General features: G+C 45.2%; 2 protein-coding genes across 3 annotated transcripts; both read right to left on the bottom strand.

Moving 5' to 3' along the window:
* Positions 1-15619: 15619 nt before the first annotated feature.
* On the bottom strand, positions 15620-166366 carry HEXB (hexosaminidase subunit beta). Of its 2 annotated transcripts, XM_029574995.1 has the most exons (14): positions 166047-166366; positions 144197-144342; positions 141017-141082; positions 140569-140615; positions 126050-126160; positions 123871-123972; positions 100581-100713; positions 62739-62919; positions 62480-62566; positions 54626-54698; positions 45904-46078; positions 20283-20373; positions 19886-19990; positions 15620-15918 (listed from the first exon to the last, which is right to left on the bottom strand). In XM_029574995.1, the coding sequence occupies exons 1-14, from the start codon at positions 166295-166297 to the stop codon at positions 15855-15857; spliced, it is 1632 nt and encodes a 543-aa protein (XP_029430855.1). In that variant the 5' UTR covers positions 166298-166366; the 3' UTR covers positions 15620-15854. The 2 variants fall into 2 exon arrangements, with proteins under 2 accessions (XP_029430855.1, XP_029430862.1); XM_029575002.1 differs by lacking the exon at positions 126050-126160.
* Positions 166367-207198: 40832 nt separating this feature from the next.
* Positions 207199-208622, bottom strand: LOC115100565 (myb-related transcription factor, partner of profilin-like). Its single transcript, XM_029619085.1, has 3 exons — positions 208606-208622; positions 207841-208244; positions 207199-207614 (listed from the first exon to the last, which is right to left on the bottom strand). Exons 1-3 carry the CDS (start codon positions 208620-208622, stop codon positions 207199-207201), a joined length of 837 nt encoding a protein of 278 aa, XP_029474945.1.
* Between the last annotated feature and the right edge of the window lie 36046 nt (positions 208623-244668).

Genomic DNA, 244668 nt, shown 5'->3' with positions numbered 1-244668 from the left:
TGTACCCAAGCTTCCCTAAATCGGGTGGGGTCCTGTGAGGCCTGCTCGGAGAACCTGCTCGCCAAAGTGTCCAGAGACTGAAGAGGCGAGGTGCAGACGATAGTGCCTCGAGAACGTGTGTAACGATTTCCAGGTGGATGCCCTACAAATTTCCTGCGAGCATACCGCGCGAACCTCCGCCCAGGAAGCCGCCTGAGAACGTGTAGAATGCGCTATGATTCCGGGTGGGGGAGTCCGACCCGACCCAATGTAGGAAGCAGCAATGCCGGCCTTCAGCCATCTGGCAATGGTAGTCTTTGAGGCCTGAGACCCCTTCTTAGGACCGGCCCAGAGTACGAAGAGATGGTCAGAGGTCCGGAACTCATTTGTAGCCTCCAGATAGAGGCGCAGAGTGCGCTTGACATTCAAGAGACGGAGAGACTTCGGCTCTGAGGAAGAGAAGGACGGCAACTCCACCGTCTGGTTCACATGGAATGCAGAAACCACCTTCGGAAGGAAGGAGGGAACGGTGCGAAGCGAAACTCCAGAGTCGGAGAAACGGAGATAGGGCTCTCTACACGACAGAGCCTGCAGCTCCGAGATGCGTCGAGCGGAACAGATGGCCACAAGAAATACAGTCTTGAGAGTGAGATCCTTTATCGTTGCGCTGCGCAGCGGATCAAACGGTGGTCCCGACAGGGAGCGAAGCACAAGGTTAAGACTCCAGGAGGGACAAGGGTCCCGTAACGGAGGACGCATATGCTTGACACCCTTGAGAAAACGAGCAATGTTAGGATACTGTAGAAGAGAGCCCCCATCGCTCAACAGCGAACCAAGGGCGGCCACCTGAACCCGTAGTGAATTATAGGCGAGCCCTTTTTCCACCCCCGCCTGTAGAAACTGAAGGATCTGAGGTACAGAAGCCTTAGCGGGTCTCGTGGCCTGGCTGGTACACCACAGCTCGAACATAGGCCGCCGACGTCGATGTCTTTCGTGCCCGCAATAGCATGGCTACTACCGCCTCTGGGTAGCCCCGACGCCGGAGGCGGCGCCTCACAAAAGCCAGGCCGCAAGACAGAAGAGTTCTGCCTGCTCGAAAAATACCGGGCCCTGATGTAGGAGCTGGGGGAGGTGCCCCAGCCTGATTGGCCCGTCGATCACCAGCTGTAGCAGGTCCGCAAACCAGGGTCGCCTGGGCCATTCCGGGGCGACGAAAACCACGGTCCCCTGATGGCTTTCTATTCTGCGGAGCATCCTGCCCACCAGGGGCCATGGTGGAAAAGCGTAGAGCAGAAGATGTGGCGGCCACGAGAGGACCAGGGCATCCACTCCCTCCGCGCCGCGCTCTCTCCGGCGACTGAAGAAGCGTGGAGCCTTGGCGTTGAGAGCCGACGCCATCAGATCCAAGTGGGGGGCCCCCCACCGATGGACGAGAAGTTGCATCGCTTTGTCGGAGAGAGACCACTCTCCGGGGTCCAGCAGTTGACGACTGAGGAAGTCCGCCTGGACGTTGTCCACACCGGCGATGTGCGAGGCCGCTAGCCGGACAAGATGACGCTCCGCCCATTGCATCAGCAGCGCCGCCTCGAGCGCGACCTGCGGGCTGCGCATGCCTCCTTGTCGGTTGATGTAGGCCACGGTAGTAGCGTTGTCCGATAGGATTCTGACTTCCCAGTTCCGAAGAAGCGGGAGGAAATGTCGCAGAGCTAGCCGGACCGCTCTGGTTTCCAGACGGTTGATTGACCACTTCGCCTCCACCGTGGACCACGTCCCCTGCGTGGTGCTTCGATCGCAGACTGCACCCCAGCCTGCTAGACTGGCATCAGTGGTCACCACCACCCAATTTGGCAGATCGAGGGACACGCCACGGGCCAGGTTTGGTGGATCCAACCACCAGCCCAGACTGTCCCTGGCATTCTGCGGGAGCGGGAGAATCATCTGGTAGTCCTGCGATACTGGTTTCCAACGGGAGAGGAGCGCCCACTGTAAGGTCCTGATGTGCGTGAAAGCCCAAGGTACAAGGTCGATGGTGGACCCCATCACTCCCAGGAGTTGCAGGTAGTCCCAGGAGGTGGGCTCTGGTAACGCAGAGAACCGTCGTGTGTGATCCCGCAAGGATTGAGCTTTGTCCTGGCGCAGAAAAACTTTGCCCAGTAGGGTGTCGAAGGTCGCCCCCAAAAAAACCCAAGCGTTGCGAGGGCATGAGGGAGCTCTTGGAGAAGTTCACTACCCATCCCAGGGAATGTAGAAACTGTACTACTAGAGTCACCGCTGAGGCTCCATGATCGAATGACTTCGCCCGGAGGAGCCAATCGTCCAGATAAGGATGAACCAGGATGCCCTCCTTCCGGAGAGCTGCCGCCACGACTACCATGACCTTGGTGAAGGTGCGCGGCGCCGTCGCCAATCCGAACGGGAGAGCAGTGAACTGAAAATGCTGGTCCAGAATTTTGAAACAAAGGAAACGGTGGTGGTCCGGGCGGATGGGAATGTGCAGGTAGGCCTCCGTTAAGTCCAGGGAGGAGAGGAACTCCCCCCGATGCACCGCCGCAATCACTGACCGGAGCGTTTCCATGCGGAACCGAACGACTCGAAGGGATTTGTTGACTTCCTTGAGGTCTAGGATAGGCCGGAAGGAACCGTCCTTCTCTGGTACGACGAAATAGATGGAATAGTGGTCCGAGCCCACCTCTCTGAAGGGCACGGGCGCAATAGCGCCTATCTCCCGGAGTCTGTCCAGAGTCAGCAGCACCGCTCCTCTCTTGAGGTCCGAGCCACAGGGGGAAAAGATGAACCTTCCCTGCGGGGGGCGGACAAATTCCAATGCGTAGCCGTGTTTTATGGTATCCAGGACCCACTGGTCCAAGGTGATCCGTGCCCACTCCGCGTAGAAATACGTTAGTCGGTCCCCAATCCTGGGGACAGGGGAGTGGGCGAGACTGGCATCATTGTGAAGACTTGGTATAGGGGGTTCCCGGTTCCGGGAGTAGTGTGTGCGGGCTGACGCCCGCGAAAGGAGCGCGACCAGGGCTGAGACCTGGGGGCGGATGACTGGGAGCCCGCCTGTCTGTATCCCCTGTAGCGCTGTTGCGCTCTGGCTCTGGTCCGAGAAGAAGAAAATGCTCTGGATGGTCGAAACCTATCCTCCGGCAGCCGATGAACAGCGTTCTCCCCCAGGGACTTGATGATCTGGTCCAAATCCTCCCCGAAGAGGAACTTGCCCCTGAAGGGAAGAGAGCCCAGACTCGACTTAGAGGACGTATCAGCCGCCCAATTGCATAGCCACAGTAGTCGTCGTGCTGCCACTACCGAAACCATGGATCTTGCGAGGACCCGAAAAAGGTCGTACGAGGCGTCCGCCCCATACGCCACTGCGGCTTCTAGCCGATCTGCCTGGGCAGCCTCATCGGACGGCAGGTTCTGAGACGTGAGGAGTGAGACCTCGAAAACCCGCTTAAGGAAAACTTCCAACTTACGATCCTGTGTGTCCCGCAACGCCGCACCTCCCGTCACTGGGATAGTCGTCCTCTTCGTGACCGCCGACACTGCGGAGTCCACCTTTGGGACCTTGATGAGGTCCAGAAATCTTCGGGGAGCGGGTACAGCTTTTCCATAGCCCGGCTGCTCTTCAGGGAGGCCTCCGGGGTGTCCCATTCCCTGGTGAGAAGTTGTAAAAACGAGTCATGAATGGGAAAAGCCCGAGCCCTCGGCCGGAGTGCCGCCAGGACAGGATCTCCCTTCCTTGAAGAAGTGACGACAGCGGGAGCTACTGGGGCAGGCGGGTCTGGTGGCGGGTCCAAATCTAATTCTTGGATGATCTGCGGGATGAGGTCGTCCAGCTCTTCCCTCTGGAAGAGGCGTAGGGTACGTGGATCATCCCCCTCCTGCGTGCCGTCCCCTTGTCCCCCGTCCGGGAGGTCAAGTCCATGTCCCGCTGGGTCTGGCACCGCCCCCACTGCCGCGGGCGTGGATCGGACCCGGGTAGGAAGGCGGGAGGCCCCCACTCCCGGAGGGGCGGGGGGGGCCGGCGTCGAGGGCGACATCCGAGGGATCTTAGGAGGGGGGGGGGGTCCCACAGGTGCTTCCAGCCCCTGCAGATAAGCGGTATGCATGAGCAGGATAAACTCCGGAGAGAACCCCGGCCTGCTCGGGTTCGCTTCGAGGGCGGCGTGGTTCCTGCTCCCTGGCTCTGGGTGCTTGGTTCCTGCACCAAAATCGGGGGAACACCCCCGCTGGTAGAGTCCTCCAGGGATCCGTTCTCCCTCGTGGCCTCCAGGGATCCGTTCCCCCTCGTGGCCTGCGCCTCAGGGCGCTCAGAATGTAAAATGGCCGCCGTTCCCGCCAAAAATGGCGGAGTGGCCGGCCCGCGCCGCCCGGGCAAAAAAGAGAAATCAGTCAGGGACTGTGAGGTACCTTCCCCCCCGGGAAGGCATCGTGCACAGATGCCCTCCCGGGAAATCCAGGACCCCGGGTCTCCGCAGGCCGCACAGCGGGACGGCTGCGGCATCGGGATCGCTGTAGGAGAAAAGAAAAAGCCACGGGGGGGCCACGCGCACAAAAGCGCCGCTGCGGGGGGGCCCGGTCGGCCCGCACTGCCCGCTGTCTGAAAATAGAGGAGGGTGCCGCGGGGGGGCCTTCCCGGCCACACGACCCGCCCCAGACATCTTTCCCTAAATGGCTCAGCAGCCCATGAGGAGCTGTAAAATGGCCGCGGGTGAGGGAGTAAAGAGCGAAGAGGCCGGCTCCACCGGCTTTCGCGGGCACCGGGGGCTGAGCTGTGAAGGAAAAAACTACAAAGGAAAAACAAACTTACCCCTGGCTGCAACGAGAAATAAACAGCAAGGCCGCAGAGAAGAGACAAGGAAGATAAGCCACTCCCCAGAAGTTGAAAGAACTCTGCCTTACTTTTTTTTTTTTTTTTTTTTTAAACTTAATACAAACTTGATACAAACTTGATCCACAGAAAAAGACAACAACAAGCCATAATCAAGCAAGAAAGTGAAGAAAAAGGAAAAGGAGGGGAAGCCTGATTCCCCTACTCGCATCTGCTGGAGTCAGAAGATACTGAACTCCTGCAGAGGGGGTAGTAGTATATATGGATACGCCCCCTCAAAGCTTGTGCTGACTCCATCTGCTGGATTGGGGACATAACCCACTGTCTGGACTGATCCAGGTACGTACAGGGAAACCTCCATTTGAGCCTCTCCACTCCTGTGATCTCTGCTGTCTCACCTGGAAAGTGATTTTTCTTCTCACTATAACATCTGCTCGCAGGGTTAGTGAGTTGCAGGCGCTAGTTACCTATCCACCTTACACTAAAATACTTCATGACAGGGTGATCCTCTGTACACACCCTAAGTTTTTACCGTAGGTAGTATTGGATTTTCATCTTAATCAATCCATCATCTTACCTACTTTCTTTCCAAGGCCCCATTCAAACCCAGGAGAACAGGCTTTACATTCCCTGGACTGCAAACGTGCCCTAGCCTTTTATCTAGAACGCACATTGGCCCACAGGAAATCCACTCAATTATTTGTTTCTTTCAATACCATCAAATTGGGAAATCCAGTGTGAAAACAGACCCTTTCCTCCTGGTTGGCGGACTGCCTATCTTTTTGCTACCAGCAAGCAGGCATTCCGCTACAAGACCGTGTGAAAGCACACTCTTAGGGCTGTGGCAACCTCAGTGGCACACCTCCGTTCGGGGCCACTTATTGATATTTGTCAAGCTGCGACCTGGAGCTCTCTCAATACTTTCACAGCCCATTATTTCTTCGATAAGTCTAGCAGACAAGTTTCCATTTTTGGCCAGTCTGTTCTACGCAACCTATTCTCAGCTTAACTACCCAACATCCTACCAGCGACTTGTTCAGGGTTTTCAGGATGCCCTTCTACCCAAATCCACCCCTGTTGTTGTGCCTGTTGTACGTCTTTGGGTGCATTGCTCAGGCATTCTCAGCTCGCTATTCACCCATGTGTGAGGACTACCATCCTGTTTGCCCTGTGAGAAAGCAGAGTTGCTTACCTGTAACAGTTGTTCTCACAGGACAGCAGGATGTTAGTCCTCACAAAACCTGCCCGCCACCCCACGGAGTTGGGTTCGCTTGCGATTTATTTTATTTTTCGCACGTACTTTTACTATACACAAGACTGAAGGGGGATCCCTGCTGGTTGCAGAGTTAGTGCCATGCTGGGCATGCCCAGGAGGTGCCACTCAAAGTTCTAGAAGCTTTGACAAAAGTGTTCTGTGATTGGGCTCTATCCTGAAGATGTCACCCATGTGTGAGGACTAACATCCTGCTGTCCTGTGAGAATACCTGTTACAGGTAAGCAACTCTGCTTAACCTGCTAGCTCAGTAGCAATGTCATATATAACAATGGGGAAATTAATTTCCAGATAGTTCAACTGCTTAGGTCATTCATGGCTTGGGATACTTCAGAAAGCAACTACCACCCCTGGGGGGGGGGGAGGAAAGAAGTCCCAGTCATCATGCAATTGTAACATGTAGTGCCCATGTTTATAACATGTAGTGCCCCCCCCCCCCCCCCCGTGAAAGAGCTCTGGCACTTGACTCCTGGGCAAGGATTGGTGCTCAATTACTGGATTAATTGAATCTGAGAGGATTTTCTCCTATTTATATCCCCTTCATTGCTGAGATTGAACTAAATATTAGTAGACGTGCAAGCAAAAGCCAGTGCAGCTGAGGTTATGTCAGAGATGTGACCAAAGTCTTCAGACACAGTAATGCAATTTTATTTTAGTTGTTAGATGATGCTCCACCCATTGTGCATTGCACAAAAAAAAAAAAAGGGATCTGCACTACTGTCATGAATAATTAACCAAAAGCAGGACAGCTGAGGAATCAAGAAGTCGGCTAGACATGTTAAAATGTTTGATTTTCACCTGTAAGCTTGCTGAGGAGAAAACCTTTACAGGGAATTTTCTCCAGTATTTTGCCAACAAGATTAAAAAAAAAAAAAAAAAAAAAAAAAAAAAAGGGCACACATGGTCTGAGCGGAGAGGATATTCCATCCTGTGTTGAATTTCAACAGTAGTTGCAAAATCTTAAAACTGAGATGCATGATATTAAGAAAAATATTCTTGATACAGATTTGGTGGCCATTGGGCACAGGGTCAACAATGCTGAAGTGAGGCTTGATGACCAGGCCTCCACGATTGTGCAGCTACAGAAATCCATCAGTGCCATAGAAAGAGCTAATTTGGTGCTTAATGATAAATTGGAAAACCTTGACAATAGGTCTAGGTGACCTAACCTGCATATTAGAGGAAACCCTGAGTCTCCTGATTCCAAACAGGTTGAGACTGCAATTTGTAAAGCCATACTGGACTCGACAGATCCATATGAAAAGGATTTGGAGATTATGATATTGAGCAAACAGATCTTTAAGAACGCCACAGAGGAATAAACCGTGCTATTGCATGCTTTCATGATTTTCCCATGAAGGAACTGATTCTGGCTTGCATTAGGAAGCTGGGAAAGCCATAATGTTGAATTTATTCCAGCACTTGTTACCAGTGATTATTAATAAGAGAAGAAACTTGTGTGACATCACAACCTCTCTCCACAAAGAGAATAATATTGCTGGCTTTTCCCTTTAGGATTTTTTTTTTCATTAATGAAGTTTCTTGAGTTACAACTGCGGGAGAAGCTGCAACAATTTTGACTATGGTTGTCTTTCTATCAAAGTACCTCAAAAACCTCCTGCTTCATCTGGAAAAGAAGTTCCCAAGTTGGCAGAGAGTAACAAGGGGATGTGGATGATTGCAGAAAAATTGTGGTGATTCATCTCCTCAAGCTGCTAATACTTGATTTATGGGGGAGACATTTTCTCTTCTGGAAATCCATTTGCTTTTCTCTGCAGCCCTCTGTGATGGGTTACTCTATAGCAAGGAAAAAGATAAAAAAATTTTATCACAAAATTGTGCTCAAAAAATTTTTATGGAATAAGACTGACTGTATCAGCAAGCCTGACGACACCCCTTGAATAATTTAACAGGGGTTGTCCGGACTTCTCGTCATGTACAGTCGGCCTTTTTCAATTAGATTTTTTTCAATTTTTTCAATAATTTTTGTTTTAAATAATTTTTTATATAAATGTTGCTTAAAAAATATTTTTTAAGTCCAGAGCAATTGTATCCAGTTATCTCAATTCAAAGACACAATTATTTCATTGTTTCACTTGACTCAGTCCAGAGAAATTATTATTTTCAAAGCCAAAGAATGTAATTTTCAATGAACAAAGGACAAGAATATTTGTTAAATAACCTCGACACCCGGCCGATGTTTCGCTACTGCTTCATCAGGAGCGTGACATTATTTACTTCCAATGTCTCCCGTTGTAATTCTATACAAGGAGCTTATAAAAAATCTTGCTTGTCCAAGTATGGTGTCTCCCGTCGAATTTATTTCATCGGGAGCCTACCCAACCTTGTTCCGCTCAACATTTTAGCAGCGGTCTCATTTTTCAGAATTGTTGCTTCTCATTATTGCCCGGAAACAACCTTCATTTTGGACAAACACCGTCTCAACTAGCTTCCTCAGTTGAGGAAGCTAGTTGAGACGGTGTTTGTCCAAAATGAAGGTTGTTTCCGGGCAATAATGAGAAGCAACAATTCTGAAAAATGAGACCGCTGCTAAAATGTTGAGCGGAACAAGGTTGGGTAGGCTCCCGATGAAATAAATTCGACGGGAGACACCATACTTGGACAAGCAAGATTTTTTATAAGCTCCTTGTATAGAATTACAACGGGAGACATTGGAAGTAAATAATGTCACGCTCCTGATGAAGCAGTAGCGAAACATCGGCCGGGTGTCGAGGTTATTTAACAAATATTCTTGTCCTTTGTTCATTGAAAATTACATTCTTTGGCTTTGAAAATAATAATTTCTCTGGACTGAGTCAAGTGAAACAATGAAATAATTGTGTCTTTGAATTGAGATAACTGGATACAATTGCTCTGGACTTAAAAAATATTTTTTAAGCAACATTTATATAAAAAATTATTTAAAACAAAAATTATTGAAAAAATTGAAAAAAATCTAATTGAAAAAGGCCGACTGTACATGACGAGAAGTCCGGACAACCCCTGTTAAATTATTCAAGGGGTGTCGTCAGGCTTGCTGATACAGTCAGTCTTATTCCATAAAAAATTTTTGAGCACAATTTTGTGATAAAATAAAATTTTTTTATCTTTTTCCTTGGTTTTTTTGATGATTAATTGAATGGAAAATTATTAGCTCTTTTGTATAATTTTTTTACTCTATAGCAAACCATTAGTCATTTCATTTGGGAATGCATGAGAATGTTTATTCTCTAATTTTTTTTTTCATTCTCCTCTAACATTCATGTTTGTTTTTTTTCTGTCTTAAATACATGACAGCTGTGTAGCAGAACTCTATGTAGTTATATCATTTCCTCCAGGTGGAGATGACCTGTGTGGAGAAATGACAGGTCTGGGAATGGATAGATAGGATGTGTGTGGTGGTGGTTTAAAGGCGATATGGGTTGTATACTTTAATTTTCTGTTTCATATTGGGTCAGAATTGGTTATTTTCAGAGGGCAATCTGACTATATAATTATGTGGCAGGAGACAGACTTAAGGAAAAGGGATGAGAGTGTTGAATTCTAGGCTGTATCCCTCTCTATTTCTAACCTCCAGTTCTGTCGGTAAAAGATAGGGGGGGGGTAGGCACTCTGCTTTCTAAAGACTTGAATAGTAAAAATTGTTTGTAAAGACCCAGAGGGGTGTTACATCTTGATAACCTTGTCATTAAATCAAGAAATATTTTCTTTAGTTAGTGTACACTCAATTTAAATCATGGCTGCTTTTACAAATTGCTGTATACAATATTACTTGCTGGAGGGGAGTCTCATTTTAGGTGGGGATTCCAATCTGATCAGATTTCCCCCACTCGCTAATTCATCAGAAAGGGGCAAGGTCCCCAGAGTACATAGGCTCCAACTCTTGAGACTTTGAGACTTGGAATCCAATGATAGTTGGCTTGGCCTCTGTTGGAAACAGGATGCTGGGCTTGATGGACTCTTGGTCTGACCCAGCATGGCAATTTCTTATGGCGATATCTACATCAAATATTGTGATTTTTCCTTTTTCTTGCCCTCATGATTCCTATTCTAGAATTGATCTATTTCTCTTGGATAAGACCTTACAGCCGAATTTTTAAATGGCCATGCGTAAAACATTGGCACTAATCCAGCCGCGGGCCATGGTCCTTGGATTTGGGTATTTATTTATTTAAAAACTTTTCTTTACCATTGCTAAGTTAAATACCGTCGCAACAGTTTACATATAGGCACATATTTAATGTAGGTAAAAGTGTACAATAGTACATTCTAACAGGTGCCGTCAAAGGTTCGGTTACAATATATCATTAGACATAGTCATTTAGCGAAGTAGTTCATGACCAATTGTACCAAGGTACTTACACCGGTAGTTTTATTACACATAGGGGCAGATTTTTAAAAAATACGCGAGTGCGAACAAAAGTACGCTGGATTTTATAAGATACGCTTGTATCTTATAAAATCCGGGGTCGGCGCGCGCAAGGGGGTGCACATTTGTGCAACCTGCGCGCGCCGAGCCCAGCGCGAGCTGCATGTTCCCTCCGAGGCCGCTCCGATTTCGAAGCGGCCTCGGAGGGAACTTTTCTTCACCCTCCCCCCACCTTACCCACCCCCCCCTTACCTTTGCACGCATCGCCGGCAGCCCCGCTCCGTCCTCCAGTCCCGGGGGCTGGTCCGGAGGCCTTGACCACGCCCCCAGGCCCGCCCCCGAAACACCAGGGCCCGCCCCTGAAATGCTGCATCATTTCAGGAACGCCCCCGGACACGCCACCTCCCTCCCCTTTTCGAAAGCCCCTGGACTTACGCACGTCCCGGGACTTTACGCGTGCCAGCACGCGAGGGCCCTGCGCGCGTAAATCCTTCTAAAATCCGCCCCATAGTATTGTAGTTATGGTTTATTGTGGTGTGGAGTTCATAGACTAATCTACTGTATAGTCCTAAGGACTGTATGTCGGTGCCTTTCTGTCTTTTCCTGAAATATTTCTCTCTATTCTCCTGTCTCTTTGTAAAATGCTTGTTTAAAAAGCCATGGTTTTAGGTTTTTCTTGAATGTCTTGAGATCACTTTGTAGCCTGATCTCTGGAGGCATTGTGTTCCAGATTATGGGTCCTGCTAGTGATAGGGCTCTTTTTCTCACTTGTGTCAGTCTTGCTGTTTTAACTGATGGAATGGTTAGGAGTGCTTTATTTGCTGAGTGGAGGTTCCTGTGTGGAGTGTGTACCCGTAATGCTGTGTTCAACCAGTATGATTTCTCATCATAAATTAGTTTGTGAATGATACATAGGGTTTTGTATTTAATTCTGTGTTCAATTGGTAGCCAATGTAACTCTGCTAGGGTTTCAGTTATATGGTCCCTCCTTTTCCCAGTTAGTATTCTAGCTGCTGTGTTCTGAAGTATTTGCAGTGGTCATAATGTTGTATTAGGTAGTCCTAGCATAAGGGCATTGCAGTAATCTGTGCTGGAGAAGATTAGTGCCTGCAGTATTGTTCGGAAGTCATTTTGAGTTAGCAGTGGTTTACGTTTTCTGAGTACTATGAGTTTTGCATAACCTTCCCTTACTTTTAGTGATATGTGTTGTTTCAGATTGATTTCAGGGTCTATTATTATTCCCAGGTTACGTACTTTTTCTGCTAGTTCAATTTTCTGGTTGTCTTTGAGTATTATTGATGTTTGACTGATTTCAGAATTTTTTCATTCTAAGTGAAGAAATTCTGTTTTATCAATATTAATTACAAGTTCCATTTGTGTCACTAGTTGTTTTATAATGCTTAGGTACAGTAGGGTAGTCACATTTTGTTTTCCTTTATGCCGACTGTTGTCCAGGACCACCAAAGAAATTTGCTGAATTTGACCCCTCGTTTTCCCGGTAACACATTGTTAGAACCCTAAGTCATCCCTTTCTCCAATGAGTTGAAGGGTCTGAGCCCTATATGACCAATAGTGAGGCCAGCTTCCTCAGCTTTGACAGCAGCTAGCTGGCCTTTAAGGGTGCCAGTTGCTGGTGTTCTGGTTAACAAACCCATTGCATCACCTGTTTTCTGAGAGGGTGACTATCCACGTAGAGAGATGTCACACCCTGGGGGAATGGAGGTAGACCTGAGATCTGCCTCCCCAAGGCTTCCTCATAGCAATGAACCATGGGGAAGCTGGACTGCACTGTGGCAGGATCACTGACACCCCAGTCGCAACTAACATTGCTTCATCGCTATCTGAAGCAGTCGTAGTATGCCATGAAGAAGGCTTCTTCAAAATTCAAACACTCAAACACCTTAAACCGCTGCTTCACCCCCGGGATTTCAGAACCGTTCTTCAAACCCTCATCTTCTCCAGTATTGACTACTGCAACTCCCTTCTAATTGGCCTTCCCAATGCAACCTTAAGACCACTGCAGTTACTCCAAAATGCAGCTGCCAGAGTCCTGACTGGTAAAAGAAAATCCGACCATATATCCCCAGTACTCCAAACCTACAGTGGCTCCCTGTTAAAAAAAGAATAGAGTATAAAGTCATCACAATTCTACATAAGACAATTCACAAAGCAGACTTCACTGCCCTGGACAATATTATACATCTGCATAAACCATCACATACAACAAGATCTACATATAAAATTCAGCTGGATGTCCCTTCATTACCACAAGCCAAACTTTCCTCCACCAGAAATAGAGCCATTTCTATAGTCGGCCCAAAATTATGGAACTCTTTACCTCTACACCTCAATTCACAAGAAAATCTTAAATCCTTTAAAAAGGAACTTAAAGAATGGCTACTCTCACAGTCTTACAATGACTGTTCACCCAATGATAACAGAGCATAAATCCTTTTTCATATCCACCTCTCGCCCCCTTTTTATTCCAACAATCCTTCTGACTCTCGCCCGACTTGCAGAAACCTTCTTTCTCTTTAACGGCTTCAACCATCAACTTCAAGAACTGCATACATTCTTATCTATTGTTCAATGTACTTATTAACTTTTACTAAGTTAATACTCTGTTTCTATCTGTTTTAATGTTATGAATTTAAATGTAACTGGTTCGTTGTAATGTAAACTGGAGTGAAGGCATTGTCAGCTGTACCTCGGTATATAAACAAATGCTAAATAAATAAATAAATAAATGAACCTCCAACCTTGGGAAGGCAACCTCGATCGACATGACCAATGCACTAGACAGGAGAAACATTCTTCCTTCTTAGGCAAGAGGATGGTTCAACCCCCATGTGTGTAAGCAAGATGGATTGACAGCTTCACCACTGTCATCCTGAACAGAGAGGTGTTTAGTCAGAGAGTTTTGAGTAGAGGCTCACACAGGAAGTCTCTCTCGAAGGGGCCTATCTTGGAAGTGCTAGAGTCATCTTACTAACTGGTGATGCTCTCCTCCAATGAGGCCTAACAAGGTAAGTCCTAGGCTTGCCTGTATTTATGTTGGAGCAATGCCTCCACAGATCCAAGTACTTGCAGCATAGACTCTGCATCAGCCAACTCTCCCCTGCACCTTAATCAGGTCATGACACCTCTATGCTGGTGAAGGGGAGTACACAGCTTGGGCTCCCCAATGAGCCGGTACCCTGGTTTCAATCAGTCACTCTGACGCAAATGCATTGGATGCATCACATCGATGAAGCACGTGGCAGCCTTGACTTTGATAAGGTGCACAGATATGTGAGGTTCAGCAAAAGCACGTGAATGCACATTCCACAATGCTCCACTCTGAACCAGCATGGGGTGCTTAACAGAGTCCCCGGCTCACCATAGGGCCTCGCCAAAGAGGCCCTCTCTGTCCTCACTCTCAGGAAAGTCCCATCTGGGCCCTTGAGCAGACTCAACACCACCTGGTCTGACCCAAGCTTTCACTATCCATTGGTGACTCTTCCACCAAACACCAAATGAAGGTAACTAAATTAATAACAAAAATAAAGTAAGAGAAAGAGCTCCGCGTGCACCCAGCAGCATGGAAAGAACAAGGCTGAGGCAGGATGGGAGTCACATGGGAGATACTCCCACACGGGCACATACAGCACGGCTCTGTGTGCTTTGAGAGAGCTCCACCACCTCGAGGACATTCCCCCAAAGTCATGGCTAATTCATCCTGCTTTATCTGTGGAAAATGGAGCAATTTACTCACACAAGTGGTTTAGCAAATTTCCTCTTTTCCTAGTCTCATCTGGGCCCTGGCATCTTATTCCTCTGCCCCAAGGAAATGCTCTGCAACCAGGATTCTCTTGTGGCTGTCTTAAGGTATATGTACTAGGCTAAATGTCCAGTCCTGGACTTTTAAGGTAGGTCTAACATATACCATCATCATTTCTAAGTAGTATGGAAGTAGAAATAGGATCAACAGGAAAAGTAGAAGACGGAGGAGAGGGTTGAATAGAAATGATTATTAAAAAAAAAAAAAAAAGCATGACATGTAAGGTAAAGTAAAAACAGAACAAGCATTGATAGTTAATACAAGAACTAAAAATTATAATTTTCTGAAAAAAGTAGTTCATGAGATGTAAAAGTGAAAGAAGCAGAAATATATATAAATGATGTAAGTTAAATGTGGGGGGGAGGGGAAGAGTGGGCATGGTTGATCATTTTTGTTATCCACTAGTTCTGATTTTGCTGTGTTCAGAAATGAGACAAAAAAAAAAAAGGAAGGAGAGAGAAATAAGCACAGTTGCATTTTCTTCTACTTTGATTGCACCTCTTAGAGGCAACACTGCAAGGGAAAGACTTGAAGCTTAGGGTAGGTCAAACTGGGAGCTGCAACTGGAGAGAAGTCATTTATTCTCTTTATATTTAGCTGCAGCAATGAGGGAAACAAACCCAAAATTACAATGTGTCATTAAGTGAGTGAAAGTAGTAATGTTTCAGCAGGGTACAGATTCATTACAGTTCTTAAGTCTGCCCTGCTACTGGACCAGATTGATAACACAAACGATTTTTCTCTACCTATGTAAAATGTATTCCTATTGAACAGCTGCCAAAAAAGTAGGCTTCTGGAAATGCAAATAGTAATTCATGTATGCAAGTAGGATCAAGTCTTAGGCTACCTATTCAGTTTGAAGAAATATGCCAACTCTGGGCATGGAGATCCAAATGGGACTCCAGGGAAACAGGAGATGGCACCAGCATCAACCAAATTTACTAAATCTGATTCAAAGATGAGAATGACAAGAGATTACTCCTGTAAATGAATCAGGACGGCAAGCAGTGCTGTTAACCAAACCAAACATTATCAAAGAGGCATTGTAAGGAGGCTGCTTAGTTTCTGGAAACAAATTCCATCCAAGTATTACAACATCAAAACACGCAGTGCTAAATACTAAAAAACATCATCTTAGTAAACAAGCTGTTAAGGCTTGCAGCTCTGATCCATGTTCTGAAATCTGTAGTTTGGAGTGACATCTGTATATATTTTTGCATCTCATTTGGATCTTTTCTGCATAGATATCTTACTAGAGTGGAAAAGTAAATCAAGATCTGCAAAACACATTAGGAAATTTAGATAATCGTTTAAACGATTAAGGACAGCACTATAGTCATTCAATACATTTTAAAATATTTATCATTTATTCTAAGTTACACAAATCACTGCAATTTTACAAAGTAAAAAAAATTCATATTTTCAAATAATTTCACAATTTTTATTCCACAATTTAAAGTACAATATGTATTTTTCTTTGATTATCTTAGGGCAAGTTTTGGCTTCTTAATGTACTACTTTGCTCCTTTCATATTCCATAAAGGCACTTTGCTTAATTCAATGATGTCTTCAGAGCACTTTAGTAGCCTTTCTGCTCATGTTCACAATAGCCAGTGTACAGAGGCTCAGCTGGTATTCCACGCCTGTTTCAAACAAAAATTAAAGATTCATAGGTCCCATAAAACAAGATTTTAAAACTAATAGTAATGTATAAGTTAATAGAAATATAAGACAGAGGGTCTTTCAGACTAATTATAGTTAGACTGCTAGCCTAAAAACAGGGATACATTCAGATTGGTGTATTTCATCATGTGACTCAGAGTCACAATGTGAAGCCACTTCTAGAATGTTCAAGGCCTAGCTAGGACCAATATGGTAGATTATGGGCCTTATTCAGAAAGACTTCCCCATCCTGTACCTGTGGAAAAATCTTTTTATTAACCACCACCCTGTGTCATGCAAGGCTGTACCAGATTTTGTATAAGTGCTGCATGTGAACGATTTCCTTGACATAGGCTTGTCTGAAACATGGCTGTGAAGGCACAGACTTTTCAGTGAGCTTTAGAAGAGTGAGATTCCTGATTGTCATTCCAATATACACTTTGGGTTACTTGCAAATTTTCACTATTAGAGACAGACTGATGATGTATAGATTGACAGCTACAGCGACTATACAGTATTCTCTACATTTTACTATTTCAAGGGTCTATTAATTATTTTATAGGGATTGTGGATGGCCTCAGATGGTAGATAATAGCTAGACAACTACCCTTTTTCCGAAAAAAGACAGATATGGACAGATTAAATGCTGTGTGTTAACAGACTACTTACATACTGCACAGAGTTTGTACTAACAGACCTTTCATTTTGATTGTCCATCTGATTCGTTCTAGCTCCTGTATTTAATAGCAGCCTTTAACAGTCAAAATCTGCCCCTCTCTCCCTCCACAGTCAAAACCCTAAATTATGCCATTATCAATTCTCTTATCTTGACCACTGTATCCTCTAATTGCCCCTATAATCCCTCCTACCTCAACAAATCAAGGAATGTATTACTGAAGTTTACTTTTATAAAACCATACATGTATACAGTACATCTCTAGGTCCCACTCTTGACAAGAATAGCAAGTCTGCCACTCTAGGATGGATGGATTCTCCAGACCCTGACACACAGCAAGAGCTTGTCCCTCTCAAGCTGTCAGTATTATATATATGTATAAATGTTTTAAATAAATGAAAATGCAACTATTCTTCAGTGAGGGACATGGGAGAGATGCTGCAGAGGTAAAAAGGGAAAGGTATAAAAGACAACTTTCCACACACACCAAAACGTTTGCTTTATTAAAAAGGTCAAGTTTACATTGGCTTGGGTTAATTCACCACAAAAGGCCAAGTGGATTACCACTGGCCATGTTTGCCTTTTGCAGTGAATAAAGCCATGATGCAATAGAGCTCCCTACTGGTGGCACACACAGTTTACACTCGCCTCTAGATTTTTATATTAGCTGTTTCTGGGGTTTTTTTTCCTCTCTCCCTAGCCCAATGGGTTCTTAAAGTCTGCCATCTCTGATTCTATTCACCCTTGTTGGTGAACAGCTGAAGTGAAGCTTTTTCCAAACAGCCTGTATCACCAGTTGAAAGCTTTTCTGCAGAGGCAAAAAAACTGGACTCTCCCTTATCCCTGGCCCAAGAGCCTAACACGCCCACAGCATGCCAGGCCCCAGACTGGAGACTTAAGTATGGGCCAACAACATGGTCCTATGGTCAAGGCAGAGGCTTATTATAAAAAAAAAAAAATAGTTTATTGAACCACCGAGGACATTTTTCAGTTGGGTTAGGCCATTTTACTAAGAAATCCTATTTATTTTTAAGTAATTGTTAGCTTCTCAGCGGCTCCATAATACTGCTTAATTGATTTAGTCATGCAAACACTTGGATCTGATCCCCTTAACAAGGAAATCACACTTCCAAGCTCTGTGCACGGACCTGCTTGTTGCAGGGCTGGAAATGCGGATTCTGTGATGGGAACAGGATATTACAGATGTGCACACAAAATTTTCATTTTGGTTTGTATTTTATTTGTTTGGAGAGGGGGGTGCTTTGGTTCATTTAAAATGTTTTGATTCAGTTGCTGAACCGAAACAACTCCCCCCCCCAAACAAAAAAAAACTGAAGCAAAAACAGAGCCTCCCCCCCCTCACTCCAACAAACCCCAATAAGTCAGGGCCTCTGCATTCTCCCCTAACCCCCACACCAATAAGCTTGGGTTGGGGCCTAGCTGGATGGGCTAAGTCAGGAGCAGTCTGAGCCTTCCCAGGTCCCCTCTCTACAAATAGATCAGGGTTGAAGAGCTCCTCAGGCCCCCCATTTATCCTTTCCATGGGGTCTTCAGCAAAGAAAAAGGAACGATCCTCAGTTGCTCCTGCCCCACCAGTGTCCGAGACAAGCCCAATGTTTAACATGCGAAAAATAGCACGGACCTCATAAGCAAGCTGGCGCTATTTATTTATTTATTTTTTAAATAGAAGCACTGCCAAGATAGGAGCAACTGGGGATTTCTCTTGCCCCTTTCTCTGCTGAAAACCCACACAAAAAGGGTATGTGGGAGCTAGGGAAGTTCCTGGCCCCTGGCTTATTTGCAAGGGGTGGGGAAGTGGAAGAAGCCACAGGACATAAGGCAGAGATAGGGGGTGCTGGAAAGGCCCCTTTGTGGTTTTTTTCCTGAAATGACCTAAAATATTTTGAATGAAAAAGATTTTTGTTCCAAAAAGTGATTTTTAAACAAATGCATATCCCCCTATAGGATGTGGCTATAGATCCCTAAGATGATCACATTCCAAATAAGCATTCCACACTCAAGCTGGCGTGTTCCAAAACATAAAAATTCAGCAGATACCAAACTAGGTACAGTCCAAAAATCTAAGGCAATTGTAGAATCTCCTTTTCAATCTGAATTACTAGTGGCAGGCTTTTAAAAGGCAGTCTTCTCCCTGATTTCTCCTGCTTACCACCTTTCATGCAGGGCAGCACCCTCTCCCAGCTGAGTCCCGCCCCTTGGCTGCTCATGGAAACACCATTTATACTTGCAGCATACTGCCCCAACCTTTGGGGAATGGACCTTTTGTTAGAAACATTCCCACTAAGGCACAGTAAAGCACAGCTGGCTTTATACAAATAAAGGTATAGTTTACATAAACTTGTAAAAGATGGCCTTATAAACAATGGAGGAAAAAAAAGAAAAAGGATTAGCCAAATTCACTGTGCTCTACCTCCTCATAGGTCCCATTAGGGTGAGGGCTCCTTCATAACCAGAGCTGTATGCCCTGAAAATGTGACTCAGCATAAAGCACTGACAGAATTCAAATCTAACCCAAGTATTTTTCAGGATACTGAGAATTACCTATAACACTTTCAGTCATTAACAATACAATATGAACTGCAGAATTAGAAGACATTGCACATTCTAAGATAAAGAATTTTGTGAGTTTTTCAGATCTAAGTATTTACTTCTGCATCAGGTAAAGTTGGTTTCAGCTATAAAATAAAAAAAAAATTTCGTTCCTGACTGTTTTGGGAGGTGGGGAATGATAATTGTTTCAATTTCTCTTGTTGTGCACTCGAGATGTAGCCTTTGTTGGGGCTGGTTAAGCAATAAAATCTTTATTAAAAAATTATTTTAAAAAAAGCACAAGTAAAAACACCCTCTTATATAGAATATTTATAAACTGCACTTAATCTCTAGATGAAGGCGATACACAATAATATATTCACACGGTAACAATATTTAGTATTCAGATATTCCTAGTTTCCTTGGATAGATGGGGTACAAGGATGGAGACAGAGGTTGAGGCAGATTGTAGACAGCCTCAATTTGAGACCACTTACTGTATGTTATATGTTTATATGTTCATTTTGTTTTTGAATGTGCTTTGGATTTTTGGGTTTTGCATGTACAGGCAGTATGGAGGATGAGCAGGCAATACATTCGCTCAATAAAATACATCTAAAACATAATTAGAATATAACATTCTCCCATCAGATTAATAAAAATGGCTAGCCGTTACTTTAATACAAATAGAGGAGGATGCTTAGTTTTACCAAACCTCTCACCTGACCATGCGGCATCGATGCTTAGCAAGTCTGTTATAGGCATCACCAATATCGGTCACATTTTTACCGCTCCAGAGCCTTTCCCCTACTGCACTTGCACGAGGCCTATAATGAAAGGAAAAATATGCATTTTTCTTTGGATAATTGCCAAAGTTTTATAACCAAGCTCAAATCACTTTTCTTATGCCAGCACATCTGCGTGCACTGCAGTTTTGCCAAAATATGGAATAATTAACCAAGGAAAGACAAATAAAATTATCCTTCACTGCCAATTTTCCAACTCCTCTTAGGATTTGCTTCCTGTATGAAACTACATTATTAAAATATCATGCACATTGGTTATTATACATAGATCTGAAGTCTTGCAAAGCTATAATAGCAAGCACTCAAAATGTACCATAATCTCGGAGTGAGGTTAGTTGCATCCACAAACTCCCCCCAAAGGCAGGCTTCTCCACCAAGCACCAGCTGCTTCTGCTCCTCTGTCCCTACATTCATACCAACAGAATAGTTTGTTAATTGAGCAAAAGCAGCAATAGTTCAACATTAAAAAAAAAAATAAAAAATGTCTTACATATACAGGTAACTGCATCAGCTATGAGCATTAACTTAGCATCAAGATGATCTGCCAAAACTAGAGGGTAAACGTCCTGTAAATTTTCCTTTTGCCTACGAGCTATGCAATGAAATTAAGCAATACATGCTTTCATCATTATAACATAACCATATGTACAATGAAACTAGGCTAGTAAATAAACTATAAAGTTCAAATTCCTATCAATTTCATTCAGTAAAACGTTCAGTACATCAACTGATGCCAGATTTATTCTCTGACTCCATTTAGTTTGAAATATGCGATTACATTTCAATGTGATCTCCAGTTAAGTAATTTTAGCAGCTTTTCATTTCTGAAAGCTTCTTGTGTTATAGGACTTTCCTCCTGTTTAATTTTTTTTTTTTTTTTAATTCTATGTTATTTTCATTTCACATGTACAGGAAAACAAACAATTCAGATCATAACAAATACATCGATAATTCTCAAAAGTAATTTCAATTAAGAAATCCATCTTAAATTGTGCATCTGAACTCCTAAAACAAAATATCAACTTTCATTAGGACAAAAAAAAGAGGCTGATTTAGGAACTAAAGTAACATATGGAAATATTTATCTGAAAATATAAGTAGTAAACCATAACCTAGTCAATTGGACTACTTACATACATATGCCCTGTTTAATTTTTGACAATATTTCCTTTTTGAACCCCCTTCTCTATAAAAAAAAACAAACTATATATATAATTTATAGACCACCTTCAGGAGCCTCACAGCCTCTCCAAGTGGCTTATACAAATCCAACAAGCCCAATACGAATCTCTGCTTAGAATGGCTATTTACTTTTATCAGAGGAAAATCATGTCAAATAACTTCAGTTAAAGGTTAATTTTAAAAGACCCACGTGGGCATCCATGTGTGTGCAGTTCCCAGCATGCGCACAGACAAGCGCATATTATAAATCCGCTACCCGCACGCATGATTTTCGGGGCAGACTGAGGGAACTTCAACCCCCTATCTACCCTGCCTGTCTTTTCCCCTATCCTCCCCGACCCCTAAAACACTTTACCAGTTTTAGGTTTTTTTGTTTTTTTTTATTTCACTACCTACCTGCGCGGGCTAGCTGGCTGCCAGTGTGCGCTTCACCGGGACAGTGCTTAATGGTGCTGTCCTGGCCCACCCATGCCCTGCCCCCCCCCCCCCCTTTTTTTTAAGCAGCCAGCTATCACGTGCGTATCTCCCATTTTATATGTGCGCTAGCCTTTGAAAATCAGGTCCAACTTCAGTTGACGAGAACTTAATCAAGAACATGCGCTGAATATGGTTTATTTGGATTTCAGCAAAGCCTTTGATATTATCCCACAGAGAAGACTCATGAATAAACTGAGCAGTCTGGGAATGGACTTAATTAGAAACTGGGTGAGCAATAAACGGAGGGTAAAGATAAATAGAATTCACTCTGAGGGGAGAAAAGCAATTAATGAAATGTCTAATGGATTGGTTCTGGGGCAAATTCTATTAAATATCTTTGTTAGTGATATTGGAGGAGTTAGTAACCTCTACAAAAAGGCAAACCTTTCCCCTCTAAGACCTGCAAGAGTGGACACCCCTGAAGGAGTAAATGGATGAGAAATGATTTTAAGAATGCCAAGCATTCTGCCATGAGCTATTAAGATTCAATGCCAAAATGTGCAGGGTCATGCACCTGGAATGCAGAAATCAGTTTGAAGGGTAATGATAGGTGAAGAGCTGATGTGTGACCTTGGGGTGATTCGTGTTCCATGATCTCAAGGTAGAGAAATAATGTGATAAGGAAGTGGTCAGAGCCAGAGAAATGCTAGGGAGAGGCATAACCAGCAGAAAAAAGGAGACAGCAACAGAGCTATTATATAATAGTATGTACCAGGGCAGGGTGACACAGGGAATGTTTTGTTGACTGCATAGAGGCTCAATGCTTTTTCAGTGCCAAGTGCACCACCAGCTCCAAAGAATGTCATTTTTTGTTCTTAGTAGCACCTAATTTTTGCTTGCTCGACCCCAAGGATTTGGCTTGTTCTGCCAAAGGGGAGAGACTGAGGAGTTTCTGCTTAATTCTATACCCTCTCTAGCACAAAAGATCGATCTTTCATCATTGCTGGATCAACAATATGGAACACCATGCCCTCTGAATTACGCCAGGAACTCTGTTACAAAAAATTTAAACAAAACCTTAAAACCTGGCTATTTAAAAAAGCCTACTATCAATGATCTGAATCCTCAACTACTCTTCCTAACTGCCACAATCTCTCATATATTGCTGATATTCTATTAATATAAAGTTATATACTGTATTGTTTTTCGTTTAGTTTCCTTGTTATATTGTAAAGCGCAATGCTGAATTACTGTTTGAATGTAAACCGAGGTGATGTTATTTACGTACCCCGGTATAGAAAAATCTATAAATAAAATAAATAAATAAATATACCCGGGGAACATAAAAAGCTTCCACTCTGGGAAGAGGATAGACTCCGAAGAGCGACAGTCTTAAGCAGATCCTCAGTCATCCAGGCCCTGGAATTCTGGGGACGCAGAGACATGTGGCCACAGTGGTAGCAATTTGTCTGGTTGTGATCCGGTCCAAGGGAAGCAGTAACAGAGGTGATGTCCATCTGTAATGGACATCTTCCTACTGCATATGCAATCTTTGAAATCACTTACTATGAGCTTCATGGACCAGACATTCTGTGAAGTTTTATTTTTTTAAATAGTACTAAAAAATTCTGTTTGGAGGGAGTGCTGCCAAGGCAGCGAGGCAAATTAATAAAACAGAGTTTACAAAAAATTAATATTGAAGAAAAGTTTTTCAGAGAAATAGGATACATGTCCATGCTAATGCTCAGACAAAAAAAAAACAAACTGAGGGAGTTCACAAGGCAATGCCAATGCAAGAATTCTCACACATACTCAATAGAGTAAAAGCCCCAAGAGCTTAGAGAGGACTTTTTTTTGGCACTAGACTGCACAGACATGCATGGTTAATTCAGCCCTGCTTGTTGGAGAATGCTTCTTTACAGGTCATTAGTGAAGCCACAGATAAGAGTACTGTTTTCAGTTCTGGAAGCCGTATATTTTTATTTATAAAATTTTATATACCGTCGTTTAGAGCAGTGCTTCGCAACCGGTGTGTTACGACACACCAATGTGTTGCCAAGCACCAGCTGGGGTGTCGTGGCTCCCAGTGTCCCACAGCCCCAGTTATACCCTTTACCTTTTACCTGCCCCCCGCGGGCCAATGGGAAACCTCCTCCCTTCTTCATGCCCCCAAGGGCCAATTGGAAGCCTCCTCCATTCTTCCTGCCCCCGCAGGCCAATCAGAAGCCTCCTCCCTTCTTCCTGCCAGTAGGAGGAAGCCTCTGATTGGCCGGTGGGGCAGGAAGAAGGGAGGCATCTCACAGCCTGGGGGTGGGGTGGTTTGAGGGGGGCTGGGAGGAGTAGCAGTGTCTAGGCCCATTGCGGCGAAGAAGTCTGACCCTATGGCAGCCACGGGCTGGAAGTGCTGAAATTAAACACAGCGGTGAGCCACAAAGGGAAAAAAAAAAAAAAAAGGAGGCCAGCCGCGCCAGGAACCGCGATAGAGTAGGGATTCCCCAAAGCGGCAGCGAGTCGCAAGCACGAAGAGGCCGGTTGCTCCGGGGATTCTATCCCCCCCCCCCCCCACGCAACAGTGAGAGTGGCAGAACCGCATTTAAAGTAAAAGTGGCACTCAGCCATGCTGATTACAGATAGGGCAATTGGAGCTCCCAGCTGCCATAAAAGCAGGCAGATGGGGGGGCCGCGGGAGCCTAGGGATATCCCGACAGTCAGAAGAAAGGCTTGAGTGCTGAGGCATATTTTTATAAAATAAATGTTTGCTGCTTCAGTGTGGCTGAGAAGGCAGCAGCAGCAGCACTGGGAAATCTGCCACTGCGAAATTAAAGGGGCACATAGCATTGGGGCTCTAAGCAAAGTGTGTGTGAGAGACAGAGACTGGGCAGGGAGGTGACTGGGGTGTGTGTGTGTATGTATATATAGGTATATGTATGTGTGTCTTGTGGGCCCTAAAGAAGAGGACTGTGAGGACAGAGCTTCAGCAGCCGCTGCTGTTCCTGGTATATGCTTTCAAGGGAAAGGAGTAGGAGAGTTGCTGGAGAGGGTAAGTAAAGGTGGCATTTTAAGTTTATTTTCCTTGATTGACTGCCATTTTAATTATTGAGTATTATGTGATCTGTCTGCTGTTTTGAAATATTTTATTGATTTGGACAATTTAATAGTTTTATGAGTTTTAATTGTTTGACATTCTGTTCATCAGCTGTTTTGAAACATTTATTAATATATTTTTACAGTTATTTCTGTGTGGGGATCTATAGCAGCTTGGCTTGTTCTGTTTTCCTAATAGGAGGTGTATTAGTGGTTAGGACCTGATTTAATATTTGTAGTGTTACCTTTTCATAGATAGGGTTGCTATGTGTTCCATAATGCAGGTGTAACTTTGTACAGATTAGTTTCTGTGCATTATTGCAGATCCTGGGACTGTGTTAGGTGCTATATTTCTCTTTCCATTTCTCCAGGTTTGCACTGCAATGCTTTTCTTGGTTTTCCATTGCAGTTTGTCTCCATATTTATGTGTGGTCTTTCTATACTTGGTGAAGGTAAGTTGTGTGTGTGTCAGAGGTGAGGTATTTTACTAGCATGTAGGCAATTGTATCAATCCTATTTGTTGTTTTCTCTCAATAGGATATGCATTAGTGGTAAATTATTAACTTTTCATAAGGAGGGCTATTGTGCCTGGTAGTAAAAGGGAGTTTGTTTTGCTTTTACTGATATGTCATCAGAACATCTTTTTTTTTGCATGGTGAGTTCTATGGGTAATGCTCTAGTTCTGCTCTGCATCCATTGTTAGGGGTCAAGGGGGTTCCCATGGATGCAGAGTGTATGTTTACATATAGCCCCATGACGGTCATATGTTCAGTGTGTAATGTATGTGAGAACCATCTGTCAAGTGTGTCCAGGCCGAAAATAAGTTGAGAACCACTGGTTCAGAGGTTCCATCACAACGGTTTACAAATATAACAAACAAAATCAGTACAGCAAAAGTAAAAAAAGCTTTAACAGATTAACTATTAAGTTATACTTCAAATCAAAAATAAGACATTAAAACAGGTTAATAAAATATCTACAAATAACAAAGCATCAAAAAGTAAAAAATAAAATAAAAATAAAGTAAGTATGTCAAGAAAGGATATCCTATTTTGGCGCAGGATCTATACCACACGCCTTATGACATGAGAACGAAGGCCTCAATATGTATGTGGAATATAATAAGATTTAAATACCTGAAAGATATTAATGCACAAGAATAAAACCTTTTTTAATGGAAAGGAAATTATAAAACTAGGGGTCATGACAAAGCTTTAAGAAGGCAGACTCAGATAACATCAAGCAGTATTTGACACAGGGTGGTGAATACCTGGAATTCTCTCTTGGAAGAGGAGGTGAAGACAAAACAGTAACAATAACATAAAAAATAGTGGGATCCCTGCAGACAGATAATAGTAACTAAGAACATAAGAAATTGCCAAGCTGGGTCAGACCACGGATCCATCAAGCCCAGCATCCTGTTTCCAACAGAGGCCAAACCAGGCCACAAGAACTTGGCAAGTACCCAAACACCAAGAATATCCCATGCTACTGATGCCAGTAATCGGGGTAGGGCTTTCAGACTCGCCATACCTCCGACAGCCCTTCGCCGGACACGAGGCCTTATCAGCATTTCACTTACTGGTCCCGGTCTAGGTCTGCCCAGATACAAGAGCACCACCGATGACATCGGAATTGCCGCGCCTAGAAGGGCAATTTAAATCACAGCTCATACATAAACATCACGTGCTTGGCGGCGCACGCAATAGGAGCTTGCCCATTTGTGCTCCCCTTCTCTTCACACTCCCAATGTATCCCACCCAAAACAACTCCGCTTCCACCTTCTTACTCTCCAGGCCCTTTCATGACGCCTCTTACCATCTCTATCCAGCCACCCCTCCAAATATTCATCAATTTACTGAAGACCAAAACCTCGTCTCTCATTCAAGATCTCAATTCAAACACCCACAATCAGCGACAACAATCATTCATAACAGGAATCCTAACAAACCACCAAGCAACTCAAACATGAACCATATGCTACGAAAATCCAACCATCTCATTAATATCCCCCTAAAGAACAACATCAGAAACCTAACCTATCTGACCTTCTTCTTAATAAACGCTCAATCCCTAACCAAAAAATATATCCTAATAAATGACCTAATCCAAGACAAGAATCCAGACTTCATAGCTATTACAGAAACCTGGTTCAAAACCACTGACCAAGTTCTCGTAAACCAACTACTTAACAACAACTACGACCTGTTCTCCATTCCTCGTAAAGCCCGAAGAGGTGGCAGCCTCTTACTAATAATAAAAAAAGAGCTCGCAATCAAACCAATCTCCAACAACCTACCAAAGAAATACGAAATCACCCTCTGACTCAGAACACCTTCAAATATGCCTAGTCTACTGCCCTCCAAACCTTCTAGAAGATGACCCATCCCCCCTTCTGGAATACCTATCTTCAAACATCAGCACAAAAAAACCTACCATAATACTGGGCGACTTCAACCTCCACACAGACATCAACAAAAAAACTCATAGCTGCCAAACCCTTCTGGACATGCTATCTAGTTTCAACATGACTCAACAAGTGAACACCCACACTCATAAAGCTGGACATACTCTTGACCTAATTTTCACCAGCCACCACTTCTCAAATACCCACACCTCTGCCAACCCAGTCCCCTGGTCTGATCACTTCCTCATCCACTGTAAAACCCAACTACAACCCAGTATCTCAACTAATTCAAAGATCCCTACCGCTTTCAAATTCAGACCACATTTTCATCCAGACAAACTACAAAAAGAACTAGGAAAACAACTCTCTAACCTCGACCTCTCCAGCATCAAGAGAGCAACTCAATCTTGGCACCATCTAACCAAACTAACAGCCAACAATATAAACCCAGTGAAAACTAGACAGCGAAAACTAAAAAACGACAAAAATAACCCGTGGTTTGACTCAAACCTAAAATCAATGAAAACAAACCTCAGAAAACTGGAAAAAGAATGGAGAAAATCGATGTCCTCAACTAACCAACAAAGATACCGTACTCACCTTGCCATCTATAAAAGCACGATTTCAAACACGAAAAGAAACTACTACAGCCAAAAGATTAAAAACTCTCCTAATAATTCAAATGCCTTATTCAACATCATAAAAAACCTCACAGAGGACAAAAACACTACCACCCACTCACACAATGATACCAACTTAACTCAAGAACTTGCCACGTTCTTCAATGACAAAATCAACAGACTAATAAGCTCTCTCAACAAATCTACTACCACTGATGACTGGTTAGAATCTAAGAATATACCCCAGTGGTCACATTTCAACCCTGTCTCCAACACTGAAGCCGAAAAAATGCTAAATAAAATAAATCCTGCACGTCATGAATTTGACACTATCCCAACACGGAACCTCAAAGATATGGCACATATCATCGCCCCCATCTTAGCCACCATCATGAACAAATCATTAGAAGAAGGCGAACTCCCAACTGAACTAAAATCAGCAACCATCACTCCCATTCTAAAAAAGAAGAACCTAGATCCGTCAGACCCGAATAACTACCGCCCCATCTTCAATCTACCCCTACTAGCCAAATTGACAGAAAAAGCTGCTTTATCCCAACTAAACGAACACCTTGAATCAAACAACATACTACACGCGAATCAACACGGATTTAGAAAAAAATCACAGCACGGAAACACTTCTCGCCAACCTATCCAGTGAAATTCTAAGAAGTGCTGACATCAAGATTAACCACCTACTAATACTCCTAGACCTCTCCGCGGCATTCGATACTGTTGATCACAAAATCCTTCTATCTAGCCTCACAAACATCGGCCTCTCCGACACCACCCTCAAATGGTTCACCTCCTTCCTAAATAACAGATCCTTCAAGGTCACTATGAACAACATCTCATCAAAACCCCTCCCTCTAGACACCGGTGTACCACAAGGTTCTGCCCTTTCGGCCACCCTCTTTAACATCTACCTAATCCCTCTCTGCCACCTCATCTCCAGTCTTGGAATAACTTTCTTTCTGTACGCCGATGACATTCAGTTCATCATCCCTATCACCAACTCAATAGAAGACGCTCTCCGCACTGCTGCCAAACACCTAACCACAATTAGTAATATGCTCAACAAGTTAAAATTATGCCTAAACATGAATAAAACTGAATGTATCCTCATTGGAAGAAACGTATCAGACCAAACCATCTCCCTCAACTCTCTTCTAATCAACAACATCTCCATACCTCTAAAAAGCTTAACAAAGGACCTCGGCGTATGGATCGACAAAGATCTTAACCTAAAAACAAACATAGCAACCAAAACCAAGGAAGGTTTCTATAAACTTCATGTACTAAAACACCTAAAACCGCTCCTCCACCATCAAGAATTCCGAACAGTACTACAATCCCTGATCTTCAGCAGCCTAGACTATTGCAACTCAATGTTACTAGGTCTCCCCAAATCCACCATAAAACCACTACAGTTACTGCAAAATGCCGCTGCTAGAGTACTGACCGGAAATAAAAAATCGGATCACATCACCCCAGTATTAAAAAGTCTACACTGGCTACCAATCATTCAGAGAATAGAATACAAAACCCTGACGATCATCCATAACGCAGTACACAATACAGATAACTCTGCAGTCAGTAAAATGTTCCACCCCCACAAACCTCAACGGAACACCAGAACTTCTGACAAACGACTTCTCGAAATACCCACATATCCCATGGCAAAGGTTACGAACACCAGAAATAGAGCTCTCTCCATAGCTGGGCCAAAACTCTGGAATGCCCTTCCATACTACCTAACCAATATCATCGATAATAAAGCATTCAAAAAAGAACTGAAAACCTGGATCTTCAGCCAGACTTTCAATGATGACTTAAGCAAATTACAATTATGATGCCTTAAGCCTCCACCTACTTCTCCCCTCTTCTCTTTTCCGCAGATATTTACCCCTTCCTCCTCCCACTGCCTCCCCCTCTATTGTATATACCTTCCTCGTTCTTCATTTCTATATTCATTTTCGTTATTTGGCTTAAACTATTTTAGTTATTTCCTGTTACAACCTGCTCCATGACCTGTTATATATACTTTTGTTTCACTACTTGTTCTATGTATCATTGTTTCGTTTCAATGTAAACCGGGGTGAAGGCATGCGCTAAACCTCGGTATATAAAAGCTTCAAATAAATAAATAAATAATAGCAGAGGCCATTCCCTAAGTCAACTTGATTAATAGCAGTTAATGGACTTCTCCTCCAAGAATTTATCCAAACCTTTTTTAAACCCAGCTACACTAACTGCACTAACCACATCCTCTGGTAACAAATTCCAAAGTTTAACTGTGCGTGAGTGAAAAAGAATTTTCTCCAATAAGTCTTAAATATGCTACTTGCTAACTTCATGGAGAGCCCTCTAGCCTTCTATTATCGAAAAGTATAAATAACCGATTCACATCTATTCTTTCAAGACCTCTCATTATTTTAAAGATCTCTATCATATCCCCGCTCAGCTGACTTCTCCATGCTGAACAGCCCTAATCTCGTCAGCCTTTCCTCATAGGGGAGCTGTTTCATCCCATTTATCATTATGGTTGCCCTTCTCTGTACCTTCTCCATCACAACTATATCTTTTTTGAGATGCGACGACCAGAATTGAACAGTATTCAAGGTGCTGTCTCACTATAGAGCAATACAGAGGCATTATGATATTTTCTGTTTTATTAACCATTCCCTTCCTAATAATTCCTAACATTCTGTTTGCTTTTTTGACTGCTGCAGCACACTGAGCAGACTATTTCAAAGTATTATCCACTATGATGCCTAGATCTTTTTCCTGGGTGGTAGCTCCTAATATGGAATCTAACATCGTGTAATTACGGAAAGGGTTATTTTCCCCTATATGCAACACCTTGCACTTGTCCACAGTAAATTTTATCTGCCATTTGGATACCCAATCTTCCAGTCTCACAAAGTCCTCCTGTAATGATTCACAATCCGCTTGTGATTTAACTACTCTGAATAATTTTGTATATCTGCAAATTTGATAACCTCACTAGTCGTATTCCTTTCCAGATCATTTATAAATATATTGAAAAGCACAGGTCCAAGTTCAGATCCCTGAGGCACTCCACTGTTTACCCTTTTTCACTGAGAAAATTGATCATTTAATCCTACTCTCTACATGAGAAGGAATTGGGGGACTCTCTACATGAGAAGGAATCTGGGAAGGGGTGAAGATAAATATTTAAAACTTTTGGAAATTTTTGGTTTCAGTGGAGGTGATCCTTGGCAGGGAACATTTGAGAGTGTAGGGGCATTATCCACTACACAACTGGATGCATATTACAAGTTGTAATGGCTCGGGGAGGGGTCGGGGCATGTTCCGTGGAGGTTCCCGCCTTCATCTGTGGCTGCAGATCTACTATAGGTAAATAGCAGAGGGAACTGGTTTGAGGGGAGTGAGAGGGGGAGGGAAAATGTATTATTGTTATTTTAGTTTGCTTAGCATACTCAATTAAACTAGGAAGCATCTACATCTTAAGGGTTACAAGTACCTTATTGGAGGCAATATTATTTTGCAACTGGAATAGCAGATGGTCTGTGGGAAGAGTGCATAAGAGGGGTGAGGGGATTGGCTTAAGGAAGGAAATATTGAACTTTACATTATCTAATTATCAGGATGCTATTAGGATATTATCATCCCTTAATGTCAAGGGATTAAATAGCCCACAAAAACGACAGAGGTCAGGTGCAGCTATCATTTTCTTGCAAGAACGTCGCTATGAGCATTTACTGAAATGGTCATTGTTTCCCCAACAGTACTTTGCAGCAGCTTCAAAAACAACAAAATATGCTGGAATGGGACTTCTGCTCCATAAAGATTTATAGTGTCATATCCCTCTTGGGCGTTTTCTACTCCTTCAAATAGAAGTGGGGAGGGAGATTTACTCCTTGCTGAATATATATGCCCCAAATTCCGAACATCCGCCTTTATAGATAGTATTGAAAATATTTTAGATACATCGGAAGAGGGGCATTTATTGATAGCGAGTGATTTTAATTTAATGGTACAACCTCGCTTGGATAATTCAACGGGGGGGGGGGGGGGGGGGGAGGGGGTTTGGGAGCAAAATCTGGCAGAAAGCACCTTAAAGCTTTCATTCAGAGAAGGGTTTTGGTGGATATCTGGAGGCATTGGTACCTCTAAAACAGAAACTATACGTTTTATTCCCACCCTCATAAATCCTATTCAAGGATAGATTTCTTTTTAGTGGATAAAGTCCCAAGCCAGAGGATTCTAAGGGTGAACATAGGGTCAGATAACATGGACGGATCATGCCCCTACATGGATAGACTTACAGATTTCAGGTATAGACTCCGGGAAGCGATCGTGGAAATTAAATGATACCTTATTAGAGGATGAGGCCTTCTGTTTATCTACACAAGCGGCCGTAGAGGAATATGAGAAATATAATGGGGCTAATACGCAAAATCGATCACTATATTCGGAGTGTTTAAAAGCAGTCCTCAGAGGGAAGTTTATATCTCAGGCATCTTTTAAGAAAAAGGAGAAATCCGCTCAAAAAATAAAATTGACTGCAGAGATTGCCTCATTGGAAGTCCTTCAAAAACAAACTCATTCCCAATCCATCTATTCAAAATTAGAAAAACCCAGACACTCACTTTGCTTCTTAAATCTGGATGCCACTTTGCTACAGTTAAATCAATTAAAACAAGGGCACTTTGAATGGGGAAACAAGGCCAGTCAACTCCTGGCCCACAGGCTGAAACAATTAATAGCTTAAAACCAAATTGCTAGGATTCGCGATGCAGATGGGTCATTACTGACCTCTTCCAAGGAAATCCAACAACGATTTCAACAATTCTATGGGGAATTATACAAGGAGGAGTCCAGTATTTGGAAGGAGGGGATAGAGTCATATTTGGATCAGGTCAATCTCCCCCAAATCTCAGAGGAGGAAAAAACAGTATTTTGGAAAAGAAATAACAGATAGAAATAATGCAAGTGATTAAAGACCTCAAAACTAACAAAGCTCCACGGCTAGATGGTTTCATGGGACAATTCTATAAAACATTTGTGAATAATTAGGCCCCCCCACCTTACAGAGTTGTTTAATTCTATGCGCAAGGGAACTTCTCTGTTTTCAGGGTCCAATGTGGCTGGGATCACCATAGTGGCAAAACCCCTTGGAGTGTGGGTCATATAGACCCATCTCCTTAATTAATATTAAACTTGAAGATTCTTGCCAAAATTTAAGCTAATCGATTAAATAGAGTAATGGCAAAATTAATACATTATGATCAGGCAGACTTTATCCCGGGCAGGAAGGCAGCAGGCAACGTCCATAAGATAATTGATCTCATCAGGTGGGTAAAACAGCGGCAATTTCCTGCAGTTCTGCTTTCAGTAATCACGGAAAAAGCATTTGACATAGTCCACTGGCCATACCTATTTCACACGCTAGAGAGAATGAATTTGGTCCACTGTTTTTTAGGTGTTTATCAAAGCTATATGAATCCCAAAAGCCAGTGTTAAAATTAACGGAGCTTATTCTGATCCCTTTCTAATTCAGAGAGGAACAAGGCAGGGATGCCCTCTAGCCCCATTATTTGCCCTCTCTCTAGAACTTCTAGCTATAAAAGTTCTAGAACAGGCTTTAGTAACGGGAATAGATGTAGGAGGGACTGATTATAAGATGTCACTCTTTGCAGATGACATTTTGTTTACCTTGTCTCAGCCACAAAAATCCTTGATGGGAGTTGTGGAGATGTTGTCCAAGTTTAGCTCTGTATCTGGATTCTGCTTAAATCTTGATAAGTCAGAAGTTCTAAATATTTCTGTTCTTTTGGAACTAATATCATCCTTAAAACAGATGTTCTCATTCAAATGGGCTAATCAGAAAATAAAACACTTAGGTATTTTAATTAGCAACAAGATTGAGGACTTATTTAGATTGAATTACACACCTCTGGTTTCTAAGGTTTTCAGGGACCTCGATAATTGGTCTAGATTCTCCCTGGCTTGAACGGGAAGAATAGCATCAATAAAAATGAATGTCCTTCCAAAATTTAAATTACCTTTTTCAGTCTTTACCAATACATATTCCCACTGCTTTTCTAAAATGCTGGTGGAAATGCATCTTTGCGTTCATATGGAAAAGAAAAAACCGCCCAGGGTGGCTAGCAGCGTAATGTTCAGACAAATTTGAGTGGCAGGTTGGGCGTCCCCCACCTGAGGTGGTATTTTGTTGCGGATCAAACGAGTGCTATCATAGACTGGAATAAAAGGGGAGAACAGAAAAGCTGGGTAATAGAGCAAGCTTTTTTGGGAAGTATGCCAATCTGGGCCCTTACCTGGCAGCCTCATGCAACCTGAATAGCAAACAGACCTTCCCCCAACAACTAACACCACCCTCCGTACATGGAAGCAATGGCAGCACAAATTGGTGGTTAGCAGGAGGTATTTCTTTAGCTCTTCGTTGTTTCACAATATCGGATTTGCCCCAGGGTGGGATTCTTCTCTTTTTAAGAAATGGAAAACAAAAGGGATTATATCTCTAGGGAACCTGTGGGGTTCGGAGGGGCTTCTAAATTTTGCAAACATAAAAGAAAAACCATCAGCTACGGGTTAAAGATATGTTTTCACATCTACAATTATGTCATTTCCTTTGTCAGGAAAGAATAGAGGAGGATCTAGCCTTGGGAAAATCCCAATTTGAACATTGGTGTGAGCAGGCAGACAGGCTGAAGAGAGGAATCTCCAAGATATATAGCCTTCTCCAGAAGGACTCATGTAAGAAACCTGTCTTCGCATTGGCTTGGGAACATGATATAGGGAAAGAACTAGCAGATTAGGAATGGAACATAATATTCCTTAATACTAAACGTAGTTTGATCTCCACGCTATTTGAAAAAGCTATAAAGTCTTATTCAGATGGCATCTTATACCTGTCAGGTTACATAAAGCTCATGTAAATAGCAGTGACCTGTTCTGGAGGGGCTGCAGTCAAAAAGGCTCGTTTTATCATAGGTACTGGGAGGGTTCCATAAAGGAAAATTGGTTCTTACCTGCTAATTTTCGTTCCTGTAGTACCATGGATCAGCCCAGACTGCTCGGTTATGCCTCCCTTCCAGCAGACGGAGACAGAGAATAACGAAGGACACCCCTGTAAGTAGGATGTGCCACCTGCAGTCCCTTCAGTATAAACAATATCAGAGCGGAATTAAAAGTAGTAACAGGAATCCAAAAATGTAAATGGTTAAACCAAATTTAGGAGACTCAACTATGTACAAAATGTGAAATCTTCATCCTGCTATAGTATGACAGGAAAAAAAAAAAAAATCTGTCGAGCAGAATCAAAAAACTGGGGGGCATCTGGGCTGATCCGTGGTACTACAGGAATGAAAATGAGCAGGTAAGAACCAATTTTCCTTTCCCTATACGTACCCGGATCAGCCCAGACTTTTGGGATGTACCCAAGCCGCCTTACATGGGGTGGGACCTAGAAAGCCCCGCTCGAAGCACACTGCTGCCAAAACTCTCTGAGTCGGGAGTCCGAACATCCAAACAGTAATGCCGAGCAAAGGTATGCAAAGATTTCCAGGTTGCCGCCCTACAGATCTCCTGAGGGGAAATCAACTGACTTTCTGCCCAGGACACCGCCTGAGAACAGAGCGAATGAGCCTTAAGACCCTCTAGAACTGCTCGCCCGTGACATATGTATGCTGAAGCCATAGCATCCTTCAACCACCAGCAATAGTAGCCTTGGAAGCTTTATGCCCTTTCCTGGGACCGCTCCACAAGACAAAAAAGGTGATCAGACAGGCGAAAATCATTAGTGACCTGCAAGAAAGGCATCAGCGCCCGCCTGACATCCAAACGCTTCAATTCATGAGCATATGGAGAATTCTGATCCAAATCCGGGAACACAGGCAACTCAACGGACTGGTTCACGTGAAAAGCAGATACAACCTTAGGCAGAAAGGATGGCACGGTTCTAAGAGAAACGACAAAATCGGAAAACCTACGAAAAGGTTCGCAACAAGTTAGGGCCTGAATTTCCAAAATTCTCCGAGCCGAGCAAATAGCTACCAAAAACACAGTTTTGAGCGTAAGGTCCTTCAGAGTGATGCACCTTAGCGAGTCAAAAGGAGGTTCACACAACGTCCTAAGGACAAAATTCAAACTCCAGAATGGACAAACAGCTCGATGTGGTGGATGCAAATGCTTAGTACCCTGAAGGAAACGAACCACATCCGGATGAGCCACTATGGACACACCGTCCACCTTTCCACGTAAACATCCTAATGCTGCCACTTGAACCCGGAGAGAACTGAAAGGTAGCCCTTTTGCCAAAGCCTCTTGCAAGAAGGCTAGAATGTGGACTATCCCGCCTAGGGGAAATATTCAACCTACTACACCAAGAGTCAAAAACCTTCCAGACTCAGATGTACGTAGGAGAGGTGGAAGTTTTGTGAGCCCGTAAAAGAGTGGAAATCACCGAATCCAGATACCTCTTCTTTCTCAACTGCCGCCTCTCATAAGCCAAGCTGCTAGACAAAAGCGATCCACCTGATCGAAAAATACTGGACCTTGCTGCAGGAGATTCGGAATTTGACCCAGACGGAGTGGCCCTTCCACTGCAAGGTTGAGGAGATCCACGAACATCGGCCTTCGTGGCCATTCCAGAGCCACTAGCACCACCGCTCCCGGATGGGCCTCTATCCTTCAAGACCTTGCCTACCAGAGGCCAAGGAGGGAATGCGTAGAGCAGAATGTTGCGAGACCATGGGAGGACAAGAGCATCCACCCCTTCCGCTGCAGGCTCTCTTCTGCGACTGAAGAAGCACGGCGCCTTGGCATTCCCTCGAATCGCTAGTAGATCCAAACGGGAAATTCCCCAGTGATGAGATATCAACACGAACGCCTCTGACAGCTCCCATTCTCTGGGATTCCATCTCTGTCAGCTCAGAAAATCCGCCTGCATGTTGTCTACCCCGGCAATATGTGAAGCCGCTATCCTGAGCAGATAAGTTTCTGCCCAGGCAATGAGCTTGTCTGCCTCTGCCGCTAAGGGGCAGCTCTTTGTGCCTCCTTGCCAGTTGATATATGCTACAGTCGTTGCGTTGTCGGAGAGCACTCAGAGACAGATGATGAACCAGAGGCAAGAACTTCTGCAGGGCCAAGTGAACTGCCCTGGTCTCGAGAATATTTATGGACCATTGTGCTTCCTGATGCGTCCATTGGCCTTGGGCTGCCTGAGATTGGCAAACTGCCCCCCAGCCAGAAAGACTGGCATCAGTCGTCACAATAGTCCACTGAGGGACCTCCAGATCCATACCCCGGGCCAAGTGTTCATGGGTCAGCCACCAAGCTAGGCTGGACCTGGCCGGTTCCTGGAGGGGTGAGAGAACTTGAAAAACCTCTGACTTGGGGTCCCAACGTGAGAGCAAAGCCCTTTGCAACGGCCTCATATGAGCGAAAGCCCACGGGACCAACTCCAGAGTAGACACCATAGAACCAAGAACCTGTAAATTTTCCCACACCCTGGGAACTGGCAGGGACAAGAGAGGCCGAACTTGCAACCTGAGTTTGTCTATCCGATCCTGCATCAGGAAGACTTTCCCAATCAGAGTATCGAATCTCACCCCCAAAATATCCACGACCTGGGCAGGGGACAACTGACTTGTCCACATTGATGATCCAACCCAGAGCGCGAAGTGTATGCACCGCTCTGGCGACCGCCGCCTCGCATAGTTTGACTTCACTCGAATGAGCCAGTCGTCCAAGTAGGGATGGACCAGGATCCCCTGGCAAGGGAGAGCCGCTGTCACGACCACTATCACCTTGGTAAACGTGCACGGAGCGGTCGCCAGCCTGAAGGGAAGTGCCTGAAACTGGTAATGCTTGCAGAGAACCATAAACCGGAGATACTGCTGATGGTCCTTCCGAATTGCAATGTGTAGGTACACTTTTGTCAAATTGAGGGATGCTAAAATCTTCCCTGCTGTGATGGAGGCGATTACGGAACATAGCTTCTCCATACGAAAACGGGGCACTCAGAGCTCTGTTGACCTTCTTCAGATCTAAAATCGGATGGAAGGACCCTTCCTTCTTCAGAATCAGAAAATAAATTTGAACCAGCAGGTATTCAATTTTGTTCAGAGGAATCGGAACAACCACCCTGAGGTCCAACAACCGGCGAAGCACGAGAGACACCTGGCGCCTTTTCTCCAGAGACCCGCAGGGCGACATCAGAAATACATCGCGTAAGGGACGAGCAAAATCTAAGGTGTAGCCACGTTCTATGATGTTTAGAACCCAAATGGACCGACGTTATTTTGACTCACTCTTCATAAAACAGGGTCAGCCGCCCCCCAACGACCAAAACAGGGGAGTCGGCTGGTGTTATTTCATTGGGAAGACTTGACTCCCATCGCCCCTCTGGCACCACTGTCTCGGGCAGGTTTACGGCCCCGAAAGGAATGAGACCAGGTCTGCGACCTGCCGGATGACCGTCTTTGGCCAAACGGCGCTGCCCCCGAAAAGACGACCAGGGAGGACTGAACCCTCTGGAAGCTTTTGGCCTATCCTCCGGGAGCTTGTACACCTTATTGTCCCCCCAAGGACTTAATGAGCTGCTCCAAATCATCTCCAAAAAGTAATTTCCCCTGAAACGGAAAAGCACCCAGCTGAGACTCGGAGGAAACAGTCGACCAATTACGGAACCATAAAGGAGATCGTACAAGGTATCCGCCCCATACACTACCGCCGCCTCCAAATGATCAGCCTGCGCTGACTCCTCCGGGGAGAGCTCTCTGGCACTCAGGAGTTGTTGCACCCATCAGAGACTTACACACTGCATTAAAGTACTGCAAATGGCTGCTCGAACCCCCAGAGCAGACACTTCGAAGATACACTTGAGAAGCACCTCCAGCTTATGATCCTGAAGGTCCTTAAGGGCAGCCGCCCCAACCACAAGAATAGTCATACGCTTGGTGACTGCGGATAAGGCCGCATCAACCTTGGGAACCTTAAGGAGGTCAAGAGAGTCATCCGGCAGCGGGTACAATTTTTCCATAGCTCTGCCTACACGAAGGCTAGCTTCCGGAGTATCCCACTCCCGAAATATTAGCTGGAGCAACATAAGATGAAAAGGAAAAAAGTCCTAGCCAGGGGACAAAGACCAGACAGCACCGGATCCACTGTGCCCTGATCCTCAGGCATCAGCGTCTGACCAGCCGGTATGCCGAATCATCAGCTCCAACTCATCTCTACGAAAGAGCCTAAGGACCCAAGGATCATCCCCTTCCACTGGGACCACAGGCTCAGAATCCTCAGCCATGTCCACCTGAAGTGGATCCGTCAGCGGCACCGCCCCTTGGTTCCCGGACCACCCTAATCCGGGAGACCTCAGGAGGATCTGGCCTAGGAACCTGCAAGAGAGGAGAGGGCCCATCCCCAGACCACCCCAGAGGGGGCTCAGGATCTCCCATGGGCATCAGGCTAGCTAAATAAGCCTTATGTAATAGTAAAATAAAATCAGCCGAAAAAGGATGCTGCCCTTTAAATTTTCCCACAGGGGTACCCAAAGGAGCATGGAAAGCAGGAAATAAATCATGGGGAGACCCGGGGCAAAAATCCTGCAGAAATAACTGAGGAGGGAGATCCCCTCTCCCTGCTGAGCTGTCTGCATCAGCATCTAAAGCTCCTAAAATGGCTGCCGTTCCTGCGTTCCGCAGGAGCGGGGCAGGCTAAGTACCGCGGGGCAGGCTAAGTACCACGAGGCAGCATCGGGGCACCCACACCATGGGACCAATGTGCCTGCCTCCCCCTACTGCCAGTGCCCCTGCTGACAGGCCCTCGCCCCCACGAAGACACCAGGAGCAGAGGCTATCTTTGGAGACCCAATGCTGCCGGCTCCCCCATAGGATTTGTAGGCTGAAGCGCGCGGCATTGCCGCTCTGAACAAGGAGGGGAGGCCGCAAAAATAAACCCCAGAGCCCGGGAGGCCGAATAAGTGCAGCGCCGCTGCAAAAAACACGTTCCAATTCTATTTTTTTTTTTTTTTTAATTCGCTTGGCCTCACCAGAACCAGCCCGGGGGGGGAGGGGGAGGAACCGGACCACTGGTAAATCCCCCTCAGTCACTCACTGGCTGCTGCTCCTGGTACACTGGAGAGAAGGGCAAAGCACACGGCAGGCCTACCTCAGAGGAGAAATGACTCTGCTCCTTGGGAGGCCTGGCTTTTTTTTTTTTAGCTTTGATTCAGCCAAATTTAAAGGACTCCTGTCACTGCAACTTTTTTTTTTTCTTGTTTAGAATCAATTAGCCAGGACTGCAGGTTCTGCCACCTTCATCTGCTGGAGACAGAGAAATACTGAAGGGACTGTAGGTGGCGCATCTCCATCTGCTGGAAGGGAGGCATAACCCAGCAGTCTGGGCTGATCCGGGTACGTACAGGGAATGGTACGATTTTGGGGGGCAGTGTCCCTATTTATCCAAGTGCTCCATTTCTCCATTCAGTTATCCCCTGAAAATGCCTTGTTAAATGCACCCTTGGACTGCTCTAGACATAATTGGATCATCAAATTATATTGGCCACTAGATGTGTCATATCAGCTGCTTGGAAAGCTCCCAACACTCCACAGTTAAAATCGGTCCTCTTAAAATTGGATAAGATGTGTGAGTTATATAAGCTAACTGCTCGTAAACATCACATGTTACCTAGTTTTTCCTCAGTGTGGAATCCATATGTACAATGGCGGGCTGAACGTTAATATTTATTTATTTATAATTTTTTTTATATACCGACATTCTTACATTAAAATGCAAATCATACCGGTTTACATAAAACAGAAAAAGCAGGAAAAGATATTTCCATGGTCAAATACAGAGAACATTTATAATAAAATTGTAAACAAAGGCATAAGGTAGGAACTTGAAAAAAAGGTTACTTAACAGAAAACATAAAAGACAAAATATTAAATGAAGCACAAAGAGTTGCACGAAGGAGTACACAAAGGGGAGAGCCCCTTTGTCACGCCCCTTCGGTGCGCGACGCACGGCGCCTGATGGTGAGGCGCTTTTCAACCGCCACAGGAGCTCACAGTGACGTCGGGGGAGGGGCGTGGTCACATCGCAGTCACCCATTTCCCTCACCTCCTGATGATAGTTCCGTTTCTTTTTTATTATTTAAGATGGTGTTCACTTCTTGCGGGGGCCCAGGATGGAGGGTGGCCTCCCCGCTTGCTGGCGCCTGATGGTGAGGTGCTTTTCAACCGCCGCCGGAGCTCACAGTGACATCCATGTAGCTCAGGTATACCTTCTCATATATCTGGTCATTATTGCCTATTGCTCTAGAGTGAGGTACCCCTTGTGTCATTATTATACTCCTAGTAAAACCCTGTCTTCACATGTGTTGTAACTAAGAAAAACCAGTAATTGAGTATGTAGAGATTATTTTATTATGTGGTTTACAAGGTGTTATAATGATGTTGAAAAATCTCAAAGTATCATTTACAAAAAAAAAAAAAAAAGTTTCCACTATTTTTCCAGGCACTGAAATCAGGCTCCCTGTCTATAGTTTCTAAGGGTAACCTCAGTGGAGAGGCAATCCATCTCAAAGGCAGTGACATTGCTTTATGTTTCCAGGAATGCACTGGGGTAAGCCACAGAGTGGCAGTTAAAACCCTAAACAGCACTTGGCAGAGTGAATGATAATTTTGGTCTTTACCTGTCATTATTTGTTAATAATGATAAAAAAAACCCTTCATATAGCGATGTCCTTTCGTGGATTACAAACTGGCTAAAAGACAGGAAACAGAATAGGATTAAATGGACAATTTTCTCAGTGGAAGGGTTTGGGCAGTGGAGTGCCTCAGGGATCTGTATTGGGACCCTTACTTTTCAATATATTTATAAATGATCTGGAAAGAAATACGACAAGTGAGGTAATCAAATTTGCAGATGATACGGAGCCACAATGGTAGAGTACTTAAAACATCATCGCATTCCCAGAGGTCTCAGGATGGTTAAGGAACCAAAAATATACACAGAATACCCCGAGTACCTGGAACAATGGTCCTTTATCTTGAACAAATGTAGTATGGACCTGATGCTGCTAATAGTGAAACAAACTCATAAGATCATGCAGGAACTACAGGATCAATCTACGGCCATGTTGGAATCTTTGAAGCAGGATGCATCCATAGAAGCATTTGATAGCGCTCATCAGGAATTCAAACGCAACATGGAAAAATTTAAAGCTGATGCAAAATTAGCCAAGATCAACAAATTTCAAAGAGACAAGGGAGATTATAAAGAAGGCCCCATCTACCCGTGGCTCAACCGTACGGCTAAACCCAAACAAGTCACTTTCAACACATCTGATCATTCTTCAGGCAGCGACGATGAAACACCGTCGGGGGATGGCTCAAAACAAGCACCCCCACGTGGACAGACAGGCAGAGGGAGAAGACGAGGGTCTCGAAATTATTACAATGCAGATTGGAATCGTCCAAGAACGAGGTCCCAATATCAACCAAACAACCCCCCTCCAGCTATTCAGAAAGGATGGAAATAAGATCAGCTGTTATTAATATATCAGGGTGCCAAATTACAGCCATTGAAGAAAGTGTCCTGAACAAAGGACTAAACTTTGTGCCTACCCAATGGCATGATCCTTTCCAGTTCCGTTGTGACTTCTATAAATTCAGGCAATTACAACGTAAAGTTTATCTGTCACATACTCCGTTTGAGACTTCTCCGGCATCAATCACTTCTATAGTCAAAAATAAATCAAAGTGGAGCCCACCACCCCCGGGAGATGCTGCTATCATCACGTTTCAACAATTAGTTATGCATGATGTGGAACGAATTGAAAAAACAAAATCCCATAGTTATTACAACTTGACCAAAGAAGAGCATCACGCACTCCAACATTTTCGCGATAGACAAGATATTGTCATCAAACCCGCTGATAAAGGGGGTGCAGTCGTTGTTAATGAGCCTCCAATCATACATTGAGGAAATTCAGAGACAACTTTCCAATACATTGTTTTATCAGGAATTGCAAACGGACCCGACTGATGAAATATTATCTGAAGTGACACAACTAGAAAACAAGGGACATGACTTGGGATTTTTGACTAACAGTGAGCGAGAATTTTTGATTAATAAACAACCTACTATTCCAGTCATATACATTGTCCCTAAAATCCATAAAAACTTAGAAAACCCCCCCGGTAGACCAATTGTCTCTGCCAAACAATCTGTATTAGAACCGATTTCTATCTTCTTAGACAAACTTTACAGCCGTATGTTTCTCAAGCGGATTCATACATCAAGGACACTTCAGCAATGTTACAATTCTTATCTATAGTCACGCTATCCAACGACAGTTTACTTGTCACCATGGACATCGAATCTCTCTATAAGTCATTCCTCAGGGCGAACTGTTGACAGTCATCTCCACAGTATTAAAGAATCGAGTGCCTCCTCAACGTATTCCCACATCATTTGTGATTGAACTTCTACATCTAGCATTAAGTAAGAACTATTTCATGTTTCAGAACAAGTTTTACTTACAAACCTGTGGCACCGCCATGGGAGCAGCCATGGCTCCAGACGTGGCTAATTTATTTGTCACTGCATTTGAATCACAGTACATTTACAATAATCAGTGGTCTGCTCAGATTAAACACTGGAAATGATACATAGATGACGTGTTCATAGTATGGCAAGTATCCGTAGCGTCTTTACTAGAGTTTCACTCGTGGTTAAACAATTTAAACTCATGTTTAAAATTCACAATAAATTATGACCAACATCAAGTGGCGTATTTAGACATTCTCATAACCAGAAATGCAGACACTATTATCACTACCCTCTATCGGAAGCAGAATGAGCGTAACAATCTTCTTAGATTTGACAGCTTTCATCCGCACACATTTAAGTCCAACCTCCCCTGTGGGGCAATTCATGCATATTCGACGCCTGTGCACTGAAGAGGAGGAATTTAAATTACAGGCAGAACAGTTGGCAAAACGATTTTTACAACGAGGGTATCCTACATCTAGTGTGAAAAAGGCATACCGACGAGCATTATACTCAAATCGTGATTATTTATTTTTTCCAAAAACACTGCTAGATTCGAACCCGCAGACGCTGGTTATGAGACACTCATTGGCATCTCCCTCTATTAGCAGAGCCATTAGAGGGCACTGGTCAATCCTGCAGGATCTTCATCCCATGTTTAAGGAGCCTATACGAATAGCCTATTCTAGAGGAAAAAAACATCAAGGATCAAGTTGTGCATTCAAGCTTACGTGAGGCATCAACCCCTCACACCATAATCAACAACTGTACTAATTGCATGTTCTGTACGTTAAAATCACCACAGACTACAAGCAGCATTGCAACAGGACGTACATTGCCACTACCTCAATTCTCTTGCAGAACTTCATATGTCATCTACGCCATATTCTGCCCCTGCCCACTAACTTATGTGGGCATGACAAAGCGTCCCATTCGCATCCGCTTAACAGAACACAAGTGTTGTCTAAAAACAGGAAGAATCGAGGAGCCATTGGTCACACTTTATTGAACACAAACACACTTTTGCTGAAATCAAATGGACTGTGTTGGAAGTAATACCTGCACACTGGAGGAGAGGTGACAGAATACAACGTCTACGTCAAAGTGAACAACGATGGATTTTTACATTAAATACAGTATACCCCAATGGACTCAAAGAAATAGAATGGGTCCATTTTATGTAAATGTCACACTCACACCTGAAGCGGGCTGATTTCACACAGCTGTGACATGTAAAATCACATAAAATCAGCGAGACTCTCGCAGCAACTTTGCTCAGACGCCGGTAAGAGGAAACGGCGGCAAGGTCGGGTGAGTTCACTATTGTTCACTCAATGTTACCCAGGTATGTGCCAAATATTTCAATTACATATGTGCTGTACGGTTCTTGAATAACAAAAATATTTGTCCTTTGCAGAAAGTAAAAACAAATATATTGAAAGCAAGTAAACTAGTAACGGGGCAACTACACCGTTTAAATGCAAAAGCGGAGTGTACTCGTTTCAGTCCCTGAAGCAGTGATGCGAAACGCGCGTCGGACTGGACTTTAAAAATTTCCTTGACACTTTGAGACATACCAAGGAAGGGATTACCCCGAAACAAGATTTTATGAAAAACTCGAAAAAACATATTAGAAAATAATACGCAAAAGAATAAAGGACTTGGGCCAATGATTAAACACGACCTGAAGTGGCAAGACCTTAAGCTAAAACATGCTGGTATGTCCGCAGGTGTTATGATGGCTCCATAAATAATAGCACATTAAGAAGATAAATCATAAGAAAATCATTGTTACATGACGTCTATCTAGTGGTAATTGAAGTCTCCCATTATTACCCCACTACCAATTTGGTTAGCTTCCCTAATTTCTCTTAGCATTTCACTGTCCGTCTCACCATCTTGACCAGGTGGATGGTAGTATACTCCTATCACTATAGTCTTCCCCGACACACAAGGGATTTCTACCCATAAAGATTCAATTGTGCATTTAGTCTTGTACAGGATGTTTATCCTGTTGGACTCTGTGCCATCCCGGACATAAAGCACCACACCGCCTCCCGGGTGCTCCTCTCTGTCATTGCGATATAGTTTGTACCCCGGTATAGCACTGTCCCATTGGTTGTCCTCCTTCCACCATGTCTCTGAGATGCCAATTAAGTCCTTGTCATCATTCACTGCTATACATTCTAATTCTCCCATCTTACTTCTTACACTTCTGGCATTAGCATACAAATATTTCAAAGTTTGTTTTTTGTTTGTATTTTCATTCTGCTTTTTAATTGATAGGGATTAAGTTAGAATTTTTTAGCTCAGATTACAAAAGAAAAAAAAGATTTTTGGATCTTTAGAATATACAGTGCAATCCAACTGTTGAGATGTTTAAGTTCAATTGCCTATTATTACAGCCCTGTGTTTGATGTGGAAATAAGGGAAGCAAAGAATTTAAGAATATCCTCTTAACACAAGCACAATGCATTTTGCAGGTGGTCAAGCACAGCCTTTCTGATAAAAATCAAAAAGTGGTGACAATGCAACTAGATCAAAAGCATCTGCACTAACTTACTATCTGTTTGTTCTTCCTACAGTTCATATATTGTATGTCTGAAGGTCTGGTACTCTTTAAATTAAATATTAAAAGCAAATAAACAAACCATTGAAATTCAGAGGTTCAACTTTGTAGTATCTCTGCCAGTCCTGGGAATAACTAATGATGTCTAGGTACCAAGGTGCTGCCAAGATAGTTGTGAACCCAGCTGATGTTACATTATGTAGTTCTTCGTTACAATTTTCTCCCTTCCACACTTCAACTACCGTGTCTGGTTTAATCTGGAAAGATTGCAAAACAAAAATAATTTTAAATAATTTTTTTTGCAATATGCAGGATATAAAAAAAACCTATGACAATGTGAATTAAAGGAAAATTGGTTCTTACCTGCTAATTTTCGTTCCTGTAGTACCATGGATCAGTCCAGACCCTGGGTTATGTCACCAATCCAGCAGAGGGAGGCAGAGAAAACATTCTAATGACTGACGTATACCCTGGAGCACCACCTGCAGCCAATCAGTATTGACCAGTATCAAAGCAGAAATTTAACTACTAACATATTAACTAGCTATCTAAACAGGAGAACGAATTTCCAACTCACAAATCCTAAATGGAAGCAGAATCCCCCCCAAAAAATCTTGGGAATAAACAAGAAAATATTAAGAAAAATAGACAGCATGAAAAGGCGGTTTAATCACCCAAACAGTGAACGAGCGGACTCTCTGAAAAGATAAATATAATACACAGAAATAAAGGCTGGGCGTCTGGACTGATCCATGGTACAACAGGAACGAAAATTAGCAGGTAAGAACCAATTTTCCTTTCCCTGTACATACCTGGATCAGTCCAGACCCTGGGATGTACCAGAGCTGATTCAATTAGGGTGGGACCCAGAGAGTCCCGCTCTGAGAACACTCTATCCAAAGGCTGCCGAACTTGGAGCGTGAACATCCAAGCGGTAATGACGAGCAAAAGTATGCAACGACTTCCAAGTCGCTGCTTTACAAATCTCCTGAGGAAAAACTAACTGTCATTTTGCCCAAGAGGTAGCCTGTGACCTAGTAGAATGAGCTCTCAACCCTTCAGGAAGTTCACGACGAGCTAGAAGATAAGCTGAACAAATTGTCTCTTTTAACCAACGAGCAATTGTAGCCTTTGAAACCTTATGACCTTTGCGAGGGCCACTCCACAAAACAAACAAATTGTCAGACAATCAAAAATTGTAACTTCAAGATAATGCAATAGAGCTCGTCATACATCCAATTTTTTTTTAAGATCCCTAGAGGAAGGATCCAAACGATCTAAACATGGAAAAGCCGGAAGCTCTATGGACCGATTTAAATGGAAAGAAGATACTACCTTAGGTAAAAAAGATGGTACAGTCCGTAATGAAATTCCTGTATCAGAAATTCTAAGAAAAGGCTCTCTGCAAGACCAGGCCTGCAACTCAAATTCTACGAGCTGAAGAAATGGCCACAAGAAACACCACCTTCAATGTGAGATCCTTCAAAGTCGCATGATTAAGGGGGTTCAAAGGGAGCCGAACACAGAGCCCCAAGAACCAAATTCAAACTCCAAGCAGGACAAGGATTCCGAAATGGAGGATGTAGATGTTGCGCACCTTTGAGAAAATGCGCTACATCCGGATGCGCAGCCAAGAATAATCCCTGAACCTTACCACGAAAACATCCAAGTGCTGCCACTTGTACCCGTAAGGAACTAAAGGACAAACCCTTGGCTAATCTATCTTGTAAAAAAGATAAAATATTGGATACAGAAGAGTGAACTGGATCTACTTGATGCTCATTACACCAAGATTCAAAAACCTTCCACACCCTTGCATAAGCCAAAGATGTAGAAGGTTTTCTAGAATGCAATAAAGTAGTCACTACAGCATCTGAATAACCTTTATTCTTTAACCTACGCCTCTCAAAAGCCATGCCGCTAGAGAGAAGCGTTCGACCTCTTCCAAACAAACCGGACCCCGAGACAGAAGGCACGGAAGATCTCGAAATCGAAGGGGACCATCCAGTGCTAGTCTGACCAGGTCCGCGAACGACGGACAGCGTGGCCACTTCGGAGCCACTAAGACAATGTCAACTTGTTGAACTTCTATCCGACGCAGAACCTTGCCGATCAGAGACCAGGGAGGAACACGTAGAGAAGAACATCCCTTGGCCAAGGAAGTACCAGAGCATCTACTCCTTCCGCTCCTCTTACCTCCTGCGGCTGAAGAACCGAGGGGCTTTGGCATTCTGAAACGTGGCCATGAGATCCACTGCCGGAGTGGACCATCTGTTGCATATCATTTAATAGGCTTCCTCGCACAGTTCCCACTCGCCTGGGTCGAGATGATGCAGACTGAGAAAGTCGGCTTGAATGTTGTCCACCCCGGCAGTGTGTGAGGCTGCGATGGTGAGCAGATGTTGTGCTTCCTGAGCTACCAGGAAGCTTCAGGTTCCTCACTGAAGGTTGATGTACGCTACCGTGGTCACATTGTCGGAAAGAACCCGTACCGACTTCCCACAAAGGAGAGGTTGAAGAGCGATTAAGGCTAAACGAACCGTTCTGGTCTCTAAAAGATTGATCGACTACTGCGCTTCCTCTTCGGACCACTGACCCTGAACAGATATATTCTGACATACCGCTCCCCAGCCTGAAAGACTGGCGTCGGTAGTGACCACAGTCCATTCTGGAATCTCTAGCGGTACACGTTGTTGCAGATTCGCTGTCTGTAACCACCAATCTAGGCTGGAACGAGCCGTCTCTGTAAGAGGAAGGGGAAGGTGATATAGTTCCGAAACCGGATTCCAGTGTGAAAGCAATGCAGACTGAAGTGGTCTCATGTGCGCAAAGGCCCAAGGAACCAACTCCAGAGTAGAGGTCATTGAACCTAAAACTATCAAGTAATCCCACACACAAGGAATAGGAATAGACTAAGTCTCAAATTTGTGATTGAACTTGAGAAGGCTATGCTCCGGAAGGAACACTATCCCTTGAAGAGAGTGTCGAACCGTGCACCCAGAAACTCCAGAGATTGGGAAGGTAATAGGTGACTCTTGTCTTCGTTGATCACCCAGCCTAGAGACTGCAAAAAAGCTGATTACCCTGTTGATTGTATAATAACAAAGAGATTCTGACTTCACTCGAATCAACCAGTCGTCCAGGTATGGATGTACCAACAGGCCCTCCTTCCTGAGTTGAGTGGCCACCACAACCATTATCTTGGTAAATGTTCTGGGAGCTGTGGCTAATGCAAACTGGAGAGCCCTGAATTGATAATGTTGCCCTAGAATGCAAAACCTGAGAAACTTCTGATGATCGGATCGAATGCCGATATGAAGATAAGCTTCAGTGAGGTCGAGAGATGCTAGAAATTCTCCTCTGTGAACCAAAGCTATGACAGACTGAAGAGTCTCCATCCGGAACTATGGAATCCTTAGACAATGTTGACCCTTTTGAGATCGAGAATGGGACGAAAGGTTCCTTCCTTTTTGGGAACGACGAAGAAAACTGAATAACGACCTTTCCGATGTTGGAACCTGAACTATAGCTCCTAGGTCGCTTAAAGGCTGTAGCGAGTCTTGGATAGAACCCATTGATCCGACGTACATCTGGCCCATTCTCCGTAAAACAGAGACAGCCTGCACCCTATGACGGGAACCGGAGAAAAGACCGGCCTTATCTCATTGGACAGACTTTGTGCCTCCTGAGACTTGGGAAGTTCCAGGTCTACCAAAGCGGCGGCCCCGAAAGGACTGAGACCAATTCTGTTGTTTATCTGAAGACTGTTTAGCTAGAGGGGCCAACGGATGAGAAGAACGAAATCTTCTGTTAGACCAAAAACAAGAGCGAGATGAAAAAGAGCGTCTAGGACGGTCCTCTGGCAATTTGTGAATCTTATTTTCCCCTAGGGTCAAAATTAAATCTTCCAATTCCTTATCAAATAATAATTTTCCCTTAAAGGGTAAAGCCCCTAATTGAGCTCTGGAGGATGCGTCTGCGGACCAATTCCTCAACCAGAGAAGTCTGCGAGCCGATACAGAAGCAACGATAGAGCGAGCCGAGATCCTAATGAGATCATATAAAGCATCTGCACTATAAGCAACTGTAGCTTCCAGTCTACCAGCCTGAGCAACTTCCTCTTCAGAGAGGGAAGAATTGTTTTGTAAAGCCTGGACCCATCTTAGTCCAGCTCGCAAAGCCAAGCTACTACACATGGCCGCCCGCACACCAAGAGCAGAAACCTCAAAAATTTGCTTAAGCTGAACCTCCAGCTTACGAACTTGGCGATCTTTAAGAGCCGTAGCTCAAGTTACTGGAATAGTTGTTTTCTTAGTGACGGCTGAAACAGCGGCATCCACCTTAGTAAATTTTCAAATTTCCAAAGCTTCCTCAGGTAATGGATACAATTTTTCCATGGCTCGTGCTATCTTAAGCCCCAACTCAGGAGTATCCCACTCCCAGTATATAAGATCAGTGAGAGAAAGATGAAAAGGAAATGATATCGTGGGACCTTTAAGGCCAAGCAACACTGGGTCAACGCCACCCATCCGAGAATCCTTCACTGGAGCCTCGAGACCCAATTCCAGTAAAATTGCTGGAATTAAGTGACTAAGTTCCTCTCTTCTAAACAGGTGGACTACTTTGGGGTCATCCCCATCCGCAACATAAGGGTCTGAACTAATACTCAAAGCAGGGTCTTCATTTAAATCCCCCTCCAGCAAGGACTTGTCCGGGATAGGTAAAGAGCCATGCTTAGAATCATCTGAAGAAGAAAAAATTGTCTGATCCGGACCCAGACGAAGGAGACGCTTCGGAGCTGACCCCACTCCCAAATCCGTGGAACTAGCCCTTTTAGAGGAACATGGCTTTAACCTCTGTTCAGATGAGAGACTTATGTCTCTTATGAAATTTCTTAGATTTGTAAGCTTTGCGAAGAAAATCCCCTGAAAAGGCAGGAGAAGAGGAAGAAGAATCTGAAATCTCCTCCAGGCTTTCAGCTGATAAATATGGCCCTGTTTCGCGTGGCTTGTCCCCCCCCAGGGACCGCCGGCTGCGGCGACAGCGGAGGCAGGTCAGAAGCACCCTGAATAGCTTGTTGTGTCGCCACTCTCAGAGTAGACAGGAGTGCCTCAGTTCCAGCACTGCAGCGAAATGAGTCTGGGGCAGGAGAGCAGCTGGGCCGAGGTTTTGGGGCCGCCTGAAGTGGCCGAGTCCCTTTTGTTATCAGAAAACTTGATGCGCCTTCCCCCCCCGGGGAGACACGATGAACAGAGACTCTCCCTGGAGAGGTGCGCGCATCTCCACAAGCGCGGCAGGCCGCGCCTAGCGGCATTATAAAGAAAAAATGGCGCGAAATAAAAAGTATGAAATAAACTAAAAAACTAAAAGAAACCACGGCGAAAAACAAAGGCACGGGCCCACCGAACACCAAAAGGTAAATAAACAACGATTCAGCTGTGAAGAATTATTTTTATTTTTTACCTGACCGAAATGCCACAGCCTCCAGGAGCTGCTCCAAGTAGGGTGAGTGAGCCGGGCCCCCCGGTATCACCCCTGTCAGGAGTGGTTGCTGGGTTCAAAACCTCCCCAATCCGGCAGCCTCAAAAACCAGGAGGGATAGTCCTCCCAGGACTTGGCAACCTCCCGGGAGGCTGTGAAATGGCTGTGAAGAAAAATAAAACCTTTTTTTTTTTTTTTTTAAATAACTTAAATGAAAAAAACAGGCTCTCTTCAAAAGAAAAAGAAAGTCTGCAAAAAATTAACTCCTAAACTACCTGACTAAAAAATAAACCACCACAGACTGCAGGGGTTAGGAAATTCCACCTCTGCTGGGAGACAGAGAAATACTGATTGGCTGCAGGTGGTACTCCAGGGTATACGTCAGAGTCATTAGAATGTTTTCTCTGCCTCCCTCTGCTGGATTGGTGACATAACCCAGGGTCTGGACTGATCCAGGTACATACAGGGAACATGTATATTTTAGTCTGCACTGGGACGCGATTATTGGGCATTATGAAAGTGATATACAGATCATTAAATACTGGACTCACAGCTTGCAAGTTCCAGAAACCTTGCAGGGTTGTGGACGTTCAGATTACATCTGACATCTAACAAGAAACCAGTCTGTTGTAGAACCCAAGTGACCTACTCTGGAAAATCCATTTGATTTTTTTTTGTCTGTCCTCTTGTTACTTAAATGCTATTGAAGACAAAACATTTTTCTATGTGTTTTCACTACTGGAAAGGGACCCATTCCCTTTTCAGGCTAAAGGATACAAAGCCTTTAGTTAAGATGTTTGTTTTAATATTTTAAAACAATTTTTAATAAGGGGTTCTAAAAGTTAGTCAAATGGAGAAGACTCATTCATGTCTTCCATCAAATGCATCAAAATTCCATCAAATGCAGCAATACTGAGCATCTTCTATTAAACTGAAACAGACACTACCAACCAATCACCACAACGTTTTACTTCGTTAAACTTTTTATCTTTCCTCTAACTCTAATCCCAGTTAGAATAACCCCTGTTTTATTGTAACTTTTTCTTCTATGCACTTGTTATACTTTTGTAATGTATACGCTTATGTTTTAGTTATGTACGTTATAATGTATTGCTCACCCCTTGTTTTATGTAAACCGACATGATACGAACTTTCCGTGAATGCCGGTATAGAAAAACACAAATAAATAAATAAAAAAATAAATGTCAACAGAAGACTCCTGGATCCTAAGCATGCTTAGTGTAAGCCTCAATATTATTATAATCCATGACAGTTCTCGCCAAGTCACATGACTTGCAGTAGAGTAGAAAAATAGGGAAACATGACAAAATTTAGTTCTACAGTAAAACGTTTTGGTGAATAGCAAGTGTTGCTTACCTGTAACAGGTGTTCTCACAGGACAGCAGGATGTTAGTCCTCACATATGGGTGACATCACAGGATGGAGCCCTGTCATCGAGGAAGTAGACGCCCGTCTCAACTCTGATGCCTGGTATGGTGTCGCAGGTATAGAGGAGACAGGCTGAGCGTGGCTGGCGCTACCACGGTAGTATTTTGTGGAGGGCCACAATCACCCATCGATGTCGGTGGGGCACGCCTCGGGAACAGGGGAGCCGATTAACAGCTCGTGAACCCGGCCCTCGTCGAGGCGGCTCGATGTCTCGTGACACCAGTGCAGAATTCTTCGGAACTTGTTCCGGTGTTTCTGGAGCACCAAGGACTGCCAATACTGTGCAGAACAGTGTCGATGGCAGTGGTGATGTTGCTCGGCCCGAGCATTGTCCAGCATCGAGAAGGATAGCACCAATGTGCTGGATGGCGTCTGTGGTGGACGGTCACAGTGTCTGTGATGATGCATGCCACGGTGCTCGGCCTGGTCTTTCCCCAGCGCCGAGATGGATGCCCTCGCTGTCTTGGATGGCGACTGATGACAGACTGTCAGCATGCCTGCACTGCTCCTTGCACTATGTAGTGTCATAGGCTAATATGGGGCGAGGGTATTACATGGCGGTGCTATGTAGGTATTGATGATGTCAATGGCGGCCGAAGCAGCCTAGAGGGTATCGTCAAAAATATATATGAAAAAACGTCTGACTCGGCCAGAGCAATGATGACAGTGACCAAAGCACTGATGGCATCGGCGTAGGTATCTATGGGAACGATGTGGTATCGAATAATCAAAAAAACATCGTTGGCATCGGAAAAATGATACCGGCATTGACGGTGTCGATGACCGCATCAATAGGAACGTCGAGGGCATCGATGTATGGAGGCGGGCGCTGATGGCATCGATGCCCACGATGGAATGGACCTGGGCATCGATGGCATCAATAAAATGAAGGATGGCATCGATGGAAGTGCCCCGGGCGACGGTGGCATCGACCCGGGCATGGATGGCACCAAGACAAGGTGTACGTCGATAGCATCCATCCGGGCAATGATGGCACTGATGAAACCCAAGGAAAAATCAGTGCCATGGATGAAAAACCTGGGTGGCACTGAGAAACGATGCAGGGACCGATGGCATCAGGGTACCGATGGCATCTAAGAATCCAGGACGGTCTGAAGGAGGTACCAACGGTAGCAATGGGGCATCGACTGAGCAAGAGTACAGAGGAATTGAAGGACTTGAATCGAAAGGGGCCCTGGCGGCAAAGGAAACCGTGGAAGTCCCTGTTCCACTAGCGCTAATAACCAGGTAGAGTGTCACAGAGGGGCACTCGCAGGCTATGTGTGGCTAACTGAAAACATAGGGAGAGGGAAGGCCGCAGTCGGTTGGCAGGCCAGGAAGGTGACAGGAACCGACCGAAAAAACAGGGCATAGTACTCACCGAGCGTCGAATAAACATATGCGAAGGGAGACCCATGCAGGGAAAAGTGTTTGTGAAGTAAAAGTTTAAGTGTTTCCGTGCGGAAAAAATGTTAGAATTTCTCACAGAGCTCCTAACTGCTATGCTTACTGCAGAGCGGAAAAAAGAAGACTGAGGGAGACACCTGTGGCTCACAGGGATAATGGCAGGCTGAGCATGCTCAGTGCACTCAGTGTGCCAGTGTCAGTCAAAGCTTTGTAGAAACTTTGACAGAAAAGTTTTCCGTACAGGGCTCCATCCTGTGATATCACCCATATGTGAGGACTACCATCCTGCTTGTCCTGTGAGAAACATTTTTATAAAAAAAAAAAATCAATTAAAAACATTGACAAATGAAGCATGGCATATTAGAGATTTAATAAAATTTATATTTGTTATCATATCAATGTCAAACGCATGTGTATTCTGACAAGCTGATTAATGCATGTAGATCAAAACTACATTCAAATCCTACCTTGACTCCATTGTCAAAGACTTCTTGCCAGACCATGTATCCTTTGTCGAAAGATGAAACAATACTCAAGATGCTAGAAAGGGGAGAAAAATAAGTGGCAGTAAACAGAAGAGCTGAGACTTAGTAAAGGAGTCCAACTTAATACCGAAAGAAACTTAAATCTGTAGGGCAAGAGTTACGCTCAACACATTAAAGTAAAATTATTGCATCGGACAGGTGTATGGTTTACCAAAAATCCTCACCTTCCTCCAACAATCAGATCCTCTAAATTCTGGCTGGGGATCAAGGTTTTATCTTCCATATTCAGTCAAAATCTCATTGCTGGTTTCTGTTGGGTGACAACATGCCTAAAACCCTCTGGCTCTTCCTGTGCTAGCCAATGCTTTGCAGTTAGTGGGAATACCTAGAGAAAACCCTCTTGCAAAAGCAGGTCTTTCTAAGCTGGTATAAGAACTGCCATCAGATCTTTAATGGATATTGAGCTACAACATTTATCTTCCTTGGGAGTCCTTGCTGCTCTCCACATTAAGAGCATACTGCTTCTGTCATCTGCTAATAAGTAAGAATTGTATTTTGATTATTTTATACATTGTGCTCTGCCATGTTAAGAATCCAAATGGTGGAAAATCAAATGTAACTAAATAGAACAAGCCTTGTGAAGACTACCACCACCTTTAGCAGGAGGGGGAAATTAAAAAAAAAGAAAAAAGTAAGTTACCAGCTCCATGCAGAAAGTCCCCATTCAAGCTGATCTATTTTCTAGGAATTTGTATAATGTACCAGTGACTGTTGCAAAGTCTGCCCCTCCAGCAGTAACAAGACTAGCTTCACAGACTTCAGCACAAAGCCTGTTCACATTGTTTCCAGCAGATGTCAAGACTCCCATGATGCAGGTGTCAAGGTATTCCCACAAACGGGCAGATACAGAAAAACTCACGGGAGAGCCGGCAAGCGCCCAGGCCATTCTCCTGGGCACGCGATTCAGTAAAAAAAATATGCTGAGGGCCTGCAGTAAAAGGAGGCGCTGGGGACACTAGCGCGTCCCTAGCGCCTCCTTTTTGACAGAAATAGCGGCTGTCACCTGGAATTTCTAGCCATAAAGATTCAGCATTGCATTTTGATTTCCACAGAACTTTTATCCTGTTTGACTTAATGCCCTCTTTAATATATAGTGCCAACCCTCCACCAATTTGATCCATCCTATCATTTTGACATATTTTGTACCCTGGTATCAGTGTCCTATTGGTTATTTTCCTTCCATCAGGTCTCTGTGATGCCAATTATATCTACCTCTTTATCCAGTACTATACACTCTTAACTCTCCCATTTTATTTTTTAGATTTTTAGCATTTGTATTCAAACACTTCAAAGAGTGAGTGTGTGTGTGTGTGTGTGTGTGGTTTTTTGGGGTTTTTTTTAAATTTTGTATTAACAATTAACAGGGTTAATTTTGAAATCTTTGTGCTCTGTCTACTCTTTAGTAAAAGCCAGTCCATGTTAGCATTTATTGCAATCTTTCTACTGGGATGCCCTAATTTCTCTGTTCTCTTAGTATCCTTCAAAGATACATCATGTGCTTCTAAGCGACATTCAGCTTTCCCCCATCTAGTTTAAAAACAGCTTTATCTCCTTTTTAAAGGTTAGTACCAGCAGTCTGGTTTCACTCTGGTTAAGGTGGAGCCTCTCCTTCCCCAAACTGATGCCCGGTTCCTAACAAACCTAAAACCCTCTTCCTGGTACCATCGTCTCATCCACGAATTGAGAGACTGAAGCTCTGCCTGCTCCTCCCCAGCACTATCTAAAATCCTGTCTATGTGATGTGTGAAATTTGCCACCTTTGCACCAGGCAGGCAAGTTACCAAATGATCCTTGCATTTCATTTATTTATTTAGTTTATTTTAGCAAAGCAGTTAACACATTCAGGTACTTATAGGTATTTCCCATTCCCCAGAGCTTACAATTCAATTTTGTACCTAACCACTTGGAGAAGAGACTGCTGAGGGGAGATATGATAGAGGTAGGATAGAGGTCTATAAAATAATAAGTGGAGTGGAATGAGTAAGCTTTAAATCGGTTTACTCCTTCAAAGAGTACAAAGACAGGGGACACACACTGAAGTTACTAGGCGATACATTTAAAACTAAGAGAAAATAATTTTTTACTCAACGCATAATTACGCTCTGGAATTCGTTACCAGAGGATGTGGTGAAAGATATTGGTGTAGCTACTTTAAAAAAGGTTTGGACAAGTTCCTGGAGGAAAAGTCCATAAACGATTAAAAGGTGAATTTTAAAAGCATGACACAAGCTTAAATTAGGGGAGGTGCAACTATATCAGGCTCATGTGACTTGAGAAGATTTTAAAAGCTACCCAGATACATGCATAAATGCCACTGCATGCATATCTTGAAACTTCTGAGAAAGGGAGCAGGGTATGGGCATGGTCTGGATAAGGCATGGGCGTTTCAAGACTTGAGCCAGAAATTCGATCGTAAATACACTGATGCGTGCCCAGGTCCCCTACTGTGAAAATTTATTTCTGCCGTGGATGGTGAATAAGTAAAAAAAATTAATAAATTAACGAGCTAGTTCGGAAGGGTGTTAAGGGTCTGGGGCAACTGGGTGGTGTACAGGCTATCAAACCATGGGGCTTTGGAGGACCTTGCTGGTAACTGGATAAACTGGGAAGGAAATGGTAAAAAAAAAAAGGCAATGGAGTCAGTGCGTGTCCCTTTGTAGAAGCAGCTTTTGCGTGAACAGGAGTGCATCCACCTAAAATTGGGTGCAGAGGAATGGGTCCGAGAGCATTTGGCCCTCTGGAGCGCAGATTTGACCACCATCAACTGGTGAGGCTGCTGATGCTTATCAAATCCAGCAGCCTTTTGATGAAGTAAACCCTGTCTGCCTTCTTATAAATGGGAGGATCTGTGAGGGGGTGTTCCCAAATCCTCAGCAGCAACTCCTTAAGGATCTTGTGTACTGGGACCACTATGATCTCCTTAGGAGGCTCCTCGAACTGAAAGTTCTCAAGCATTTTGTGCCTGGCATCCTCCAACTGGAATGGGATGGCCTCAGCCATCACCTTCACAAAGCCTGAAAAGGTTAAGTCCTCAGGCGGAGGCTTCGGTTGCTCATTTGGAGAAGAAGGGTCTGAGGGGAGATCATCCAAATCCTCAGAGGACTCAGTTTGATCACTCCCCCTCCCACAAGGGTCATACAGACCTTCATCCTCACTGTATGCCATAGGAGATGGGGCTCTAGTTGCTTGGCCCACATCCAGAGCTGCAGGCACCAATGGAACTGGATGGGGGACTACGGGTCTCTGCTTCTCCACTGGCCTTGGCAGAGCTTCCTTCTTATAGGAACCGGCGACAATTACCATATCTGTAGGGGGAGGTCTCTGTGCCCCACCAGGCACCCGTACCATCCTGGGAACAGACACCAGCTGGGTCAATAACACACTGATGAGCACACTGAGCTTCTCCAGAAGTGGTACAAGGATGGGTGGCACTGGCTTCGGTGCAGTCGGAGCCACAGGACTGAAGCCCTGTAGTGCCCGCTCCATCACCAACTGGACACTATGCTCCAGTTACTGGCACCTGGACCGATGGAGACCATCGCAGACCCTAGGCATCAATGGAAGATTGTTGCTCCTCGCCACAGGGCCACTTCAGGGGCATTGCGGCCAAAGCCGGTGCATCTCCATACCCAGCACAGAGTATCAACAGAGACCAGTGCTGATTCTTCAGTTTCTCTCAATGCTCAGTCTGATCCTTCCCAGTGCTGAGGTTGAAGACGATGAACCCGGCATCATTGGCCTGGAGGAGATTGACAATAGTCTGTCTCCAGCGTCCCATCCACTGGTGACCTTGATGGAACCGATGGTCGCGCTGAGGTCGATGGCATGGTATCTATCACTGTGACTCTGAGATCCTTTTGATGCTGACGACTTGGACTTCCTTACCCCAAAAGAGCTGATCCATCTTGTCGAGTCGAAGTAGATGTCCCATCAGGATCATCTTGGCACACTAGCAGCAACCCCAAAAGTCATGTGATGCCCCCCAGAGGATGCATACCTCATGAGGATCAGTGTTAGACATGATCCTCTGGCACTGGCGAAAACCGAACGTGGCCATGATGGGGTGAAAAAGGGCAAAAGTCAGAACGATGCCAGTGGGTGTCGATGGCTGGCAGGCACTGAGGTATCACCACCATGGGGGTGGTCTAGCGAAAGGAAACTTACTTGAAATGCTGAAAATCCTGACTGGGGACATTACAGGGAGACACCGAGAGGGACCCGGCGACAGACTGAAGAGGGAAAAAAAAAAAGCAAAAAACTAAAGTTTTCCAGAAAAAAAGCCAAGTTTTGAGCTCAAACTGAGGCTCACAGCTCCATGGGGGGGGGGGGGGGGGAAGACTGAAGAGGGACCCTATATGGATGCGTGTCAACTGCAAAGATGGTTGTACATACAAAAACAAACCTTGAAATGTCTATACAAATGACACGTCTAAAAATTTAAACAGGATTGGTAGAGTGAAGGGATATATAGAAGAAAAAAAAATTAGTTTTGGTTCGTTCGTTCATTTTGTGGGGACCTCAATTCATTTCATTAGTTACAAAATGAAAAAAATATATATTTGTTTTATTTACCATAAAGTCAAAATGGGGGAAGCACTGCAGCTATTTTGAGCTACATGATTAGGGTTCTCTCATCAATTCTCATGGAAGTTGTGGGAAGAAATCAGAAGATGGAAAAAACTCCAAAGTGCCTAGATTGTGGTAAAGTGGCATAAAAAATGGTATGAATAGCCTAAGACTCTGTAAAGGGACAAAGTAACAGCAGTTGCAGGGGGTCTCCAAGACATTGTCAGAGGAGTAAAGAAGCAGCAAGAGTGGGAACACCACCCAAAGGCATCAAAAGAAGGCACCAACAGTGGCATGAACCCTTAAAGGTAGCACAAGAGGGAAAGTGGCATCAGATCCTAAGGCACCATGAAAGGGGAAGAAAGCAGAAAAGGTGGCAGGAGAAACCAAGGCACTGCTAAAGGGACAAAGAGGCATAAAGAGTGGCATAAACACACCAAGGAACCATGATAGGTGCAAAGCAGCCCCCCCCCCCCCCCCATGGAAAAAACATCCCAAAGTGTACAGGCTGGGGTATGGAAGCAAGACAGAGTGAAAAAGTACCTCCAAGGTACAGCATAAGGGGCATAGCAGCAAGGCAGAGTGGCATGGGGAACATCTGTTTTGCATTAAATTCAACAAGTGGCTAAAATTTCTACAGAACATCAAAGACCCATTGTCAGTATAATTTTTGCAATATGATCTTTTATTTCATTCTCTACTTGAGCTTGATCTTGCTACCAGGTGGAATTATGGTTTTATGAAATGGGCTTTCTGAATGAAAAATTTGTCACATTCAGAATATGGAAATGGTTTCTCCTCTGTGGTTTTCCTGTTAAGTTGTGAGGTTTGCTTTATTAAAAAGATTTTTCCATATTCTATATAATTAAATGTCTCTTCCCTTTGATTTTCAAGTGTAGTTTTACTGCCTCTGCCTGCTGAAAGATGTATCACATTCAGAACATAGCCATGGTTTCTAAACTGCATGTTTCCGTTCTGCTTACATGTTTTCCTAATTGAGGATTTTTGTGGACAAACTACTGCAGCATAATTAACAAACAGGGTGGTAGAACCAAACAGATTGTAGAGGAGTGTAGAAAATGGAGAATTATAAAACAGGAAGATTGAGAGAGTAGCACAGACACTGCAGTGTTAAACCATGGACTAGTGCTGAGAATGCAGACACAGGGTTCACACACAGACTGGCAGCCTGCATGCTTCAGCCTCTGTGCAATGCTCACCTCACTGGACTTGTGCCCACTGCCCAGACAGAGACAAAAGCAATGCTACAATATTCTCCACTCTCTCCCACTCACTCAAATCCTGCCTCCACCCTCCCAAAGAGAAGAGAAACCATGATATCCCCTAATTCATCTGAAACGGCAACAAGTTGTGACAATGTTAAGAGATTCCCTTTATCTGTTGAATTCTGGAACTTGATCTTGAGACCATAGTATTTCCACAGACGATCATATTCACTCAGTGACTCTCTCCCATGAACCAGGTTCCTTACTCTATTTCCCCCATCCCCTCCTACCTTATAAGATCAAACGATCTGTTCTCTCTCTAACCTTATCTTTACATCCCTCCTTCGTGCTACCTATTAGACTTAACTTTAAAATGACTGTAATCCACCAAGACTAATTTAGAAAAGGCAGAATATCAAAGGTTTATAAATAAACTAATATATGAATTATTTTGTAAACCAAACTTATGAAGGCTTATACATTTTATTTGACAAAGATAAAATAATTCAAAGAGGATGATGCACATGAACTCCAGACCATAGATCCCTTCAGATACATGATCACAAACCAAACCTGTGTGGCCTGGAAAGCACAATGTCAGATTCAGACTTTTAAAGACTGATTCAGAGGTGCCTGTGAAATCTCAAGCTGAGGGTCAGATCTTCTATGAGAATTAGTAGTATAAAGAATGGAATGCTAAGCTTTTTTTGATGAAGCAATCTTCCATCTAATCTTGATATCTGAAAAACAGAATACTTAGAGAGACAGCATAACTGCCAATTGTAGAAATAAGAGATTAATAATATGGGTACTTGCTTCTCTATGTACACGAGGGGCACTCAAAAAGAAAACTTCTCTGCTGTGAGGGTCTATAGTTTATGGTTCTCACTGATCAGCTGAGACTGTAAATAAAGTCACTTACTAGCAGTGCTACTATTATTACTAAATATGAGTTTCTAGATCATAGTGAGGATTATTCTTATAATAGCAGCAGGGGCTGTCACAAGATGGCACACACGGCCACTGTACTTGTACACTGCCGTGGACTCTTAACCCGTCACAATCTCTGGCCATTGTTTAGTATGCTGCTCCCCTTAACACTGTGCTGGTGCATCCCTGCCTACCTTGCTACCAGATTTTCCTGTTATGTTCTCTTCTCCCATTAGCTTGCAGGCCACTGTTTCCCTTCCGGCCTACATGATGTGCTGCGTGCCATCACGCACGTGCTCTTCATGGCCTGGAGACAAATATGATTCTCACACACTGGCTTTTATATACAGGAGAGGATTGTTCAGACAAAGATATTCTAACCTGAGAGGAATCCAGTTATCTCTACACCAATATCACTACTAGAACGCTACACTTTAAAAGGTAATTTTCAAAAGGCATTTCTGCATAAAAATGGTTAATTATATAATTGCCTAGCCAACATGCAGGTATACTTATATGTTTACATCCTGTATGTGTACAAGTTTACTCAGACTGAGCAGAGGTATCCTCAGGGGTGGTGCTAGAGGGGTTTGGACTTAACCTGCATCCTTTTGCATTTTACTAAAGTGTATGCTTGAACATTTCCTTAAAAAATTCCTGCATATAAATTAAATAGCAGGTATAATTCTGTGCAGGTAGCTTTGGTGGGATCATTTTCAAAAGCAAATATACACAAGTTTACTTTGAAAATGGATACAAGTGTGTGGGGTTTTTTTCATCATATTACTGTATTTCTGCAAAAGATGAATTAAACAGCCTCTGGTCTTTGCACTAAATCTAGTACAAAACTACAGAAGATTTGGGTTCCCCATTAAGCCAGAGGCCTGGGACTAGCAGCAACACTCCTAATCCACACAAACCGAAATAAAAGTAGTCACTGGGAAAGAGCAGAGACTAGTCACTAATCTACAGTACTGGGTACAAACTATAAACCTTCTTTATCAGTATGCAGCAATGAAAACAAAATAGCACGAGTTTACAAGTCAGCACTTACTTTTGAATATAGAAAGACTCAAGTTTACTGTAATCTTGACCAAAGCCTTGCTGTTTCATGAAGTTATTCACATCAGGGTTTGACTTCCTATCAGGAAGAAAGAATGCAACTATACCTTTACAGCATTTATTCAAGATAAACATTTCAGAGAGATCCCATGCAGAAATCTAAAAAAAAACAAACCAAAAACCTAATATTCTGTCAATTGGACTTTGACCTATGCCTAAGATCATTGCATAGGTTTCGCAAAACTACATACCAACAGTTAAAGTCTACTTCATCTCCTCCCAGGTGAATGTATTTATCAGGGAACACATTGCTGATTTCTTTCAAGAATCTGACCATGAATTCATAAGTTGTATTTAAGATGGGATTTATTGGTCCGTAGGTACCGCTGAGAGATGCTCCATTGTAACATGGAGTAAGAAGACCATCTTGACCTAAATATGAAAAAAGGTTAATTTTTTTTATGTAGATCAAATCACAAAAACTGCATAGAACTGTTGTGGACTGTCTTTAAATGTAGAGTTTGAATTAGTTTTTGTCTTTTAGCTTAAAGCTTCTCTAATCTCCTTACCTGGGCCTGTCCAGTTTCAGTCCTTCCCCCATTTTTCCAGAACCTTTAAAATCTCAAGCAAGAGTTTTTAAACTAACCAATATCAGGGAAATGGTCTTATCCCGGATTCTGCTTACTAGGCCCTAGGTCTATGGAGAACAAAGAAATACAATCATGCAATTGTCAGAAATAAAATGATACAAGTCTAGGAAACCCTTGCTCTTTCATAAAGAGACTCCCAGTCATAAAACAGACAAGCAAGGCCAGGACCACCGTAAGAAAGTGGCCATGCACATGTGCACAAATAGGGAAGGCAATTTTCTAAAGCAATGTACTTCAGCAAATGGCTACTGCCATGGGTAAAAGGGCTATTTGATGATTGTTTGCAAACAGGGTAGGCATGTTCATGAAGGCATTCCCAGAATGGGGTTAGATTGGAGGAGGCAACATATATATATATATAACATATATATATATATATATATATATATATATATATATATATATATATATATATATATATATATATATATATATATATATATATATATATTTTTTTTTACAATTGAAATTTTACTGGGTTTTATCAAGATAAAGTACAATTAAGTAAATCATAGTACCAAACAAGCTATTGTGCATTGACATCAAAAAATAGATTTTCTTCATGACAAAAGCTAAGCCCATCGCCAGCAAGCAAAGGTACCCCAAACAATAATAGTAACAGTACTAAAGGTACATTATACACTATGCAAATGTCAACCATTTAACACAGAACAGTTCAATATCATCCCCCTCCCTCACCTGACCACCCACTACAACAATTACTTGCCATTGGTAAGAAGATTAGTAATGCATTGGACCCAAAGGGTCATGCTACTACATGAGGACCCCGCATGAAATTACTGATTACTAGCTAGTTGTACCCACAATCTTCCTTCCTTTATATAGGGACCATACCTTAACAGATACAGGTTCTTATTTCTATGGGCTGAAATTTTAGTAAGGATATATATATTCTCGCTACTCTATTTTGAACATCTCTAAGACTTGGAGCCTGTGGAGATCGCCACCTCACATCTAGTTGCTTTGAAAACATATCGAGCGAAAAATCCCTCGTGTGTGGAAACTTGTGAAAGTGGGGTATTGAGAAGGGCATGTTGAGGGAGAACATTGATAGCATAGTGAAAGATGCTCTCATATGTAAGAATGAACCAATATCCAAACAACCCCTCCAACACAAGGTGGCGTGCATAGGAGTCATTCTATGAAGTTTATGTGGTGTCATGTACCAGCAGTAATATAATTTATATCCATTTTCCATGAGAGCTGCCGATATTAAGCCTTTATCTATGTATCTAAAAATCCCCTCCCATTCCTCTGAGGACAGTACCACCTGCAAGTCTGACTTCCCAAGCCTTAAGATTGGAGGCTTTTATGGATGATACACTATTCAAAATAGCATATAACTTAGATAGTGTTCCTTTCATCTTATCAACCAACTGATTCAAAATATTAGACACCCTATTGTAAATGTTCCCCTATTTGAGAATTGCAAACAAAATGCGGAAGTTGCAGATAAGGGAAAAATAGCTTTATCTGTGAGATCATACTGGGATTGTAAAGAGGGGAAACTAAAAAGGCCAGAAACCCCCACACGTTCCCAACATGTAATTCCTCTCGTATGCCATTCATGGAAGGCAAAAATTCATAAAGCCTGGTGAGAACAGATTATGGTATAAAGAGGTACTATAGTGGTAATCCCTTGGTCCCACTAAGTACTGCCGCCACATATGCCAGACTTTTAAAGAGGTAAAAATGGATGGAGGTAAGTTAATAGGAAAGGGCCATACATTTTTGGGTTGCCAGATTTATAAGGTAATGGGTAGGGAGCCCAAAATTTCTTTTTCTAAGATAGTCCACAGTTTCGTAGATAAGACTGCGATGCCTGTCCACCATAGCCCTGATGTGTGCTGCTGCACGATACCATTCTAAGTTAGGGACACTAAGACCACCTCTTGCTTTAGGCTGAAATAAGACTCTTTGCCACCCTGGAAGGTTTACCTAACCAAATAAAATTCAGCAACCTTCATTGCCATGCTTTCGGTAAATATGCTGGCACTAGCACAGGTAAAGCAAAATTGCTTACCTTGTAATAGGTGTTATCCCAGGACAGCAGGATGTAGTCCTCACATATGGGTGATGTCACTGATGGAGCCCTATCGCGGGAAAAACTTCTGTCAAAGTTTCTAGAAACTTTTGACTGGCAGCCTGAGGCTACTGAGCATGCCCAGCATGCCATGATATTCTCTGCCACAGGGGTCTCACTCCAGTCTCGTATGTAGCAATAAGCTTTAGCAAAAATAAATTAAGAAAAAAATCTGAGACCCAACTCCACGGGGTGGCGGGTAGGTTTCGTGAGGACTACATCCTGCTGTCCTGGGATAACACCTATTATAAGGTAAGCAATTTTGCTTTATCCCAGGACAAGCAGGATGCTAGTCCTCACATATGGGTGATTAGCAAGCTAGAGGCTGAGTCATTTCGGATTGAGGCAACAGTGAAGTATTGTTGTTTGAAATGAAGCAGCCGAAGATCACAGCAGGTTGGTTGTAGAAGGAGTTGGGTTTAAACTGGAAACAAGTTCTTTAAGACAGATTGTCCATAGGCTGAATCTTGTCGTCCTTGTTTGTCCAAACAGTAATGAGCTGCAAAGGTGTGAAGAGAACTCCATGTTGCGGCTTTACATATGTCAAGAATTGGCACTGAACGATAGTGTGCTACTGTGGTTGACACTGCTCTTACTGAATGTGCCTTTACTTGCCCTTGGAGAGGAAGGCCTGCTTTTTCATAGCAAAACTGTATGCAATCTGCTAACCAGTTGGATAGAGTATGTTTACCCACTGCTTTACCCAGTTTGTTTGGATCATAAGAAACAAAAAGTTGATTTGATTTCCTATGGACTGCAGTGCGGTTTAAGTAAAAGGATAGTGCACGCTTACAGTCCAAGGTATGTAAGGCCCGTTCTCCTTGGTGAGAATGAGGCCTTGTGAAGAATGTGGGTAAAACTATGGATTGGTTCAAGTGGAATTCCGTAACTACTTTGGGGAGGAATTTTGGATGTGTACGGAGAGCCACTCTGTCATTTAGGAATTTCGTGTAGGGTGAGTACATGACAAGTGCTTGTAACTCACTAACCCGTCTAGCTGATGTAATGGCTATGAGGAAGATAGTTTTCCATGTGAGAAATTTTAGATCACAGGAATCTATGGGTTCGAAAGGAGAATGCATTACTCTTGTTAAAACCAGATTTAGGTCCCATTCTGTGACTGGAGGCCGAATTGGTGGTCTAATTTGAGTTAAACCTCTCAAACCTGCTGACAAGAGGTTGTGTGGATATAGGTGCATCTCCCATCTTGTTATGGTAAGCTGAGATTGCACTTAAGTGTACTCTTACAGATGAAGTCTGGAGACCAGATTCTGAAAGATGGTATAAGTAGTCTAGTAGAGAAGTAGTGGGGCAAGTGAAAGGATCAATACTCTTTTGCCTGTACCACAAAGTAAACCTTTTCCATTTCAAAGAATAATTCTTTCGTGTTGAAGGTTTTCGTGAAGCTATAAGCACTTGAGATACATTGATTGAAAGATTGAGTGGCTGTAAAATCAAGCTTTCAACATCCATGCTGTCAGGGATAGGGATTGAAGGTTGGGATGGCGCAACCGACCCTGATCCTGAGTTAGGAGAGTGGGAGCTACTCCCAGGCGAATGGGATCCCTGACAGAGGTCTAGAAGTGTGGGAAACCATACTTGTCGAGGCCAATATGGGGCTATGAGTATCATGGTCCCCTTGTCCTGGTGTAGCTTCACTAGAGTTTTGGTTATGAGCGGTATTGGAGGATACGCGTATAGTAGGCCTGAGTTCCAAGGGCGAGCAAAGGCGTCCTTGGCTGGCTGGTTCTTCTGCTTGTGTAAAGAAGAAAATTTGTCCACTTTGTGGTTCAGATGTGACGCAAAGAGGTCTATTGTCTGTTGTCCCCAACGTTGGAATATCCTGGTCGCTACTGAGGGATCCAGTGGTTGGAATTGACGACTGAGTCGATCGGCCACTACATTGTGTATGCCTGCCAGATAAGTGGCCCGGAGGAACAATGAGTGGTTCAGGGCCCAGCCCCAAATCTGTGCAGCTTCTTGACAAAGGAGATACGAGCCCATACCTCCTTGTTTGTTGATGTACCACATGGCTACTGTGTTGTCCGTTTGGATGAGAACAGTCTTGTGTGAAAGGCAGTCCTTGAACGCATGTAGCGCATAACGTATAGCTCGAAGCTCCAGAAAATTGATTTGAAATGTTGCTTTGAGTTTTGTCCAAGTCCCTTGAGTTTGGAGAGTGTCTCTGTGAGCTCCCCAACCCAAGGTGGATGCATCTGTAGTTAACGTTATCTGTGGGACTGGTTGTTGAAAGGGTAGGCCCTTGCGCAAATTGTCCTTGTTTACCCCCCAAAGTAGAGATGAAAGTAGCTGGTGGTTATTTGAATTGAAGAATGTAGTGGTTGAATGGCTTGGATCCATTGTGATCTTAATGTCCATTGGGTTACTCTCATGGTGAGCCTTGCCATAAGAGTGACACGAACTCTGGAGGCCATGTGGCCTAATAAAGTTAGAAACTGATGAGCTGTTGCTTGTTTCCTTGAGCGAATAGAGTTTGCCAACAGGGATAATGTTTCTGCTCGATCCTCGGGTAGAAAGGCTCTTGATAGGATAGTGTTCAAGTCTGCACCTATGAATTGAAGTAGGTGAGATGGAATAAGGTGGGATTTTTGATAATTGATGAGAAAACCCATGGAGTAAAGCAGGGAAATTGTTTGACAGAGAGGTGAGAGCTCCCTCTTGAGAGTGACTTGTGATAAGCCAGTCATCTAGATATGGGAAAACATGGACACTGTTTGCGTAAATGTGCTATTACTGCCAGACATTTTGTGAATACTCTGGGAGCAGAGGCAAGTCCGAATGGCAGTACTCTGTACTGGAAATGTTGATGACCTACTATGAAGCGTAGACACTTGCGATGAGGGAATATTGGTATGTGAGCATAAGCGTCTTGAAGGTCCAGAGAACAAAGCCAGTCTCCTGTTTGAAGAAGTGGAAGCATGGTGCCCAGAGAAACCATCCTGAACTTTTCTCTTTTTAGAAATTTGTTGAGATTTCTGAGGTCTAGGATGGGGCGTAGGCCTCCGGTTTTCTTTGGAATGAGGAAATAACGTGAATAGAATCCTCTTCCTTTCTGAGACTTGGGTACCAGCTTTATAGCCCTGGCTCTCAGAAGGGTGGATAATTCTAGTCGTAGTTGAAGTGTGTGATTTTCGCTGAGATGAGAGTGACTGTGGAAAATCTTGGGGAATTGATATAAAATTGAGGTGATATCCTTGGTCTATTATTGAGAGGACCCATTGGTCTGATGTTATTGATGTCCAATTGTCGTAAAAGTTGGACAGTCTTCCTCCCACTGGTAATGCTGGCTGAGGATTTGAGTAAAGGCTTCGTTCTCTGGATGTCATTTCAAAATCCAGTAGCAGGTCCGGTTTGCGGAGCTGGTTGGGGCCTAGTTGTTCTCCGTTGCGGTCTTTGCTGGGACCTGGGAGGCCTTGGTCTGGATGCAGGAGGATAATATCTCAGTTGTCTGTAGAAAGGCCGCCTGGTATCTCGTCGTGGGGGCTTGCAGCCAGTATATGTGGAAGAGTCATGTGGAAGGGTTTGGCCTCTGTTGGAAACAGGATGCTGGGCTTGATGGACCCTTGGTCTGACCCAGCATGGCAATTTCTTATGTTCTAAAGTTTCCGTGTTTTCACGTAACTATGAAACTGCATCTTGTACCTTGGAGCCAAATAAATTATCTCCAAGGCAAGGAAGATGGACCAGTTTATAGAAACATAGAAATGACGGCAGAAGACGACCAAACGGCCCATCCAGTCTGCCCAGCAAGCTTCGCACTTTTTTTTTTTCTCATACTTATGTTACTCTTGGCTCTTAGTAACCCTTTGATTCTATTTCCCTTCCACCCCCACCATTAATGCAAGGAGCAGTGTTGGAGCTGCATCTAAGTGTAATATATAGCTTAAATTAGTTAGGGTTAGTAACCGCTGCAATAAGCAAGCTACACCCATGCCCATTTGTCTACCCAGATTATATGACTCAGTCCCTGTTGGTTGTTGTCTGTATATAGATCCACTTTTCTTCATTCCCCCTGCCGTTGAAGCAGAGATCTATGGTGGATTTGCACAAAGTATCAGACTTCCTCCCCAGCCGTAGAAGCAGAGAGCTATGCTGGATATGCCCGTAGTATCAGACTTCCTCCCCAGCCGTAGAAGCAGAGAGCTATGCTGGATATGCCCGTAGTATCAGACTTCCTCCCCAGCTGTAGAAGCAGAGAGCTATGCTGGATATGCCCGTAGTATCAGACTTCCTCCCCTGCCGTTGAAGCAGAGAGCTATGCTGGTTATGCATTGAAAGAGAAGTATCAAGCTTATTTGGTTTGGGGTAGTAACCGCCGTATCAAGCAAGCTACTCCCCGCTTTTTGTGAATGCAAATCTTTTTCCACATTTCCTCTTGCCGTTGAAGCTTGGAGCAATGTTGGAGTTGCATTAATCATGTGTATGTTTATTGAATAAGGGTATTATCTCCAGGTAGTAGCTGTCATTCCCGTGAGCCACCCGTTCTTCATTCATGTCCTCTAGACTTTATGGATCCACAGTGTTTATCCCATGCCCCTTTGAAGTCCTTCACAGTTCTGGTCTTCACCACTTCCTCCGGAAGGGCATTCCAGGCATCCACCACCCTCTCCGTGAAGAAATACTTCCTGACATTAGTTCTGAGTCTTCCTCCCTGGAGCTTCAACTCGTGACCCCGGGTTCTGCTGATTTTTTTTCCGACGGAAAAGGTTTGTCGTTGTCTTTGGATCGTTGAAACCTTTTAAGTATCTGAAAGTCTGTATCATATCACCTCTGCTCCTCCTTTCCTCCAGGGTGTACATATTTAGATTCTTCAATCTCTCCTCATAAGTCATTCAATGAAGACCCTCCACCTTTTTGGTCGCCCTTCTTTGGACCGCCTCCATCCTGTCTCTGTCCCTTCGGAGATACGGTCTCCAGAACTGAACACAGTACTCCAGTTGAGGCCTCACTAAGGACTTGTACAAGGGGATAATCACTTCCCTTTTCTTACTTGATATTCCTCTCTCTATGCAGCCCAGCATTCTTCTGGCTTTAGCTATCGCCTTGTCACATTGTTTCACCGACTTCAGATCATTAGACACCACCACCCCAAGGTCTCTCTCCTGCTCCGTGCACGTCAGCCCTTCTTCCCCCCATCGAATACAGCTCATTCGGATTTCCATACCCCATATGCATGACTCTGCACTTCTTGGCATTGAATCTCAGCTGCCATGTCTTTGACCACTGTTCTAGCTTCCTTAGATCCCGTCTCATTCTCTCCACTCCTTCCGGCGTATCCACTCTATTGCAGATTTTAGTGTCATCCACAAAAAGACAAACCTTACCTTCTATCCCTTCCGCAATGTCGCTTACAAAGATATTGAACAGGACCGGTCCCAACACCGATCCCTGCGGCACTCCGCTCAACACCGCTCTCTCTTCAGAGTAAGTTCCGTTTACCATCACACATTGTCTTCTGTCCGTCAACCAGTTTGCAATCCAGTCCACCACCTTGGCACTCACTCCTAAGCTTCTTATTTTATTCACCAGTCTCCTGTGTGGGACCGTATCAAAAGCCTTGCTGAAGTCCAAGTAGATGACATAGAGTGATATTCCTTGATCCATTTCCTTGGTTACCCAGTCAAAAAAGTCAATCAGATTTGTCTGACAGGATCTTCCCTTGGTGAATCCATGCTGCCTCTGGTCCAGCAATTCTTCCGACTGTAGATAGTTCACTATTCCTTCTTTTAACAGTGACTCCATTACTTTTCCCACCACTGAGTTGAGGCTAACCGGTCTGTAGTTTTCAGCCTCCTCTGTTTCCACTCTTGTGAAGTGGGATCACCACCGCTCTTCTCCAATCACTCGGCACCACTCCTGTTTCTAGGGATCTATTGAACAGGTCACACAGCGGACCCGCCAGCACATCTCTGAGCTCCCTCAGTATCCTGGGATGAACCTCATCAGGCCCCATGGCTTGGTCTACTTTCAGTTTCCCCAGCTCTTCCCATACATTCTCTACTGTAAATGGAGTTACATCTACTCCATTCCCCTCTATTTTCTTGTTAACTAGCGACGGTCCTTCTACAGGGTCTTCTTTAGTGAACACCGAACTGAAGTATTTGTTTAATAATTCTGCCATTTCTTTATCTGTCTCCACCCATTGATCCTTTGCACCTTTCAATTTCAGTATTCCACTTTGGACTTTTCTCCTTTCACTGATGTATCTGAAAAATGTTTTGTCACCTTGCTTTACCTCTTTGGCGATCCTTTCTTCCGCTTGAATTTTCGCTTTGATTGCTTTCTTTGTCTCCCTCTGTTCCACTAGATATTCTTCCTTGTGTTCTTCTCTTTGGGATTCTTTATATTTCTTGAACGCTGTTCTTTTAGCTTTTATTTTGTCAGCCACCTCCTCCTTTGAGAACCAGATAGGTCTCATTTTTCTCTTGCTTTTCTTTACTTTTCTAACATATATATTAGTTGCCTTGGTGATTGCTCCTTTTAGTTTGGTCCACTGTTCCACATTTCTCTCGTTCTCCCAGCCTTCTAGTTCTTCCTCCAGGTACTTCCCCATTTCATCAAAGTCCGTGTTTTTGAACTGCAAAACTCGAGTCTTCGTGCTACTTCTCCGTATCCTATTTGTGATATGAAACCATACTGTATGATGATCACTGGTGCTGAGGTGGGCACCTACCTGGACATTAGAGACGTTATCTCCATTAGAGAGAACTAAGTCAAGTATAGCTCCTTCTCTCGTGGGTTCCATTACCATTTGTTTGAACAGAGCCCCTTGAAGGACATACACTATCTCTCTACTACTGTTAGATTCTGCAGAAGGGATTCTCCAGTCTACATCCGGCATATTAAAATCTCCAACAATCACCACTTCTCCCTTCTTTCCCATCTTTTGTATGTCTTCAACTAGAGCTTTGTCAAGCTCTTCTATTTGATTTGGAGGCCTGTAAATCACTCCAATAGAAACGGAAGCCCCATCATCTTTTTTTAGGTCAGCCCATAGAGCTTCTTTGCCCCATCTTCCTTGCAGCTCAGATGCTTGGATATTGTTTCTGACAAAGAGCCACTCCTCCCCCTTTCCTGTCCTCTCTGTCCTTCCTTAATAAGTTATAGCCTGGTATTGCCGTTTCCCAATCATGAGATTCCATGAACCATGTCTCCGTGACAGCGACAATGTCCAAGTCTGCCTCTATCATTAGGGCTTGCAGATCGGGGATTTTATTGACTAAACTACGAGCATTTTTGCTCATAGCTTTCCAGCTTCTCATTCTGGTTACAGCTTTTTTCGGATTGCTTTAGTGTCTTATTTAATTGAATTTTCTTATCCTCTTCACCCTTTTCCTTTACATTTTTATTTGTATTTTGGGGGTGACATTTCTGTATGCATTGGGTTTCTTCTCTCTTTTCGGATATTATGTCATTTATCCTGCACCTCTGGCCTTAGATCAGAGGCTTTGAGCCAGGCCAATCTTCTGGCACTGATGCCTGATGCAGCAACTCTTGGAAGCCGTCTCATAGCCATCATAGGCGGCTCGGACCTCATGCTTACCGGCGTCTAACCCCCTGTTGATAATAGCTTGTGCAGCTTCCTGGTCTTGTGTAGGCAGGGATGGCACAAACTATTTGTTTCCAGAGGTTCCTCTGGTACTGGGTCATATATAGGTGGTATGCTGAAATTCTAGAGTTCAGCATTGCCCCTTGAAAGACCTTACAGCCCAGTTGCTCCAGGAATCTATTGTCTTTACCTGGAGGTATTGATGAATGGGTCCTTGTTCTTCTGGACTTCTTCTGCGCCGATTCTACAACCACTGAGTGGTGGGGAAGTTGTGTTTTTTGATATCCTGGTGTGGACTGTACAAGATAAGTAGTAGCCACCCTTTTATTCACCGCAGGAACCGGTGCAGGGATGCTCCCAGAGGCGTTGCTGTAGTTGCAAGAGGACATCATGGATAGGGAATGCAACAGTGTGTTTAGGGGGGGGTCTACAAATTGGAGTACTTCCAAAGTTTGTTGTCTGGCGTCCTGTTCCGCTTGTAGTTTGAAGGGGATGGAATCTGTCATTTCCTGTACAAAAATTGGAAAAGACAAATGCTCTGGAGGTGATTGTTTCCTGGCATGAGGTGGTGACTGATCAGACAAATGCCTCTGATGAGACATCTGAATCAGTGTCAGACCAAGTATCATACTCTATAGGTTGCTGATGAGTAGGTGTAGTCCTATGAAGAGGAGGTACACCAGAGGGTCCTGGTAAAGGGTCATCAGGTGGAATGTCCTCTACAACCTCTTCTACAGGGTTAGATGGCAAGGAGGTTAGCAATTCGTGATATCTCTTGGTAAGGATACCATGCAGTGCTGCTTCTGCAGAACTTGGAACCTCAGAAACTGTTGGTGGACGTTTAGTCAAAGGTTTTAACTTAGTCAATGTCTTTTGTCTCGATACCAATGCTTTCTTAGCCGGAGGCAAGGTGGGTGCCGTAGTGTAAACTGATATCGGCTGTGGAATCGATGGAACAGTCAATGTCGATCTAGAGAGAAAGGAAAACATCGATATGGGAGTAGTAATCAAAGCTATCGGTGGTACCGAAGAGCCTGGCATCGATGGAATTTCTGACATCGAGAGAGGCATCGATACGGATGGTAATGGTACCGATGATGTAGTCAGACGGCACCGGCATCGGGGTGCTTTCCGGCTTCGGTATTATCGTTGGCATCGGCGCAACCGCCGGCATTGGCGATGTCGCCGGAACTTGTGCCTGCAAGGCTTCCATCACCATTTGCTTGATGAGGACGGCTAAGTCTTGCGTAGTCGGTGGTTGCGATGTCGATGTGGGCGTCAAGATCAATGGTGTAGACGATGGCACCGTGGGCGCGGAGGTCAGTGGAACATCGTTAGGTTTATGCCGCTTTGCAGTCGGTTCTCCCAGGGGGAGAAGCGACGGTGACGCCGAGGATCGACGATGCCGGTGTTTATGTTTAGGCCTCGGTTCCGAGACTGACCTGGTCGATGATGTCAACGGGGCTGGCGATGAAGCACCTCTGGATCCTTCGAGGTGCCGTTTTTTAAGAAGGAGTTTCTTTGTGACTCCTGTTGGAGATGACTTTGTCGAAGTAGACAGCGAGGGAACTAGCTGAAGATGGAAAAGATGTGTCATCTTTTCCTGCCGGAGTTTCCTACCTTTCGGGGTCATCTCCTGGCATTGTTGGCATGATGAAATATCATGCTTTTCACCTAAACAGATCACACATTCAAGATGTGGATCTGTTATTGACATGGTCCGATTACAGACCGGGCATTTTTTGAAGCCCGAAGCCATGTCGCTATAGACAGCCATCGATGAAAATTTCTGTGAAAAAAAGAATCAATGAGAAAGCGAAAAACGCTATTAGTTTTGTCACCGTCCGGTGACAAATGTGAAGTGAGACCCCAAATGGGGAAAATGAGAAAATTAAGTGACTTTTTCAGTCAATTTTGTGAGTAAACTCACAGGGCTCCTGTCACCGCGATGCTCAGAGCAGCGCAGAAAAACGAAGACTGGAGTGAGACCCCTGTGGCAGAGAATATCATGGCATGCTGGGCATGCTCAGTAGCCTCAGGCTGCCAGTCAAAAGTTTCTAGAAACTTTGACAGAAGTTTTTCCCACGATAGGGCTCCATCAGTGACGTCACCCATATGTGAGGACTAGCATCCTGCTTGTCCTGGGATAATGTCTGGAATAAGTAAAGAAGTTTCGGAAGAATATTCATCTTAATGGCTTCTATCTGGCCCACCCAAGAAATATGGTAGCAGCTCCATTTCTCCAAGTCTTTACAAATTTTTGACCACAAAGGGGTATAATTTAAGCAAACTAAATCCTCTGAAGCACTTATAGAAATCCCCAAATATTTGATCTTGTTACTGGCCCATTTAAAGGGGAATTCCCTTCAAAGGTGTATTTCATTAAGGGGCATGGTGAGTGTCAAGATTTCAGATTTTTCCCAATTAATCATAAAACCTGAAAGCAGACTGAAGCACTCCATTTCACGAACGTTAGCAGGAAGAAATTCGATCGGATCTGTCAGAATGAAAAGAACATCTGCAAAAGAGAGAGCTTTGAAGAGAATGTCCCTGAAGAAATACCCCCGATATGAGAATTTGCTCTGGTCCATACTGCAAAGGGCTCTAGAAATAAAACAGAAAGTAAGGGAGAAAGACGGCACCCCTGCCTTGTCCCTCTTCCCACCGAAAAAGAAAGAATAACCCTCATTTATCTTTATGCATGCTTTAGGTTGATTGTATAGCTGCCTAAGCCAATGGAGAAAAAAATGGGCCAAATTTCATTTTTTCTAGCATTTTAAAGAAAGGCCAATGGACCAAACTGAATGCTTTTTTTGCATTCACCGAAAGAGCTAGAGCAGAGACATTCCGCTGCTTTACGCACCAACTACTTATCTGGCGAAGTTCTCTGCCGCCAAATGTCCTGGGATAAAACCAACTTGATCAGGGTGTATAATCTGGGCTATAAAGCTGTTCAGTCTTGAGGCTAAGATTTTGGCTAACAACTTCAAGTCTATATTAAGCAATGATATTGGATGGTATGAGCCGCAGAGTTGGATCACGACCTGGTTTAGCCAACACTGTGATACCCGCTAAATTGGACGAGGAGAGAAGAGTGCCACCAGCCCGTAAATAATTAATAAAGTTGGCCAGTGAGGGGATTAAGTATTGTGCAAAAACCTGATAGAATCTAGAGGTGAAGCCATCAAGTCCTGGTGACTTGCCTAGTTTAAGAGATTTTATTACCAAAGCTATTTTAATTTCTGTGATTTCTCTATCTAGTTGAAGCTGCTGTAAATCTGAAAGGACAGGAAGAGAAACATTAGCTAAAAAGTTATCAATATCCTAGAGGGATATCTGTGGCAGAGCTACATAAATTTGAATAAAATTGCAAAAAAACACTCATGAATAAATTATAGGTCAAAATATTCCCCAATTGATCTTTAATTTCACCTACCGCTGTTTGAGCCCTCCTTTTTTCAATTTATTAGCCAACAGTTTCCCAGCTCTATTACCCCCCTCGAAAAATGAATGTTGAGCTAATTCCAGCTGATGTGCTATGGACACTGCCTCCAAACTAGCTAATTTATTACTTAAAATCGGTCAGGATATTATAATTGAGAGGGGATCTGGTGGATTTATGTTGTATTTCTAAACAGCCTATTTGGTTTAATAAAAGATTTCGTTCATGATCCTTCATTTTATTTATTTATTTATTTTAAACATGAACCAGCCTGGAGATCAATTTCCCCCGTATCACTGCTTTCAGAACCATCATCATTAAGGGATAAATATTCCTGAATGGCCCCACCGATCTGGTAATCAAATGAATCAATCATCCAAAAGGATGATTCATTTAATCTCCAAAATCTCTGGCCTTTATCATAGTTATAAAAGGACAATGAAAACCATACCGGGGCATGGTCAGACCATAGCATAGATTCTATATCAATTTGAGACTTGGTTAGCAATCCCTTTGCTGACCAGGAACATATCAATTCAAAAGTACGATTGCTGGGAATTAGAGAAAAAAGCAAAATTATGTGACTTATGGTATCTCAGCCTCCAGATATCTATCACATTTTCCTGTACTATCAGTTGTTTAAGTGCATCTCTAGAGAATTTAGTGTCTGAACTCCACCCCTTGGAATTATCCATTATGGAAATCATTGTCATGTTGAAGTCACCTTAATGATTAGATGCCCTTCTACTTTTCCCTGTAGAATTCCCCCTAAGGAGTCAAAATAAAAAAAAAAAAACCCACCCTTTTGAGAGTTTGGTGCATATAAATTGAGAAAGGTACAAGTCTCTCCCCCCACTCTAATAAGCATAATATAACAACCCCCCCCACCCCCTGGATCTGGGTACCATGATTTTAGCTCAAAACAAAAGTATTTTTTTTTAAAAGAATGCCTATCCCAGTGTACTTTACTATTCTAGAACCTGCAGCCTAACTGGTGAGGAAATTCAATAGAGCACATAAGCGTTTCATACCTTCTCTTCAGATGTATATCCTGTAAAAACAATATCAGCTTGCAATCTCTAATTCTTTATAAAGTAATTGCCACTTCCTAAAAGAATTGGGATCTTTCACATTTAAAGAAACTTAAATTCAGCCATATTACAGAATTGGAACAATAGCCCCCCCCCCCTAGAAACAACTGATCTGAAAGCTTCCCCAAGGAAGGTTTATCTCCGTATCGATCCTTCTCCTAACATCCGATCAGGGACCAAACTATACTTATTAAATAAGTGACCCCATTCATAAGTGACCCCCGAATCTTTCTGTATGGCAGTATTATCCACAATGAGCATTTACTTAGGAGAACCAGAAAACTCCCACCCCACCCCCAGAAAAGTGGAAAACCAACCACAATTCATAAGAACATGCCATACTGGGTCAGACCAAGGGTCCATCCAGCCCAGCATCCTGTTTCCAACAGTGGCCAATCCAGGCCATAAGAACCTGGCAAGTACCCAAAAACTAAGTCTATCCCATGCTACTGATGCTAGTAATAGCAGTGGCTATTTTCTAAGTCAACTTAATTAATAGCAGGTAATAGACTTCTCCTCCAAGAACTTATCCAATCCTTTTTTAAACACAGCTATACTAACTGCACTAACCACATCCTCTGGCAACAAATTCCAGAGTTTAATTGTGCGTTGAGTGAAAAAGAACTTTCTCTAATTAATTTTAAATGTGCCACATGCTAACTTCATGGAGTGCCCCCTAGTCTATTATCTGAAAGAGTAAATAACAGATTCACATCTACCCATTCTAGACCTCTCATGATTTTAAACACCTCTATCATAACCCCCCCTCAGCTGTCTCTTCTCCAAGCTGAAAAGTCCTAACCTCCTTAGTCTTTCCTCATAGGGTAGCTGTTCCATTCCCCTTATTTTGGTTGTCCTTCTCTGTACCTTCTCCATTGCAATTATATCTTTTTTGAGATGCGACGATCAGAATTGCATACAATATTCAAGGTGCGGTCTCATCATGGAGTGATACAGAGGCATTATGACATTTTCCGTTTTATTCACCATTCCCTTTCTAATAATTCCCAACATTGTTTGCTTTTTTGACTGCCGCAGCACACTGAACAGACGATTTCAATGTGTTAACCACTATGACCCCTAGATCTCTTTCTTGGGTGGTAGCACCTAATATGGAACCTAACATTGTATAACTATAGCATGGGTTATTTTTCCCTATATGCATCACCTTACACTTATCCACATTAAATTTCATCTGCCATTTTGATGCACAATTTTCAGTCTCACAAGGTCTTCCTGCAATTTGTCACAATCTGCTTGTGATTTAACTACTCTGAAAAATTTTGTATCTGCAAATTTGATTACCTCAATCGTCATATTTCTTTCCAGATAATTTATAAATATATCAATAGGGATCTGTACTGGGACCCTTACTTGAGGCACTCCACTGCCCACTCTCTTCCACTGAGAAAATTGTCCATTTAATCCTACTCTGTTTCCTGTCTTTTAGCCAGTTTGTAATCCACGAAAGGACATCGCCACCTATCCCATGACTTTTTACTTTTCCTAGAAGCCTCTCATGAGGAACTTTGTCAAATGCCTTCTAAAAATCCAAGTACACTACATCTACCGGTTCAACTTTATCCACATGTTTATTAACTCTTTCAAAAACGTGAAGCAGATTTGTGAGGCAAGACTTGCCTTGGGTAAAGCCATGCTGACTTAGTTCCATTAAACCATGTCTTTCTATATGTTCTGTGATTTTGATGTTTAGAACACTTTCTACTATTTTTCCTGGCACTGAAGTCAGGCTAACCGGTCTGTAGTTTCCCGGATCGCTCCTGGAACCCTTTTTAAATATTGGGATTACATTAGCTATCCTTCAGTCTTCAGGTACAATGGATGATTTTAATGATGGCTACAAATTTTAATAATAGGTCTGAAATTTCATTTTTTAGTTCCTTCAGAACTCTGGGGTGTATACCATCCAGTCCAGGTGATTTACTACTCTTCAGTTTGTCAATCAGGCTGCTAGATTCACCGTGATTTGGTTCAGTCCAGCTGAATCATTACCCATGAAAACCTTCTCCAGTATGGGTACCTCCCCAACATCCTCTTCAGTAAACACCAAAGCAAAGAAATCATTTAATCATTCCGCGATGGCCTTATCTTCTCTAAGTGCCCCTTTAACCCCTCGATCATCTAACGGTTCAACTGACTCCCACACAGGCTTTCTGCTTCGGGTATATTTTAAAAAGTTTTTACTGTGAGTTTTTGCCTGTATGGCCAACTTTTCAAATTCTCTCTTAGCCTGTCTTATCAATGTCTTACATTTAACTTGCCAACACTTGCATATTATCCTATTTTCTTCTGTTGGATCCTTCTTCCAATTTTTGAATGAAGATCTTTTGGCTAAAATAGCTTCTTTCACCTCCCCTTTTAACCATGCCAGTAATCGTTTTGCTTTCTTTCCACCTTTTTTAAATGTGTGGAATACATCTGGACTGTGCTTCTAGGATGGGGTTTTTTTTTTGTTTTTTGTTTTTTTTTAACAATTACCACGCCTCTTGCACATTTTTTTTTTACCTGGCCATCACTGGAGGAAGCCGTGAACCAACCATAGTAACGCCACTCCCATAAACGGGCCTATCTGAAAAGCTGACAAACTAGTACATAATCAGTATAACGCAAGAACTAAAAAACATTAAACAAGAACTGAGAAAAAAAAGAACACGCATGGCGAAAGAGACCATCCAACGCCACACTAAACGAATACAAAACCCTCATGCACAGTTACAGAAACATCATCCTTCGCACAAAGATTTTTATGCCCACAAAATTCACAACTTCTCCTTTGATGCCAAAGCGCTGTTCTCATATGTCTCAGAGCTCACAAAACCCACTTCCCCAGTTATCCCTGACGATCAGGCTCAATCCAGATGCACTGAACTGGCACAATTCTTCGAAAACAAAATCCTTAAGCTAATAACACCCCTGGCTACACACAATATAGAACTTCCTTCTCTCTTCTCGCCCCCCTCCAGCCAGAAAGCAAACCTAGATTCCTTCGAAACCACTTCCTCACTCAAAATTGTATCGATTCTCAAGAAAATGAAACCCTCCACGCATCTAACAGATGCCATTCCATCGAAATTACTTCTCACCATCCCAAACATCATTGCAAAGCCCTTAGCAGAGATCATCAATTGTTTGCTAACCCAAGGATTCGTACCTGACACGTTGAAAATAGCCACCCTCAAACCTCTCCTCAAGAAACCAAACTTGAACCCAGCAGATCCAGCCAATTTTCGCCCCATTGCTAACTTACCGTTTGTAGCCAAAATAATGGAGAGAATAGTCAAACAGTTGTCTGAATTCCTAGAAGATCACAAGATTCTCACAACAGCGCAATTCGGATTCCGTAAATCCCTCAGCACGGAATCCCTCTTAATCTCTTTGACAGAGTACTCTCGGGACTGGAGAAAAAGACCCCCTACCTCCTGGCAGTTCTCGATATATCTGCAGCATTTGACACTGTAAAGCACTCTATCCTCATCTCCCGGCTCTCAGACATAGGCATCTCTGGATCAGCCCTCGAATGGTTCAGATCATTCCTTAACAGGACATACAAGGTCAGAATTAGCAACAAGGACTCTCACCCGGTCAAGTCCACTCTCGGAGTCCCTCAAGGATCATCTCTCTCCCCAACCCTGTTTAACATCTATCTTCTCCCCCTATGTCAGCTGCTCTCAAGTCTACAGATCACACACTTCATATATGCCGATGACGTCCAGATCCTGCTACCAATCACTGAATCCATCTCCAACACCATCAACTACTGGAACAATTGTCTACAGTCCATAAACTCCCTCCTCACTAACCTCAACTTAGTTCTCAACACTTCAAAAACGGAGCTCATGCTGATCTCCCTTGATGACAATTTTCAGGCCACCAACAACCTAATCACACCGTTAAGGTCCACCCCCACACACGTAAGAGACCTAGGCATTACTATCGACAATAGGATGAATCTCAAACAATTCGTCAAACACCACGAAAGAATGCTTTTACAAGCTACACGTTTTGAAAAAGCTGAAACCTCTCCTCCATTTTCAGGACTTTAGAACAGTCCTCCAAACAATTCTTTTTTCAAAAATTGATTATTGCAACTCTCTGCTAATAGGCCTCCCAGCTGTCACTACCAACCACTACAAATGTTGCAAAACTCGGCTGCCAGGATTCTAACCAACTCTAATAGAGATGAACACATCACACCTATTCTAAAGAACCTACACTGGCTCCCCATTAAATCTAGAATCATATTCAAAGCCTTAACCATAACACACAAGACCATTCATTCACAAACATTGCTAGATCTGAGCGACCCACTTCGTCTTCACGCACCACTGAGACCCATCAGAACCAGCTATTTAGGCACCTTATATTCACCTCCAGCCAAGTCACAGCTCAAGAAACGAGCTCTCTCGACTGCCAGCCCCTCTCTTTGGAATGCACTCCCCACAGACCTTCGTCTAGAAACCTGTAATCGAACATTCAAAAAGAAGCTTAAAACTTGGCTTTTCACTAAAGCCTTCACTTAAAGGTCTCCCCCTTAGGGACTAACTTACGCATTTCATACTCCGAGACGCTAGATGTCGCATGCTGTAACCTTAAATCCTCCTAATTAGTTAGATTTTATACTGTTAGTTAGGCCATAAATCAGAACTCTAAACTTTTACTGGTTAGCTGATATCTGTAATAAGATATAAGTTATCTGTAATAATTTATTTTTAATTTTTAAGTTTTTCTTATCTTATCTACAAGTTCTTCGAAGTTAGCCCTATTAATTGTTCCTTCCTGTTCGATGTAATTTCCAACTTAGTTCTATGTAAACCGACGTGATATGTACCAATACATGAACGTCGGTATATAAAAGCCTTTAAATAAATAAATATAACATGTAACCGGCATCCAGCTAATGAGCAAGATTTAGTGTAAACTACAAACAAACTTGACAGCTAACAAAATAAAAGGAAAAGTAAATCACAGCCCCTGCATAGACTTTCCCTTTCTTTTCCTCCTTCTCACCCCTGATCAGGTGGATATTAACGAGCAAGGAAAGTCACATAACTCTAGAGGCAAAAGTCAAGACTCAGGTAGCATCCGTGGATTGTGTTGAGCCTTCGGAGTTGCGGTGTAGTCTCAGGCCACCCTTCATGACACACTGTCACTGTGGGGGATCCTCTCATGCCTGAACCGGAGCCTATGACTTAGATCTCAGCAACCTGATGGCAAAACCCATCTCTCTCAAGATTCCTGTCGCCTCATCCACTGTTTTTACTCTATGTGATATGCCTCGAATGGAAAACCAGAGCCCAAAAGGGTATGGACATCTGTATTGCATGTTTGTGGCTCACATTATGCTGGTAATCTCTCGGAACGCCTGTCTTTTATGCAATGTGGTAGAGGATATGTCGGCAAATATGGCAACTTTGATCCCCTCCCATTTTCAGAATCTGTTTCCTTGCAATGGTGAAAATTTGTTCCTTAAGAGCATAAGAGTGAAAACACGCTATGACATCTTGAGGTCTGTTGGCAATCTTGGGGCCTAACGACCTGCGTGCTCTTTCAATCTTTATATTTGGCATGGGGGAAACCATATCAATTGCACCCTCTGACAGCAGACTCCAACAGATCTTTTCAACCACAGCTCCACAGTCTGAGAATTTGGGGGTCTCAGGAAGTCCGCGAAACCTGCGATTTCTATTTTCAAGCTCCTCAATTTTGTTCACTAATAAAGCACATTCCAACTGAGTTGCAGCGTGGTCTTTCTGCAGATGTTTCAGGTCTTCCACTTGTGAATCTGCCCACACTTCAGTATTGTTGATGCTGCGCCCTAGTTCTGCTATTTCATCTCGAATCTCTGATATTAGGGTCATAATTTCTTGTTTATATGATTTTAGGTCCCACCGAAGGTCCCCGAACCAGGTACATAGCTCGGCTCTTGTGGGAAAATCAGAATCCATATTACAGAACCCAGCATCTAAATCTGTAGATGGATCCGGGGAGTCTTCTGCCGCCATCTTCTCTGTATCAGCCTCGAGGCTCTCAGATTTTACATAGGAGAATTTGCGAAAATCCATTGATTTCTTTTTAACTGACATTAGCACTCTGTCGGAGTCCAAAGCAATTTTGAGGGCAGCGATTTAGGCTCGGATGCCTTTGATAGCAGCCAGATTAACCTGCTGTACTGAGCAGCACGATTTCAAGCTGCTGCCATGGGCGGTGATGTCACTTCCTCGTAGAATTTTGCATGTTCAAAAACTACATCTGCCGGATTTTGCCAGAGGGGAGGCCCACCACAGGAAAATAAACATGCCACAACAAGACGCTAACCAGATGAGGGTGGCAGAACAAGTTGGAATGTCACCCCCCCCCCCCCCCCCCCCCCCAAATACAGGAAATGGGTAGAGAAATTAACACACTTTTAAACAAAAAGGGCAGAAAAAGTGAACAGGAAGAGCAGCAAGCAGAGTGAGAAAAGCTGGAAAGCTATGAGCACAAATGCTTTTAGCCTGGGCAATAAAATTCCAGATCTGCAGGCTCTAATGGTGGAAGCAGACTTAGATATTGTTGCTATAAGAGACATAGTTCAGAGAGCCTCAGGAATGGGATACAACCATACTAGGCTATAACGTGTTCAGAAATGATAGAGATGACAAGATGGGGGGGGGGGGGGGGGGGGGGGGGGGAGGGAGTAGCAGCTCTTTATGTCAAAAACAATATCCAAGCAAATGAAATGCAGAGGATATGGGTAAAGAAAGAAGCACTGTAGGCTCTCTTTAAAAACAATAAATAAAAGGATGAACAAAGATGTTGGCACTTCCATTTCCACAGGTGTGGTCTACAGGCCTCTGAATCAGACAGAAGAACTGCATAGAGATATTGGCTAAAGTCATCCAAAAGGTGGGAAAGAAGGGAGATGTGTTTGTTAGATATTTTAATCTACCAGATTTGAATTAAAGTATCTCTGATGCAGAATCTGCAAGTAGAGAGATTGCAGATGCTCTTCAAGGGGCTCTGGTCAGACAAATGGTAATGGAACCCACGAGGAGAAGCTATACTGAATTTGGTGCTCACAAACAAAGAAAATCTCTGGATAGAGCCCCCCTGGACACCAGCAATCAGACTGAATGATTTGCTAGAACAGCCAAGAGGGAGGGAGGTCATGAGAAGAACAATGTCCTGGATTTCAAAAATATAGACTTTGGTAAATTGGAAATGGACCTTGGGAGGTAGTTGGAAGGCTGGGAGAAGATAAGTGAAGAGGAACAGTGGGACAAATTAGAAAGGAGCTATAACAAGCCAACAAACCTTTATGTAAAAAAAAAAAAAAGTAAATAAAATAAGAGAAAAAGGAAACTGATAGTTTTCCAAAGACCCTATCAACTCCACAGCAAGATCCCACAGTGTAAGAGTGTCATCTAGGATCAGAAGATTAAAATTTCCATCTCTCCAGTCTGCCCCCCTTGTCCTGGGACCTACTAAGTGTGAAAGTGCTCTTGGCAGCTGTAGACAAGTCTTCTCTCTGCAATTTGTTTCCTAATTCCAAGGCTGCATGCTTCACAGTCAGTCAGTTATGGAGTCAAACCTGTAATTCAACTATCAGAGTTAAGACTGAAAAGTTATTTGTTATTTGACTCATTCAGTACACTGTCCCATAAAGACCAGGTTTCAGAGGAATGGAACCCTGCATATGTTAAGCTAGTCAGTCAAGTTATATCCTATGTACAGCTTTTTTCCAAAAAATGTATACCAGAGAAACCCCAAAATTTAGTAACTATGCAGATATTCCAATGAGCACTGCCAAGTATCCTTAGTTATGTAACAGTTTCTCAACCTTTTAACATACAATAATCCCCCCTACCCCCAAAATAATAGCTTGACATGGCTTCAGAGCTCCCCTCCCCAACTTTTTTTTTCCCTGCAAAACCAGAAGGAAAATTGTTTACCTGCTAATTTTCATTCCTGTAATACCACAGATCAGTCCAGACTCCTGGGTTTTGCCTCCCTTCCAGCAGATGGAGACAGAGAAAGTTTCGCAGGCACCTCCTCTTATCCCGATGTGCCACTTGCATCTCCTCAGTATTAAACAGTACCCAAGCAGAAAATACTTCAAAACTATTTCTAACAAATTAACTCTACTATATCCCCCAGAATGAGTAGCGGATAAGGACATTCATAATTCAGAACTAGAATTAAATTTAGAATGTATCCTAATAGGAATAATGAGAAACCTATAATCTGAAAATGAAGAATGGTAATCAGAACTATTAAAGAAGACAGATCGAGCAGATTACCTTCCACCCCCGCCATTGATGTAGAGATCAGTGCTGGAGCTGCATCAAAGTGAAGTATCAAGCTTAATTGGGTAGTAACCACCGCAATAAGCAAGCTATTCCCACTCATTTTTTTTTACCCAGCCTGTGCAATTCAGTCCTTGTTGGTTGTTGTCTGAATATAAATCATCTTTTCTTCATTCCCCCCTGCCGTTGAAGCAGGGGGGAATGAATGGATATGCATTGAAATGAATGCATTGAATGAATGGATATGCATTGAAACTGAAGTATTAGGCTTATTTGGTTTGGGGTAGTAACCGCCGCAACAAGCAAGCTACTCCCGCGCTTATTTGTGAATGCAAATCCTTTTTTTCACATTTCCTCTTGCCATTGAAGCATAGAGCAATGTTGGAGTCGCATTAACCATGTGTATGTTTATTGAATAAGGGTATTAATCACCAGGTAATAGCTGTCATTCCCGCAAGCCACCCCCATGCCTTTTCTCTTCATTCACAACCTCTAGACTTTATGGATCCACAGTGTTTATCCCATGCCCCTTTGAAATCCTTCACAGTTTTGGACTTCACCACTTCCTCCAGAAGGGCATTCCAGGCATTCACCATGCTCTCCATGAAGAAATACTTCCTGACATTAATTCTGAGTCTTCCTCCCTGGAGTTTTAAATCGTGACCCCTGGTTCTGCTGATTTTCTTTCCAACGGAAAAGGTTTGTCATTGACTTTGGATCATTAAAACCTTTCAAGTATCTGAAAGTCTGTATCATGTCACCCTTGCTCCTCCTTTCCTCCAGGGTATACAAATTTAGATTTTTTAATCTCTCCTCATAAGTCATTCGATGAAGACCATCCACCTTTTTGGTTGCCCTTCTCTGAACCGCCTCCATCCTGTCTCTGTCCCTTCAGAGATACGGTCTCCAGAATTGAGCACAGTACTCCAGGTGAGGCTTCACCAAGGACCTGTACAAGGGGATAATCACTTCCCTTTTCTTACTCAATATTAGTCTCTCTATGCAGCCCAGCATTCTTCTGGCTTTAGCTATCACCTTGTTACATTGTTTCGCAGACTTCAGATCGTTAGACACTATCACCCCAAGGTCTCTCTCCTGCTCCATGCACATCAGCCCTTCACCCCCATCGAATACATTTCTTTCGGATTTCCATACCCCATATGCGTGACACTGCACTTCTTGGCATTGAATCTCAGCTGCCATATCTTCGACCAGTCTTCAAGCTTCCTTAAACCCAGTCTCATTCTCTCCACTTCTTCCGGCATCTCCACTCTGTTGCAGATCTTAGTATCATATGCAAATAGACAAACCTTACCTTCTATCCCGTCCGCGATATCGCTCAAAGATATTGAACAGGACCGATCCCAACACCGACCCTTGCGGCACTCCGCTCATCACCGCTCTCTCTTCCGAGTAAGTGCCATTAACCATCATACATTGTCTTCTGTCCTTCAACCAGTTTGCTATCTAGGCCACCACCTTGGCGCTCATTCCCAAGCTTCTCATTTTATTCACAAGCCTCCTGTGCGAAACCATAGCAAAAGCTTTGCTAAAATCCAAGTAGAGGACATCTAGCACTCTTCCTCGATCCATTTCCTTAGTCACCCAATCAAAAAAGTCAATCAGATTCATATGACAGGACCTTCCCTTGGTGAAACCATGCTCCTCTGATCCAGCAATTCTGCTGCTTGTAGATAGTTCACTATTCTTTCCTTCAACAGCGACTCCAACACTTTTCCCACCACCGAGATGAGGCTAACCGGCCTGTAGTTTCCAGCCTCCTCTCTGCTCCCACTCTTGTGAAGATGGACCACCGCCGCTCTTCTCCAATCACTCGGTACCACTCCCATTTCCAGAGATTTATTGAACAGGTCACACAGCGGAGCCACCAGCACATCTCTGAGCTCCCTCAGTATCCTGGGATGAACCTCATCAGGCCCCGTGGCTTTGTCCACTTTCAGTTTTCCTAGCTCTTCCCATACATTCTCTTCCGTAAACAGAATTTCATCCATTCCACTCCCCTCCAGTTTCATGTTAACTAGCAACGGTCCTTCTCTGGGGTCTTCTTTAGTGAACACTGACGTATTCATTTAATATTTCTGCCATTTATTCATCTGTTTCCACCCATTGATCCTTTTCACCCTTCAATTTCACTATACCACTTTGGACTTTTCTCCTTTCATGGATGTATCTGAAAAATGTTTTGTCACCTTGCTTTACCTCTATGGCAATCCTTTATTCTGCTTGACTTTTCGCTTTGATTTCTTTCTTCACCTCCCTCAGTTTTATCAGATATTTTTCCTTGTGATCCCTCCCTTTGAGATCTTTTATATTTCTTAAATGCTGTTCTTTTAATCAGCCACCTCCTTTGTGAATCAAATAGGTTTCATTCTTTTCTTGCTTTTCTTTACTTTTCTAACATACATATTAGTCTCTTCAGTAATTGCTCCTTTTAGTTTGGCCCACTGTTCCACATCTCTCGTTTTCTCCCAGCCTTCTAGTTCTTCCTCCAGGTACTTCCCCATTTCAACAAAATCCGTGTTTTTGAAACTCAAAACCTGGGTCTTCGTGCGACTTCTCTGTGTTGTTTTAGTGATATGAAACCATACCGGTTGATGATCACTGGTGCTGAGGTGGGCACCTACCCAGACATTAGAGACATTATCTCCATTAGTGAGCACTATATAGAGTATAGCTCCCTCCCTCGTAGGCTCCATTACCATTTGTTTGAACAGAGCCCCTTGCAGGGCATCCACTATCTCTCTACTATTGTTAGATTCCGCAGAAGGGATTCTCCAGTTTACATCTGGCAGATTAAAGTCTCCAACAATCACCACTTCTCCCTTATTTCCCATCTTTTGGATGTCTTCAACCAGATCTGTCTAGTACTTCCATTCGATTATTTATTTAAAATCGTTTCTATACCGTCGTTAAGCTAGGTACCATCACAACGGTTTACAACAAGGCACAAATATTAATGTTGGTAGATGTCTATTTCTATTCACTAAACAGGTTATGTAAAACCAAGCCAATAAAAATGGATGTCCCATCATCTTATTTTAGGATGGCCCATAAAGCTTCTTCTTTGCCCCATCTTCCTTGTAGCTCGGATGCTTGGATATTGTTTGACATAAAGAGCCACTCCTCCCCCTTTTCTGTCCTCTCTATCCTTCCTTAATATGTTATATCCCGGTATGGCAGTATCCCAATCATGTGAATCCGTGAACCACGTCTCCATGACAGCAACAATGTCCAAGTCCACCTCCATCATTATGGCTTGCAAGTCTGGGATTTTATTGACCAAACTACGAGCATTTGTGCTCATAGCTTTCCAGCTATTCTGGTACAGGTTAATGCTTTTCTTGGACTTTCTTTGTGACTTATTTAACTGACTTGTTATCCACTTTGCCCTTTTTCATTGCATTTGTATTTTGGGGTGATATTCTAATGTCCCGTCACCCCCGTCATCTAGTTTAAATGTCTTATGACATAGGATTTGAGTTTATCTCTTAGGATCCTTTTTCCCTCCACAGACAGATGTACACCATCTTTGACAAAGAGCTTCATACACAGCCCCAGCCCCCAATATATCCAAAACATTTCTCTTTACACCAGGATTTGAGCTATACACTGAAGTTATCAAAATGGTTTAGCCTCTCCTTCCCCCTTTCCATGAACAAGTAACACTTCTGAAAAGGTAATGGCTGTTGCCATGTGACTAATCTGCTTCGCTAGAGACTGGAAATCTCTCTGTACCGCTTGGATGCGTTACTAGCAAGGTCATTGGTTCCCAGATGGATGACAATATCAGCTTTAGATTTTTTTTTTTTCTTCGTGGATCGTGTTGACTATCTGAATAGCATTTCTGCTGGCCGATGATCCTGGAAGGCATTTAACTGTAATTTTTCCCTCTAGAAGAGTTCCAAAAATAGTGCCTCTGATGACTGAGTCACCCAGCACAATGAGTTTTTCCCTTAAGAACATAAGAAATTGCCATGCTGGGTTAGACCAAGGGTCCATCAAGCCCAGTATCCTGTTTCCAACAGAGGCCAAAACCAGGCCACAAGAACCTGGCAATTACCCAACACTAAAAAGATCCCATGCTACTGATGCAATTAATAGCAGTGGCTATTCCCTAAGTAAAATTGATTAATAGCCATTAATGGACTTCTCCTCCAAGAACTTATCCAAACCTTTTTTGAACCCAGCTACACTAACTGCACTAACCACATCCTCTGACAACAAATTCCAGAGCTTTATTGTGCGTTGAGTGAAAAAGAATTTTCTCTGATTAGTCTTAAATGTGCTACTTGCTAACTTCCTGGAATGCCCCCTAGTCCTTCTATTATTCAAAAGTGAAAATAATTGAGTCACATCTACTCGTTCAAGACCTCTCATGATCTTAAAGACCTCTATCATATCCCCTCTCAGCCGTCTCCTCTCCAAGCTGAACAGCCCTAACCTTTTCAGCCTTTCCTCATAGGGAAGCTGTTCCATCCCCTTTATCATTTTGGTTGCCCTTCTCTGTACCTTCTCAGTCGCAATCATATCTTTTTTGAGATGCGGCGACCAGAACTGTACACAGTATTCAAGGTGTGGTTTCACCATGGAGTGATATAGAGGCATTGTGACATTTTTAGTTCTATTTAACATTACCTTTCTAATAATTCCTAACATTCTATTTGCTTTTTTGACTGCTGCAGCACACTGAGCCGACGATTTTAAAGTATTATCCACTATGATGCATAGATCTTTTTCCTGAGTGGTAGCTCCTAATATGGAACCTAACATCGTGTAACTACAGCAAGGGTTATTTTTCCCTATATGCAACACCTTGCACTTGTCCACATTAAATTTCATCTGCCATTTGGATGCCCAATCTTCAAGTCTTGCAAGGTCCTCCTGTAGTTTTAACTGGCAAAAGCAAAAGAGAACATATCACAGAAACACTGCCTGAACTACACTGGCTTCCCATCGAACAAAGAATCCAATACAAAACATTGTGCACCATACATAAGTTAGTATAGCTGTGTTTAAAAAAGGATTGGATAAGTTCTTGGAGGAGAAGTCCATTACCTGCTATTAAGTTCACTTAGAGAATAGCCACTGCCATTAGCAATGGTAACATGGAATAGATTTAGTTTTTGGGTACTTGCCAGGTTCTTTTGGCCTGGATTGGCCACTGTTGGAAACAGGATGCTGGGCTTGATGGACTCTTGGTCTGACCCAGTATGGCATTTTCTTATGTTCTTATGTTCTAAAGAGACAGCAAAACCTTTAGAAAAAGTTTAAAAATCTGGCTATTTAAACAAGCTTTCCAAAAAGAGAAGGGAGAATAGAAGCCAGGGATGGGCAAAGCACGAACAATAAAACAACCATACACACTGCAGAAACTCAATAAGTGTGTAGTTTTTAATATGTAGCGCACCATTACTAATGGATAAGTTACATTTGTAAAATTAGTTCTGTACTCAAAACTGAGAAGGAAAGACATGGACATGATTAATCACATTTAACAACGAACATTGATAACCAACTATGTTTCCGAACCTTATGGCACCTATGTAAACAGTTGTGAAGGTCCCCAAACGACGGTGTAGAAAAGAGTTGAAATAAAATAAATAATGTATCACAGTCTGCTTGTGATTTAACTACTCTAAATAATTTTGTATCATCGCAAATTTGATAACCTCACTCGTATTCCTTTCCAGATCATTTATACATATATTGAAAAGCATCGGTCCAAGTACAGATCCCTGAGGCACTCCACTGTTTACCCTTTTCCACTGAGAAAATTGACCATTTAATCCTACTCTCTGTTTCCTGTCTTTTAACCAGCTTGTAATCCACGAAAGGACATCGCCTCCTATCCCATGACTTTTTAGTTTTCGTAGAAGCCTCTCATGAGGGACTTTATTAAACGCCTTCTGAAAATCCAAATACACTACATCTACCGGTTCACCTTTATCCACATGTTTATTAACCCCTTCAAAAAAATGAAGCAGATTTGTTAGGCAAGACTTCCCTTGGGTAAATCCATGTTGACTATGTTCCATTAAATCATGTCTTTCTATATATTCTACAATTTTGATCTGAGAATAGTTTCCACTATTTTTCCCAGCTGAAGTCAGGCTCACTGGTCTATAGTTACCCGGATCACCCCTGGAGCCTTTTTTAAATATTGGGGTTACATTGGCCACCTTCCAGTCTTCAGGTACAATGGATGATTTCAATGATAGGTTACAAATTTTAACTAATAGATCAGAAATTTCATTTTTTAGTTCCTTCAGAACCCTAGGATGCATAACATCCGGTCCAGGTGATTTGCTACTCTTTAGTTTGTCAATCTGGCCTACTACATCTTCCAAGTTCACAGAGATCGTTCAGTTCGTCTGAATCATCACCCCTGAAAACCATCTCCGGAACTGGTATCTCCCCAACATCTTCATTGGTAAACACGGAGGCAAAGAATTCATTTAGTCTTTCTGCAATGGCCTTATCTTCCCTAAGAACCCCTTTAACCCCTCTGTCATCTAATGGTCCAACCGACTCCCTCACAGGTTTCTTGCTTTGGATATGTTTAAAAAAGTTTTTATTATGAGTTTTTGCCTCTATGGCCAATTTCATTTCAAATTCTCTCTTCGCCTGTCTTATCAATGTTTTACACTTAGCTTGACAATGCTTATGTTTTATCCTATTTTCTTCAGATGGATCCTTCTTCCAATTTTTGAAGGATGATTTTTTGGGTAAAATAGCCTCTTTCACCTCACCTTTTAACCATGACTAATCATTTTGCCTTCCTTCCACCTTTGGTTATTGATTGTATTTTGGAATTTCTGTATGCATTGGGTTTCTTCTCTCTTTCAGATACCACGTCAATCTCTTTCACCAGAGCTTTATCCTTATGTGATGCAGATAAGACGTTTTTTTACTTGTCATTTGAGAGAGCGTGTGTTTCTGCATCACCGGTCTTAGTCTACCAGAGCCCACAGTAGGCGGCCACCTGCGAACGGGTTGAATGAACTCTTAACCCCTCTGGGATAGGCCGACCATGATAGATATATGCGGAACCAATGGTCTCATTCAACCAAACTGTTATTGTGGCTTTTGACGCTTTTTGACCCTTTTTTTGGACCACTCCATAGCACAAAAAGGTGATCCAACAGCCAAAAATCGTTCGTGACTTCTAGATACCGCAACAAGGCCTCCTGACATCCAGATGCCTCAATTCCCATGCATGAGGCGTATCAATCTCCAGATTTGTAAAGGCCAGAAGTTCCACCGACTAGCTTAAGTGGCACGCCAAAACCACTTTCGGCAGAAAGGAGGGTACAGTCCTCAGTGAAACTCCAGAATCTGAAATCCACAAAAAGAGTTCCCTGCATGACAGGGCTTGAAGCTCAGACACTCTTCTGGCTGAACAAATCACTACCAAGAAAACCACTTTCAGAGTCAGATCTTTTATGGTGGCTCTCTTAAGAGTTGCCCTATAAACAGCCTATGGCAGACACTTGCACTCTCAGGGAACTAAAAGGACAAACCTTTCATCAGACCTCTCTGCAAGAAAGCCAGAATCTGCACCACCGATGCCTGCCGAGGAATAACCCCCTGCTCCATACACCAAGACTCAAAGACTCTCCAAACCAGAACATATGCCAAGGAAGTAGAGGTCTTGTGAGCTTGCAGCAGGGTAGAAATAACATCCTCCGGCTAACCTTTCTTCCTTAATTGCCTCCTTTCAAAGGCCAAGCTGCTAGACAAAAGCAATCTGCTTGATCTGAAGATATAGAGCCCTGCCGTAGAAGATTTGGTAGATGGCCCAGCCTCAGGGGTCGTCCACCGCTAGGTTGACCAGATCCACAAACCAAGGCCTTCACACCACTCGAGCCACGAGAATCACTTTTCCTGGGTGGACCACTATTCTCCTTATTACCTTGCCCACCAGAGGCCATGGAGGAAACAGGTAGATCAGAAAGTTGTACAGCCAAGGAACCAGGGAATCGACCCCCCTCTGCAACTGAAGAAACGCAGCACCTTGGCAGTCCTCTGAGTTGCCATCAGATCCATGTGAGGAGTTCCCCATCTGCGAGAAATGAGGGCCATTGCATTCGCCGATAGCTCCCATTCTCCGGGATCCAACCATCAACTGAGAAAATCCACTTGCACATTTTTGGACCCCGCTATGTGAGACATCGCTATCAAGGCCAAATGCTGCTCCGCCCAGGAAATTAGCATCTCTGCTTCCAGAGTTACCGGATGACTCTTTGTCCTCCCTGACGGTTGATGTAGGCCACCACCATCACACTGTCTGACAGGACTCTGACTGCCCTATTGCACAGAAGAGGAAGAAACCTCTCCGGAGCCAATCGCACCGCTCTTGTCTCAAGACAACTGATGGACCAAGTCACCTTTCTCAGTTGTACCAACTGGGACTGACTCACAGCCCCCCAACCGGTAAGACTGACATCAGTGTTCACTACTACCCATTGACGCACTTTGAGGTTCACCCTGCGCTCCAAATGGTCCCGGGCAAACCACCAGCAAAGACTAGACCTGGCGAATTCTGTAAGCGGAAGATGAAACTGCTCCGACATGGGATCTCAGTGACATAGCAACGCTTTCTATAGAGGTCTCATATGAGTAAATGCCCATGGGACCAGCTTCAGAGTTGAGACTATGGAACCAAAGACCTGCAAGTAATCCCCGACCCAGGGTACTTGGGTGTCCAACAAGTGCAGCACTTGTGCCTGCAGCTTGACGATTTGCTCCTCCGTGAGAAAGATCTTGCCCACATGGGTATCTAAGTACACACCCAAGAACTCCAGAACCTGTGAAGGAAAAAGATGACTCTTGGCCAGTTTTACAACCCAGCCCAAGGATCTCAAGTGGTATAAGACCACTTCCACTGCCTATCTGCAAAGTTCCTCAGATTTCACTTGGATGAGCCAGTCGTCCAGATACAGATGAACCAGTACCCCCTTTCTGAGGGCTGCCACTACCATCACCATCACCTTCGTGAAAGTCCTCAGAGCACCTATGGCTAGGCCGAACGGAAGAGCAGAAAACTGAAAATGTTTTCCGAGAATCATGAATCTGAGGTATCTTTGATGATCCTGGCAGATACCAATGTGCAGATACACTTCCGTCAAATCCAGGGAAGCCAAGAACTCCCTGCTGTGCACTGCTGCTATGACAGACCTGAGAATCTCCATCCAGAAACGTGGAACCTTGAGAGCCACGTTCACCTACTTCAAATCCAGAATTAGGTGGAAGGTTCCTTCCTTCTTTGGCACCACAAAGTAAATGGAATAATGTCCTGTCCTCCACTACACTCTTGGGGAACGGGAACAATGGCCCTCAGCATTTTCAGCCGTTGAATAGTCTCCTGAACTATCAATTTCTTCATTAGCGAAACGCAGGGAGATATCATGAAATGGTTTCTTAGAGGCCGAGCAAATTCTAAAGCTTAGCCTCGTCCTATTATGCTTAGAACACACTGGTCCGACATTATCTTGACCCACTCCTCGTAAAAAGAAAGAGTCAACCGACACCCGATGACTGGGACCAAGGAGTGAAGGCCTCATCTCATTGTGATTTGGTTCTGCTAGACCCTTGGCCAGAAGCATCTCTGTTCGCTCTATGTCCATGAAAGGACTGAGACCTCCGCGAGCTTAGTCTCTGGCCTGCGCCCAGAGCCCTGCTCTGACAGAAGCGCCTTTGGCCCAGAGAGTGAATCGGCAGAAAAATTTGGCGCCCTTAGGCTAGTCTTTCAGTAGCTTGTGAACCTTATCACCAAGCTGCTTTATCAGTTGTTCCAAATCTTTTCCAAAAAGGAACTTGCCCTTAAAGGGGTGCTCACTAAGCTGAGCCTTACAGGAAACATCTGCTAACCAGTTTCATAACCACAAGAGCCTCCTAGCCGAGACTGCAGACACCATCGTCCTAGAAGAGGTACGAAGCAGATCATAGAAGGCGCTGGCCCCATAAGCCACCACTGCCTCTAATCGTTCTGCCGGCTCAGATTCTTGGGGCAAGAGATCTTTGGCACTAACTGCTGTACCCATCTCAGGCTTGCTCAAAGCATAAAACTGCTCACATCGCAGCTCAGATGCCCAAGGCTGAAACTTCAAATATCTTCTTGAGGTGTACCTCGAGCCTTCTATCTTGGAGGTCTTTTAGAGCCACCGCATCAGACACTGGGATGGTGGTTCTCTTCTTCGGTACCTTCACATGATATAGAGTCTCCTCCAGCAAGGGATAAAGCTTGTCCATAGCCCTGATTAAGGCCTGTCTCAGGAGTATCTCACTCCCTGACCATTAATTGCTGAACCATCCTATGAAAAGGAAAAGTCCTGGCCGGGCCCCATAAGCCTGCCATGACTGGATCTACTGTGTCCTGATCCAGCTCCACCTGCGGAACCACTATTCCCAACTCTGCCAGGGCATGCGGGATCATAGGACCCAGCTCTTCTCCATGAAAAAGGCGAATGACCTTAGGATAGTCTCTGTCCATGAGAGGAATCTTCCCTGGCTCCTCCTGTTGATCCTGACCACTGAAAGAAGGGGGAGGTACCAGGAAGACCATCCTCCGGAGGGCACTCTGTGGTCAGACTCCTCCGAGAGAGTCATCCATGGTACCTCGCACTGCAGGATCCTTTAACTTCTGGACACTTGTGGTCCCCAGCATCTCCAATCACCTGGGCACTTTTCTGGGCAGCCCCTCAGAAAGTCTGCGCCTGGGGAAGCATATACTAGCCAGATATGCTTTGTGCAAAAAAAGCACAAAGTCCGGGGAAAAACAAGGACGACCCCCTAAATCCCCCTCCAGGGGATCAGGATCTTCACCAGACTGCTCCCCTGGGGCCTCCCAAGCCTCATTGGGGCTCAAATCGACAGGCGACAGCACTAGCAGGAGATCCTCTGCCCCTCTCTCCTCAGCAACCTTAAATGTTTTCAAAATGGCCACCGTTCCCACGCTCAGTGGGAATGGATTAGCCTCATCCTCTGCAGCAACCAGCAGCCTACCAGGGCCACACTGCCTACCCGATGCCGCTACAGCACCGTGACGACCCCTCCCCCAGAGAGGCAGCAGGAGCATCAGCCGGCCTGGAAGAGCCACAAAGATTGCCCTCCACAGGCAGTGGCGTGGCTCTAACCATGCAGCAGGCACTGATATGAGCGAGCAGGATTGGGAGGCAGGAGCCATGATAGCACTACTGCCTGAATGCCCTGCCTCCGGTGATGGGGCGAGCAGCCGCTTTCCTGTCACGTCCTTTTTTTTTTTTAAACTTTACAAAGAAAAAAGTGAAAAACTACTTCTCTGAAGAAGAGCATCAGAGGCTTCTCACGATTCTCACTGAAGGGGAGGGAGCTAGACTACCAGTTGTCACCCCCGGCGCACCAGAAAAGAGCAATTTGGGTTCCTAATCCCTGCTTGTCCACAACCTGCTACCAGGGGGGGATGGTCCCACCAAGACCTGCCAACCCCCTGGGAGGTATTTCTTTCTTCTTTTCCTGCCTTTTTTTGTTATTTAGGTACAGAACTGCAGGTTTGTACCACCTCCATCTGCTGGAGACCGAGAAATACTGAGGAGATGCAGGTGGTACACCGGGTTAAGAGGTGGTGCCTGCAAAACTTTCTCTATCTCCATCTGCTGGAAGATTGACAAACTGAAGAGTAGTAAATCACCTGGACTGGATGGTACACACCCCAGAGTTCTGAAGGAACTAAAAAATGAAACTTCAGACCTATTAGTAATAATTTGTAACCTATCATTAAAATCATCCATTGTACCCGAAGACTGGAGGATAGCTAATGTAACCCCAATATTTAAAAAGGGCTCTGGGGTGATCCAGTAAACTACAAACCGGTTAGCCTGACTTCAGTGCCAGGAAAAATAGTGGAAAGTGTTCTAAACATCAAAATCACAGAATATATAGAAAGACATGGTTTAATGGAACAAAGTCAGCATGGCTTTACCCAAGGCAAGTCTTGCCTCACAAATCTGCTTCACTTTTTTGAAGGAGTTAATAAACGTGTGGATAAAGGTGAATCGGTAGATGTAGTATACTTGGAGTTTCAGAAGGCGTTTGACAAAGTTCCTCATGAGAGACTTCTAGGAAAAGTAAAGAGTCATGGGATAGGTGGCGATGTCCTTTCGTGGATTACAAACTGGCTAAAAGACAGGAAAGAGTAGGATTAAATGCACAATTTTCTCAGTGGAAGGGAGTGGGCAGTTGAGTGCCTCAGGGATCTGTATTGGGACCTTTACTTTTCAATATATTTATAAATGATCTGGAAAGAAATACGACGAGTGAGCTAATCAAATTTGCAGAAGATATAAAATTGTTCAGAGTAGTTAAATCACAAGCAGGCTGTGATAAATTGCAGGAAGACCTTGTGAGACTGGAAAATTGGGCATCAAAATGGCAGATGAAATTTAATGTGGATAAGTGCAAGGTGATGCATATAGGGAAAAATAACCCATGCTATAGTTACACAATGTTGTGTTCCATATTAGGTGCTACAACCCAAGAACGAGATCTAGGCGTCAGTGTATAACAGTTAAATAGTCAGTTCAGTGTGTTGCGGCAGTCAAAAAAGCAAACAGAATGTTGGGAATTATTAGAAAGGGAATGGTGAATAAAACGGAAAATGTCATAATGCCTCTGTATCGCTCTATGGCGAGACCGCACCTTGAATACTGTGTACAATTCTGGTCGCCGCATCTCAAAAAAGATATAATTGCGATGGACAGGGTACAGAGAAGGGCTACCAAAATGATAAGGGGAATGGAACAGCTCCCCTATGAGGAAAGACTAAAGAGGTTAGGACTTTTCAGCTTGGAGAAGAGACGGCTGAGGGAGGATATGATAGAGGTGTTTAAATTCATGAGAGGTCTAGAACGGGTAGATGTGAATCGGTTATTTACTCTTTCGGATAATAGAAAGACTAGGGGCACTCCATGAAGTTAGCATGTGGCACATTTAAAACTAATTGGAGAAAGTTCTTTTTCACTCAACGCACAATTAAACTCTGGAATTTGTTGCCAGAGGATGTGGTTAGTGCAGTTAGTATAGCTGTGTTTAAAAAAGGATTGGATACGTTCTTGGAGGAGAAGTCCATTACCTGCTATTAATTGACTTAGAAATAGCCACTGCTATTACTAGCAATGGTAACATGGAATAGACTTAGTTTTTGGGTACTTGCCAGGTTCTTATGGCCTGGATTGGCCACTGTTGGAAACAGGATGCTGGGCTTGATGGATCCTTGGTCTGACCCAGTATGGCATGTTCTTATGTTCTTAAGAGAGACAAAACCCAGGAGTCTGGACAGATCTGGGTACGTAATTTAGGGCTCAAGTTACCCACGTGAGGTTGTAAAGGAAGCAGAATTGAATAGCTGTTCAGAATAGAAGGTAAATAAATAGCAGTGAGCAGGGCAAAGAAGAGGATATAATGAAGCATTTCAAACTCTCCCTGCTCTGAGTAACTGTCTCATTTCTTTATACATAAGCCTCATATCTTTCCAATATGCAAAGTTGCTCTGGTAATGCCAGTTCCCTACAGAAAAAAAAAGCTACTGTAATGAAAAACAAAAAAAACCCTTAATGCCTTAGCTTGCTGAATGGCAAGAAAGATTTCTGGTAAGCAAGGCCAGTATGTCGAATGGAACCCCACCCCTCCCCCCAAATACCCCAACTCAAAAGTTTCATCTTAATTCTGCAACCTTCACTTGCAACTTTTCTCTCTGAAGGGACAGCATTCACAGGACACAACCACAAGCCACACACCCGACAATCCTCAACCCCTGCAACACTGGCATGGCCCCGCAATACCTTTCCACAGGATGCAGCAACCACTAGAATCCTCTGGCTCAAGTAAGAACCTCTCTTCTACTGAAATCATGGTGCCATAAACCTTCATTCTTAACTACCCCCTGCCCCACCCCCACCCCCCAGGGCTCTAAATACCGCCTTTGCAGCATCTCCAGCCCCAACCGGCAAAAGCCAGGCACAGGAACTGAAGACAAATCTCCCCATGAAACAACATGAAGTACTACACCCAAACCAGGTGGTCATCCCAAAGAAGTGGGATGACTACAAACATTTTCCTTTAAACTCCCTTGATAAGTTTGGGATTGTTCATATTAAAGTAATGTTTGAAAATTTTATACAGAGTATACCAGAAAATCTTAAAAGCTGTGCCACAAGGAAAAAAAAAAAAAGGGGGGGGGGGAGGGGAGGCCTCAGCTATGACAGACTGAGGTAATTTTTTTAGATGTTTATTTTGTATTCATAGTCCAGATGTATTGGGGCACTCTTAGTAAAAGATTCCTCACTGTTAGGAGTATGACTAACTCTTTACTCATAAAAGGAGAAATGGATAACAAGTTTTCAGAAACTGGACATGTCTTTCAAGAATGAGCAAACCTGTTGTAAGTACTGAAACAGTTTTTTAGAAGACAGCAGTTCAGTCACAAGAGCGAGTCCTAGAACAAAAAACTTTCTAGATCTTTCTGGTACAGGCTAGAAGTCTTCATTGCTCTTATAATGGACATCCCTTGCTGCTGAGGCTTCAGAGAAAAAAATTTAATTTCTATTGTGGCACGAATTTTTATATCCGTCAATAAAATATAAACCTTTGAAATGTCCTTTGCTTTGGGACCTTATTTCAGAAATTTTCAGTGTTACTAATTCTCCCACACTTACTATAATCATATCAACTGCTGCTGTGCTATTCACCATTAGAAACCAATACAGGCAATACACTGATACCTGAAGAGCACGAATCTAGCATGGACTGCAAATTCAGGGAAGAAGACCTCTAAAAAGATTAAAGGAGGCAGCAAAATATATAGTTTAATTATGTTAGATCACACTGCTGAATAAGAACATAATCTTAATGCAACTCAGGCAATTATAACTCACCTTTGCCCCATGAATTCGTGTGACCTGGGGAATCAAACTCTGGGACTACTCTAATCCCTCGCATGCGAGCAAACTCAATCACCAGACGGACGTCAGTAGGAGTATAAATGTGAGTGGACGGCTGATACGATCCCTGTGAAGGATACATAGTTACAGATAAAAATAGTGGGGTAGAAAAAAGAACCAGTTGCTGTTGTGTGGAGAAAAAAAAAAAGGAAAGCAAATGTTGCTTACCTGTAACAGGTGTTCTCACAGGACAGCAGGATGTTAGTTCTCACATATGGGTGACATCATCAGGATGGAGCTCCATCACAGAAAACTTCTGTCAAAGTTTCCAGAACTTTGACTGGCCCCTACTGGACATGCCCAGCATGGCACTAACCCTTCAGCCAGCAGGGGTCCCCCTTCAGTCTTATTTGAAAGCTACAGGCAGTGCCGAAAAATAAAATAACAAAACATTATGAACCCAACACCGCGGGGCAGCAGGCAGGTTTCGTGAGGACTAACATCCTGCTGTCCTGTGAGAACACCTGTTACAGGTAAGCAACATTTGCTTTCTCACAGAACAAGCAGGATGGTAGTCCTCACATATGGGTGAGTAGCGAGCTGAGAATGTCCCGACGATGCACCAAATGTACCCAATGGCGTGCAACAGGCACAACAACTGGGGTGGAAGGGTGTAGGTACGTCACGTTGGAAATAGGTTACGCAGGACAGACTGGCCGAAGATGGAATCTTGTCTTCTGGCTTTGTCCAAGCAATAGTGGGCTGCGAAGGTATGGAGAGAACTCCAGGTGGCAGCTCTGCAAATATCAGGAAGGTGTGCTACTGAAGTTGCCATGGTCCTTACAGAGTGTGCTTTAACATGGTCTTGAAAAGGAATGCCTGCTTGCTGATAGCAAAAAGATATGCAGTCCGCCAACCAGGAGGAGAGAGTCTGCTTACCCACAGGTTGCCCTAATTTGTTGGGGTGGAAAGGGATGAATAACTGAGTGCTCTTCTTGTGGGCAACTGTACGGTCTAGATAAAAAGCTAGAGCCTGTTTACAGTCAAGGGTATGCAGAGCCTGTTCCCCTGGATTGGAATGGGGCCTGGGAAAGAAGGTAGGTAGTATGATGGATTAATGTGAAACTCCGAAACTACCTTAGGTAAAAACTTAGGGTGAGTGCGGAGTACCACCCAGTCCTGCAGGAATTTAGTGTAAGGCGGATAGGTTAACTAGAGCCCGTAACTCACTAACCCTGCGAGCTGAAGTGATAGCCAAAAGGAAAATCACTTTCCATGTGAGATATTTTAGGTTACAGGAGTGAAGAGGCTCGAATGGTGGTTTCATGAGCCAACCGAGAACCAGGTTAAGGTCCCAAGAAGGGGCCAGAGGACGTAAAGGTGGCTTGATATGGAGTAAGCCCTTCAAAAAGCGTGTGACGAGAGGGACATCCCCGACACCTTTATGGAAGGCGGCTACCGCACTGACATGCATTCTGATGGAGGTTGTCTTGAGACCTGACTCTGACCGATGCCAGAAATAGTCCAAAAACTTTGGGATTGGACAGGAAAAAGGAACAGGGGACTGAGAAGCGCACCATGATGTGAACCTTTTCCATTTATAGGAGTAAGATTTTCTCATGGAAGGTTTCTGTGAAGCAAGACACGGGAAACTGAATCTGAAAGGTTAAGTGGTTGAAGGATTAATCTTTCAACATCCATGCTGTCAGGTACAAGGCCTGAAGATTGATATGGCGTAGGCACCCGTCGTTTTGAGTGATCAGAAGCGGGTCCTTTCCTAATGGAATGTGCCTGCGGACGGAGAGATCCTGCAGTATTGGAAACCATACTTGGCGTGGCCAGTGAGGTGCTATCAGGATCATGGTTCCCTTGTCCTGATGTAGCTTCACGAGAGTCTTCGAGAGAAGAGGGAGTGGAGGGAATGCATAAAGCAGACAGGTTGCCCATGAGAGGGAGAATGCATCTCTGGGCTGAGAGTGTTTGCTGCGAATGAGGGAGCAGTAATGTCCACTTTGTGGTTCTGAGGGGACGCAAAGAGGTCTGTCTGAGGATATCCCAATTGTCGGAAGATGGAGTTCGCTACAGAGGGGTTGAGAGACCACTCGTGCGGTTGGAAGACGCGACTCAGCTTGTCTGCCAGTACATTGTCCACACCCGGCAAGTAGGTGGCCCTGAGGTACATGAGTGGGAGAGAGCTTCCGCCCAAATCTGCACAGCTTCCTGACATAGAAGGAAGGGGCCTGTGCCTCCCTGCTTGTTGATGTACCACATGGCCACCTGGTTGTCAGTCTGAATCAGGATCTGATTTGATAGGCAATCCTGAAAAGCCCTGAGAGCAAATCGCATTGCTCGAAGCTCCAGGAAATTTGGTGTTTGGCTTCCTCTGGAGACCAAGAACCTTGTGTCTGCAGATCGGCCACATGGGCTCCCCACCCGATGTTGGAAGCGTTGGTCGTGAAAATGACTTGAGGATTTGGAGCTTGAAGGGGCAATCCCTGGAGGAGATTGTTCTGATTTTTCCACCAGGCGAGAGACAGACTGAGTGAGTCAGTGATGTGGACAATGGCTGACAGAGGCTGAATAGCTCGAGTCCATTGTGATCTGAGAGTCCAGTGCATGAGTCTCATGGCCAAGCGGGCCATTGGTGGGACATGGACTGAGGACGCCATGTGTCCCAGAAGGACGAGGAATTGGCAAGCTGTCGCAGCAACTGGTGAGCGAGACACACCAGAGTTTGCGCTCGTTGTTGAGGCAGAAATTCTTTTGCCTGCAAGGTGTCCAAGTCTGCTCCAATGAATGACAAGGTTTGAGATGGGACTAAATAAGATTTTTCGTAATTGACGAGAAATCCTAGCGAAATTAGAGTGTGTAGATTTAAATCGAGGGACGACCGAGCAGCTTGCTGAGTTGGAGCCCTGATTAAACAGTCGTCCAGATAGGGGTAGATGTGAACACCTTGGGTTCTGAGGAAAGCTGCGACAACTACAAGACATTTGGTAAAGACTCATGGTGCAGACGCTAGGCCGAACGGAAGCACTCTGTATTGATAGCGCTTGGGGCCTACTAAAAACCTCAGGTACTTGCGATGAGCTGGAGTTATCGCAATGTGGGTGTAGGCATCCTGGAGGTCCAGAGAGCAGCCAGTCTCCTCTTTGTAGAAGAGGAAGAAGCAATCACAAGGTTACCATCTTGAACTTTTCCTGCTGGAGGTACTTGTTGAGAGCACGTAGGTCTATAATTGGACGGAAACCCCCCCCCCCCCTGATTTTTTGGGGATCAGAAAGTACCGGGAATAGAACCCTAGGCCTTGCTGCGAGTGCGGAATGGGTTCTATTGCTCTTTACTGGAGAAGGAGGGAAACCTCTGGATCCAGAAGAATGGAGTGGTCGGACATTTTCCATGTCTGCAGAGGTGGGGAGTCCGGTGGCAGGGTGAGAAAGTTAAGATGGTAACCCTGAGCAATAATTGCCAATACCCATTGGTTGGATATGACTGAATGCCACATGTTGTGAAAGTGGCACAATCGACCTCCCACTGGTATATGTGACAGAGGAATCTGGTTGCTGCTCTCCAAGCAGAAGTCAAAAACCTGAAGCAGGCCCTGGCTGGGGAGCTGCTTGTGGTTTTTGTTTTCCGGCTTTCCGAGGCTGAGGTTTTTGATAAGGTCTCGTAGCACGGGACCTGGCTGGTGGCGGGTAGGCCTTCCTTGGACAGTAAAATGACTTCTTAGAGTCCTTCCTGAAGGGCTGCTTTGAGGAGAAGTCAGAAGGCATCAAAGAGAGCTGTTTGAGGGTCTCATGATGGTCTTTTAAATCAGCCACCATCCGTTGGATTTTTTCTCCAAACAGATTATCTCCTATACATGGTAGGTTGGACAACCGGTCTTGCACTTCTGGACGAAGGTCAGAAGACTTGAGCCAGGCCCACCGTCTTGCCGAGATAGCAGCTGCAGACACTCTGGTAGAGGTGTCAAAAATATCATAAGATGTTCGAATCTCATGCTTGCCTGCCTCAAATCCTTTGCTTACACAAGGGTTTGTAGCTGGTCTTGGAATTGTTGAGGTAGGGAATCTGAGACGTCCTGTATCTGCTCAAAGATGAACCTGTTATATTGGGTCATATAAAGCCGATAGGCAATTCGGGAGATGAGCATGGCCCCTTGGAATACTCATCAACCAATGCAGTCTAGGAATTTTTGTTCCTTAGCAGGAGGGGTAGACAAGTGAGGTTTTGACTTTTTTGCCCTTTTTTGTGCAGACTCCATACACAACTGAGTGGTGATCAAGCTGGGATTTTTGAAAGCCTAGGGCTGACTGAACTAAATAAGTAGTGTCAGCCTGTGTACTGGAGCAATTGATCCAGGATTTTCCCAGTTATTTTTGAGGAGATCAAGAAGGACCTGATGAATGGGAATAGAGGTGATCACCTTGGGGGCATCGAGGAATTGGAGTAACTCCATCTGGTGCCTATCATCCTGTTCCGTCTGTAGTTGAAAAGGAACAAACTCAGACATTTCCTTCACAAACTTTATTAATGAGAGGTCCTCTGGAGAATAACGCTTTCTACTCTCAGTGGGAGAAGATGGTGAAGGTAAGTCATCGGTGTCTGATGAAGTATCATTACCCCAAGTGTCATAAGGATCTGCAGACTTCCCTTTAGGAAGTGAAGGGGTTTGGATACCTGAGGGTCCCGGTCTAAGCTCCGAAAAAATTCGGAGGAATCGCCAGAGGCACCGATGACATCAAAGGCACCGGTGCAGGCATTGAGGGCATCGATGGATGACTGTGGCACCAACAAACGTATCGGCACCGATGGATGAATCTATGGCGAGGGACGTATTGCCAACGATGGCTGAGGCAACACACCCGATGGAGGGATGAGGAACGGTGTTTCTCCTCCTGATGATGCTGTCATCGGGGAGGGCATCAGAGTCATCGGAGACCCGGGATCCATCTGTGGAAAGGCGGCCATCAGCGCCTCCATTCTGGATAGCAGCTGTGCCAACGCTGCCGGAATCGGGTCGATGGCAGGTTCCACAATCGGTGCCGGAGGAACCTGAAGATGTTGCATTGCCTTATCGATTGCCTCCTGAACCAGCCGGTCCAGTTCTTCTCAGAGACCTGGAGCAAGCAGCCCCGGCTCCGGAACAGAAGAGGGAGGCAGAGGCATAGCTGGAGGGACCACCTTTACAGGCAGAAACGCGGCTCCCAAACCCCGATCGGGTGAGGATTGCCTCTGACACGGTCGCAGGAATGGTCGGTGCCTTTCCTGGACGGGGCTTCTTAGACAGGGGCTCGGACGATGACGATGGTTTCGTTCCCTTGATGGTCAGAGTCTTACGGTGTCGATGGCAATGTTTTTCCCTGCGATCCCCTCGATCCTGAGGGGGAGTAGAGGGTGTCGATGGCCGTGAAGTTGTCGATAGCGGTCAGTCACCAGTCGATGCTGGCATGAAGTCGATTGTGCCGGTTCTGATGACGTCTATGCAATGGACGGAGTCGGGGTTTGAGCACGGAAGAGGAGTTCCATCTTCTCCATTCTGAATTTGCGACCTTTTGGTGTCATGAGGGCACATTTGGTGCAAGTCAGGAAATCATGCTCACGGCCTAAACACATTACACAGACTCCATGGGGTTCTGTGATAGACATGGTGCGAGTACAGTCCGGGCACTGACGAAATCCTGACGCTTGGCCATTGAAAAAAAATCGAGCCACGGTACAGTCAACGGCCAGTAGGCTGCAAGGGCCAAACTCGACGGTAATAGACAGAAAACGGGTAAAAACTTATCGGAGTACCGCGGTCAGAGAAAAGTCAGAGAAGGGACCCCTGTGGGTCAATTTAACTTTTAATAATTCAGTGAGGAAAATTCTTGTCAGGAATCTCTTCAGATCTTCTTTACCGCAAGGCTACTGCTGCGTGGAAAAAAAGAAGACTGAAGGGGGACCCCTGCTGGCTGCAGGGTTAGTGCCATGCTGGGCATGCCCAGTAGGGGCCAGTCAAAGTTCTGGAAACTTTGACAGAAGTTCTCCCTGATTGGGCTCCATCCTGATGATGTCACCCATATGTGAGGACTACCATTATTTATTTATTTATAATATTTTTATATACCGCCGCTCATCAAAGATATCACGTCGGTGTACAGTGAACAGGAACTTACGCCGGAGCGTTATACATTTAACAGGGTTATATAAGCGTTATACATTTAACAAAGGTAAGTATATAAATATTTGAACATAAAACAAGTAGAATCTTTTAAAAACAGAACTATCATTTAGGTGTAACTTAACTGAGCTGAGTTAAACAGAACTGGAAAGTAAAGGGATTCTAGGAAATTAGGTGTGAGGTTAGGGACAGGTTAGGAGGAGATGGAGTTCTAAATTAGAAGTGATAAGAGGGGGGAGAAAGCGCTTCGAATGCAATTAAGAGCAATTATATGGATGGGAATTTACAGTAAGAGCAGAAATAGGGGAAATTAGAGATGGTGTATAGACAGGGGGTGTTGGGTAAATAAGGCAGGGCATATAAAGGAGAGGAAAGACATATATATTTCAAGTATAGGCATGTGTGAATAACCATGTCTTGAGTTTTTGCTTGAATGTTTTGGGAGATGGCTCAAGGCGCTTGTCCTGTGAGAACTACAGTCACGCATATGGAAGGTGGTTGTTAGCATAGTTTCAGGCAATACCGAGCCACACATGTAATAAAGAGGAGACTGAGAACAACCCCTGGCCAACAAATGAGAATCAGATCTCACACAGATATTCATAAATAGCAGGATGAAGAATGGCTATTTGGCTCTGCAGAGGCACAGAAGCACATCTCTGCAGAGGCACGGAGCAAACTGCGTTTGCTCTGTATTGCTCAGACATTGGCAGCAACAAAGGACTGGGTAGAAAAGATATGTTGGTTAACAGAAGTGTTGGTTCCTACCAAGGACCTCAATCCTACATTCTATAAAAATTGTAGGACTCATTTCACTTACAGGAAAATTGTTTCTTATCTGCTAATTTTCGTTCCTGAAGTTCCACGGATCAGTCCAGACAAGTGGGTTTATTTAACCCTACCAGCAGATGGAGGCAAAGAACAAAACTTTGAGGCACTGCTACATAACCGAGAGTGCCACCTGCAGTCCCTCAGTATTGACCTGTACCCAAGCCAAGATGTCTACTTTAACAAACCCCAATGAACCTGGGAAGAACAGAGTTAAAGGTTGGAGCCCCCTGTAAACTAGGCCCTCAACATAACAGAAAGTACATCTCAAACTATGTACACTTATTACTCTGAATATATCACATATTAGCTCAGCAACATCCAGAAGCAAGGAAGTATTTCGAAAGATGGGGACGGGTCTCTGGACTAATCCATGGTATTTCAGAAAAGTTAATTAGCAGGTAAGAACCAATTTTCTTTTCCTGTTCATACCCCGGATCAGTCCAGACAAGTGGGATGTACTCAAGCCCCTCTATTCTGGGTGGGAACTTGAAAGACCCGCGCACACCACACTTCCCCCCGATGCCCGCACATCCATTCGGTAATGTTTGGTAAATGTGTGAAGAGAAGACCACATTGCCACATGACAAATCTCCTGTGGAGAAAGCAGTTGACATACTGCCCACGAGATTGCCCGCGTCCTAGTGGAATGTGTTCTCAACCCCTCCGGCACTGACTGGCCCTTACAGATTTAAGCCGAAGCTATCATCTCTTTCAATCATCGTGCAATAAAGCCCTTGGAAGTCTTATTTCCCATCTTAGTGCCACTGCACAGGACAAACAGATGAGATCTCCGAAAGGCATTTGTCACCTTAAGATATCGTAAAAGACTTCTGCGCACATCCAACAAGTGAAGCCATTCCAGACCGCTTATCGTGCGCCTTCTGCACCCAGCACAAGCAAGCTCTCTGCATCAGACTTCCGCAGACTGCCGCACGAAGGTTCAGAGCCAAAACCTCAAACAGCCTCTTAAGGAGGATTTCCAGTTTCCAATCCTGGATTTCCTTCAAAGCTGCATCACCTGCCACCAGGATGGTTGTCTTTTTGGTAACCGCGGAATCTGCAGCATCCACCTTGGGAATCTTCCACGACGCCAATGTCTGTTCTGGCTAGGGATATAATTTTTTAGGCAACAGAAAAAAGTCTTAAGGGGCCCCATAATCCCTCCAGGACTGGTTTACCTACTCATAATCTGAACATTCCTGAGTGGCCTTAGTCCCCAGTTCTTAAGAACATGCCATACTGGGTCAGACCAAAGGTCCATCATGCCCAGCATCCTGTTTCCAACAGTGGCCAATCCAGACCACAAGAACCTGGCAAGTACCAAAAAACTAAGTCTATCCCATGCTACTGTTGCTAGTAATAGCAGTGGCCATTTTCCAAGTCAACTTAATTAATAGCAGGTAATGGACTTCTCCTCCAAGAACTTATCCAATCCTTTTTTAAACACATCTATACTAACTGCACTAACCACATCCTCTGGCAACAAATTCCAGAGTTTAATTGTGTGTTGCGTGAAAAAAGAACTTTCTCCAGTTAGTTTTAAATGTCCCACATCCTAACTTCATGGCGTGCCCCCATGTCTAATATCCAAAAGAGTAAATAATAAATTCACATTTAGTTCTTCTAGACCTCTCATGATTTTAAACACCTCTATCATATCCCCCCCCCCCCCCATCTTATTTCTCCAAGCTGAAAAGTCTTAACCTCTTTAGTCTTTCCTCATATGGGAGCTGTTCCATTCCCTTTCTCATTTTGTTCACCCTTCTCTGTACCTTCTCCATCGCAACTATATCTTTTTGAGATGCGGCGACCAGAATTATACACAGTATTCAAGGTGCGGTCTCACCATGGAGTGATACAGAGACATTATGACATTTTCCGTTTTATTCACCATTCCCGATGTTAAGTCCACTCTTTCTGTCCGGTTGCAGGGAAATAGTTGTTGGTTGGATATTGCGATCTGGTCCTGGCCGGCTCCAACCTGTATTTTGGTAGTTACGTGACCCTCGTCTTCTGCCCCTGGTGATCTGACCTCGGTGTTGGACCAATTTCTGGTAGTCCCCCGCTGGCGTATCTTCATCACTGCCCAATGAGTTGTCTGATAGGTTGACGGTGACTTGTTTTGGTTTTGCATCCTGGTTTAACCACAGATATATAGATCCTCTCTTATAATCACCTTCATCTGCGGTTTGACAGCTTTTATCCGAGTACATTTAAATTAAACTTACCTGTGGGACAATTTATGCGGTTACGACGCATATGTACAGAGGACATGGAGTTTAAAAATCAAGCACGCTGTATGGCCACCAGGTTCCTACAACGGGGATATCCAGCTCAATGTGTTAAAAGGGCTTATCGTAGAGCCCTGTACTCAAATAAAGATTATTTATTCCTGCCAAACAATCGTGAGGATTCGAACCCTCAGATGTTGGTTCTACGACATACACTGGCTGCTCCTGCTATCAGCAGGGCTATTAGAAAACATTGGACGATTTTGCAAGAAATCCACCCCTATTCTAGGGGCCAAAACATTAAAGACCGCATAGTTCATTCTAGTATATATAATCCACCAGTAACAGAAGACACAACAAGCAGTGGAAATTGTTCATATTGCCCCTTGAAAATCACCTATCACTACCATTCAGTTACAAACGGGCCAGATACTACCTTTACCTCAATCCAACTGTAACACGTCATATGTAGTGTATGCAATACTCTGCCCGTGTCCATTAACATACGTCGGTATGACTAAACGCCCAGTACGTCTTAGATTGACAGAACACAAATGTTTAAAAACGGGTCGGATGGATGAGCCATTAGTATCTCATTTTAAGTAAACTAATCATGTTTATTCCGATCTCCACTGGACCATTTTGGAAATCATCTCAGAGCATTGGAGAAAAGGAGACAGAATTAAACGTCTCCAGCAAAGTGAACAGAGGTGGATATTTCAGCTCCAATCAGTAGCCCCTCATGGGCTCAACAAGGACATTGAGTGGATTCACTCCATGTGAATGCCATTCTATTAGGTCGTTCACAACACACAGGTGAGGTATGTAAACTTACATATAAACAGCCCTGGTCTCGCGGTCTTTCCACCTAGATGCTGAAAAGAGGATATGGCGGCAAAACTTGGTGAGTTGCGATCATGTCAGCAAGAAACCCTTGGGATGTGCAGCATTGATTTTAAGTTAATGTGTGTTAAAATACCTTTAATCTCATTTTGTAGAAGCAAAGCAATAAGAATTCATGAACTCTGGAAATTTGTGTAGTTGAAGAAGTACACTACTTATAAAGATACTGTTCCAAGTACACTGGTCTATCACAGTCCTTGAAGCAGCAGCCCTGCGAAACGTACGTCGGACTGGACCTGTGCAGCAGCACCAGCAAAAGGGAAGTACCTGGACTGGACTTGTGCGGCAGCGCCAACAAAAAAAAAAAAAAAAGAGAAGTACCCATTCCACATATTTTATTGAAAATCCGAAAAAGTTTGAAAAAAAATATTGAAAAAGTGATAAATACAAAAAAAGACATTTACAGTGTTGGACCGATGAGTAAAAATGACCCGTAGTGGCTGAAAACACAGGCATAACATGCATGCAGACCGCGGGTGTTATGATGGTCCCAAATATAATTATAAAAAATTCAACACATTGAAAAATTAAGATTTCTGTACAACGTGTTTATTTGCGGTAATTGAAGTCTCCCATTATTACCGCACTACCAATTTGGTTAGCTTCCCTAATTTCTCTTAGCATTTCACTGTCCATCTCACCATCTTGACCAGGTGGACGGCAGACTTCTCAGCTTCACTCGGTACTGGGAAGGGATCACTTCGGACCGCTGGGTCCTTTCCTATCACTATAGTCTTCCCCGACACACAAGGGATTTCTACCCATAAAGATTCAATTTTGCATTTAGTCACAAGCAGGATGTTTATCCTGTTGGACTCTATGCTATCCCGGACATAAAGCACCACACCGCCTCCCGGGTGCTCCTCTGTCACTGCGATATAATTTGTACCCCAGTATAGCACTGTCCCATTGGTTATCCTCCTTTCACATGTCTCTGAGATGCCAATTAAGTCTATGTCATCATTCACTGCTATACATTCTAATTCTCCCATCTTACTTCTTATACTTCTGGCATTAGCATACAAACATTTCAAAGTTTGCTTTTTGTTTGTATTTTCATTCTGCTTTTTAATTGATAGGGATAAGTTTGAATTTTTTAGCTCAGGTGAGTTTTTAATAACAGACACTTGGACTACTTTTCTTAATATTGGAACCTCTCTGTCAGGATGCCCTAATTCTAATGCATTAGTATCCTTTGAAGATACCTCTCTCTGAACCATGCGCTGCTGAGCGACTGTCTGATTTCCCCTTTGTTCTAGTTTAAAAGCTGCTCTCTCTCCTTTTTAAAGGTTAGCGCCAGCAATCTGGTTCCACTCTGGTTAAGGTGGAGCCCATCTCTTCGGAAGAGACTCCCCCTTCCCCAAAAGGTTCCCCAGTTCCTAACAAAACTGAATCCCTCTTCCTTGCACCATCGTCTCATCCACGCATTGAGACTCCAGAGCTCTGCCTGCCTCTGGTGATCTGCGCGTAGAACAGGGAGCATTTCAGAGAATGCTACCCTGGAGGTTCTGGATTTAAGCTTTCTACCTAAGAGCCTAAATTTGGCTTCCAGAACATCCCTCCCACATTTACCTATGTTGTTGATGCCCACATGTACCACGACAACCGGCAACTCCCCAGCACTGTCTAAAATCCTATCCTATACAAACAGTCTAACTTCAATTAGTCAGCCAGAGTGACTCACTGCTTTCTTGATTAACAAATGTTGGTACCTATTCAAACCAAATCACACTACCTCAACACCTTTCCAAGGTGAGTAACTGAGCTGAACTTTTCAACCTTTTTACTTAAGCTAGGAGCAGTGTATACCTATTTCTAGCTTCTGGCTACTTTGTGGTTTTTTTTGTTTTTTTTTAAATACAAACACTCAGTTCTGCTTACTAGCTGCCTTATTGACTATTTAAAAATAAAAACAGTCTAACTTGTTTATTCACTGCCTTATGACTATTAAAAGCACAAACACACTAAATAATATTCCCAAATAGTTAACTTTGCCCAAATACTTTTAAAAAAGACAATGTCCCAAGCAAAAACTTACTGATTCCTTTCAGCCACCAGTAAGGTGATCCTCTCCTCTCAGTGCGCCCACTGGAATGTGGTCGCTATGTTGATGTACCACATAGCGACCTGGTTGCCCATACTAGTCAGAATTTCCTTGGATGACAACTGATCCCAAAATGCCCACAGGGCATATTGTATCAACTGAAGCTCCAGAAAGTTATTTAGCAATGTGCTTCGGTGGCAGTCCAAAGGCCCTGAGTTGTCTGTGTGGGCTCCCCACCCCTGAGGAGAAGCATCAGTGGTGAGGGTCACCTGGGGTGGCGCAGGCTGGAAGGGATGTTCGCGTTCTACATTGGGGAGGGCTTCCCGCCAGGCCAAGGATAGCTTGAGAGGGTCCGTGACTGATCAGAGCCTCTAGATCCTGGGATTCTTTGCAAGGCCCACTGAGGGGTCTGCATGTGGAGGTGGGCTAAAGGAGTCACATGGACAGAGGCTGCCATGTGGCCCAGCAGACGGAGTAGGAGACGGTCTGCCACCCTCCCACTGTTGCCCTCGCCTCACTGGCCACCTTCATCCACAACCACCTGGGTCCTTGGGCAAGAAAGCTTTCGCTTGTGCAGTGACCAACCTGACGCCTATGAAGTCCAGCTGCAGGGATGGACAGAGGGTCGACTTGGGGAAGTTGATAATGAACCCCACAGTCTGCAGGTTTTGAACAGTCAGGGCCAGAGCTTGCAAGGCTCTGGACCAGGAGTCGCTCCTGACCAGCCAGTCATCCAGGTATGGGAACACATGAACTGAGCAATGATTTGATGAGGACACAGGGGCCTGATGTCAGCCCATAGGGCAGCACTCTGTATTGAAAATGGGCATTCCCTACCATGAAGCAGAGGTACTTCCTGTGGTTGAGGACAATCTCAATGTGCACATATGCCTCCTTCAGGTTGAGGAAGCAGAGCCAGATTCTTCTTCGGAGGATGGGAATCAGTGCGTTCATGGAGACCATCTTGAATTTTTCTCTTACGAAAAACTTGTTCAGCGTCTTGAGATTGGAAGACAGGGCGCAAGCCACTATTCATTTTTGGGATGAGGAAATACCTCTAGTAGAACCGGTGGCCCTGCTGTCTGCAAGGGACCGGTTCCACTGTGCCCCCTGTGAGGAGGGTGGAGAGTTCTTGTTGAAGAATGACCAAATGGATGGATGAATCACACGATAGACATGGGGCAGAGGTCTCTAGGAGCCGGCTGAAGTGCAGACGGTACCCCTGGCGTACGATGGAAAGGACCCAGCGGTCTGAAGTGATCCCTTCCCAGTACCGAGTGAAGCTGAGAAGTCTGCCATCAACTGGGGGGGGGGGGGGGGGGGGGGGGAGGGGGAGGGGAGGGAGGAATCTGGTGCCAGGGGCTGACTTGTGCTCCCTCACCGCCAGTCAAAAGCCTGTGGCTGGGGTTTGCTGGGTGCCTGCTTCTGGTGAGGTGACCCCCAGAACTGGTCCAGGGTGTGTGAGTCCGAGCAGCTGGAGGGTAATACTTCCTCTGCCGGTAGAAGGGCTTACGAGAACCTTGCCTGGAGGATTTCCTGGTGGAGGATGGCCCTTCTGAAGGACTAGCGGATAGCTGCTAGAGTGTCATGATGGTCCTTCAGCTGCACCATCACATCCCAGACCTTGTCCCTGAACAGGTTCTCGCCTGTACAGGGGAGGTCCAATGCCCTGAGCTAAGCCATTTGTCTGGCGCCAATACCTACGGTGGCTAAGCGGGTCACAGTTTCAAAAAGATCATAGGTGGCGCGCACCTCGTGTTTCCCTGCTTCCAGACCCAGCGAGGCAATGGCGGCAAGCGCTTCCTGCTGCTGCTGGGGAAGGTCCTCTACAAAATCCTGGACTTGCTTCCAGAGATTGCGGTTATATTGAGTCATGTACATTTGGTAAGCTGCAATGCGAGCGACCAGCATGGTGCCTTGGAAGATCTTTCTCCCTATGGCATCAAGCTCCTTATGCTCACATCCTGAAAGAGCCGAGACATGGGTGCGGGAGCACCAGGCCTTTTTTAGGGCGGACTCCACTACCACCGACTGGTGGGGGAGCTGCCTCCTCTCGAACCCCAGGGTCTATTGCACCAAGTAAGTGGCATCGGCCTCTCTGTTAACTGGGGAGACTGAAATGGGGTACTCACACATGCGGAGATGTTTGATCCATGACATTAAGGAACTGCCACAATCTCTTTAGGAGAGAGTCAATAAACTGAAGCACTTCCAGCATCTTGTGGCACACATTCTCCTCCTCAAGGGGATGGCCTCAGCCATAGTCCTAACAAATCCCGCAAATGACAAGTCCTCAGGCGGTGACCGGTGCCACTCCTCTGGGGGCGAAGGCTCAGAGAGAGGGTCGTCTGAGTATTCTGTGGACGAGTCTGTGGAGTCATCAACCCAAGGATCATAAGGATCCACTTCCTCACTTGGGCCAGGACACAGAGGGCAAGGGCCGTGAGGAGCACCAATGGATCCCCCGGTATCAAGGGGGGTGTCTGGTCATCAGCCGTGGCAAGCTGGAAGGGCCTGGCAGCAGCTCAGGGAACCATGGACAAGGGCACCTTGTCCCGGGGCCTCATCCTCCTCTGAGGACCCGGTGATTGGGATCACTCCGGTGGAGGGCATCTGTGGCCTGTGGGGCATCAAAAGCCCCTCAGATACCGGCTGCATCAGTAGGGCACCAAGGACATCCAGACGCTTCAGCAAGGGCACCAACATTGATGGCGGAGGCTCGAGCACAGATATGGAGACCAGTAGCGCTGATATCAACACCTTGCAGTGCTTTGGGAACCACTGATTGCACCATGCTGTCCAACTCCTCCTGCAATTCCTGAGTGGTCAGGACTAATAGAGGGGGACGAGGTGTCGCCGGCTCATTCTCAGGTCCCGACCAAGGTGGTATGGCACCTGGCTCCAGTATCGGTGGGGAATGCCTCAGGCTACCGGGGGCACTGGAGGAAGGGGCTTCTGGTGACTGGTGCCACTTTGATGGAGGCTTGGCAGCCACATATGCCGCTCCAGAACCGGAACCATATCGAGATGGTGACCGATGCCAGTGCTTCCGAGATCGCTTCCGATGCTTGGCCTGGTCTTTCCCCGGTGCAGAGGTCGATGACCCAGAGGTCTGGGGCAGGGAACAGACCACAGAGGATCGATCTCCCTCTCCCTGATCCTTGGGGGTGGAAATCAAAGGGATTGCGAGAGGGAGCGACAGGGACGGCTCCCTGCGATCCTTGGGTGTCGAAGGAACTGACGCAGGAGTGAAGGATTTCAGGGTCCCAAGGTTTTTCCATTTTGTCGAGGCACACACGACGCACCTTGGGTGTCATCTGATCACACAGACGACACCCACGGACCTTGTGCGATGCCCTCAGGCAGAGTATGCAAAACTCATGTGGATGCATGATGGACATTGTCCACGGGCACTGGGGGCAACAAAGAAAACCGGTCGACGCCATGAGAAAGACCCGGTGTGCTGTCGATAAATGACAGGCACCGGGAGGTGTAGAGTAGGGAATTGATCACGTAATCGAGCAAAAGCTAAAAAGAACCTAACATACTGGGAGGGCACAGACCACGAAGGGGGATCCGACGAGGATTAGAAATAACTCGAATAAATTTGAGGAAAAAATTTTTTAAAAAGTGGAGCTCCATGAACCGCGAGGCAATTGCATCATGGAAAAGAAGAGACTGAAGGGGGACACTGCGTGGACAGTAAAAGGCTGGGCATGCTCAGTCTGCTGGCCAAAGTTTCTAGAAACTTGGACAAACGTTTTCCATGCCGGGATCCATCGGATGTCGTCAACCACATGAGGACTACCATCCTGCTTGTCCTAGGAGAAACAGGCAATAATGGACTATAAATAAGATAACAGTAGAGAATGAAAAACTATCTGTTCTATATAAATCCATCTCATGGCCTAAATTAGAATAAAGCTGCACACCTAGCAGGCTGCTATAGCCTATTGAGTAGTGGGTATCAATTACTCTATTGGCCTAATATACTAAAAATCTTCTCATTTTGAATCTCAGGGGGGAAAAAGCTTAATATAATATGCCAATTATATATTTTCCTAGGTTAGTTTTAATTTTGTAAAGTTATCTAAGGTGTTGTCTATAGTTTTACCAAGTTTGATTTTTGCCAGGGGGAGAAAGTATTTGAGTATAAAATCAAAACATTTGCTAAACACTTCTCTAGCAAATTCTGAAAGAGACCTCATAAGGATTTCTTATAGCAGAGCAATTCTAAAATTCCCTTTGGGATGGCAAGCTTACTTTCAAAGGGAAACTCCTTTGAAAATGGGTGCCTGGCACATACTTTATACCACAGAACAATGGAGATACATTACACGCTCTGTAGTATAACAGCATGAAAGAGAGAGCATGAACACTAAGTGAGTCCTTACAATGTATTTCAGAGAAGAGTCATTCACTTTGGGGTAGATTTTAAAACCTACATGCGGGCGTCCATGTGCGCGCACTACCCAGCGCGCACACATGGATGCCCACAAATGGCCACTGTGCCGGAGGCCTCTGGCCCCACCCCACCCCCCAGACTGCCCCGTCCCCTCCCCTTTTTTGAGGGCCTAGGACATATGCTCGTCACCGGGCCTTTCTAAAATAGGCCCGGCATGCATAGCTCCACCTACGCAAGGGCTTTAAAAATCCAGGCCTTTGATTGATGCAGAACATTTACTTTGTACCTGCCAGAAACAGACATGTGAAGGATGCACAGAGATTTGAAAAGGCCAATCTACAAGCATTCTTTTTACCCTCATTAAAAATAAATAAATAAGGGCCAGTGCTTGGTGAGGTTATTTTTCTATTTTTGTAATTCAATTTTTATTGAAGAACAGACAATCAAAAACAACCCATATAAATGTGCTGAGGGCATGACCAAGATGGCCTCCTGACTAGACGCTGAAACTTTGAGCTCCTGCAAACTTCCCTTTTCTTGAATACTTGCTTCGTTTTCTTTTCCTTCGGCGTTATGGGAAAGAGGGAGTTCTACGATCACATCCCTCGCCAGGAGTCACCCGGCAGACCACCATGCCAGAGTTCAGCACTGCTGCCTTCACCGATCATAGTTCATGACTTGGCTGATAGGGCAGTCAGCCTGTTGATTGCGGAGGCTTCACTCAGCCCAATTGATCGAGCGCCCTGCCCTCCTGGAGCAACCACCTGAGCAGGAGATTAGTTGCAGAGTCAGGTTTGGCCTTTCGACACCATTCCTGAGCTTTCGGGTGGCATCTTATCTGCTGTTGTTGCTGATGGACAGTGGCGTGGAACAGCAGTGCAACACCAGTCTTCCCAGGGGACGGGAAGTACAGCAGAAGGTGCAGATCCTGGCGTTCAGGCTTCGTGTGAGGCACCAGTAGCTGACAGGGAGTTTACTGCTGGTTCAAGGAAGATTCAAGATGCTATTAACGTTCCACGGGTCAGACCCATTTTCGCTAAACCTAATCAAGTCTCTTTAGAAAGTTTATGGGCTGTCCTTCCATCTGTTGAAAAAATTCAGTCTCCTCTTTGGTTACACTTTCATTGGATATTCATTTGAAATGTTTGTTACAAGATCAACGGGTGTCTGCATGTGAAATAGCTGTTTCTAACTTAGAGACTGCGATTTCTTCGGTTAAAGATATTCAAGCAAAACAAGTAGTAGACTAATCTTGGTTTCTCGTAAAATGGAAGGTTTGAATGTCTCAAGGAATTTGAATTTATGCAACTTGAACTTTCGAGACTCAGTTAATTTCTCCATTAGACATGTTCAAATTATATAAGAAAGATGTTTTGCTTATTCAGGAAATTGCCTATCCTGTTCAAAAAGGTTTTTTTCTTTTTTTTTTTTTTTTTTTACTTACCATCAAAAAAGAAAAATCTGGATAGAACTCAAATTCAAAGAAGCATCTTGCTAACTGCCTTTTTGGATAATTCAACTTCACAAATTCATAACAGAGCTACTCTTAATTTCTTTTGTGTTTTTACAAGATCGTGATAATATTAGTCTTTTTCGTCATCACAACACCCTCTTTCAGGGGGAGAAGATCTCGATTTTTCCAGATTTAGCTAGGGCAACCCAAGAGCATAGGAAAAAATTTCTTGTAATGAGATCTGAATTGTTAGCTTTAGGAGCTACATGTACCGTTAGATTTCAATGTAAATGTGTTGTAGTTCTAAATGCTGTAAAATATTTTTTTTTTACCCTGGACAACTACAGGACTTCACTGACGCTAGACGCTCTCTCCCTGCTTAGCATGTTCTTACAGTGGGCAGAGATCGTCTTGGATGTTGTATTCTGTTAACATTTTCTTTTGAATTATTGGGTGAATTTGTCTGTGACCCTTTCCCTCCCCACACTTTTATCTATATTTGCTTACCATGAGAATGATTATTTATAAGAAAAAAGAAATAGCATTTCTTTTTTTTTTCTAAATGTTATGTTTAGCAATGTATTCTCAGTTTTTCTTTTCAAAAATATGTATGGTTAATTTTCTCATTGGAAAAGGGTAAATAGTGGAGTGCCTCAGGGATCTGTACTTGGACTGGTGCTTTTCAATGTATATATAAATGATCTGGAAAGGAATGTGATGAGTGAGGTTATCAAATTTGTGGATGATACAAAATTATTCAGAGTAGTTAAATCCCAAATGGATTGTGATACATTACAGGAGGACATTGCGAGACTGGAAGATTGGGTAGCCAAATGGCAGATGAAATGTAAATGTTGACAATGCAAGGTTACACAATGTTAGGTTCCATATTAGGAGCTACCACCCAGGAAAAAGATCAAGGCATCATAGTGGATAATACTTTAAAATCATCGGCTCAGGGTGCTGCAGCAGTCAAAAAACCAAACAGAATGTTAGGAATTATTAGAAAGGGAATGGTGAATATAACGGAAAAATGTCAGTCTCTGTATCACTCCATGGTGAGGCAAACAGAAGCCAAATGTCCGATCTGGATTCCTTTACTGGACAGAGACACAAATTTTCAAACAAGCCCGACTCAGGCAGAGTTCCGCCCTCTTTCGATGGGGCTGCGTCAGGGGCTCTAGTCATGACCATCGGAGAGAGACAGAATTTGCCGATGTGTGACCAGTTTCTTTCAACACATCAAATACATTGGAGAGCATTGTTCATTAATCACACTGCGGCACAGGATATCATTTTTGACTAGAGCCCCTGACGCAGCCCCACTGAAAGAGGGCGAAACTTGGCCTGAGTCGGGCTTGTTTGAAAATTTGTGTCTGTCCAATAAAGGAAAAACAATAACTAGCTATTGTGATATATGCTGCAAGAAAATAGAAATATGTAATCTCAGAATAAATGCTGTGGATAATATGGTATAATTTAAACATAAATGTAACTATAGAGATAAGACCTCAGTGTTGGCAAGAGATCTGAATGAACAGAAACTTCTGATGGCCAATTGGTCCAATCATCTGTCTTATAATCTCTAATTTTAATTTTATGTATTGTATTTAAAAATTCCTTTTATTATAACTTTTAACTGTGATGCACTCCTTCATTTTATTTTATTAATATTAAATGACTGTAAAATTGGTGTCTCTTGACACTGGCAAAGCAATATTGTGGTTTTGCATAAATTAGATGTTCTAAATTTAATTTAATATTAAAGTTGGTTCACTTTAATTTTTAAGAAACTTAATATTTGTCATTCATTATTATGATTTTTGAATAGACAAGCACGTCTCAAAAAGATAACATGGTGTTGCTGTTCAGCGTCTTAATGTCATTGATGAAGTAAAGTAACAAAACTTTCTCTCAGCCGTTCAATTGGCTGTGTTATGCTGATGGATTCAATTGTCTCAACAGGGTAACAATGTTAATGTCCAAACAACTTGGTAACAGTGTGTTTGCCACTCAATGATTCTGTGTGTATAAACCACAATATTAACTGGTGGAACTGTTTAAAACTAGTCCAAATGGCTTTATGCCTCAAAGTTTGATGCAAAATTCTCTGCAGCCAAATATATGATGCAACTTAAGCGATGAAATTTCAGTCTTGCAATTGATTATGGGACGGGCGGTATGATTCACTCCGTCTCTCAAAAATCTTGTATCCCAACAATATTTATGAACGGCAGAACACTTATCTTAAATTTGGTGAGTTTGATGATCTCAGACGTTACTGATTATTCATTCACTCTGTTCTGCCGTAGCTGGGACCCAGAGGGTCTGACAACCGCCGCCAACGCGGCCGGGGTTTCGCAAAAAACGCTGCTTCAGGGCAGACTGATTTGTAGAGAAAAACTCCTTCTACTGTGGTCGGGCTCAGACTGAATTTCAGTCTACGGCAGAACAGAGTGAATGAATAATCAGTAACGTCTGAGATCATCAAACTCACCAAATTTAAGATAAGTGTTCTGCCGTTCATAAATATTGTTGGGATACAAGATTTTTGAGAGACGGAGTGAATCATACCGCCCGTCCCATAATCAATTGCAAGACTGAAATTTCATCGCTTAAGTTGCATCATATATTTGGCTGCAGAGAATTTTGCATCAAACTTTGAGGCATAAAGCCATTTGGACTAGTTTTAAACAGTTCCACCAGTTAATATTGTGGTTTATACACACAGAATCATTGAGTGGCAAACACACTGTTACCAAGTTGTTTGGACATTAACATTGTTACCCTGTTGAGACAATTGAATCCATCAGCATAACACAGCCAATTGAACGGCTGAGAGAAAGTTTTGTTACTTTACTTCATCAATGACATTAAGACGCTGAACAGCAACACCATGTTATCTTTTTGAGACGTGCTTGTCTATTCAAAAATCATAATAATGAATGACAAATATTAAGTTTCTTAAAAATTAAAGTGAACCAACTTTAATATTAAATTAAATTTAGAACATCTAATTTATGCAAAACCACAATATTGCTTTGCCAGTGTCAAGAGACACCAATTTTACAGTCATTTAATATTAATAAAATAAAATGAAGGAGTGCATCACAGTTAAAAGTTATAATAAAAGGAATTTTTAAATACAATACATAAAATTAAAATTAGAGATTATAAGACAGATGATTGGACCAATTGGCCATCAGAAGTTTCTGTTCATTCAGATCTCTTGCCAACACTGAGGTCTTATCTCTATAGTTACATTTATGTTTAAATTATACCATATTATCCACAGCATTTATTCTGAGATTACATATTTCTATTTTCTTGCAGCATATATCACAATAGCTAGTTATTGTTTTGCCTTGATCGTATATTAGCTATATCCCTTTATATCTTTGTTCTGTCCAATAAAGGAATCCAGATCGGACATTTGGCTTCTAATTCTGTATTGTTGCCTCCACGGCTTTGTTAGACAGCCTCCCCTTGCTGTTTCATCAGTCCATCACTCCATGGTGAGACCGCACCTTGAATACTGTGTACAATTCTGGTCACCGTATCTAAAAAAAAAAAAAGATATAGTTTCGATGGAGAAGATACACTGCAGAATCCGATTACCACCATGATACTGTGGCAATATGGTCAAATGCTATCACCAAATTGTGCATGCAGCGTGCACATCGAAAATGATATAAAACAGGTTAATTTAAACACAGCAAGAACACAACTAGCTTCTTGTGCACGCCAGATCTTTAAAAGGTAGAAAAATACAATGGTCAAATTACACTGGAAGCCTGGGAATATAACAAACAATTAAGGTTTCGAATATGAAAAATGAACACATAGTTAATACTAATTGCGAACAGCCCCTGAAGCACCCCCTTGTAAGTGGGCAAAACTCAGGCCAGAGTCGGGCAAGTACTGGACAATTTGTCTTCATAATAAAACATTTTTTAAGGACTTTTTGATCTCTATCTTTTTTTTACCCTCATGGCTTTGACAGACCATTTTACAGAGTCAGAACATTTATATGCTAAGCAGGCCCAATAGGATTCTGGTATAAAAACTGACAAGGAGGCAAGCCTGTTGGTTATGAAGACTAATTGGTGATACCAAATGCAGTCTATTGTATTTGCATTATTTCTGGGACTTAGGGGGTCATTTCTTTAAAGCTAGCGCACGCGAAAAGGGGTGTTTTGCACGCAAAAAGTCCCTTTTCGCGAGCAATAAAAAAGGGGTGGAGTCAGGGCGATGTCTGCCCCAGAAGAGGAGTCGTCGGGGTGGACACCGCGAAGACAGTGTGGACGGCGAAAAGGTAAGGAGCCTTTTCGCTGCCCAATAGCACCACTTTTTATGATGGCGCTATTGGGTGTGAAAGCCGGCAGCGATCGCACCTCTGCGGTGCGCCCCCCTGCCCCACGACACTGCGGTGTTTTAGAAAATATAGGCCTTGGTCGGACAAACTGTGGCTTTTTTTTTTTTTTTTAATTTCCTTCTGCATTCACTGCCTCCGACTTATCTGGATAAAAACTTTCACCAAACAAGTCAGAGGTGTTGTAGGGATGTTTAGGGCAGGGTATACTTAGATGGATAACACAGATATTCAACATTATTCAGCTAAATCTGGTCATGCTGCAGAGAAGTCCTAAAGTTATCTGGCTAACTGATTTATCTGGGCACAGCTGCACTGCTGAATATCCGGATAACTTACCTGGACTGCCCGCAGCTGAATGTGGACTTTTAAATGTACAGCCCTGGATGGTTTCAGGGCAATAATAAAAGGGTTTTATACAGATGTGTAGATTATCGTTGTCCTATCCCTCCCCAAAAGACACATACTTATAACTCGCTATGCACTATCTTTGGGGCAGGTCTGGGATGGGCAGGGAGTGGACCCTTTTGACACTTTGCAGCAGAGATATCCTTTGACTGCCAGGGATAGATAAACCAATGTACACAAGGGAATCTAACAATCTGAACCATTTGTGGAGGAAGTGAATGCAAACCTCTCTCATGCATATTCATTTTGGATATCCTGAAAACTTGACTGTCTAGATATGCGCCCAGGACTGAAGTTGAGACGCACTGCCTTAAGGGACCAGAGATGAGAACCCATGCACTAAATTATGTGCTCCATTACAACAATTTCATAGTCCAAACTTTTAAATATCCCAATTCTGGAATAGCTTGCAATACTGATTTTTTTCCAGATTATGTTTTTTCACTGCATCATCTTGAGAATTATTTTACTCACCTTCTCACTTAAATCAGGGAAAGTGATGCTCTGATAAGGAAAGGACTGGTCATCCACAATGTGCCAGTGCAATACATTAAACTTGTTTAAAGCCATGGCTTCCTAAAACATAAAAAGGACATAAGGCTGAACCATAATATGCTACATTACAACAGAAGACACTTCTTAATGCCATGGAGCCTAAATCAAGCCTCCAACTACCATAACATTTCCCACTTCAATTAAAAGTGAATTTAGCATATTATTTGATAGATGATCATCTTTACTAAACATATTTTTGGGGTGGGAAATATAAAGCCTTTCCTGCAACTCCTGGAAGCACAAGATCTGCCTAAGAGCATTCTTTTGTGCTCATAGATCTGTTTCAGAGAGGGCGGAGGGAAAATGGAACTTGACAGATCAAAAGCAGCATATGAGAACTCCAAGAGGAGTAGGTCAGATTTGATACAGTCATATCCTCTTCTACCCACTTAGATTGTGGGAGAGACTTGCAGACTCTAGGCCTGAGTTTTTCAATAAGATATTATAGACTCGTTTCTACTCCTTCCTTTCATAGGTCTAGAAAGATAAGAGAGATTTCCTTTCATTTCTGGCCAAAACTTTATTTTTTCTTTTTATGGCTAAAATCTGTTTTAAAACCTTTTATTTCTGGAGGTGGAATCCCAAGGATCTTGTTTGTTTTGAGCTGGATGATATATAAAAAAAAAAAAGTCTTGGCTGCTTGATAGGACTGGAAGGCAGCCAAAATCTTATGTTTGCTCTGAACTCACATTTCTGCTCTTCAGAAGCTTCAAATTTTCACTTTCAATCCAGTCTTGTCAAGTTACAAGACAAAAATTACAAAAAATAAAATAAATAGAAAATCAACTTGAAAATCAAGCGAACAATATTGAAGGTACAGGAATGAGGGCATGTATCAGGGAACAGAAGTAACAAAGGCAAAGTCCTTCAGCACAGACAACTTGCTAGGCTGCGCCTGGGACAAAACAGGTCATAATCAAGGCAATGTCACTCATTTCTGCAAATTAAATTAGTACAATCCATACAGGCTGCCTAAGGGATGAACAGCAGCACAGAGTAACCACCCAAATCTAAGAAATATCACACAATTAACAGCCAAAAAAAAAAAAAGAGAGACAGCAGCATAAATCAAAAAGAGAAAACAAAAAACAAAACAGAAAGCATCCAAATGCTCATCCCAGTAGGCAGACCTTGAACATGCTGGGTACCCAAAGAGGGAGATACAAGTGACATAGGAAACTTGCTCTAAGATTAGCATGAATGATTAGATTTGCCACTTGAGTCTCATGAACTCACCAATTACAAGATTTTTAGGACGAAGTTGAACTTATTTTTGGCTGGCCTTTTCTTACAATTTTGTATTTTTATTGATTGTAACAATTTGATGCATCATTTGTTGGGTTTTATAATTATGTTTCATTACATGTTTTTATTACATATGTTTCTACTGGCATCATTTAGTATAGAACTTACAGCATAAGCAGTATACAGAAACTTGTAAATAAATTAGCCCCATTTCCTAGAATTAGTTCTCAAGCCAGTTTTTCTAGTCTTTACTTTCTGCAAATGCCATGCCTACACTGCATTTAGATTTTATAAGAATGTTGTATTCTGCTAAGTAGCAATAAAATTGATCAAAGCAGATCACAATAATAAAGGACAATAAAAAACAGATCCAAAACCAATTAAAAATTTATATTTGGATTAACATTTTGATATCAGTTTTAGGTAAAAAAAAAACTTGTACTCCTAATTAACCACTTTCAACTAGCTAATTTCACATTAACTGAAGCAAAACCACACTAACGTTTACAAAAAAAAAAAATGAAGTTGATGTGCACTTCTTAAAAAGTTTGATAGCAACACACACCCAAACGTGGGCACAAGAGGCACAGGTATTCCATTTTTGCCCCCAAGAGTTTCAATGCATTTATCCGCCCCCTTCACACTTCTATTTTAAGAAGTTCAGCAGTAAAAACAGCAAGGACTATTGAACTGTATTTTGCATTTGAAGCAGAACTACCAAGGCTCACCTAGCAAAAATATGTGATCACATAGCACTAGATTATCTCAGTACAATCTACAAGTCACTAAACAGAGTTATTTATTTACAAAGTTTCAGGTCAGTAAGAGAGCATTCCTTACCAGGACTACTTACCACGTTCAAAAAAATGGTTGTCAGTGGCAAGTAGTGTCTAGATGTATCCAGCAAAATTCCTCTGTGGGCAAATCTTGGGAGGTCAACAATTTCAGACTTATTGATGAGGAACTATTTAAGAATTATGCAAATTAAAGAATGATTAGCAATAGAACATCCACTTCAGTTCTTATGCAATAGAGAATCAATGCAGAATATGCTGTAGATCACAAGCCTGATCCAGTAAATGAAAATGATGTGTTGGAATAACTAAATCCCAGTAGATATGATTTGATTATTCCCCCATGTATGTGTATTGAAGTAAAGATGATTTGGGGTTTGGGGTTATGTTTTAACCTCTGCAGGTCAAACTTAGAATCTAATAGAAAGCTGTGTCTGAACAATAGATTTGGGTGATTGTATGAAATGAACTAACTCCATGTCATTGTTTTCCAGATCTCTCCAATGCAGATAATCATTGCAGTTGTAATGGGCTTTGATGTGGCCTTCAGTGAACAACTCAGATGTGGTATGCTAGCCAACTGCAGCTTGTCAGCATATGGGTAACTACAAGATTAACAAGTGTAAAAAAAAAATAAATAAATAAATAAATAAAAATAAAAATGGTTGACAAATCTAAATCTAAAGATAAGCAAGAGTCTGGGCAATGGCCCTAGTATAGCTCTTTTGAGCACAATATTTTCATATTGGCAGCAAGAAAGGATTCTTCTACATCCAAGGGATATTGTTCCTTCTACCAGTGCCCTCTGTAGGCAGACATCTGCTTAGATGTAAGCCCCACAAGTCCAGGCCCTGTTACTGTCTAGAGTTAACAAGGTATAATAACCTAGTTGTTAGAGCAATGAGCAGAGAACCAGAAAAACCAGGGTTCAAATTCCACTTCTCCCACTGACACGCCTTGTGACCTTGGGCAAGTTATTTCATCCTCTACTGCCTCAAGTACAAATTTAGAGCCTAACTTTCAAACTTATCTGCAGTACAGCATGTGCGCGCTTAATTGGACTTTTGCAGAGATTAATGCTGGTATTTTATAAAAACTATGAGGCAGGAGCTGCACAGTTTATTTAAAATTTGACTGCATACTCCACTGATCATGGTGGTTTACAGAAATTAAAAAAAAGACACACTTAAAATAAAATCATCAAATACAAAAACCAGATAATATAAACTAAGATCATCAATAATGACTGAGTGTGCTTTTACACGGTCTTGTAGTGGAATGCCTGCTTGCTGGTAGCAAAAAGAAATGCATTCCGCCAACCAGGAGGAGAGGGTCTGCTTTCCCCACAGGATTTCCCAATTTGATGGTATCAAAAGAAAAACAATTGAGTGGATTTCCGGTGGACCAACATGCGGTCCAGATAGAAATCTAGAGCATGTTTGCAGTCCAAAAGAATGCATCGCCTGTTCTCCTGGGTTCGAATGGAGCCTGGGAAAAAAGGTAGGTAGGATAATAGATTGGTTAATGTGAAATTCCGACACTACCTTCGGCAAAAATTTAGGGTGAGTGCGGAGCACTACCCTGTCATGCAGAATTTTAGTGTAAGGCGGGTAGGTAACTAATGCCTGTAATTCACTAACTCTGTGAGCGGTTGTGATCGCAAGAAGAAAAGCTACCTTCCAGGTGAGATAGCAGAGATCACAGGAGTGGAGAGGCTCAAACAGAAGTTTCATGAGCCGTCCCAAAACCACATCAGGATGGAGCCCAATCACGGAACACTTTTGTTAAAATTTCTAGAACTTTGACTGGCACCTACTGGGCCAATCTCCTCTTTGTAGAAGAGGAAGTAGAGCCCAAGGTTACCATTTTGAATTTTTCTCTGCAAAAATTTGTTTAGGGCACGGAGGTCCGGTATCGAGTGTACGCCACCTGACATTTTTGGTATTTGAAAATACCGGAAATAAAACCCTTGCCCCTGCTGGGAGAGGGGCACTGGTTCTATTGTTCAGGATTTGAGGAGGATGAAACCTCCTGTTCGAGCAAGGGAGAATGGTTGGATGTCCCCCACGTCAGCCAAGGTGGAGAGTCCGCTGAACAGTCAGGAAATTTAGGAGGTAACCCTGAGTGACCACTACACGTACCCACTGGTCTGTAGTGACTGTATGCCAAATGCTATTGAAGTGGCAGAGCTGACCGCCGACCAGTATGGATGGAAGAGGAGATTGGCTTACACTCTCTAGGAAGGAATCAAAATCCTGACACTGGTCCAGGCTGAGACTTTTGAGGCAGAGGCTGCCTGGATTGACCTTTTTGGTAAGGTCTAGAAGGGCATCCTCTAGATGCCGGAGGATAAAATTTCCTTGGCTTGTAGGCCAGCTGCTTAGAGTCACGCCGGAAAGTTCTCTTAGGAGTGGAAGGAAACTCAGATGGCACAGAAGAAAGCTGGTGAAGCATTTCATGGTGGTCCTTCAACTGCGCCACGGTCTCTCGGATCTTTTCCCTGAAGAGATTATCACCCACACAGGGTAGATCTGCTAGCCTGTCTTGGATTCTGTTCTTAAGTCCGAGGATTTGAGCCAGGCCCATCTTCTTGCACTAATCCCCACTGCAGACACTTTAGAGATATCATAGGCAGCACGGACCTCATACTTTCCAGCATCCAGACCTTTTTGAGCCAGAGTACGAAGTTGAGCCTGGAGTTGCTCTGGTAAAGAATCAGAGAAATCCTGGATCCTCTTAAAAAGGTCTATATTATACTGGGTCATGTATAACTGGTAAGAGGCAATGTGAGATATGAGCATTGAGCCATGGAAAACATGCCTGCCTAAAGCATCCAGGGATTTTTGTTCCTTTCCTGAAGGTATGGAGGAATGAGGTTTTGAACGTCGTGCCTTCTTCTAGGCTAATTCAACAACAGAGTGATGATCCAACTGTGACGTTTGGAACCCAGGAGCCGACTGCACAAGCTAGATGGCATCTGTCTTGCGGTTGATAGGTGGAACAGAACATGATGTTCCCAGTTTCTCTTCAGGAGATCAAGCAGGATTTCATGAATAGGTATAGACCTGATTTCCTTAGGAGCATCTAGAAATTGGAGTACTTCCAGCATCTTGTGCCTAGAGTCCTCTTCTGTCTGAAGTTGTAAAGGAATGTTTCAGACATTTCCTTGATGAAATTAATAAAAGACATATTCTGGTGGAGAACGTTGTCTTTCATCTGGGGAGAGGGCTCTGATGGTAGATCATCTCTATCTTGGGACAAATCATCGGTCCAAGTATCATAGGGCTGATCTCCAGCGGGGAGAAATGGTGCTAATCCTGAAGGACCAGGCCTAGGCATTGGTGGCATCGAAAGTGGCACCGACAGCCTTTAGGGAGGCATCAACGGAGGAACCAATGGCATTGGTGACATTAATGGATGAGTCTATAGTAAAATCTCAGACAGTGGAATGGGTATCTGTGTTTCCTCATCATCCGATGATAATGGAATCGGTGTGGAAGGCACCGAAACGCATCCAGTCTACCCATTAGCGGTGCGAGCGCTATGGGAATCAGATCAGTGACTGGCTTGGGGGCCAGTATCGGCGTCGATGGAGGTTGGAAGCCGTTAAGTGCTTTACCGATAGCCTCTTGGATCAACCGATCCAATTCCTCGCGGAAGCCTGGGGTGTGGAGTAGGAGGTAGGAGGCAGCACTAGCATAGCCGGAGGGTCCACCAGTGAAGGTGGAATTGTGGATCCCGGCACCACTGAAGGTGGAGAACGCCTCGGTGACCCGGTCACAGAAGAGGATGGGGCCTTTTCTGGATAGGGCTTTTTTGTTGGTGGCTCTGTCAACATCGATGCAGAGGACTTGCCTGGATTGGCAGACAGCCTTGCGATGATGGTGTCGACGTTTTTCACAATGATCTCCTCGGTCCTTTTCTTGAGGAGGCAATCAACACCTTTGAAATCGTCGATGCCGGTCAGGCAGCAGCAGTGTCCCGGTGCTGACGAGAGGTCGATGGCATCGGCTCAGACGAAGTTGGGTTTTTGACTGAAAGAGAAACTCCATTTTCTCTAAACAAGCCTTATAGCCCTTCGGTGTCATTTGGGCACATTTGGTGCAAGTTAGGACATCATGGTCAGACGCCAAACACATAACAGACCCCGTGTGGGTCAGTGATGGACACTGTTCGAGTATGGTCGGGGCACCGACGAAAATCTGACGCCATGACTCAGACAAAAATTTAGCCACTGTGCGGTCGATGGCCAGTAGGCCCCGAAGAGATAACTCGACGGGAATTGACCGCAATAAGGGTAAAACCTTACCTTTCGACCGCGGAGTATGGATATCGATAGGGGGACCCCTATGGGGTAGAATGTTTTTGAAATTTTTAAAGAAGTTCCGAGAGGAAAATTCCTGTCAGGAATCTCAAGAGAGCTCCTTAACCCACATGGCTATTGCTGCGCGGAAAAAAGAAGACTGAAGGAGGACTCCTGCTGGATGCAGGGTTGGTGCATTGCTGGGCATGTTCCGTGATTGGGCTCCATCCTGATGTCACCCATACGCGAGGACTACCATCCTGCTTGTCCTGTGAGAATCTTTGTGACTCCAACCAAAGATAAAACTTGCAAACTCAATTCTGAATTTAGGAGAGCAAACAAACAGGATCATTTTTCAAAAGTCGCATTAGGGAGTTATTGCAGGCAATAGGGTCTTAATGTTCACGATAAAGCCATAAACATGCATTATTTTTTGCATCATGAGTCAGATGGGAGGGGTGTTATGTTGCGTGAGATATAACGCACATTATCACGCCAGAAATAACCACACCATTTTTCCTGGCGTTAAGTTGTGCGATATTCCCGAAACAAGATTTGCGATATTTATCCCAAATCCCGTTTCAAAGAGGGGAAAGGAGTGGTGGAGACAGAGAAAGCCTCTCATTGAGAGCACCTTCCCCTAGCTTAAGGGCGAGAGTACAGCGTAGAAATCTCATCTTTGTGTTCCTTTCCTCATTCCAAATCACATCAAAATGTTCACTAATGTGTACTGTGCTGTTTGTACCTCTGACTGTGCATGTAAAGCTGGACCCCAAACCCTAGACCACTACCAAAACCTCACTCTCCTACAGTGGTATAAACAGTTGACTAATGTGTGCGCCACTCAAGTGTCTGTCTAGGAGCAGCCCAAAACATGGAAATGCCTGTCTGGGCATTTTACAAGCTGCGATTGCAGTAAAATACCTATGCAAAGTGCTAAAATAGTGCGCATTGCAGTAACTCAAAAATTGTCCTAACCACGCGCCCCCCCCCCCCCCTTTTTTTTTTAAATTGCGAGCGCTATTCATGTGAAATTTATAAGCAAAATAAATCTAGGCCTAAAATTGCTGGCCCATATTTAATGGAAACTTAGCATTCAATATTGTAGTCTATTTTAACTTTTTCTCTGATAGTTCTAGCAGAGTCAGATACTTGCCTTTTCTTACTGACAAGATGACAGTGAAGAGATTCCAATCGAAAATGGAGAAATTACTTACCTGATAATTTCGTTTTCCTTAGTGTAGACAGATTGACTCAGGACCAATGGGTATAGTGTACTCCTGCTAGCAGTTGGAGACAGATCAGATTTCAATCTGACGTCAGCCCCTAGTACATATACCCCTGCAGGAAGTGCAGCTCTTCAGTATTCTCCTTGAAAAGCATTGTGGATATATGTGAGACTGACTGATTAACTTAATAATTTGATTAACAAAGTTATGAAGTTATTCAAGTTAAACGTTAAAACTTGATTAACTTGAACTGGTTGATTGACTATAGCTGGAGACCGCCAGTGTACTCGACCGGAAAGCATCGACACCCGGCAGGGTGGATGCCCTAGGTAAGTGAAAACGTGGCTTACCCTTGAGTCATTTGAAAGATCATGTGTAACGGCAGCCAAGGGTGGGATGCTGAGTCCATCTGTCTATACTAAGAAAAACAAAATTATCAGGTAAGCAATTTCTCCATTTCCTAGCATGTAGCAGAAGGACTCAGGACCAATGGGATGTATAAAAGCTACTCCCGAACCGGGTGGCAGGCTGCCCATGCCCTTAGTACTGTCCTTGCAAATGCTGTGTCCTTCCGAGCCTGAACATCCAGACGGTAGAATCTGGAGAAGGTATGGATGGAGGACCATGTCGCCGCCCTGCAGATCTCGGCAGGTGACAGCATTCTAGTTTCTGCCCAGGATACTGCCTGGGCTCTGGTAGAATGGGCCTTGACCTGTAGAGGTGGTGGCTTGCCTGCTTCTATGTAGGCCGCCTTGATGACTTCCTTGATTCAGCGGGCTATGGTTTCCCGCGAGGCCGCTTCCCCTTGTCTCTTTCCGCTGAGGAGGACGAAAAGGTGGTCCATTTTTCGTACAGGTTCCGACATTTCCAGGTATCTGGATAAACGTTTGCCGATGCTGAGGTGGTGCAGACTACGGGCTTCTTCTGAATTCTTCAAGCCATCCGCCATTGGTAGCAAGATGGTAGTGCGAGACCACTTTGGGGAGGAAGGAGGGAACCGTGCGTAGTTGGATGGATCTCGGGGTGAGCCTAAGGAACGGCTCACGGCAGGACAGTGCTTGTAGTTCCAAGATGCGGCAGGCTGAACAAACTGCCAGCAAGAACACAGTCTTTAAGGTTAACAGGCGGAGAGACAGGCATCGGAGGGGTCTGAAGGCGGTTCCCGCTAGGAAATCCAACACGAGATTGAGATTCCACAGAGGTACCGGCCACTTTAGTGGTGGGCGAATGTGTTTGACTCCTTTCAGGAAGCGTGACATGTCTGGGTGAGAAGCTATGCTGTTGCCCTCGCTCTTGGAGCCATAGCATAACAATGCAGCCACCTGTACCTTGATGGAGTTGAGGGACAGTCCCTTCTGTAGCCCGTTCTGTAAGAATTCCAGGATCACGGGAACTTTAAATGAGCATGGCTTGATGTTGTGGACTTCGCACCAGGCTTCAAATACTCTCCAAATCCTTATGTACGTTAACGAGGTGGAGAACTTGCGTGCTCGTAGGAGGGTGTCGATTACAGCCCCCGAGTATCCGCTCTCTCTCAGGCGGGCCCTCTCAATGGCCAGACTGTAAAAGAGAATGGAGCTGGGTCCTCGGGGAGGATCAGACCTTGTTGTAGCAGGTCCCTGTGTGGAGGCAGGGGTAGAGGGTTCCCTGCCAGCAGTCTTCTCATGTCTGCATACCAGGGTCTTCTTGGCCAATCCGGAGCCACCAGAAGAACTAGCCCTCTGTGTAGCTGTATCTTGTGAATGATTGCACCCAATAGGGGCCACGGCGGGAAGGCGTAGAGTAGGGTCCCCAGTGGCCAGGTATGTACCAGTAAAACAAATCGGAAGGCGGTCCCAGATAGCCAAGGCAAAAAACAAAGGGACAACCTTATACCGTGGAAAGATTTTATTGACAAGCCCGACTCTGGCTGAGTTTCGCCTATCAAGGCTGCATCAGGGGCTAAAAATTTAAAAGGACATTAAAATTCGAACCAACATTTATAGAATAAATATATAAAAGTATATAAAATATACAACAAGCCAACATTTATTTATTTTATTTATAACTTTTTATATACCGAGGTTCAATTAACAAGATTAATTATCACTTCGGTTTACATTACAACCAGCAAAAAATAACAGACACAAAGTCTTGTTTTACAATGAACAGGGTAGAAGTAACCTGGATAAACATAAAATGGGTGAAGCAAGTATAGAGAATTGGGTCTGTATAACTTGGGCGAAAAGCAGGGAAATTAAATAGGGGAGGACTATGAAGGCCTCAAGTTGGATAGTGTACTCATGATGCAGATAAGAACCAAGGCTGAAGTGAGTAGTTATGGGAAGGCTTGTTCATATATAACATATATAGAATAAATCATATATAAGGATATAAATTACCTCAAGTCACAACTGATGACTACATAGAACTATATATTCTATGTAGTAAAAAGATGATAAACCAGAATCTAAATATACAAATAGATTATATGTAGTCAGAAAACAATTAAAAATAATACCAAAGGAACAAATATACTCTTTACGTGGCAAAAACTTAATGTACTACATAATTATAAAAAATATTGATGAAAAGTGATTACCTTAGTTCTACAAATCGCTCACACAGCTAGTGTATCAATATAGGTGTCGTGGTTAGATAGTCATTTCATTGCGATCCAAACAGATCTATATTAAAACAGCATTTTAAATTTTAATCACAACCTTAGAGGGAGCATTATACTGAATTATGTGCAAAACAAACTAGGTGAAAGATACTATGTAAATATTTGTGACTTTTTTCACATCTAGGTATGGGTGAATGAGGATTCCTTCCTTCCTCAGTGTTGCCGCCACCAATACTATTACCTTGGTGAACGTCCGGGGTGCTGTGGCTAACCCGAAGGGTAGAGCCCGGAACTGGTAGTGACGGTCCAGGACTTTGAAGCATAAGTAGCACTGGTGGTCCTGATGAATTGGGATGTTAGGTAGGCTTCCGAAATATCCAGGGATGTGAGAAACTCTCCCGGCTGTATCGCCCTTATTACGGATCATAGGGTTTCCATGCGGAAGCGGGGAATCCTCAGGTGGCGGTTGACCAACTTGAGGTCCAGAATGGGCCTGAATGTTCCCTCTTTCTTGGGGGACGATAAAATAAATGGAATAATGTCCAGTATTTATTTCTTGTGGAGGCACTGGGGTTATGGCCTCGAGGGCCAGTAGTCTGGACAGTGTAGCTTCCACTGCCGCCCTCTTTAAGAGGTCATGGCAGGGGGACTTCACGAACTTGTCCGGAGGGGTTCGTAGAAAATCCAGATAGTACCCCTCCCGAATGATGGTTAGGACCCACTTGTAAGTTCTCGACCCATCTGCGGTAGAATAGGGTTAGTCTGCCCCCTATGGCTTCTTCCCTTGGACTGGTCGGCTGAATCTCATTGTGGGGTGCGGCTGGGGCCTGTCCCCGAGCTGGTTCCCCTCTTGTTGTGCTTGTTCCGAAAGGACTGGTTCCTGCCTGTACGGCGAGGAGCTTGATAGTTGCTCCTGTAAGAATTGAAGCGCTGCGAACTTCTGCCCCTGGAGGGCCTGGGGAAGGGTCGCTGGTTTCTCTGCGTCTTATCCTCCGGCAGGCGCAGCAATAGAGACTCACCCCATTTGTCAGCTAGTTTCTCTAGTTCGCTGCCAAACAGGAGGGATCCTTTGAAGGGCATCCTTGTGAGGCGCGTCTTGGAAGATGTGTCGGCCGACCAGCTTCGGAGCCAGAGTTGCCTCCTGGCCGCCACCGCAGATGACACTCCTCTGGCCGCTGTGCGTACTAGGTTGGAGGCAGCGTCCGCGAGGAATGATACGGCTGGTTCCATGTCTTCTACCGGGGTGTTGTTCCTGGTTTGGGATAAGCAGGCACGTGTTACCACGGTGCAGCAGGCCGCAATTTGTAGAGACATAGCGGCTACGTCAAATGAATGTTTGAGGATGGATTCCAGATGCCGAGCTGAGAGGCGCTGGTTCCCTGGGGGGTCCCCATCTGTGGGGGGGAGGGGGGGTGTCCCGCTGGGATCTGCTAGGTCCAGGGTACCCCTTGAGGAGCTAGTACTCTGCCCTGGGTGGGACGGCCCTGACCTGGATCTCCCAGGGCCTCCTCACACAGAGTGCACAGGACGTCAGCCTCATCGCTTTGTGCTGCTCTGATGTGGCATGCTGGGCAGAGGCTTAAGAAATCCGCTTGAATGTTGTCCACCCCTACTATGTGCGATGCCGCCAGGCGGTTGAGGTGGTGTTCCGCCTATGCCATTAACTTGTCCGTCTCCCGAGAGACGTGTCTACTCTTCGTTCCTCCTTGACTATTGATGTATGCTACTGTGGTCACGTTGTCGGAAAGTTTCTTTACTGCCTTGCAATGAACTAGGGGGCGAAAACGTTTCAATGCGAAACCAACCGCTCTGGTTTCCAGATGATTGATCGGCCATCTCGCTTGCTATGGCGTTCATTGCCCCTGAGCCGATTGAGTTTGACATACAGCCCCCAGCCAGAGAGGCTGGCATCCGTGGAAATGATCACCCACTGTGGTATCTCCAAGTCTACTCCTTGTTGCAAGTGATCCAGACTGTGCCACCAGTTCAGGCTGTCCTTAGCGACCTCCGATAGCAGCAAGAGAGCTTGAAACTCCTGCAACACTGGTTTCCAAAGGGAGAGTAACACTCTCTGCAAAGGTCGCATATAAGCAAAAGCCCAGGGAACTAAGTCTATAGTTGATGTCAGAGCCCAGGACCTGGAGATAGTCCTATGCTGTGGGAAGTGGAAGGCAATGGAGATGCTGTACCTGAGAAATGAGAGTGAGCGCACGGTCCTGATGAAGAAAAACATTGCCCACTTTGATATCGAAGCGTGCTCCTAAGAAATCGAGCGTCAGAGGGAGCGAGGCTGCTTTTGGCAAAATTGACCACCCATCCAAGAGAGCTGAGGAGGTGTAACACTGTTGACTGCCAGCCTGCAATGATCCAGGGACTTCGCCCGAATGAGCCAGTCATCCAGGTAGGGATGAACCAGGATTCCATCCTTCCGTAGGGCTGCGCTGCCGCCACCACCACCATTACCTTGGTGAAGGTGAGGGGAGCGGTCACCAGACCAAAAGGTAGGGCTTGAAATTGAAAATGTTGTCCGAGAAACTTGAAGCAAAGGAATCGCTGATGATCCTTGAGGATGGGGATGTGGAGATAAGCCTCCATCAGGTCTAAGGATGCTAGGAATTCCCAGTGTCATACTGCCGCTATAACGGAGCGCAGCATTTCCATTCAGAAGTGTGGGACCTTGAGGGCCTTGTTGACAGTCTTGAGAATCAAAATCGGACGGAATGAATTTTCCTTTTTGGGAACTAGACGGAATAGAGGCCTAACCTTGTTCCTTCAGGGGCACCGGGAGAATGTCCCCAAGGTCCTGAAGCCTGCTGAGTGTCTCACACTATATGTTGCTTCTTCACCGGACCGCAGGGGTAGAAGAGGAACCTGTCTTAGTGGCCGAGCAAATTCTAAAGCGTAGCTGTGTTGTAGAATATCCAGAACCCAACGGTCAGAGGTAATTTTGATCCACTCCTCGTAGAAGAGGGAGAACGACCCCCTATTCTGGGAGTCGAGGAGTGGGCTGGCGACCCTTCATTGTGTTGATTTGGAAGTGGATCCTTGGGACAATCCATCCCGAGAGGGTCTACGTCCATGAAAGGAATGGGACCAGGACTGCGACCTTGAAGAAGGGGACCTCTGTGAGACAGGTCTTGACTAAAACGACACTATCCCCGGAAACGGCTCCTAGCAGAGTTGAATGTCCTGGAGGTCCTCAGATGGTCTTATGGAAGTTTGTGTACCTTGTTCTCCCCCCCAGGGATTTGATGATCTGCTCTAGATCCTCACCAAACAATAACTTGCCCTTAAAGGGGAGAGATCCAAGCTGAGACTTGGAAGAAGAGTCAGCCGACCAGTTACGGAGCCAGAGGTGTCTAGCAGAGACCGCTGATACCATAGATCTGGCCAGCACTCTGAGATCATATAGAGCATCCGCCCAATAAGCTATCACTGCCTCCAGGCGTTCTGCCTGTTGAACTTCCCCCGGCGGTAGTTCTTGAGTACTGAGCAGTTGTTGAACCCATCTAAGACGTGCTCACTGCTTGAGGGAGCTACATGCCGCAGCTCTGACTCCCAAGGCTGACACCTCAAAAATTCTCGAGGTATACTTCCAGCTTACAGTCCTGTAGGTCCCGCAGGGCGGCTCCTCCTGTCACCGGAATGGTAGTTCTCTTCATGACCACCAACACTGAAGAATCCACCTTGGGGACCTTGAGGAGCTCTATATACTCCTCCAGGAGAGGGTAGAGCTTGACCATAGCCCTTCCTACCTACAGACTAGCCTCCGGAGAATCCCATTCTCTGGACAACTGTAGTAGCATAGGGTAAAAAGGAAACATTTTTGCTGGTGGACGCAGCCCTGCAAGGACGGGATCCCCCTTTATGGTCCCTGCACTGGTGCCTGGTGGATCCTGAAGAGCATCAATATCTAATTCCGCTAGACATGGGGAATGAGAGGATCTAACTCATCTCTCTGAAAGAGACGCAAGACCCTGGGATCATCCGCTTCCACCTGCATGTAAGAAACAGGATCATCTTGGTCCTGATCAGGCAAGTTAAGTGCGGGAGGACCAGAAGGAGAAGGTCCAGGGAGTACAGGACTGGGAACCACCCGAACCCATGAGGACCCCTGCAGCATCCTGAGCATCAGCCAACCTGATCACTTTGGGAGGAGGAGGGGGGGCCTGAAGCTGAATCCTCTTGCTGATTAATACTGGCCAGGTAAGCCTTGTGCAATAACAGCATGAAATCAGTTGAAAAAAGTTGAGAGGGATTAGGCCCCAGAGGAGGATTTTCTGGAATGTCTCCTGAATCTTCCCCAGAGTCTGGAGGGTTAACCGGAGTCAAAACGGGTGGGGAGGGAGAAAAGCCTGCGTCTGTGTCTTCATTTGGCTGTATTGGAGCTGCTCTGAAATCAAAATAGCTGCCGTTCCCACGCTCAACGGGAATGGGGCCGACCCCCTAGAGAGAAGGCACGCCTGAGAGCACGAGGAGGGTTGTCCGGCTGCCCTCAAGACCCTCCCTGCCAGGGAGGCATCTTGAGCAAATATCTTCGTGGGAGAGCTGTGTCCCGGGCTCTCCACACGCTGAACATCACAAAGATCACGGCATGGGGGAAGGAGAAAGATAAGTAGCTGACAGGAGCACCCCCGGAGCCTGGCAGGAGTGGGTAAGAGAAGCTATAACCTCCGCTCAAAAAGAAAAACAATGACCTTAGTTTGTTTGTTTTTTTTAAATAAGCAGAAGAATGTCGCTTCTCTGCTAGTGCTGTCCCGAGGAACGCAGCATGTCGTTGTGGAGAGGGAGAGGCTGGAACACCAACTTACACCCCTGCAAGCCAGGAAATCTAGCAAAAGTGTCCCAGGACTTATCAATTAGCCTAAGACATATAAGACTTAATGCAAGTTCCAAATTGACTGCAAACCAAAAATTATTAATTTTCTCTCCATTTTTTTTTTTTTAACTTGATCCATTCAAGATAATCAATTAATTTAGTAAGAAGGAATACCATTCTTATCCTAATCTTCTATCCTTTTTTCTTTTAATTGGGAACCACAAGTTCTGCAACCTTCATCTGCTGGAAACAGAGAAATACTGAAGGGACGCACCAGGTTAAGAGAGGGCGCCCTTCGAGTTTTTCTCTGTCTTCATCTGCTGAAAGGGAGGCATAACCCACTGTCTGGACTGATCTGGGTACGTACAGGGAATTGACCAACTCTTTTGGTAAGTTGAGTAATGAAATCTAAAATCCAAATCCACTATCTGAAGCAAGAATGCTATTTGAGCCTCACAGAGCGTTACGTGACAACCCAAAAAAGGTTACTGTGTAAGTGATATTTTAAGGCATAACTAAAGAGAGACGATTTGTTCCTCAAGCACATCCTAGGAGAAGAAATAAGCACACTGCCCTGTGGTAGAGTCAGGATGAGAATTTCGTTTTTAGCACAGGAACACATACATACAATGTGAGCTTAGAGTAAGGGGCAAAAATACTTGGGGTGTGCAGCAGGGATGGATTTGTCCCATTCGGGATTCGTAGGTGCCCAAATCTGTTGCATCCATTCTCGGGGGCCCCCAATCCGTTCATGTGTCAAAAATACATTCGTTCCCCCCAAAAAACCCCATCCCAACCTTTTAAAGTTATCTATCTACAACCCCCCCCCCCCCCAAGACTTGCCAAAAGTCCCTGGTGGTCCAGCAGGGGTCCTGGAGCGATCTCCTGCACGTGGGTCGTCGGCTGCCAGTATTCAAAACTGTGCCGATAGCCTTTGCCCTTACTATATCACAGGGGCTATTGGCGCCATTTTGAATAGCGGCAGGGGGGGGGGGGGGTCAGGAGGGTGGGGGGCCTATTCGTTGTTGATCTGTTGTATTCGTGGGGGTTCGCCATACGTTTCAGAACCCCCACGAATACGGCATATACGTTGTGGATTCACAATATGTCAAAAACGAATGCACACCCCTAAAAAATACATGGCAAGATATGGAGGAGAAGATACAAGAGGTGAGCTAGCTAAAGCAAATGTACAAAAGTAGTTTGCAAAAGAAGGGGGAGGGGAAGAGGGGAGGAAGCACCCCTCACCCACCACTGAAGTTTAGACAAAAGGAGGCAGCAACAGAACACATGATAAAGAAAGACGAACAGAAAAAGGACAGTGATTAAAGAATAACCAAAGGCATACACTCACACACACAAAACGTTCTTTTGTATAACTAGTGATCTTGTCAATCACAGTCATAAAATGACTAAGACCTCGCTGCTCTGCAAACTCATAAGGCAGTAACCTATTGCTCCTCACAACAGGAGTACAGAGTCTAAACGAATCTGCGGTGTGCCTGCCTATACCACCTCAGAAAATCACCATGTATTATTAATTTTACTTTTGCAAGCATTAAATGGGGTAAAAAGGTCACCAGTAATCATTCTTATTTAAATTTTAGCTAAGAAATACATACTGTCCCATATTCATCTTTATGGACTAGTTGACTGAAGGTCTCCAATCCTAGAAAAAAAAAAAAAAAGAGAACATTTTGTACCTGAAAATCTTAACTGCTAGCAGATTCGTAAGGGAATCAGATATGGCTGATGGGCTGACACTTTACAAAATGTGTGCTTTGAAGATTTAAGACTCTTTTGTTAATCACAGACTACTGGAACATTTTAGCAAGTTGGATGCACTTTATAGGAATTGTTATAGTGGGATTATAACACTGTCATGCCCATATGACTCAACAGGTGTGCCAGGTACAGTACAACATCTACTAAACACTGTCAGGTGCCAGTTCTGAACACTGATCTTTTGGCACACTGCTTTCTCATGGAACCTCACATATTTTGGTTTATAAAGAGGCAGTTAAGTACTCTCTTAAGCATGAATGTCAGATGTATTCAAAGTTTCTTTACCTCTCAGTGCACCCCACACCTTGCTTGCTTTCAGCACAGCCACTGGCGCTGCAACATTTAATTCATCTTAAAAAGAACCAAAAGGAAAAAAAAAACAAAAAACGAAGATTTAAACACATCTGGGTTAGTCCCTTAATAGTGTGAAAATCTGGCATTTAACAGTAAATGTTTAAAGATACCAAGGAACCTTCGTTTTCAGCTTTTATTTTTCCTGGGAATTTCAATGTAATAACAAAAAAAAAATTTCAGTGAAAAAATGACTGTTACAACAAACAGAACATTCAGTGGAAGACAGATTATTTTTTTGTTATAACATTGAAATGCCCCAGGAAAAATAAAATAACTGAAAAACAAAGGTCCTTAAAGATACCATACATAAATGGATCTATTTCTGCTATTGTAAGTTCCTTTGGAAGCTCTTCAACCTAAGGACATGCAAGTCCTGCTTTAGGAACATGGAAAAGCTATGGCACCATCCATTTATCCCATTTCAAAAACATGCCATCCTGGATATTACATGAAAAACAATCCATTAGTTACTATATATTGATGCCAGTACAGAGAAAACATTTTTCAGGTGTTTTGAGCATTAAAAGAAGAAATTTGTTCTTACCTGACAATTTCCTTTCCTCTTCATCCAATCAGACCAGTACAGATGAGCGAGTTATGCGCACTGACCAGCAGACGTAAACAGGTCAACAGGTTTGACGACATCATGCCTTAAATGCACCCGTGTTGACCTCAGCCTGCCAGTATTGTTTGCAGCAGCTGAGGAAACTTAAGTCTATCAAATTTATTCAAACCTATTCCTTTTTTTTTTTTTTTAAACCACCATACAGCAGACACATGAAATACATGAAAGTCACTCACCTACTTAGGAGATACATTGCAGAATCCATCCTTTAGGCCACCCTGCACCAGTAAAAAATATGCAAGAGTATGCCGATCCATGTACGCTTGTGCAAGCTTATGCAAGTGCTTGGAATCTTATGTAAGTTTGGCAGAAGAGGGAATGTCTTGGACTGGTCTGACTGGACTCAAGAAAAGGAAATTATCAGGCAAGAACTAAAAATGTCTCCATCTTCATCCAGTCAGATTCAATCCAGAGTGGGATGTACCCAAGCTACTACTCAGCAGGGTGGGACACTACCACACTTGCTTTCAACATCTCCGAAGTGAATGAGCCCTTCTCCTTGGTGTTCACCTTCAAGCAACATTTTGAAAGGAATGCATGGAACACCAAGTCACAGCCTGACAATCATCAGGAAGAACCAACCGCAGCCGTGCTCTCGATGCTAACTGAGCTCTATTGCACAACACGGAAATATGGACTGAACTTTGAAGGCATTTAGAACCCTGAGGCACCTCACAGGTAGGGAGAGTCAGTGATCTCAACTTCCCCTCGCAGACAACTAGCAGGCCTGCATCAGAAAAACACAGGGTCTAGCAGGAAGAGGGAGCCTAGCATACAGGCCGATACAGTAAACATCGCGGGAGAGCTCCTGCTCTCCCGGCGCGCGCACAGGCCACTCTCCTGTGCGTGTGATTCAGAAAAAAAAAATGTATTCAAATTAGGTCAGTGGGTTTGACAGCCGACGCTCAACTTTGCCGGCGTCGGTTCTCAAACCCGCTGACAGCCACAGGTTCGGAAAGCAGACGCTGGCAAAATTGAGCAACCGGTTTTCAACCCGTGAGCCCATTTAAACATTTTTTTTTTTTTGATTATTTTTAACTTTTGGGACTTCAGACTTAAAATCACCATGATATTAAGTCGGAGGGTGTACAGAAAAGCAGTTTTTACTGCTTTTCTGTACACCCTCACGGAGTTCACAGATCTTCCACGTTGATTTTTTGAGTACAAAACCACATTTGGCCATCCCTGTCCAAGTCTATTTCCATTCAGAAATACAGGTTCCAGGATGCCTAGGCTTCAGTTTTGCAAAATTCCTGAACTGCACAAATAGAACATCTACAGACACTCAATCTGCAAAACAAAAGGATAACTTTCAAACCTATTTGCATTACCGGATTTGTGGGTGCAAGTGGATGCATTGAGATTTATTCTAGTATTTTATAAACTGTGCACTGGGGTGCTGCCATTTTATAAAACACCACATAAATCAGTTCTAAAAGTACACATGTGTTTCAGTACGTGCAAACATCTGTAATGCACTGAAAATACATACTCTATTTTATATACATGAAAATATATGTGCATAAAACCCTGATTTATATATGGAAACAGTAATATTTTAAAATGTGTACATCCCTCCGTCAAGTCACCCAGTCCATCTCCAGTTCATCAAAACCTTTCTAGTTCTTCATCCAGACCACCTACCCAAAAATAGCAGACAGATGAGTGATATTAATTAGGTGAGATAATTAGCAGGTGTAAAACTGCACAAATAAAGTTGGCTAATGTATTTAGTATAAATCTCTTATAAAATAACTTCTGCATGTACCTCTTGGCCCCACCCCAGAATGGCCTTAAGCCACCCTTTTACAGAGGTAAATGTGCGGGGAAACTAAAAATACATACTTTCAATGTTTATACAGAAATACTGGCTACTGGCATGCTTAAATGCTAATTTTCCCCTGTAATCCCTCTGAAAAATGTACTCAAGTGTGTGTGTTAGTATTTGGGTACACAGCTCAGTTCCTTAACTTTTACACCTCAGTGTCACAGAAGAAAGCCTCAGTGTTATGTGCTGTTGATAGACTGCCTCTAGCACATGGCATGAGTAAAACCCTTCATTTCCTGTATCAGTTTGAAGTCATCTTTAGACTCCTTAAGACACCGAATACCTCAGACATAGCAAGGGAATGGTAGCATGCAAGTTGGGGAAAGTTATGAAGAGACCATTAGGATATTTCACACTGGCTGTAAGATTAACCCAGACTATTCAAATTTTTTTTGGGCTCTCCACTTATTTAGTTTTTTTTATTCTGGAGTGAGTGATAAAGAAGACTGAGCCAAGTATCACTGTCTTGGCAACACCTTGTGACTGTCCCCTGATTGCTCAGCTACAGAGTCACTGTAGATTCTGACCTTGGGAAAAAGAAGCATATGTAGGCTGTATTTGATGGCTAGCTAAATGAAGAGTGGCTTGATGGAAGCAACAATAAACCTCTCCCTCTAACACACAAAATCCTGATACACCCCCTCCCAGAGATACTCACAGGACTCATTTGATTTTATGGTAGGGTACTGATCACATTCAGGGTCAGATGAGGTAATTAAGACTTGAAGCTGTAATAACTGTGATCCAGCATTTGGTCTGGTATTGTCCTGCCATTTCGAATCCCCAAAAGCATACTCATAATATCTGTAAAGAACAAAACATAAAAATCTGAGGACCTGACAGTTAAGTGGGTTACATACACAGACATTTTTATACTAGTTGCCTGTTCACGTCTAGAATGATCCTGTGAATAGCTGGCAGCTTTAACAAAAAAAAAAAAAAAAAAAAGAATGAACTGACTAGAAAAAAAATGTAACATGTACCACTGCCACGTGATCTGTCTGTAGGGGGGAGAGTTTAACACAGTTCTGGCTTTGACACCCCAACAGATGCATTTCAAAATTTATGGGGTTGATTTCAAATGTAAAAGATACAATTACAACTATTACAAAGCACAGCAATGTACCCAACACTCAACCACAACTGGTATCACAGAAATTACGTTAGATCACCATCAAAATTTGTACTCCAAGAAATCTGATGAGTCCCTAAAAGTGGAATTCTTTAATGACTTAGCTTTACCCAAACTGTCCCTGCTACATGAACAGCTATTGCAGAAACCTATTATTGTGCTTCAAATACATACTATTATTCAACAATTACAATTAGCAAAAGCACCAGGGTTGGATGGATTTGGGGCTGAATTTTATAAAATACTGCAAAATGAAGTTGTTGATCTTTTATTAAACATGCATAACTGGTGTTTGCAGGCAGGGAGATTTCCTTCAGATATGAACACAGCTCAGATAATAGCATTCCCTAAACCGGGTAAAGATTTAACTGATCCTGGCTCGTATAGGCCAATATTATTAATAAATGTAGATTTCAAAATACTAGCTTCAAAAGGAGTCAAGATGGCGGCGGTATAGCAGCATGGCTCAGAACGCTGTCCCTGTCTCTTTGAATTTTTTTAATTCTTTTGACCTACTATGGCTCCGAAACGGAAAGACAGGGTCAGGGTTTACCCCGCAGTACCCCCCTTACCTCCTGGACAGCGTACTATTACTGAGCTGGCTGCCAGTTATGCTAAAACAGAGGAGCGAAGCCCCGCTGAGACTGCCTTCTCTGGGGAAACCAGCTTGAGCCTTCCAGACTCACGTTCATCTCCGGTGCTGATTCCCCAGGAGTTCTCGAGCCCTGTGGGCGCAGAAGCGGACCTGAAGTGGCCAGGTTAGCGAGCGCGGGACCCACCGCGGGAGCCGGGAGGAGTGACCAAGGCTCGGAAGGGGAAGAAGCAGCAGGAATGCAAGCTGCAGGTGGAATTATGGAAGGTACCTAATTCTACTGCTTCAACTTCAGTGACTGTACCTGGGCTGGGAGTCATGAATGCCACCTTTTCTAAGCCAGCTGTAGTGACACTGGACTCCCAGGTAGCTAATCTTGGAACTGCATTGCAAAGTTATGCTCAACAAGTTTCTTTTTCAACTAAAATGGAAGAAATAATTTGGGACTTTAATAATAAATATTCTGAACAGCAGCAAAAGACTCAGTTATTAGAAGACCAAAGAACGAAATTGCAAGAAACACAGTCTGCTTTGGTTCAAGAACGTTTAATCTTTAATAGAAAGTTGGAGCAAATAGAGAACAGGATGAGACACAAACCTTAGGTTTTTAAATTTTCCTAAGGTTTTAGGTAAGCAGCCTTGGAACACACTTAGAAAATACATGATTGAAATATTGCAGATAGCCCCAGAGAACACACCAACATTTAACAAAGTGTATTTTCTACCCAGTTCAAGATCTAGAGAGGAAGCAGCCCCTCAATCTATTGATATGGGAAATCTTACAGCTTTCCTTGAGACTTCACCACCAGAAATAGAGAGGTCCACTCTCTTAGTGCCCTTTATTTATGAGCAGGATCTCAGTATAATGAGGAATTATTTCCAATTGAGAGTTGAGTTTCTTGGAAAAATAGTGCAGGTGTTCCCAGATTTAGCTAGGGCAACACAGGAGAGGAGGAGGGGGTTCCTGGCAATGAGGCAGGAGGCCCGCTCTCTAGGTGCAATTTTTACACTCAGTTATCCATGATGTTGTATTGCAAAATTGGAAAATGTGACATATGTTTTTTTATACTTGAACAGTTAAAGGTCCTTTTAGATAACAGGAAGAAAATAAAATAATGCCTGCACCCTTAGTCCAGGAATTGTCCATAAGTGAGCAATAAAAAAATAAAAATATATATAGCATAATACATTAAGCCTATTCTTGTGCCCCAAATGCAGTTAGTTAAGGCTTTTTTTCTGACTAGATTGTTAAAAAACAAACAAACTGGAGATAATCGCATGGGAGCTTTGGAAAACCCAATTTATAGAAAGTTCTGCTATTGAAATATTAGACAGAGGCACCTTATTAGTCTCCTTCATTTCTGAAGGAGATGTTAGTAAGGTAATATGAAATTATTTCCTAAATTTGGGTTTAGAATTTCATGGCCAAGCAGTAAAAATCTTTCCAGATTTGTCAAGGCCGACCCAGGTTAGGAGAAATGAGTTTTTGAGTTTTAGGCCTTAAGTTCAAACATTAGGATATACTTTTGTCCTAAAATACCCTTGTCATTGTTTAATAGGCTGAAAAGATGAGAAATTTGTATTTTTAGCTGTAGAACAACTCAAGTCATTTTTGTATGCCAGAAATGTGACTAATTCTATCGCAATAGGCTAATAAGTCAATCAAAAGAAAAAAAAACCAAAAACTGACATCACATGCTAGGCCAGTTTTTTCTTGTATGTGTAATTGATAATGTGTACTCCTTTACTTTTCAGGCTAAGAGTCACACCTTATTATCCTCGTATATAAGAACATGTATATTGGAATTGGTTTCTGAGATTATTTTTATTTCTTTGATTGAATTTGTACAATACATGTCATTTTTTTCCTGGCAAAGTATGTGAATAATATTTTATGAAAAAAGCAATAAAATATGAATAAAAAAAAGCCTATTCCTGTATAATTATTTCTGGTAAAAGCTCCTATAAAATATATATTCTCCTCCCTCCTTTTAAGATTGGGGATTGATAAATGATATTTGTTTCTTTAACACAGTGAAGTACTGTGAAGTTGTATATAAAATGTCAACTTTTCTGAGTTTCTGTACAAAGTGTATATCCTTTGTAATTTTGTTGAAATTAATAAATAGAAAATTAAAAAAAAAAAAATACTAGCTTCTTTACTAGCCAAACGTTTCAATGTGGTAGTGTCAACTCTAGTAGCTAACGATCAGACAGGCTTTGTTCAAGGAAGATATGGGGTTATTAATGTCCGCAAACTGATAGAAGTGGTAGGTTAGGGGGAAATATGCAAAACAGCATTTGACAATATTCAATGAGAGTACATATTTTGGACTCTACAAAAATATGGAATTCCTGACACTTTTATTCAGTGGATTAAATTATTATACACCTTTCCTGCTGCGAAACTGATTAATGATGTGGTATCCAAACCATTTTTTCTTAAAGGGAGTATTCATCAAGGATTTATTTTTATTTTATTTTTTTTTTTTTTATTTATTTAAGTTTTTTATATACCAACATTCAAGACGGTGGTCCCATCATGCTGGTTCACAAGAAACAGGGGTGAAACTTTACCATTTAACAAAAGTGCAGAAAAGCAGTTACATATAACAAGGAAAACAATAACTTGGAATGAGAAGGGAAATGAAGATTAGATAGTAAAATATATGTATAAATAACATTGTGAGAGGTGGCTATTAACGCTAATACTAGCGGAGCTTGTTGCATGAAGGGGGATTAGATGGGGTTGGAGTTAGGAAAGGATGCCCCCAATCCCCTTTTCTTTACCATAGAATCTCTTGTTCAAAAATTATGATTGGATAACACTATTCAGGGTTTCATTTTAGGCAAAGGTAAATATAAAATATGCTTGCGGATGACATGCTGCTATTCCTCCGTGAAGCCTTGGTCTTCCTTCATAATGTTGAGATTACTTACCTGATAATCTCCTTTTCCTTAGTGTAGACAGATGGACTCAGAACAAGTGGGTATAGTGTGCTCGTGCTAGCAGTTGGAGACGGATCTGACGTCAGCACGGGTACATATACCCCCACAGGAAGTGAAGCCACTCAGTAATCTTCCTTGCAAAAGCTGTTATGGATATATGTGTACTGACCGATCAATTAATTAGTGAAACAGGATTCCCCTGACCGATTGATAGTAGCTGGAGACTGCCAGCGTTCCCAACCGGAAGACGTCGACACCTGGTAGAGTGGACGCACTCATGTAAGAAGTGATAAGGCTTACCTTGAATCGGTGAAACCCCTGTATACCGGCAGCTGGGCGGGATGCTGAGTCCATCTGTCTACACTAAGGAAAGGGAGATTATCAGGTAAGTAATCTCAACATTTCCTAGCGTGTAGCCAGATGGACTCAGAACAAGTGGGATGTACAAAAGCTACTCCCGAACTGGGTGGGAGGCTGCCTGAGGACCGCGTAGGACTGCCGTCACAAATGCTGTGTCCTCCCTGGCCTGGACATCCAGACGGTAAAATCTGGAAAAGGTATGGAGGGAGGACCACGTCGCCGCCTTACATATCTCCACGGGCAACAGCATCCTAGATTCTGCCCAAGAGGCTGCCTGCGCTCTGGTAGAATGAGCCTTGACCTGCAGAGGTGGTGACTTCCCAGCCTCTACATAGGCCGCTCTGATAACTTCTTTGATCCAGCGGGCGATGGTGGGCCATGAGGCCGCTTCTCCTTGTTTCTTCCCGCTGTGAAGAACGAACAGATGGTCAGTCTTTCGTACTGCTTCTGTCATTTCCAGGTATCTGGGCAGCAATCTGCCATGTCGAGATGGCGTAGCAAACCCCCTTCTTCTGATTTCTTCAAACCCGCCGTGGTTGGCAAGGATATGGTTTGGTTGAGGTGAAATTGTGAGACTACTTTAGGTAGAAAAGAGGGAACCGTGCGAAGATGGATAGCCTCAGGAGTGATTCTGAGAAAGGGATCACGGCAGGACAGCGCTTGTAGCTCCGAGATGCGGCGTGCTGAACACACAGCCAGCAAGAACACCATCTTCAAAGTTAGCGAACGGAGAGACAGGCCCCGAAGGGGTCTGAAGGTGGATCCCGCGAGGAAATCCAAAACAAGGTTGAGGTTCCACAGGGGCACTGGCCACTTCAGTGGCGGACGAATGTGCTTGACTCCTTTCAGGAAGCGAGAAACATCTGGGTGCGTGGCAATGGTCTTGCCATCCCTCCTGGGACCGTAGCAAGACCGCGCAGCCACCTGAACCTTGATGGAGCTTAGGGAGAGACCCTTCTGAAGCCCATCCTGCAGGAAATCCAGAACAATAGGAATAGTAGTCGCATGTGGATTGGTGCCATGAGTGTCGCACCAGGCTTCAAATACTCTCCAGATCCTTATGTAGGTGAGGGATGTGGAAAACTTGCGCGCCCGGAGGAGTGTATCTATCACCGGCTCAGAGTAACCTCTTTTCTTCAGTCTAGCCCTCTCAATGGCCAGACCGTAAGAGAGAATTGAGCTGGATCCTCGGGGAGGATGGGACCTTGACGCAGCAGGTCCCTGAGCGGAGGCAGGGGAAGAGGCTCCCCTGTCAGTAGTCTTCTCATGTCCGCGTACCAGGGTCTTCTTGGCCAGTCTGGTGCCACTAGAAGAACTAGGCCCCTGTGCCTCAATCTTTTGTATAAGGGCGCCCAGCAGGGGCCAAGGAGGAAAGGCGTATAGCAGGGTCCCTGGAGGCCGTCGATCCCCTGAGAGAACGGATCTCGCTTGCGGCTGAAGTATCTGGGTACTTGAGCATTGGACCTGTCCGCTAGTAGGTCCATGTCCGGAGTCCCCCACTGATCCACGATCATCTGGAAGGCTGTGGGCGACAGCTGCCATTCTCCAGGATTTAGGCTTTCCCGGCTGAGGAAGTCTGCCGCGGTGTTGTCCCTTCCGGCAATGTGGACGGCGGAGATGTCCTGGAGATTCGCCTCTGCCCAAGCCATCAGCGGGGCTCTCTCTAGGGACACCTGTCGGCTTCTGGATCCGCCCTGTCGGTTGATGTATGCCACCGTGGTGGCGTTGTCTGACATCACTCTGACTACTCTGTTCCACAGTCTGTGAGCAAATTGCAGGCAGGCTAACCGGACTGCCCGTGCCTCTAGACGGTTGATGTTCCACCAGACTCTTCTCTGTTCCACCGCCCTTGGGCTGTGAGCTCTTCACAGTGTGCTCCCCATCCACTCAGGCTGGCATCTGTGGTGAGCAGAGTCCACGTGGGGGAGGACATCTTTGACCCCCTGCTCGTGTGGTCGGACTGCAACCACCACCGTAGCTGGGTCTGCATTCTGGCTGGTAGAGGTAGATGCACGGAGTAATTCCGGAAGCATGGGCTCCATCGAGAGAGAAGGGAGCGTTGCAGTGGTCTCATATGGTCCCGCGCCCAGGGTACCACTTCCATGAGACTGAGAACCTGCAGATAATCCCAAGCTATGAGCCGGCTGGTTCCCATCAAGGACCGTAGACGCGTCTGGAGTTTTAATCTTCTCTTGGTGGTGAGACTGACTGTCTGCCTGGGTGTCGAACTGGACTCCCAGGTATTCCAGTGATTGGGAAGGCTGTAGGCAACTCTTGCTCAGGTTGACTACCAATCCCAGGCTTTCCAGAAGGGCGATCACTCTGTTGGTTGCCCGATGACTCTCCTCTTGGGATTTCGCCCTGATCAGCCAATCGTCTAGGTAGGGATGGCCAAGGATTCCTTCCCGTCTGAGCGCCGCTGCTACCACCATGATCACCTTGGTGAAGGTCCGCAGCGCTGTGGCTAACCCGAAGGGCAAAGCCAGGAATTGGAAGTGTCGTCCCAGAACCCTGAAGCGTAGGTAACGCTGATGATCCTGATGGATCGGGATATGCAGGTAGGCTTCTGACAAGTCTAAGGCCGTGAGGAACTCCCCTGGCTGTACTGCGGTCTTGACTGAGCGCAGAGTTTCCATGCGAAACCTCAGGACCCGTAAGTATCGGTTGACTGACTTGAAGTCCAATACGGGCCGGAAAGTGCCCTCTTTCTTGGGCACCATGAAATAAATGGAAGTGTGCCCAGAATCCATTTCCCATGCAGGTACTGGGATTATGGCTTTCAAGGACAGGAGCCTCGCCAGGGTAACTTCTAATGCCGCCTTCTTGTGGATTGGACACGGAGACTCCACAAACCTGTCCGGAGGGGTGTGATGGAAGTCCAGATAATAGCCCCCTCGGATGATGGCGAGGACCCACTGGTCCAACGTAATCTCGACCCATCTGGGGTAGAAGAGGGTTAACCTGCCCCCTATGGCTCCGGCCCCTGGACAGATCAGCTAATTCTCATTGTGAGGCATGGCCAGGACCTGAACCCGAGCTGGCTCCCCTCTTGCGCTGCTTGGTCCGAAAGGACTGGTTCCTGGCCTGAGGACGAGGTGCCTGGTAGCGACTCCTATAGGGAGTGAAGCGTTGGTAGCTTCTACCTCTGGAGGGCCTCAGAAAGATGCGCTGGTTCCTCTTGGACCGGTCTTCCGGCAGTCGAGGTACTGGAGAGGCGCCCTATGTGCTGGCCAGTTTATCTAGGTCGCTGCCGAACAGGAGAGAACCCTTGAATGGCATTCTAGTGAGACGTGTCTTAGAAGGAGCATCGGCTGACCAATTCCGAATCCAGAGCTGCCTCCTGGCTGCTACTGAGGATGAGACCTCCTTGGCTGTTGTACGGACTAGGTTGGAGGCGGCATCCGTAAGGAACGAGAGAGCTGACTCCATGTCCGCTGCCGGAGCATTGTTCTGGACCTGTGACAAACAGGAACACGTCACCACTGTGCAGCAGGTTGCGATTCGTAGAGACAGAGCTGCCACCTCAAAGGTTTGTTTCAGGATGGCGTCCAGGCGGTCATGAGCCTCCTTGAGGGCCGCCCCCCCCTCCACCGGAATGGTAGTGCGCCTGACCACAGCGCTAACCAAGGCGTCCACCTTAGGGCATGCCAGCATATCTTTGATTGCCGTTTCCAGGGGGTACATGCCGGACAGGGCCCGACCCCCTTTAAACGAGGCCTCCGGCGCATTCCACTCCAAATCTATCAGCTGTTGCGCCGCTTGCAGGAAGGGGAAGTGGCGGGCTGTGGGACGAAGACCCTCCAGCAAGGGGTTCTGCGTAGATGCCTCCATGGTGCTGGGGCCTGGAATAGCCAACTCCGTCAGGCACTGAGAGACCAGGTCGGAGAGATCTTGCTTGGGAAAGAACCGCCTCATAGTTCGATATGGCTCTATCCCAGAGGGAAGTTCCCCCTCCTCAGGGGGTTCGGACTCGTCCTCAGAGATATCAGGGTCCGCATGAGCTGGACTGCCCGGAGACTGGTGCTCACGATAAGGACAAGAAGGTCCGGGGGCAGGGTCAGCCGGAGCAGCAGCGGGTCCAGGACGGGAAGCCGACTGCATCTGTACAAAGGCGTGGATCCCCTTAAATAAGTCCACCCAGGAAATGGAAGCGGTCTCCAGCCGTCGGGGTACCAGGTCCCCCGGGATTCCTGGCTGTTCGAGACGGCCCGCGGGGAACTGTCGGTAAACCTCGGTTGAGACTGGTCCTGGCCCGAGGCTCCCACTGCCTCCTCACATTGGGCACAAAGGGAGTCTGGCTCCTCGCTCTGTGTGGCTCTAAGCTGGCACGCTGAGCACAGGCCAAGAGCTTTCACACCGGAATCAGGAAGTGCCGCCTCTAGAGATGCCAGGGCGTTTAAGTGTTCCATGGCGCCGGCGCTTATGCTGTCAGCAATATGCGCTCAAGAATAATATGAGGCCAAGAACAATATGCGCTCAATAGTATGCGTTCAGCAGTATGCGCTCAATAATATGCGTTCAGCAGTATGCGCTCAATAATAAATATGCGCTCAATAATATGCGTTCAGCAATATGCGCTAAATAATAAATATGCGCTCAATAATATACAAAATGCGCTCAATAACATACGCTTAGCAATATATATGCTGCGTTGTGCGCCTATCCACAGGCGCCTATCCGTGTGCGCCTATCTGTGGGCGCTCAATACCTGAACAAGGCAGACAAAATGGCGACCTCCACGGCGTGCCGCATGCAGGCAACACCGCCGATCCTCGTACCTCGGAGACCAAAAGTAAGAGATGTATGCCTTACCTGATCCTCGGCGCTTCCCGGCTGTAACCCGGGCGGTCTCCGGCTGCGGGGGGAGAGGGGAAATACCTTCACCGCCGCGCTCGAGGAAGTGCACCCGCTGCCTCTAAGCCACCGAACTCTTCTCGCTCAGGGCTAAGTCCACGCCGGGACCGAGGCGCCTCTCAGCCAGGCCCGAGCCCTTCTCGCTCAGGGGCTAGATCCCTGCCGCGATTCGGCCACCGGACTGAGGCCTAAAACCTCCGAGGGACCACGGAAATCACATCGGGAAACTCGACTGGGGGAGGGACCCGAGGGTATCACCGCAGGAGTGCGGGGCTCGTCGTCTGAGAAATTTGGAAAGTAGAAAATAGAAAGTAGAATTGGAAAACATGCTCAGTGAGCGTGCAGGCTCTCCAAACTGCTTTGGAGACGGAAATTACTAAGTGGCTTCACTTCCTGTGGGGGTATATATACCCGTGCTGACGTCAGATCCGTCTCCAACTGCTAGCACGAGCACACTATACCCACTTGTTCTGAGTCCATCTGGCTACACGCTAGGAAAGATCTTTTTTTAAATTAAGCAGTTTGTCCTTTTTGCAGGGTTAAAAATAAATTTTTCCAAGTTGGAAGCACTGCCTTTAGTCTGATACCATCAGGTGCAGTTGGGCTGGGGATTTTCCTTTGGCATGGTCTAAGGGGCACTTGAAATATATGAGGACGTGGAAACCTAGAAATCTTAATAAATTATATGAAATAAATATCACTCAATTGCTAGAATCCATTGACAAACAACTACAACTATGGAAAGAGTTCCCCATTTCATTACTCGGAAGGTGCACCCTGTTCAAAATGTCTCTATTACCAAAACTATTATATAAATTGCAGATGCCTCCCATTTGGTTGAAATCTAAAGATTATTGCTCATCTACAATCGTCTCTCATGCAGTTTATATGGAGGGGTAAAGTGGCAAACATAAGCTATAAAATGCTTATGAGATCCAAAACATGAGGGCTTACTCCTCCCCCATTTCCGTTTTTACAATGTTGCATGTCAATTACAATTTTGTTGGTAACTATGTAAGCAACATTTCATATATGAAGTTCTGAACTTGATTAATGATATCGTGCACCCATTGGGGGGAGTTAACATACCCCAATATTTAAAAAGGGCTCTAGGGGTGATCCGGGAAACTACACACCGGTTAGCCTGACTTCAGTGCCAGGAAAAATAATGGAATGTGTTCAAAAACAAACATATAGAAAGACATGGTTTAATGGAACAAAGTCAGCATGGCTTTACCTAAGGCAAGTCTTGCGTCACAAATCTGCTTCACTTTTTTGAAGGAGTTAATAAACATGTGGATAAAGGTGAACCGGTAGATATAGTATACTTGGATTTTCAGAAGGCTTTTGACAAAGTTCCTCATGAGAGGCTTCTAGGAAAAGTAAAAAGTCATGGGATAGGTGGCGATGTCCTTTCATGGATTGCAAACTGGCTAAAAGACAGGAAACAGAGTAGGATTAAATGGACAATTTTCTCAGTTGAAGGGAGTGTAGTGCCTCAGGGATCTGTATTGGGACCCTTACTTTTTAATATATTTATAAATGATCTGGAAAAAAATATGACGAGTGAGAATCAAATTTGCAGATGACACAAAATTGTTCAGAGTAGTTAAATCACAAGCAGATTGTGATAAATTGCAGGAAGACCTTGTGAGACTGGAAAATTGGGCATCCAAATGGCAGATGAAATTTAATGTGGATAAGTGCAAGGTGATGCATATAGGGAAAAATAACCCATGCTATAATTACACAATGTTGGGTTCCATTAGGCGCTACAACCCAAGAAAGATCTAGGCGTCATAGTGGATAACACATTGAAATCGGTTCAGTGGGCTGCGGCAGTCAAAAAAGCAAACAGAATGTTGGGAATTATTAGAAAGGGAATGGTGAACAAAACGGAAAATGTCATAATGCCTCTATCGCTCCATGGTGAGACTGCAACTTGAATACTGTGTACAATTCTGGTCGCCGCATCTCAAAAAAGATATAATTGTGATGGAAAAGGTACAGAGAAGGGCTACCAAAATGATAAGGGGAATGGAACAGCTCCCCTAAGAGGAAAGACTAAAGAGGTTAGGACTTTTCAGCTTGGAGAAGAGACGGCTGAGGGGGGATATGATAGAGGTGTTTAAAATCATGAGAGTCTAGAACGGGTAGATGTGAATAGTTTATTTACTCTTTCGGATAATAGAAAGACTAGGGGACACTCCATGAAGTTAGCATGGGGTACATTTAAAACTAATCTGAGAAAGTTCTTTTTTACTCAATGCACAATTAAACTTTGGAATTTGTTGCCAGAGGATGTGGTTAGTGCAGTTAGTATAGCTGTGTTTAAAAAAGGATTGGATAAGTTCTTGGAGGAGAAGTCCATTACCTGCTATTAAGTTCACCTAGAGAATAGCCACTGCCATTAGCAACGGTAACCTGGAATAGACTTAGTTTTGGGGTACTTGCCAGGTTCTTATGGCCTGGATTGGCCACTGCTGGAAACAGGATGCTGGGCTTGATGGACCCTTGGTCTGACCTAGTATGGCATATTCTTATGTTCTTATATGTATCAGAACTTAACTATCCAGATTAAAAGGAACATTTTAATCAGACTGGCTATCTTAGAGTGGAGATGACAACCCACTGAGTTAGTGGAATTTATAGGAAGTCTTGAATTCACTCTGGGATGGGAAAACTCATTTAATACAAGGAAAGACTGGGCATAGTTAACTTAGGTGACTTTTAATGTACATTTCAAGGCATCATTATGTCATTTGAACAATGCAACAGCGTTACATGTAAAACCGACTTTTGGTACATTGTATTTGCAAACCAGACATTATATACATACAATTCAGTCTCAAATGACTAAGCCAGTTCTACAAAATTCAATTATAGTGATTTTTTTTTTTTTTTTTTAAAGTGACTAGGCAACGTAATACATTATCATTTGGGCACAATATTTGCTTCAGTCTGGAAACATTGGCCATGTCTCCTCTTGCTCATACTTGGTCAGTTGAGGTGGGGAGTGTGCTGAAGGAAAACGAAATGGTTAAATATTTTGAAATAGCACATACAATGCCAAGTGATGCCAAGCTATAAGAATTACAGTTCAAAGTGCTGCATAGGGTGCAAATTGACAAGGTGAGAGCCTACAAAATGAAGAGTAGTATGTGTGATAAATGTAAAATCATAGATGCATGTTTATACATCAATTTGTTTTGTGCTGCATGGTTTTCATTTTGCGATGCGGTGTCTCATAGAAAAAAAATACATCAAAGACCACCTTTTTGTGGGGAATTTTTGATGTTGGGCTTGGTACAATGGCTAAATGCTACCTCCAAGCATGTGATTAAATTTATTAAAAAATACTGGTATTACTGGCAAAAGCTATATTTCATTGGATTCAAAGTAAGAGACCATCCACTCTTGAATGGTACTAGAAGACAGAGTGGATGCAAATGGAGAGATTGGATGAACCTCTAACAAATAAGAAGATACATGCAGAGTATCAGAAATTATGGAATGAGACCTATTTCAGTTTTAACTTCTGGGGGTATTCCACGCAAACCAACATTCAAGGTTGAGAGCCCTCGACAGTGAGTCATGGTCTATATATGTATCTTGGAAATAAGGTATAGTGAGTATGTATGTGTGGATGAATGTATATGATTAATGGGATGTGATTGCTTGGTATGTGATCTGTGGTTTAGATGTGGCTTTTTTGTGTTTTTTTCTTTTAGTGTCTGTTCTGTTTTCACATTTAAAATACATATGGGGAAGGTATACATGGGAATGTTTAGGGGAAATATTGGCAACAACAAAAAAAAAGCTATGTTTTATTTATTCATCACAATTGGTCTGCTTACTTGTTAGACTATGGTGGCTGTGCTTTTTCATAGTGTATGCTATTCTATTACCAAATTCCATGTATATGCCTTATAATATGAATAGATAACGGTTAAAAAAAAAGAAGCACAGACATAACTTCTAAACCAGGAACCACTTAAATACAAGTTTATACTAACTTAAGGATGGGCAAATCCAGTTTAGAGGGCCATAAACTGGCCTGGTTTTCAAAATATCCAAACTGGACTCTCAGACCATTTTGTAGAGTTATGAAGGAGTAATTGTTTGATTCTTACATTTGATACTGAGCAGACAGTTTCTGGAGATTGAACCATAGGGCTGAAGACTGATTAATAGCTACACATGTCCAACTCAAGATAGCAGACAAGTAATATGCTACAGATCAATAAGATGTTGAACAAGCTAGATGCTGATCTAAGAGATGTTGATTTTAGCAAAACTGAGACAGCCATCCCTTACCAATTATAAAAAAGATGACTCTATATGGTCAATATTATATACCCTGACCATCCATACAGGACATTGTAAAGAGGTACTTTTCTGGGGATTTGAATCCTTTGGCATGGTCTAAGAGGCACTGGAAATATTTGAGGACATGGATACCTCAAACTCAGTTAAGTATTCTTAAATGAATGCTCAATATATCTGAGTATAAAAAGCATTGTTACAGCTGTATTGTTGGACACTGAAACAAACAAAAGACATTTTTGCATACTTAGATTTATCTCCCCACTTGCATTCCTGATCTGGCCCATCAGAGAATATTTCAGAGTAAGAGTCAAAACAGAAATGAGACTGGAATTTAGAATTACTCTTCATTACCTCTTTTACCCTTAAATTATTATAAGCAAAGCTACTTAAAAACATAAGAACATGCCATACTGGGTCAAACCAAGGGTCCAAACCCAGCATCCTGTTTCCAATAGTGGCCAATCCAGGCCATAAGAACCTGGTAAGTACCCAAAACCTAAGTCTATCCCATGCTACTGATGCTAGAAAATAGCCTCTGCTATTACTAAGTCAACTTGATTAATAGCAGGTAATGGACTTCTCCTCCAAGAACTTATCCAAACCTTTTTTAAACCCAGCTACACTAACTGCACTAACCACATCCCCTGGCAACAATTTCCAGAGTTTAATTGTGCATTGAGTGAAAAAACTCTCTCTGATTAGTTTTAAATGTGCCCCATGCTAACTTCATAGAGAGCCCCCTAGTCCTCCTATTATCTGAAAGAGTAAATAATCGATTCACATTTACCTGTTCTAGACCTCTCATGATTTTAAACACCTCTATTATATCCCCCCCCCAGCCATCTCTTCTTCAAGCTTAACAGTGCTAACTTCTTTGATATTTCCTCTCTACAGTTATGACTTGTTTATCTCAAAAGTTATAAAAATAGTTACATGTTCCTACTGTCTTCTTGCCACTAATCTCCTTACCACTTATATTTCCATCATGTATCCCCCCTGCCCTTAAAAACTCTAAAGATGTTCAAATTGTTAAGACGTAATTTCCTTTCATTCTTCAAATTTTTGTACTGTAAACCGAAGTGATGTGCAAACGAACGTCAGTATATAAAAATGTTAAACAAACTATATCTTTGAGATGCAGCGACCAGAATTGTACAAAGTATTCAAGGTGTAGTCTCACCATGGAGCGATACAGAGGCATTATGACAGTTTTTGTTTTATTCACCATTCCCTTCCTAATAATTCCTAACATAATTTGCTTTTTTGACTGCTGCAGCACACTGAGCCGAGTTCAAAGTATTATCCACCATAACGACTAGATCTCTTCCCTGGGTAGTAGCTCATAATATGGAACCTAACATCGTGTAACTATAGCATGGGTTATTTTTCCCAATATGCATCACCTTGCACTTATCCACATTAAATTTCATCTGCCATTTGGATGCACAATTTTCCAGTCTCACAAGGTCCTCCTGCAGTTTCACAATCCACTTGTGATTTAATTATTCTGAATAATTTTGTATCTGCAAATTTGATTACCTCACACGTCATATTCCTTTCCAGATCATTTAAAAATATATTTAAAAACACGGATCCCAGTACAGATCCCTGAAGCACTCCACTGCCCAGCCCCATCCACTGAAACAATTGTCCATTTAATCCTACTCTGTTTCCTGTCTTTTAAACCAGTTTGCAAACCACGAAAGGACATCGCCACCTATCCCATGACTTTTTACATTTCCTAGAAGCCTCTCATAAGGAACTTTGTCAAATGCCTTCTGAAAATCCAAAGACTACATCTACAGGTTCACCTATATCTACAGGTTTATTAACCCCTTCAAAAAGGTGAAGCAGATTTGAGAGGCAAGACTTGGCTTGGGTAAAGCCATGCTGACTTTGTTCCATTAAACAATGCCTTTCTATATGTTCTATGATTTTGATCTTTAGAACACTTTCCACTATTTTTCCTCACACTGAAGTCAGGCTAACTGGTCTGTTGTTTCCCGGATCGCCCCTGGAGCCATTTTTAAATATTGGGGTTACATTAGCCACCCTCCAGTCTTCAGGTACAATGGATGATTTTAATGACATATTATAAATTTTTACTAATAGATTTGAAATTTCATTTTTTAGTTCCTTCAGAACCCTGGGGTGTATACCATCCGGTCCAGGTGATTTACTACTCTTCAGTCCATTTGAATCATTACCCATGAAAATCTTCGGGTGGGCAAGATTCAATAAAGTCCATTTTTACCGATTCCACCTTGTTGTGTGTTTGCTGTCAGCCATCTTGGATCGGTTACCGGTTTGTTTTCTTGGACCATGAAAATCTTCTCCAGAACTGCTATCTCCCCAACATCCTCTTCAGTAAACACTGAACCAAAAAATCAAAAAGCCTAAATGAAGGTATCAGCAAGCCAGACGTTGTGTATGCAAAGCAGAACCAACCGGTCTTCTCAATCATTCACCATCATTAGGACTGTGATAAAAAAAAAAAAAAAAAAAAAAGAGGGCAAAACATTTTTTCTTTTTCAATTATCCATTCTTCTTAAATGTGTCCTTTTTCTTAGTTTTTACTTCTTATTTTGTAATAAATTTCAAAAATCTGACAACAGTTATTGATAGAATAAATATCACAACAGCCAGACACGGCAGATGTTTCGCAAACACTATGCTTCATCAAGGGCACGATTAACCTCTTAATCAAGAAAGACTGTTGCCTGTAGATGGCTGAGACGCCGAGTACTCCTCAAAACGGTAGCCATTTGCTGTTTGAGTAGTTTAAATTGTTTTTTTGTCAGGTTTTTTGTGGACTTTGCTATTTGAAATTTATTACAAAATAAGAAATAAATAAGGACAAATTTTAAGAAGAATGGATTAAGTTGAAATAAAGAAAAATGTTTTTTGCCTTTTTTTGACTATCACCGTTCTAATGAAGGTGAATGATTAATTGAGAAGACCGGTTGGTTCTGCTTTGCATACACAACGTCTGGCTTGCTGATACCTTCATTTAGGCTTTTTGATTTTTTGGTTATGTTGTTCTCAAGTTCCCTTTTTGCTTGATGATTTTACATTTTGGGTAACTTGACTTTTTGATATTAGGTAATTGAAATCTCCCATTATTACTGCACTACCAATTTGGTTAGCTTCCCTAATTTCTCTTAGCATTTCACTGTAGGTCTCACCATCTTGGCCAAGTGGACAGTAGTATACTATCACTATAGTCTTCCCAGACACAAGGGATTTCTACCCATAAAGATTCAATTGTGCATTTAGTCTCATGCAGAATCTTTATCCTGTTGGACTCTATGCCATCTCAGACAAAGTGCCACCCCGCCTCCCAGATGCTCCTCTCTGTCATTGCGATATAATTTGTACCCCGGTATAGCACTGTCCCATTGGTTATCCTCCTTCCACCATGTCTCTGAGATGCCAATTAAGTCTATGTCATCATTCACTGCTATACATTCTAATTCTGGCATTAGCATACAAACATTTCAAAGTGTGTTTTTGGTTTGCATTTTCATTCTGCTTTTTAATTGATAGGGATAAACTGGAATTTTTTTTAGCTCAGGTGAGTTTTTAATTACAGGCACTTAGACTACTTTTCTTATTATTGGAACCTTATTGTTGGGATGCCCTAATTCTAATGCATCATTAGTATCCATTGATGATACCTCCCTCCGAGCCATGCGCTGTTAAGAGACTGTCGGCTTCCCCCTTTGTTCTAGTTTAAAAGCTGCTCTCTCCTTTTTAAAAGGTTAGCCTCAGCAGTCTGGTTCCACCCTGGTTAAGGTGGAGCCCAACCCTTCGGGAAAAAACCTCCCTCTTCCCCAAAAAGTTCCCCAGTTACTTACAAAACTGAATCCCTCTTCCTTGTACCATTGTCTCATCCATGCATTGAAACTCCGGACCTCTGCCTGCCTCTGGGGTCCTGCGCGTGAAACAGGGAGCATTTCACAGAATGCTACCCTGGAGGTTCTGGATGTCAGCTTTCTATCTAAGAGCCTAAATTTGGCTTCCTGAACCTCCCCTCCTATATTTTCCTATGCTGTTGGTACCCACATGTACCATGACAGCCACTCCTCCAACACTGTCTAAAATCCTATCTAGGTGATGAGTGAGGTCCGCCACCTTCGCACCAGCTAGGCATGTTACTAGGCGATCCTCATGCCCACCAGCCACCTGGCTGTCTACATGCCTAATAATCGAATCACCAACTATGACGACCGCCTAACCCTCCCCCCTCCTGGGCAGTAGCCCTGAGAGAGACATCCTCTATGCGAAAGGACAATGCACCACCTGGAGAGCAGGTCCTTGCTACAGGATCCTTTCCTGCTGCACCAGGTTGATGCTCTCCTATCATGAGACCTTCTTCCTCCAAGGCACCAGGACTGCCAATCTGAAGTTGGGGCTTGGCTACTACCGTATGTCCCTGAAGGTCTCATCTATATACCTCTCTGTCTGCCTCAGCTCCTCCAAGTCCGCCACTCTAGCCTCCAGAGATCAGACTCATTCTCCAAGAGACAGGAGCTCTTTGCATCGGATGCACACATACAACTTCTCACCAGCGGGTAAAAAATCATATGTGACACTCAATGCAAAAGACTGGGAGGCCCCCCTCTTGCTGTTAGACTGCTGCCTTCATCTCAAATTTGTTCAGTTCCTAGTTAAGTTTTAGTTTGCTATGGGAGTAGGAATGTGTAATTAGTGTCCTTTAAATGTATAATTTATACAATATATACTGATTAATCGCAATTTTTAAGTTTAATTTTTGTCATCTATTGCCTAACACTATATTAGACAATATCTAAAATAAAAGCTTTTTCTCAAAATTTAATTAGAATAAATCTACATTTGCATATACAAAAAAAACAACTAGACATGGCTTCCTTTATTATTATAATCCCCACTACAATATGTAGTCAAATATAGCTAATGAATATTCAACTATATCACCTAAAAATGAGACCAGTTAGTGTCCTTGAAGACAAAAGTCACTTCCACTAAGAAGAAGAAAGACTCAAAGATAAATGCCTAGAGCAGAAAAGAAGCTTGTGTGGCAGTGCTGGAAACCTGCGACTCATTATCATGGCCTGTTTTATCACCAATGCAGTTTAACTATTGTACAAGCATACAAGTATTACCACATTAGCTATAAATATGCCACGCCTTCTGACAGTACAAAAAACTTTCAGCTTTAACTCTTCCTTATTCCACTGCCATGAGATTGAAAGGCTTCGGCATCACTGCGGCCATATGTTCTTGTATCATTATTTGAAAACCAAAAATATCTTTCCATCATGAAATACCTGCTTACCTTTTATTTATTAAAACTTATAGGATGCATTATCCACAATTCTAAGCAGCTCACAACTCCAGATACATAAAAGTTTAGACAAAGTAAGTAAAATAGATTGAAATAGAAAATAAAAAGAAACATATCCACAGAAAATATTTAAAAACATTTTAAAAAACCAACAGTAGTATAAAAGTAATTTACCAGAAGGCCACACATTCAGGAAGCTTTGCAGAGACAGCAGCAGTTGAAAAGTCTTACAGCTGTTTACTATCTGTTATGTAACAGAACCCCTGAGATCTATCCCAGGGGTGCCCATCTCTAGTCCTCAATGGCCGCAAACTGGTCAGGTTTTCATAATATCCCTGATCAATATGCATATATTTCTCTTATTGGGGGTTTCTTGAAAACCAACAGATATGTAGGCCTGGAATTGGACACCTAATCTGCCCAATGAACTTCCTGTTACACTACCATAATCCTTTGTTGAACTCAGGCTTCTCTCTCACTTCTTGGCCACCAGGGATCCTCTTTCTAGTCAGCACTCTCCTGAATTCTGTGACTTTTTTTTCATCTCTACCACCTACGTTGGGAGATTGTGCCACACGTTCACCACCCTCTCTGTTTTCAGAGAGGTGTTCTGTTTCTCCTGGCCTCTCTAAGCTTTATATCATGACTTCTAGTTTTAGAAATTCATTTCCACTGAAAAAGGTTTGCTTCTTGTACATTTATACTTTTGCAATATTTGAATGCTTATAATATTCCCACCTTCCGCTAAGGCATACATCTTATGACATAGGATTTTTGGTGCACCATTCTGGTAGCACTTCTCTAGTCTGCCTCTATTCTATTGATAGCCTTTTAGAGATAGAGTCTCCAATGCCATGGGAGATCTCACCAATGGTTTGTATAGATTCATCATCAATGCCTTTTCCCTACTAATAATGCCTTTCTATGCATCCTAGAATCCCTCTGGCTTTGGCCACTGTCTTGTTCAACTGTTTCACTACCCCGAGATCAAATCTTGAAAGCTATTGCCAAACCGGAACCCTTCAATCTAATATATACTGCCAGCCCTCACATCGATAGCATGCCTTCCTTCTCTTCTAGCAGAGGCGTGCAGGCACTGCTAAAGAGAGCTGGGAAGAGTATTAAACTGTGTGTGATACTGAGCCAGCGTACACTTTCATGCAGTTCAGATTCAGGCACAGGAAACTGCCTCCAGCAACAAATTTTCATAGGCACCGGAGTGCCACCATTGTTGCCACACTGTAGGTCCAGGCCTGCAGCCATGCTCCTGTCCTGCCAGCAACAGACCCAGAACAGCAACTTTGGGACAGGAAAATTCCCTATGGAGCTCCTCTTGCAATCATATATTCAGAGGCCCCATCCTTCCTCCTGCATGGTTTTCCATTACCATGGAAACCGTGTAAGAGGCAGGAGCTCTGTGCATAAGAGGGCTGGTAGGCCCTGTATTAAATTTCCTGTTCCCAAGCTGCTGCAGTTGTGGGCTGGCATCCGTTAGAGAGGACAGCAGGAGCCTCTCCAAGCTGAGGTGAAGACCCTTACCTACAGACACCAAGTTAAAGCCAGCCTGTTTTCATCATTGTACCTGCAGGAGCCCCATCTTCTCCTCCCCACTAGGGCTGTAAGCATAAGAACAAATATGTCATGCTGGCTCAGACCAAGGATTAGAGAACAGTACAAACTGGCTCAAAGTCCCAAACAATTTAATATCCCCCATTGTTTTCAGTTGCAACTATATACCCTGCAAACTCAATACCACCATTATTTGCAAGCACTGCCGAAAATCAGACAGGTCTCTCTCCGGATCCCATACATTAATATATACCCCATCATGTATTTTTCCCCTTGAATTTCTGCACACCACTTTTTTTTTTGCTTTGAATCTTAGCATTTGGCTGTTCAAGTTTTCTTAAATAACTCCTTGTTATGTGTGTTCTCTCAGGAGTGTCCATTCTTGTCATGATCTTATTGTCAAGCGCATCTCCCCCCCCCCCCCCCCCAAAAAAAAAAAAACACACAAAAAAACTTTTCTTGAAAACTCCTCTACAATGTCATTCACCTGATATTGAACAAAAACAGATTCAGAACTGACCCATAACCTCCATAGGTAAAGTCTTTTATTTCCTGTGTGAACTCCATTTACTACTACATTACTTTGCCCATCACTAACGGGCTGATACAATAAAGTGCGCTCTGGCAGAGCGCACTGTTAGCCCGCATTTGGCCGTGCATTTTCAACACGCTATTTTTACCACTTATACAGTAAGGCCTTAGGCTAGTTTAGAGCCTGATTTACTATCGTCTTGTGGTCCACTCCTACACACTTCAGTTTATTTTTAAGGCCCCCATGCAAAAGTGTTCAAAACCTTACTGAAAACCAAAAGTATACTACACCTAAGGCACAGCTTAATCTAATTTTTGATCACCCTGATTAATTTCTTTGCTTGCTTGACTCGGCCCTTTGGTTTAAAAAAACAAACATAAAACCATGCAGGCTCGGATCCCGCAGCCCACAGAAGGCAAAATATTCCATTATCTTTTCCTTTAGCAGTAACTTCATTAGTGTACCCATCACCAAGGTCAAAGAGACTAGCCTATCTGTAATATATTTCATAACTTGTTTTAATAATTATTTTGATTATAGCAATAAATACTTACTACTATGAAGATACTAGTTCTGTTACCATTGAGAACTCCCTAAGGAACGTTTTGCACACAGTGCCACGACAATTGACATGTCTCAACTATTTTCAGTGATATACATACATACAGCTCGCAGAAACGTTTACAAAGTGACCGTTTTTCTGCTCCCTTGGGGACCCTCTCCCTCCATCAAAATAATCTTACCATAACCGATTGACTGCATGGCAGTAAACGGAGCGACAAGGGGCTGAAAAGCAGCGCTACCTAGCGGTTATTAAAACCCCCCAACCCACTATAACTCCCGGGACGCATTGGGCACCAACCTGCGAAAGGCTTCCTGCAGGAGGGAACAGGAGGCTCCGGCGGAAGAGCCCGGGCCGTGCACAATCACGAAGGAAGAAGTCAAGGGGAAGGCGTCCGGGAACAGCTGCACCGAACGAGGAAGGGGCCACAAAGATCCCCATTTGGAGTCCCCTTCCACCAGCTGCTCCTGAGCCACCTCCCCCTCCCGCGGCTCCAGAAATCCCCTACAGGTGGAAAGGAGCAGCAGGAAATAGCCAAGGACAGCCTGCATGGTCGGGAGAGCGCGGAAACAGCGCAACCTCCTCTCCCCTCTGCTTCCCAGCTGTGTCTAAGCAGCTCACGCGCTGCCGGGAGAATTCAAGAACAACTGTCAGCTGATTCCTCACGTGGCTTGTCCCCTCCCACACCCCCTCCCCTCCCTTCCATCTCGCGCGCCAGCGTCTGTCATGTGATGCGCCGCGAGACAGAGTGAACCCACTGACCGGTTCCTTAGAAGACTGTAAAGTCATAAAAGCTGGAGGCGAGCACTAGCCGGAGGCGGCTTCAGTCAGTTTAAGAAGCTGGCAGCGGCTGCACTATCTGCAACCTGGCAGATTATATATTAGTACAAACTCACTTTCTAGTCACTGGCAGACATTTTCATACCTGGGAACGTCTGAGTTTTGTTAACCCTGAGATCACTGCAGATTGTTGCTTCTTTTAAATTCCCCTGACTACTGGGATCCCATCTGCCTGGCATCATGTCCATACCTGGGAACTTTTGACCTCCAGTCACCCTGAGATTACCATGGATACTGATATGTTAACATTGATATGTTAGCCTGCTAACATTTTTGTAAACCGTTTTGATGGCAAACCCGAATGAAGGTATATAAAAACCCACAAATAAATAAATATGGATGGGGGGGTGGGGGGAGGGCAACTGCACAGTGGGACTGGATGCTCACAAATTTACTCTCATAAACACTCTTAAATGTTCACACTTACTTTCACTACTCATTCTCTCACATTCTCATATGTCCATTTACACCTTTACTTCTGCCATTCTCCCACCAACACACACACACACTCACGACTCTCCCTCTTCATAGAAACATAGAAATGACGGCAGAAGAAGACCAAATGGCCCATCTAGTCTGCCCAGCAAGCTACTCACTTTATCCATTTTTTTCCCCTTTTTTTCTCTCCCACCTGTTACTATTGGCTTCCAGTACCCTCCAGCCCTAATCAATTAGGGGTAGCAACCGCTGTAACAAGCAGGCCACACCCTTACCCCATACTCTTACCCACCCCTGTTTTTATTTTTTTATTTTTTGAGATAGCAGCCCTCCATCCTTCCGCTCCGTGAAGGTGGAACACCAACTACTGGCCACTGGCATCCCGCTCCGTGAATGCCTCTGTGGCTGCAGTGTTTGAATGCTTCCTCTTTATTCACACCCTCTAGACTTGATGGATCCACAGTGTTTATCCCATGCCCCTTTGAAGTCGTTCACAGTTTTAGACTTCACCACTTCCTCCGGAAGGGCATTCCAGGCATCCACCACCCTTTCCGTGAAAAAATACTTCCTGACATTGGTTCTTAGTCTTCCTCCCTGGAGGCTCAGCTCGTGACCTCTGGTTCTGCTGATTTTTTTCCGACGGAAAAGGTTTGTCGTTGTCTTTGGATCATTAAAGTTTTTCAAGTATCTGAAAGTCTGAATCATATCACCCCTGCTCCTCCTTTCCTCCAGGGAGTACATATTTAGATTGTTCAATCTCTCCTCGTATGTCATCCGATGAAGACCCTCCACCTTCCTGGTCGCCCTTCTCTGTACCGCTTCCATCTTGTCCTTGTCTCTTTGTAGATACGGTCTCCAGAACTGAACACAGTACTCCAGATGAGGCCTCACCAAGGACCTGTACAAGGGGATAATCACTTCCCTTTTCTTACTCGATATTCCTCTCTCTATGCAGCCCAGCATTCTTCTGGCTTTTGCTATCGCCTTGTCGCATTGTTTCGCAGACTTCATATCATTAGACACTATCACCCCAAGGTCTCTCTCCTGCTCCGTGCACATCAGCCCTTCTCCCCCCATCGAATATAGTTCATTCAGATTTCCACTCCCCATATGCATGACTCTGCACTTCTTGGCATTGAATCTCAGCTGCCATATCTTCGACCACTCTTCCATCTTCCTTAAATCCCATCTCATTCTCTCCACTCCTTCCAGCGTGTCCACTCTGTTGCAGATCTTAGTGTCATCCGCAAAAAGACAAACCTTACCTTCTATCCCGTCCGCAATGTCGCTCACAAATATATTGAACAGGACCGGTCCCAACACCGATCCTTGCGGTACACCACTTAAAACCTCCCTCTCTTCAGAGAGAGCTCCATTTACCATCACACATTGTCTTCTGTCCGTCAACCAGTTTGCAATCCAGGTCACCACCTCGGCACTCACTCCTAAGCTCATTTTATTCACCGGTCTCCTGTGCGGGATCGTATCAAAAGCTTTGCTGAAATCCAAATAGATGACATCGAGCGCTCTTCCTTGATCCAATTCCTTGGTTACCCAGTCAAAAAAGTAAATCAGATTTGTCTGACAGGATCTTCCCCTGGTGAATCCATGCTGCCTCTGGTCCAGCAATTCTCCCGACTGTAGATAGTTCACTATTCTCTCTTTCAACAGTGACTCCATTACTTTTCCCACCACCGAAGTGAGGCTAACCGGTCTGTAGTTACCACCAGCCTCCTCTCTGTTCCCACTCTTGTGAAGGGGAACCACCACAGCTCTTCTCCAATCACTCGGCACCACTCCCGTTTCTAGGGATCTATTGAACAGGTCACACAGCGGACCCGCCAGCACTTCTCTGAGCTCCCTCAGTATCCTGGGATGAACCTCATCAGGTCCCATGGCTTTGTCTACTTTCAGTTTCCCCAGCTCTTCCCATACATTTTCTACTGTAAATGGAGTTACATCTACTCCACTCCCCTCCAGTATCTTGTTAACTAGGGACGGTCCTTCTCCAGGGTCCTCCTTCGTGAACACAGAGCAGAAGCATTCGTTTAATATTTCTGCCATTTCTTCGTCTCTCTCCACACATTGATCCTTTCCACCTTTCAATTTCACTATACTACTTTGAACTTTTCTCTTTTCACTGATGTATCTGAAAAATGTTTTGTCACCTCTCTTTACTTCCTTGGCAATCCTCTCTTCTGCTTGACTTTTTGCTCTCTTGATTAATTTCTTCGTCTCCCTCAGTTCTACCAGATATTCTTCTTTGTGCTCCTCTCTTTGGGATCTTTTGTATTTGTTGAACGTTGTTCTTTTAGCCTTTATTTTGTCAGCCACCTCCTTTGAGAACCAGATAGGTTTCATTTTTCTTTTGCTTTTCTTTACTTTTCTAACATATAGATTAGTTGACTTGGCAATTGCTCCTTTTAGATTGGTCCACTGTTGATCCACTTCTCTCACATTCTCCCAGCCTTTTAGTTCTTCCTCCAGGTACTTCCCCATTTCATCAAAGTTTGTGTTTTTGAACTGCAGAACTTGGGTTTTTGTGCTTCTTTTCCGTATCTTTTTTGTGATATTAAACCATACCGTTTGGTGATCACTGGTGCTGAGGTGGGCGCCCACCTGGACATCAGAGATGTTATCTCCATTAGTGAGCACTAAGTCAAGTATTGCTCCTTCTCTCGTGGGTTCCATAACCATTTGTTTGAACAAAGCTACTTGCAGGGCATCCACTATTTCTCTACTATTATTAGATTCTGCAGATGGGATTCTCCAGTCTACATCTGGCATATTAAAGTCTCCAACGATCACCACTTCTCCCTTCTTTCCTATCCTGTGGATGTCTTCAACCAGATCTCTGTCCAGCTCTTCCTTTTGGTTTGGAGGCCTGTAAACCACTCCAATAAAAATGGAAGTCCCATCTTTTTTTAGGCTGGCCCATAGTGCTTCTTCATTGCCCCATCTTCCTTGCAGCTCCAATGCTTGGATATTGTTTCTGACATAAAGAGCCACTCCTCCCCCTTTCCTGTCCTCTCTGTCTTTCCTTAACAAGTTATAGCCCGGTATTGCTGTATCCCAGTCATGAGATTCCGTAAACCACGTTTCCGTGACAGCAACAACGTCCAAGTCCGCCTCCACCATTAGGGCTTGCAGATCTGGGATTTTATTGCCCAAACTACGAGCATTTGTGCTCATAGCTTTCCAGCTTTCTTCATTCAGGTTACTGCTGTTTCTGGACTCCTTTTGTGACCACTTTAGTTGAGTTTTGTTATCCACTTTTCCCTTTGCCTTTGTGTAAGGGAAAGGATTAGTGCCTCTGATGGCAGAGTCATCCATCACAGTGAGCTTATTCCTTTGGTTTCTGATCTGGAATTTCTGTGTGCATTGGGTTTTTTCTCTCTTTTCAGATAACATTTCAATCTTTTCCTCAAGAACTTCTTGTATTTAATACAGAGAAGGCATTTTGTACTTGTTGCACTTGTTACAGTGTGTGTCTCTGCATCACAGGTCTGATTCTACCAGAGCCCACTATAATTCTGTATTTTGAGTTCCTTAATGCTCTATGTGAGTGAGAGGGTAATCTTGTGGGCTGCACAGCTGTCAAGAATGGGTGTCTGTGGGTCACAGGTCTTATCCTGCCTGAGCCCACTGTAAACCCCTTTGGTTTTGACTTTTGGTTTTTATGTGGTAATGTGGGATTAACTCCTGAATTATATAAAGTGGGTGAAACTTTCTTTATTGCTTCCAATTCAGCATTATCTTTAGCCAGCTCTTTTTTCATACACACAAGCCTACTCACTTTCACACCCATGCTCACTTGCACTTAGCTCTCTCCTACTCACCTACATACACTCATATCTCATCTTCCTACACAAATACACACTCACTCTCACAGATATTTCAAATTTATTTATTTATTTATTTCAAATTTTTTATATACCGGCATTCAAGACAGCAGTCACATCATGCTGGTTCACATAAAACAGGGGTGCATAGTAAACATAACTATAACAAAGGTGCTGAAAAGTCAGTTACATATAACAGGGTGATAAGAACTTGGGTGAGAAGGAAGAGAAAGGATAGGTTATTAATTTAAATATGTAAAACAATAGAATGGATAACCAAGGTGTAGTTGGAGATTAGTTGACTATGTTGGCGTCCGGGAAGGCTTGTAAGAATGTCCAGGTCTTTAGTCTTTTTTTGAAGGTTGAGATGCAAGGTTCTGTTCTGAGATTTGAGGGGATGGAGTTCCATAACGGTGGGATAGCTGTAGAGAAAGCCCGGTCTCTTAGTGTGCAGTGTCTGGTAGATTTGGACGGTGGTACCTGTAGCGATCCCTTGTATGCATCTCTAGTCGGTCTTGATGAATTGTGTAGTCGGAGGGGGATCTGTAGGTCGATGGGAGCCAGTTGGTGGGTGATTTTGTATGTGGTGAGAATGGCCTTGTATATTATTCTAAAGTGTATGGGTAGCCAATGGAGGCTCTTTAGTATGGGGGTTATGTGGTCCCTTCTCCTGGTATTTGTCAGAATTCGTGCAGCTGCATTTTGCACCATCTGGAGCGGTTTAGTGTATGAGGCGGGAAGGCCGAGTAGGATGGTGTTACAATAGTCTAATTTTGAAAAAATAATTGCTTGTAGAATGGTTCTAAAATCTTGGGCATGGAAAAGAGGTCTAATTCTTTTCAGCACTTGTAGTTTGTAGAAACAGTCTTTGGTGGTTTTGTTAATAGTGGCTTTGAAATTCAGGCGATTATCAATTAGGACTCCTAGGTCTCTCACTTGTGTGATTTTTGGCGTGGCTTGTTGTGCAGAGGTGATGGTGTTATTTTCTGAGGCGATGAGCAGGAGTTCAGTTTTGCCGGAGTTTAATACCAAATTTAGGCTGGTGAGGTGGAGTTTAATTTTTTGAAGGCATGTATCCCAGTAAGCCAGAGTTTTTGCGAAGGAATCCTTAATGGGTATCAGGACCTGGATATCGTCCGCGTAAAGGTAGTGTTTGAGGTTGAGGTCGGTGAGAAGTTGGCATAATGGTATAAGGTAAATGTTAAATAAAGTAGGAGACAGGGAGGACCCCTGTGGGACTCCTACTGACGACGGATGTTGAGAGGATTCTTTGTTCTGTATCTTGACCTTGTATCCTCTATTGCTGAGAAATGATATGAACCAAGATAGTGCTGTGCCTGAGATGCCTATGGAGGCTAACTGGTTAATGAGTAAGGCATGATTGACGGTGTCAAAGGCTGAAGAAAGGTCCAGTAGGATCAGTAAGAAGGCTTGCCCTTTATCGAGGCCCAGGATGAGGTGATCCGTTAAGGAAATGAGGAGGGACTCCGTGCTTAGTGTTTTGCGGAAACCGTATTGTGATGGGAATAGGAGGTTGTTTTCTTCAATGTAGTTTGAGAGTCGGGTGTTCACCAGTTTCTCCATAATCTTAGCTATGAAGGGGAGGTTGGCGATAGGTCTGTAGTTGTTTGGGTGATTAGGATCTAGATTAGGTTTCTTCAGTAATGGTTTAAGAGAGGCCAATTTTAGGTCATCTGGGTAAGAACCTTGTGTTATTGAGCAATTTATGATGTCTGACAGGGATTTGGAGATGGAGTCGGGAATTGATAGAAGCAATTTCGAGGGGATGTGGTCCGAAGGGTGAGAAGATGGTTTCATTTTCCGTAGAATACCTTGGATCTCGATGGAAGAAGTTAGTTCCAGTTCTTCTAAGCGGGAATTTTTGAAGGTAGTCTGAGGTGGTATAGAAGTAGATGCGGTGTTAGAGGGCAGCTGAGTTAGAAGTTTGCTGATTTTGTTATTGAAAAATAGCGCTAGTTCTTCCGCTTTGGATTTGGCTTGGTTGAGAGCGATTTCTGATGAGTTTATTTGAGTGAGGTTGGAGACGTAGCTAAAGAGGGCTTTAGCGTCGAAGATTAGGTGGTGGATCTTGGATGCGTAGTAGTTCCTTTTGGATCTTAATGTATTGGATTTGTATTGGTGAAGAGTAGATTTATAGGTGGATAGAGTGATGGTGCATGGGTTTTTACGCCATTTAGCCTCATATTGTCTTAGCAATAATTTAAGCTTTCTTAGCTCTAGAGTAAACCATGGTTGTCTTTTGGACGAGTTGGGGTGAGGTTTTTTTGTTGTTAGGGGGCATAGCTTGTTGGCTATCGATTCCGTGATGTTGTTCCAAGATCGAAGCGCTGAATTCGGGTTGGTGAAGTCTACTTGGGTGAGATGTGATAATAAGTGATTGCTAAGATCTTCTGTGGTGCATGTTTTCCTGTAAGTAAAGCAATGTGAGGGTATGCAAGTTGGACTGGTATCTTTTATTGAGAATGAGGAAGTTATGAGGGAGTGATCTGACCATGGTACCTTCGTGCAGGTTGGGTGTTGGGCCAGTTTGATTGCTGTATTGATGAAGATAAGGTCTAACGTGTGTCCAGCTTTGTGTGTGGGTTTGTTAACTAGTTGAGTGAAACCTAAAGCGGAGTATGCTGTGAGTAAGGCTTCGCAGTTGGGTGATAATTTGGAGTTGTCGATGTGCAGGTTGAAGTCACCTAAGATTATCGCTGGGGCGTCTAGATTGATAAGGGAGGTAGTTAGTTCGACCAGGGGAGATGCGTCTGTTTCCAGTAAACCTGGAGGAGCGTAGAGAAGTAAAATTTGGAGTTTGTCTGATGTGAAGAAGCCAAATTCGAGTTTCGAGTCGGTATTGGAGGAGTGTTGAGTGAATCTGAGGACCTTTTTTGTAGCTAGGAGGATTCCTCCTCCTTTTGTTTTTCCCTGACGTGGGATGGAGAAGAAGTTGTATGTCTCTGTGGGTAGTTGGTTAATTATTGCAGTGTCTGAAGGTTTGAGCCATGTCTCAGTAATTGCGCATATGTCCGGTTTCACATCGATGAGATAGTCATTTAGTATTACTGATTTTTTAGTTAGGGATTGTGCATTGAATAGTGTTAACGTAAATAGTGTGAGGCCTAGCATTTGGGTAATGGGAGTGATCATGATTGGAGAGATGGATTTAAGGTTCTGGTAGTGGGCGTGTCGAGTTGAATGTCCTTTGGAAGGTGGACCGTGAGGGAGGATTGGGATTGGAAAGGATGGAGACATTCTTCTTAGTTTGCTGGACTGGATGCTGGAGTGGCTGGACTGGATGCTGGAGTGGCTGGACTGGAAGCTGGATGCTGGAGTGGCTAGACTGGATGCTGGAGTGGCTGGACTGGATGCTGGAAGCTGGAGTGGCTAGACTGGATGCTGGAGTGGCTGGACTGGATGCTGGAAGCTGGAGTGGCTGGACTGGAAGCTGGATGCTGGAGTGGCTAGACTGGAAGCTGGATGCTGGAGTGGCTGGACTGGAAGCTGGATGCTGGAGTGGCTAGACTGGATGCTGGAGTGGCTGGACTGGATGCTGGAAGCTGGAGTGGCTGGACTGGAAGCTGGATGCTGGAGTGGCTGGACTGGATGCTGGAGTGGCTGGACTGGAAGCTGGATGCTGGAGTGGCTGGACTGGATACTACGGTGGCTATAACGGGTAGTGGCTTTAATGCAGGCAGTAAGTATCGTAGGGGTTCAGCACTTTTACTGTTTGTTACTATTGTATTATTGAGGCTGTAGTCATAGGCTGAAGTCACTTTCGTGGGTATGGGTCTTCCAGCTATAGTCACTTACGTATTTTGAAAGCTTGCTGACGATGGCGCAGGCTGGGCGCAGGATGGTACTTGCTAGGTGAAAGCTGGGAGAGCGTGAGCTGTATGGACGCTGGAAGAGCTCTGGTGCTGTAATGTTATGAAGCTGCTCGGGGAAGCGAGGATCGAAACGAAGGGGCGAAACAAAGGGGCAGGCCCCTTTGTCGCGCTCCTTCGGCGCGTGACGCTCGGCGCGTGACGCCTAGCTAGCTTTAAGTTTTATAGATTGACTGCCACCTTAGTAGCTCTTCTGTGACGTCATCGGCCGTGCGACTCGACTCGTGGCGATTCGATGCGGCAAGGGGAGGCCGGCTGGAGGTAAGTAATTCCGGATAGAGCGCGTAGATTAAAGCCTCGTGGCCGGTGCGGTGCCGTCGGTGGTAGGGCGAGAAGTTAAGGCCTTACCCCGATGGGTCCTGCGCCGGCTGCGCGGGCCCTTCTCCCAGCGCCTGCGGGATCGAGGAGAGTGCTCATTCATTCTCACTCCCCCTCTTTCAAAACACACTAGCAACAGCAGACTCTAATTTGGGCTCCTGGAGCAGCAGCAGTCTCTTCCTTCTCCTCCTGTGCTGCGGAAGTGGACGCTGCCTGTTTCTTACTCCTCATTTGATGCATGAGCAGGAAATCTCAATGTCGATTGGCCAAGGCCAACAGGATGTGGCGGGCAAGTGGCTGGATACAGGAAACAGGCTGTGCAGGAGTAGGTGGTGTCATGAGGAAGAGAAGTTAAGAGTTAAAAAGGTCCAGAGTGTTGCGCTCGTTGGTCGCAGACAGCTGCGACCGTTGTTGCTCACCTCTCTTTACACTTCCCTGACTCCATGGGGTAGACTGGCAGCTTCCGCCAGCTGCCGATGGCCTGCCTACCGCTCCCAGGCCTCCTGGGACGGCATGGATGCCGCCGACCGCCATCTTGCCATCGGGATCCATTAGGCATGCACATGGGCCAGTCTTAAGCACATCATGATCAGCCTACTCTCAATGATCTTTTTCATTTTTCTGAAATGCCAATTACTTGTTCTTGTATCTCTGATCGATTGATTATAATTATCTTGTATCTCTGATCGATTGATTATGATTATCATTAATTTAATTGTTATTAGTTCTTAATCTTGTTCTTAATTTGTTCTTAATTGATTTATTATGTACACCTGATTTCGTTCTCATATTGACTGTAAAGCTTGTTGCTGATTTACTGTTTATTGTGAACCGAGGTGATGTTATTAACGTGCCGCAGTATATATAAAAAAAAAAAAATTACGAAATAAATAAATAAATAAAATCATGGCGTGAATCTCGGGGGCGTCCCCTCCGGATGACACCATCCCTTCAGGATATTTAAACCAGCTGGCCCTGCTAACGGACGACTTGTCAAAGAGATCCATCCTTGCTAAATCCGCCTCGCTCTCAGAGGACCTGCGTTCCAGTTCCTGTTTCCTGGCGTAGACACCTCGGGTACCCACTCCTCAGAGGCCCTCTTCTCGTCTTCAGCTATCCGCTCCTCGGAGGGCCTGATGCCTGGGACTCTGCCCGCCCCTTTCCCCGGGACTTCCCTGGAACCTTCGCTACTCTCTTCGTGAGTACCCCACTCTGCGGACCACTTCCTGTTCTACCGAGAATCTCTCTGGTGTACCCCGCTCTGCGGACCATTACCATCTCTTCGGAGGACTCCCTCGGACGTACCCCGCTGTGCGGGCCTTTACCAACTCTACTGCAAACCTCATTGGGGTTTCCTGCTTTGCGGACTGCTAACACCTCTACTGAGTACCCTCACCAGTGTACCCAGCTTTGCGGGTCATTACCATCTCTACTAAGGACCTCATCAGCGTACCCCGCTCTGCGGACTCCTATCATCTCTACTGAGGAACCTTTCCAGTGTACTCCGCTCTGCGGATCATTACCATCTCTACTAAGGATCTCAGTGTACCCTGGTCTGCGGACCACTACCGCCTCTACTGAGGACCCTCTTCGGTGTACCCCCCTCTGCGGACCATGGTGTTCCATCTAGGTATCCCCCATTCCACCAACCCTGTGTCTCTGGGCCTGTGTGACCTCCTCTCTGGCACCCCCGCTCCGCGGGTAGTGCCTCTATCTCTTTTAATAAAGACTCTAGACTGATACTGTGTCTGACATCACTGAGACCTCGCCTCCCGATGGTGAGGCTCTCGAGGCTCCTCCCCATGGGCGGTACCATCTCTCATCTCGGCCCAGGGCCCACATATTAACAGAATCCTAACAGATTGCCAAGTCCATGGACCCAGCACAGGTCTCAGCAATCCAGGCCATCCCTGGCCTGGCCCAACGAATCACAGAACAGCAGAAGATCCTAAAGACTTTGACTAGCTTCATCAGTCAACTGAATAATTGGCTGGACTCCGTTCCAACGCCTGCTAAGCCTAATCCAGCTATGCATGCACCACCCTTCCGGCCTCCAGTGCCCTTACTGGCACCTCCTCGTTTTGCAGGTGACCCCTTGTTATGTAGGGGCTTCTTGAACCAGTGCAACATGCACTTTTCCTTACAACCTGCATACTTTCCTGATGTAGTTTCCAAAACTATATATATCTTATCCCTTCTGGACGGAAAAGCATAGGCCTGGGCGTTGCCTCTTTGGGAACATTTGGATCCAATCCTTAGTGACCTACTGAGCTTCCTCACCCTCTTCCGCACTGTGTTTGACAACCCAGGTCGAAAGGCCATCTACGGATCTACGCTCTTACATCTGCAACAAGGTTCCAGATCACTGACTGATTACATCATCGAGTTTAGGACTCTCTTGTCTGAATTGCACTGGGACCTGGGCTGTCTGCATGCCATATTCCTTGAAGACCTGAGTCCACGTATCAAGGATGAGTTGGCGGCACGAGAACTCCCTGAGGCCTTGGACTCCCTTATAGACCTCGCTGGTCGCATAGAACGTCCTCTGCGTGAACATTCCCAAGAGGTCAGAGGAACCATGAGAATGGCTTTGAGTGCCCCATGCATTTGCCCAACGTCATCTACTCAGGCCGTTACTTCACCAAGCACCGAGGATGAGGAACCGATGCAAATGGGTCGTAGTCACCTATCCTCAAAGGAGAAACATCGTCGCCAGAAGGCCGGTCTATGCATGTATTGTGGCCAATCGGGTCATGCGGTACCCTCCTGTCCACTCCATCTGGGAAACTCCCAGGCTTAGGATCTGCCGGAGGACTCCTCCTGACCGCACCCTCTCCTCCGTTAATACTGCCTGTCACCATTAATTTGGACACCCAGGAGTTCCACACCCTGGGATAAGGAGACTCTGGAGCCGGTGGAAACTTTATCCTCTGGCAACTCGTAGAACATATGCGGATTCCCACCATCCGTATGCCGACGCCATTGTTAACTCTTCTATCCATGGCGAACCCTTGCCTGGCGAAGTTGCTTTCTCCATGATCCCTATTCAACTTCGCACAGGATCCCTGCATACACAGACTATTTCTTTCCTGATTTTGGACAAAAATCCTGTGGCCCTAGGATTGCCATGGCTGAAAATACACACTCCACGGTTTGATTGGAGCATCCTCCAACTGACTCATTGGGGTGACTACTACCATAAAAAATGTTTGGAAAACGTGTCCCCGATGCTCTGTTTAATCGCATAGCCATCCGTCCCGGGGCTTCTGCCGCAGTATTCCTCCTGCCAGGATGTGTTCTCAAAGAAAGCTGCAGACGTCTTACCTCTGCATCATTCTTTTGATTGCACTATTAATCTGTTGCCCAACACTGAGCCTCCCCGAGGAAGAGTCTACCCACTTTCTCTGACTGAGACAAAAGCCATGTCTGAATATATACAGGAAAATTTGGCTAAAGGCTTCATTCGGCCTTCCAAATCTTCCGCTGGAGCAGGGTTCTTTTTTGTGGGGAAAAAGGATGGCTCCCTGTTGTGTCCCACGCCCGTGGACGGCCATGGGCGTGGTCCCCTACCTCCACCGAGGCGGCAACCTCTGAAACGCTCCCCGGGGCCGGTGGCCATCACCCCGGGGATGGTCCGCACTCTGGTCGCCCGCTGGGGAGTCGTCCCTGCTTCTCCCTCGCGGCGCTCTGCTGGCTTTCCTCCTCTGAGGAAATCCAAGATGGCCGCCGCCATCTTTAGACGCGAGGCCACGTCCCCCTGCTGGATTTAAAGGGACCTGATCCCTTCAGTGATACTCACCTGCTTCCAATTATCCAGAGCAGAGGAAGTATTTAAGGAGGCTGCCTCTGCTCATTCCTTGACTTGGCAACGTCTCCTGTGAGCTTTGTCCAGTTTGCTTGCTTCGGTGAGTTCCTCGAGCTTGGCTTCTGGTTCCTGCTTCGTCTTCCTGGTTCCTGACTTTGGATTGGCTTACGGTGATTCTCTGGTTCCTGACTTCGGATTGGCAAGTGGTGATTCTCTGGTGTACAACTTCGGACTGGTGAGCGATGACCCTCTGGCACTCGACCTAGCACCTCCTCAAGACTACCGTCTCCAAGGGCCCGCCTAAGTCCCAGCGGCCCGGGTCCCTACGGGCTCCTCCTGGGGGGACCGCGGGCTTCCAGGGCGAAGCTCCAGTTGGCTCTTGCACCGTTACCCTGACCTCCCTAGGTCCACCTAAGTCCCAGCGGTCGGGTCCCTACGGGCTCCTCTCGGGGGGACCGCAGACCACCAGTGGTGAAGACACAGTGCCTCATCTCATCTCTTCATCGCCTCTGTGTTCGCCTCAGTCTCCAGTGCCAAGGGTCAGTTGATCCTGCCTCCTATGCTGCCTCGCCACCCGACGAGAGAGCCTACGGACCCTCCGAAAGGTATACCACCCTCTTGGCCAAGGGTCCACAAGCCTGAGCATAACAGATTGCCAAGTCCATGGACCCGGCGGAGGTATCTGCCCGCCAGGCCATTCCTGGCATGGCCCAGCGTCTGAAAGACCAACAACAGACCCTTGACGCCCTGGTCTCTGCGGTACAGGGCCTGAACCAACGCCTGGAAGCACTAGGGCCTATAAATCCTGCGCTTCCGTGTCCGCCTGGGGTACAAGGAGGTCGCCCTGCCCAACTCCACTCCGTCCAGGCCTCTGGAAGCGACCAGGGGCAAGTTACTCCCACACAACTCCCGGCGCCCTCTCGATACGCCGGAGACGCAAAGTTGTGTCGAGGATTCCTCAGTCAGTGCCAGGTTCGCTTTTCCTTACTGCCGGCGCAGTTTCCCAGCGACCTGGTCAAGACCAGCTACATCATGTCCCTGCTCGACGGGAAGCCCCTGATCTGGGCCTCTCACCTATGGGAAAGAAGTGATCCGATCTTTAGAGACTTGACCCAGTTCCTGTCTGCGTTTCGGCAGATGTTCGACGAACCTGTCCGCAAGTCCACTGCGGACTCCGAACTGCTCCGGTTGCGGCAGGGCACCCGTACTGTGGCCGAGTACGCCACAGAATTCTGCACCCTGGCCACGGAGCTGAATTGGAGAGAGGACTGCCTGCATGGTATCTTCCTGGAGGGCCTAGCCTCGCGCCTCCAAAATGAGTTGGCGGCGAAGGAACTCCCCGACGAACTTGATGGCATGATTGAGTTGGCCAATCGTGTAGACCGTCACATGAGGTTTCGCATCCCGGTGACTAAAGCAGCAAGGAGGCCCTCTCCTCCATACAAGAGTGCCCCTGAAGTCCCTCGGGCACCTGCCGATGAACCCATGGAGTTGGGTCGCGGGAAAGTATCTCTGCAGGAGCGGCAGCGGTGTACGAAGGAGGGACTCTGCTTTTATTGCGGCACGGCGGGCCACCGAGTAGCCGCCTGTCCAGAACGACCGGGAAACGGGCCTAGGATCTGGTGGAGGTTTCTTCCTGGGCCGTACCACACCTGCACCTCCACTAACATTGCCAGTGTCTCTAACCATGACCGAAGGAGACTTCCACACTTTAGCTTTAGTGGACTCCGGCGCCGGCGGCAATTTTATAATGAAAGGCCTGGTGGAACACCTAAAGATCCCACAAGTCCACCTTCCTGTTCCCATGGTCATCTCTTCGATCCACACACTACGATTCCCGTCCAGCTCAGAGCTGGGGCCCTGCACCAGGAACAAATCTTGTTTTACATCCTGGAATATTCCATCCATCCGATTGTTCTAGGACTTCCGTGGCTCCAGGATCATGAGCCCCAGTTTGACTGGAAGACACTGCAGCTGGCTCATTGGGGACCGAATTGCCACGGCAAATGTTTCCACTCCGTGGTGCCAGCATCCTGTTCCATAGCCTCCACCAGTCTCCCAGGTCTACCGGCTCCTTATGCCGCATACACGGACGTCTTCTCTAAACAAAAGGCCAAAATACTGCCACCGCGTTGATCCTTCGACTGCACCATCAATCTTCTCCCAGAGACAGAGCCCCCTCGAGGACGCACCTATGCCCTTTCTCCAGCCGAGACGCAGGCCATGAGGGAGTATATTGAGGAAAATCTGAGAGAGGATTTATCTGGAAATCCCAGTCCCCCACAGGAGTGGGGTTCTTCTTCGTCACCAAGAAGGACGGGAGTCTGCGTCCGTGCATTGATTATAGAGGCCTGAATGCTATAACGGTCAAGGACCGATATCCGCTACCCCTCATTTTGGAACTCTTCGACCACTTGCAAGGAGCACAGATCTTCTCCAAGCTTGACCTCCGGGGAGCTTACAACTTGATCCACATCAAAGAGGGCGATGAGTGGAAGACGGCCTTCAATACCCGAGATGGCCACTATGAATATTTGGTAATGCCGTTCGGGCTCTGCAATGCTCCTGCAGTGTTTCAGAACACTATGAATGAAATACTACGCGACCTCTTGTACCGATGTGTGGTCGTATACTTGAATGACATACTGATATTTTCAGATACCTTGTCCGCTCACCGCCAGCACGTCATTCAAGTACTACAGCGTCTTAGAGAAAACAAACTGTACGCGAAGCTGGAAAAGTGCCTTTTCGAACAGGAATCCCTTCCCTTTCTGGGATATATAGTCTCCAAAGAAGGATTTCGCATGGACCAACAGAAATTGAAGGCCATTCGGGATCTTCCCCGTTCCAAATTGTGTATGGGAAACAGCCACGCCCACCTCTGCCCGTGCCCATTACAGTGCCTTCCCCGATAGCCCAGCTCTCTGCAGAAGAACTACATCGCCTGTGGGTATCCACACAACGCGCCCTGATCAAGGCCAGTCAGGCGGCAAAGAGGTATGCAGACCAACGGAGAAGACCTTATCCACCTCTTAGACCGGGCCAAAAGGTCTGGCTAAGTACCCAATTCATCCGTTTGAAGCTGCCATCATCGCAACTGGCCCCACAATTCATCGGGCCGTTTCCCATCATCCGGCAGGTGGGTGCTGTCTCATATCAACTTCGCCTCCCTCCGTCTCTTAAGATACACAACACGTTCCACGTCTCCCTCTTAAAACCTCTGGTATTGTCATGGCCCTCCAGCACGCCTCCGACTCCTCAACCTGTCGCCTCTGAAGATGACCTCACCTACCAGGTCCGGGAGGTGTTAGATGTGAGAAAATATCACAAGAAATGGGAGTATCTGTTGGCATGGGAGGGCTTCGGTCCCGAAGAGAACTCGTGGGAGCCCATGACTAACATCCTGGATCGGAGCCTATTGGACCAGTTCCACAGAGACCACCCATCTAAGCCCAGGCCTCCGGGAAGGCGCCCAAAAGAGGGGGGTACTGTTGTGTCCCGCGCCCGTGGACAGCCACGGGCGCGGTCCCCTACCTCCACCGCGGCGGCAACCTCTGAAATGCTCCCGGGGGCCGGTGGCCATCACCCCGGGGATGGTCCGCACTCTTGTCGCCTGCTGGGGAGCCGTCCCTGCTCCTCCCTCGCGGCGCTCTGCTGGCTTTCCTCGGAGGAGGAAATCCAAGATGGCCGCCACCATCTTTAGACGCGAGGCCACACCCCCCTGCTGGATTTAAAGGGACCTGATCCCTTCAATGATACTCACCTGCTTCCAATTATCCAGAGCAGAGGAAGTATTTAAGGAGGCTTCCTCTGCTCATTCCTCGACTTGGCAACGTCTCCTGTGAGCTTTGTCCAGTCTGCTTGCTTCGGTGAATTCCTCGAGCTTGGCTTCTGGTTCCTGCTTCGTCTTCCTGGTTCCTGACTTTGGATTGGCTTACGGTGATTCTCTGGTTCCTGACTTCGGATTGGCAAGTGGTGATTCTCTGGCGTACGACTTCGGACCGGTGAGCGACGACCCTCTGGCACTTGACCTAGGACCTCCTCAAGACTACTGTCTCCAAGGGCCCGCCTAAGTCCCAGCGGCCTGGGTCCCTACGGGCTCCTCCTGGGGGGACCACGGGCTTCCAGGGCAAAGCTCCAGTTGGCCCTTGCACCATTACCCTGACCTCCCTAGGTCCACCTAAGTCCCAGCGGTCGGGTCCCTATGGGCTCCTCTCGGGGGGACCACAGACCACCAGTGGTGAAGACACAGCACCTCATCTCGTCTCTTCATCGCCTCTGTGTTCGCCTCAGCCTCCAGTGCCAAGGGTCAGCTGGTCCTGCCTCCTGTGCTGCCTCGCCACCCTGCCTCCTGTGCTGCCTCACCACCTGACGAGAGAGCCTACGGACCCTCTGAAAGGTATACCACCCTCTCGTAGGCCAAGGGTCCACAAGCCTGAGCATAACACTCCCTCCGGCTGTGCATAGATGAAATTATACAGAAGGATCACTACCCCCTATCATAAATTTCTGAACTGTTTGACAGCCTCCAGGGGCCAATATATTTACCAAATTGGACCTCAGAGGAGATTACAATTTGATCAGGATACGCCAGGGCGATGAATGAATGATGTGAATCTGCTGTGATCTCCGTGAGGAGATAGCAATCTGATGTGTTCTCCATGCGGAGTAGCAATCTGATGTCAAAGCTCTGTAGAGAAAGCTGGTATTTAGCAATCTGTAGTTATTTAGAGTAGCAGTGGGTGGATCCTTGGACCAGTGGCAGGTGACCACGCCCTCGGGGGAATCCTGAGAGCAACCACTGGTCAGGCTTAGTGTAGGAGACAGATACACACTAGTTCTTTTATTAGACAATATAGTAAACCACCAGAGGTGGCAGTAGTGAGCTGGAAGTGCCCGGCTGGGCTGTAATCCCTCAGGTACTGGAACAGCGATCCCAGGGTGGCTGAGCTGTAGTGAGTAGGCAGTATATGCAGAGTGCTGGAACAAGTCCTTGATGGTAACACTCACACCATAGTCTCTTAAGGCAGCCCAGGAGTTGGTATGCATTAGGCCCTCAATGAGCGAGTACCTGGTTCCAGGGAATGCTCTGAGAGATAGATACAACTCACTGATGTTAAGCAACAAAAACTTCTTAGAAGCAATATATCAAACCACCAAAGGTGGCAGTAGTAAGCTGGAAGAGCCCGGCTGGGCTGTAGTCCCTCAGGTATTGGAACAGCGATCCCAGGGTGGCTGAGCTGTAGAGAAACTAAGACAGTGAGTAGGCAGCATATGCAGAGTTCTGGAACAAGTCCTTGATGGTAACACTCACACCATAGTCTCTTAACGCAGCCCAGGAGTTGGTATACATTAGGCCCTCGAGGAACGAGTACCTGTACCCAGGGAAAGCTCCGAGAGATAGATGGAAACTCACAATGTTGTAAGCAGCGATGACTTCTTAGCAGAAGTGGTATTCAGGAGCAAGTCCAGGACGTGGGCCCTCGAGGAGCGAGTACGGTTCCGGACTGTGACCTGCAAAGAAAAAGAGAAAGCAAGGCCCCCGAGGAGCGGATCCTTCTATTGAAGTCCGAGGAGACAGAGTAGCTAGGGTTGCGGAGAGCGAATCCCATCCGCAGTGACCAGGAGGAAGCTAGGTAACAATCCCCTTGCTAACTCATCTTGTTAGCGAAAACTGAGACCTTAAATATCTGGAGCTGGTGACGTCATTTTAAGGGGACACGCCTGAAGTTCGCGCCAACGCTGTACATCAGTTGGGCCGCGCGCTCGCGCCCTTAGGCATCTGGTCAACATGGCGGCTTGCAGCGTTGAGCCTGTCCGGGAACGCCGGAGGAGGACAGCCAGGAGACGCCGCAGCAGCTAGCCTTCCATCAACCCCGAAGGGAGTCGCCAATGAGGTAAGGTGGGTGGAGCAGTGACTTCGGACAGTGACGGACACAACAATGGAAAACCGCATTTAACACCCGAGATGGCAATTTTGAATATCTGGTCATGCCCTTTGGCCTCTGCAACGCTCCAGCGGTGTTCCAGTATATGATGAAAGAAATTTTCAGAGACATGCTCTACAGTTGTGTCATGGTCTATTTGGACGACATTCTGGTTTTCTCACAAGACCTCCATAGCCATCGCCGGGACATCACCAACGTCCTGCAATGCCTAAGGGATAAACAGTTGTTTGCCAAGCTGGAAAAATGCTCTTTTCACAAGGAGTCCATTCCTTTCCTAGGCTATGTGGTCTCTAGCCAGGGGTTTCAGATGGATCCACAGAAGACTAAGAGCATCCGGGACTGGCCCCAACCAATGGGCCTTAAGGCACTCTGAAGATTCCTAGGCTTTACTAATTACTACAGGTCGTTCATCAATCACTATTCGACACTAACCACCCCACTCACAGCTATGACACATAAAGGAGCCAATCCATCCCAGTGGTCACCAGAAGTGGTCCGCCTTTCAGGAGCTTAAGGAGGCATTCCTGCAGAAGCCATGCCTACATCATCCTGACCCCCGACGATCCTTCATCGTTGAAGTAGACACTTCTGACGTAGGAGTTGGTGCAGTACTCAGCCAGCATTCTATTAATCATGCCTTCCACCCATGCTCATTCTTCTCCCGACGCTTCTCTCCAGCTGAGTGTAATTACGGAATCGGGGACAAAGAATTGCTGGCAATAAAATTAGCCTTTGAAGAATGGCGCCCCTGGCTCAAGGGGGCACAACACCAAATAACAGTGTACACACAGGGGCGGATTTTAAAAAGAGCGCGAATAGCCTACTTTTGTTTGCGCTCCAGGCGCAAACAAAAGTACGCTGGATTTTAGTAGATACGCGCGGAGCCGCGCGTATCTGCTAAAAACCTGGATCGGCGCGCGCAAGGCTATGGATTTTGTATAGCCGGCGCGCGCCGAGCCGCGCAGCCTACCCCCATTCCCTCCAAGGCCGCTCCGAAATCGGAGCGGCCTTGGAGGGAATCCTCTAACGCCCTCCCCTCACCTTCCCCTCCCTTCCTCTACCTAACCCACCCGCCCGGCCCTGTCTACACCTCCCCCTTACCTTTCTCCGGGGATTTACGCCTCCCTCTGGGAGGCGTAAATCCCCGCGCGCGAGCGGGCCTCCTGCGCGCTGGGCAGCGACCGGGCGGCGGGTACAGAGGGCGCGGCCACGCCCCCGGACCGCCCCGGGTCGTAGCCACGCCCCCGTACCCGCCCCCAAAACGCTGCCGACACGCCCCCGAAACGCCGCGACGACCGGGCCCGCCCCCGACACGGCCCCGACACGTCCCCCTCGGAGAACCCCGGGACTTACGCGAGTCCCGGGGCTCTGCGCGCGCCAGTAGGCCTATGTAAAATAGGCTTCCCAGCGCGCAGGGCCCTGCTCGCCTAAATCCGCCCGGTTTTGGGCGGATTTAGGCGAGCAGGGCTCTTAAAATCCGCCCCACAGAGAACTTACACCATGCTCAATGCCTTAACCACAGGCAGGCCCACTGGTCTCTTTTTCTTTACACAATTTTATTTCGTACTTCGATACCGACCAGCTCACAAGAACGTTCGAGCAGATGCCCTCTCTCATTCGTTCACCACTGATGATGCCCAGATGTTCTCCGGCATATCATCGACCTGACCAAGGTACTCCTCGCTGCCACACACATGGTGCCATCAGGGAAGATGGTGGTTCCCCGACCTCTTTGTAGGAAGATCCTCTGCTGGGCGCATGATTCCCTACTCACTGGTCATCACGAACAAGCTAGAACACTTGCGACACTCCAGGGATTCTATTGGTAGCCAACCATGAAGCAGGATGCTCAAGCATATGTGGAATCATGTCCCACTTGCACCCATCAAAAACCACCAATGGGTCGTCCCTGGGGTCTCCTACAACCTCTTCCTATACCTAGTGAGCCGTGGACACACAGATCGGTACTCGGAGAAAGGGCAATCAGGCTGGTAGCAGGACCCAGCAATTGCACTATCACCTACTGGGCTTGGCACAGATAAGCAGTGCATCAATGCAGAAGTATAGCTCTCTCCCCAGTTGCTGCTGCCAGTGGGTTCCTGCCCCAGGCCTTAACATTCAGGGATTGCCCCCCTATTAGGCAACGGGATTGTTCTGGGTTTCAGAAGCCAACTGACCACCACACCATTTGCTATTTTGAGTGCTCTTCATTTACTTTAACCAGTGGAGGGGGAGAGGAAAAGTGCATCTGGTAATGCACTTGTGAGAGCGTCCAGAAGAAGAGGGAGAGCCTGGAAAAAGAGCAGAGTCCTTCAAGAAGCCACTTTCTGTGAAGGAAGTTCAGGGAATAGGGGATCAGCCGAGAGAAAGAAGGAAAACTAGATGTGAGAAACGACAATACATGCTGAGCTAGGAGCAAATGAGCAGCAAGGAGCCAAGGATGGGACAGAGCATCTATTGGGAGGACAATATGGGCGAGTTCTAAAGTGGAACATGATCAGGAAGGGACTATATTGCCATGGGTAGTGGCTTGGAGTACTAAGCACTGCAGGCTGCTGAAGAGGAGTTGATGGGTCCAGGAATGTGCATAAAGATGGGGCAGCTCACTATGCAGACCCCTTATGTCTGTCCACTGCCTCCCATCAATTTTCTACACTTTTATACCCTCCAGTTTGTTGGAGGGAGAAGGAGTAAAAAGAGTGAACACTTTTTTCCCCATCAATTAGTAGGTTGAATTAGCCATACTGTCTTGGACGTCCTCTGGCAGCCCTGGGCGGAGCTTCTCTCCAAGATCACAGAACTTTTGTTACGTGTGCCGCCCGCAGCAGACCCGTGGCGTGGACCTCTCACCTTCTCTCATGGACTCCAGCTCCTGGTTCCTCTTCATTGGTGGCGATGAGCCACCAGCTCTGACTTCGGGTTACCTCTGGTGCCTCCGGCCCTGCCTTGCTACCCAGCGTTATCAGCCATGATGTCCCTGTTCGTCGGGCCTCTCCGTGTGGCCCGTGGAGAGACGCCGCCATTGGTGCCGTGCCCCCTCCTAGGCGTGCGCGCATAACTAGTTCTTTTAAAGGGCCCGCAGCGGGAACCTGGCTGCGGACCCGGATGCTGACGTCAGACTCCTCAGCGTATAAAGGCTTAGGCCTCACTCCATAGCGTTGCCTTTGCAATAGGTCTCCTTGTACTCGGAGTACTCGTTGCTGATCCTAGAATCATCTATTCATTGTGTTACTGATTCCTGTGGTTCCCGATTCCTGTCTCCCTTGTTCCTGTTTCGTCTATGTGTTGGACTGACTCCTTGGATTTGACACCACTACACCTGACTACTCTTCAGCTTCTCTCCAGCCCCAGACCTCTGCTACGCCTGACTACTCTTCTGCTTATCTCCAGCCCCGGACCTCCGCTAAGCCTGACTATTCTTCTGCTTCTCTCCAGTCTTGGACCTCCACTACACCTGACCAAGCTTGCCTTCTCCGCACCCTGACCTCTGTCTTGTCTGACTATGCCTGCCTTCTCCATGCCCTGACCTCTGCCTTGCCTGACTATGCCTGCCTTCTCCATGCCCTGACCTTCGCTTTGATTGACCACGCTACAGACCTCTTCGTGTCCAGAGTTCTATCTTGCTTGCCACGACCTCCACTTGCCACCAGCTCTGATCCTAGCCTGTCAGAGACGCCTCCTCTTGCCTATCCTCTGGACATGGACTTACAAGGCCTTTCTCTGCTTAAGTGCCTTCTGTTTTCTCCTGTTCCTTTGGTGCCTAAGTTCCTGAACCGAACCCAGTCCAGGGTAGGACTATGCCACCTATTGACTGCTGTCTCTGGGCTGAACCACTTGTCTCTACTGACTATCCTCGAGGCCCACCTAAGGGCACCCAAAGGCTCAACCCAAGGGGAATGAGGGCTGCTATAGGTGAAGCTTCAGCAGCCTCTAACCTCAGCCCACTCCACCTGCCGACGGTGGGGACCCATAGGTCCCTACCTATGGGTTACATCAACCCCACCTCGGCCCAAGGTTCCACCTCTGATGCAACAGCTTTGTACGCCTGCGCGGGTCTTCCCGTGCGATCACAATTTCTCCTCAGTCTTTCTTCTTCTGCGCTACCAGCTACAGACGAAGTTCTTCTATCGTCTCCTTGGAAAGATTTTTCACCCAAGTGAATCACCCAAACAACACTTTTAAGTACTACCATGGCACCCAAGCCACCAGGATTCAAATATTGCCAATGTGGCAAAGTTATGTCCATCACAGAAGGGCATAACTACTGTTACATCTGCCTGGGTTCTGAACATTACCAGTCCACCTGCAGGGACTGCTGTCGGATGTCGCCCAGGACCCAAAGACAGAGGGCCCAGAAGATTGCAAAACTAAGAGAGGAGGGGACAAGCTCATATGCCCTGGCGTTGCAACGGCTCTTCTCACTCATCCCTGGGGCCGAAAATGCATTGAGCTGAACAGAGAAGGAGAGCCTCCTCCCTAGGCCCACCTAGTGGAAAGATAGGGCAGAGCCAAGAGGGACATGCTCCCACAGCATTCAAACTCCCCCATGCCCCAAGGAAACATCAAGCATCGGTGGATATGTTGGTAAGACCTGTGCCCAAAACAGTGCTGACAGCCGTCAGCAGCGCCAAACCCACGGACCAGTGCAGGTGTAGAAGCAGGGAAAGCTTGACGTAAAAGTGATCCAGAGCTTGCATTGAAGAGGGAGGTACACAATACAGGGATGCATTGCAAGCCACGATGCACCGAAGCATAGCTTGCAAGTGCCACTCACATCAACACAGATGCCTCCCAAGAGGAAGCCGATGCAGGACCATGCAATGAAGCACTTATCCATGATGCACATGATGCAGACTGGCCATGTGTTGAACCTGATGCAGAAAGAGCAGTGCAGAAGCACAAACCTTCCTAGAAGCAGGCTTCTCACAAGAGGGAACCGGAGAATGATCCTCAAGTGGTGTTCTCGCCAGAGGAGCTCTTGGAGCTGGGTTTCTAGAATGTAGAGCCGCTCTCAGATAGCCATTTCTCAGTGGGATCCTCTGGCTCATTCCAAAGAGTCTACTTGGATATGTCTTCTGTATCAAAGAAGAAGAGGCACTCGCCTCAATTATAGGAGCTCCTGACAAAGAGACACAGACCATCGCACAGGGACGAGAATCCAACTGAATACGGTAGGGGACCTGATTCTACCATCCTATTAGCTGCAATGCCTCCTCCAACCAGAAGGGCTAAGTCTACCCTGGTCAAAGGGCAGAAAGGAATCACACCCACTGCCCAGAAGAAGAGGCAGCAGATCCTTAGAGAAGGGGGACTAGCTTCCCAAGCAATGTCTCAACTCTCCACAATTCTGAACAGTTTTTTTCACGTCCCTGGAGAATGGCAAGCAAGGGCATCAACCACCCAGCCCTTTGAAGAATTCTCCCCTACAAGGAAGTTCCCGTCGGGGGAGTTCCTGATGTCTCTGAATTTCTTCAAAGCGTACCTGCATATTCCAATCTGACTAGAGCATCAGTGAATTCTGCCTTTCATTGTTTTGGGAAGTCATTATCAGTTTTGAGCGCTACTATTTGGTTTGGCCGCAGCGCCCTGAACCTTTTTCAAGGTTATGGTGGTGGTGGTGGTGGCAGAGTTGAAATAAGATGGGATCCTGGTACACTCATATTTGGATGACTGGCTGATTCAGGCCAAGAGTCTGGAAGAGAGCCTCCGGGTCTCGCGTAAGGTGGTCTCCTTGTTGCAGGAGCTCAGTTGGGTCGTGAACCTGGCTAAGAGCAGTCTTCAGCTATCACAGTCGCTAGAGTTGATATGGCCGCCGGCCGCGGCGGTCCACGGCCGGGACCAAATACTCACCCGCGGCATCGGGTTGGTCTGGAGGCTCCTGCAGGAGCAGGGGGCCTCCTCCGACATTTTCCCCACGGCCATGGCCGCTGCTAGGCCGGCCACAGGGCCCAACTAGGCTGCAATGATTCCTCCCCCTTCCTGGCTGCCTTAGAGCCGCGCGCGCAGCTGAAGATAAGATTTAAAGGGGCCACAACAGGAAGTTGTCGTGGCTCCCTCCTGAGACTCCTCCCTCATTTTTAGGTATGTAAGGCAAGGTCTGCTCCTCAGACCTTGCCTTGGTATTGAGGCTCGTGCTTGATTTCTGGTGCCCGTGTTCCTGGACTTGCTTGGTTCTTCGTCCTGCTTCTGCTCCTCCTCTTCGTTGGATTGACTCTTTGGCTCCTGACCTTCGGACCGGCTGTGGTGAGTTCCTGGTGTTGACTTCGGATTGGTTTTGGACCCTTCTCCTGTGTTGCTTCTGGACTGGCTTCGGACTTCTCTCCCGTCTGTTCCCGGACTGGCTTTGGACCGCTCTCTGGACTTCGACCCTTGGACCGGCTTTGGACTCTCCCGACTTCTACTCCCGGACTACCTACGACCAGCTGGAGGCGCCAGCCATCTGGAAGCCACAACCTGCAGGAGGCGCCTGCGTCCAGACCTTCATTAGTCTTCAGGGAGTTCCTTAAGTCCCAGCAGCTGGATCCCTACAGGCTCCTCCTGGGGGGATCACGAGCTTCCAGGGTGAAGTCTTCTTTCAACACTCATCTCATCGAGCCTTGCCCTCTGACAGTAGGGACCTAACGGGTTCTCGGTCCGTTTGGGTAGCATCAACTCTACCTCGGAACAGGGGTCCACCTCCTGAATTCATAACAAGAGTATTTCGGTGTTCAGTTTGACATGAAACAGGGCAGAGTGTTCCTGCTGGAGGGCTGTATTCCGAAGTTGATGGCACATCTGCGTCTATTATTGAACACGATTCACCCAACAGTATGGTCTTATCTTCAGGTGCTTAGATTGATGATGGCAACTCTGGATGTGGATCCATGGGCAATGATGCATATGCGTCTACTTCAGTGCTTTCTGCTGTCTTGTTGGAGCCTGCAGACTCAAGACTACTCAATTCGGCACTATATGCCAATGGAAGTCTGCTCTCAACTACATTGGTGATTAAAAGCGGATCATGCGGTCTTCACCTTAAAAGTTAGGGGCAAGATGGCGTCCTGACTGAGACACGGACTCAGAGCTGCTCCTTACCCCTCTTGAAGCTGTTTCCTGAAACTTACCAATGCCACCAAAACAAAAGGGGAAGATGAGGGTATGCCTCTCCATCCCTACTCAGTTATCGGAGCAAGCTCTGATAATTATCTTCCTGTCTCAGGGAACTGTAAATCTCGGGGAGGTGCTTCCCACTGTGAACGTGCCTGGAGGAGAGGCAATTGTCTTGTTATTTCAAACATTTAAATTCATTATTTCATGGCAGCAAGGTTCACATGTTTCCTGACATTTCAAAGGTTATTCAGGAAAGATGAAAAGGTTTCTTAAACATGAGACAGGAAGCAATATCTTTGGGGGCCACATTCCTTTTGCGATATCCATGCAATTGCATTATAAAGAAAGAGAGTGATTCCTTTATTTTTTTTATTCCTGAACAGCTCAGAGTTTATTTAGATTTGTTTTCCCCACAAGCTGTCCCATAGGAACCCGGGTTTGCTTAGGTAAAACAGCTCTGTTATCAGGATTAAGTCTTTTGATTGAATAAAATTTCCTAAATACTTCCTCAGAGTTAGTTGTTTTGAGATTTGAGATAACCCATTAGAATTGTGTTTCCAATAATAATTTTCTTTGTAACTATATGTTTTCTAATGTGGTATATATGTCTACTGTATGTATTAGAAAAGTAATAAATAAAGAATTTAAAAAAAAAAAAAAAAAAGCAGATCATCTCAGAAAGGGGGTTTCCCTAAGATCACCAGACTGGCTAGTTCTCATGATAGATATGAGCCTCCAATGTTGGGAAGCTCACTGTCAGGAGCTGTCAGCGCAAGGGCACTGGAGTGCAGAAGAATCTCTTTGGAGCATTAATTGGCTGGAAGCCCGTGCAATCTGGTTAGCATGCTTGCAGTTTGGCGACAGATTGCAGGGTTGAGCTTTCTGGATAATGTCAGACAATGCAACGACAGTGGCTTATATCAATTGGCAGAGAGGAACCAAGAGCTAACAAGTGTCACAGGAAATAGACCCTCTTATTGAATGGGCGGAAGAGCATCTTCAGGAGATCTCAGCCTCGCCATTGCAGAAAAAGACAATGTAAGAGCAAACTTTCTCAGCAGACAGAGTCTCGATCCAGTAGAATGGAAATTGTCAAACGAGGCATTTCAGCTAATAGTGAATCACTGGGGCCTTCCATTTCTCACAATGCAAAAGTTCTTTGATTCTTCAGTCACAGGAGAGATCCAAAGTCCTTGGGCATTGATGCTTTCATGCAGGAGTGGCCAGAGGGCAAGCTGCTGTATGCTTTCCCTCGTGGCCCATGTTGGTTCAGAGGGTTGAGAATCACAGGGGGATGGTGCTTCTGGTGGCACCAGATTGGCCCAGGAGACCAAGGTGTACAGATCTACAAAGGTTTCTGGTGGACTCTCCCCTCCAGTTTCCGGTGCACAAGAATCTGCTAAAACATGGACCTGTTCTTCATGAAGATCAGAATCGATTTTGTCTTACGGTATGGCCCTTGAGAGGGCTCTGTTGCTGAAGCATGGATATTCTGCTGCGGTGATTGCCACTTTGCTATGAGCAAGAAAGTTTTCCACTTCCCTTGCCTATGTGCAGATGTGGCGAGTGTTTGAGGCTTGGTGTGAAGATCGAGGGGTTCTTCCTCATTCGGTTAAGATCCCACTCATTTTGGAATTTTTACAGGATGGATTCAGTAAAGGGTTGGTCCTTAATTCATTAAAAGTACAGATGGCTGCTCTTGCCTGTTTCTGAGGTCAGGTGAATGGTAGGCCCTTGTCGACTCATCCAGGTGTGGTCCGTTTCATGAAAGGAGTGAAGCATCTTCATTCTCCCTTGTGGTTACTGGTGTCCTTGTGGAATCTTAATCTAGTTTTGGATTTTTTAGCGGACCCTACTTTTTGACTGATGCGTAATCTTTCCCTAAGGTTATTGACCTTGAAAACAGTGTTTCTCGTGGCAATTTGTTCTGTGCGTCATGAATCCGAACTACAGGCCTTATCTTGCCAGGAGCCGTTTCTACAAGTGACTACAGTGGCAATACTGCATACTATTCCTTTCTTTTTACTAAAAATAGTCTCAGATTTTCACTTGAATAAGTCTATTTCCCTGCCATGTCTGGACAGGGCAACAGATACAGAGGAATATCGCCTGTTATGGTCTTTGGATGTCAAAAGGCTAATCTTAAGGTATTTAGTAGAGATGTGAATCGTGTGATCGATCGTCTTAACGATCGATTTCGGCTGGGAGGGGGAGGGAATCGGATCGTCGCTGTTTGGGTTTTTTAAATATCGTGAAAATCGTGAAAATCGAAAACCGGCACACTAAAACATCCCTAAAACCCACCCCGACCCTTTAAAATAAATCCCCCACCCTCCCGAACCCCCCCCAAAATGCCTTAAATTACCTGGGGTCCAGTGGGGGGGGAGGGCGGGAAAACCGGCACACTAAAACAACCCTAAAACCCACCCTGACCCTTTAAAATAAATCCCCCACCCTCCCGAACCCCCCCAAAATACCTTAAATTACCTGGGGTCCAGAGGAAGGGTCCCGCTGTGATCTTCCACTCTTGGACCTCCGGTGCTTGTAGAAATGGCGCCGGCGCTACCTTTGGTTTTTCCGTATGGAAAAACAATTCGCGGCAGGAGATCGCTCCCGGACCCCCGCTGGACCCCCAGGGACTTGGGGGAATTGTTATTGTATCGCGGCTCTAACGATTTTTGACGATTTAAAATATATCGGACGATATTTTAAATCGTCAAAAAACGATTCACATCCCTACTTTCAGATACTTGAAAAACTAATGATCCAAAGACAACGACAAACCTTTTCCGTCGGAAAAAAATCGTTTTTCCGTACGGAAAAACCAAAGGTAGCGCCGGCGCCATTTCTACAAGCACCGGAGGTCTGAGAGTGGAAGATCACAGTGGGACCCTTCCTCTGGACCCCAGGTAATTTAAGGTATTTTGGGGGGGGGGGGGGGGTTCGGGGGGGTGGGGGGATTTATTTTAAAGGGTCGGGGTGGGTTTTAGGGTTTTTTAGTGTGCCGGTTTTCCCGCCCTCCCCTTTCCCCTCCCCCTTCCCCCGATTTACGATTTTTGACGATAAATCGGGGGAATTGTTATTGTATCGCGGCTCTAACGATTTTTGACGATTTAAAATATATCGGACGATATTTTAAATCGTCAAAAAATGATTCACATCCCTAGTATTTAGAGGTTTCTGAACCTCTCAGAAAGATAGACTGGCTGTTTATTCTCCATGGTAAGAGAAAACAGGGTGAACCGTTGTCGTGGGCTATGGTAGCCCACTGGATTAAGAGGGTAGTCATTATTTCTTATGCGGCCACAGAGCAGCCATTGTCTAATCAGGTTAGGGCTCATTCTACTAGGGTAGAATCATTGGTGAAAGTTAGATTGTTGTCTCCCATTGACATTTGCCGAACTGCAACATGGTCCTACTTATATACCTTCTCCAGGCATTATCACATGGATGTGCAGGCCCAGGAGGACGCAGCCTTTGTCCATGCGGTTTTGATTGGACTATGGGCAGCCTCCTGCCTCTTCAGGAGTAGCTTTGGTACATCCCACTAGTTTTGGATTCACCTGTCTGTACGCTAAGAAATAAATTACTACTTACCTGATAATTTCCTTTTCCTTAGTACAGACAGGTGAATCCAACTTCCCACCCTTGGCAGCCGAACAGTCGTGCTATGGTCCTCCAGCATGGCTGTGTGTTCCAGGGAGTACTGATGAGTATTAATCCAGTCCCTAGGTTAATGTTCTTGCACTTTTTGTCTGAGCTCAGTGTTTTCCCATTTGTTGAATGCTGGAATGGTTATCTGTTAATAATCAAGTTTTGCTAGGGAATACTGGTAGGCTGATGTCACTGCAGGAGTATATATACTGTGATGTCAGCTTTGCTCCGTCTCCATCTGCTGGTAGAGGTGCATAACCCACTGGTTTTGGATTCACCTGTCTGTACTAAGGAAAAGAAAATTATCAAGTAATATCTGTGCATAGTGTGAGAGCAGGTTCTTTAATTATTTGTTTTCATCAAGAGAGTGAGGGCCTTAAAAGGATGCTATGCCTCATGTATGGTGAGAATGCTCCAAACTGAAACTGCTCTGAAAGTCAGACAGTTTATTTTTGATGTTACAAAAAATTCTCTGCCTTGGGAGTCTGCAATATTTTTGTTAAGTCTTCTAATGGGAGACAGAACGTTGTACCTGAGAACTCTCTGGATTTCACCGAGAGTCAGGAATTGAATCAATTGTTATTCTCCAGGGAAACACTGAAAAGCTCAAGGTCTCATCCCCTTCTTCCTCAGCAAGTCTGCAGGGAACAGGATGAGAGGAGCAAGTGTGAAGCAAACTCTGCAGGCAGCATGTAGGAAGAAACTGGAGGAGAGGAGCAGAAACAGCTCAGCCTGCAGCTGTGATTCCAAGACTTAGGACTCAGCTGAGGGAAGAATGAAGGTGCAGGTAAGTCAGGGAGCTGTGACTTATGGGAAGGGGGGAGCAAAGAGAATGCTGGAGTCAGAAAGGGAGGGGAAGTGGTGATGGTGGTGGCTGACTACAACTCAAAAGTTCCCAGGTTTGCAGATTTTACATGGTCAATAAACTGGTAGTAAGATGTATCACTGCTGCATTTTGGAAAAAATAGTGACCTTCCAGGGGTTAAAGATTTGATTAAGAGAAGCTGGATGTATATTCTGTTTTAAAAAGTAGCATTGTCCATGATTACCTACCTAAGGGGGTCATTTTTCAAAATGCGGTAAGGCGTTTTCGCATGCGTTAAGGGCTTATCGCATGCGAAAAGCCCCGTTTTTGCATGCGATAGGCCTTTAACGCATGCGATAAGTGCTTTTCGCATGCGATAAGCCCTTAACGCATGCGAAAACGCCCGTACCGCACATCGCGATGCAAATTTTGAAAAGGGGAGGAATAGGGGAGGAGTTGTGGGAGGTCCAATGTAAAGTAGGTCCTCCTATCGCAGTTTGCGATAGATTTTGGGCAGTATCGCAGCCCTTTAACGCAGAAAATAACTACACCTTTTTTTTTGGTGGTAAGGGAAGATCGCATGCGATATCGCGTTTCGCGATATTTATTGCGGAGTAACCGCGCGCGATAAAACCTGTAAACAGCTCCACAGCGTATCTAGACCAATAAAAAGGCTTGTTTTTAGTAGGTGAGCTGTCAGGAGACCATATGCTCACTGCCAGGTATATATATACACGGCTACCACATGCCTCGCCAGTCCCGTCGCAGACCACAGCATGTGGAAGCAGGACACCATGAAGAACAGGCCAGGCCACATCGACGACAGCACAGGGAGTTACCAGCAGTGCAGGCAGAGCCTGCACTCCCGCAGGATCACAGGCCTGGTCGGGGCAGGCCACATGCCAGGGCCCAGGCGAGGATAATTAGGGACCGTATATTCCCTCCACATACGTCCTTGGACGTATGTGGAGGGACACAGTGGTGAGCAGGACACAGTGGTGAGCAGGTATCGCCTTAGCACTCAGGCTATACATGAGTTATATGAGGACATGTGCGTTGATCTGGATCCTGCGACCACAAGGTCCCATGCCATCCCTGGCATGGACAAGCTGCTGGCTGCACTCCATTTCACTGCCAGCGGCTCTTTCCAAACCACAGTAGGAGTTGTGGGAGGAATGTCTCAGAGCACATTTTCACGCTGCCTGGATCAGGTCATTGAAGCAGTCATGGCCCGCATACATCAATACATATACTTTCCTCGCAACAGGCAGGGCTTGACGGACTTGAAGAGAGCCTTTTATGCCTTGGCACATTTCCCCAATGTTATTGGAGCTATCGACTGCACCCATGTGGCCATCATTCCACCACGTGAAAGGGAGGCAGGTTACCGCAACAGGAAGCTATTCCACTCCCTCAATGTCCAAATTTATTTATTTTATTTATTTAAAAGTTTTATATACCGCACAATGGGTAGGAAAACTATCCGTCTAGGCGGTGAACATGATTACTTACATACACAATAAGTTAAAAACATTACAATAAGTTAAGACATTACAATTTTACAAAATTAAACTTGGTACTATAATAAATGGTAAATTACAGCAAATGATAAAATGTTATTGAAGATTGAAGGCTTGGTCTGTGATGCAGGAATGCATATTCTGGACGCGGGTGGCCAGGTACCCGGGCGGAACCCATGATTCCGTCATCCTAAGGCAATCGGGCCTTTTCGACAGCTTTGAGGCAGGCGTATATGGTGATGCTTGGCTTGTAGGTAAAAGACGACATGTTTTTTCTATTCCATATCTATATTATATTGTTGAGGCAAACATTTGTGGCCTTGCCATGGCCATGTTGAGTGTTGCAACCCAGTATACATGGTGTGTCAGTGGTCATGAGCAAGTGATAGGAGTAATGTCTGCCTTTAGCAAATCCTTCTTCACTGTCCTGCTGCTGGTCTAAGGTGACAGGGGTCAGTAATGGTGTGACATATGAAGCTGTATCTAGGTTGCTACTACGGAGCATCTATATGTCCCTTTTCCTATGAGTCCTGTGGTGGCGTTCCAATGTCTGCACACTGCATACTGATGGCATACACCCTGTATGTGTGATTATATACCGATACTTCAAAATGTCGGTACACCTGGTCTTCTCTTAACGCTTATTAAGAGCAAGCTAACATATATTTGTGGGTCCTCTCCTCTCAGGGTCATGGTATTTTTACCAGACTCTATCTCATGGTTCTGAGTCCATTTTGCTTTATATTTTTTTGGTATTTATCATTTTTCACCAATCACCATTTTTTTGAATTAAATCTTTTTTTCTTTTTTTCAAAACCAATGAACATAGTCACTTTTCAAAAGTCACTGAACTGAACATCAAAAGTACTTATCTGCACAACCCAACACGATCGCGTTTCGGACCACATTCCTTGAGGTCCTGCTTCAGGGGACAAAGATTTTCATCATTTTTCTGTGACTAAATAACCAACAAGAAGAGTTCAATAGCTGCATTCAGTCATGTACATTCTTATATCCGCGATCCCAGCATTGGAATCGCCATTCTTCAGTCATGATGTATGACTGATGCAATGATGTGTGATGCAATGATGCAATGATGTATGCATATTATCTTTAAAACCCAGGTTTCTGTAAAGCCTGTTGCTGTTAAATGTTTTACTGTTTTTAAACTGTTACATGTAAAGCCTGTTGCTAATTTATTGTTTCACTGTAAACCGAGGTGATGTATTTCTCTACGTACCGCGGTATAAAAGAATCTATAAATAAATAAATAAATAAATAAATAAATAAATAAATGTACATTCTTATATCCGCGATCCCAGCATTGGAATGGCGATTCCAATGCTGGGATCGCGGATATAAGAATGTACATGACTGAATGCAGCTATTGAACTCTTCTTGTTGGTTATTTAGTCACAGAAAAATGATGAAAATCTTTGTCCCCTGAAGCAGGACCTCAAGGAATGTGGTCCGAAACGCGATCGTGTTGGGTTGTGCAGATAAGTACTTTTGATGTTCAGTTCAGTGACTTTTGAAAAGTGACTATGTTCATTGGTTTTGAAAAAAAGAAAAAAAGATTTAATTCAAAAAAATGGTGATTGGTGAAAAATGATAAATACCAAAAAAATATAAAGCAAAATGGACTCAGAACCATGAGATAGAGTCTGGTAAAAATACCATGACCCTGAGAGGAGAGGTCCCACAAATATATGTTAGCTTGCTCTTAATAAGCGTTAAGAGAAGACCAGGTGTACCGACATTTTGAATTGTTTACAACTGGGGTACCCGGAATACATTTGGTATAAGAGCCAATATTGTGTGATTGATTATATACCGAGCCATCTTGCCCCTTTGCAGCCAGTGTATATGTGTACACGTGCCCTCCTGTACAGCAAGTATTGTGCCCTGCATGTTACTGGCCCCTGGGATGGCCTTGATAGCCTTTTGTGCCACATTTGGCCACACACCACAGCCTGCACTCCTGCAATGCACAATCACCATAACAATGTAAACAATGTCAATCCTTTCACTGCAGGTCCCACAGCTGTAATGTTGGTGTGTGCAGTTGTGTGGCAGCTACACCTATGTATAGCATTGGAACGGGCAGTTAGCCCACATGCAATGCTGTACTGAGGGACATAGTAGCTGCTTAGCGTAATAGGTGACAACTCCTAAGTATACTGCAGTCACACAACAGGAATGAGCCTTTAAGGTCCAGCTGTCTTCCAGGCTATCTTGCACTGTATAAGTGGATGTTGTGGGTACCCTGTCACATCAGGCTATAACCTAGCTTACACTAATGTGTTTCTTATGTCATTGGTGCAGGGGATTTAGGATATGGTTGCCGGCCATGGCTTCTGACCCCCATACACATGCCGAATACGCCTGCAGAGATGAGGTACAACGACACTTTATTTATTTACTTTTATATACCGGTGTTCGATTTTACATATCACATTGGTTTACATTTAAACAAAATTTGCAGGAACTTATGCGTTACCTTTGTCAAATACATTAAACATTTAAATATGGGGATTGTTAACAAGGGATATAAAAGAACATGGGGAATGGCTAACACTACGGGATGTAGCTTTATGTGCTACCCGCACAGTAATTGAACGCACCTTTGGCCTTCTTAAAAGCCGCTTTCGCTGTTTGGACAAGACGGGGGGAGCCTTAATGTATGCCCCAGACAAAGCTGGCAGAATTGTCCTACTGTGCTGTGTGTTCCATAATGTGGCAGTACGTCATGGAATACCAATGGATATATGTCCCGACCTCCCACAGGATCCCGCATGTGTGAATGCCCGAGCCCAGGAGACCCTAGCGACTGGCAGACAGATTCGGCAGAACCTTATCGCGTCACACTTTTCCTGATGGGTCCGGCCAATGGAATGTGTGTGGGAATGGCATTGATGGGTTTGGCCGAAGAATAAGTGCCACGCTTTCAGTCCAAAGTAGTACATTGCTATGATGTGCAAGCCTACGTATGTGCCCTATTTCAATTACTGTCTGTATTATGGACCCTTGCATTGGCACTGGAATAAAAGGTGTGCTGCCAAGTTTCAGTTGTAAACATGGTGTAGGCAACCTCGGGTCTGCGTGCATGACACAGTTCAAGAGGCTGGTCTGTTAAGACAGTGTGTTTGACCTACCTAGAACCATGTGGGGTGGCTAGCAGGGTGGAGCTCTCACACTTCTTGATATGTGCATGTCACAGCTTTCTAACAGTTGAAATGGGCCAAATATGTAGCCACCATGCACAGTGGTTCAACATTGTTTGCGTGTCTGTGTGTATGTACAAGGACATTCCCAGGTAAATTTGAAACCTGGCCATCCTCACATGACCTTTAATCTGTCACATGCATGATGATCTGCATAACACTTCGCTGTGTACATACAAGTACACAGCCGCTTCCGTACATTTCTACAGGGGTACAAAGTGAGGATGTGTGTCACCTTCAGGTGACACTGCTTCATGTACCTTGGAAGTGTGTACCATGGGTGCCCACAATCCCGCACACATCCCACAGCAGAACCCTCTCACCCTTCCTTACAAGCTGGCTGAACATCTTCCTGATATGACTGTCAAGTGTCACAATGTGCATAGCTTTTGCAAACCAGCCTTTGGCCTTTCCCAAAGTGATTTAAACTGTGTACATGGTCGCTAGGTCACACCATTGGCTGTGGTCGTATAATGCAATATGACATGTGTCCCCTCATATGAACATGTGAATATCCACTTGCTGGACTGTGAAGGCACATGACAGGATGACTTACAGTCATCCTGCTCTCTCAGGTACCACGTCCATATATACCTATCATGCACGCCAAGGGTTTACCATCCCGTCAGCAGTCTTTCACATGACAGCCACCTATAATTTCCATATGGGTGCCTTACCTGCGGTCCGACTCCTTACACTGTTTCAGCTCTTATACTGCTTTAACAAGCAGCACTTCAGTTTGTTCCCTCATGATAACCATTTACAGGACTGGCACACAAACTGAAGTGTAAAGGCCATGTGGTATGTGTGATGCCCTGCACAGCATATAGTCCCGCACACAAACCATATTGTACTACAAACCACGTAATGCACAAGCGTTGCAGGCGTACATCAGGTGTACCGTCAGCTCCTCCACATGTGTGTGGACATCTGTGAACAGCAGCAACGGTGAGCAGTGCTTGTGCTGTTACCTTTCACCATTTGCAGGATGTTCGACCTGTCCTTTGGTCGTATCCCATCCATGACGGGTGGCGTCCAAGGCTGTTTCAGCAGCCTACCTTTGGGGAACTGAACATGAACGTTTCCGCAGGCCTTTGCAGCTGCACTGTATACTCATTTGGTGGTGAACTCCAAACACAGAGGTTAGGTGTACCTGATGGTAGATTATGTCCTTTACATGTTGACATTGTGGCAAGCTGCCCTGTACAGTATGTTACAGCAGTCTGTGGCACGTAAGCGAATGACCAATGAATGTGATGTGAATATTAGCTGTTGGTGTACTGCTTTCAGAATGTAGCTATACTTACTGTTGTGGAGGCGGGAGGTTAGATGGTTCAGAAGCAGGTACAGTTACTTTTCTATGAGCCCCTACATCCATGGGTTCAGGCGTACCATTCACAGAGTACTGTTGTACCAATTGTCTGTGAATGGACAGCATTCAGTACGGTGTTGGCATTACATACATGTGTGTGATACGTATGTTACGCAGTTCTCAGTGGACCATGCTCACTCGGACACTTGTAGTGTGCGGTCCCTGCTGCTTTACGCACGTCTGCCTGTATGTGTATTGGACAGAAGGGTATAGCAGGTAATGGGGGGGGGGGGGGCAGGTTTGTTCTAACCTACAGTTTAGTGTGCTTTAAGATGGCAGAAGGTGTGTGTAGGGCAGGGCCCCCAGACACTGTACCAGTATGTACTAGGGTCACTATGGTTTCATATATTACCCTTCCATTTCTACAACTTATGACAGCACTCGGTGAATGTGTTGTTCATGCAGGTGCACAGATGGGGCCGTGACCAGTGTTATGTAATGATTTGGTACTCACCATCTGGTATATGGCCTGAGCTTGCACCAACCACCACAGCAAGGGTTGGTCCGCAACTGTTCGTACGTGATCAAATCATTTATGGTTTATGTGCCCCCAGCCCACTCCATCATTCACATACCATAGCTATTCATGCTGGCAGTTTCGATTATGAACTGGGTGGCACCTGCCTATCAGCATGTGGGCCAGGCTGGAGAGTGTCAGTACACAATGATTAGTTTCAGCATTCACTCAAACTATTTGTACTAGCTGTCTTCCCAGCATTCATATAGATAGAAAGATGGCTGGTTCCCTTTCTTTGTATATGAATGGGCATGCAATGACACCCCACACACCGTGATTGGCCTACAGCTGCTGCTGGGCATATGTATGTGTGAGGGTATGGCCATAGCATACACCACAGGACCACTCATATTAGACGCCCTCACATAATCTACGTACACCAGCTCTGTATGGTGCATATGATATAGGGAGCCTTTACAGTGTCATGGTACAGGTACCCTAGGTAATGTTGTAGAGGACACCTGTATGTCCTGTTTACAAAATCTGTGTATGGTATATCATACCTTATACCACCATTGTGTTCTAGTTAGCTGTGGTTGACGTGAGTGTTCTTACACTGTATAAAATGCCTTTCCACACATGGAGACCAGGCCTACATCACTACTGTGTGGATCAGCATCTGCTGAGGTGGCAAGTAGCAAAGTGGTGTTGGCCTGTGAATCAGGAACACCTGTACACTCAGACTCCCATACAGTAAAGACAATGAGAATCGGACGATCAGAAGAAGCCCTTTATTTCAATGCCCGACTCTGGCCGAGTTTCGCTCATAGAGCTGCCTCAGGGGCAATTCAATTAGCTAGTGTCTAGCAGAAAGAATGTCAGAGTGTTCTGCAGACACTAATGATATTGTGACATTGTGACAGTGTGACAGCAGCCCTGCAGGCATATTTTAAGTCCTGCTAATTGAATTGCCCCTGAGGCAGCTCTATGAGCGAAACTCGGCCAGAGTCAGGCATTGAAATAAAGGGCTTCTTCTGATCGTCCGATTCTCATTGTCTTTACTGTATCACAGCCAACTGGATCGGCTTCCGATTTGCTTTTTGGGTCCACTCAGACTCCCATTCCTGTGTTGTCCTCCCTTGTGGGTGTGTAACGTATTTGGTTAATAAGGCTTCCCTTATACCTACTGTACAGACTTCCGAAGAAACGTTGTATGCAGATGGCCAGAACCATGATGGATAATATGGAACGTAAGGCAGTAAACTGACCACTGCTATTAATAGTGGTGCGGATCTGCAAAATATCACCGGAATGGGCTTTAAGCGTTGCTAAACGTAAGGTCAACATGAATACGTTGTGACCTTTATGTCAGGTTACAGCCTAATAGCATAGCAGGTTGTCAGTAAACAGCTATGTATTGGAAAGAAACAGATACCGGTACTACATGCAGTGTAAGGGCATATTGTACAGCCATGTGGATCAGCATAGCCGCCATGTACCTTGTGTACTGGGTCATAAACAGACAGTTCATGTGCTGTAACTTCCACTGTCATACGAACATTGAGATGGCACACTCCCATGGGTAGACGGTATGTACGGGAACATTGGCTTGCTCTTAAATAGATGTTTGTACTCCTCAAAACTGCCTTGTACTATCACTAGCAAGGTATATATTTGTCTACGCCCCCTCTTTGTCACACTGTGTCTGGCAGTGTACAAAGCTTGCAATGCTGTGTCACACCCAGCATGGCTTTTTACTAGCAGTCACTGTTACCTACAGTACTTGTGTTTACAACAACATGATATGTATGTTGTGACATACCCTTGTATTTTCCAATTACAACCTTACACATTGTATAGAGTACAATGTGTAATAGACTATGCAAATAGACTATGCAAATGCCATGCTTTTAGGTCTCCCAAAGAACAACCTTGCCCCCCTGCAATTACTTCAAAATGCAGCTGCAAGGATATTAAATGGCACCCGCAGAAAAGAACACATCACGCCCATCCTCAAACAACTTCACTGGCTCCCCATCACAGCCAGAATTCAATTTAAAACCCTCACTCTTATCCACAAAGCCATCCACAATCCAGACATGCTCTGGTTCTCAGAATCTTTACACATACGTTCCTCTTCCAGACCCACCAGAGCACCCTACACCGCAAGCATTATCACACCCTCTCCCAAACTCTTCCGTCTGAAAACCACCAAGCAACATGCGCTATCCCTAGCTGGACCATCCCTATGGAACTCTATGCCCGCCCACCCACCTTCGCCTTGAAACCTGCTCTCAGAAATTCAGGCAGAACCTCAAGACCTGGTTGTTCGCCCGAGCCTATTCATGAGCCCCCTATTCTTTCCACTCCATCTTTCCTTACCCCACCTCCACCCCCTACCCCTACCCTTACCCCCCTAGGCCCCTTCGAATACCCAGTCTTTAATTCCATCCTCCTAATTTTCAAAGTACATTATCTATATTTATACTAACTATAATGTATGCTAATTATAATTGTATTTAAATATGTTTTATGTTAACCCATATGAACAGTATAACCCTGGTTTCCCACACCCTCTAATCCACCTCCCCTTCCTCCCCGCCCCCTCCCTCACCCCCTCCCCTGTTCATTGTTTATTGTATCAGGTTCATTGTAAAGTCCTGTTGGCTATTTTATAGTTCTATGGAAACCAATGTGATGTTTCCTAACGAATATCGATATACAAAACCTTCAAAATAAATAAATAAATAAATAAAATACCCTTCTCGACAGTCCTTTATCACTGCAGGTGTCACTGCAGGTGACTGCACACTATATGAATAGTTGGCATGCTACATACACAGTTATGTCACACTGGATGTTGAAGGCACCATAATCATTAAGTTCAGCATGTGCAACCCTTAAGAATCATGACCCACAAGCAGAGCATAGACACATGATGGAACAGTTGTCAAGGTGTGTGCATTTTATTATCAGATTGTAATATTCATCTGCTGACATACACGCCACTGTCTTTGGTTATACAAATTGCCAAGGCCATGTGTTGCCACATCTTACAACAATGCCTGTTGACTGAACAGCACTGTCATTATGAACCTGCACATAGTAGTTATGGAAACAGCTGAATGACATATACAGGCATAGCAGTGTAGACATATAGCAGATTCATGGTTACACACAGGACATGTTGAAACTGGAAGTGGCACCCCTGCTACAGTAGTGATGTTAACAGAGAAGGCCATGATGCTGTACTATGTGATTAAAGGCAAAGGGCCCAAACTGTCCATGTTGAAAGAGTGCACTGAAAGAGGACAGACAGCCAGACAGCCAGAGCAGCAGAGTTCAAGCAAAGGGCCCAAACTGTCCATGTTGAAAGAGTGCACTGAAAGAGGACAGCCAGACAGCCAGAGCAGCAGAGTTCCAGCAGGAGAACAAGCACAAGGTCCAGCTGCAGCAGTGATGGAACGGTGGAGACACAGCAGCATGGGAGCAAGAGACACCCCACAGCAGCCAGCCACATCTTGGAGCAGATGAGAAGAGGAGACACCCCACAGCAGCCAGCCACATCTTGGAGCAGATGAGAAGAGGAGACACCCCACAGCAGCCAGCCACATCTTGGAGCAGATGAGAAGAGGAGACACCCCACAGCAGCCAGCCACATCTTGGAGCAGATGAGAAGAGGTTAGCACACATTGATTCGTTCCCTTCCATCTAGACAGGACAGGGAGTCTGTGAAGGGCCCAACTGCTCCACCTGTGTCTCGGCATCGAGCTGTAAGGGAAGCTGCATGAGAGGGATGGGCTGGCTGACAGTTGGCCCTTGCCAGCTGGGTCCTGGCAATTCCTGGCTGGGGAAGGGGTTATTTGACCATGGGATAGAATTTATGGCCCTTTGCCACGTGGGCCCTTGCCTCTTGGAGGTGGCATTGTTTTTGAGGGACGACCCCTGCGCCCTCGTCCACGTCCGGGACTGCTGTGGGGGGTTGACGCCTGTGATGAGGATTCCGATGGCTGGTAGGGCATGCGCTCCAGGATGTGGCTCAGTACGTTGGTCAGGGTGGCGACCGAAGCTGCTATGGTGCTCGCATTCTGGGAACTGGAAGCTATCCCATGCTGCAGGATCCTGTTCTGCCTCTGCATTACTCGACGCAGGTATCACATTTCTGCTTCCAAGCGCAGGCCCTGTGAGGCTGTCATGGGCTGATCGAGTCCTGCTGCCGGTGGAGCTTCCTGTGGTGCTGCAGGGGGGGGCTACAGGGGGTGGTGCCAGTGGTGCTGCAGGGGGGGTGCAAGTGGTGGTGCCAGTGGTGCTGCAGGGGGGGCTGCAGGGGGTGGTGAATATGTTGGTGTGGGCTGGCTAGATGGGGTTGATATCCCATGGGGCCTCAGCACTGGCATCCCCTCACTGCCTGAGGAGTGGGTAGGGCTGCTGGTTCGTCCTCTCCAGGCACCTGTGTCCTGGATGAAGGTGTCAATGTCCAGGGAGACATTCAGGCTGGTGAATGGTGGGGACTCCTGTGGGGGTATCAGCTCCTCCTGCTCCACCTGTGTCTCGGCATCAAGCTGTAAGGGAAGCTGCATGAGAGGGATGGGCTGGCTGACAGATGGCCCTTGCCAGCTGGGTCCTGGCAATTCCTGGCTGGGACCCGGGCGTTCCTGAAGGCGAGCTGTAGAAACAGAAGAGACAAGAAAACATCATAAGTATATATGGCATAACAAGCTGTCCAGCTGTTTGTCATGTGTGAGTTTACAGAGTGATCATCTAATGCCATTTCTGTGTGGCATTCACTACTGTGTTTGGGTCATTCCATGTGAATGGCAAAAACACATAGTCTTTCACACATTAGGTGGGTTGTGTTGTTGGGTGGGCCTTTATGGACCATGGGAACTTACCTGCCGCGACTCGTGAGGTGTCCAGCCGTGGCTCCAAACCTTCAAAGACGTCCGGGCCCAGCCGATCCAGCAACCTCTGCTCCATTTGTGTAATAACTGTTGGACAGGGTGCCCCTCCACCTGTCTGCTGCTGGTATCTCCTGCGTGTGGCTAATTTCCCTTTCAGCTGGGCCTTTACATCGCGGTATCTGTGTGATACCTGATCCCATGTGCGTGGTATGCCACTGTGCTGGGTGATGGTGTGACCTATAGCTTTCCAGAGCTTGACCTTGGCTGCCTTGCTGGTCTTCGCTGCTCTGTTGCCAAACAAGCAAGCAAAGTGCTCCAGCACACCGGCTATCAGCAGCTCGTTCTCCTGGCTGCTGAAGCGAATGGCCCGCAGTCTCTGGCGTGGTGCTGGCTGGCTGCGTGAAGGGGGTTCCACTTCCAGTCCTGGAGGGGTGTCTTCCCTGCCCTCACTCTCCGTCCCGCTCTCATCTCCCCTCCCTTCATCCCCCCCCCCCAACTCATCCTGCCCTGGCCTATCCCTTCCCCTCTCTCCTGTGACTTCTTCCCCTCCTCCCACCTCTCTTACCGGACTAACCCCTTCCCCCTCCCCCACCCTCCTATCCCTTCCCTCCTGCCTGTCCCTGCTGCTAGCCCGGGCCCTACTTCGACTCCTACTTCTCAGTCCCCTTCCACCCCTCTCCTCCTCCCGCTCCCTCTCACTCCTCCTCCCTCTACTATCCTCGCTCCTCTTCTCACCTCTCTTCCCACTTCTCTCACGCTCCATCCTCTTCCATGCCTCCTCCGCTCTACTCTCCCACTACTCCTTCAACACTCCACCACTCCTCCAACACTCCTCCACCAACACTCCACCACTCCTCCACTCCTCCTCCACTCCTCCTCCACTCCTCCACTCCTCCACCACTCCTCCACTCCTCCACCACTCCTCCTCCACTCCTGCACACAAATAGACACACCTAACAAACAACACTTGCACTCCAACAATTATGACAGAAGACTCAAGGTTGGGGGACACAAGGGACAACAAAGAAACAGTACAACTCACTCAGAAATCGATTATCACCTCTCCAATAAACTGCACTCCTCTCCTACACCTCCAACTGCTAACACACCCTCAAAGGGGACGGTGCAGGAAGTGTGGTTTTATACTGGAAACATTATCGCGGCACGCGATGACGTTTTTGCAGAACGCGATGACGTTTTCGCTGTGTGCGACATTATTTCGCGAATAGCGGAGCTACTTTGTGAATAGCGAAGTTTCTTCGCCATTCGCGAATTGACTTCGCGCATTGCGAACTGTATCGCAAATTGCGAACTGTATCACGAATTGCAAATTCTTTCATTGCGAAGTGGAACGAGCCTTCATTATCATAGACAACGCCCATTTTCCTATCGCATGCGTTACTGCTGCGATGTTTTTTCGCTTTTTTATAAATCCAGGCCTAAGGTAGGTAATCATGGCGCCTTGAAGAATACTCTTCAAGGCTCTCACCATCATCCACAAATCCATCTACCAACAATTCACACTCCAACTCGCCATTCCTCTTGAACTACATACTTCCACAAGGCCGATTAGATCCGCCTACAAAGGTTCTCTCAAGGCCCCCCTTAACAAATCCTCGGTCCACAACTCCATTCATAAACGAGCACTTTCGACAGCGGGTCCGCTCCACTGGAATTCGCTTCCTCCAGACATACGCCAGGAACAATGCCATCTCTCCTTCAGAAAGAAACTGAAAACCTGGCTATTCACACAAGCCTACCGTTGAAGGAACCTTTATCAACCAACATTGACTCTCACCCTCCGACCTCTTCCCTAACTCCTCCCCCCCCTCCCCGTCCCAGTCCCCGCCCTGCCACCACCCCCCCTGCTTACCTCTCCTTGTTCCCTCCATGTTCTCCATATATCCCCCCTTCCACTGGATATATTATGTTAATAATCGCCTTGGATAAATCTTACAGCCGAGATTAACAATCTGTTTACATCTCACTACTCCATTGTTTTTCGTTGACTATTTTATCACTCTCAAGTTGTTATCGTTTTTAAAATCTTTCCTGTCTTCCGACTCTCAAGTTTTTTGCTCCCTGTTGTAATGTAACTTTACCATCTATATATTTGTTAATTGGTTTCCCCCTGTTCTATTGTAAACCGGTACGATAAGACCTCGTCTGGAGTATCAGTATAGTAAAAGAATTTAAATAAATAAATAAATAAATAAAATAAGGCTGGATTTATTAACCCACAATTTTTATCATGGGAAAGTCAGCAGGACAAAAGATCGAGGGTGAGTACCACTAAAGCAGTGGTGGCCCCCAGCGCATGGGGCCACTGTTATGGTTATGAGGTGTTGGAGTGGATTCTTGGGTACTGCGGTGATGGCCACTCCCATGGGGAGGAGCCCCGTGTGGAACCACAGTACTAGACTAGACTCTATACATGCAGACACAGAGAAGTTGCATTTATTGTACAGCTCGATGGTACTGCCCGGGGATCGGGCAGCAGTGAAGGTAACCCAGCAGAAGTAGTCCAGGGGTCCTCAGCAGAGGAGACCGGTCTCACACTCAAGTAGGAGAAAGGCAGCACGGTGTAGTAGGAATAGGTCCCGGATGTAGACACAGAGCACTGAAACTGAAGGTGAGACAGTCTGAAAGAGTTAGTACTCACTGAAGCAAAAGCTGTTTTGATGAAGGTCCTGACAGGCAGAAGTTGTTCAGTGGCAGGCACCAGATTAGGGAGAGTAGGCCCTTGAGGAGCGAGTACCCAGTATCCCAAGATAGGTACCTGAAATAGAGCAGAAGGGCCCCCGAGGAGCGGGTACCCAGGTTAGAGAAGAAATACCCCGAAAGGCAGAGAGAGCTTCCTGTGGCAGCTGGGAAGTGGCAGAGCAGCTTAGACCGGAGGCAATCCAATCCTTGCTAACTCAGTTTGTTAGCAAACGAAGGGCAGGCTAAATACCAGGATATGATGATGTCACTTCGAGGGGACGCCCCCCAAGGTTCCCGACATGACGTGGATAAAGATGTGGGTGGCGTGCACGTGCGCACCCTAGGAGGCCCTCAGGAAAATCATGGCCAACACCGTTGCCATTGCCGATCCAGGGACACCGGAGAGAGCGGCATGAAGACGCGGCAGCAGCCATCTTCACAAGGCTTGAGGAGAGAGAAGGAAGAAAGGTGAGGCACAGAGGTCGAAGCCGTCTGAGACTGACGGACGCAACAGCCACCATCACTTTAATTAGCCATGAAGACCAACATTAACCCCCCCCTAAATAAAAGAGTTAAAAGCCACGGGGGGTGAGCGGTGACGTCACCCGCAGATATGGCCGCCTGAACTCAGTGCTCTCTCCTCCGCCCTCAACAATCCTCCCCCATCGCGAACATTACCGAGCGAAAAATCTTCAAAAACACAGCGATTTGCAGCGCCAGAACCCCGCGATGACCACACCGCGGAAAAAACCGGATTTGAACAGGTTTTCCTTTGCAGCGGCGTCCACGGCTGCGGCTCTGAACAGCGAGGAGGGAAACAAAATGGCGCCGGCGCACGATCCCGCGGACCCTCCGGAGGAGCAGGTCAGAAGTGGGGATGAGATCAGCGATATGGAGGTACCTACCCACCCTGAATTTCGAATGTGGTTTCAGGAGCTGAGGGGAGATGTGGCCCGATATAGGGAGGAGATGGGAGTCCTGATAGCAGGCATCCAGAAAGAGGTTAGCGATCTCGGCTCCAGGGTGAACGAGACGGAGGTGGGGCTGCAGGAGACGCAGACTGAGCTGGCCAGACTGCAAGAAGAGCAAGGGAAGGTGCAAGAGTTACAGGAAGACCTTCAGCGCCAGGTGGAGGACTTAGAAAACAGGGCGCGAAGGGTCAATCTCCGGTTTCGGGGCGTCCCAGAAGGGGAGGAGTACCAAGACTGTGCAATGATCGTGCAAAGCATATGCGCTCAACTTCTGGATCCAGAGGGCAAAGCGGAGGGTCCCAGAGAGGTAGTGCTGGAGCGAGCCCACAGGATTTATAGCACTCCCAGAAATAACTTGCCACGTGACATAATTGTGTGCTTCCACAGCTTCTTGGTGAAGGAACGAGTGGCACAGGCTGCCAGGGGCCTGGGCACGGTAACATGGAAGGGACATAAAATTGAAATATTCCAGGATTTAGCTGTCTCCACCATAAGAAGAGGCGAGCCTTCCGTGACGTGGTACGCATCCTGAGAGACCACAATATCAGATACAGATGGCTTTTCCCCTTCGGATTACAATTTGCCATTGAGGGCGTCACCTCCAGAGTTCATCAAGTCATGGAAGCCGAGGATATCCTGAGAGCTGCAGGACTTCCAGACCCCAGCGTAACCGAGCGCACGGATAAACTGGAGGATGGGGGGCAGCGCAGAGGACAGCGGTCCAGGTGGCAGCGAGTGGACACGGGCAGGGGTCGGCTGAGCCGGAGATCGGGAGGAGCTCCTGACCTTGAAACACCTGGATAGGACACTGGTGGCGGGAGTGCTTGGGATATCTGACACTCAGCTGGGCAAGCTGGGAGTGGCGGGCCTGCGGGCTCCAATAATACTTCAGGTGTTCTGGGCTGCATAGCCTTGCATTTCCAGATTTAACTGTTAGTCATTATCTGTTCTGAGTTATGTTATCGGTTCTGTGGCAGCGGGAGGGGTATAGTGACTTTAAGGGTGGGGGGTGACGATTTTCAGTTATGATAGTGAATGGGGGTGGAGGAGGGGCTGGTTCAGCGCGGCGGGAAACGTCAGCTCTCTCAGGGATTGAACCACAAGGTGGAGAGTGGTTGCAGGTTGGGAGGGGCGGGGGGAGGGGGGGGGGGGTTTGGGGAGTGTAAAGTCAATCTATCTGGTGGCTGGTGTGCTTCAGTATATGGGTATGTTGGTAATATGCTATCAGTGCGGAGGGGGGTCTGGCAAGCAGATAGAGTTCAGTTCATTTTGTGGTAATATGGGGCTGCTAAAAATTGTTTCCTTGAATGTGAAGGGCCTTAATACTTTTCATAAACGCCAGATGATGTTTAAGGAGATGGCCCTGTTGAAAGCAGATGTATTTTTCAGCCAAGAAACTCATATCAGGAAACGCCACGAGCGCTTGCTTACCTCTGTGGGTTACCCTCAAGTGTATCATGCTGCAGCGACAGTGCAGCACAAATATACTGGTGTGGGTATTTTTTTCGCTAAAGATGTGGTAGTGGATATCCTGTCAGTCCTTAGAGATGTGGAGGGACGATACATATTAGTGAAAGCTACCATTAATGAAGTGGTGTTTACTTTAATGAATGTCTATGCTCCAAATACAGACCAGGTCTCATTTTTTCTTAAACTATCCACAGTTCTTAGTGAATGGGCGGAGGGGCAACTCGTAGTAGGGGGCGATTTCAATTTTACCCGCTACCCTTACTTGGACAATACGGGCAGGGGAGGTGTTGGGAGCAAAAATATTCGGCAAGCTCTCAAAAATATGATAGCGGACAGGGGCCTGGTGGATATTTGGCGGCTGCGTAACCCTACGACCCGAAATTATACTTTTTTCTCCAAACCTCATTCTTCTTACTCGAGGATTGACTACTTTTTGGTTGATAATGCCCTGGTTGGGGTCATCCGGGACGCTGATCTTGGTATCATCTCATGGTCTGACCATGCTCCAATTTGGATTCAGCTTTACTTGGGGAGACCGCAAGCCGGAGTGAAATTCTGGCGACTAAATGACAGGCTGCTGGATGACAAGCTCTTCGTAGATGAGATAAAGATTAAAATAGTACAGTATCTAGAGCTCAATGACAATGGGGAAGTTACACCCGGTGTCCTATGGGATAGTCTGAAGGCCTATGTGAGGGGTCTCTTTCTGGCCCAGGCCTCATATGTGAAAAAGAAGAGGGAACGAGAGAGAAGCCAGTTGGTGGGTCAAATAGCTCGGTTGGAGTTGCAACATAAGCGTACCCTTGACCCGGCCCTGATAGGACAATTAGGGGAGGCTAGAGGGGCGCTCCAGGCCTTGGATAAGGATCAGATTGCCTTTTGGCTACAAAGACTGAAGCAACAACATTATGAATGGGGAAATAAGGCTGGGAGACAACTGGCCAGGAAACTAAAAGAAAAGGAAGCGCAAACCAATATTACTAAGATTAAGGGGCCCCAGGGTCGCTTCGTATACACCCAGCAAGAAATAGGGCAGTGCTTCAATAAATTTTACCGTACTCTATATGATGCAGAAACATTGAGTACTCAGGCGGAGATAGATCAGTATCTCAGGGAACTACCTCTTCCAGTTTTGTCTGATGAACAGCGGATTCAGCTTAATAGTGAACTTCGGGTAGGGGAAATAGCTTTCATTATCAAGGATCTTAAATCTGGGAAGGCCCCGGGCTTGGATGGGCTCACCGGGAAATTCTACAAGACTTTCAGTGGGGAACTGACACCCGTATTAGTGTCCATGTATAATGCCCTACGTGGTGAGGGATCGATATCCCGGGAGGCAAACACTGCGGGTATAACCATATTGGCCAAACCGGGGCGAGATCATACACTCTGTGGCTCCTACCGACCCATATCCTTGATTAATATAGATATGAAAATTTTTGCGAGGGCGTTGGCTGTCCGGATGGGGAAAGTGGCGCCAGGGTTGGTTCATAGCGACCAGTCCGGGTTTATTCCAGGGCGACTGGCGTCGGACAATGTGCGACGGGTGGTAGAATTGATGTGGTGGGCCCAGACTAATCGTATTCCCGCAGTTTTACTTGCGATTGACGCCGAAAAGGCGTTTGACCGGGTGCATTGGCCATACCTATTTCACGTAATGGAGGTCATGGGATTGGGGGAAAACTTTATCACTTGGATTACCAAATTATACGGGAACCCACATGCCCGAATTAAGATCAACGGGGCCTATTCCGACCCCTTTGAAGTGAAAAGGGGCACGAGGCAGGGGTGTCCATTATCCCCGTTACTATTTGCCCTGTCGTTGGAACCGTTTGCAGAGCATATCAGGAGGCACCCAGATATCTCGGGGATCCCTATTCAGGAGGTATCATATAAACTCTCACTTTTCGCTGATGATTTGTTATTTACAGTGGCCCAACCAGAGATATCATTGCAGCCTCTGTTGGAGGCTATGAGAGTATTTGGCAAATTATCGGGGTTTAAAGTAACGCTGAAAAATCTGAATTACTTAATGTTTCTTTGTCACAAGAGCAATATGCTGAGCTGGGGCGGGCGACGCCTTTTCGGTTGGCTAAAGAGGCCATTAAGTATCTGGGTGTCAAAATTGGGGACCCATATCGTTGACTTATATAAACTTAATTACGATGCCTTGTTGACTCGTATACAACAAGATCTAGGAAGATGGGACCGGTCAGACCTCACCTGGTTCGGGAGGGTGGCAGCCATTAAGATGAACGTTTTGCCCCGCTTTTGTTACCTATTCCAAACACTACCCGTAGCGATTCCGGAAGGAGCTATGAGGATTTGGCAACGAAAACTTTTCCAGTTTATCTGGAAGAGGAAACCCCCCAGGGTATCCCGTAATATCTTATATAAAGATAAGGCTCGGGGAGGACTCAATATTCCTAATCTCCAGTGGTATTATTCTGCTATCATGTTGGGAGTGATTGTTAGCTGGCATGTGTCGGGAATTCCCAAACCATGGGTAGCCATAGCGTCGGCGAGTTCGGAACCAGTGCCATTGACCTCTCGGGTCTGGAGTCGAGACGTGGGGAAGGACACATTTCATTTACTAACCCCGTTTACACAACATGTTTTGAGGCACTGGGGAAAATGGAAGGAGCGCATGGTGGGCGACAAGAGCATATACCCACTTACTACTTTCTTATTTCATCCTAGATTCCCACCAGGACAGGAGGGTGGCTTTGTCCGGAGATGGCGGCGTTTGGGGATTACCACGGCTGGTCAATTCTATCAGGGGTCTCAGTTGATTCCCCTAGCAGAGTTTCAGAACGCATTTGGTTTAGTCCACAACGACCTATATGCCTACCGCCAAATTACACACTTCCTTCGGTCTGAAGGGGCGCCTGGCGCTTGGTCACAGGGACGGTTTCTATATGAGTCGCTCTGTGCACAGGCTAAACCTGTAACCAAACCTATCTCACGCATATATAGGCTTCTCAATACTGGCTTTCAGGGACAAATGGGTTACCAAGTGCGCTGGGGAAATGATTTGGGTACTCCCCTATCGGACGAAGAATGGGACCAATGCCATATGATTGTGGGGCGGGGCTCTATTTCTGCTTCTATTAAAGAGAATGGGTACAAACTCATGTATAGGTGGTATATGTCACCGGAAAGATTGCATTGTATACGACCCCGGTTCAGCGACCGTTGTTGGCGTAAATGTGGGGAAAAGGGAACATTCTTTCATATGTGGTGGCTTTGTACTAAAATTCAGGGGTTATGGACTGACGTGATTGGGTTATCACCAATACCTTGGGGGTAGATGTTCCGCTAGATCCCAAGGGCTGTTTGCTAGGGTTACTGGGAGATACTGGGGATGACCAGCTGAGGAGACTTGTGTTGCAAGTCTTTATTGCAACAAGGTGTGAAATTGCCTTTAAATGGAAAGGAGACGCTGTGCCTACTCTCGCACAGGTATTATCCAGATTGGATAGAGTATATCAGATGGAATATCTTACTGCAGTTACTCATGACCGGGTTCGCAAATTTCATGCCATTTGGAAACCCTACCAAGTATGGAAGCACATTCAGTAGCGCAATTTCTTTATTTCTCCACCAGCCAGATGGTTGCAGACTAATCTGAGCATCGCTGGGGGGGGGAGGGGGATCAGGAAGGGGGGTCCGGGGAGGGAACACGGGGGAGGACATAAACAGGGGAGCTGTTCAATAACTCAAGGCACACTCATTGCTGCTTAAGTTTCTGTTTATTACGACCAAGGGTCCATTGATGTACCATTTGGGCATGTATCACATTAAGCATTCGTTTATTTGTATACTGGGATGTATGCATACTGCTGGTGTAGTTGAATGTTTACCTGAGACGGTGTGTTGTAGTTCTTGTTCTGTAAAATATTAAATAAAAAATTAAAAAAAAAAAAAGCCACGGGGGGTCTTACTAGAACCCCAGCTCACCCTGTGGCTGCCATTTGAGGCGGCCCCATAAAAAAAAAGTTTAAAAATAGATAAAAAGCACCCTCCTGCCCTCCTGACCCAAACTCCTCCCCATAATTTCAACTAACCCCCACCCCAGTTGAAAACACTTGTATTTGCATAAAATCTGTCCCATGTGAAAGAGGCAAAAACTGATTGGTTCCATTTTGGAAAATGTCTCTGACTGGTGGCAGAGCTAGGGGACACCCTTGGGTCTCCACTGACACCAATAAGCTTTTTAAAGGTGGGAGTCAGGGGTGTCCAGGATGGGGGCCACTAAGGCCACCAGAGTGATTTTTGGGATTGGGGTATCTCTTCCTGGATTAGCTATTATTGGAAAGGGGAGTGGAGGTGCCAGATATTGGGGGTGGGGGATTTAGATAAAGGGGACGTGTTTTGAACTTGAGGGTTAGTAGAAATTATGAGGAAGGGTATGTGACGGGTTGAGCATCACTGCGTGGTGCTTTTTATCTATTTTAAAACTTTATTTTATGGGACCGCTTCAAATAATGGCCCCATGGGTGGATGAAGGTTCAAAGAAGACCCCGGTGGCTTTTTTAACTATTTTGTTTTGGTCAGGGTATCATGTTTACATGCATTATGTGATTTTATGCATGCAAATGGATGCAAAACAGCTAATTGTAATAGGGATGGATTTCATACAAAAACAACATGCAGTATTGTGAATATCATGTGATATTGCTATGATATGGCAATATTGCTTGATATATAACATTTATTGCTTGATAAACACTGTTGATGTGCCTTATAGCCCTTTTGCAGCTTGATAAATCTCCACCTAAGATAAAAGCTGGATGGAGACTTTTCCTAATATATATTAGAAAAACAGAGAGGAATTAGAATAGTACCTGCACTGCTATGACAAGTCCTGAAAACTGTAATAAACTCAAGCATGATGAGACCTGAATTAACCAACTTAAGAAAAAGAGAAATAGACAATAAGACATTGGGAAGGGGTTGTTTTCCTTTCTATGTAGCACTATTATTAATTCTCATTGTAAGGCTTTCAATAAAATGTGATGTTCAATAGACAATATGACAAAAGTTATGCTCAGCAATATACTGTATGGAAGAGATACTTGTATATATATACTATATATACAGATGGGTACTAGAAAATAATTGACAATTACCAAATGTACTTTGTGTTAACTATTCATATCAATAACATTGTTAGAAAGAGAAAGCTCCTTTTCTAGCAGGCCTACGTGCTGTATTGGCTTCCTTTTTCCTTTCTGAGTCACAGAGCATGAGCAGAGTTCTCTTTTTCAATAGTGTAGGAAGCATAAACATCTAAAAGGGAAATGCTTAAACTTCCCCTTTTTTTAAATTTAGTATGTATGTAAAGAATGTTTTATAGCTTTTAATCCCAAAAGTATCTCTGTGTCAGAGAAACCAATATATACAATATAATAAGGGTGGCCCGCTCCAGTTCTGGTTTTCAGGATATCCACAATGAATACATATGAGGTAGATTTACATATAATAGAGGCAGTGTATGTAAATACCCCTCATGCATATTCATTATGGATATCCTGAAAACCAGGTCTATTTGTGGCTCTTGAGGACAAGAGTTGTCCACTCCTGCAGTATAAGCAATTATAAAGGTTATATTGTGCCCTAGTTGCATTGTATTCATAAGCTCACCAAGTCCCCACTCTGCTGCTGAGGCTGTAGGATGGTGACTGAAGAACATGTTTGTAATTTCTTGGATATGACTCTCTTATGCAATCAAATTGGTGCAATCATTGGTAAAGTTTAAGATTGATATTTCCTCACAATTGTGCCTTTTTGGGATCTGATATAAAATATGAGAATTCAAAAAAGAAAAATTCTGCATTTCTTACTCACAATTTTGCAGTTCTGGAAATCCAGCTCCTAATCTTCTGTTGAGGATTGGCAAATATCTACTATCAAACTTGAAAAAGCTTAAGTCCCTGCCTGTAGATGTAAATTGGAGCTAATTTGCACAATGAAACCTGGAATAAAATTATTCATTAATAATTGGTTTAGCCAGATTTATAATATTTTTTATGTTATGAAACCAAAGTTGGCAATTCCATTCTACTATTTATTTCAAGTTTCTGTATTTATGCAAATACCTGAAGATCCAGGTGGTAACCTCAGACTGAAAGCTAACAAAGCTAATGCAAATCAAATATGCACATCAAATGCATATCAATAATTTTGTAAAGGGGGCTGTGAGGGAGTGTACAAAAAACTCCCTCAGACCACCTTAAGGGACCGGGCACAGCAGTCTCACCCGGTCCTCCTTAAGGTTGAGATCCACAGGGAATCCTGGGTGAAAGGAGGAGCCCTTCATCAGAGTATAAGATCTCAGGACCTAGAAGGGTTAAGTGGGCCTGAGGAACAGACAGAGACCCATTGTATGAGAAGACTTGCTTTGTTTAAAGTTTGAGAGTGATATTAAGTTAAGACCTGTTATATTTAAAGATTAGGTCTAGACTGAAGTCAAGGTGAGCTGTTGGATTTGCGTGTACTGTCCCTTTTGTTATTTGTGAGAGACCTGAACTTCAAAGTGAACTGCTATATTATGGGGGTTTTTTGGCTTTCACTGTAAATAAATGGCACTTAAGGAACAGCCAGAGTTTGCCTCCTTTTTCCTCTGGCTGCTCCCAAGCTACTACCGCTCGGGTTACCACAGGGGCGTTCTGGTAGTTGCCGTTAATCCACAATCTGTGTCCATACTTGGCTACTAAAGATGTGACAACAATTGGTGAGATACTAATTCTAGGATGTTTAGATAAGAAACAATTTATCAGACTACATTCTATTCAAAATTTGGCAGCAAGAATCTTGATAAGACTGAATTTGATTATGTAACACCTTCCCTAGTACCACTGCATTGGTTGCCTGTAGCCTACAGGATTAATTTTAAAATCCTGGAACTGGCGCACAGACTGCTTTAATGGTCAGGACTGCATTATCTGCAGAATGAGATTAGATTGCATAAACCTTCTAGAGACCTGTGGTCTTCCAAAAATGTATTATAGCCTCAACCCAGTGGAGGCTAAATAAGCAAGTAAGCAGAAAAGGCTTTCTTTTACATAGAATGGAAACTATTGAATGCTTTCATGAAAGATATGAGATTATGTAGTGGAACTGATAGACATTTTTTGCTTAATAGTAAGCCCTGGGTAAGTCCTGTTTCAAGCTAGAGTAGTGCAGGCTGGTAAGGGGATACCATTCATTTGCAGCTCCTCCCTTGGAAAGGTCTGGAATGGTTGTCCCCTTGGGAGGTTTTGCTTAAACAGTTACCTAGAAGGAGTCTGTGGGAGTCCCTTATTGTTTGCTTAAGAGTTAGGAGGAAGTGAGGAGTTTAGCCTTTGTTGTTTTTCAGGCCACTGAGGAAAATCAGGCTAACCTAGCCTATGGAAGCTGCCAGGGTCGGGAGGGTTTCTATCCAGTCTACTAACTAGCTGGTTGGAATATCCCTCTGGGTATATTTTTAGGTGTTTTACATTTTCTTGGTAGAAGGCCTGGTGAGACTCTGTGCACTACCTGGACTCAGGTACTGAGGAACCCTGTTTTTGGGGCTGCCCAGGTTAGGGAAGACCTGCCCCTCTAGACTTTGACAAGGTGCTAAGACCCTCTAGTGTTAAATTCATTTTCAAGGGAAGAGATTGGTTTTGAGAGGAGGAAGTGTTTGGCTGCCCTTTCCTATCTGAAGGGAACATCAGAAGCTGCTGTTCCATCTGGATTCCTCCCATAAGGGATTCAAGCACCAAGAGAACAATGAACTGTGAGTAACAAGTCAATCAAGAATACTGAGGACACCATACAGATGTCTTTGTTCCTGCGGAGAGAGACACGATATGCAACTCTCTGTGCCAAGACTTTTGCCTATTTTATCCAGGGTTGCAGGGGAATCCCTGCCTCACAACAAAAGCGGGTACCTTTTCTGCCCAGAGCTTCCATTCCTAATCTCCCTGGAAAGTGGGGATACCCTGTGAGGGATACTTCTGCACAGATTGAGAGAAAGAACTGTAAAGTGACTAGCTTAATTGTGGGCTGAGAACTGAATAAATCGACCCATATACCACTGTTTATCTGCAAGTAAATAATTTTGGACACCACCTCGGAGTCTGGAGTGGTTTTTGTACAATGGGCCCACAGTGTGAATTTTCTTATGGGATATTCCTCTTCCAGGGGTTTACAAACCTACTAGAGACACCTTTATTTATTTATTTATTTATTTATTTATTTATTTATTTATTAACTTTTATTTACTGACATTCGTGAAGCACATCATGCCGGTTTACAATGAACTCAGGCGGAAAATACAATAAAACAATAAAGCAATAATAACAATAACATTAAAACAATGAACCAAAGGAGCAATAAAATAAGGGAGGAGAGGGGAAGGAGAGAGGGGGTAGGATAAGCAGGGGAGCGGTGGAAATGGGAAGAGGGGAGGGAGGGAGGGTAGGAGGATAAGGAGGGGTGTATGGGAGGGGATGAGGAGGGGACGGGGAAAGGCAGAAAGATAGATGAAGCATTCAAGGCCTTGAAATGCAATTTTCTTCCCATTCTTCCCATTGGGGAGAAAAGAGACCGTGTCTATGGCTAGCCCGCATTCCTGCCCAAAACAGACTGTTGCGCCCATCGGTCGCAGGCGGCTGTGACCTCTCATGCTCACCTCTTTTTTCCCTGCACTGTCAATCATTGGGAGAATGGCGGCCTCCGCCAACCAACGCCGACTTCCCTGGCATACCCGGGACAGTGTGGGCGCTGCCGACTGCCATCTTACTTCTGGCATCACCTAGGCACGCGTGCGCGTGCAGGGCCTCCTTATGAATATGTCACGGCGGGAACCTCGGGGGCGTCCCCCTCCCGATGACGTCAACACTGCTAGTGTACTTATACGGACTCGCCCATTGCTAAGACGAGTTAGCAGGGAGTTCTCTCGCTTGTTAAATCCACTCTACTTGGATCTTCTGTTCCAGATTCTCTTTCGGGCAATTGGACGCTCTGAGTACCCACGCCTCAGGAGCTCTTCCGCATATTGGCTATCCGCTCCTCAGAGGGCCCTCCTGCCTGGGACATCCTGACCCGCTCCTCGGATATATCTACTGGGACCTCCTTGTGTGAGTACATTCTCCAACGTCTATCATCTCTACTGAAGTTTTCACGACATACCCCATTCTTCAGGCCACTACCGTTCTTCAGTCCATTCACTCTACGCTATCTGTGCCTCAGGATACTTCATCTCCTTTACTGGGTCTATGGCCTTGTTCCTGTAACACCGACATCTGCCTCTTTGACTTCTACAGTACAGCTTCTTTGGCATACCCCGCGCTGCGGGCCACTACCGGATTTGCACTCAGAGGTATTTCATCAGCCTACAGGAATTCCCGGGTGTACCCCACACTGCGGCCCATTACCAGGACCTTCGTATATACATCATCATCCTGACCACTGTATTAGTAAAACTGTGTTTATTTACATTTCCCACTCCTCGGGTCATATTCTATCTTTCTCCTTAATAAAGAGTCTCTCACAGCTGTGTCCTATGTTGCTGAGACCATGCCTACCAATGGTGAGGCCCACGGGGCTCCTCCCTGTGGGCGGAGACATCTCTCATCTTGGCCCAGGGTGCACCAATTCATCAATACCATAACAAGACTATAAATACGTTCCCTGTAGATTTCCAAATCAGTCCAGACTCCTGGGTTTTGTACTCCTGCCAGCAGATGGAGATCCCTCAATATTTTTCTGTCTCCAGTAGATGGCATGGTGCAAAACCTGCAGTCTGGAAAAAAAAATAGGATTTCTAGGAAGATCGTCTGATTGTGGGATTCCGCAGGCTCAGAGTCATAAAGCGGCATCGATCCTGTTACCAAGGAATTAGCCATTTCCCTATTTTGCAAGGGAGTGGACATTAAGGATTCCAAACATACCGCAGGTACTCCGCGTGGGGGGGAGGGAGTGTTAGCGTTCTTGGCGCTCCGGGACTCAAAGAGATCTCATCTGTCTGTAGGGTTGGCGTTCACTCCGCACCTACTCCCACAGCGGCCTCAACACCCGGTATCTCCGGCGTAGATGAGAGACAGCGCTCAATCCTCTGCTGTATCAGGTCTGGGGAAGAGATGGCTAAAGCAATTCTTTAAATTTCGCCTTATGTTTTGTATGAGGCATATTAGTTGAGATTCTGCAAGTTATTTTCAAAGAAAAAAATCAGATTTGAGAGAGACAGCTTCCTTTTGTGCTCGGGGGTGGACCCTTGTCCTGGGGCAGTGGAGAACGGCTCCCAGGTAGGGACCAGGAAGCACCTGCCCCCAGGGGGAGGAGTACTGGAGGAGAAAGAGGCTAACAGAAGCTTCACCACTGGAAGCCTGCGGTCCCCCTGGGTGGAGCCCGTAGGGACCCGGGCCGCTTGGACTTAGGTGGGCCTCTCAGGGTCTCCTGGAGAGGTGTGCTCACGGACAGCAAGGGAGGTGTGCTCACGGACAGCAAGGGAGCACGGTCGGACTCGAGACTGAGGTTCAGATGGAGCAAGGAAGACCAGAACAGTGTAGGCGATGACAAGGCAAGGGACAGAGCCAGAATCAAGAGACGTAGTCAATCAGGCAGGGGTCAGAATCTGAGGGTCAATCTGAGGAGTAGTCAGGCAAGGCAGAGGTTAGGTTCCAGAGGTCAGATGAGGTCACAAGGCAGGCAGAGGTCAGGATGCAGGCAGCAGACAGGAAGGTCGAGGAACAGGCCGAGGTCAGACCAAGAGACAGTCCGGCGGTACTACCTGGGGAGACGAACGGACAGACGCAGGAACAGAAGGACGCTGGAACAAGGCTGGAACAGTAGGATGCAGGAACAAGGCTGGAACAGTAGGATCCTGGAACAAGGCTGGAACGAGGCTGGAACAAGACTGGAACAAGGCTTAGGATGCAGTGACAATCTAGCACACAATACAATGCCGCACCAATTGCCAAGGCAAGGAAGTGCAGGCAGGGACTTCCTTAAGTAGTTCCTTCAATCAGGGTACGCTGCGGAGCTAGGACCCACTCCTGGCCCTACAAGAGGCCGGGCAGTCTGCGCGCACACGTAGGGGCGTGGCCAACACATGGGAGACGCCGAACTCCGGCATGAGGCCTGATGCGCAGTGGAAGGCCTGGCAACCACCGCCGCGGGACGCCGAGGCCTGGAGGTGCTCACGGCTGCTGCTGGGGAGGCTGACCCGGGACCTGCAGAGGCGCCAGAGAGGTGAGCACGCCCGTGCCAAATAGAGATCCATACATAACAGTACCTGAAATACAGAAATTCTAGCTGAATAGATAGCCACAAAGATTGTGTCCTTAAGACGTTATCTTCAGTGATTCAAAGGGGGCTGCTTGACATGGCTCAAAGTACTAAATTCAGATCCCATGCTGGTATCAACAAGTGGACCAGAGGTCACATGTTTAAGCCCCCTGAAGAAATGAACCACATTTGGGTGTGCAGCCAAGGGGCAGCCCCTAATCTGTCCCTTATAATAGGTCAGAGCTGCAACATGATCTTTCAGTTAATTTGAGGCTAATCCCTTGTTAGACTTTTCCTGCAGAGAGTCCAGGATTGAAGAGATCTGTGCTTTAAAAGGAAAAAAGACACACTCTCCAGACTCTGCCTTAACCAATGTCAAAATTACTGCTTCACAGTAACCTCGCTCGTCCACTCAATAGACAGGCTAAGACAGTGAATGGACTGTCACTGTAACATTAAATCAAAAATATGATCACAATTTCATGAAATCATCATGTTGTTTTTTTATGTATTTTCATTATTTTTTTTAAAAACACCAGCTGTGCTTTGACTGTAATATACTTTTTTGGTTTAAAAAGTCTTTAGCAAATCTAAAAGACAAAATCTTAAGGAAAACATTTTTTTGAAGAACAAATCTTTGGGGGTAAGTTGAAAGTTTCATATATTGAAGTGGTACCCCTGCACCATACTGTGAATGTAATCATCAACTTCCAACCATCTCCTTGTAATTTAAAAAAAAAATGTTCTTAATATGCTAAAGTCCCAAAATGTTTTAAAAAAATGACATTCATTTTCAATGTTTTATCTTATGATGTCTTATTATTTTTGTGACGCCTTTAAAGTATAAAGCTGTGAACCCTGCTATAAATCCTAGATGGTAATAGGTAATCCCAACATGTACATGTTTCAAACAAACCATCCTTCTTCAGGGGATGTTGACTCTATAAGCACTGTACAAACGGATTCTTGCTGTACTGCTGTGTTATTCAAAGTGTCTTTTCCTGGCCGTTCCTTCAATCTTCAAACAGACGCCAAATGGAAAGGAATATGATGAGTGAGGTAATCAAATTTGCAGATGATACAAAATTATTCAGATTAGTTAAATCACAATCGAATTGTGATAAATTGCAGGAGGACCTTGCAAGACTGGAAGATTGGATATCCAAATGACAGATGAAATTTAATGTGTTCAAGTGCAAGGTGATGCATATATGGAAAAATAACCCATGCTGTAGTTACACAATGTTAGTTTCCATATTAGTAGCTACCATTCAAGAAAAAGATCTGGGCGTCATAGTGTGTAATACATTGAAATCTTCAGCTCAGTGTGCTGCGGCAATCAAAAAAGCAAATAGAATGTTAGGAATTATTAGGAAAGAAATGGTGAATAGAAAGGAAAGTGTCATAATGCCTCTGTATCGCTCCATGGTGAAGACCGCACCTTGAATACTGTGTACAATTCTGGTTGCTGCATCTCAAAAAAGATATAGTTGCACTGGAGAAGGTACAAAAAAGGGTGACCAAAATGATAAAGGGAATGGAACAGCTTCCCTATGAGGAAAGACTAAAGAGGTTAGGACTTTTCAGCTTTGAGAAGAGACGGCTGAAGGGGGATATGATAGAGATGTTTAAAATCATGAGAAGTCTAGAACGGATTAATGTGAATCAGTTATTTACTCTTTCGGATAATAGAAAGACTAGGGGGCACTCCATGAAGTTAGCATGTGGCACATTTAAAACTAATCAGAGAAAGTTCTTTTTCGCTCAACATACAAGTAAACTCTGGAATTTGTTGCCAGAGGATGTGATTAGTGCAGTTAGTGTAGCTGTGTTTAAAAAAGGTTAGGATAAGTCTTGGCGGAGAAATCCATTAACGGCTATTAATCAAGTTGACTCTTAGGGAATAGCCACTGCTATTACCGTCATTAGTAGCATGGGATCTACCATATTTTTTGCTCCATAAGACGCACTTTTTTCCCCCCAAAAGTGTGTGTGTGTGTGTGTGGCGGGGGGGGGGGGGGGGGGGGGGGAGAGAAATGTCTGTGCGTCTTATGGAGCGAATATAAAAAAATCCAAAACCTAACTACAACCCCCCACCCTCCTGACATCCCCAAGACCTGCCAAACGTCCCTGGTGGTCCAGCGGGGGTCCGAGAACGATCTCCTGCACTTGGGCTGTCAGCTGGCAGTAATCAAAATGGCGCCGATGGCCCTTTGCCCTTACCATGTCACATGCCAAGTGCATGAGATTGCTCCCGGACCCCCGCTGGACCACCAGGGACATTTGGCAAGTCTTGGGGGTGTCAGGAAGGTGAGGGGGTTGTAGTTAATTAAATTTAACAGGTTAGGATGGGGGGGGGGGGGAGTTTGGGGGTTTTTTTCCCCACAGAAAGAGAACGATAAAAGTTTTCGGATCTGGGGAGTGGACCGAAATGGCCCTCCCCAGACCTGAAAACAAAATGGGGACAAAAAAATTTTTTATGCCCTCTCCTAATTTGCTCTATGAGAAAGACGCCTGGGAACAGAGCCGGTTTAGCACACCATTTTTTTTTTTTTTTAATTTTCCCCCTCTGAATCCTAGGTGCGTCTTATGGTCAAGTGCGTCTTATGGAGCGAAAAATACGGTACTTAATGTTTGGGTACTTGCCAGGTACTTGTAACCTGGATTGGTCACTGTTGGAAACAGGATGCTGGGCTTGATGCACCCTTGGTCTGATCCAGTATGGCATGTTCTTATGTTCTTAGGAGTAGGGCAGGGAGGTGATAGAGATTGAAGTAGGGAAGGAACTCCAGAAGGTAGTGGAAACAGCAAATAAAAGGAAAACAAAAGAAGAAAAAATGAATTAGAGAAAAAGAAAATGGAAAAAAAAAAACATTATTCACATATACATAGGAAAGTTTGGAGAAGATTTTATAAAGAACTAAAGACCATTGTATCCAAACGGACTACCATGCAACCTCGCTATTTTATGCATATTTTAAAAGACAATTATTTTTGTTTACTAAGTACTGTACATTATACACAAATATGTCCCAGAATTGTCACAGAACTTCAAAAACTGTTCAGTATCATTTGCTGTTTCTTGCCATCGAATCTACCCTGAGCTGCCACAGTGAAACAGGGTCCTTGGTAACAGCTTGCGCAACCAGCAATTTGCTGTTAACCTTGTACCAGTAATACATTATCATTCGTTCACTAATCCTTTCTGTTTTCACCTGGATCTTCTCCACTCATCTGAGGAGCAGCAGGAAGCACAGGCAACCTTGAGGGAGGTGAAAGAGGCCATAGAGGGATAAAGCAGGGCAGAAGAAAGAATAACAAGTGGAAAGTATGACAGTCTTGGTTCAAACCTGCTCCCATACATTTATTTTCAAAATTGTCAATTTTGCCCTCCCACTATGCCCACCTCCACGCAACCCCGCCCCCCCCCCCCCCCCACCACTCACCAACTTTGAAAAGCCGAAAAAGCTGATGTCCCCCCAAAGGACTTACTGCCCCTGCAAGGTTGGGTAGAGCTCAGTCCATCTGTTTCAAAGTTATAAAGGGGGACAACACTCACACACAAACCACATACATTCCTTATGGGGAAAAGTGCCAATTTTGCCCCCTTTCTTTGCCTCCCCCCCCAAATCACTCACCAGCTTTAACAGGTGGTAAAAAAAAAAAAATCACATGACCCCTCTCCCCCACACACACTCCTCCCACAAGGACCTATCTGCACACATAGTTTAGTGCAGCAAAGTTACAAAGGGGGTGGGAGAATACACACAGAAAAAACACAAATCGCAACACACACAGACGTTTTACCATTTAATACATCTCTGTTCATAGTGAATCAAAGCTAAAGAGAGGCAGAAGCTAGGTAGGAGAAGAGGAAAAATCCCAGGTGAGAGGAAAAAAAGATTGGGGGGGGGGGGGGGGGGTGTTGGTCTTTTCTGGTTATCCATGGGAATTAGTGACAGCGCTCCATACACACAGGCAGGTGCAACTGATGAAGCTAGAGGAAAGAGAAGAGACCATCTGCACGCAGTTCTGAGGTGGCCTTGCACAATCCTCTTATCTGTAAAACCATATTCTTTCCTCTTCCTGAAATACGGTACATCATAACTGGCTCACGAATCCCAGGGCAAGCAAAGCACAGAAGGTTCCCGGTATGCATAATGTCAGAATTATTATAATCACCTTGTTACTTAAATTAGGGAAAGTGATGCTCTGATAAGGGAAGGACTGGTCATCTACAATGTGCCAGTGCACTACATTAAGGGGGTTATTTTCCAATGTTCGCAAAGCCGTTATCGCACACGATACTACCCCCGGAACGCGGTAAAAAACGCTTATCGCACTGCGCAAATGTAAATTAGTAATTAAGTACTCATGGGGGTGGAGTTGGGGCGGGACAAATGTAAAGTAGGGAGTTATTACCGTGAAACGCGAAAACCATGCGCTGTTATCGCTGCACCTAACGTGCCCAATAACTACACCTTTTCAAATTGCGTTAGGCTCAATCGCTGTGCGTATTGCATCCTGCAGTATTATTGCGGCGCATATTGCCGCGAAAAAAACAACCAACAATCCCCACACACCTAGAAAGCCTTTCTGGACCAATAAAAAGTAGAGATGTGAATCGGAACCAGAATCGGTTCGGATTTCAGTTCCGATTCACATCTCTATAGATGTGAATCGGAACCAGAATCGGGTCGGATTTCAGTTCCGATTCACATCTCTAATAAAAAGGGCTGTTCTTTGTAGGTCAACCTTCCTTACAACATTTACAAAGTCCTGAGTGCACTTGGCAACCCCACTTCATGGCTCAGCAGGCTCACCACAGACGTCAGGATGTGGGTAAAGGGCAACCAGGCCCTGGGGCAAGGCCCCTTGCAAGACATGTGAGGGAAGTACCAGCCCCGCTGGTACAGGCTCCACCGCAACTGTGCCGCAGATACAGGGAGCGAATCTTTCTTCCACGAACTTCATTGCTGGATATGCCAGACGACATTGTGATGACCAGGTATCGTCTCAGCTCTCATGCTATACTGGAATTGTATGAAGACATACGAGGGGGTCTAGAACCTCTCACCAGAAGGTCCCGTGCTGTCCCTGGCCTAACCAAACTTCTGGCTGCCCTGCATTTCACCGCAAGCGGCTCCTTCCAATCCACAGTAGCTGTCGTGGGTGGAATGTCCCAAAGCACCTTTTCACGATGTCTGGACCAGGTCATTGAAGCTGTAATAGACCGCATGCTTAGATACGTACACTTTCCTCTCAACAGGCAGGACTTGATGGACTTGAAGCAAGGTTTCTATGCCTTTGCACACTTTCCTAATGTCATTGGAGCTATTGACTGCACTCATGTGGCCATCATTCCACCACGTGAAAGGGAAGAGGTGTACCACAACCGAAAGCTCTTCCACTCCCTCAATGTGCAAGTGGTTTGTGATGCTGGAATGCGGATCCTCAATGTGATGGCGAGGTTCCCGGGAGCAGCTCACTATTCCTTTATATTCAGCCAATCTGTTCTGTTTCAAAATTTTATGGTGAAGGTTGGCTTGTAGGTAAGAGACACTTTTGCTAATATATTCTATCTGACTGTATGTGTATGTGTGTAATGCCACCCAAATGGGATGCTTAGGCCTGTGAGGTCAGACACGATTGCTGGCATCACACCAGGCCTGTATGCTTCATAATACAACTTATTGTGCCCCAATGGGCCTTTCTTCAAAAATGTGATTATGGCCTGCCAAAGTGCTGTAACACACAAGCCACAGAATGGACAATATGAAGTGGTCTATATGTCGCATACATTTCTTACTTGATCTCACTTGTTGGCCCTCCGCCACTTATCTATTCTTGCAACTGTTCATGTCTTTGTCAACCGTGAATGGTGGCCATAGCTGGCACTGTGATGTTAGCTGTGCTCAGTTACTGAGGTGTAACTGAGATCCAGAGTTTATGATCCTCATCAGACCCTTGTACCACTATCATTTAGCTGTGCATGTTGCTGGCCTGCCTTGTTACCCACGTATGTATTTTTGAAAGTTTAGGTACAATGAACTTACTGCAGAGCATATATGTCCCAGAACCGTCACAGCATTAGGTCACGCATAACCTCTTAGCACACGGATCAAAGCATTAATGATAGTCAGGACCACACTAGTAATGAGCCATATAGAAATCAAGGAGGTATGGCTCAAAGGTGAACTTCAAGGACTGGAGAAAAGTCCGGAGCTGGAAACTACAACAGCAAGGAGCGCGGTGAGCAAGATGAAACGGAGCCAGGTCTAGGGTGCAGGCACCTCCTGCTGGTCGTATAACCCCATGGTCCTGGAGTCGCTGAAAGGTAACTTCTTGAAACTTGGAGGTACTCAATGAGAGGGTCAAGCTTGGTGTTGGATGCGAAACTTGGGTGCAGGCGCCTCCTGCAGGTTGTAAGAAACCCAGGGCGAAGAGTAACATTGCAGTGGAAGGTATGAAGGTGGTCCTAGGAACCGTGGCAGGTGCCTCCTGCAGGTCGAAGAGGTTACAGGACTGGACTGAGCTTGAAGAAGTCTGGATGCTGGTGCCTCCTGCCAGTCGTGGAGTCCAGACAAGCTGAAACGAGACAAGTTGTTAGTATACAATTCTGAATGGAAACAGAAAATATGAGTCCAGGAATTAGGAGAAAAGAATCCTGCTGAAGAACAGGAGACATGTGTCCAAGCATTAGACAAAATTGTTTAAAAATATGAACATGGATTCAAGGCTTAGAGAAAAAATTCTGTTAAAAAAAACAGGAAACACAAGTCCAGCAATTTAAGAAAAAATTTCTGGTAAAAGTTAAGCCAGACAAAAATTTTAAAAGTTAGTCCTGGAAATTTGTAGAGAAATCTCTGGTAAATGTTTAGGCCAAGCAATACTTGGAAAAAAAAAATTGGCCAGGAAATTGTGCCTACCACAGGCACAGGCTCACCGAGCTCGCCTTCAGATACTGTTGCGATTGCGCCCTGCGGGCCCTGAGGAGAGACATGAAGGCGCAGTCGTCTGCTCCAGGAGAGAGTGAGCCCTTGGCCCATGAGGCAACTCAGGGAGGAGCCCCAAGGCATACCCCAAGGGAGGTGAGCGAGTGCACAGAGGAGTGGAGCACGTACTGGAACTGAAACAAAGAGGATCAGCACGCTGCTGAGCTACACGCCCCAGTGAAGTCAGACAGAGGCAGAGGGCTGGGAACGAAGAGACCAGGAACTGGAACTGGAGACTCTGGATCCTGGAACAAGAATAGAGTCACAGTACATAGACAAGACGAGACTCTTGGAGACTTGAGGGAACTTGGAACTCAGGCTAGACGAGGACATAAGGAACTTGGAACTTGGGGCTTGGGACTTGGAACTTGAAACTCGGAACTCAGACATGTCGAAGACATCGGATAGCTTGGACTCAGTTAAGATGAGGATATGGGGTGACTTGGAACTCAGATGAGATGAAGATGTTGGGAACTTGGAACGCAAGATGCTCTGACGTGGATGGAAATCAAACATAAAATGAGGATAGGATTCCGGTTACTCAGACAAGAAATCTTGGAAAGACTCGGACGAGGGCTTGGAACTTGGAAAGGCTCACACAAAGACTTGGAACTTGGAACTCGGATGGGACAAGAAAAGGATTCTTGGAACTTGGATAGGACCACTTGGAACTTGGAAGGAACAAAGACAAGGACTCAGGATACTTGAACATGTAGATAAAGGCGAACCGGTAGATGTAATATATTTGGATTTTCAGAAGGTGTTTGACAAAGTTCCTCATGAGAGGCTTCTAGGAAAAGTAAAAAGTCATGGGATAGGTGGCGATGTCCTTATGTGGATCACAAACTGGCTAAAAGACAGGAAACAAAGAGTAGGATTAAATGGACAATTTTCTCAGTGGAATGGAGTGGGCAGTGGAGTGCCTCAGGGATCTGTATTGGGACCTGTACTTTTCAATATATTTATAAATGATCTGGAAAGAAATACGACAAATGAGGTAATCAAATTTGCAGATGATACAAAATTGTTCAGAGTAGTTAAATCACAAGCAGATTGTGATAAATTGCAGGAAGACCTTCTGAGACTGGAAAATTGGGCATCCAAATGACTGATGAAATTTAATGTGAATAAGTGCAAGGTGATGCATATAGGGAAAAATAACCCATGTTATAGTTACACAATATTAGGTTCCATATTAGGAGCTACCACCCAAGAAAGAGATCTAGGCGTCATAGTGGATAACACATTGAAATCATCGGTTCAGTGTGCTGCGGCAGTCAAAAAAGCAAACAGAATGTTGGGAATTATTAGAAAGGGAATGTGAATAAAATGGAAAATGTCATAATGCCTCTGTATTGCTCCATGGTGAGACCGCACCTTGAATACTGTGTACAATTCTGGTCGCCGCATCTCAAAAAAGATATAATTGCGATGGAGAAGGTACAGAGAAAGGCTACCAAAATGATAAGGGGAATGGAACAACTCCCCTATGAGGAAAGACTAAAGAGGTTAGGACTTTTCAGCTTGGAGAAGAGACGACTGAGGGGGGATACGATAGAGGTGTTTAAAATCATGAGAGGTCTAGAATGGGTAGATGTGAATCGGTTATTTACTCTTTCGGATAGTAGAAAGACTAGGGGGCATTGCATGAAGTTAGCAAGGGGCACATTTAAAACTAATTGGAGAAAGTTCTTTTTCACTCAACGCACAATTAAACTTTGGAATTTGTTGCCAGAGGATGTGGTTAGTGCAGTTAGTATAGCTGTGTTTAAAAAAGGATTGGATAAATTCTTGGAGGAGAAGTCCATTACCTGCTATTAAGTTCACCTAGAGAATAGCCACTGCCATTAGCAATGGTAACGTGGAATAGACTTAGTTTTTGGGTACTTGCCAGGTTCTTGTGGCCTGGATTGGCCACTGTTGGAAGCAGGATGCTGGGCTTGATGGACCCTTGGTCTGACCCAGTATGGCATTTTCTTATGTTCTTATGAAGACAGTGCCTCGCTGATGGCACAGCAACTCTGTGGCGAGCACATGATGATCCGGATTCTTCCATCTAGACGGCACAGAAACCCTGTGAGGAGGCCATCCCTGTGCTAGATTATTACTTTCTGCCCTAGCCATGATTAGTAATAGTTATGTTTGGCTCACGGGCCCTTGCCACGCCATGGCTTACCTGTGGGGGGTGGCATGGTTTTCAACGGACGGCCCCTGTGCCCTCTGGACCCTAAGGGACTGCTGCGTGGTGTGGATGGGACTGAACCTGCAGAGGACCCTGACTGCTGCTCTGGCATCCGCTGCAAGATCTGGAGCATTATGTTTGAGAGGTTGCTGAGAGCTGCCGTAATGCTGTTTCCTGATTGTGTGACTGTTGCTGTCCCTAGCTCCCTCAGTCGATTTTGCCTGGTCAGGGCTCGGCGTTCCCCACGCAGTTCTGCACGCAATTGTAGTGCATGCCTGCCTGTTGTAGGATCTTCCAATGAGGTGGATGGAGCAGGGCCCAATAGTGGTGGTGTTGGTGATGCTGGTGCTGGAGCGATTGGTGGCAGAGGTGCAGGCGAGGGTGGCTGTGGTACAGGCTTTCGTGAGGGTGTCAGCGGCTGCAGGCTCGGCATTGCCGGGCTGACGCTTAAGCGCCGTGGGCTGCTGCTAGGTGGCTCATTTGACACTATGTGATGCTCCATTAATGAGTGCAGTTCTAGTGAGAGATTGAGGGGGCTTCTTGCTACTGGTGATTGCACACCATAGGAGGGGGGGGGGGGGGGGTCTCTGGATTGACTGCTCATCTTCCTCCTCCTCCAACGACCACTGTGTCTGTGCATCCATAGAAAAGGGCCTCTGTAACATGGGTGGGTGGCTCATCCCCGGGGGATCACGGCTCGTCCCTGGGCCTTCTCAGCTGGGTCCTGGATGCTCCTGGCTGGGACCGGAGTGTTCTGTGGAAACAGAGGGGAAACAAGAGAGAGCACATAAGTAACAATGTCTTTGCACGAGAAGTGCAGCTTTTTCTTTTACCTAGTGATAAGAAAATGCCATACTGGGTCAGACCAAGGGTCCATCAAGCCCAGCATCATGTTTCCAACAGTGGCCAATCCAGGCCATAAGAACCTGGCAAGATCCTCTTACATAGCATGCTGCTTTGAACCTCTTACATAGCATGCTGCTTTGAACCTCTTACATAGCATGCTGCTTTGAACCTTACATAGCATGCTGCTTTGAACCTTATGTTGTTTCTGTCTAGCTCTATGTTTGGAAGCCCAGAGGGCAGTGCACATGCTTTGTAGCACAGGTTTGAGCTTAAAAACCTTGTTTACCAGACATTCACAGTACATTATCTGTCTAGCTCTATGTTTGGAAGCCCAGAGGATAGAGCCCAACTTACCAGCAGCGAGATGTGACGTGTCTAGCCGCTGATCCATGCCTTCAAATACTTCCGGTCCCAGCCGCTCCATCAGTTGGGTCTCCATATCCGTGAATAGAATGGGGCAAGGGGCCCCTCCTCCAATTTCACCCCGATACCTGTTTCTTGCTGCTATCTTGGCTTTCAGCTGTGCCTTCACATCACGGTAGCGATGCAAAACCTGCTCGCAGCTGCGCTGTATGCCACTGTGCCGGCTGATGGCCTGGGCAAAGGTGGTCCACAGCTGTACCTTTGCTGCTTTGGAGGTCTTGACTGCGCGATTACCAAACAAGTATGCGTAGTGCTGCAGCACACCAGCAATCAGAAGATCATTCTCGGCTGAACTGAAACGCATTGCACGCTGTCTCTGCCGTCCTGCTGCCTGGCTGCCTGAAGGGGGGTGACACTTCCTGTTCTGGAGGGGTGTCCTCCCTGTCCTCACTCTCCATCCCAGCAAACTCTCCACTCCCATCCTCCCCCCCCCCACCTGACCCTGCACTTCCAACTCCCTTCCCCTCTGCCCTCTCTACCCCTGTGATGCCGAACTCCTTCCATCATTCTTACCTGACTAATCCTTTCTCCCACCCCCACCCTCCTATCCCTTCCCTCCTGCCTGTCTCTCACACTATTCCATCCCTACTTCTACTCCTACTCCTCATTCCCCCCCACTCTGACCTGCTTCCTCCCTCTCCCTCTCTCTCCTTCCTCCTCCCTCTACTCTCCTCATCTCTCCTCATCTCTTCTCACCTCTCTTACCACTCCTCTCACGCTCCATCCTATACACCACTCCTCCATGCCTCACCTCCTCCTCTCCACGCCTCACCTCCACACCTCACCTCCTCCACACCACTCCACTCCTCACCTCCTCCTCTACTCCACACCACTCCTCCATGCCTCCTCCTCCTCCTCCACGCCTCACCTCCACTCCTCACAGAAAAAGACAAACGTGAAAAACTAGCTTTCACTCCAACAGATATGATAAAAGACAAAGGGAAAGGGAAATAGATGACAACAGCAAACAAGACTCTGCAATCAGTACTCACTAGAACTCCTCTAAACCACCTACAAGACCTCCAACACCTACTGCCGCAAACCAAACTCCTTATCCACCCTCAAAGTAGGAGGGACAGGAAGTGAGCATTTATACATGGATACAATATCGCGGGACGCGATAATGTTTCTAGGGTTTTCCGCGAAACGCGATGACATATCGCATAACGCGATGACGTTTTCGCAGAACGCGATTTACTAAGCATTTTTTCCATAGACACAGAATGGGAGAAAAGCCTTAGTAATTTAGGCCCATCATTTGATGCCACCTTGTGGCTGATTGTTATATTTCACAATTTTCTACTTCCTTTCTCTGTTGTTCCTTTAACCTTGTGTGTTGCTTGCTGGACAATACAATACAACATGATTCACCAGCAGCTTTCTGTTGTTTTTATTACTACTTCTGAAATGGCAACTTTATTTTATTTAAAATCATTTCTTATCCACATGTAGCAATTTCCAATAATAAGACACATAATAAAATGCCAAAACACGCATCAGGACATAATCCATACATAATAAAAGCTGTGCCCAGTCTCTCAAATCAGTTCTGACACATATACCTCTCTGTGTAAGACTAAAGCTTCTTTTCAACTGCAAATTATTACAGGAGTTTGCATTGAAAACATAAGAACATGCCATACTGGGTCAGACCAAGGGTCCTTCAAGCCCTTCAAGCCCATTGTCTCCAACTATGGCCAATCCAGGCCATAAGAACCTGGCAAGTACCCAAAAACTAAGTCGATCCATGTTACCGTTGCTAGTAATAGCAGTGGCTATTTTCTAAGTCAACTTAATTAATAGCAGGTAATGGACTTCTCTTCCAAGAACTTATCCAATCCTCTTTTAAAAACAGCTATACTAACTGCACTAACCACATCCTCTGGCAACAAATTCCAGAGTTTAATTGTGCGTTGAGTAAAAAAGAACTTTCTCTGATTAGTTTTAAATGTGCCACATGCTAACTTCATGCTGTGCTCCCTAGTCTTTCTATTATCCGAAAGAGTAAATAACCGATTCACATCTACCCATTCTAGACCTCTCATGATTTTAAACACCTCAATCATATCCCCCCTCAGCTGTTTCTTCTCCAAGCTGAAAAGTCCCAACCTCTTTAGTCTTTCCTCATAGGGGAGCTGTTCCATTTCCCTTATCATTTTGGTAGCCCTTCTCTGTACCTTCTCCATCGCAATTATATCTTTTTTGAGATGCGGCGACCAGAATTGTACACAGTATTCAAGGTGCGGTCTCACCATGGAGCGATACAGAGGCATTATGACATTTTCCGTTTTATTCACCATTCCCTTTCTAATAATTCCCAACATTCTGTTTGCTTTTTTGACTGCCGCAGCACACTGAACCGACGATTTCAATGTGTTATCTACTATGACGCCTAGATCTCTTTCTTGGGTTGTAGCACCCAATATGGAACCCAACATTGTGTAATTATAGCATGGGTTATTTTTCCCTATGTGCATCACCTTGCATTTATCCACATTAAATTTCATCTGCCATTTTGATGCCCAATTTTCCAGTCTCAGAAGGTCTTCCTGCAATTTATCACAATCTGCTTGTGATTTAACTACTCTGAACAATTTTGTATCATCTGCAAATCTGATTCTCACTCGTCGTATTTCTTTCCAGATCATTTATAAATATATTGAAAAGTAAGGGTCCCAAAACAGATCCCTGAGGCACTCCACTGCCCACCCCCTTCCACTGAGAAAATTGTCCATTTAATCCTACTCTCTGTTTCCTGTCTTTTAGCCAGTTTGCAATCCACGAAAGGACATCGCCACCTATCCCATGACTTTTTACTTTTCCTAGAAGCCTCTCATGAGGAACTTTGTCAAACGCCTTCTGTAAATCCAAGTATACTACATCTTCCGGTTCACCTTTATCCACATGTTTATTAACTCCTTCAAAAAAGTGAAGCAGATTTGTGAGGCAAGACTTGCCTTGGGTAAAGCCATGCTGACTTTGTTCCATTAAACCATGCCTTTCTATATGTTCTGTGATTTTGATGTTTAGAACACTTTCCACTATTTTTCCTGGCACTGAAGTTAGGCTAACCGGTCTGTAGTTTCCCGGATCGCCCCTGGAGCCCTTTTTAAATATTGGGGTTACATTTGCTATCCTCCAGTCTTCAGGTACAATGGATGATTTTAATGATAGGTTACAAATTTTTACTAATGGGTCTGAAATTTCATTTTTGAGTTCCTTCAGAACTCTGGGTTGTATACTTTGAAAAGCCGAAAAAGCTGATGTCCCCCCAAAGGACTTACTGCCCCTGCAAGGTTGGGTAGAGCTCAGTCCATCTGTTTCAAAGTTATAAAGGGGGACAACACTCACACACAAACCACATACATTCCTTATGGGGAAAAGTGCCAATTTTGCCCCCTTTCTTTGCCTCCCCCCCCAAATCACTCACCAGCTTTAACAGGTGGTAAAAAAAAAAAAATCACATGACCCCTCTCCCCCACACACACTCCTCCCACAAGGACCTATCTGCACACATAGTTTAGTGCAGCAAAGTTACAAAGGGGGTGGGAGAATACACACAGAAAAACACAAATCGCAACACACACAGACGTTTTACCATTTAATACATCTCTGTTCATAGTGAATCAAAGCTAAAGAGAGGCAGAAGCTAGGTAGGAGAAGAGGAAAAATCCCAGGTGAGAGGAAAAAAAGATTGGGGGGGGGGGGGGGGGTGTTGGTCTTTTCTGGTTATCCATGGGAATTAGTGACAGCGCTCCATACACACAGGCAGGTGCAACTGATGAAGCTAGAGGAAAGAGAAGAGACCATCTGCACGCAGTTCTGAGGTGGCCTTGCACAATCCTCTTATCTGTAAAACCATATTCTTTCCTCTTCCTGAAATACGGTACATCATAACTGGCTCACTAATCCCAGGGCAAGCAAAGCACAGAAGGTTCCCGGTATGCATAATGTCAGAATTATTTATAATCACCTTGTTACTTAAATTAGGGAAAGTGATGCTCTGATAAGGGAAGGACTGGTCATCTACAATGTGCCAGTGCACTACATTAAGGGGGTTATTTTCCAATGTTCGCAAAGCCGTTATCGCACACGATACTACCCCGGAACGCGGTAAAAAACGCTTATCGCACTGCGCAAATGTAAATTAGTAATTAAGTACTCATGGGGGTGGAGTTGGGGCGGGACAAATGTAAAGTAGGGAGTTATTACCGTGAAACGCGAAAACCATGCGCTGTTATCGCTGCACCTAACGTGCCCAATAACTACACCTTTTCAAATTGCGTTAGGCTCAATCGCTGTGCGTATTGCATCCTGCAGTATTATTGCGGCGCATATTGCCGCGAAAAAAACAACCAACAATCCCCACACACCTAGAAAGCCTTTCTGGACCAATAAAAAGTAGAGATGTGAATCGGAACCAGAATCGGTTCGGATTTCAGTTCCGATTCACATCTCTATAGATGTGAATCGGAACCAGAATCGGGTCGGATTTCAGTTCCGATTCACATCTCTAATAAAAAGGGCTGTTCTTTGTAGGTCAACCTTCCTTACAACATTTACAAAGTCCTGAGTGCACTTGGCAACCCCACTTCATGGCTCAGCAGGCTCACCACAGACGTCAGGATGTGGGTAAAGGGCAACCAGGCCCTGGGGCAAGGCCCCTTGCAAGACATGTGAGGGAAGTACCAGCCCCGCTGGTACAGGCTCCACCGCAACTGTGCCGCAGATACAGGGAGCGAATCTTTCTTCCACGAACTTCATTGCTGGATATGCCAGACGACATTGTGATGACCAGGTATCGTCTCAGCTCTCATGCTATACTGGAATTGTATGAAGACATACGAGGGGGTCTAGAACCTCTCACCAGAAGGTCCCGTGCTGTCCCTGGCCTAACCAAACTTCTGGCTGCCCTGCATTTCACCGCAAGCGGCTCCTTCCAATCCACAGTAGCTGTCGTGGGTGGAATGTCCCAAAGCACCTTTTCACGATGTCTGGACCAGGTCATTGAAGCTGTAATAGACCGCATGCTTAGATACGTACACTTTCCTCTCACAGGCAGGACTTGATGGACTTGAAGCAAGGTTTCTATGCCTTTGCACACTTTCCTAATGTCATTGGAGCTATTGACTGCACTCATGTGGCTATCATTCCACCAAGTGAAAGGGAGGAGGTGTACCACAACTGAAAGCTCTTCCACTCCCTCAACGTGCAAGTGGTCTGTGATGCTGGAATGCGGATCCTCAATGTGATGGCGAGGTTCCCGGGAGCAGCTCACTATTCCTTTATATTCAGCCAATCTGTTCTGTTTCAAAATTTTATGGTGAAGGTTGGCTTGTAGGTAAGAGACACTTTTGCTAATATATTCTATCTGACTGTATGTGTATGTGTGTAATGCCACCCAAATGGGATGCTTAGGCCTGTGAGGTCAGACACGATTGCTGGCATCACACCAGGCCTGTATGCTTCATAATACAACTTATTGTGCCCCAATGGGCCTTTCTTCAAAAATGTGATTATGGCCTGCCAAAGTGCTGTAACACACAAGCCACAGAATGGACAATATGAAGTGGTCTATATGTCGCATACATTTCTTACTTGATCTCACTTGTTGGCCTCCGCCACTTATCTATTCTTGCAACTGTTCATGTCTTTGTCAACCGTGAATGGTGGCCATAGCTGGCACTGTGATGTTAGCTGTGCTCAGTTACTGAGGTGTAACTGAGATCCAGAGTTTATGATCCTCATCAGACCCTTGTACCACTATCATTTAGCTGTGCATGTTGCTGGCCTGCCTTGTTACCCACGTATGTATTTTTGAAAGTTTAGGTACAATGAACTTACTGCAGAGCATATATGTCCCAGAAACCGTCACAGCATTAGGTCACGCATAACCTCTTAGCAACACGGATCAAAGCATTAATGATAGTCAGGACCACACTAGTAATGAGCCATATAGAAATCAAGGAGGTATGGCTCAAGGTGAACTTCAAGGACTGGAGAAAAGTCCGGAGCTGGAAACTACAACAGCAAGGAGCGCGGTGAGCAAGATGAAACGGAGCCAGGTCTAGGGTGCAGGCACCTCCTGCTGGTCGTATAACCCCATGGTCCTGGAGTCGCTGAAAGGTAACTTCTTGAAACTTGGAGGTACTCAATGAGAGGGTCAAGCTTGGTGTTGGATGCGAAACTTGGGTGCAGGCGCCTCCTGCAGGTTGTAAGAAACCCAGGGCGAAGAGTAACATTGCAGTGGAAGGTATGAAGGTGGTCCTAGGAACCGTGGCAGGTGCCTCCTGCAGGTCGAAGAGGTTACAGGACTGGACTGAGCTTGAAGAAGTCTGGATGCTGGTGCCTCCTGCCAGTCGTGGAGTCCAGACAAGCTGAAACGAGACAAGTTGTTAGTATACAATTCTGAATGGAAACAGAAAATATGAGTCCAGGAATTAGGAGAAAAGAATCCTGCTGAAGAACAGGAGACATGTGTCCAAGCATTAGACAAAATTGTTTAAAAATATGAACATGGATTCAAGGCTTAGAGAAAAAATTCTGTTAAAAAAAACAGGAAACACAAGTCCAGCAATTTAGAAAAAATTTCTGGTAAAAGTTAAGCCAGACAAAAATTTTAAAAGTTAGTCCTGGAAATTTGTAGAGAAATCTCTGGTAAATGTTTAGGCCAAGCAATACTTGGAAAAAAAAAATTGGCCAGGAAATTGTGCCTACCACAGGCACAGGCTCACCGAGCTCGCCTTCAGATACTGTTGCGATTGCGCCCTGCGGGCCCTGAGGAGAGACATGAAGGCGCAGTCGTCTGCTCCAGGAGAGAGTGAGCCCTTGGCCCATGAGGCAACTCAGGGGAGGAGCCCCAAGGCATACCCCAAGGGAGGTGAGCGAGTGCACAGAGGAGTGGAGCACGTACTGGAACTGAAACAAAGAGGATCAGCACGCTGCTGAGCTACACGCCCCAGTGAAGTCAGACAGAGGCAGAGGGCTGGGAACGAAGAGACCAGGAACTGGAACTGGAGACTCTGGATCCTGGAACAAGAATAGAGTCACAGTACATAGACAAGACGAGACTCTTGGAGACTTGAGGGAACTTGGAACTCAGGCTAGACGAGGACATAAGGAACTTGGAACTTGGGGCTTGGGACTTGGAACTTGAAACTCGGAACTCAGACATGTCGAAGACATCGGATAGCTTGGAACTCAGTTAAGATGAGGATATGGGGTGACTTGGAACTCAGATGAGATGAAGATGTTGGGAACTTGGAACGCAAGATGCTCTGACGTGGATGGAAATCAAACATAAAATGAGGATAGGATTCCGGTTACTCAGACAGAAATCTTGGAAAGACTCGGACGAGGGCTTGGAACTTGGAAAGGCTCACACAAAGACTTGGAACTTGGAACTCGGATGGGACAAGAAAAGGATTCTTGGAACTTGGATAGGACCACTTGGAACTTGGAAGGAACAAAGACAAGGACTCAGGATACTTGAACATGTAGATAAAGGCGAACCGGTAGATGTAATATATTTGGATTTTCAGAAGGTGTTTGACAAAGTTCCTCATGAGAGGCTTCTAGGAAAAGTAAAAGTCATGGGATAGGTGGCGATGTCCTTATGTGGATCACAAACTGGCTAAAAGACAGGAAACAAAGAGTAGGATTAAATGGACAATTTTCTCAGTGGAATGGAGTGGGCAGTGGAGTGCCTCAGGGATCTGTATTGGGACCTGTACTTTTCAATATATTTATAAATGATCTGGAAAGAAATACGACAAATGAGGTAATCAAATTTGCAGATGATACAAAATTGTTCAGAGTAGTTAAATCACAAGCAGATTGTGATAAATTGCAGGAAGACCTTCTGAGACTGGAAATTGGGCATCCAAATGACTGATGAAATTTAATGTGAATAAGTGCAAGGTGATGCATATAGGGAAAAATAACCCATGTTATAGTTACACAATATTAGGTTCCATATTAGGAGCTACCACCCAAGAAAGAGATCTAGGCGTCATAGTGGATAACACATTGAAATCATCGGTTCAGTGTGCTGCGGCAGTCAAAAAAAGCAAACAGAATGTTGGGAATTATTAGAAAGGGAATGTGAATAAAATGGAAAATGTCATAATGCCTCTGTATTGCTCCATGGTGAGACCGCACCTTGAATACTGTGTACAATTCTGGTCGCCGCATCTCAAAAAAGATATAATTGCGATGGAGAAGGTACAGAGAAAGGCTACCAAAATGATAAGGGGAATGGAACAACTCCCCTATGAGGAAAGACTAAAGAGGTTAGGACTTTTCAGCTTGGAGAAGAGACGACTGAGGGGGGATACGATAGAGGTGTTTAAAATCATGAGAGGTCTAGAATGGGTAGATGTGAATCGGTTATTTACTCTTTCGGATAGTAGAAAGACTAGGGGGCATTGCATGAAGTTAGCAAGGGGCACATTTAAAACTAATTGGAGAAAGTTCTTTTTCACTCAACGCACAATTAAACTTTGGAATTTGTTGCCAGAGGATGTGGTTAGTGCAGTTAGTATAGCTGTGTTTAAAAAGGATTGGATAAATTCTTGGAGGAGAAGTCCATTACCTGCTATTAAGTTCACCTAGAGAATAGCCACTGCCATTAGCAATGGTAACGTGGAATAGACTTAGTTTTTGGGTACTTGCCAGGTTCTTGTGGCCTGGATTGGCCACTGTTGGAAGCAGGATGCTGGGCTTGATGGACCCTTGGTCTGACCCAGTATGGCATTTTCTTATGTTCTTATGAAGACAGTGCCTCGCTGATGGCACAGCAACTCTGTGGCGAGCACATGATGATCCGGATTCTTCCATCTAGACGGCACAGAAACCCTGTGAGGAGGCCATCCCTGTGCTAGATTATTACTTTCTGCCCTAGCCATGATTAGTAATAGTTATGTTTGGCTCACGGGCCCTTGCCACGCCATGGCTTACCTGTGGGGGGTGGCATGGTTTTCAACGGACGGCCCCTGTGCCCTCTGGACCCTAAGGGACTGCTGCGTGGTGTGGATGGGGACTGAACCTGCAGAGGACCCTGACTGCTGCTCTGGCATCCGCTGCAAGATCTGGAGCATTATGTTTGAGAGGTTGCTGAGAGCTGCCGTAATGCTGTTTCCTGATTGTGTGACTGTTGCTGTCCCTAGCTCCCTCAGTCGATTTTGCCTGGTCAGGGCTCGGCGTTCCCCACGCAGTTCTGCACGCAATTGTAGTGCATGCCTGCCTGTTGTAGGATCTTCCAATGAGGTGGATGGAGCAGGGCCCAATAGTGGTGGTGTTGGTGATGCTGGTGCTGGAGCGATTGGTGGCAGAGGTGCAGGCGAGGGTGGCTGTGGTACAGGCTTTCGTGAGGGTGTCAGCGGCTGCAGGCTCGGCATTGCCGGGCTGACGCTTAAGCGCCGTGGGCTGCTGCTAGGTGGCTCATTTGACACTATGTGATGCTCCATTAATGAGTGCAGTTCTAGTGAGAGATTGAGGGGGCTTCTTGCTACTGGTGATTGCACACCATAGGAGGGGGGGGGGGAGGGTCTCTGGATTGACTGCTCATCTTCCTCCTCCTCCAACGACCACTGTGTCTGTGCATCCATAGAAAAGGGCCTCTGTAACATGGGTGGGTGGCTCATCCCCGGGGGATCACGGCTCGTCCCTGGGCCTTCTCAGCTGGGTCCTGGATGCTCCTGGCTGGGACCGGAGTGTTCTGTGGAAACAGAGGGGAAACAAGAGAGAGCACATAAGTAACAATGTCTTTGCACGAGAAGTGCAGCTTTTTCTTTTACCTAGTGATAAGAAAATGCCATACTGGGTCAGACCAAGGGTCCATCAAGCCCAGCATCATGTTTCCAACAGTGGCCAATCCAGGCCATAAGAACCTGGCAAGATCCTCTTACATAGCATGCTGCTTTGAACCTCTTACATAGCATGCTGCTTTGAACCTCTTACATAGCATGCTGCT

Source organism: Rhinatrema bivittatum, chromosome 1 (genome assembly GCF_901001135.1).
Source record: "Rhinatrema bivittatum chromosome 1, aRhiBiv1.1, whole genome shotgun sequence".
NCBI classification, from domain to species: domain Eukaryota; kingdom Metazoa; phylum Chordata; class Amphibia; order Gymnophiona; family Rhinatrematidae; genus Rhinatrema; species Rhinatrema bivittatum.
The sequence above is the reverse complement of the archived record's forward strand: the minus strand, read 5'-3'. Positions and strand labels throughout refer to the sequence as shown.

Excerpts from the sequence above, each read along its gene's own strand:
- LOC115100565 (XM_029619085.1), bottom strand. Across the intron at positions 207,615-207,840 it reads CACCTCACGAGTCGCGGCAG|CTCGCCTTCAGGAACGCCCG; the intron begins GTAAGTTCCCAT and ends CTGTTTCTACAG.
- HEXB (XM_029574995.1), bottom strand. The coding sequence starts at position 166,297 with ATGCAGGCTGTCCTTGGCTATTTCCTGCTGCTCCTTTCCACCTGTAGG. Across the intron at positions 62,567-62,738 it reads GAAGTAGACTTTAACTGTTG|GAAGTCAAACCCTGATGTGA; the intron begins GTATGTAGTTTT and ends TCTTCCTGATAG. Across the intron at positions 54,699-62,479 it reads GAGTCTTTCTATATTCAAAA|CATCTTGAGTATTGTTTCAT; the intron begins GTAAGTGCTGAC and ends TCCCCTTTCTAG.